Below are 276,971 nucleotides of genomic sequence, written 5' to 3'. Positions count from 1 at the left end.
ACCCATATAACCACCATCTAAATTCAACAATTAACACTTTGTTTTATCACATTATCACCCAACAATCTGTTCTATTTTTTTTTAAGATTTTAAATTGTTTTTTTAAGTTTTTATTTATTTTGAGAGAGAGTGACAGAGAGACAGAGAGACAGAGAGAGAGAGAGGATCCCAAGCAAGCCCCTAGCCAGCAGCCCAGAGCAGTGCCAGCCTGCTCAGGATTCTCTCTCCCTCTCTCTCTGCCCCTCCTGCATTTGCACGCACTCTCTCACACGCGCGCTCTCTCTCTCTCTCAAAATAAATAAACTTAAATAAATAAATGTGGAAGGAATGATAGAAACTCAGCATTTTGAAATCCCTCGTCAGATAATTGATCCAGTCAATGGTCGTCAGTGGACAAAAAGCATTAGATGAAATGCTGATCGGAAACTTTACCTGGAGGGATCAGGCTCTTGCCACGGGAACCGATCACTGATTGATCCCTGCATTGCTGAAAGCAGGACAACCTGACATCAGATGCCTCCAGAAGTCCACAGCCTCAACCTCAACTCATTTGAACCTGAATTTAAGCAGGCCTGAAGAGCTAACTTTCTTTTTCTTTTTCTAATATATTTTAAAAGTTTATTCATTTATTTTGAGAGAGAGAGAGTGAGCATGTGCGTGGGAGGAACAGACAGAGAGGGAGAGAGAGAAAATCCCAAGCAGGCTCCGTGCTGTCAGCACAGAGCCCCATGTGGGGCTCCAACTGAAATCAAGAATCAGATGCTTTAGCTGACTGAGTCACCCAGGCACTCCTCTTTTTTTTTAATGACAGCTCTTTATTTTTATTTTAATTTCACTAACTACTTAAGAGATTGAATATCTTTTATTTTTATACACAAGTCTATGTAAGAAGTTTTTCTAACTGATTCATTTTTTGTGTACATTTACATACTATTTTATATTTTGTAGTTTAATCATACGTACACACACTTTGGTCTTATATTGTTCGTGCAGTGAAACCAAAATCTTTTTAAAAAAATTTTTAATTCCAGTTTAGTTAACATATAGTGTTATGAGGAGCTAACTTTCATTTACAGCAAAGGTAAGTAATAGAAGGATGAGTTAATGTCATGGAACAACAGACAAATCCAGAGTATAGATATTCTACAGGGACAGTCGATTCTGTTTCTGCAAGGCAAAAGCATGGGGGTTGGGGGGGGGGGGGTGGAGAATGGGAGGTCCACTGCCTCAGATCAGGAATCCTAGAGACGTGTTAACCAAAAGTAAGTATGGACAGTCTGGATCCTAACTGAAATGAATCAGCTATTAAAAGACATGTTTTGGGGGGCTCCTAGCTGGCTCAGAACAGCATGTGACTCTTGCTGGTGAGTTTGAGCCCCACATTGGGTGTATAGATTACTTAATTTTTTTAAATCTTTTTTTTCTTTTTACAAAAAAATGTTTTGTTTATTTTTGAGAGAAAGAGAGCAAGCAGGGGAGGGGCAGAGAGAGAACAGAGGATCCAAAGCATGCTCTGCATCCCCCACCAATGTGGGGCTCGAACTCACAGACCACGAGATCATAACCTGAGCCAAAGTTGGACGCTCAACCCACTGAACCCAGGAGCCCCAGGTGTAGAGATTACTTAAATAAAAATAAAACTTAAAAAAAAAAAGTCTTGTTTTTGAAATAATTGGAGACCTTTGATTATGAAGGAGATAATACCAAAGAATTATTGCTAATTTTATTAATGTGGTCATGACATTGTTGCTGTGTAAGAAAATGCCTATAAATTTATTTATTACATGCTTAGTAAGGTATGTAGACATACATGACATACGTGGGATTTGCATCAAAGTACTGTGCCAAGAAGAAAAGCAGATTAGACAAATATGGCAAAATATAAATCATTGTTTAATCCAAGTGATGTTCTATGGGGACTCATTATGCCCTTCTGCTTACTTTTTAAAAATATTTCATAATAAAAACTAAAGATGTATGTATGTAAAAACAATACATATATTGTTACATGGAAATGTATGCTTAATAAAACTGGTAATATAGCAACTAGTCTTTTATGACTTTTTCATTAAAGGTTCAATCACACGAGGGGCACCTAGGGGCTCAGTTGGTTAAGCATCCAACTTTGGCTCGGGTCATGATTTCTCGGTGTGTGAGTTTAAGCCCTGTGTCCAGCTCTGTGCTGACAGCTCGGAACCTGGAGCCTGCTTCGGATTCTGTGTCTTCCTCTCTCTCTGCCCCTCCCCCGCTCACCCTCTGTCTTTCTCAAAAATAAATAAAACATTAAAGAAAATTTTTGTTAAATAAACAAGGAGTTTAGTGTGTTTTTTGTATGTTTTTTGTTTTTGGGTTTCAGCTTTTATGCAAACATTTTATTGTCATTCCCTCTACCCTGGTTTTGCTTTATAGTTTCTGATCATAATAGTAACATATGTTCGTCATAAAAAATGCAAGCACTTCAAAATTATATATGAAAAGTGAGAGTTTCCTGTAATCTTACCTCTGGAGATAATTACTATTTCAGTTAGATGCATATTCCCCTCGTGATTCTTGTTTTCCTTTTTAGAGGCTAACCGTCCAGCAAAATTCTTTATATCCAACTCTCGGAATATCTGAGCTGTCATGTGCTCAGTGTGCCTTGAGGTAAAAAGTAATACAGGACACAGTTACCTCCAATGGAGTGTGAGAGGAAGTGATGTGTGCCAGCTTCAGGACCAAAAGGGCCTGGTCCTTAACTCCTCCACGAGTCTCCTCCACACTCTTTTTCTCCTCTTCTGGGCTGGAGTAGTAATGAGGAAGACTGGAATCATCTCAGCAGGAACGAGTTATACATAGCAGAGTCTCCATTAATCTGGGTCCCTAAATAATTACTTCAAGAAGAAGCTACTTCTCTCCATCCTCCCACTGCGAACATCTTCTCTAATCTGTTGAGGGAGAGAGAAATAAGCTTCTATTTTGTTTCGGCTATTTACTTGAGGTCTAATTGTTACAGTAGTTCGTCTTATCCTAGCTAATATGCGTGCATTAGTCAGTTGTAATGTGAAGACCAAATCTCTTATTTGAGAGAGAGAGAGAGTGCAAGTGTGAGCAGGGGAGGGGGCAGAGCGGAGAGATAGAATCTTAAGCAGGCTCCATGCTCAGCACAGAGCCCCATGAGGGGCTTGATTCCACAACCCTGGGATCATGACCTGAGCCGAAATTGAGAGTTGGATGCTCAACCGACTGAGCCACCCAGGCTCCCTTCAAATCTTTTTAAAAATTATATCAAAATATACGTGCTGTAAAATATGCAATTCTAACCATTTAAAAAATTGTTTTAATGTTTATTCATTTTTGAGAGAGACAGAGCACAAGCCGGGGAGGGGCAGAGAGAGAGGGAGACACAGAATCCGAAGCAGGCTCCAGGCTCTGAGCTGTCAGCACAGAGCCCGACAGGGGGCCTGAACCCATGAACCGTGAGCTAAAGTTGGATGCCTAACCAACTGAGCCACCCCGGCGCCCCAAAACCATTTTTAACTAGGCCGTTCATTGGCATCAAGTACATTGACATTGTTGTGCAACCATCACTGAAGTCCATCTCCAAAACTTTTTTCATCTTCCCAGACTGAAACTCTGTACCTATAAAGCAACTCCCCATGGGGCGCCTGGCTGGCTCAGTCCTTAGAGCATCTGACTCTTGATCTTGGGGTCTTGAGTTCAAGACCCACATTGGACACAGAGATTACTTAAAAAGTAATCTAATTAATTAAAAAAATAAAGAACTCCTCATACCACCCTCCCTCCAGCCTCTGGCAACCACCATTCTACTTTTTTTTCCTCCTCTCTATCTTTTTTCAAGTTTATGTATTTATTTTGAGAGAGCGAGAGAGTGTGCGTGCTCATAGGAGAAAGCAGGAGCAAGGGGGGTGGGCAGAGATCAACATAGAGTGTTCTATTGGTTTCAAGTGTACAATATAATGATTAAACAATTCTATACAATGCAATACTCAGTGCTGGTCGTAAGTAGTACTATTTTTTGTTAAGGTTTAACTTTTTGGTGGGGTGAGGCTCCTGGGTGGCTCAGTCGGTTGGGCCCTTGACTTTGGCTCAGGTCATGATCTTTAGGTTTGTGGGTTCGAGCCCTGGGTGAGGTCTGTGTTGACCGTTCAGAGCCCGGAGCCTGCTTTGGATTCTGTATCTCCCTCCCTTTCTGCCCCACCTCTGGCCATGCTCTGTCTCTCTCTCTCTCTCTCTCTCTCTCTCTCTCTCTCTGAAATAAATAAACATAAAAATAATTTTTTTAAGTTTTTTTATGTTTATTTTTGAGAGAGAGACCGAGCACAAGCCAGGGAGGGGCAGAGAGAGAGGGAGACCCAGAATCCGAAACAGGCTCCAGGCTCTGAGCTGTCAGCACAGAGCCCAACATGGCGCTTGAACTCGCAGAATGGGAGCTCACAACCCGAGCTGAAGTCGGATGCTTAACTGAATGAGCTACCCAAGCACCCAAGATTTATTTTTAAGTAATCTCTATACCCATTTGGGGCTCGAACTCATAACTCTGAAATGAAGAGTTGCGTGTTCCTCTGACTGAGCCAGCCAGACACCCCTTGATGCCCAACTCTTACCTAATTTGGGAACACAGATGATCTACTGAGTCATATAACAAACCTCAGAAAGGGCAAGTGAGCACATAGCAACAGACACCAGGGGATTCAAATGCCATCAGGAGTTTCTGTCTCTCACTACTTCTTCCCAGGCCCACATCTCCCCATATTTATCTCCTACTGGAAACCTCCCTTCCCTTAGTTGTTAACAACATGGAATAATTGAATATACATGTATATTTCTTTAAAACATAATTCGGGGGCACCTGGGTAGCTCAGTTGGTTAAGCATCTGACTTTGGCTCTCACAGTTCCTAAGTTCTAGCCCAGAATCCGGCTCTCTGCTTCAGATCCTCTGTTGCCTCCTCCTTCTGCCCCTTCCCCCCATCAAAAATAAATAAACATAAAAAAAAAACAAGATAAACGGGAATTTTGTAACTTGCTTCTTAGCACTTGTGTCTTTTTTTTTTTAAAGATTTATTTATTTTTGAGAGAGAGAGAAAGAAAGAGCCCCTGATGCAGGGCTCAAACTCATGAACCTCAAGGCCATGACCTGAGTGGAGATCAAGAGTCAGATGCTTAACGGCCTGAGCCACCCAGGTGTCCCTTAACTGTGTGTTTTTAAAAAAATTTTTTTAATGTTTATTTATTTTTGAGAGAGACAGAAACAGAATGCAAGTGGGTTAGGGGCAGAGAGAGAGGGAGACACAGAATCCGGAGCAGGCCACAGGCTCTGAGCTGTTAGCACAGAGCCCAACGTGGGGCTCGAACTCACGAGCTGTGAGATCATGACCTGAGCCGAAGTCAGACGCTCAACTGATTGAGCCACCCAGGCACCCCTTAATTGTGTATTTTTAACATCTTTCCATGTCAGTCTCTCCCTCTCTCTCCCTCTCCCTCTCTCTCTCTTTCTCTATACATATATATATGTATAGGTATAGGTATAGGTATATGTATATATTTTTTAAGATTTTTTTTTTTAAAGAAATCTCAGCATGTATTTATTTATTTATTTATTTATTTTAACGTTTATTTATTTTTGGGACAGAGAGAGACATAGCATGAACGGGGGAGGGGCAGAGAGAGAGGGAGACACAGAATTGGAAGCAGGCTCCAGGCTCCGAGCCATCAGCCCAGAGCCCGACACGGGGCTCGAACTCACGAACCGTGAGATCGTGACCTGAGCCGAAGTCGGTGCTCAACCGACTGAGCCACCCAGGCGCCCCTAAGATTTTATTTTTAAGTAATCCCTACACCCAACCTAGGGCTCAAATTCACAACCCAGAGATCTCTAGAGTCACATGCTCCACTGGACTGAGCCAGCGAGGTGCCCCTATATATTTTTTTTTCTGATAGCTTTTGATATACCAATATTTAATTGAACCATCATTTCTTTTTTCATTTCTCACTGTTATAATCTGAATAGTTACAGAATATTCACTTTAATTTTTTTTAATTTATGTTTTTATTTTATTTTTGAGAGAGAGAGCGAGAGAGACAGCAGGGGAGGGGCAGAGAGAGGGGAGACACAGAATCCAAAGCAGCCTCCACGCTCTGAGCTGTCAGCACAGAGCCCGATGCGGGGCTCGAACCCGCAAACTACGAGATCATGACCTGAGCCAAAGTCAGATGCTCAACTGACTGAGCCACCCAGGCACCCCCAGAATATTTAAAAACAGCATTTTAGTGGTGCCTGGGTGGCACAGTCAGTTGAGTGTCTGACTTCGGCCCAGGTCATGATCTCTCATCTTGTGAGTTAGAGCCCCACATTGGGCTCTGCGCTGACAGGCTGGAGCCTGCTCTAGATTCTATGTCTCCCACGCTCTCTGCCCCTTCCCCGCTCAGACTCTATCTCTCTTTCTCAAAAATAAATAAACATTAAAAAAAATAAATAAGTAAATAAATAAATTAGCATTTTATGGGTGCCTGGCTGGCTGAGTTGGAAGAGCATGTGTGTTTGAGCCTCATGTTGGGTGTAGAGATTCCTTAAATGAATAAATAAAAACTTAAAAAAAAACCTTTTAAAAACTAGCATTATATATATTATATACATATAAATATACGATAGATTGATAGATAGAAATGATTTAAATTAAAAGCTCCAACACGCATTGTTTCAGGTAGATGTTACTGCTATCTATATCTTCATTCCATTTATTTAGTCATTTCAAGTAACTTCGAGTTCATCAATTTACAATGAGGTATAGAGCCCACCCAGGATGAGACAGAATGTGTCCCAAGTTAGAAGAGGACTGTATGGCTCCTCAGTGATGTCTCCCGTAACTTTTAGTCTTTTCTTTTCTTTTTTTTTTTAATTTGAGAGAGAGAGAGAGAGAGAGAGAGAGAGAGAGGGGAAGAAGGGTAGAGGGACAGAGAGAGAATCTTACTCAAGCAGGCTCCACGCTTAGCATGGAGCTTGACGAGAAGCTTGATCCCATGACTCTGGGATCATGACCTGAGTCAAAACCAAGAGGGGGCCAGTCAACCAACAGAGCCACTCAGGCTCCCCAGTGATGTCTTCCTGTAGAGCACCAGTGCTCCACTGTACAACTAAGGTTTTCTTCCCAATACTTGAATGTGACCTTCTGGATCCCCTGGCTGTTGCTGACTTTGTTGCCATTTTGTTGTCTAGGATGTTGACCCAAGCTTCTTGGCCCCTCTCCTGTAGGCCATGCATGTGAGATTCAGGATAGCTGACCAATCAGAATTCGGGATACTTGCTTAAACGAAGAACCTTCAGGGGCACCTGGGTGGCTCAATTGGTTAAGCATCCAACTTCAACTCAGGTCATGATCTCACAGTTTGTGGGTTCGAGCCCCATGTCAGGCTCCGTGCTGACAGTTCAGAGCCTAGAGCCCGCTTCAGATTCTGTGTCTCCCCCTCTCTCTGCCCCTTGCCCATGCATGGTTTGTCTCTCTCTCTCTCTCTCTCTCTCTCTCTCTCTCAAAAACAAATAAACATTAAAAAAAAAAAAAAAAAAAAAAAAAGAGGAACCTTCATTCCAGCATAAGCTGTCCTGAATCCTACTGCAGAAACTGTTTTCTTTCTGGGGATGGTGAATCCTAGATCATGGCCAACAAGCAGATGTTCTAAGTGGCTTCCTCTGAGACTTTATCCCTAAGAGGGAGCCATCTGGTCACTTGCTTTTTCTCACCTTTCTAATAGCTGCTCCATCTCCTCAAGGGCTGTTGTAAAATCATCTACTTGACTGTTACAGAAAGCCCACTCGTCTAGGAACCAGGCCCTCTCTCATTCTTTCACCTTCAACTCTATTTTTAAGGCCTGGAACTCCCCCGTCTGTTTTTTGGCTGTTTCCTTACAAAGCTTCAGCTCATCTTGCGAAGTGTCTACCAGCAACATGGAGCCCATGTGATCCCTGTGATGCCGGGGTCTCACTGCCTAAAACCGGGTTGAGGCCCTTGCCCAACTGTTGCCCTGAAACATCTCCAGTGGCTCCACTATTGGGTCAGGCCCTTCAGTTCTTTCTGAGTTTCAGTGGACTTCCAGTGCGAGTGCTTGTTGATGGCCCCTAAGAGCTGGTTTTTGTTCTTCTTTTCAATATATATTTTGTTTAACATTTTAATGTTTATTTATTTATTTTTGAGAGAGAGAGCAGGGGAGGGGCAGAGAGAGAGGGAGACAGAGGACCCGAAGTGGGTTCTGTACTGACAGCAGAGAGCCCGATGTGGGACTGGAACTCATGAACCGCGAGACCATGACCCCAGGCAAAGTTGGACGCTTAACCGACTGAGCCACCCAGGCGCTGCGAGACCTCGATCTTATCCTCTCATTCCGCTTACTCAATGGTTGGTAGCTCTTTTGGATGTTCCTTCTGACGGCGGTGTCTGCAGCTTCCACCTGAGACACAGAATCCGAAACAGGCTCCAGGCTGTGAGCTGTCAGCACAGAGCCTGACACGGGCTTGAACTCATGAACCACGAGATCATGACCTGAGCCGAAGTTGGACACTTAACCAACTGAGTCACCCAGGGGCCCCTATTGTATTTCTATATTACAGGATATGTGCGGGGCCCCTGGATGGCTCAGTTGGTTAAGCATCTGACTTCGACTCAGGTCATGATCTCTCTGTCCATGAGTTCGAGCTCCACTTTGGGCTCTGTGCTGACAGCTCAGAGCCTGGAGCCTGTTTCAGATTCTGTCTCCCTCTCTCTGTGACCCTTCCCCATTCATGCTCTGTCTCTCTCTGATTCAAAAATAAATAAACGTTAAAAAATATTAAAAAAAAAAAATAAAGGACATGTACATCTTTTTTTTTTTTTAAGATTTTCAAAAAGAATTTTTAAGTTTATTTATTTTGAGAGAGAAAGAGTGAGAGAGGAGGGGAGGGCACAAAGAGAGGGAGAGAGAGAATCCCAGGCAGGCTCCGCACTGTTGGTCCAGAGCCTCATGTGGGGCTCAAACTCAGGAACCATGAGATCATGACCTGAGCTGAAATGGAGTCGACCACTTAACTGACTGAACCACCCAGGTGCCCCGATGTGTGCATCTTTTTAAGAGGGTCATAGGATATGTTTTCTAGTTTTGTTGAGTATAACTGACATATGCTACACTACACATACTTAAAGTATACACTTCAGGGGTGACTGGCTGGTTCAGTTGGTGGAGCACGTGACTCTTGATCTTGGTGTTGTGAGTTTGAGCGCCATGCTGGGTATAGACATTACTTAAAAAATCAAATCTTTTTTTTTTTTTTTTAAACGTTTATTTATTTTTGAGACAGGAAGAGACAGAGCATGAACAGGGGAGGGTCAGAGAGAGGGAGACGCAGAATATGAAGCAGGCTCCAGGCTCTGAGCTGTCAGCACAGAGCCCGACGTGGGGCTAGAACTCACGGACCACAAGATCATGACCTGAGCCGAAGTCGGCCGCCTAACCGACTGAGCCACCCAGGCGCCCCCAAATCTTTTTTTTTTTTTAATGAAGTATACACTTTAATACATTTTGATATATATATGTACTTGTGAAACCATTCCCACAGTGAAGATAATAGAACGTATCCATGCCCCCTGCAAAGTGTTCTCATGCCCCTTTGTAACCCCTTCTCCCCACACCTCTTAACTCCCTCACCCTGTTCCTTGGCAACCACCCATCTGCTATAGATTAATTATCATTTTCAAGAATTTTATAGAAATGGGGTGCCTGGGTGGCTCAGTCAGTTAGGAGGTAGGCTCTTGATTTTGGCTCAGGTCATGTTCTCACAGTTTGTAAGATAGAGCCCCCCACCCCATGGGACTCTGCGCTGACAGAGGAGAGGCTGCTTGGGATTCTCTCTCTTCCTCTCTGCCCCCTCCCAATTGCAGTCTTTGCCTCTCTCAAAATAAATAAATAAACATTAAACAAAAGAATTTTATATAGATGTGAATGTTTTTCATTTTAATGATTATCATTAAATTATCCTCCGATATGGCTGTGTGTGTGTATACACCAAGACTGCCTATTTCTCACAACTGCATCAATCCTTTATTTCTATTTATTGATTGATTTATTTAAAATTTATTTTGAGAGAGAGAGAGAGCATGCGCACATGAGCAGGGGAGGAACTGGGGGAAAAACGGAGAGACAGAATCCCAAGCAGGCTGCCAGCACAGAGCCCGACTTGGGGCTTGAACTCACAAACCCGTGAGATCAAGACCTGAGCTGAAACCAAGAGTTGGATGCTTAACTGACTGAGCTACACCTAGGCAACCTCCATCAATCTTTTAAATTTAATTATTTAATTTATTTCCCATTCTGAGAGGAAAAAAAACCCATATTGTTTTAATTAATTAATTATTAATTAATTAATTAATATTTAGAGAGAGAGTGGAGCCCAATGCACGACTCTATCTCATAACCATAAGATCATGACCTGAGCCAAAATCAAGAGTCAGATGCTTGACCGACTAAGCCATCCAGGTGCCCCCAAAATAAATAATCATTAATTTTTTTTTTAATTTTTGAGATACAGTGGGGAGGGGCAAAGAGAGAAGGGGGCAGAGGATCCCAAGCCGGCTCTGTGCTGACACTAGGGAGCCTGATGCGGGGCTTGAACTAACAAACCGGGCGATATTATGACCTGAGCCCAAATCGGACGCTTAACAGACTGAGCCACCCAGGCGCCCCAATTTTTTAAAGTTTATTTATTTATTTTGAGAGAGAGAGCTCAAGCAGGGGAGGGGCAGAGAGAAAGAGAGAGAGAGGATCCCAAGCATGCTGTTAGCACAGAGCCCAATACCTGGCTAGAAATCACAAACCGTGAGATTATACCAGAGCTGAAATTCAGAGTCAGCAGCTGAACCAACTGAGTCACCCAGGTGCCTTTCTCCCTCCCTCCCTTCCTTCCTTCCTTCCTTCCTTCCTTCCTTCCTTCCTTCCTTCCTTCCTTTATGACAGACAGTGTGTGCGTGTGAGTGCAGGGGAGGAGCAAAGAGAGAGGGAGAGAGAGAGAATATTTTTTCTTTTTTTTTTTGCTGTCCACTGTATTTTACTTAATTTTCTTTCTTTCTTTCTTTCTTTCTTTCTTTCTTTCTTTCTTTCTTTCTTTTTAAAATTTTGTTAACATACAGTGCAGTATTGGTTTCAGGAGTAGAATTCAGTGATTCATCACTTACATACAACACCCAGTGCTCATCACAAGTGCCCTCCTTAGTACCCATTGCCCATTTAGCCCATCTTCCCCCCCACCTCCCTCTGTCAACCCAGAGTGTGTAGGAGAAACAGAATCTTAAGCAGGTTCCGAGCCCATCTTGGAGTCCCTGGGGCTTGCTCTCATGACCATGAGATTGTGACCTGAATTGAAATTGAGTCAGATGCTCCACCAATTGAGCCACCCAGATGCCTGTATGTTTCATTCATTCATTCATTCATTTTTAAACAAATGTTAATCAATTTGGAAGTCAGAACATGAAATAGGGGCTCCTGATTGACTCAGTCAGTGGAGCCTGCGAGTCTTGAACTCAGGGTTGTGAGTTTGGGCCCCTTAATGGATATAGAGATTGCTTAAAAATAAAATCTTTAAAATAGAAGTATCCTACAACCCAGCAGTTGCACTACTAGGTATTTATTCAAAGGATACAAAATGCTGACGCAAAGGGGCACACGCACCCCAATATCTATAGCAGTGCTATCAACAGTAGTCAAATTATGGAAAGAGCCCAAATGTCCATCGACAGATGAATGGATAAAGAAGACGGTGGTCTACGTATACAATGGAGTATTACTCGATGATCAAAAAGAATGAAGCCTTGCCATTTGCAACAACATGGATTGAACTAGAGGGTATTATGCTAAGCGAAACAAGTCAGTCATAGACAAATTTATGATTTCACTCACATGTGGAATTTAAGAAACACAAGAGATGAACATAGGGGAAGCGAAGGAAAAATAAGAGAAAAAACAGAGAGGGAGGCAAACTATAAGAGACTCTGAAATACAGAGAACAGACTGAGAGTTGCTGGAGGGGTGTTGGGTGAGGGGATGAGTCAATGGGTGATGGGCATTAAGGAGAGTGTTTGTTGGGATGAGCACTGGGTGTTATATGGAAGCAATGAATCACTGGGTTCTACTCCTGCAACCAATACTACACTGTATGGTAACTAACTGGAATTTAAATTAAAAAAATCAAGAAAAGAGCATATGGGACAGATATGCACTTTTGTGTTTATTGCAGCATTATTCACACTAGCCAAGATATGGAAACAAGTTAAGTGCTCATCAATAGATGAATGGATAAGGATGTGGCATAAGGAGCACCCCTCTATTTGCTAGATGGAATGATGCTGGATTTGTGAATCATTTAATAAAACTAATTAGATCTTTAAAAAAATAAAATCTTTAAATAAAATAGGAAGGTTTTCATACATGTTTGCATCTCAAGCTTTTTGTGTTTGGACTGTCCTATATTTTGTCTGTGCTGTGAAGCCCTTTTAAGTTATAAGAGCCTATGTATGGTTGTTTTTAAGTTTATTCATTTAAGTAATCTCTACCCCCAATGTTGGACTTTAACTCACAACCCTGAGATCAGGAGTCTCATGCTCTTCCAACTGAGCCATCCAGGCACCCCCTATTTGTGTTTTTCATGTAACTGTCATGCCCCCTCCCCACCCACCTACCACCTTGGGCTGATAGGATATGGCCTTCCTTGGTAACTAGATGCAAAGGTTACACCAGTACCCTGCAATGAGTAGTACTTCCTCTCTGTCAATGGGAGTAAGTCAAGATAAAATAGGGAAAAGTTTCTGGTTGCCCTTCACAAAATACCTATTGAAAAACAAAACCAAACAAGATCCTAGAGAGGTAAGAATAAGAAAATGGGTGTGATCCCTACTTTGATTTAACTCATGGGCAGGTTCCAGGTAGCTTCTGAAGCTTAAACAATTCATTCTCTTTTTTCATATCCAGCACCTAGATATGCTTATTCATGAATTAAGCAATATTTATTGATGGGGGAGGGGAATTTGGGTGTAGATGGTCAAAAGGTACAAACTTTTAGTTAGAAGATAAGTACTACTGATGTAATGTACAACCGGATGACCATAGTTAACACTGTGGTATGGTATATGGGAAAGTTGTTAAAAGAGTAGATTGTAAGAATTCTCATCACAAGGAAGAAAACTTTTTTTTTTAATCTATAGGAGATGATGGGTATTAACTAAACTTATTATGGTAATAATTTCAACATCTATGTAAGTCAAATTAAGAAAATCAATATTTATTAAGCACCATTATTCTAGGCCCTGAGGATATAAAACAGACAGAATCCCCATCTCTGTAGAATTCACCTTCTGGTTGGGGAAGACTACAAATAAAATAAGTAAAATATGAAGTATAAAATATACTATGTTAGATAGTGATTAGTGCTTTGGATAAAGACAAAGCAGAAAAGGGGGATTGGAAGGATGGGTGTATGTGGGTGTATTTTATTTTTACTGTCTTCAGTGTGTGTGTGTGTGTGTGTGTGTAATTTTTTTTTTTTTTTTTTAAGTGGGCCTCACGCCTAGTGTGGAGCCCAACACTGGGCTTGAACTCACAACCCTGAAATCAAGACCTGAGCTGACAGTTTAGCGACCAGCTTTGGCTCAGATCATGATCTCACAGTTTTGTGGGTTCCAACTGACAGTGCAGAGCCTGCTTGGGAGTCTCTTTCTCTCCCTCTCTCTGCCCTCCCTGACGCCTGCTTTCTCTCTCAAAATAAGTAAAATTAAAAAACTTAAAAAAAAAAGCTGAGATCAGGAGTTGAATGCTTAACGGACTGAGCCACCCAGGTGCCCCTGTATGTGTGTGATTTTTAAATAATTTAATTTAAATTTTTAAAGTTTATTTATTTATTTTGGGAGAGAGAGGGAGAGAGAGCGAGAGAGAGAGAGAACGAGCGCCCATGAGCAGAGGAGGGACAGAGAGGAGAGAATCTTCAGCAGGCTCCAGGCTCAGCACTACCGGGCTCCATCTCATGACTGTGAGATCATGACCTGAGCCGAAATCAACCAGGGGACGCTTAACTGACCTAGCCACCCAGGTGCCCCATGGGCAATCAGTCTCTTAATAAGGACCCTTATGAGCTTCCTGACACTGCAGGGGTTTTTGCAAAGTCGTGCGGTCACACCGCGGTTCATCCTGCTAGAAAGCACTCCTCGAACTCTGAAAGCTCGCAACACACTTACATTCCACACCTCAGCAAAGAAGGAAGGAGGCCTGGATCCTGTTGCTTCTCTGCTGGAGCAGAAGGAGGGTGTGTTATGTGTCCGACGCTGGCCAAACACCATTCCATTCACTCATTCATTCATCACCTATTTTATTATGCGCATATTCAGTGCCAAGCTGAGGTCCTCGTCCACCAGGTCATCCAGAACTCCGGTGGGCATGGTGCGCAGAGCCGAGAACTTCAGATTCTCAGGCCAGGTCTTCCCACCCTTCCCTTTGGTAGGGCTCTGAGACAAAGAGAAGCGTCCCGGCAGATCGCCGGGCTGAGGGTTCCGCCCGCAGCCCGGGGGGCTTCGGCGCGCCTGCTTCTCCACTCCCCAGCCCGAGGGGGCGCTGCAGCGCCACTAGCTCTGCCAGCCCTTGCGCCGCGCTCCGCTCGGATCTGCTCTGCGGGCGGCACCGCGGTGGTACGTTCCCTCTCACTGCCCTCCCCCTCCTCCTCTGCCCTCCCCGCCGGTGGTAGGTGCCGGAAGTGCCGCCATTTTGGGGTGTTCTGCTCTGGCGGCAGCGGCAGCGGCGGCGGGACGCGGAGGCTCCCCTGGGACTCGGCCTCAGCAGCGAGGCGGCGGCGGCGGCGGCTGCGGAGGCGCAGGCAGCAGCTGAGGCAGCGGCGGGCTCAGGTGCAGCCGCTGGTGAGTGCGGCCGCCGCGGGTTAACGGGCCGCGAGTGGGAGGGAGGGAGGGAAAAGAGGCAGGAGGGAGGCGCCGCGGGGCGGGTCCGGTCCTGGCGGCCGCGGGTCACAGGGCCCTTCGGGCGCGGCCGCTCTGGTTCCCCGCGCCTTAGGGCAGGTCGGCGATTTCTTCCCGCGTGTCGGGGTCCTCCGCTCCCCGGGTCCGGCCGCGCTTGTCCGGCGCGTGCCCCCGCGCCCAGGGAGACCCGCCCTCCTCGTGGCCTTGTCTCCTCTCCCCCGCGCCCTTTGCCTTCACCCTTCGGGCCCCGAGGGCTTCGTCCCCCGCCCAGGGATAGCTCCGTCCTCTTTTTTCCGGCCGCCGAGCCAGAGCCAGGCTGTCTGCCCGGGACACCCCTTCCCTGCTCCTGTCGCCCCACGTGTTTTTGGTGCCCACCCCTGGAGAGGGCCAGGACCCCTGCCTTTGGGGAGGCAGCCTGTTCTCCTTAAGAGCTTCGAGAGCCCCCCGTTCCCCGCCCCAGATCCGCTAGGGCCTTGGCTCGCCCTCCCCCCACATCAGGTGCTCACCCAGTCGTGGCCTAGTAGCTGGGCTGGAATCTCGCACCCGGGAGCGCGGAGAGCACATTGAAGAGCTTTTTTCCCCGGGGAGCTGGCTTTGGATTTAGAGCCGGTGGTGGTATCTTGGTCGCGATCTTCGGGGCAGGATGTTGTTTTAATTTTTAAGACTATATAGCACAGGCTCTAAGGAGCTTCTTGTTGGTTCAGGTTCATCCTTCTAGGTGAGGGGAAGGTGGTGAGATTTTGGTTGGAGCCTGTTTCAGCAAAATGGAATCTTTTTCTCTCCAGCAGAGTTTTAATGCTGTACTTTTATTACTCTCGAGTAAAAGGGCTGTGTAACAATTCTAAATAGCGGCAGTGTTTTATAATGTCTGCAGTGTAAGAGGTTACATGCTCAGCGAATCCTTTACAGGAACTTCATCTTTTAAAGGTCTTTGAGCTGTCTTTGATTCTCTGTAGATTGGAGAGACTTTAAATGCATTCTTTCACCTTTTCCACAAGTGTTGGGTCGGCTCTTTTCCTCAAGTGTGGTGTCTCTGAGAGTGCCCTGCAAGTTCAGTTTCTCCTTAACATGCTTGGTGAGGAAGAAGGAGTCTCCACTTGGAAGCACCCAGGGTTCTTTCTCCTTTAATATTAATGAGTCTCCTCGGAAAATCATGAAGTTACCATAGCATGCATAAAGTATTGCCAGAGCCCCCCACTCCCCATTGCAGTTTTTATATTGTCCTAGCTTTACTTCCAGTATGTGGTGTCTGGTCGTGAAATAGCCAAGATTGAAGCATTGCTGTTAGTAAAGCAAAGCTGGAGCTTTCAGCTGTTGCTTTAACCAGGAAGTTTGTGGTTCCCCCAGTGGCTTATTTCCTCTTCACTGTCCACCACCTGTTTCCATGAAGAATGGCTCCTGGCCCAGAGCATAGGTCTCAACTTGTCTCCAATCATTCATTCTTGTCCATGGGGTTTTCTGGTTCAAAGATGGTATCTCGACTTAAAATCTATTAGCATGTGGGGTTGTTAGAGAATAAAATGTCTTTTCCAACTCTTTGGCTTTTCAGATGAGGAGACTGAGGCCACCAAAGGTTAAGTGACTTGGCCAAAGTTACATAGTGAGTCTTCTTAAAATAGTCTGAACATAGGTTAAAAGCAACAACAACAATATCATGAGCAATAATGCACATTGCCCTTTAAGATGTGCCAGAATGGGAAGGCCCCTGAGCTGGAAGTTAAAAGGCCTGGGAAACCTTACTTTTGTTAGTTGCTAGCTTGTACAATCTTTAACAAGTCCCTTAACTGTCCTGAGCCTCAGTTTATTCTCATCTGCAAAAGGGAGAAAATCGTGTCTGTCTCCTAGGGTGCTAACTCAGCGTCAGTGCAGTAACGTGTGAAGGCGCCTGTGGTGTAAGAGACGGTGAGATTTTGAGCTAGAATGTTTATTTTTCTAAAGATTTCCACTTAATTTTTTTATTACAGAAGCTACAGATTCATTATAAAAAATACAGAAAAGCAAGAAATGAAGAAACTCACCCTTAGTCCCATCACTCAGAGGTGATTGTTAGTCCTTGGTCTTTATCTTTTTTATGTACTACAGAACTGTTTATTATTTTACCAGAATAAGTTTATCCTGCTCACAGTTTTGTGATGTGTTTTTAAGATTTAATAATATATGATAGTTACGGTTAATAAACACCTTTTAAATGGTGCTGTGAATTTAATAGCTCCAGCACATGTGAGGCCAGTGGATACCCAGCACAGGCACAGAAGAGTTGCTTTTTTAAACATATGCTGGGCTGGAAGAAGAGAAGAAAAGGAAGCGCAGAGACCTAACATCTATTGTATGGCTACTGTGTAAAATAAATAGTTTTTTGTTTTTTTTTTAAGTTTATTTATTTTGAGAGAGAGGTGTGCATGCATGAGCTGGGGAGGAGCAGAGAGAGAGAGAGAGAGAGAGAGAGAGAGAGAGAGAGAGAATCTTAAGCAGGCTCTGTGCTGTCAGTGCTGAGCCCCAACACAGGGCTCCACCTCTGTCTCACCAATCGTGAGATCATGATCTGAGCTGAAATCAAGTTGGATGTTTAACCAAACTGAGCCACCCAGGCACCCACCCCCATTTATTTTTTTTAAAGTTTATTTACTTACTTGTTTTGAGAGAGAGTGAGACAAGGGCAGAGAGAGAATCCCAAGCACGTTCCGTCAGCACTGTCAGTGCAAAGGCCTGCACGGAGCTTGAACCCACAAACCATGAGATCATGGCCTGAGCTGGAGTTGGACATTTAACTGACTGAGCTATCCAGGTGCTCCCCAATTTTTTTTTTTTTTTTAAATAAAGATTTGTTCTCTGCTGCTAAATGTCAAGGCGAATCCTGAATTCTGTCCTCCTTTGTGTGACTATCACTGCAACTTCTTTAACTTAATTTTCCTGTGAGGCTGGAGCTAATAACGAAGATGGGGGAGGTTAGAAGGTGATGGTGGCGTGTGCCTTGTAAAGGGAGAGAAGACCTGTCACTTGGAGGCCCCATTGAATGAGTTGGAGGAAGTCAGAGCGTAGTCTCCTCTCTGCTGAAGGCTCAGGGTACTTCCAACAAATTGCTGTTTTTAAACCATGGAATGATACGATTTGAGTGAGCTATTTCCTAAGCTTTTTCTTCTTTTTTTTTTCTTAATTTTTTTTTTTTTTTGAACGTTTATTCATTTTTGAGAGATAGCATGAGCGGGAAGGGTCAGAGACGGGGGGGTGGTGGGGAGACACAGAATCTGAAACAGGCTCCAGGCTCTGAGCTATCAGCACAGAGCCCGATGTGGGGCTTGAACTCACGAACTGCAAGATCATGACCTGAGCTGAAGTCGGACGCTCAACTGACTGAGCCACCCAGGCACCCCGTCAGCTTTTTCTTTTTAAACAGCTTTATTGAGATACAATTCACATACCATACAATTCAGTGGTTTCGGTCTATTACGTTATTTTTAAAAATTGTGGTAAGATAAATATAACAAAAATTTGCCATTTTAACGTATTAGCATTTTTTTAATGTTAAAAAAAAACCCCACACAAAATTTACTATTTTAACTATATTTGAATGTGTAGTTCTGTGGCATGAAGTGCATTCCCATTGATGGGAAATATATCTCCAGAACTTTTTCATCTTGGATATCTGAAACTTTATACCCATTAAAATCAACTCTTCTTTTCTTCCTCCCCTCAGCCTCTGGTAACCACCAATCTATTTTCTGCTTTTGGATACGTCATATAAGTGAAGTGTATTTTCTGCTTTTGGATACCTCATATAAGTGAAGTGACTGGCTTATTGCACTTACCATAATATCTTTAAGGTTCATCCATGTTGTAGCATGTGACAGGATTTCCTTCCTTTTAAATGCTAAGTAATACTGGGGCACCTGGCTGGCTGGCTCATTTGGTGGAACATGTGACTCTTGATCTTGGCCATGGGTTTGAGCCCCATATTGAGTATAGAGATTACTTTGAAAAAAAGGCTGCTTAATACTCTGTTTTATGTATATACCCCATTTTGTTTATTCATCTGTTGATGGACATGAGTTTCCCACCTTTTGGCCATTGTAACTAGTGTTGCTATGAACATGGGCATGCACATATCTCTTTGAGACCCTTCTTTAAATTCTTGTAATTACCAAGATAATAGCCAGAATTGGGATTGCTGGATCATATTGTGGTTCTATTTTCAATTTTTTGAGGAACTTCCATACTGTTTGCCATAGTGATTGTACTATTTTACAGTCCTACCAACAGTGCACAAGCGTTCTAGTATCTCCACATCCTTGCTAACATTTGTTGTTGTTTGTGTGTGTGTTTAAATAGTAGCCATCCTAATGGAGTGTAAGCTGATTTTTTTTTTTAAATTGAAGTGTAGTTGATGTACAATATTATTTTAGTTTCCCATGTACAATATGGTGATTGGACATTTATATACATTATTTCATTGTGGTTTTGATTTGCATTTCTCTGATTAATGATGTTAATTGAACACCTTTTCATATGCTTGTTGGCCATTTGTATATCATCTTTGCAGAAATGTCTATCCAAGTCCTTTGCTCATGTTTTAAATCAGTTAACATGATTTTTTTTTGTTGTTGAGCTGTCGTTGTTTGTATATTGTGAATATTGATCCTTTATCTGATAGATGATTTGCAAACACTTTTGCCCATGTCTTTTCACTGTTGATTTTGTCTTTTGTCTGTTTTTCGCTTTTGTTGCTTATGCTTTTGGTGTCTTATCCAAGAACACTGCCAAGTCTAATGCCATGAAGTTTTCCCCTATTTTTTCTTCTAGGAGTTTTATAGTTTTAGGTTGTTACAGTTTTAGGTTTTATTTTTTTTTTAATTTTTTTTTTTTTAATGTTTATTCATTTTTGAGAGACAGAGAGAGACAGAGCATGAGCGGGGAAGGGGCAGAGAGAGAGAGAGAGAGACGCAGAATCGGAAACAGGCTCCAGGCTCTGAGCTGTCAGCTCAGAGCCCGACGCGGGGCTCGAACTCACGAACCGTGAGATCATGACCTGAGCCGAAGTCGGGCACTCAACCGACTGAGCCACCCAGGCGCCCCTACAGTTTTAGGTTTTAGATTTAGGTCATTTTAACTTTTTTTTATGAGTACAGTTTAGTGGCATTGAGTACATTCACAATGTTACTCAGTCATCACCACTATTTCTAAAATGTTTTCTTTATCCCAAATAAAAATTCCGTAACCATTAAGCAATAATTCCCCATTCCCTTTTCCTCCTAGCCACTGGTAACCTCTAGTCTGCCTTCTGTCTCTATGAATTTGCCTATTTTAGGTACTTTGCATAACTGGAATCATAGAATATTTGCCCTTTAGTGTCTGGTTTATTTCAGTTAGCATGATATTTTCAAGGTTTATCCATGTTGCAGCATGTATCAGGTTGTCATTCTTTTTTGAGGTCAGGGATGTTTTTTCATCTTGATATTTCACCCTCTTTTGAAGCTCCATAAAGGCTATTGAATTGATTAGAATTCATGCTCTTCATGTGGGTTGCAGTCACAGGGGATGTCCACTGACAAGCACAAATTTCTTGAAAATTCAAACATATGATTGTGCATAAAAGTGCATAATGGTAACCCAAACCATAGTAAATAGCATCATTTATAATTTCTTGTCTAATTATAATTTCTGATCTTTGAATGTACACTGTTTTTGGAATATTCTGTTTTGTACAGAAAAAGTGTCACATGAAGGGAACAAGAATAAAGAATAGGCAGATTTTTGCCTTTGCTTTATAAGTATGTAGTGATTTTGTTAGAGGTGTGGATTGATCTCCAGGTATTCTGTATTGTATAGAGAAGTTTTTTTTTTTTATAAGTATGGTATTTAATGGCCTAGTTAGAAAAAATAACACTTTTGGGGAAAGAGCATTTTGAAGTTAATCATAGACTTTCTGGTTTGTTTCAGTACAAACAAAGCTATTCAGGATATTCTCATGTATGAAAGACTTTCTTTTCTCTCTTTTTTTTTTAATTAAAAACAATTTTTTAAAATTTATTTTTGAGAGTGAGGGAGAGGGAGGGACAGAGAGACGGAGACACAGAATCTGAAGCAGGCTCCAGGCTCTGAACTGTCAGCACAGAGCCCGATACGGCGCTCGAACTTAAAAACCACGAAATCATGACCTGAGCTGAAGTTGGATGGTTAACCGACTGAGCCACCAGATATCCCTAAAATAATTTAAGTTTATTTTGAAAGGAGGAGGAGGGGCAGAGGGAGAAGGAGAGAAAAAGAGAGAGGGAGAGAGAATGAATCTGAAGCATGTTTCATACTGTCAGCACAGAGTCCACCCAGCAGGGGGCTTGAACCCACAAACTGAGATCATGACCTCAGCTGAAACCAAGATTTGGATGCTCCACTGACTGAGGCATAGCCACCCAGGTGCCCCAGGCTTTCTTCTTAAGATGAACTTGTACTTCTGTCTGTCTCTCTCTCCAAAAATAAATAAACGTTAAAAAAATTTTTTAAGGGGCGCCTGGGTGGTGCAGTCGGTTAAGCGTCCGACTTCAGCCAGGTCACGATCTCGCGGTCCGTGAGTTCGAGCCCCGCGTCAGGCTCTGGGCTGATGGCTCGGAGCCTGGAGCCTGTTTCCGATTCTGTGTCTCCCTCTCTCTCTGCCCCTCCTCCGTTCATGCTCTGTCTCTCTCTGTCCCAAAAAAAAAAAAAAAAAAAAAACAACGTTGAAAAAAAAAATTAAAAAAAAAAATTTTTAAAAAAGGCGCCTGGTGGCTCAGTTGGTTAAGTGTCCGACTTTGGCTCAGGTCATGATCTCACGTTTCCTGGGTTCGAGCCCCGTGTGGGGCTCTGTGTGACAGCCCAGAGCATGGAACCTGCTTCAGATTCTGTGTCTCCCTGTCTTTCTGCCCCTTCCCCTGCTCATGCTCTTTCTCTCCAAAAATAAGTAAACATTTAAAAAAAAAAAAAAAAAAAGATGAACTTCTGCTTGCTTTTTGTGGAGGTTCGTAACTAATTTTGATCTGCTTGCCTACTTTTCTTCTCTTTGCTTTTTGGACCTAGCCTCCCACTGCATTTTTCTCCTCTCTGGTAATAACGGGGATTTAAGGGGCGCCTGGGTGGCTCAGTCGGTTAAGCGGCCAACTTCGGCTCAGGTCATGATCTCGCGGTTCGTGAGTTCGAGCCCCGCATCGGGCTCTGTGCTGACAGCTCAGAGCCTGGAGCCTGTTTCAGATTCTGTGTCTCCCTCTCTCTGACCCTCCGCCATTCATGCTCTGTCTCTCTCTGTCTCAAAAATAAATAAACGTTAAAAAAAAAAATTAAAAAAAACAAATAACGGGGATTTAATATTAGTCCTTGAAGTATGGGATGAACTGGAAGTTTTTTTCAGTAAACTGTTCTCCTAAAGAGATATTACGGTCTTTATAGTACTTAACACGTGGGACTTTAGTGTCAGGGAAGACATTCATACTTTTTCTTCAAACAACATGAAACCATTCTTTCGTTAAAACTATTTCTTGATTCTTGGTTATTTTTAGTAAAAAAAAAACTTTATATGAATGAAAGTTTAATAAATGAAGGTTTAAGTGTTTCAGAAATATGCTTTGAACCAGAAATTAAATTCAATGTAGTGTTTCTGAATGGGACTTCTAACAGCCCAAGGTTGCTTGGTGTTAATATAGTCCTGCATTTACCTGCACATTCCTTCATAGAGGTGCTATGGCATGCTGAAATGGTCAAAGAGCAAGTAAAATAGAAACAAGAAATTTGTTAAAACCTGGAGAATTACTCTTCCCATAATTGAGAGTTGATTCTTTGATTTTCTGGTTTTTAAAATGAAAACTTGTGGCTTGAAAGAATGATGTGATTTGAATCGGATTTATAAGCATAGCCTGGGAGGGATAGGTGTGGCTGCTCCAGTCAATGAGTTTAAAAATTGGTACCATAACTGTCACCTTTAACATTTCTGGTCCTGTTTTCATTTATTTATTTAAAAAAATTTTTTTAATGTTTATTTTTGAGAGAGAGACAGAGTGCAAGTGGGGCAGGGGTAGAGAGGGAGGGAGACACAGAATTCAAAGCAGGCTCCAGGCTCTGAGCTATCATCACAGAGCTCAATGTGGGGCTCAAATTCATGGACCGCCAAGATCATGACCTGAGCCGAAGTCAGACACTTGACCGACTGAACCACCCAGGTGCCCCCAAATTTATTTTTCATTAAAACATGTTTATTTTGAGAGGGAGTACATGTGTGTGCGTGGTGGGAGAGGGGCAGAGAGAGAGGGGAGAGAATCCCAAGCAGGCTCTGCACTGTCAGTGCAGAGTCTGACGTTGGGCTCTATCCCACAAACTGAGATCATGACCTCAGCCAAAATCAAGAGTCAGATGCGTAACCGACTAAGCCACCCAGTTGCCCCTGTTTTCCCGTCTTTAAAATGGAGACTGATACCACCTTGGAATGGTAATGTAAGAATTGAGGTTATTAATGCTAGGCATTGAGCAGTGCCTGGTAAAGTGTTGATAACGTTACTTCTTTTTTTCATCTGTAAAAATGGGCGTATACTTATCTTATGAGTTGGTAACCCAGTTTAGCCAAATCATCACAGTTAAAATGCCTGGCAGTGCCATACATAAACAAGCATTAAGTAAGTTCGTGTTCATTTTGTTTCTCCTTTTGCGTTTATTTGTTTCACATTTTCCTTTGTCTGTAGTGACTTAAGGGATAAGATTGTTTCCTTAAGTCCCAATTTGTGCATCTGAAATGTTTTGCTACACAGGGCATCCTTACCCATAGAACCTTTTAGCTCATTGTTCCCTGTGGAATACTTGGGTAATGTGGTTTCCTAGATTCATCTTCACTGTCTGTATTTCATATGAGAGTCTGTTGATAGGAGTCTTCTATGTTCATAGAAAACTGAAAAATACAAATGAGTTTATTACTGGATTTGTAATAGGATCACCTGGGTCTCTTTCTAATTAGGTAACTGGTTTTAGGTATGGAGGGAGAGAGAACAGGCTCTGATTCTTAGAGTTGTAATGTAGATGAAAGAGTTAATCATAATCAGGTTAGCTGTTTGCTTTGTGAACTGTGTTGTAGCAAGAATCCTTATCTGAGCTTTGTAATTTGCTAAAGACAGTTTTCTGTGAGGAGTTCTTTGTAATTGTAACTTTGTCCTTGTCATGAAATTGGCTGTTCAAATGTCCTTAAATAGAGGTTTCCTTGTAGAATTAATCAGCAGAACTGTTCTATAGTTGTTTTTTTGTTTATTTTTTTAATGTTTTTTTTTGAGAGAGAGAGAGAGAGTGCGAGCGAGGGGCAGAGAGAGAGGGAGACGAGAGTCTGAAGCAGGCTTCAGGCTCTGAGCTGTCAGCACAAAGCCTGATGCAGGGCTCAAACTCACAAATCACGAGATATGACCTGATCTGAAGTTGGATGCTTAACCCACTGAGCCACCCAGGCACCACCCCTCTATAGTTATTTTTTAATCTCTATGTTATGGAGGTAATGAGCATATCTCTGTTTATTTAAATTTCTTCGAATTCCAGAACTGTAACATTTTTCAAGAATGTTTTATATCCGTCTTAAAATTCATGTTGACTTAACATATTTTTTTCTGCTAAGGAACTCTTTAATTCTTCTAAAAATTTTATCTCATAGGCCAGAGGGATAAACATCAAAATTTAGGCATTGAGACATGGGTGTGTTTTTTTCCTTCATACTTACTGTCGTTTAAAACAAAAAATTTTAAAGTAAGATCTGTGCCTGATGTGGGGGCTTGAACTCCCAACCACAAGATCAAGAGTCACATGCTCCACCAACTGAGCCATCCAGGTGCCTGCGATTTTTTTTTTTAACGTTTATTTTATTTTTATTTTTTTTAGTTTTGAGAGACAGAATGAGCAGGGGAGGAGTAGAGAGAGAGAGAGAGAGAGAGAGAGACAGAATCTGAAGCAGGCTCCAGGGTCTGACCTGTCAGCACAGAGCCTCTTGCGGGGCTTGAACTTACAAACCGGAAGATCATGACCTGAGCCCAAGTCAGACACTTAACCGACTGAGCCACCCAAGCACCCCTGCCCCTGATTGTTTTTAAGATTTTTATACAGAGAACATGAATTTTATAAATATGAAAAGTACTTAAAATTGGACTTTTTTTTTTTCCCCTGAAGGGATGAGAAAGCCTAGTTAGGGGAGACTGTGTGAGAGTACTGTGTATTGGCATTTCAAGCATCTAAGATGTTAGAAAGCATTTTAGCTCTTAGAGCTTTGTGAAATTCTAACGTGACCCTCTATCAGCTGACCTTCTCCCCATTTCGCAGGAAGTAGACTCATTTTCAGAACCGCTTTTGGATTGTAACATTTTGATTTCTCTTTTTCTCCACTTAGAAAGTAATGGCAAGCAAGTATAAAGAAAAATGGTGAGTTCCAGTTTAGAGACTGCAGTGAGGTCTGATGGATCGATCTCACTTAATTTTAATATGCCACTTTTGGGGTATGTTCATAGGTGCAGAGTGTGGCTTTAGAAGGAACTGTTAACTAACTTTCTGACCTCCATGGACTGCCAAGTGTTTAAACAGCTATGTTCAGCTTTGACAAAATGGAGTTGAATATCACTTTTTTTCCCTATGTTGAAACTCCACTGAAACTTTATTTTCGAGTTGGGAAATGTCTTTAGTTTGGGGATTATACAAAATGCAATTTTTTGGTTTCAAAGCTGTTTAATTTTATAGTGTCATACTTTTAATTTTGGAAGGTCAGTAGTTTCCATTTACATAACCTTGCTACTCTTCAGCAAAAGAATCATTAACTTAGAAACTGTCACCACTTTCTCATTGTTCTTTTACCTTTTTTGTTTCCTGTGAGATTGAAGCAAGCTCTTGCAGAGACTGGGAATGTGATATTTTGGTGATAATGTGGGGTAACTAAGAGTCTACAATGAGTAGACCCTTTTTTAACCCAAAATTATGTGGACATCTGTTAAGTTTTTGCTGGTTTCTGTTTTGCACAGATCATTTACTGCAGGCTTTTCCCAGTTTCTTTGTGCTTGTAGCTTTTGTGTGTGGAAAACATGCCTCTTTTCTGCTCTAATTCCCTCCCCCCCCCCCCCCCCCCCCCCCCCCCCCATCACATGGCTTGGCTAATGTTTCTATCCTGCATGACTTTGTGTGATACTGCCCGGTTTACCATACTAGATTGGGTGGGATAGTACTAGTGAGAAACACCTGTGTTGTCCTTTTGGCTGCCTGCCTGATTCTGAATGCTGTTGTCTGAGCAAGAGTCTTAGGGGTCTGGGGAATGAAAGGAAGTCAGGGTGGTGGTGATGAGCAACTTGACATTGTGTAACTGACATTATCAGCTAGCTGGTTATTACCGCCTATTGAAGCAGTACTGTTTTGTGATCATATAGCCATTTTAAACCTTACAGCAGATTTTCAACAACGATGTTTCACTGGAAGCTGTTTATGTGGTAAAGGACTATTCCTTAGGTTTCTCTTTCTTAGAAGGCTAAAACGAGAGGAATGTGCATTGCATTTTTTTGTTTGTCAGCCCTTTCCTGCTCATGGTTCAATTTCTATTTGTCATTTACTACATAGCTAACCTTTCTTATGAAGCCTTTACTGTTCATCCATTCCAATACTGTATTATAGGATATAATTTAGTGTTTCATTAGACGCATTTTCTCATTTCAGCAAGATTTTAAGCTTTTTTGAGCATGGAGACTGCTTTATGGCTGAGTGTATTATATAACTTAAAAAAAAAATTTTTTTTTTTCCTTTAAGCAAGCTCTAGGCTCCAAGGTGGAGCTTAAACTCACAACCCTGAGATCAAGAGTTACATGCTGTATGGACTAAGCCAGCCAGGCGCCCCATGTATTCTATAACTTTTGAGGAGTCAGGCACACAGTCCCTATACTAATTATACTCTGTGACCTACCCCTTCTTGTAACAGCTTATTGGACCAGAGGTGGACACCTAACCCAAGCTGGGCAAATCAGTTTCTCCTAAGAATTTGAGATTGTAACTGAGATTTAAGTCTTTAGGGAACACACGTATCACCTGAATTCAGAGAACTTGAAACATATAAAATCACATTCACAGTCAAGTTTAGGCTCATGATACATCAGGAAGCTGTGAAGGCCAGTCTGTAGGGAGGGATAATTAAGTAGATTCATCCTGAAAGAAGTATAGGTGAGAAATGCATCTCTGGGGAGAGAGGCGGCCATCCACATGCAGAATAGAAACCTATGCATAAAGCTTTTCCAGGTGTGGCTCTGTTATACTTTCTGCCTTTGAGTTCTTTTAAATACTCCAGTATCCTTTCAGTTAATTCCGTTTTGTACTTAGGCTAGTTTGAAGGTTTCTCTTAATTACTGAAACCTTTGAGAAGAGTACAAGCTTTAATATTTCTTAAATATTTTTGCATTTTAGAAGTCAGGCCTAGGATCATGGCTTTTTGGAAGATTGCCCCTTTCCCCCACACAGCAGGTAGCTCCCCCTTTAGGCTCCTTTGAGGTCTTGGCTCCTCTGTAGTATAGACATTCCTCTATATTGTCACTTTTGGTGTGTAGAGAGTACTTCTCTCTGGTGCTTTGCCAAATTAAGATTGAGGTTTTGTTTTTACGTGTTTTTAATGATTATTTAGTTTATGTAACGTTTATTTGCTTAGATTATTCTTTGCAGCATATATGACTGATCATAACAAAATAATATTGTTATTTCAGATAGGAAACTTAATGGTGGGCCATGATTTTAGAAGAATTTTTTGTGAGGTGTATGGATTAAGTTCATTCTTCTTTTCTAGTTAAGTAACACATTTGTTTTAGTTCTTGATTGTTTCCTCTTGAAGGAAAGTTGATGGACTTGAGTGGAATACAATAATGTGAGTTGAATGGCAGTTGAGACTTTAAACAAAGGGTAATGGTGAGTGGCTGTGTGCCCAGTTGATGGAGTCTGTCTGGTCTGGGCTCAGTTAGTAACTTCATGAATGATCTGTAATAGGAGCATCACAGTGGTGTTTTTCTCTTTGAGAAATGTTAATGAGGGAGAGAGGGAAGCTCTGAGAAAGATAGTTTAATGCTTCCAGTTTTTTTCTTCCTGTGATCATTTGGTATTTAAGTTGAAAACCTTTTTTCTGGAAAAATGTAAAATTTCCCCGTAATAATAATGAGCAGGAATTAAAAAGAGACTAGACCCAGCTTTGAAACATGGATTTTCATACAACCAGGAGGGAATGGATTTGCAGAGTAGGAAAAACTGGAAGACGTTATTTCCTATTGGAGGCTAGCCTGATTGTTGTGAATATGTACATAACCAGTGTTGCACTTTCATGGAGTGCACATATGATATTGAGCTGAATGTTCTGCATATCGGAAGTCTTACTGTCCATAGTGCTCAGTGGTATTGGGTCCTTGCACAAAATAGAGACTTGATATTTTTAGAGTGCTGCATGTCTGGTCGAATGGCACTTAAATTTTACGTTTTGAGATCAGGGCTGAGGAATAGGAAGAAAATCTTTTAAAACTGAAATTCTGAGAATTTCTTGTTTTTTCAAATCATTGTCTTTTGAAGATAATCAGTACTCAAAGGAGTTTTATGGGAAAAAAAAATTGTAAGCAGCCTTCCATTGAACGACATTAACTTGGGGATGCCTGAGTGGCTCTGTCAGTTGGGTGTCTGACTTGATTTTGGCTCAGGTCGTGATTCCACAGTTTCTGGGATCAAGCCCTGAGTCAGGCTCTATGCTGGTGGGGCAGAGTCTGCTTGGGATTCTCTTTCCCTCCCTTTCTCTGCCCCTCCCGCATGCATGCTCTCTTGCTCTTAAAATAAATAAACTTAAAAAAGACATTAAGTTGGCTAAAATTTGTACTACAAAAGACTTTGTGTACCTCTGTGATCTTGAAACCTCATATTGTATATTGCCTGGACAAAATCAGAAGGCTCCTAGACAACCCTGATTCTGGCTCTGTTTTCTGTAGCTCCAGAGAATTAGAAAAAGAGAATCTGATACTGTTGGCAGCCTGTGCTCTCTTGCTTTTCTGGGCCAAGACATGCATTTAAAAATAAAATCAAGGAGATTGTAAACCAGTAGTAAAAACGAATAAAACACCCAGGAGTTTGCTTCCTCTCATGTCCTGTGGTCTGAGTCTTTTTTAAAGTCTTTAGGCTGGCATTAAACTCATGTGACAAAACTGTACTCTGGGCTTGTTCTTCTGTATTTCCCCTTTGAGATTTATGGGAAATAATAATGGAAAGACACCATGTTTATTATATATTTATTGTTTTTATCATGTTCTATTTCTGTTTAATAGCCTCTTGATACATTTACAAGTGCAATAATAATAAAAAAAAAAAAGCCTGCAAACTTCTTTACTGAAATCAAGTGCTATTTTTATTTATTAAAGTTCATTTGTCTGGTATAACTTTGCTCTTGCCTCAGTAAGATCCAGACAAAGACTTCACTCTGTTCCAGGAAGCGTGCAATTTAGAAAAATGTTTTCTTTTGAATTCTGGCTGTTCCAACTTCTCCTGTGAACAAACCAGATCCACAGATCAGGTTTGTAAACGACCTGTTTTCTTAAGGTATCTTCTAACAGAACAGGTCTCAGGGGAAACTGAGTGGCAACACATTTAGCTGGGAGTAGCAGCTCATCTCCCCGAACTACATCCCCTTTGTCCACACACAGCAATTTTGGAGGCAGACTTGGAATTTAAATGTACACTTCTCTGTTCTGGTCCAGTTTGACTTTATAGTCCATTTTATTTTGTGTGTCTGACACATTAAATTTTTTTTTAATGTTTATTTTATTTTTGAGAGAGAGCGAGCGTGAGCAGGGGAGGGGCAGGGAGAGATGGGGAGACAGAATCCCAAGCAGGCTCTGTACTGTTAGTGCAGAGCCTGAGGTGGGGCTCGAACTGCTGAACTGTGAGATCATGACCTTAGCTGAAACCAAGAGTGTGGTGCTTAACTGAGCCACCCAGATGCCCCTGTATTTGTTTTTATGTATAGGGGAAAGATGAAGACTAGAATATATTTCCTTCTTTTGTAAGACAGAGTCTCTGAAACAGTATCTAATATTTCTTCAGCATTGTATACTATATGGTAATATTTCTTGAAGATAGCTTGCTAAAGAAAAATGGAATCAGGCTTTCTGAATTGCCAGATCCAGAACATCAAAAAATGCTTTGACCAAAAAAGAAAAAAAAAGAAAAAAGCCCTCTGGATCCACCCCCAGGAATCCTAGTGGGTCCCCATGGTAACAGCCTCCTTGCTTACAACTTGTCACTGTGTAGCTGTCACTAGAGTTCAGAGAAAAGCCAGTATATCAAGAACTGTGTGGCATTAACTACTCCTTGATAAAATGCTGTTGCATATTTGAAACAAGCCAGAAATAGAAAGTTAAAGGTTTTACTTTCTGTGTTACATTAATTAGATGTTTTAAAAAGCTGCCTAATTATGGTAAGGTGCAGCAGTGGGAAGGTGGTGGGTGGCCGAGGCTGGCATAGGAAGAAGCCATAGGCTCAGAAGGTTAGAATCTTCAGAGATTTTTCTTCTCTAATCCTTTCATTTTGCAAATGAGAGAAGTGAAGTGCTTTACTTTGGTTCACATAGAAGCGGAAACAGGATTCCAGCCCAGGCTTTCTAATTTTTCAGCATACTGTTCTGTCTCCACTCATACCTTGCATTTACCATGCCTCTGTTTTTTATAAATGAAGTTGCAAGTTTCTGAAGTTAGGGAAGGACCTTAGAGGTTATGCGGAGAAACTTTCTACCTAGCAAAGGAGTCCCTTCTGCAGCATCTTGGGCAGGTGGCCTCTGCCTCTTCCCTCAGGTGGGGGTTATCTATCTAGTTAGCAGGAGCTCCACTGCCTGAGTTCAAAGAGATTGTGTATGTGGATTTCCCATTTTAAAGCGGTATGCTTTGTTTTTCTCCTCTAATAAAATAGCAGTTGACCATCAGACTCACATGTTTTTCATTAGCCTCTTTATCTCCATTTAAGTCATGCTTGTCAGTCATGACAAGAGAGAGAATTCTTTAAAAGAATTATGTCTTACCTAAACCCTAGAACTTTGAAAAGGTAATGCCATATTTGGAACAATCTGGTCCTTTAATGGTGGGAGGGAAAAGATGATAAATGTTATATTCAGTTTAAATACTTTATAATGTGCTTATTAATAAGATGAAATTGATTATAAGCTGGAGTATCAAAGAGGCCTCAAAGTTTTAAAAACAAAATCAAACCCACATAGGCAAGATGTTTAATATTTTTTGTGGTGCATTTATGAGTATTTTTGTATAGAGTAGGTTCATTTATGTAAAATAATAATCTGACCCAATATCGAAAGTCCACCCAGGTGCCCCTATTTAGGCAATTACTAATTATATATACCAAAAAATGACTTACTTGGTTTGTTTTTTGGATGCCCTGTTGCTTAGTATGCCAGTCATCAAATGCCTCTGTCAGAAAGCGCTTCAGCTTTTATTTTATCTTTCTTCTTTCACAATTGCTTAAAAGGTAGTAGTAGGTAAACAGTTAAGATTATTAGCTTGAGGGGTGCCTGGCTGGCTCATTTGGTAGAGCATGTGACTCTTGATCTCGGGGTCACGAGTTCAAGCACCATGTTGGGTGCAGAGCTTACTTAAAAAAAAAAAAAAAAAGAAAAAAAAAAGATTATTAGCTCTTCCTGCCCATGGGTCCTGTCCCTGTCCCCTTTTGCACATCCCTCCCAAAAAAGATTATTAGCTTGAGATTTTTTTATACCTTTTAAGAAAAGCACATATGCATATTTTCTAAGATATACAGAAATGTTTTCAGTTTTTCATAACACAGATATTTTTTCCTCGAAGAATTTACCATACCTAAAAATGGAGAATTTGGCTCCAAGATTAATTTTCCTTTTTGTCTTACCAGAAAATTAAAGTGAAAATGCTGTTGGCAGTCTTTTGCTGTCTTGACTTCAACACAGTAGAGAATGCTATAATGAAAATGTGGCTGAGTTTTTAATATTCTGGAGTTTCATGACCACCAGCACTTCTTGTTGTGCAGCCAAGGTAATTAAGGTAATCAAATATTTTAGTCATTAGCAGGTGTGGCCTGACTCTGAAAGAAATCTCTAATCCTAGTTTTATCCCCAATGCCCTTTTCCTTTTCACTGTAAAACATTTATTACTTAGTTGTTCTGGCTCTCAATTTGACCAGTGAATTTTTGTGTAAAAGTCATTGTGCAAAGTTTTTGATTAGAAAATATGCCAAATTATAGTGTAATGAAAGAAGCTGTTAGACCTCACATTGATGGGGGAAGGGAGGAGAGACAGACAGATACAGGAGTGGGGTGGAAAAAGAGAGAAATGGTGCATCCTTACATTTGGTAGACAAGGCAACTTGAGGTGTTAGGAACCTCAGTGAGGAGGGTAACTTATTTGAGGCATCGAGCTATTACGTGGTAGGACATGGTTGGACTGCCAGTCTACACTCCAGATGCTGTGCCATTTTCCTGCATTTTTCTTGCTTCTCGAGGCCTAGTCTCATGACAGTAATGAAATAACTTATTTTTGTAGCCATTCCTTTTCATGTAGTAATGTAATTTTTAATCATTGAACCAGTAATGTAAATTCAGTATCTTGTTCTAGAAGTTCTTAGCTTTGAGAGAGTTAGAAAAATAACTGCCCTGATATATTTTTTGGTGTACCTTTCCTAAACTGCTTACCGGTTTTCTGATCGAAAAGTGGGAGTAATTTTAGACTTAACAAGTGGCATGGAAATGTGGTTTTAAAGTAGCATTCATGACTTTCAAGTCATTCTCGACATCTTCAAGTCTTTCAAAACAAATGCATGGGTCATAATGAAGTTTCTGTTGGCAGATAGATGGAGGTAACCCTCACAGGTCATTTAATAGATGAGAAAACTGGATGTTACAGCTTTATTTGGTTCTAGGGAACCAAAATGAGACATGATGTGACACAAAAGATTGTCGTTTCCCCCCTACCCTCTTCTTAAAGTCTGGTCCCTCTCCCCCAGTTCCCATGCCCCACAGCCATCATTTTGGCTCTGATAATTACTTCTTAATTCTAAACAGCCATACTCCATGAGCTCCTAGAAAAGAGAGAGAAAGAAAACCCCAGTCTCTCCAGGGGACCTTTCAGTCAGTGCCACATTTACCAAGCGGTCTGTCTGGTCTGTGACCATGTCCTCTTTTGTCTGGGCCCACATGAAAGAGTGTCCCAAATGCTATCTTGATATATGTCCTCACTAGCAGTCTTGTTTTTTAAGCCTCCCTTTACAGGTTGATTCACAGTAGGGGAGAGTCATGTTCAGAAACTTTTTCTGATAGCCTGAATTTTCTTGTCTTTTATCTCTTTGCTTCTATTTATGTTCTTTGTACCTCTTCCTTGAGCTTGTGCCTTCTGCATAGTTGACTCTATTATATCATCTTTGGGGCTGCAGAATAAAAGTTGGAAGATTTTAAAGTTAAAGTTCCCAGAATAATGTTGTCGCCCACATTGCACATATGTCACATTTTGAGTTTACTAGTTAACTCTCTAAATATGTGCTTTATATACAGTATGTGCAGTGTGATCACTTAGGTTGCCATGAGAACCTAAAAATTTTAGGCTTAAATTGTTCAGTAACAAACACATACTTTTATTGTCTTAGAGGCTAGTTGTTTTTTTTTTTTGTCTGATATACTTTTTACAGTATAGGTGTATAGTATTAGGCAGTGGCCATTCTCATATATTGCCTCTTGCTTCTTTGACTATTCTTCACTTCAGTCTTCCATGTTGTAGTTTTTTCTCTCTACCTACCTCCTATTTCTTTGCTATAGGGATAGAATTAGAAGTAGGAAATTGGGGAGTGCTGGGTGGCTCAGTCGACTAAGCCTCTGTCTTTGGCTTAGGTTATGATTTCAGAGTTTGTGGGTTTGAGCCCTGCGTGGGGCTCTCTGCTGTCAGTGTGGAGCCTGCTTCTGATCCTCTGTCTCCCTTTTGCTCTCTGCCCCTCCCCTGCATGTGCTCACTTTTTCTCTGTCTCTCAAAAATAATAAACATTAAAAAAAATAAGAAGTGGGAAACTGGAAGCTTTACTTTTTTAAAAAAAGTGCACCTGGTAAGAGAGGAACTATATGGGATATCCCTAACACACCTAAAGAGTTCTGTTTTCACGTAAGCCTCCTGAGATGAGCTATAGTGCTAAAATTTGCTTGGAAACTTTTTTTTTTTTTTTTTCTTTTAAGCATTGTAATGTTAGCCTATCATCTAAAAACAATTCAGGTTCAGTTTTAATTGGAATACATTTTATCTTAGACTTTTTTTTTTAAATTTATTTATTTTGAGAGAGCATGAGCAACGGAGAGGGGTAGAGAGAGAATCTCAAGCAGACTTCGCACTGTCAGTGCAGAGCCCCGTGCAGGGCTTGAACTCAGGAACCGTGAGTCATGATCTGAGCCAAAATCAAGAGTTCGATGCTTAACTGACTGAGCCACCCAGGCACCTCTAGACCTTTTTTTTTTTTTTTTTTTTTAAGTTTATTTATTTTGAGAGAGAGCACGGGGGTCAGATGGGGAGGGCAGAGAGGGAGAGAGAATCCCAAGAAGTATCTCCCCTGTTGGTGCAGATCCCAGCATGGGTCTCAATTCCATGAACTGTGAAATCATGACCTGAGCCGAATATCAAGGGTCACTTAGCCGACTGAGCCACCCAGGCGCCCTGGAATATGTTATTTTGAGTAATTTCTTGGCCATGATAACTTGTTTATTCTTGACTGGGTTTAGTCATGAGGACTCCCTTTTTGGACCAGGAAGTACAAGAGGAGATAAAAGGATGTTAGAATGGAGAACAAACTGTATATTGTTTAGTCTTAATCTAAATCTATTTTGGATCATGGACCCCCCTTTGTAAATCTGGTAAAAGTTATGGACCTATTTTCCTATAAATAGAAATAAATAAGTATAGTTGAACAGTGTGGAGATTAGTAGAAAATCCACTTATAACTTTTGATGCCCCCCAAACTTTACTAATAGCCTACTGTTGACCAGGAAGCTTTACTGATAAAACAGTCAATACATTTTGTATGTTACATGTATCATACACTGAATTCTTAATAAACTAAAGAAAATGTTAAGAACATCATAAGGAAGAGAAAGTACATTTAAAGTACTGTACTGTATTTATCAAAAAAAGTTGCAAGTAAGTGGACCCGTGCATGGTCACACCCATGTTCAAGGGTCAGCTGTGTATGAATGCATTTTGCATATATGTGTAAAATTTACACATAATATAAGGGAGTTTATGGAATTCTGTAGGTCTGTGGACCGTAGATAGGGACTCCTGTTCTGGTCCAGTCCCATTTTTGAGGAAATGGGAAATGAGAAAGAAATGACCAGCCCAAGGCCATACTGTAGCTGTTTATAGCCATTTTGATTTTGAGGTGGTACTTTTAATCACTGCTTGGTATATATAGTTGTGGTCCTTTGAACTGTGTTCTTTATTTTTACTTAGTTGCCTTCACAAGAGGAACCTTGGTAAAGTCTGTAATAGATCATTAAAGCTGTGATCTTACCCAAAAAATAGCATATTAATCCATAACCAGTTACTCTTTGGGAAATCAAAGTTGCTATAACAAGCTGCTCAGAAAAACTAAATATATAAGCCACTATATACAATTAACAGGTTTTTAATAAAATGTTGAACATTTGCATATCTGTGTTTTGTCGGACATGAAGGTGCCTCTACTGCTGGAATCCTGTGTTTTCTTTGTCAGTATATTAGACGGTGTGGACAAGGCTCTGCCTTGCACTAGGAGATCTAGGTAGTGGGATTGAGAGATCAAGTTTGCAAGATCAAGTTTGCTGTCATTTAGCATTCTTTGCTGATCATTACTGTATTACATACAATGGGCAAAGAGAATTCAAAATTCCAAAACGTTAATTTCCTAATAAAATATATTGGAGCAAGTAATTATGGTGGATATGTTATTATGTCTTAAGAATTTGAAGAGTTTCTTTAGTTTCAAGGACAGTGTGTTGCTGGAGGGTGGGGGAAGCTACCTAGCGTATTTGTTTATTTATGCCCCATAAGCTTAGGCTAATGCGCACATACATACCAGACAATTCAGTGATGGGAAGGAACTGGTCAGGGCTCTGTTCTCTGGAATTCTCCTTCATGGTTGGATGACTGGTAGTGTTTTGTAATAAAAAATCTCAGAATGTGTCAGCACCAACATTTCTAGTCTCCACCATACTGTTTTCCTGTGGCAGGTGTTTTGTGTTTTTTCCCCCCTTTTGTTTATTTAAAAAATTTTTTTAAATGTTTATTTTTGAGGGAGAGAAAGAGACAGAGTGCAAGTGGGGGGAGGAGCAGAGAGAGAGGGAGACACAGAATCTGAAGCAGTCTCCAGGCTCTGAGCTGTCAGCAAAGAGCCTGACACGGGGCTTGAACCCACGAATCATGAGATGATGACCTGAGCTGAAGTTAGATGCTTAACTGACTGAGCCACCCAGGCACCTCTTTTTTCCCATCCTTTTAATGGTGGTGTAAAATTTCCTCAAAAGGCTAGGCAGAGATTTCTGAGATATGTTCCTGAAAGTGTGATGTGAGAGATGTTAGAGTGGATGCTGAGTTATGGTCTGAATTTATTTTTCTTTTTTTTTAGAATATATTTTCTCTGAAGTTGGCAAAAAACTATACATTTCTTTTTACTTTTTTTAAAGTTTACTTATTTTGGGAGAGAGAGAACCCACATGCGCATGTGTGCGCAGGAGAGCGGCAGAGAGGGGGAGAATCCCAAGCAAGCTCTGTGCTGTCAGCACAGAACCCAACCCAGGGCTCAATCCCACAAACCATGAGATCATGACTTGAGCTGAAATCGAGAGCTGGAGCCTTAACCAACGGAGCCAGCCAGGCGCCCCTTAACTTTATATTTTTAAATTACAGACTTAAAGAATTTCAGAAATGGAGGGACCTTAGAAATCATCTAGTTCAAATATTGTAGACTTACATTTAAAGATAATGCCCTTTGAGTGCTAGTAGGTGGGACCTGTGGGAGAAGATCTAGGTGTGTCTTCAGTCTTTCTCTTAATTTGTATAGTGTTTATAGTTGCTACTCCACAGTTTAGCACTAGTCAGATGCTATCAACCTTTATTATCTCATGTATTAATCTTACCTAAGAACTAGAGTTTAAGTATTGGAGTCGTTGATAGTACAGTTTATGTTTGTGCTGCATCCCCTGTAATACTGAATCTAGACAGTGCATGGTAAATACTTGGTTGATTGATTAGGAGTTAACGTATGGGATCATTTCAACCAGTCAACCATGCGTTTTTTATCCTGTGAGAGTTCACTCTGGCCAGAAATTGAGCTTTTCATACACTTCACATTGAATGAATCTGAATGAATTGTTCCAAGCAGAGTAATTTTTGGAATATAAAATATGGCTTCTGATTACATAAGCCAGCATCCTGGGAAATTATATTTTTAAAATCACCATCAGAATTTATTTTAACTTGTAACACCCCCTGCCCCCCAAAAAAAGGAGGGACCCCAAAACATAACCTGAGAGCTGGAATGAGATCTTGATTCTGGAAATAGCACAGGAGCAGTGAAGGTCGGGATCATTCACACAAATGGAAATAACCTTTTTTACTGTGTTAAATTCCATAATTTAAATGATAAATTAAGCCTCACAGCTACTGCTGATCTGGTAAGACTCTGACCTAGTAAAGTTTTCACACTGTCTTTTCTATTTCCCATGGCTGGGGGATTCTTGGTGTAAGTGACTGAGATTATTGGGAAGTTCCTTGACTGAAATAGAATCTCTCAAACCTTTCTTCAAGCACCAGCCTGTGTGTTTCTGGTTTTTGTCTGGAGCATGTGAACAGAATGCATGTGTGTGAGATAATTGGGTTTTCACTGATGGCCCCCTTTCAGCAACCATGTATGGGTAAAGCTGTGCAGGTCCCTGCTCCTCCCTCTCTGAGCACGGAGCAGAATCTATTCTGCTGAAGCTGCTGTTCCACTTTCAGCTTTCTATATTTGTACAGCAGCAGCAGGAGCAGCCCACTAGCTAGGCGGCGTGGCTGCCCTGTGTGCCCATATTGGCTCAGGCCTGAGCAGGGCTCGCAGTTTGTGTTCTTACGTGCGTCCGTCTGTCTGTCTGTGTACATTACTGTGGAGGACTGAGGTTTTCAAGTGAAAGAGGTGATCCGTTTGTCTTTTCTGTTTTGTCATTTATAAATGGTAGAGAATGTTTCAGAGTCTTGGGGATGGGGCAAGGAGACAAGATTTGTATTATTGAAGAAAATTTGTTTTCTGAGAGGAAGGCCAAACTGGTAAATACAGTGTCAGAAATGGTCTTTGGGTTCTTTTAGAAACTTATCTTTTTAAAGTAATAGTGTTTTTCCCCCTTTGTTTTTTTACCAGTTTCAAAGATCAGTTCTTAGAGGTGGAAATGAATTCCTTGTCTGGCATGCAAATTTCCTGATACAAAATTTGAGTAGAAAAGACTGAGGCACGACCACCTCCTTAAGAAATGATTTTGTACACATCTTTTTGAAAGAGGGTGTAGTAAGAGCTCAGTCTCTTGGCCCTTTGCTGGGAAAGGAGCTGTGGGAAATGCCCTGTTGTTTTGGGCTTTACAGCGTCCTATGCTATGTTGCACTGATTCAGAGTGCTTTGTAAAGTTTGGCTTTACAGAGGGCTTGTAATGTTTTTTGGTGTCATGTCTATTTAAGGAAGAGTAGAGGATGTGACATGTAGACAGATTTCAGGCTATTTCCAAAGAGTATTGGGTTTGTTATGCTATTTTTAAAAGATTGTTTTCTTGGTTTGTTTGAGATATTCTAATTAGGCAGAAGTGAATTCCTCACTCTTGATCAGTTTAAGTCTAAATTCAAGTTTTGTTTCTTTGTTTTACATTTTGCTTTTACTCCCTTCCCCCCTCCCCCCATGAGTCATAAGCATGCAGAGTTGGGAATAGAACTTGTCAGCTGAGTAAGGATGAGACTGTTCTCTGCATATACTTGTTACTGTGGACAGTGAAGAGAGAAAAGGACTTTAAATGCTGGAGAAACACAGTTCACTGAGGCAACTTCTTCCTGTGGCTCTGTGGTATGGTTGCAGAATATGTGTGACCATTTGCTGATGTATTCTGGCTTTGAATCACTGAGGAATCACTTCAGTGATTTGTCCATTGTTGGCTTTGGGTATATGTGTTTGTTTAGAGTTTGGGGCCTGGAGCTGTCTTTTGTGGGTCCTGCATACTTAATGAGTTTCTGAAATTCTGTTGAGTGGCTTTAAATTGGATTCACCCTCCCCTTCTTGGCAACTCTTAGTGCCCATCTCATTTTACCATCCTACTAATGTTTTCTCATTTATAGTATGAATCACTATACACCCTCTGTAGGGGCTGTCATTGGAGATTAAAATCAGTGGCAGCTCTTTGATTTTACAGCCCAACCTCAGTAAGGGACACGGGCTAGCACATCACGATTCCAGCTTTCCCTTTGTTTTTGGTATTTAAAAAAAAAAAAAAAAAAAATATATATATATATATATATATATATATATATATAATTTCCCTGATCTCATTTTATTTATTTTTTTCATTGTATGCATTTTGAAAGTTTCCACAAAATGTTTTTTGGTATGATGGGGGTAATAAATAAGTGTTTACAAATAAATAAATAAATGCTCTTAGAACAAGTGGTTCAGTATTTCCTAATGGAGGTTACACTTATACTGGATGCTCACAGGCCCAGTTGGAAGTTGAAGATCAGTCAGCCAGTCATTGCCTTCTTATCTATCCCCCCCACCCCTTTTAATAAGACCTATTTCTGTAGAATCTTAGGCACTCCCAATTTGAAGAGATAAAATCATCTTGTCAAAGAGTAAAACTTTTGGGGACTTCTCCTTTCTCACCATAGGCACCAACCCTAGTGCCTGGAATAATAATGATAGCAGACGTTTATTGAGCACTCTGTGTGTGCCAGGGATTGTTCTGAATGCTTTATGTATATAAATTCTCTAATTCTAACAAGCACCCTGTAAGATAGATACTGTTACTATAGCCATTTCCCAGGTGAGGAAACAGGTGTAAAGAAGTTAAACAATTTGTCCCAAGTTAACTGGCTAGCAAGCAGCAAAACTGGGATTAGAAAGTGGTGGGGTGACTACAGTATCTGAGTGTAGGACACGTTACAAGGTTTACAGTAAATACTTGTCTATTAATTTTGTTAACATATAGAATATTATATGGGATTATTGGATTATGAATCAGTCTAACTCAGTTTAATTTTCGAATTTCCTTATGAACATGATTATGGCTTTGATTTTGCAGCTCACTGTCAATAATTCACTTATTGATGATAAAGAGCTGTAAGGCAAATAGCAGGTTCATGGAGTATCCCCAGAATTACTAGTTTATCTCTGCTAGTGCCTGTTTACTGAAGATATCAGAAGCAGAATTAACTTTAGTTTCTTTAAGTCTTGTTCCCTGTACTAAACATCATCAGGAGATGCCTCCTCATGGTGAGGATGGGGAAGTGGGAGGTGGGGGCCTGGCAAGTTTTGCCTCATCCATTAACTGATTTGTGAGTGTAATAGGAAAATAGGGAGGTTTGTTCAAAAGGAATGATGATGTGAGAATTATTGGTAGGCTGGGTAATTTTAGTGGAAGGTAGCAAAAATGTTACTCTATCCTAGACAGTGTGATTAAATAGCACATAAATTTGATTTAGACAGGGAAATTAGGAATCAGCTGTCCTGAGATAGATGTTTTAGTCTCTCTCAAATTGATGCCAGATGTTTTCCCTTGCCATATATGCTTTCCCTTGGATGTATGCTGTTCTATGCTTTTTGTATCTTGTTCTTTTTTTGTGTGTAAGTCATGTCTTCTGAACAAGATTATAAACTCATTAAGGATAGGGATTAGGCTTTTTTTGTTACCTCTCTAGTTCTGGGTATATAGTGGATGTTTCCTACATGCATTTTTGATTGATAGAGCTCCCATTTTAAAGAGAGCTTGTTTTTGTAAACAAGTTTACAAAGTTTAATTTTATGAAAGAGTGGTGTGGTGGGTTTTTTTTGTTTGTTTAAGTAGTGATTTGAAGGAGGCGAAGGAGATCATATGAATGGGTATTTAAATGTGAGAAACACTTTAGAACACAGTTCAAGAGTGATGAAAACATGATAATTGAAGTCACTTTTTACAAAAGTGACAATATTAAGAACGTATTTAGAATTTACCCTAGGACTGTGTATTCTTTGGGATGAATCTAGCTATGCCAAACATACTCCCTGATTGGCTGAAGCAAAGGTGTAAGTTTTGTACTTTTTGGCATATAACCTATCTCAGGAAGCATCTCCGCAGAAAAGTTGTTTCTGGTTTTGTAGGATTATGATATTAAGAACAGAAAGATTGAATAAAGTTTCCTGCTATTCAACAAAACAAGATAAACTTCCTGAGACAAGACCATATGGCAGCATCCTGCTTCAGTGCCCATGTGTTTGGGGTGAGGTTGGGGCAGATGGTACAGGCAGGGTTCTTGGCTGCTTGGTCAAGGGTTTTGGAGATGGTAGAAGTTAGATGCTAGGCGCTGTTGTATGTCCTGTGTATCGGGCATGTCTGCCTAAGAAGTGGAGCGAGCTCAGTGAAATGATACTGATGTGTTGGGTAGTGTGGGGGTAAGATAAGGGGAGAGGCTGACTTTGGAATGATACCTGCAATTCGATCATAACTTCCCTCAGAGATTAGGGAGAGAGACAAGATACGGTGTGAGAAACAAGATTCCAGATCCCTGGCCTCTTCTGTTCTCTAGAGCCTTCAAGTAAGATACTGCAGGACTATAGGATTTTTCTATTTAAGCTTGAAGCTGTTTTGATTCCTTTTTGAGATACTAGGCCAAAAGCTGTATTTATAGAACTTGTTTTGACATATTATCTCACCCTGTCCCTTGCCTTCCTTACTGGAAGCCAGCTAATGTTGCACTCTGCCTGGCAGGAAAGGTTGATTGAAGAAAATGTACACATAGATATACAGCTGAGTGATTGAAAATAGCTCCAAACTTTGTAAATAGGCCAGCCATAAGATTTGCAGTCCAAGCTACATGAACATCAGTTGAGTTGCTGGGATTATTTCAGATGGTGTAATGGTAATTACTCAACTCACATGTGGTAGCTGTGCTGCTTCACCTGGACAATGGCTGTTTCCACACAAAAGTTTCAGGCAAAGCAGGAACAAATGCAAAACAAACTGCTCGTTTTGGAATAGATCATGAGTTGGGATTTTTCTTCACTTTGTCTCTCATAGTTTCAAGAGTTTTCTTAAAATTTTTTTTTCTGGGGGTGCCTGGGTGGTTAAGTGCCCAACTTTAGCTCAGGTCATGATCTCACAGTTCGTGAGTTCGAGCCCCGCATCAGGCTCTGTGCTGACAGCTCAGAGCCTGGAGCCTGCTTCAGATTTGGTGTCTCCTTATCTCTCTCTGCCCTCCACTCCACCCCCCCCCCCCAAAAAAAAACAAACGTTTAAAAAAATTAAAATTTTTTTTCTGTATAGGCGCCTGGGGGGCTCTTGTTTGAGAATCTGACTCTTGATTTCAGCTCAGGTCGAGATCTCATGGTTTGGTTCATGGGATCGAGCCCTGTGTTGGGCTCTAGGCTGACAGCACAGGGCCTGCTTAAGATTCTGTTTCCCTCTGTCTTTGCCCCTCCCGTGTGTGTGTGTGTGTGCGCGCACGCGCGTGTGTGCGCGCACGCGCATTGTGAGCACTCTCTCAATAAATAAACATTAAGAAAATTTTTCCTTTAGATAGGTAACATATCCATTTTTGAACAATTCAGCCAGTATTCACCTCTGCAGCCTTGTTAACAGTTTCTTCTTTATCCTTTCAGAGCCATGTTGTTCATATATAAACCTTGTGTAATATATTTTCTTGATGAGTTCTTAGTGTAGTATATTGGAACTGCCTTAGTTTCTTTAATAGTTGTAGTGTTCTGTCACATTGCTGTACTATAATTTATTTAAGTAGCACCCAACTGATGGGCCTGTATACTTCCAGTTTTTGGTGTTATAAACAGTATTCTCATTAATGCCCCTTTGCATACTTGGTGTACACCAGGTAAAAGTATATTTGAAGGCTATATTTCTAGAACTGGAATTGCTGGATTCAAAGGGCATATGCAGTTTTCAATATTGGGAAGATACTCTTGAGAACCTATTTTATGTTTTACAAGTGATATTATCCACTGAAGAATGTTACTGGTGGACGGAAAGATCTTAATGTTAGGGTGCCTAGGTGGCTCAGTTGGTTAAGTGTCCAGCTCTTGATTTTGGTTCAGGTCATGATCTCACAGTTTGAGTTCGAGCCTCGCGTAGGGCTTTGCGCTCACAGTGCTGAGCCTGCTTGGGATTCTCTGTTTTCCCCCTCTCTCTGCCCCATGCACACGCTGTCTTTCTCAAAAATAAATAAATAAACTTTAAAAAAGATCTTAAACTACCGCCCCAAAGAGTTACTTGAATGAACATAACGTGACCTGAAATGGAAAATTTAAGAAACCTCAAGATAAGCTTAATTATCAAACCCAGCAGCCATTATTGTTGAAGAGGCAGATTGCCCAGAGTAGGCAATTTCTACTATTTTCTAATTTCTACCAATTAGAAAAACATTTATGGTCCTGTGGCTCATTCAGTCCTCTCATAACACAACTCGAGGGGCTCCTGGGTGGCTCAGTTGGTTGGATGTCTGACTTTTGGTTTCTGCTCAGGTCATGATCTCATGGTGAGTTGGTGCAGAGCCTGCTTGTGATTCTTTTTCTCTCCCTTTCTCTGCCCCTCCCCTGCGGACGTGTGTGCGCTCTCTCTCTCAAAAATAAATAAATAAACCTTTATAAAAAAAAAAAACCCACTCAGATGGATCATGAAACCATTTAGTCATCAGAATTAGTTGCAAGTAGTTGTTATAGCTAAGGTTTAATAATCACCTCAGACAATTAAAAGAAAGTAATATTTTGAATCCCCCACCCCTCCAAAAAACACATTTTAATAACTGTCTTTATTTTACAAGTGGAGTGTTATGACTAGAAAGTACAAGCCTTACTGGCTGGTGGTGGAACGTGGGTCACTTAATCCGTTCTTTTCACTTTAGTTACCTTGTCTGAAAAATGGGAGTGAAAATGCTGAAGAATCTCCTTTGAACACCCAGAAAAATAAGTGTATAGTCATTTCCAGAAGGTTATGTATTATAGAAATGAGTCTTAAGAGACATCAAGATTATAAGGTAATTTTAAAAGTAACTCTGACAGTGTTTTAGAAAAAAATTAGTCACATTCTGCCTACATGGTACTAACATATGGTGCAGCCCTGATGAGCTGCACAAGTGGGCTGAAATCAAAATGCATTTGGAGAGAGGAGCAGTAGTGACTCACTAGATGAGACAGATTTGGCCTTATGGCAGGGCAGGGAAACTAAGGCGGAACTGGTGGTCTTAGAACATGCCAAATTTGAGCAAGTGATACATGAATATTATGGGAAAGTGGAATGACTGAACCCTTGGATTTGGATTAGCTGCTGGATTATAGCTTGGCCCCGTCTTTGTCCGTAGAGCCCCTACTTCTCCGCACAATGGGGAATTTTTGCTTCCTCTGACTTGTGTGTACATGGTTCTGTGTGTCTGAAGATAGAGGCCAGTAGGCAAATATTTAACATTGATATGCCTGGAACGTTGGGTTCAAACTAGAAAGATACATAGAAGAGTTAGCAGTTCTGCCCAAAGAAAGCTGCATGTTAGCTTGGCTACCATATGTAAATTGCTACTGCTACATCCAGCAATTTGTTGCCCAGGACTGACAGTGCTGCCAGGGAAACAGGAGGAGGAAAAGACAGAATGAGATTCCTACACCCCACTCCAGCCCCCAGTGGAGAGCTGTATGGGGAAGAGAAGGGGAATTCTTTTTTTTTTTTTTTTTTTAATTATTTTTTATTTTTTTTTTTTTAACGTTTATTATTGAGAGACAGAGAGAGATAGAGCATGAGCATGGGAGGGACAGAGAGAGGGGGAGACATGGAATCCGGAGCAGGCTCCAGGCTCCGAGCTATCAACACAGAGAAGGGGAATTCTTAATGGGAATTTGAGAATTACTTTGAGTGTGTAGGCATTTTGAGACCACGTAGAAACAGATTTTTAAAAATGTATTTTGCATTCCCTATGTGTCTCATTTGACCACCTCCAAAATGCGATGCCTTGTTTTGATATGTATATAGTCATATGGAAAGATTACTAAACAGGAGATGAGAGGGCAGATTAAGGAAAGGAAGAACAAAGAACCAGACTCACCCACCCCCAGTTAACCTTAATGTGCTACTTATTTTTTGTAGCAATTTCAGAAGATTTAATAATTATGTTGGCCTTATGAAACAGGTTTTATATTTATTGGTTGTGAAATAAAGGTAAGGATGGTATTGGCAAAAGTCCGTCTTCAGGCCAATTCTGACTCTTGATTCTTAAATATGGATTGTTCACAAGAAAATGTTTGTAATTGTTAAGTGAAAAAAGTACATTAAACAATAGTATATACAGTCTGATCTGTAATTTGACAATAATTGTATGTATTGGAGTATGTATGCATAGAAAAAACCCTGGTAGGGAATGAACCAGAATGTGGTTTTATGTAAACGTGAATAAATAGGTAAAAATTTTAATTGAGGAAATAGAAAAATGAAGGGGGAATAAATACTTAATAAACATTCTATAAAAAGGGAGGAACTGCTCACAATATTGTTTTTACCCAAATACCACAATTTAATGGGGAAAAAAGACAGTTTTCTTTTTCCTCTTCTTATTTTCTTTTTAAATGTTTATTTTTGAGAGAGAGCGAGCACATGAGGGAGGGGCAGAGAGAGAGGGAGACAGAGAATCCAAAGCAGGCTCCATGCTGTCAGCGCAGAGTCTGATGTGGGGCTTGAACTCAAGAACTGTGAGATCATGGCCTGAGCCGAAACAAAGAGTCAGATGCTTAACCGACTGAGCCACCCAGGCGCCCCAAAAAAGACAGTTTTCTTACTAAAAAGTTGAAATATTTATGTGTAGATATCTCAGTTGAAGAAAATGTTAGTGGGGAAGGGTGGCTGGGTGGCTCAGTCGTTTGAGCATCTGACTTCATTTCGGTTCAGGTCGTGATCTCAGCATCGTAAGATCAAGCCCTACGTCCATCTCACTGTCTGACCATGGATCCTGCTTGGGATTCTCACTCATTCTCTGTCTCAAGTAAATAAACTTAAAAAAAAATGTTAGTGAAAAATTTATAAATTAGAGCAGATAAACCAGGGAATTCATTTCAACAGTTGAAGGTCTGATATGTGTCATCTTTATTCCAGGTATCCTGAGGCTATAAATAGAAAAGGAAGTACTCATGACTTGTTCTCAAATTAGTAGCATTCGAAATCTGTTTCATTGGGGCACTTGGCTGGCTCAGTCGGTTGGCAGTTCGTGAGTTCAAGCCCCACGTCAGGCTTGCACTGACAGCTCAGAGCCTGGAGCCTGCTTCAGATTCTGTCTCCCCCCCTTCTGCCCCTCCCCTGCTTGCACTCTGTCTCTCTCTAAAATAAAATAACGTAAAAAAAAAAATATTTTATTAGCAAAAATTTAGAAATGAGGTTTACACATAATTTTTCTCAGGTGTATCCCACATGTGGTAGGGACTAAACTAGAATTTGGGTTACTTTGTAAAATCAGTTTGGAGAAAATAGAATTATGTTTTTATTTTACTTTTTTTTTTAATTAAATTTTTTAATGTTTATTTTTGAGAGAGAGAGAGCGCGCGCATGAGGAGTGGAGGGGCAGAGAGGGAGACACACAATCCAAAGCAGGTTCCAGGCTCTGTCTGAGCTGTTAGCACAGAGCTGGATGTGGGGCTCAAACTCACACAACAGCGAGATCATGACCTGAGCCGAAGTCGGACGCTTAACTCACTGAGCCACCCAGGGACCCCTTATTTTACTTTATTTTTAAAGATTTTATTTTTTAAGCAACCTCTGTACCCATTGTGAGCCTTGAAGTCACAACCCTATGATCAAGTCACATGACCACTGACTGAGCCAGCCAGGTGCCCCAGAATTCTGTTTTTAGATGATTTAGTGATAATCTGGATTAATCTAGTGCTGTCATATAGTTTTGCAGATCGGGAAACTGAGGACCAGAAAAAAGTGACGCATTCAGGATCACGCAGATGACATCAGATCTGGGCTTTGACAAACTTTTTTGTCACCTTGCAGCAAGGAGAGTCAGAGGGGAATATTCTAACAATCATGATCCCCTTAGACATCTGAGGAGAGCTGTGGATTTTCTCTTCAGGGAGCCTCCTGTGTCTGTTTTTATGCAGTTTAACAAAAAAATATCATAGGGTAGTGTTCATAGACCTACCTTTCCCCATAGCCCATACGTGGATTTTGAAGAGATGTGAGGGCCCCAGATTAAGCATCTTGATGAAAAAGGAAAGTTAAAAAAAAAAAATTGTTTCCATGTTGCACAATAATATTAACATACTCATCTGTACACCTGAAAACCGGTTGAGAGGGTAACTTTTATGTGTTTTTGACCACAGTTTTTTAAAGCTGGAAAAAATTGTTACTGCTAAAGAGCACATACTGGCCAGTGGAGAAGGAGATGAGATTGAGATCTGTTTATAAATTTCTCTACCAGGATCAGGAAAAAGGAATACACATAGATGATTCAGTCACTAAAGAGTCAGAAGCCCCAAACCTAAGCCTAAATCATGGAAATGGTAGCCATAGAGCAAGTGTTTACAAGGGGGAAAATGATTTTTCTAGATCCCACAGAGAAAGTGTTAAGTTTTATCCCTACTAATCTAGACAAGTCAGAACTAAGCCTGATGTAGTGCAGGGCCTGGACTGTTCAACATAGAGACGTTTATTACAATAGAAGGTGATACTCTGGGGATGAGGGGCTAGCAGGGAATTTATTGTGCGCTTCAGCGTACCTATTTAATCCACCTAACCACCTACAGGTTACATATGAGAGATACAGTTAATGGTTTCTCTGCATTCAGTCTTGGGCCACCTATTTGTTGCTGTGTGCTTTCACACATTTTATTTCATTTAACGTTAGATTCTATCTACTGTTAGTTGTGGTGTCCAGGATCCTGGATTACAGTCTGGTGGCAACTGTTCCCTGCGACAGGTTCCTAAGGCATTCAGGTAGATTGGAGTACCAGGCAAACTCTACTGGGTTCTAGCACCAGTCCCTGGTGGAGTTTTGCATCATGATGAGCTGGGCTAGCCAGGAAAGTTTCTCAGTTCATCTTTTTATCTGGTTACTTGACTTTGTAGGATACGAGGGTGAGACAGATGTGCAGTTTACCGGTGCACTAAACCCAAACTTTTTATTGAACCAGCCATATAATAGGAAAAAGAAAGAAGCAAGAGTATTGCAAAGCAGTCTAAAAGGTAACAGACATTTTTAAAAAGAGCTCAGTTTTCCTTAGTAATTCCTATGGTCTCTTTCCTCTTCAGTTAGAAATGTGTACAGTAGCTTGGTTGTATTCTGGGCATCCATTTGGTTCCTATGGGGGTATGTAGTTAAGTCCTCTTATTTTACAGGTGAGGAAGCTGACACATCAAGATGTTGATGAACTTGCCCACATCTGCTGATTAACAGCAGGAAGTTTTCACTTAATTGTATTTCTCTTGTGACAGTTGAGATTTTGGATATTTACCTACTTAGAAGATTTGCCATTAAAAAATGGTCAGACTCAACTTTATAGTCCTCCTCATTTAAGGTCTTTTCCGTGGCCTGTGTGCATGATCTTCATTGTGGACAATTTTAACTTGAGTCAGCCTTTCACCCAGGGGTCCAACTGCCTGACTTTATATTTCAACTTCTTCATTGCCTGGATTCTCGTGGTCTTGAGAGTTATTTCATTTCTTTGTGTGTCTTCTCATCTGTAAATGGAGATAGACTGGGTATGAGGATTAAATATAAAGCACCCAAAACACTGTATGGCATACAGTAAGGGCTCAAAAAAATGTTACCTGTTAAAATTATTGCTACTTTAGGGGTGCCTGGGTGGCTCAGTCAGTTAAGCATCCGACTTTGGCTCAGGTCATGATCTCATGATTCGTGACTTCGAGCTCCGCATCAGGCTCTCTACTGTCAGCGTGGAGCCTGCTTCAGAACCCGTCTCCCTCTCTCTCTCTGACCCTTCCCCTCTCACTCACTCTCTCTCTTGTAAAAATAAATAAAAACATTTAAAATTTTAAAAAAATCATTGCCAGTTTATAAAATGTCTGGACATTTCTCACTACTTCTAGGTAATGAGGTTCACAGTTACTTCTACTGCCCCCCCCCCCTCCAGTTTTTTCTTTCTTTTTTTTTTTTTTAAAGTAAGCTCTGTGCCAAGTCACGACCCTGAGATCAAGAGTTGCGTGCTCTACTGACTGAGCCAGCCAGGTGCCCCAAGGTTTGCAAATCTTAAATACTATATTTTGTCAACCCAAGGATGCACATATTTATTACCATTGATGGCATTGGAAGCTCCTTGATTTCTGGTAATCTTTTAGATTCTAAAGCTAGAAAAATCTGTTCAAAAAACTATTCATCTCAAAACTGGATAATAAAATTGGTGAATTATCTATTATATTGAATTATCCAGGCGTTTTTTCATATTTTCCAGGAGATTTGGGGTTACCGTGAGGACAGGAAAGGCAAAAGGTGGGGCCTACCTTACCCACCTCTGTCTACAACCTGAATAGCTTCACTTTTATGTTTAGGGGAGAAACACTTATGCCTTTAAAAACATTTGGGGCGCCTGGGTGGCGCAGTCGGTTAAGCGTCCGACTTCAGCCAGGTCACGATCTTGCGGTCCGTGAGTTCGAGCCCCGCGTCGGGCTCTGGGCTGATGGCTCGGAGCCTGGAGCCTATTTCCGATTCTGTGTCTCCCTCTCTCTCTGCCCCTCCCCCGTTCATGCTCTGTCTCTCTCTGTCCCAAAAATAAATAAAAAAAAAAAAAAACGTTGAGAAAAAAAAAAAAAAATTAAAAAAAAAAAAACATTTGGAAGTCTCTAATCTGAATAGTTGTTCAGTTCTTCATTAGTTCCCAGCCTTTTATGAAAAAAGTTTTCAAGGTATCAAGGGCATTTACTAACAATTGTTGAGTTGGTGAGTCATACTAATGAGGCCAAGGTCATGAGTTCAGTTCGTATGTAGGTCATTGAGCATTACTGTGCCTGCTGCCAGCCCCTGTATCTAGAGTTTGTTATTCTGTGCATACTAGTAAGAGTTGCTGATGGTGAGTGAGGCAGTGGCCATCCTTCTGGGAAGGACACTGTTTTGTCACTTACTAAACATACAGGCTCTATAGGCCAACAGAAAATTCTGAGAAAGAAAAAAAAGGGTTCATGATCTTGCCTGTCCTAAGGAAGGCATGTAGGAGATCTGAGTGCTTTTATATCAGTCCAGAGAGGTAATGGTGTTCGTTCATTCTTGGATCTTTTTATTTGCTTGCTTGCTTGCTTGTTTGTTTGTTTAATTAATCTCTACACCCAGCGTGGGGCTCAAACTCACAACCCCGAGATCAAGAGTCCCATGCTGTCCTGACTGAGCCAGCTAGGTGCCCCTGTGACTGCATCTTTTTTTTTTTTTTTTTTTTTTTTTTTTTAAATTTTTTTTTCAACGTTTATTTATTTTTGGGACAGAGAGAGACAGAGCATGAATGGGGGAGGGACAGAGAGAGAGGGAGACACAGAATCAGAAACAGGCTCCAGGCTCTGAGCCATCAGCCCAGAGCCTGACGCGGGGCTCGAACTCACGGACCGTGAGATCGTGACCTGGCTGAAGTCGGACGCTTAACCGACTGCGCCACCCAGGCGCCCCTGTGACTGCATCTTTAAAACATGGCAAGATCATATGAATTCCAAGAAATATTCCAAAACCAAATATAATTTTATCCTTCCTTGGGGAAATTGTGCGGTAGGTAGTTTGCCTTTTAGAGTTCCCTGTACCACTGACTTGCTAAGTGCAGTTTTAAAATTTCATAGGAAGTCCTGTTTTGAACATGTTAACATGTCACAAGTAGGTGAATACGGCTTGTTTTCCTCAAAGCTAGCTTGCTCTTCATCCTTCTTTCCTCTGTTGCCTTGTGCACCACCACCCACCACCCTGCCATTGGTGTTCCTTTCCCCCCTTAACTCTTTTTCACCTCTCTTTGGAACTGCCTTTATACCTCCCCTTATGGTGATTGAGAAAGGTGGAGATTATCTTAAACAGACTTCTGTGGAGCTCCAAGGAGGTACAGGACAAATGCAGTCCAGGCTTCCTCACAGAGCTTAGGCATTTTGTTTGGTTCCCCACAGAAATGAAAGATGTGAAAAACAAACCTAACGCTTTTAGGTTCCATTCAGCTTTCCTCTCTCCCCAAAGCATTTGTTTTCTGACAGACAAGGCAACAATATGTAGGAAAAGCAAAACTGGGAAGGCAAAGCTTTTAAAGAATATACCTTCTTGTGTATTAAGCTTCCCACCGTCTTTCTTCAAGTGACAAGGATCTGTGTGGAGGAAGAGAGTGCTGATCCTTTTTTGGGTGTTTGAGTTTTCCTTTAAGAAGTCTTTGATGACTTAGGAGTAGGGTGATTAATATCTACTAATGTGTTTGTTTCTTTAAATAATTTTTTTTTCTTTTTTCTTTTTTCTTTTTTCTCTTGGCTAGGCAATTAGGGTGTTCCTTAACCCTTTTAGGGCTGCTTTGTTTTCTGGGACCTAGACGTGTGTCTCTCACTCTTTTATACATTGGCCCTTCGTAATAATCTCAGGCCTCTCTTTTGCTCTCTGCTTCTGGAGATTCCCCAGCTAGGATGCAGCCTGAGTCTGGTCTAACAGCTTCACACAACAGCAGTGTTTCTCAACTGTTCGTGCACGTTTCATATGACATTTTGGGAAACGTGACTCTCTGGTCTTTTCTTTGCCCTTTACCTCTTCTAGAATAAAATGAACAAGTAGGACTTCAACCTGTTCTCTACCATCCAAGGTAGTAACTGCTATTCCAGAGCCTTCTCAAGACACACTGTCTCAGTAAGTTTGTACCTCCTAGATACTGGTCACATTGGGGTTAGAATCCCTTGTGCAGATTATTTTAGCATCTAAATCCTTAGAGTAGTCCCCACCTTAAATGATGATAATGATACAGGATTAAGTGAGGTATTGTGAATTTAGTAAATGTAAGTTCCTTTCCTCTTAATAATTTTTGATGATGTAGGCAGGTCCAAGTAAAATGCTTTTAGAAGTTTTTTTGTTAATCCGGATTTTGCCTTAAAATGATTGGAGGCATCACTACTTCATTAGCAAAATTGGAAACCAATTAGATCCATATGAAAAGTCAAATTAAGTACTTAAGCACCTATTTGGACCAGGAACCTCTTTGTCTTTAGGAAGGGTAGGTAGAGTGCAGTGTCTCATAGTTCTGGTTTTCACTGTCTTTCAGAATTCTTACTTTCCAAAGTAGACTTCATCCTTGATGACTTTTGGCAGTTCTCTGTCTTTACCCAGGGCCAGACAGAAGTATAGCCGGCAGGGGTGGACATGAAAGTTTGTAGGAATTTGGGCAGCTTTATAGAATCAATCAGCTTTACTTGCAAGATTGTTCGATAATGTTTAAAAATAAATCAAATCGGTTTTGTGGTTCGTCTGTTTGCTTTTAGCTTCAATTAACTTCCCCATCTTCTGATTTTTTTTGGTTTCAGTGGTTCACCACCGCCCTAGGGCCACTGAGATGCATTTATACAGACAGGAACTTTGTTGCCTTTGAAGAGTTTTATGCCTGGTACCTGCCTATTCAGGAAGGTTGCTTTGGGGAAATAGCGTGGTCTCTCCACATTAATAACATGACCCTTAATTGCTAAAAGAATTATATAGCCTTTAGCTCTCTCGTAGTTTCTCATCCAAAAGCAGATGCTAAAAATGAGGTTTTTTGTGACCTAAATGTACTGAAATTCAGCCTCATAAGTTCTGGTCATTGTTTTGCTATTTGTTGTGATATTTAGGGACAAACCTGTATTAAGTCTTTTAGTACTTTTACTTTCCCATCTTTTAAATTGATGGTGTTTTAAAATTAACTTTGAGATGTTAAATGCAATTAATATTTTAAGGTATTGTGTACTTTAACAATGGGAGAGGGAGAAGGAGTTGTTTTATCTTTTTTCTTTTAATTTTTAAAATTATTTTATTTTTGAGAGAGAGAGACACACAGTATGTGAGCAGGGGAAAGGCAGAGAGAGAGGGAGACACAGAATCTGAAGCAGGCTCCGAGCCGTCAGCACAGAGACTGACACGGGGCTCAAACTCGCGAATCGCGAGATCGTGACTTGAGCTGAAGTAGGATGCCCAACTGACTGAGCCACCCAGGTGCCCCCCCCCCTTTTTTCCTTTTTTTTTTTTTTTAAATCTTCAGCCATGGTGACAAAGGGGGGCATTTCTTTGGAAAGAAACTACATTTCTGGTATTATGAGAAGTGTAGGCATGGTCCACTTATTTTTCTTTCCTTGGTTTTTTAGAGTGAAGACATAGTCCAGAGAGGTGTAAAGCCACAGGTATGGGCTAACTGCTGGATGAGTGTGCTCTATGGTCATCTCTTTAACCTTCTTGCATGAGGCCTGTTGTGCAGATTTGAAAACGTTGCATTCAGAAAGGTGATGGCTTTTTTCCTATATTATGGGGTGTAATTTCCTATTCCTAGGAAGCTAGAAATATTTTCTTTCTTTCTCAACTTTCTCCTTAGCTGTTTCCCAAAGCAGGCTTATCTCCCACTTGAACTAGCTGTTGCCTAGTTGCGCGCGTGCGTGTGTGTGTGTGTGTGTGTGTGTGTGTGTGTGTGTGTGTTTGTACACACAGCAGCTACCCGGCTAACTTTCTTTCCCCATTCCAGTTCAAACTGGAAGACCCTGAGTAAACCAGAATAAGGATGAGGACAGAACTTAGTGGATTCCACACAAATACTACCCACCTGGAATCAGAATTTGTTCAACATACTGATTTTTTAATCACCACTGGAGCTGAAATAAAGTTTAAAGTTACGTAGTATATTGTTACAAACTAAGAATTACACTAAATTCCAGAACCAATTTGGGATCTGAAAATACGACCTGATTTGAAGGGTGGTCACAATTTGACAGGACAGTTTTATTAGGTCAGGGTTAGTTTCAGAAACTCCAAGGGAGGCTTTGAGTTTATACTTTTGCCAACAAAACTAAGCACAGAAGAGGATCTTTCTGCTAGTCATTATCTTTGACACTGATTGGGGGAGGAGGCAGTAGTGATTAAGGATAGAGAGAGGAAATAGTAAAGTTTTTAGATTTCAAAAGTGTTCGTTTTCCCCCCGTCAGCCTTGTCGTATCCTCTCAGTATACCATAAATGATCATTTTAATATCAAACCAATTTGCATACAACAATGACTAAACTTGGTGCTTTTTGCCTACAGTGATTATAGATTTGAAATAGAAAAAAAATGTCTTACAACATTTAAACTCCCCCATCCCGAGGTCAGAAATTTTTTCATTGTCTAGACTTTTATTGGAAACTCAGAGGTTTTGGGCTTTTGTGCAAAAAGGTGATTTTATTAAAGCACAGGGACAGGACCCATGGGCAGGAAGAGCTGCCTATCAAAAAACATTTAAAAAAAATTATACTTAACTGCCACATTTTTACAAAAAAGCTCCCACAAAGTGAGATGTCAAGTAGATGATTACATAAATTGGTCAGTATAATTAAAAAAAAATTGTTTTTTTTTTAATGTTTATCTGTTTTTGAGAGATAGAGAGCCAGAGCGAGAGCAGGGGAGGGGCAGAGAGAGAGGGAGACACAGAATCTGAAGCAGGCTCCAGGCTCTGAGCTGTCAGCACAGAGCTGGACAAGGGGCTCGAACCCATGAACTGTGAGATCATGACTTGAGCCAAAGTGAAGTCAGCCACTTAACTGACTGAGCCACCCCGGCTCCCCTTTTATGTTAATCAAAAAAAAATATTTTTAAATGTTTATTTTTGGGAGAGAGAGTGCACACAGGGGAGGGGCAGAGCAGTATATTTTTGCCTATGCAAAGTACTGGATTGGGAGCTCTGGGAGGCTCCCAATTGATCGTATTAGAAGTACTCAATTTTTGAAGTGAAATTCAAGCCCATAAAGGTTTTAAGCTAAAAATTCTAAGTGTGGTTGGTTATTTTCAAGTGGTATCAGTTGCTTACTTCTTTTCTACAACCCTTCTATCCTCTAACTACCAGAAGCTTTGGGGGGAAATATCCAGTCCACTTAACTGTCTGAGGTTATAACTTTTTCGTAGATTATTACACTTTTCTCATATACACTGATGGTGATTTTTAATGACATAGGTTCTCTTTTATAATTTGGCAGTAAGCTCTAATTTCCTCTGTGCTCATATAACCAGACTTCACATTTTTGCCCTTCAAAACACATTTAGATTATTGAGCTAGAAGTATAAAATCCCTTCACTTGTCATTGAACTCCTCCCTGGTTATGTCAGTCAAGATAGACAGCCTGACGTTCGCATGTGCCACCTGAGCCTTTTTGCTCAACTATGCTTTTCTTTGCTCTTTCACTCTTTTGACGAAACGACTGCTGTGATTTCTGGCACTTCTAGTCCAGTTTTTAAAGTGTTTATTCCACTCCAATGTTCTAAATGCAGGCTGTGCTGTTCTTTAAAGGGTTTCCCTTATCTACTGATCAGTTTTAATGATTTTGGTTCTTAATGTTATGGCAGGCTGATTGCCCCTACCCTAACATCATTGGGCTTTGAATTGTTGCCCTTAGAAAAGAAGTAGAGAATATTCAAAGCAAAGAAAACTAAGACCACAAGGGAAAGAAGAGGAAACCTTGAGTGTATAAACTCATAATGAGAGGACACACGGTAAAAAGGGACTGAGGGAAAGTTACCTCTTGTAGCAGACCATTGGTTATAACCGTTCTTCCATCTCTTTATTTCTAATGCATCCTTTGTGGGAAAAGCTTGGAATGTGTTTCTGAATCAGAAATTTAAAAACAACTTACAGGCAGTTTTCTGTGAATAACTGCTAATTCTTTTTAATTTCCCCTTAACACCTGCATTTTTGTATTTGAATAATTGTTTTTATCATCATTTAACTTTGTAATCCTTTTCTAAAATTGTGACTTATGATTAATTTCTGTGCTTTCTTTTCCCGCAAGCATGTTGAATTTTATTATACTGAGATGACTCTTGTGACCTGCCTAAAGAGAAGTGCCCTCCTTCATGTAATAATATTTCCATCTTTTAAGTTCTTAAAGAAGTCTTGCCTTATACATCATAAAATGGATTTTAAAATGTTACTCTAAACCGGTGATTTTCAAGCTTTGGCTTGACAAAAATTACTTAAGGAGGGCACATCTTTACAGTATGCTGAGCAGTGCCTGGCTGCTCAGTAAACTCTTCCACATTAAATGCTCTCTTGTTATGCATGTGATTCTGATTAAAATAGAAATTGAATTAGATAATATTTTTAGTGAATAATAAAAGCATAACAGTAACCAGTGAGATTATCTTAAAATTTGTTGATTTCCTTTTTAAAAGAATCCTTGAACTAAAAAGAACCCAATTTGGGTTGTTGACTGACCTCACAAAGTTACTTATTGGTCCTGATAGCTTTCTGTAGGAAGAAGCATGTGATCAGCTCCAGTGTGCATAGGAGAAACTAGGACAAACCTAACCAGTAACTTAACCAGTCCCAGCTAGGGTTACTGTCTCCTGCCTGTCCGGCAGTCAGCGCCTGGCAGCCCGTGTGCCATGTGCCAGTTGCAGTCTCCTCTCACTGCAGTCTGGGTTGGCTTCCTCCTTTAGCAGGATGGAAGACAGCTCCTGCCGCTCGTGTCTCTACAGGAGCCAGGGTCTCTGACAAAATACAAAAGCAGTTAGCTGCTATTCTAGTTCTAACTTTTGGATGGTTATGTTTGCATGTTCGAACAGAAGACACAGTTCCTTGGTTGGATGCAGATAGGGGTCAGGCACTGTTAGCCAGGCTAGAACATTTAGGCCCATACAGTGACATGTTGCCTTTCATTATTTTTGTTTTTAAGTAACGCTATACGTTTAGGAGTTCATTTGTTTACCTCTTTACAGGCTGAACATAACTTCCTTTTTTCAAAATTCCCTGTGTTGTGAACTGAGCTTGAGTGAAGTGAAATCTTTGAGGTAAGGCAATGCTAATGATAAAAATGGGAAAGAAGGCCTGTGCAGCTTGGGAGCCTTCAGAGACATAGTTTTAGAGTCACTGCCTAAATATTGAAATGCCACCACTTGTTGTCTGGAGGATGGGAAGCTAAATTGAGAACGGGAGCACCACATCTGCCTCGACTGCTAAGTATATCCATTTCCACTGCTCACCCATAATAGAATTTTCATGTGTGCGTTTATTAATCTTGGTTTTAACATCAGTTTAAAGGAGGACGGAGAATGAAGAGACTAAGATTACATTCCTCCATCCTTCCCTTACATTTGAGTGTTTGTTCCTGGTGGGTCCCTGTTCTTTTTCATCATCACTCTGATGGTTTTTGGTTTTTGGTTTTTGGTTTCTCTGGAAAGGTCAAACAACAGAAAAGACATGAATTCCTAGTACTCTATCAAAAGGCAGAATATTACTATCCCATTTTCATTTTTACTTTTTAAATTTTCTGGCAAAATAAGATTCAGGGTAAAGAAATTTTCCCTGTGCCACCTAATGAGGATCACTGAAGCAGGAATTTTTAAAAAGTCCTTCATTCTGATGAGGAACCATTAGGTAACCACTCTGCTCTCCGCACCATTAAGAAATCAAGGTTGGTCCAGTGCAAGTGGTAGTATGTGAACAGTTTAAGTTTTTGGTGACCAGTTCTTTAGCCAGCTTGCCTCTGGCCTGCTTCCGATGGTCTGAACCGCTACTTATGTGACTATTCTGAGGTTAGTGTGGACCCAGCACTGTGCTCATTGCTGCCTTTGGCACATGGAAAACTAAGTTTAAACCAAGGCCAACAGCCTAGTTTTCCCTTCCAAAAACATTTTCAGACCACATGAGGTGAGCTTTTTTTTCTTTCTTCCTTCCTTTCCGTTCCATTCTTTTCTTTTCTTTTTTCTTTTCTTTTCTTTTCTTTTCTTTTCTTTTCTTTTCTTTTCTTTTCTTTTTTTCTTTTTTCTTTTCTTTTTTTGCTTCAGGTAGTTTCAGGCCTTGGGGCCCCTCAAAACCTGATTTGCAGAAAGGAGTTTGAAGATGTGAAACAAGTTAGTGTTACTTCTGCTCTGTTAGCCACTGCTATCTTCATGGATCTGACACTCTATTTATCTGACAGTGCACTTAGTACTGCTTCGCCAGGGAAAATCACACAAACCCAGCCTGGCGCATCAGCACTTTCATTGTGTGCCGGGCTGAGCCTCCCTTCACATGCTCACATCCCCCTTTTAATCCAGTACTCCCTTTCCCCTCCCCAGTCCTGCCTGTTTCTGTGGCACTTATTGCTGGTTTCCCTGAGCTCCTGTTTCCACTTTGTGTTTTTTGTGGGGCCCAGGAAGCTAAAGCTGTGTGTATTTGTGGATCAGACAAGTGCAGCAAGTTAATATCATTGGCTTCTGAAGGGGAGAGTGAGGTGATGGCTGCGTTTAAGTTGGATTTCCTTCCAGAAATGATGGTGGATCATTGCTCTTTGAATTCCAGTCCTGTGTAAGTATTTTTGTTGTCTAATTTTTATCATAAGCAGAGGAACTGGGCTGTTTTCTTTGTTATTTGGTAAAACTGGTCCCTTTCCCTAAAAGAGGGAAGAAAAAAATTCGGTGAGGAAGCCAAAGTCCACAGTATTATTATTTTCTATTGTACTCTGATTCTGTCTCCTTACTACTGATTTCCTTGGGGCTGTAGCTAAGTTCTGTACAAAAGGGTACATTTGATATATGAGCAGCAACATCAACTCAAGTGTGCTGGCTCCAGTCCCTTCAAGCAAGCTGTAGTGTTTCCCCATGTGATAGATTCCAACGCATTTTTTTTTTTTTTTTAAACCTTAGCTTTACTGCTTTGTGTTGGGTATGCAATTTCAAACAATCTTTTGGGACGTTATTTATTTACATCAAATTCTTAGACTCATGTCACAGTGGAGACAGGTTACTAGAGTGTATTTAGGAATGTATGCAGAATGCTGTATTGGCATCTAAACTGTATCCCTGGGCCCTGATTTTTTCCTAGTCAAACTGAAAATGCAACACAATACATGATTTCAGGGATGTCAGATGTGTGCTCTTCCCCTCCCCTCCTCAGCAAAACTGTATCAATTTTGATTGGCAATTTGCCCAAATTTTCAACATGGGAACAAGAAATCTAATCAGTTTAAAATACTGTTCAATAAGTGACATTATCATTGTACACAGCTAAAATACTAACCTGGTCCTGAGTTGTAGCTTCAGGGAACCTGAATTCTGAACTTTGTGAAGAACACATTTCTAACTCTTGTTTTCAGTTAATTAAACTAGGTTTCAAAGTATCTTGAAACCTCAAGCGGATGAGCCTTAGGTTATTCAAAGCCAAGAATATTAAATAGTAGAATATTCCTTAGATAACAGGCAGTAGTCTAAGTCCTTCAGTATAGCCCTCCGTTGGAAATCCATCTACCTTGGGATTATCTGTAGCAGGTATGGATGATAGCAGATTTTGAACAGTTCTCTGTGGAATAGTTTGGGGGACCTCAAAGTTAGCTGGCTCACTCATTTGATATGGATGTTATGCCTTCTCTGTAGTGTCCAAAATAATGGTAATTTAGGTTTGTCTTTTTATGCAAGCTCTTTACTGCTAAAATTTTGTTATAGCTGTAGATAACAGGTGAAATCAATGCCATCATAAAGACTTAATATATATTACCAAAATACTCCCGCATACCAGATATATGTCCCTAGAACTAGGACTTTGTGGCTCAAATTATCATTCATCGTAACAGTTTCTCTCTGTTTTGCCACCGCCTTTGTTCAGTCCTTAGATACAGTATTTTTCCTCAGCCTGTTCTCTCATATTTCAAGAGGTTAAACTAATTTAGTATCCCATGAAGTCTGGATCACAGAACACTGCATGGAAGTCACCTGGAACATGAAAATGCTGATTCCTGGACCCATTCCCAGATATTCTGATGTTAGAATAAGGCCCCAGAATCTGTATTTTAGCAATGCCCCATGTGGTTTTCATGCACACTGAAGTTTGAGAGCTAATGGACTGAATACAGGTCATTCTGTCAGAGGTGATCAGGGAGCACGCGGTTGGAAGCATGTTTTCCCAAGTATGTTTGCCTTTGTTTTAGTCTTCCATCTTCTCAAAAGCTTTGGGAGGTTAATTGGGCACAGGCTGTTGCCTCTGTTTACAGATGAGAAACAGTTGAGAGGCTGTAACTGACTTGCCTGAGGACAATTGGTGTCGGCTTTGGACCTCAAATCAAGTTTAATGATAATCTTTTTATTTTTGCCCCCTAGACCAGGCTGCCTCAGGTGTCATTGAGCAGGTACCCATCGATTTCTTTCATTATTGCAAGTGTTTGGGCCCATTCTCATGGGCACCATATACCAAAACACAGATTTGGGAAGAAGAAAGTTCGTGAGAATGGTGTGTTTGCCACATTTTTGTTGGGTTCTCAGCCCTTCTTTTAATTCGTACTCTTTAGCAGGAGACTTGACATCAGTAGTTTTCTCTCTCAAGTGATTTTGCCCAGTAATGTGATCTAGCAATGTATCTATTTCAAAATTTCCTGCAAAAGAGAAGAATGGCTGGAGGAGCTGTGGAAGGGCTGGGGACCTGAACTGTAGTTCCTATTCTTACTTTTAACAGTGTCCTTGATTCTGCTGTGACTACTCTTCAGCTTCCCTGGTTTCTCTTACATTGCTTATACCCTAGGAGATGGGTAGGTTCTCTAGGAGTTGTAGCTCAGTCCCTTTTAGCTTTCCCTTGGCTTGAGGGGGTACCGATTGCTTTTCTGATTCTCACATCTCTGTATTTTTCCCCCAAATGTCCCCTGAACTTCCCCGTGCAAAAACACTTTCCCAAAATGACTGTACTAGAACCTAAGAGGGATCAGTAACTTCTTTTCCTCATCTTTTTCATTGGGTTATCTCCAATTTCTAGTGGGTTCTGCCCCCAAATTTTTCAGCATTGCCTGAGACTGGGCCCTAATCTTAGAAGCTAGTTTGTGCAAAAATCTCTTTATTTCCCCACTTTTATTTCATCCTCTGTATTGTCGGTTGTCTTTAAAAGATCAATCCGATCACTTCCTTGTTTAAAAATCTTGTAATAGCGGGGCCTGGGTGGCTCAGTTGGTTAAGCATCCGACTTCAGCTGGGGTCATGATCTCACAGTTTGTGAGTTCGGGCTCCACGTTGTGCTCCGTGCTGACAGCTCAGAGCCTGGAGCCTGCTTCAGATTCTGTGTCTCCCTCTCTCTCTGCCCCTCCCCTGCTCTCACTCTGTCTCTCTCTTTCAAAAATAAATAAACCTTAAAAAAAGAATCTTGGAATAAAGTCCAAGCCTGTTAGTATCACAAGAAAAGCCCTTCAGGGCATCTTTCCAATGTATCTGTTTATTCTCAGTGATTTTCTAATGTTTTCTCTCTTTTTTTCTAATCTTCTAAAATGTGTACTCTCCCCTAAGTTTCTCAAGTCCTTTTTTTACCTAATGTTATCTTACCTTCTCTTTTTTCTGAATTCTTACCATTTTCACATCACTCCATTCTATACAGCACTGTTTCCAGCCCCTTTGTCCATTCAGCTTAAGTCCCTGCCCTCCTCCTCCAAATACAATAAAACCATCATACCCATTTTTTTTTCCCCCACAGAACTTTTAAGCATCCATGAAAATATTTGTAGGTCCTTATAGTTGTGTTCTTCCACTTGTTTGGTGCCATCACCTTCAGGACAGGTACTGCTCAGTCCCCTTCTATAGCCCCTCGAGTGTGTAGTATCTGGCACATAGTAGGAGGTTAGGAAATACAGTTGAATGAATGATAAGCCCTGTGAGATTTGTTTGTTTTTAATAATTAAAGATAATTACTGAAATAAGGTCTCTAGGTGTTATCTCCATTTCTCAGGGAAGAAGGCTGAAAACCTTCACAAGCACCATTAGCCTGTTTAGTTGTTGAAAGGTGACTTAACCTTTATTAAGAGCTTTTTCTAATACCTAACATCCCAACTAACAGGAAGATCTCCCTTTATCCAAAAGGAAATTCCTTCCTTCCAGAATACGTACAATTTTGTCTCACTAGAGAACAGTTGGTAAGTAACTCAGGCCAGTGTTTCTGGGTCCTTTTTATTCTGATGTTCTTCTGTGCCGGTTTTCCACAGCACAGTATCTGAGCCAGAGGGACCTGGTAGGGGTGGGTGGTGGCTGAAGATTGGGAAGCAACAAATATTTATGCCTCTTGGGGATTGGTAAGTATCCAAAATTTTTCTGTTTGTATAATGAACAAATGGAGGCCAACAGGTAATGAGAAGGGTTGAGTGGAAAAAAATGAGTAATGAAAGGTTTTGGAAATTATTAATTTATTGAGGTATAGTTGACATACAGTATTATATTAGTTTCAGGTATGCAGCACAGTGATTTGACATTTGTGTACGTTGTGAAATGGTCATGACAGTAAGTCTGTTGTCACCTGCAAAGTTAATAGTTTTATTTATTATATTCCCATGCTGTACATTACATCCCCATGACTTAATTAACTGGAGATCTGTATTTATTAATCTCCTTTACTCATTTTGTTCCCACCCAAGGAATTGATTTTTGAGCAGATGTAAAGGTAGTATTTGCCAGCCTGTTTGGCTGCAAAGAACAGATACCCACTGGAGCTAGCATATGTGAAAGGGTTTTTTTGTAAGGGCACACATGGGCTGGACTGTAATGTAATTAGGAACTTTCTGGAAGACTTAGAAAATCCTTTCTTTCTGACCCAGGACACACGTTCTCTTGTCCTCGCTGCACGTGCTGCTGCTTGATTGCAGCATGGCTTTGCCTTGCCATTCTCCCTTCCATCCCGTTTTCTTGCTCCATCTCTCTTTGTCTCTCAAATTAAGATATCATTCACATACCATAAAATTTATCCTTTTAAATGCATAATTCAGTGATTTTTACTGTGTCCACAAAGTTGCACAGCTGCCTCCGCTGTCTAATTCCAGAACACTTTGATCACCCCAAGAAGAAATCTGGTACCCTTTAGCAGTCATCCTCCTGCACCCCTAGTCCCCATTCCTAGGCAACTGCTAACCTTTCTGTCTTTATAGATTGGTCTATCCTGGAAATTTCATATAAATGGAATCACACAATGTGTAGCCTTTTGTGATTGGCTTCTTTCACTTGGCATCATGTTTTCAGGCTTCATCGATGTCGATGTTGTAGCATGACCTCTCTTATCTCTTGCCACTGCCCTTTTACCTTGTCACCTTAGGCTGTCTCTGCTTGCAGCTTCCCGAATTCTGACTTCATCACTGCCTGTTTCTGTTAACCATTTCCATGTTCTGTAGAGCAGTGTTCTGTGCCGTAGAGCTTTCTGTGATGATAAAAATGTTCTCTGCCTCTCCTTATCCTATGCAGTAACCACATGTGGCCAGTGGCTATTGTCTTGCTCGGTAAAGCCAAGCCGTAAGGAGCTTGATTGGCCAGGCCTTTCTGTTTTAAGCATAGGTCTTAGATTTCTGGCTACCCGGTAGATCAGTTTGTTGGGTTAAGGTTCACCCCACTGGTATAGTTAGGTGGAGCCAGGGGATGGGGAAAAAGTGGGACAAGACATTAACTCTGCCCCCCTGAGCTGGGCCTGGGGCCAGGAAGTTTTGAGAGGGAGAGAAGAGAAAGAAGAGAGGGTTGAAGAATTCGGAACAAATGTGTGCTTTGAAAATGAAGCTCTTAGTTTTGTCTCTCCTGTTTCTCTTCCAAAATGGTTCTCTTTTTTACTTTCCTATAGCATGTTCCATCAAGAATCCAGGTAGACAAGGCAGCCTCTGGTCCTGATTTTTCACATTTTCTCATTTTTAATGATTTGCTAGTTGCTGCTAGAAGCAGAAATGTAAAAAAAGGTGGTTGGTGCCATGCCTCTCCCCTAAAACACTTGCTGCCTCCTTATCTCTCTTCTTCCTTCCTTGCTTCCCTCATTCCCTGCTTTTCCTCTCTCCCACCCTGCTCCCAGGTCAGTAATTTCACAGAGGATAAGAATTTCCATAGACTTGCTTCTTAAGAATGACAGGGATAGTATAGGTACTTCTCCAGGGGGCTGCTGAGTTCATTGGTTCTTGAGTAGGCATAATAAATATCAGTAATTCATGATCACTGACTCTGAGGAGCTCTCCATCAATGGGGAGGTAAGGCACACATTTGAGAGTGTTTTTAGTGATATGTAGAGTAAATGCCACACCTTGATGACGTGGGGTCCTTGGCATATCACACTGAGAGTCCTGTTCCCAGGTGACTTTTTTGTGCAGTGGTTACTTCTAAGGACAACATGCATGCTGGAAATATGTGAGGAAGGTTGAGGATGGAAGAACATTGTTGTTCATTTCCTCTGACACAATAAAAGTTTATAATGATGTTTCCCTTATTCACCAATATATACCACATTTCACATAGTGTCTGGCCTGTATAACTGTATAAGTGCCCAGGATTTATTAGAGGAAAGAATAAGTCAGTGCAACATTCCGGATACATGATGTCCACAGCATCTTCAACATGGCCTGGTAATTTGCTGTGCTCTAGAAGTGCTTCTCAGACTGGTGAAGAACCATGTCCTAAGCCTGTCACGACCTGACTTCTAAAATACAATAAAAACAGTCAAGTAGGAAGACAAGATAATAAGGTATAAGCTTGCATTTTGTATCTTTTAATTATTATTAGATTGAATATATATAAAGTTACCTAGCTCAGTTTCTATAAAAGTTTCTAAAGGGTGGGGCATCTGGGTGGCTCAGTGGGTTAAGTGGCCGACTCTTGACTTCAGCTCAGGTCATGATCTCACAGTCCATGAGTTCGAGCCCTGCATCGTGCTCTGCACTGACAGTGAGGGACCTGCTTGGGATTCTTTCTTTCCTCTCTGCCCCTTCCCTGCTTGCTGTCTCTCTCCAAATGGGGGTCTGGGGGAGGGAGTTTCTAAAGGGTTAAATTTGAAGATTTCCCTTGGTCCTTGGCACTTTGAATAGCACTGATCCAGAAGATTCTTCTGGCTAATGAATTGGTATATACAGAGGGAAAGGGTGGTTCATGGAGTAGGTGGATGTGAAGAAATGGAGAAGGATTTGGAGAGTAAAGAGAGAAAGGGAGGGTATTCATCTAGAATGCTGAGTCTCCACTGAACTTTTTTTTTTTTTTTTTAACGTTTATTTATTTTTGAGACAGAGACAGAGCATGAACGGGGGAGGGGCAGAGAGAGAGGGAGACACAGAATCGGAAACAGGCTCCAGGCTCTGAGCCATCAGCCCAGAGCCTGACGCGGGGCTCGAACTCACGGACCGCGAGATCGTGACCTGAGCCGAAGTCGGACGCTTAACCGACTGAGCCACCCAGGCGCCCCCTCCACTGAACTTTTAAATAAACCGTAATTCATATATGTTGATTATTGATGATTCTTTTGCACTAAACAGTGATGTAGAAAATTTAGAAATGGCACACAAATACAGAAGGAACGGACAGAGCGTTTGCTTCCAATATAATTACAAATCAATAAACCCCTGCCTCTTTTCAAAAGTAGTGTCAACATTCTTATCAAAACATATTCTGAGCACCATTTGGGGGTTCTGTGTTAACCCTTTAACCCTCCCTAGGATGGAAATACTAAAGACCAGCAACATTTTAATAAAATGATATTAAAACTGGTAATTAAACTTGTTAGAGGCAGGTTGTTGGGAGCGACAGCCATTGTTTCATTAGTCATAGAGTTTTGTTTTTTTTTTTTTAATCATAGCGTGGTTTGTTAGAACATTGGGATTACCTTCTAAAAGCGACCACGTTTCATCTGTATAAATATATATATGTTTATTTTTGAGAGAGACAGAGTGTGAGCTAGGGAGAGAGGAAGATACAGAATCTAAAGCAGGCTCCAGGCTCTAAGCTGTCGGTACAGAGCCGGACATGGGGCTCGAACCCATGAACTGCAAGATCATGACCTGAGCCAAAGTCAGACGCTTAACCGACTGAGCCCCATTATATTTTTACAACAACCTGAATTTAGTAATTCCAAACTAAAGGAAAACCAATAAAATAATGCATTTCAAAACACTTGGGGTAGATTGATCTGGTGACAAATAATCACAGGGATAACAGCTGCTCTTTGTGAGCCCTCTTTGTGCACAGTGTTCATTTTTATCAGGATTAGTTGCTTAAATTAAAGGGGGAATTGTTGAGAACAAGAAATTCCTCCCATCCCACACATCTGAGGACTTACTTTGAACCAGGTGCTATACCAGGTGTGACTGTAAGAATGAATAGCAAACAAAACAGTTTCTGCCTTCAAGGAACTCTCAGTCTAATTGGGAGAGCTAGATATAGGCAGATTATGCTAAAAGGTGGTAAATACTATAACGAAGGGGGAAATTTAGTACTGTTTGAGTCCTGACGAAACAGACTAAATTTACCTGAAAGAACATGGGGAAACCTTTCCAGACATGGTAACAAGAGTTGGTTTATATGCCATTTGCCTTACAGCTTTTGATATGTAGTACTAGATTCAGCCAAGGCAACATGTAAATAGTTCCTGTGGGTGTTCAGTTATAAGAAATGTAGGAATTAAAATACAAAGGTTAAACCACCTTCATAGATCCAGCATTCTCAAGTATCTTCAAATATTGTTCAGAAGATAGCACTGGTAGAAAAACTGTTGTTTTTCCTTTAAAGGAAACTAACGTTTTATTTAGGGTTGATATTGGGACGTGGCAAATTTGTTGTTTGTTTTTTTTTTAAACATTTATTTATTATTGAGAGACAGAGACAGAGCATGAGCAAGGGAGGGTCCAAGAGACAGGCGGACACAGAATCGGAAGCAGGCTCCAGGCTCTGAGCTGTCAGCACAGAGCCGGTCGCGGGGCTCGAACTCACAAACTGAGAGATCATGACCTGAGCTGAAGTCGGAAGCTTAACCGATAGAACCACCCAGGCGCCCCGAGGACGTGGCAAATTTGAATATGATGAAGTGATTTCTGGATTAAGCATGCACTAACAGAAAAGTTAGCCATGCTGGCTGTTTGGAACTTAAGGTGTTAATGGTTGTGATAAATGCTAAGATACAATCTTGAGCTACAGTGGTCCAGAAGGACTTTGATTCATTCTGAGTGGAAACATTTGTAGTCCAGGAATCCCTCTAGGTTCTTGGCAGTGGGAGGGTTAAAATGAAGGTATTAAAGCAGGAGTGTTACAAGTTTGATGTGCTAGGATTGTGAGAGTTTGTGGATGTTGTAATGGTTCACTTGGTAAGGGAATTAACTGGTACAGTCTTAGAGAACTAGTAGTAAGTTGGATAACTCAGAAACAAAAAACCCTAGGATGGTGTTGTCATTGTCTACATAACAATCATTTGTGAAAGTTTAAAAGGCGAAGCTTTGTTTTGGTCTTGGAGGCATGACTTAAGAGCACTGGGACGAGGACTGAGACAGCAACATTCAAAGGCTGACATCTTTCTGTTCTGTTCTTAGCTTAGGCCTTGGAAATCAAGTGCTTTGTTCTAACATCTGCTGAAAGAAGACTTGTCACCTGTCATTGTATACGTGGGGAGTCCTGCATCTTACCCACTAATCAACAGTCCATTGTGATTTTTATGCACATTTTTAAAAGTTTTGTTAACTGTGCTTCAAAACCACTAAAACTTGCTTTAGGAAGTTTGTCTCTTAGGTTCTTAAAAGAATTCTCAGGCTAGACAAGGATTGAGTGACATTTGATTACTTAGTTAAAACCCAGAATGCCCTAATCAGAATGGTGACTTCAGTTTGGGATCTAATGGAAGGCATGGCCATGGCTAAGGGGAAGACCAGAGAACTCTGGTAAATTGAATGACTGTAGTGAAAAGAAGTAGAATTCTTTCTCCCGACTTTTTTAGGAAGTAGTTGAGATCTTTAAAGAAAAGAAACATCCCCCTGGAAAGCACCATGAATGCATAATAGAAGCTATATTTTGTTTTATGCAGCTCAAAGAAAATGAACGGCACCCTGGACCACCCAGACCAACCGGATCTTGATGCTATCAAGATGTTTGTGGGCCAGGTTCCAAGAACCTGGTCTGAGAAGGACTTGAGGGAACTCTTTGAACAGTATGGTGCTGTCTATGAAATCAATGTCCTAAGGGATAGGAGCCAAAACCCTCCTCAGAGCAAAGGTAAGGGCTTTGGGTTGGTGTTTTGTTTGTTGTTGTTTATTTAATTTTATTTATTTTGAGAGAGAGAGCATGTGCAGGGGAAGGGCAGAGAGAGAGAGAATCCCAAGCAGGCTCCATGCTGTCGGTTCAGAGTCTGACACAGGGCTTGATCCCACAAACTGTGAGATCATGACCTGAGCCGAAATCAAGAGTCAGATGCTTAACTGACCGAGCCACCCAGGCACCCCAGGACTTGGGATTTTATATCTAATTTCTGTCATGTGCTTGCTGTCTCTCATTGCCGGAATGTTCCTGTGGTCACATCCAAAGGGGCTTTCCTTTTAGAATAGTTACATCTTCCAGCCCAAACGCATCTAATGGCTTAAAAATAAGTTAAGTTGATATCGTGAGGATAACTTGTAAATTGGATCATAGATGGTCCTTTGTGAGAGCTCTAAATTTAAGAGACAGACTCATGTGAGAGTCTATCTCTGTCTCACTCTCTCTCTTTTAACGTTTATTTTTGAGAGAGAGAGAGCAGGGGAGGGGCAGAGAGGGAGACAGGACCTGAAGCAGGCTTTGCATTGTCAGTGCAGAGCCCAATGTGGGGTTCGAATTCAGTGAACTGCTAGATCGTGACCTGAGCCGAAGTCAGATGCTTAGCCAACTGAGCCACCCAGGTGCCCCTCTCTTTTTTTAAATGTGAATGTCTCTTGATCTTAGGGATGCAATGGCAAAAATAAAGTTGAAGTAAACTAACTACATAAGGTTTTCTTTGGTGTTTTGGCTAGAGTAAGCAGAAAGGAAGGCACTATCTACACTGTACCTATGAATTTCTGTTAGTGTTGCAGAGTCTTCATAGGAAGGCTTAGCAACCAGGAAGGACCTGTTTTTAGGTAACCTGTTTGTTGTAGCCTACAAATGAATGGAAGAAAGACTGCGTTGCTTCCAGAAATACCTAGCAGAGTAGAAGCTTTATGGGAGCAATGGTAGAAGAGGCGCTAGCTTTGCCCTATACATGCACATACTATATTCTTTTCCAAATGACTGATGTTAGAATAATTTTCTGTGGAAGCTGTTCTACAGTGCAGATGTGAGCAAGCAGGATTGTTAGGTTTGAAGCCAGCTTAAGAGCAGAGGATCAAGAAGCAGATAAATTATTTTCTCTATGTGTATAGTTAACCAAAAATACAAAGTATTATAGTTCCTTTATATTAACGACTGGCAGTAGAACATGCAGTACTTTAAAATCTTAATTGCAGGGTGATTTTGAAAGGAATCTATATGGTATCTCATGGGACGATGAGCCCATATTTATAAGACACACCTCTCCCCTCCTATCCCTAATAAAGATACAAATCACAAAATCTACAAATCTCCTTAGTGCCATGTGCTGTTAGAATCTTAATTATATTTGATGAGGACCAAGGGTCCAAAAAAGGTATTAAGAGTTTCTTGCTCTTTAGTAATTTTATAATTTAATAAATGGTTATTATGTTTGAGGTGTATGGTAGAAATTGACTATAAGGATTGATTTATTCTGAGAAAGAATGAGTTCCTGGTAGACTACAAGCTGTGAGTGCAAGGCCCCTTTTTTATTTGTTCTGAGTGTCTTGCCCAGCACACTCCCCGGTGCTCCAAGTAGGGTACGTCGAATGGCATGGTACTGTGACCTTTACAAGGGAAGTTCTCTTTCCCAGAGAAGTTTATAGGAGCAGCTAAAGAATTTTAGTAGAACTAGAAGACTATAACAATATAGAAAATGAATAGAAAGTAGTGTAGGGTTTTTTTCTGCTTCTTTCCCTCCCCCCCCTTTCTCTCTTTGGGGGGAGGGATGCTAATTTTAATATACCCAGTCTTCTCTTTGAAGTTCCAGTATGTCTGTGGAGGAGGGAGTACTCTAGGAATTACCTGCTTTCAAAGGACTGGTTTGATTTTGTGAAATCTTGTTTATTGCAGGGTGCTGTTTTGTTACATTTTACACCCGTAAAGCTGCATTAGAGGCGCAGAATGCTCTTCACAACATGAAGGTCCTACCAGGGGTAAGAAAGCTCCTACTAGGAAGTGGAACTGTGGTGGTTTTAACACATGGAACATACTTATAGGTGTCAAGCCCACACTGAAAGCCATCTTGGGGAAAAAGTAACTGCCACAGAAATTGATGTAAAGGAGGACATAAAGGGAATATTTCAAAGAACATAGGCTGAAGGTCATGTAGTTCTCTCTTAACCAAAAGAATTTTAACCTCTTGATTCATACTCTATTTTGATACTTTGGGAAAAAATGATCTTGAGGCAGACGTGAGTATAGAGAGAACTCTTAAGGCTCTGGTTTTGGTATTTCCTTTAGAGTCCTCACTTATCTTTCTGAATGCCTTCAGTGTGTACAGTGATAGTATCTGTGTGTTTTCCTTTTTAGATGCATCATCCTATACAGATGAAACCTGCCGACAGTGAGAAGAACAATGGTAAGCAAGTGTGTAAAAGCCTTCTCCTTAGAAGGTTTCTGCCAGTTTAGTGTTCATTCTGATGGTATCTGGTTGTGTTTGCTTTAAGTAATCTTTTTATTATTATTATTATTATTATTATTATTATTATCATTATTGAAGTCTAAGTGACATAAAACATTCGTTTCAGGTGTGCAACATAATGATTCAGTATTTGTATATATTAGAAATGATCACCCATAGTAAGTCTAGTTAGTATCTGTCACCATACATAGTAACAAAAAAAGTTTTGATGTGGGAATACAAGCTGGTGCGGCTACTCTGGAAAACAGTATGGAGGTTCCTCAAAAAACTAAAACTAGAACTACCCTACGACCCAACAATTGCACCACTAGGTATTTATCCAAGGGATACAGGTATGCTGTTTCAAAGGGGCACATGCACCCCCATGTTTATAGCAGCATTATCAATAATAGTCAAAGTATGGAAAGAGCCAAATGTCCATCAATGGATGCGGTGTATATATATATGTATGTGTGTGTGTGTGTGTGTGTGTGTGTGTGTGTATATATAAATATATATATCGAGGCACCCCAGCACTTGGGATTTTGTATCTAATTTCTGTCATATGCTTGTTGTACATACATACACACACACACACACACACACACACACACACACACACACACACACAAACACATACAGTGGAGTATTCCTTGGCAATCAAAAAGAATGAAATCTTGGCCATTTGCAACTACGTGGATGGAACTGGAGGGTATTATGCTAAGTGAAATTAGAGAAAGACAAATATATGACTTCACTCATGAGGACTTTAAGAGACAAGACAGATGAACATAAGGGAAGGGAAGCAAAAATAATATAAAAACGGGGAGGGGGACAAAACATAAGAGACTCTTAAATATGGAAAACAAACAGGGTTGCTGGAAGGGTTGTGGGAGGGGGGATGGGCTAAATGGGTAAAGGGCACTAAGGAATCTACTGAAATCATTGTTGCACTATATGCTAACTAATTTGGATGTAAATTTAAAAAAAAGAAAATTAAAAGGTTTTGATGAGAATTTTTAAGGTCTGCTTTCTAAGCAGCTTTCAAATGTGCATTACATTACTATTAACTGTAGTCACCAGGCTAAATTATTTTATAATGGGAAGTTTGTACCTTTTGATCCTTTAAAAAAATTTTTCAAGTCTTGTTATTTATTTTTGAGAGAGACAGAGAAACTGAGAGGGGGAGGGTCAGAGAGAGAGAAGGAGACACAGAATCTGAAGCAGGCTCCAGGCTGCCTGCTGTCAGCACAGAGCCCAACGCTGGGCTTGAACCCATGAACCAGGAGATTGTGACCCTAGCCGAAGTTGGACACTTGACTGACTGAGCCACCCAGGTGCCCCACCTGTGGATCCTTTTTACCTTTTTTGCCCACTCCCTTACGCCCAACCTCCAACCACCAATTTGGTTTTTGTATCTATGAACTTAGGGAGTTTTTTGTTTGTTTTTAAGATTTTATGTAAGTGAGGTCATACAGTATCTTTCTCTGTTTGACTTATTTCACTTAACATAAAGTCTTCAAGGTCCATCCATGCTGCCACAAATGGCAAGATTCCATTCTTTTTTATGGCTGAATAATATCCCGGGTGTGTGTGTGTGTGTGTGTGTGTGTATCCCACATTTTCTTTATCTGTTCATCTGTTGATAGACACTTAGGTTGTTTCCATGTCTTGACTATTGTAAATAATGCTGCAGTGAACATGGGTGTGCAGCTATTTTTCTTTTTAGGCTTTATTTATTTATTTATTTATTTATTTATTTATTTAATTTTTTTTAACGTGTATTTTCAGAGCATGAGTGGGGAGGGGCAGAGAGGAGGGAGTCAGATTCTGAAGCAGGTTCCAGGCTCTGAGCTGTCAGCACAGAGCTCGACACGGGGCTTGAATTCATGAACCGCGAGATCATGACCTGAGCTGAAGTTGGACGCTTAACCAAGTCACCCAGGCGGCCCATTAGGCTTTATTTTTAAATAATCTCTACACCCATTGTAGGGCTCAAACTCACAATGCCAAGATCAAGAGTCGCATGCTCCACCGACTTAGCCAGCCAGGTGCCCGGAGTATGCAGCTTTCTGAGTTTGTGTTTTTGTTTTCTTCAGATAAATACCCAGAAGTGGAATTACTGGCTTATATGGTAGCTCTGTTTTTAAATTTTTGAGGAACCATGTTGGTTTTTACATTGGCTGCAGTCAGTTTACATTCCCACCAGCAATGCACCAAGGGCTCTCTTTTCCACATCCTCACCAACTCCTGTTATTTCTTGTCTTTTTGATTATAGCCGTTCTAACAAGTGGGAGGGGATACTTCATTGTTGCTTTGATTGGCATTTTGTTGATGATTGGTGATGTTGAGCATCTTTTCATGTACCTGATGGCCATCTGCTGCATGTCTTCTTTGGAAAAATACCTGTTCGGATCCTCTGCCCATTTTTTTAACTGGGTGCTGTGTTTTGTTGTTCCTGAGTTGTAGGTGTTATTTCTATATTGGATATTAACCCTTTATCAGATACATGATTTGCAAATATTTTTCCCATTCAGTAGGTTGCCTTTGCATTTTGTTGATGATTTTCTTTGCTCTGTAGAAGCTTTTTAGTTTGATGTAGTCCCACTTGTTTATTTCTGTTTTTGTTGCCTTTGTTTTGGCAGTCAGATCCAAAAAATCATCTTTAAGATTGGTTTTATGGAGCTTACTGCCTATGTTTTCTTCTCAGAGTTTTATGGTTTCAGGTCATACGTTTAAGTCTAATCCATTTTGAGTTAATTTTTGTGTATGGTGTAAGATTGTAGTCCAGTGCACTAAGTAATCTGTCATCTAAATTGTCTGTTTTTTTTTTTCTTTAAAATAAATATGGTAAATAAAGATGGAGAGAGTTGATACGTAAATAGTACAAGAACATTTTAGAGTAAACTGGAATGTCTTTGATGAATATAATTTCTTACGACAAGAGTGGGGGAAGGGGAGATGGACAAGTAGGAAGGAGAACTTAGTCCTCAAGAGAATAATCAGAAAAGGAAAGTGGACATTTACACTCACCAAAAGGTGTGTTCTGTTTCTCTTGTCATATCAATTAAATGTGAAAAACTTGTCCTTCTTTGGTGTAGTAGAACTGCTAGTAAGAGCAAACATCACTAAGTGCTAGGCAAGATGCTGAGTGCTTTGCATTTAATACCTACAGCTACCTTTAAGAGAAACACGGTTATCCCTATTAATCAGAAGTGACAGGCACAGAATGGTTAAGTAACTTTCACAGGCTCGTAAATTACTATATTTTATCTAAATGTTTCCAATTTTAAGGTTCAGTTGATTATGAGTTGCTAAATGATGAAAAAATGTGTATCTTAGAATCCAAGTAATATGATATAAAGGCATAGAGCCAGGATCCAAACATAGATGGTCTGACTCCAGGGTCTATGCCATACTACCTCTTGTAGTAATGATGTTCAAGCCTTTTGTGTTTTACTCTCTTAGCAGTGGAAGACAGGAAGCTGTTTATTGGTATGATTTCCAAGAAGTGCACTGAAAATGACATCCGAGTCATGTTCTCTTCATTTGGACAGATTGAAGAATGCCGGATATTACGGGGACCTGATGGCCTGAGCCGAGGTGGGTACATTTTTAGCCTTTAAAGATACTGGTCTTAAATTTAGAGTCTCTTTTAGTTAGACCAGTGGAAACCAGGGATCACTAGCTAACATGACCCTGTGATGATGGAGTGGCTGGGCTTGATATTGTAAATGTAGGTTCCGTCTACCAACTGATTCCTTTAGAATTGTCCCATCCCCCTAAGGAGTCTACATTCTGCACTTCAGTGTCATGTATTAAAATTTTCTCTTTTTGTGCTTGGACAGGTCCTTAATGGAAACACTTTCTTATCCAGAGAAACTAGAGGATTAGGATTTCTCTCCTTTATCCCTTTATCAAGCACTTTCTTTCTTGTTGTGCTTCCCTACTTTTTCACTGAAGCACTTAGTCACTGTTACAATGTATCTGTCTCCTTTACTAGATCTCTAACTCCTGAAGGCAGGAACCGTGACTATTATTGCTAGCATAGTACTTGGCACATAGCAGGTGCTCAGTAAATGTCAATCGGATATTTAATAAGCAAATGAATGAATGAAGCTATTGACACTTCTCTTACCAGGTTGTGCGTTTGTGACTTTTACAACAAGAGCCATGGCACAGACGGCTATCAAGGCAATGCACCAAGCACAGACCATGGAGGTAGGGAGCAGATGAATGAAAGGGAAAAGTTCCTTAGCCTGAGAGTGCTAGGACAGTTGGCCATTAAAGTTCTGCAGCATCTGACTGCGCTAAAGGTTAAGCAGGCTAAGCATCTTAAAGTGAAAAAAATGATTGGTTTTTAAAAAATTAACGTATTAGAAGTTGCCCTTTTAAATTTGTCTTTTTGCCATTTGTGTCTGTCAGGAAGAGAGTCGTGTGGCAGTGAATGAAATTAGAATGCATCTTGTGTGTCACTACAAAGGAGGATTTTTCCTTCGTGTAGAAGGAGGACTTTCACCCTTTGGCTTTGGTGTTTTCATAGGGCTGCTCATCTCCCATGGTGGTAAAATTTGCTGATACGCAGAAGGACAAAGAACAGAAGAGAATGGCCCAGCAGCTCCAGCAGCAGATGCAGCAAATCAGCGCAGCATCTGTGTGGGGAAACCTTGCTGGTCTAAATACTCTTGGACCCCAGTATTTAGCAGTGAGTCTCTGTGGTTTGCTTTCTGCAGACTGTGCAAGCTCCCAGCTGTTTTCTTCTTGTGCCATCCCTAGCTAATAGACACAATGGCATTTACGACTTTAACATATCAAAATTTTACGTAAAACTTTAGGCAATGCAATATTCTTTTAAGTTAAGTTATGTTAGTGTATCTCTCTGTCTCTCTCTCTGTCTCTCTCTCTGTCGTATAAACACAACTTTGGTTATAATTTGAGACTTCCATTACTATTAAAGTGAAATCCTGATTTCCTGATGCAAAGATTTAGAAATATCTCCAGTGTCCCCGTCACTTCATTTTTTTAAAAAGAAAATCCTAAGAGAATCTTAACTACCAAATATCTCCATATTTCTTTCTCCCAGATGTAGAGAACATAATTAAATGCTTATTGAGTCTTTCCTGAAGAGTATGGTAAATGTTTCTTTCCACTGACTGAGAGAGCAAGATACTGGCACAGACATCATTAAATGAGTATTACAGGTGTATATTTGAGTTCGCTACATTATAGATGGATGGCCTTTAACTCTTTCCATCTTGTTCTTGAGTTTGACTTACGTAGTCCAAAGGCTCTAATTTGGTGTTTAGATTTACTAGATCTACAAATATGTTACAGGGGATTATCACTGCTTTAAAATCTTAAAAGAATAGCAGTACGAAATACTGAAAACTATCTCATCTGTGAAGCTGTCAATGAAGGAAAATCAGTGGTGAAACCAATAGATTCGTATGGATAGTCCCAAAAATATACACATAAGAATAATTATATACTTTTACTCTACTCCTTTAAAACGTTGTCCTATACAGAAACAAAGGCAATGATTTCTGTCTCCCAGTATTGAGTTTTGGCTAATTTGCTGCCTCCTGGTCTTCATATTTCTAAAATGTTAGAAGAAATCCCAGTTTTCCAGCTAGTATTTCTCTGAAGTCAAAAAGTATAGATGGTTGGTATATCTCATCAGATTAAGTTGTTTCTTGGTGCTAGAACATTGCTTGTAAGTTCAGGAAATTCAGAGAGATTTTGTTTTAGTCTTCTGCCAAAATGATAATGCGTTTAAAATGATCTCCATTATATGCATTCGCCTTTCTTAGAGAGTTTTGGAGCTCTTTCTTAGGGTAGAGTCTCCTTTTTATTGCCATCACCACATCCAGCAGCACATGATGGTATTTGTTGAGAGCTGCAGTCTTTTTGTTTCGGTTAGACATGATCCCTGCCCTCAGAACTGTTCTCATTTAGGGAGGAAATGAAGGTGCCAAGTATAGAGTGCACAGCCCACCAGTTGGGGTTGAGCACATTGCCCAGGGTATTTAAGAAGACAAAAATGAGGACATGTGGGTATATAAATGATAGTACATTAATATTAATTATGAGGTTCTTTCTGGAATAGGTGGACTTGAACCTCTAGTCTGTTTAGACTAGAGCAGTGCTTCTTAATCTTTGTGGGGTGTGGACCCCACTGAGAAGCTGATAAAAATTGTGTGTATGTACATTTTCTCATTCTATATCTGGAGGTTTGAGAACCTAAAACCTATATGGACTAAAGGGATTCATGATGACTGAGGAACCAGATCGGGTGTTCATGGAAATGGGCAACAGGTTGAATAAAGGATTCAGAAACGAGGATGCCAGTTGTACATGAGGAAAAGTGATTGGCTTTGAATGGAGCAAAGGTTTTCAGCCGGTTTGTTAGTCAAAGGTTGCTGTTTGCAAAGATAGTAAGATCATGGAGATCCATAAGCTCATGGACAACTTCTTGTTGTATTTGTTAGGGGGCAGCAATTGAAAGAATATACGCTGAACTGATCACGATCAGTCCGTTCGTCAGTCATTTGGTCATCCGTAACAGTGAAGACCAGTTTTGTGGGGGAGGAGATAAACGGGTCTGTATGGATATATAGCATCAAAAGATTGGTCTTTTCGTGTTCCGTTGTGGCCACTAAAGAATGACTCCAAGAAATACCCTGAAATGGTTTAGATTTGATATTTAAAATAATAGTAGTGTGAAGTAGAAATTGGGTGCCTGGATGGGAACAATCTGCAAAATAAGATGTGTGCGAAGTGAACTAAGAACTCGGGAGCGAGGAACTAGACGTGGCAGTCCTCCATCTGCAGACTCTCATTGCAGTGGATTGCATAGCTGAGCTTGGTTCTCTACTCGACTTCTGTCCTCTGCTGTGCTGCGTTCTGTTGCCCAGGGACTTGAGCTTGGTCAGCACTCAGTGACTGTAAATAAATATCTTCTGGGCCAGGGCTTTAGCTGTGTCGTATTGTCCTGTGCTGTCATAAGCCTCATGTTTCTGTTGTGTTGGCTTGGGTTCTTGTCTTCAACTCTCTTCTCTCTGGGGGCCTCTGCACTCTCGCTTTGCTGTGCTGTAGAGTTATCCCAGATGCAGAACCAGCCCTCACTCTCACTCTTGTTCTGTTTTTTGGTGTAATGTCTAGCTTTATTTGCAGCTCCTTCAGCAGACTGCCTCCTCTGGGAACCTCAACACCCTGAGCAGCCTCCACCCAATGGGAGGTAAGTGTTACGCTGCTGTGGAGGAGCAGCAGCCAGCAGGCCACCAGACCCAGCTAACAACAGTCTGAGAGTTTTGCACCGTTTGTACAGAAAACAAATGTTTTCCCACTCATAACATAAACCCAACGCGAGATGCGCATCCCAGAACTCAACCACCTTGTCTCTAGAAGGTGGCTCTGTTAGTTGCTGATGCAAGATTGCTTTGGGGTTGTCTGATACTCCCACCCCTTTAAGTCTCTATTGAGGAGGAAGATGGAAAAAGAGGTGTTAGCATGTGTGGGCTATCTGAGGCCGTTCTGATAAGGAGAAGATTGCAGGAACTCTTTATTTCCACAATAACGTGACTTTTCCAGTGGATAAGAAGAAATCCGTGCAAATGACTTACCCAGAAACTGCTGAAATCTAGGCAGTTAATTTACCTCTGTGTCTTATACATGTTAACTTCTTAGGTGAATTACCTTGGGGCTCCACAGACAAAAGTAGGGCCATCAGACAAGTTAGTGGAGGTAGGGAGTGGAGCAGTCCCAGAGCCTCTGCCCCTAACCCTTCTGCAGTGGGTGAAGGCCCAGCAAGTGTATTTGAGAAAGGGGTAGTCTTAGATGAACTGCATTTTAGTGTGTGAGAAATTTTGATAGTGGTTCACTTTGTCTTAGGGACCTGGAGTTTGGTACGTTTTTCGAAAGTTGCTAAGTTTTTGGAAATCTGTGTTGTAGTTTCGTTTTTTATTCTTCCTAACTCTCCCCGCAAACCACTTCCCATCTGCTTTTCCATGGTCCAATAAATGGTTTGCAACACACTGTCGGTGCAGTTCAGATTTCTTGTTCCTTTTAACTGTTGCTTGCATTCTACTTGGAGCCCCCCCCCCCCCCGCATTGTTTTTCTCTCTCTTCTTTCTGATGAGTAATCTGCTATTAAAGTGGTGGTTTTCCCTTAGTCTTTCTCCTATTGCTGTTCTCACATGTATTCCCCTCCTGTCATTCCTCCTTTGGCCACCTGAATCCTGCTGCATTTTCTGCCTGTCCACCTCCGCTGGAAAGAGCAAATCCCCCATAAAGTGGGAGCGAGGGGCTCAGATGCAGTCCTGCTCTGTGACTTAGGTTTTGTCATTTGTTGTTCTCTTGGACACCTGGTGTGATGGTAGACCACAGACCTAACCCTCTCCTGGTTTCCTAATTGCCGGTCCCTGTTGTGAATGTTCACTTGGGGTGTCATGCTGTTGGATTAGATATCTCTTCTCTGAGGAAATGATGTCAAGTTTCTTAATGAATTGAGTGATACCTGAATCTTTTTTGGAGCATTGTAGTATTACTTGTAAGGTTTATCTAGAAGAGGTCCTTTTGGGACCAGCCTTCGCCAGTGTGTGCGGTCATTGCTGGAGTGGTTACGAGGAACCTTTATCTGCTGGCTGATCTCTTGCTTTGGATGTTGCAGGGTTAAATGCAATGCAGTTACAGAATTTGGCTGCCCTAGCTGCTGCAGCTAGTGCAGCTCAGAACACACCAAGTGGTACCAATGCTCTCACTACATCCAGCAGCCCCCTCAGCGTACTCACCAGTTCAGGTAAGCGTGTCACTGGAACCCAGTGTGCCTTGCGCAGAATCCCAAGAGAGGGGTCTGTCATTCTGGAGAGTGGTTAACATCCCTTTCCAAAGGGGTCAAGATTATGAACAGTTAATTTTCAAATGTCATCTTGTGACTTAAGAGAAATCTCACAGTTTTGAGTTTGTTGTAACTGTCATTTGACTCTGTGTCCCGCAGTGACAGTTACCAGAATCAGTAACTGAAAACCTCTTTATGAAGAGAATACTTGAGTAGTATTACTCTTGTGCTTTGGTTCCTGTTGACATGAGGAGCACGTGTCGGCTCAAGTTTAACACTTGGGTTTCTGGTCACAGGGTCCTCACCGAGCTCCAGCAGCAGCAGCTCTGTCAACCCCATCGCCTCCCTTGGAGCCCTGCAGACATTAGCTGGAGCAACGGCAGGCCTCAACGTCAGCTCTTTGGCAGGTGAGAGACAGCCCCTGGATGCCATCAGGCCATTCTTTGTTCAGGTAGCACATTTTAGGGTCCCCAGGGGAATGAACAAGGTGGCCTGGTGAAGTTAGGAATAATCATGGGATTTCAAGTCAGACCTGAGTTAAATCCCACCTCTGCTCCTTATACCCCCTTTCTAAGGTCATTTTCTCATCTGTGAAGTGGGAATAGAATACTTTGAGGGCTGTGAAGTAAATGAAAACATGGGTAAAGTGCTGAGCTCGTGGCTTAGTACAGTGTCAGGCACATAGAATTCGCTGCTATTTTGATGATAGGGTTTACCCACATCTTGTCGTAAACCACACACACTCCTTTTAGTCTCCAAATATGGGATGCTTATTTTGCCGCATTCCAGCTTTGTGAGAAAGTAGCAGAAAGCCAGAGAGAAAATGGAGCAGGTCATGTGTAAGTGTTGTCATGTCTTACACAGGTAGGAAGAATGTAATGGGGAGAGCCACACCTGCGTGTGGCATTTTTTAATGTTCCCATTGGCAGTAAGGCTGGTGAGTGTCCTGAGACCTGACCAGTCAGGGAGAAGCTGAGAGAGAGATAAAAGGGAAAACCTTGGAGTTGTGTTTGGCGTCAGTCAAGTCTTCCCAATATGTTAATCCTGCTCTTCCCCACAACCAAGGGATGGCTGCTTTAAATGGTGGCCTGGGCAGCAGCGGCCTTTCCAACGGCACCGGGAGCACCATGGAGGCCCTGACGCAGGCCTACTCGGGAATCCAGCAATATGCTGCCGCGGCACTCCCTACTCTGTACAACCAGAACCTGTTGACACAGCAGAGTATCGGTGCTGCTGGAAGCCAGAAGGAAGGTGAGTGCGGAAGGACGACAAGGGGGTCGCTCTCCCCGCAGGCGGAGCTGAAGGCAGGCCAAAGGCCAGGAGTATCGTTTAGGTGGTCAGATCAGTGCTTTTCTTTGGCAGTGTCAAGGGTAGACTGAGAAGTTCTGTAAAGTGTGCTCTGCTTTGGGACTGTTCTCTGGATGTGGCTCACATGAGAACCTGTGTTTGCCCTCCCGTAACCTGGCTGCAGGTTTTAGATGAAGAAGCATACTGACCTTACCGTATGACAGTATTTTGACAATCTGTCTTTGTTAGGAAGTCATCTTTGTGGATTATAAATTTCTCAGAGGATATCTTCTGTCAAGGTGTCCCTTTTAAGCTCTCTTACTTGGCATTTTCCTCCTTTTCTGATCTGTGCTTTTCCTAATTAACGAGGCACTGAAGGTGATGGGACAGAAAATTATGGCCCGTGGGTTGATGGATTGGGAAGTGTGTGCTGTGACATAAATGGGATTAAATTCAGGAGAGACTTTTCTAGGCAGAAAGAGGCGTGAAGGTGGTTTGTATCAATAGAAAGTCCTGCTGACACCTCTGTGCTCATACTTGACTGGATTTCTGCAGCCCAAAGCTGGCAAGGTTTAAGCACTGATGTGGGGAAAAGACACATAGCCTCTCTCGCCATGGCAGCAAGGACTCCTGGTACGGTGCATCCTCACCTGCTCTGAATCAAGATGCTTCTGTACCTAGGATATGGTAGTGGGGGAACTGGAAGAACTGTGGAGATGGACAGTATAAAGCAGGAAAAGCATGAGGTGTTCCATATGGTGCTCTGAAGACTGATGAATGGGAAAGAGGGATGGGGAGCACCAGAGGCACAGCATTTTGTGTAGAATGGTCAGAGAAGGTCTCTCACTTGCTGTTTAATCAGAGACCTGAGGAAGTAAGGAAGCTAGCAGTGCATACGTCTAGAGGAAGAAGGGTAATGCGGGCAGAGGAACACCTCTGTGTCATCAGTGCAAAGGCCCTGATGCAGTAGTGTTCTGTAATGTGTTTGGTGACAGCAGGGAGGCTGGGTGGCTGGAGAATGGCTGGACTGCAGTTATAATAAGTTGCCTTTGGTTAGAAAGTCATTGAGTGTAAATGGTTGGAAGAAGAAAGCACATTCTGGTTTTGAGCTCAGAGTTAATCATAGATACCTTTTTTCTTTTTTCTTTTTAAATGTTAATTTTTTTAAAATTATTTTTTATGTTTTTGAGAGAGAAAGAGACAGAACATGAGCAGAGGGGTGGCACAGAGAGAGAAATTAGAAATACAGAATCTGAAGCAGGCTTCAGACTCTGAGCTGTCAGCACAGAGCCCGACGCAGGCTCAAACCCACAAGCCGTGAGATCATGACCTGAGCCGAAGTTGGACACCTAAGAGGGAGAGAGAGTGTGCACACGTAGTGTGCACACGTGGGAAAAGGGCGGACAAAGAGGGGGACAGAGAATCCGAAGTGGACTCTGTGCTGACAGCTGAGAGCCTGATGCGGGGCTCCAACTCATGAACCGTGAGATCGTGACCGGAATGGAAGTCAGATGCCTAACTGACTGAGCTACCCAGGTGCTCCAATCATGGGCACTTTTTAAAATGTAATTTCTTTTTATTGAGGTATACTATACATGTGGTAAAATTCACCCTTTGGGGAGCATACAGCTCTGTGAGCTTTGATGAATGCATACAGTCATGTAACCACCTTTACAGATGGAGAATGTTTCCGTTGCTCCCCCCACCCCCGCAGTTCCCTCATGTCCCTTAGTCATTCCCGGCCCCCACCTCCTGCCTCACAACTGCCAATCTCTCTTTGCTGTCCCGATACTTTCTAGCACGGTTTGGAAACCTGTTATGTTTATAATCTCTCTCTACTACTTTTTGTGTGTTTCTGTACAAGCCTTTAGTCTCCGGTTTTATTGCACCACACGCAAGTCTGCCTAGTTTATTGTCTCAGCCCTTGCTCCTCCTACAAGGTCAAATCCTGACACCCCTTAGTGGGAAGGAGTCTGTTTCAGTGATTGCCCTTTAGTTCCTGTTTCGTATTTGGAGAATCTGTAGTTCTCCAAATGAATTTGTGTGTTGGGACACAGACTGTTTTAATGCAGGTAGAAATGAGAAGCAGTGGGGGGTAAGTTTGACACTGATACTGAAGGCCTTTTTTTTTTTTTTTTTTTTTTCCTTCTAAATGTGTATTTTTGAGAAAAAGGGAATGCGAGTAAGAGTGGGAGAGGGGCAGAGAAAAGGAGAGAGAGATTCCCAGGCAGGCTCTGTGCTGATAGCGGATCCCATGACCCTGGGATCATGACCTGAGCAAAAACCAAGAGTCGGACCCTCAGCCAACTGAGCCACCCAGGGGCCCCAACACTGATGCCTTTTCGATCACTGGGTATTTTGAAGGTCCAGAGGGAGCCAACCTGTTCATCTACCACCTGCCCCAGGAGTTTGGAGATCAGGACCTGCTGCAGATGTTTATGCCCTTTGGGAATGTCGTGTCTGCCAAGGTTTTCATAGACAAGCAGACAAACCTGAGCAAGTGTTTTGGTATGTTGGCTTCTCTTTTGGTGTCGGGAGGGTTAAGTGCCTTTACCACTGAGAACAAAAAGGGTCTGAAAGCAGGAAGAGCAGGGTTTGAATTGGGTTACCATTTAACTCAACCTTGGGCAGATCAATTTTTTTATTGCTGTTCATGGATGATGGATTTCTACCCATACTGTTGCTCCGGAAGTAAAAATAATGTATGGAAATAGTTGGTCAGAAAACTTAAAAGTGCCATGTAGAAGTCAAGTGGTACTGTCGGGAATCTAATTTGTTTCATGTGATACAATTTCCAGAATTCTTGTCCCTGCTGAGAAATTTGGGATTTGAGACTATGCTCATAAGATATCTCTTGGCTCATCATGTCCCTCACCCAGGTTTCTGCTTGGATACACAGGTTTTGTAAGTTACGACAATCCTGTTTCGGCTCAAGCTGCCATCCAGTCCATGAACGGCTTTCAGATTGGAATGAAGCGGCTTAAAGTGCAGCTCAAACGTTCGAAGAATGACAGCAAGCCCTACTGAGCGTGCTCCCCTCTGAGACTGGAGTGAGAGGGTCTTCTGGTAAGTGGGGGAGGAGCACCCTTAATGATTCGAAGCCCTAAGGCTGTGTGTTGACAGCCCTGGACCCTGATCCCTGCCACTCTCGCAGGCACAGCTTGCCCCGAAGACTCGGCTACTGCCTTCTGTGGGAGTTTCGCTTCGTACAGAGGACGAGTTTGTGCTTTGGTTTCCAGTGTTTTACTTTGGAGTTTAGGTGCCATATCCTGAGTTTTTTTCTTTATTTAAAGTTTGCTGTGTTTGTAACCAGTGTGTGTTGAGAAGGACCAACATCAAACCGCCCTGGGGGGAGGAGGGGGAATGGAGAAGCATTAAAAAAGATCAGACCTTTCCCCACACTACCCCAAGAGAGGACTGAGTGAAACCAAAAATTGACCCCAGAATCTCCCTGAGTGCGAGAGTGGGTGAAATGAGAACTGGTGCCCAAGAGCCTTGGGGGCGGGGGGCGGGGAGGGCAGAGGCGAGGCTGGCTTTGGAGGTGAGGACAGTGACCCACACCCCATGGCCCCAGGAGCCGGAGGCTGAAGTGCCTCCATAGCTATCTTCTGGGGAGTTACTGAGTTCTTGCCACCTGTTTTTCAGATTCTTGTGCAGAATTTCTGCTGCTCTTTCCCAAGAAGGGGAAGACAGTTCTGTGGAAATAAAGCATTTGTTAAATTAGCTTGACATAGGCAACATGCAGGGAGACATCACCCATTACCGGCTTTTCCAGCCACCCATTGGTGTTGGATTGGCTCCGGCTGGCTGATGGCTGTTAAGGAGAAGCAGCCAGTCAAAAAGATCGTTTTTAGTTTATTTCAACACCACATTGTTAGACCACGGCCCATTTCTAATAGGTCCCTTTAAACAAGGTCTCTAGGCAAGACACTGTCTGGTTTCCTTCCTTGTAGTTGACCACAGCAGAGTGTCACTTCCATCCCAAGCCACAGTTTTCTCATGAGGGTAGATCTAAGAAGAGCTTACAGTATCTAGCTTGAAGGGGGCACCTCTCCTGAGCAGAGTGATCAAAAGCCATTGAATTGGCGGGGAGTGGGGGAGCCTTCTTCTTGGTGTACCTGAATCAGAAGGCACCTTTAAGCCAGAGTGCTGCATTTGTCAGCGGCCAGCACTTATCCGTAAAAGGATGAGAAATCTTTGCTTGCCTCTGTGGTTGAGGGATCCCAGATGTGGTATTCCCGCCCTCCCTCCGCCGCCCCCCCCAAGACAGGCCCCTCTTCTAACCACTCCAGCCCCTTCTGCTCTTGGGGACAGAGGAGACAACAGGACGTTTACAGCCTCCATATGGATTTAGTGTTCATTTACCTCAGTATTACCATGTTCATTTTTGTCCTCATGCTTACAGTTAGCTCCCTGCTGCCTCCCACAGGCATCACTGCGGCTCTTGCCTGTGACCCACACAGCCTTTGGGCCCTTCCTCTGCTCCAAGAAATGCTGTGGGGCTGGAGAGCCAGAAAGGACGCGCTGTTGGGAATGTGCACCTGGGCAGAGGTAGCCCTGTTGGGATATGACTCTTAGCCAAGGCCAGGGACAGGGTCCCTGGGATCTTAAGCCTCACAAACATCGGTCCTGACCCCTAACAGCAGAGATGAGATTAAAGGGGTTGCCTTGGTATTAAGTCAGATGGGGACTCTCTCCCTTGTCATGCTGTCCCTTTGGGTCACAGACAGGGATTGACCGTCTTGCTGTTGTACAGATAGTTTGGTGGTGTTGGATTATCCCATTGAAGCAGGGACAGCTGTTCCCTTCTCATAGTGATAACTTGGGTCTGTTGTCCTCTAAGAAACGTGAAACATACTTCTTAAGCTGAACCACGTAAACTTGAATTCCGTGCACTGGGAGAAATGTGTCCTGTGTTTCAAGGATAAAACTGTTCCAAAGGCTTCCAGGGTCATGATGGGATTTTTTAAATAAATGCAAAAAATAAAAATAAAAAAGAAAAAAGAAAAAAAGAAAAAAATGCTAGGTTGGGGAGGCGCTGTTCTGAATCCCAACCGGCTGGAACCAAGAATGTCGTTTCTATTTTTATAGAAGTTTTATACAGCTCCGGGGTGGAGAATATTTATTACCTAAATTATATCTCTGGAAAAGGCCAGGATTTTGTAGAATCCAGAATGTGATTGTTGTACACACAGGGTGCTGTGTATGATTGAAACTACTGACTCTCTGTGGCCCGTTTGCAGCCCAGCTAATAATCTGCCAGAGGGGAAGGAGTTAATGCTGTGAATTGGCGGAGGAGAGAGCTGTGCTCCCCAGGGTGCTGCCGGTGCTGTGATAGCTGACCTTCTGTTCTGTCTTCCTCCTTGGCCATTATGGGGTTTTCCAAAGCCCAGAACTCCACTCCCTCCCTACTTTCTCTCCCATCCCCCTCCTCCCCCATCTCACAATTATTTGTCCATGGATTTGTCCTGGGCTCCGGGACCTTCTGAAATGCCTTTTTGAATAATATGAAAGGCAAAGGTGCAGTCAGCCCACCTTTGATAGCAGACCCAGAGGTTTCATACCTGCTTGTGAGTTCTCTTTTCTAAAAGGAGCATGTGCCACAGCAGGGCCCTGGGCTGCCACACGGCCAGCTGGTGAGACCAGGCACTTCTCTCTGTTCTCTTCTCTCCTGCCCAGCGAGTGAGCACAGTAGCACTGCCCTTGAGCACAGTTCTCTCCCCAGGCCAAAGATGGTTTGTGAAGAAGCTGCTCCCCTATAAGTCTCACGGTGTGGAAGGGTTCAGCTCGGAGAGTGGAGACTAGCAGTCGAGTCTTAAGCAATCCTTTTCTGTTGTGTGGGGGTTTCACTTACATAAATGTGTTTTCTGCTATAGTTTTGTTTCTTACTTGGGTTTTATCATGAAATTGATTTGCCTTGAATGCAGCCAGACACTGTCTCCTGGGTCCCACATGAGTGGCCAGGGCCTGTGTGGAAACTAAAAGCTTGGATTTCTGGAAACGAAAGGCCATCCCTGTAGAATTGAGGAGAAATCCTGGCCCTCTCCCCTAGAGAGTTCCCCCACCCCAGCCATGGTCTTCTGTTTTCTCCTGGGTTTGAGGAGTGGGGAGGCTGCACCTCTGCTCCACCAGAGAGACCTTACCTTCTTCCTGGGACGAGTTGGGGCGCCTCGGGAAATCCAAGCCTTAGGTTCCCTTCTGTCTCTGGCAGTTGGATGTTTTCTTGGTGTCCTCCATGTCCTTTTTGACTTTTCCCTTGTGTCCATTGTTAGCATGTGCAAAAGTTCCCTGTCATTACCCAGCCCCCGCCCCGCCCTCCCGCCTCCTCATTTCAGGGCTGTACACAGTGAGTGTTCCTTTTCTCTCTCTCTCTGTTTGGATGTATTGCTCTGTGTAACTCAGTGGGTCTCCCTCTTTCTGGTTTGTTTTTTTTTCTAGATTCCTGCCGTTTGTTCATCGTTGTGCCTAAAGCATGTCGATGTGGCGTCAAGTACATCGTCCAAATCCCTGTCTCTTCAGCTTCTCTGATGCTTGAACTCTCACCTTTGACCTTGTGTTGACCTTTGATGCTGACGTGTATTTTTATTATGTTTGTTTCTTTCTTTGTTATTTCTTTTTTTCTTTTCCTTTTTTTTTCTTTTGTGCTGCCAAATTGGTTTTGCTAGAACGACTGCTGAAGGGGAAATATTTAAACTTGCATTTGAATATAAAAAAATCTATTTTTCTAGAACTTCATAAGATAACCACTTGATTTTGTGATTCCAATTCTTTGTAACTGTCTTCAGAGCAGCCCTACTAGCACATACCGCGTGGTGTTTGTATTTCTGTGAACACACAGCCAGTCCGTTTCTAGGCTTTGTTTCTCTGTGTGCTTAGTTTTAAAGACAACTTTGAAGTAAACAATGAAATAAAAGATGTCACTAAAACCTTTGAGGCTCCTGAGCACATTTTGCTGATATAGTTTGTGGGGCTTGAGGAGACCGCATGTGTTCTTTTTGTTTTTCTGAGTTCTCAACTGCAGAAAACACCTGAACCCCTTTCCTTTTTGACCGCAGGCTGCAATTTGGGCCCCAGCCAGCCCTTTTTCTTTTTCTTTTGTGGTTCTTCCCTGTAGTGACCCTGCAGGGAGCCTTCAAATCCCTCTGGCCCCTTCCCCTCAGCCCCGCTGTGCCCGCCTCCATGCTTGTTCCTACAGTCTCCACAGCAAAATGTGATGCTTTGATTTTTTTTTTTGTTTTTGTATTGTTTTTGTGTTTTTTTGTTTTGAATTTTTTCCTTTCCTACTAAGATTATGCCCAGAAAAAACAAGTTTTGCATGTTTCCTGCTGTTTCTTCACACCTTCGTATATATCACCTTCACCTCTCTGTTTTCTATAGTTTGTGCAAAAACTGACCGATTTAAAAGGGTTTCAAAGAAGCTGTTTTAAATTGTTGTGGGGTTGATTATTTTTTTCAAGATTGTATTGTTTTATTTTGAAGTGGCAACTTTCTCCTCTATTGCCCTTAGAGCGTTTGCCTGTGCACTTAGACTGTCACCTCATGTGGCCTCCAGGCCTCAGCATTGGTTGGGGGGGGGGGGGGGGGGGAGGGCGGAAGCTGGCTGCTCTGCTCAGAGATGGGTGGGAAGGGGGCCTGGACAGGCACGAGGAGCAGAGATAGAACCCAGAAGGTGGCCGCGGGTGGGCAAGAGGTTCAGCGCATTAGGGGTAGTGAGTGTCCCTCAGCCCCGAAGAAGGAGGGTGCTCTTAACCACTCGGAGGAGGTCATCCATGCACTAAGCGGCAATATACCTGCCAGCGCTTTTCCTAGGTGACAAGCACAATACTACAGTCTTCACACTGTTTACAGCCCTGGGCACCAACTACCCCACACTGGCTCTTCACCACAGCTCTGCTCTTGCTTAGCTTAGTGGGGTGGGGGTGAGGGCAGGGATTTGTTGTTTTTGTTTTTGTTTTTGTTTTTGTTTTTGTTTTTGTTTTAATTGGGTGAAGAGCCAAATAGCTACTGTCCCTGGGTGCCAGGCACGCCAGTTCCTTGGTTCCCTGAGGGGAACTTGCTCTCCTCTCTTGTGGCACCATCCAGCCTCAGGGTCTTAGGGACTTGAGTAAGAATGTGAATGGCGGAGGGAGAGGCCAGAGGAGACTAGAGGTCACGGGATGGATCTGTGGAGGTAAGAGGTTGCAGAGGGAGGAGTTTGTGATAGATTCCACCCAGACCTAAGCTGCTGGCGGGTGGGAGAGCTGGGAAGTAGGATTGTCCAGGGAATGGTGAAGAGGGGTAGCCGAGGGACGGGGGGGGGGGGGGGGGGGGGGGGGGAGGGGGGTGGGGAAGGTAGAAGCACTGTTAGCGTCATCCATGCAGGGGTTGATGAAGGAAGGGGTCCTGGCAGAGTTTCTTCTGTGGGACCCGGCGGGTTGCCTAGTATTATGCTTGAGGCCACTCTTACTAGGAGGAGAGGGAGGCCAAATGGAGGCCCAGTGTATGGTAGGCTGCTTAATTTCCTGGAAGGGGTGATTGGATGGAAAGAGGCCAGGAACCCCAGCCTGAGCGAGACTGCCGTGCACCCCACAGTCTGACTGCACAGAGCCGCCTCTGTTGGCAGAAGGCGCCGAGGCTCCCCTTCCTGTGTATTCAGAATCCGTGTTTGCCAATACATTTTGCTTTCAATTCCAAGAGGAGCTCTGGGAAAACCTGTGGATAAAACCAAATGCCAAACGTTGGACGTTGTTTCCTTTTCCTTTTCTCTCTCTGATTGTTTTAATTGTTCTGTGGTGGTTTTAATGGATTTGAGACCCTGGAGCGGCAGCTGCCTTTCTGATTTCCAGCTGCTTTTTGTGAATAATTTAAAAAGAAAAAAAAAAAAAGAAACTTTACATTTTGGAGACAAACCTGTGTGAGTTTTTTATTGGTACAAACGTTGTATTTAACACTAGGGGTTTTGTACAGTTTTTTGCCTTTTCTACTAGAAAACAATGTAAAGTGATTTCACAATGTGAAGAGAAAAAAAATTGCCACTATGACCAAACGCACAGTCTGTTCTGCAGCAACAACGGGATTCAATCAACTCAAAGTCGTGATTCAGCCGTAGAAATGCTTTTCCTTTACCTTGTTTGAGCTTTCCTTTCTTTCCTGTTTTGATTTGCAAAAGAAAATGTCTTTTCTGTGTGAACTTGTGTTGTACTATGTAGAAAATTATGGATTTTACTTTAATGGTTTAAAAAAAAAAAAAAAAAGGGCAAGAAGAGCCTTTGTCGCTTTTCTGACCTGATCACAGAGTTTGTGTAGTGGATTAAAAAAGAAAAAAAAAATTGTTACAAGTTTGGAGCAAGGGAGTATGTGTTTAAAAGGAATCTCCTTCCTTTTTTTGTGTGTTTTTCCTTTTGTCCCAACGGGGAACCTAAATCTGTTTTAATTGCACAGACACACGGACAAAAAGTCATTTTGTATCTGCCAAGTGTGGTACCTTCCTTTGTTTATTTGCTATTAAACTGTTTGAGAAGAATTGACGTTGTCTTCAGAGTTATTATTGATTGTTGGGGTGGTCAGTGGGGTCCTTGGGGCTGGTGGGGATGGGGACGTTCCTGAAGAATGGGTGGGTACCCCGATAAGGTTTTGTTTTGATGTGCCTGTTTCATGGAACTGAACTCACCAAAGGCTCCTGAAAGAACATGACTTCTCCCCAGAAAACTACCTTCTCCATTATTCTGTATTCTTCCGCAACATTCCTGCTGATACAGGAGCATCTTCATGGATGTGAGGGCGATCTGGCTGCGACATCTGTCACCCCGTTGATCGCCAGGGTTGATGCGGCTGATCTGGCTGGCTAGGCGGGTGTCCCCTTCCTCCCTCACCGTTCCATGTGCGTCCCTCCCGAAGCTGCGCACTCTGTTGAAGAGGACGGCCTTCCCCGATAGAGGAGGACCGTTCTTCGGTCAAGGGTATGCGGGTAGCTGTGCTCCCCTGCTAGAGCCTCCAAACAAGCTCTCGGGAACATCTTCAAACTTTTGTGTAAATCTTCATTTTTGTGCTGCTTCCATTTCTAGTAGCGGCTGCCACGCTGCAGAATTGGCTAGACCAATGAGTGCAGATCCCCTCTCTGGGCTGTGGAGTTCCTGCGCACCAGGGAGGCAGCCAACCAGCACCGAGTCCCAGAACAGGAGACCCGTACTGTCTGGGCCTTTAATGCTCCACCACAAAGTGATTCAGCTCCTGTCCCCTTCATTCTGACCTCGGAACAAGGTCACAGAAGGGCATCTCTAGGATTCCTTGCGTTTGCTACTAATTCTAGATCACTCTCTGAGACTCTACAGCTGGGCCTCCTGAGACATCCAAGGGCTGCAGGCTCAGCATTGGACTGGGAGGCTAGAGGCCTGCAGCCAGCACAGGGGCTGTGGGTGGGCCAGGCCCCGACCTCATCAGAGTCTCTGTTTGTGAGGTGTATCTGGAGGAGCATTTCTCAGTGGGAGTTAACACTGAGTACTAGCCCATGAAATGTTTGATGAAGTAAGAGTTCGGAACGCAAATAAATTTGGGAATAGTGCTTTCTCCTCGTTTGTGTTCATTAAAAATAAGTTTAAAAGCGAAAACTTTGTATTACTCTGCCGTAATTATCCTAGCTTAACTTCATTGACTGTTTACCACAATCCAAGTGCCATGGGAAACTCTTGATACATGTTATATGTTCCAATCTTTATAACATCCCTGGGAGGGAGCTACTGTTCCCATTCTCGTTTTGTAGGTGAGTCAACTGGGGTTCAAAGACATTGGTTCGGGCCTCCTGAGTGTCTTGACTTCAGCTCAGGTCACGATCTCACAGTTTGCGAGTTCGAGCCCCACATCAGGCTCTCTGCTGTCAGTGTGGAGCCTGCGTAGGATCCTTTGTCTCCCTCTCTCTCTCTCTGCCCCTTCCCCACTTGTGTGCACATGTCTGCTCTTTCTCTCAAAAATGAACATTAAAAAAGCTTCAGTAAAAAGATACTGTGTTGTCTCCCAGAAGGTGGTGTGCACTGAGAACCAAGCCAGGTCTGCCCACCTCCCGAACCCTTTCTCTAAACCACTGCTGAGGAGAAATAACTCCAGAAGAGCAAATAAATGTGCCTTAGTTAAGCTGTGCCTTCTCCTCACACGTGCTTGCACGCTGCCCCCTAGACTCCAGTGGAGGGCACCTGGGGGGCCTACAACTCTTGTGGTTCCCTCAGGTGGTGAACTGTTGCAACCTGGCCCCCACCCACCCCCACCCTTAGAGCAGCTATCTTGGTGTAGAAGGGATTTGCTAATAACTCACTGCTCCCAGACGGATGGTCCGCACGCTTGACAAGGCACCGCTTCCTTGGAGGACTGGGGCACTTTCTGCGCCAGTCCTGCCACAACTGTTCTCTACCTAATGTTTTGTTTCGTTGTGATGAAATATACATATATAACACCAGATGTTCTTAAACCACTCATAAGTAGATAATCCAGTGGCATTCAGTACATTTACAGTCCTGTACAACCATCACCACCTGGTGTAAGTTGGATATTTTAATTCTGTTTTTAATGTACATTGTGTGTTTATTATTTTTTTTTTTTAATTTTTTTTAACGTTTATTTATTTTTGAGACAGAGCATGAACGGGGGAGGGTCAGAGAGAGGGGGACACAGAATCCGAAACAGGCTCCAGGCTCTGAGCGGTCAGCACAGAGCCCGACGCGGGGCTCGAACTCACGGACCGCAAGATCATGACCTGAGCCGAAGTCGGCCGCTTGACCGACTGAGCCACCCAGGCGCCCCTACATTATGTGTTTAAATACACATTAAACTACATAACCAGTATGCCCGTAAGGTGTCTTCTCACAGAGGGCGTTTCACACATTGGAAAATGAGGCCAAGGTAGAGAGGGGCTTCCTTTGAGGACTCCCTTCCCAACTGGTTTCCTCTGTAATGAGAGGGTGATTGAACCTGAAGTTCTCTCCCATCTAGCTCAAATTTTTCTGTCACTCAAGATCAAGGTGGCAGATCTTGTCTTTTCAAATCTTTGCCTTAGGACTCTCGTTCTCCTGAGATAGAACCTGATATAAAAATAGAACGTGAAGTACAACTTAACATCTTTCAATTTAACATTGTCCTTAGGATATTGTTTCTCTTGAAAATGTGCAAAACAGAATATGCCAAAGGTAGTTTTGTTTACCTTTTTTTTAAAATGTTTATTCCTTTTTGAAAGTGCGTGTGAGCACACATGTGAGTGGGGGAGGGGCAGAGGGAGACAAACCAGGACAGAGGATCTGAAGCCGGCTCTGTGTTGAAGGCAGAAAGCCCACTGTGGGGCTGGAACCCACTGACCTGAGCCCAGGTTGGACGCATAACAGCCACCCAGGTGCCCCTCAACGTTTTTTTAATGTTTATTTTAGAGTGAGAGTGTGAGCGGGGGAGGGGCAGAGAGAGAGGGAGACGGAGGATCCAAAGTGAGCTCTGCCCTGACAGCAGAGAGCTTGATGCGGGGCCCAAACTCACAAACGCTGAGATCACGATCTGAGCTGAAGTTGGACGCTTAACCGACTGAGCTACCCAGGTGCCCCCAAAAGTACTCTTTTTAACCTTTAAAAGAATATTCAGGCTTGAGATGCCTGGGTGGCTCAGTCAGTTAAGTGTCCAATTCTTGGTTACAGCTCAGGTCATGACGCACGGTTCATGGGATCGAACTCTGTGTTGGGCTCCACGCTGACAGTACAGAGCCTGCTTGAGATTCTCTGTCCCTCTCTCTCTGTGCCTCCACCCCCCCCCCCCGCCCCTTTCTCGATAAACTTTAAATAAATAGATAATATTGAGGCTTGTGCACCTCTGTAATCATATAGCTGTATCTTAATTAAAACTGTATTCCTTTTTAAAACCCACACGCAGACACCTTTTATTTTTTAATAGGATCCTCGGACCTAGGTGTTGCCACACTCCTGGTTCCCAGCTCCCCACAGAGGCAGCCTCTGCACCAGCTTTCTCAGCCAGCACACTGCCCTAAGGCTCCCAGGTCCTTCACCTAGTGTGCTCACCTGAGCGTCTCAGTCCCTGATGAAGAAAGGCATTAGGAAGGAAATGAGACCAGGTTTGTGACTTTACCTCTGGGAATGTCATACTAATGTCTGATGGCATTGCCCTTCCAGGAGGGATCAGAGAGGGTTTTTTCTTGCACCTTCTGCCTCTCTGAAGCATTTTCCTTCTCTCTCAGGAGTCCTTTCCAACCCCCACCATCTGGTGTTTAATTTCTTCTGCATACGTTGACTTTCTCTTCCCCGGTAAAGGCTTCAGCTCTAGGGATGGCTCTTGCTTTTTAAATCAAAGTCAGAGTCTTGGGAGGGGAAATGGAACACAGTTCAACTGAGAAGAGCCATCCTGATGCTCCTGCAGTTGAGGCTCCAGGACTTGAGCCGTGCCTGCATCCCCACCAACACCCCCTCCACCCCCAAGTCGGGGTGGGGGGGGGGGGCGGTCCCACTGACCTGAGGCCTCCTGAGGTTTTGGTATTTTTAAATAGCTTGATGGAGATAGAAATCTCATAGTCTACAATCCACCCACTTAGCGCGGACAGGTCTTTGGATTTCAGTGTTGTGCAACCATCACCACAGCCTAATTTTAGAACATGTTCATCCACCCCAAAAAGAAACCCCATACTCATTAGCAGTCACTCCCCTTCTCACCTCCTCCTTGTCCCCAGTCCCTGACAACCACTAATCTTTCTGCGCTATAGATTTGCTTATTCTAGATGTGTCCTATAAACGCAGTCATAGAATATGTGCCTTCTGTGTCTGGCTTTCGCTTGGGCTACCTCCCGAGGCCTGTTCTTTCCTCCCCCTGCTTGAAAGCAACTCAGCATTAGGAGCCACCTGCTCCTGCCACTCCTGGTCCTTCTGAGCTCTCCACACAGTCCAGCCACGTGTCTGTAGCCCCTGTCGCTTCCATCTCTCCTGGCTCCTCTGGTTACCTGCTGTACATCTGCCTCCCCCTGAATCTGGCTGTCTTCTGGGCCTGTCTACACTGTCCAGTTCGATTACTCACTAGCCACGGTAGCTGTTTAAAATAAATTTCATTCCTCACTTTCACCCTGAAGCTACATGTGACCAGTGACCCCTGCATTGGACAGTGGAGGGACCTAGAACATCTCCATCACGGCAGTTAGTTACAGTGGTCAGGACTGTTCTAGATGTTACTTTGCATTTCTTAGAGAGAGAGAGAGAATAGTGTGAGCTTGAGCCAGGAATGGGTAGGGAACGGAGGGGAGAAGAATGCCAAGCAGGCTCTGCATTATCAGCACACTGGGCTCAAACTCACCAACTGAGATTGTGACCTGAGTCGAAATCAGGAGTCAGACGCTTCACCAACTGAGCCACCCGGTGCCCCAGCATTACTTTACCTTTAAGAAGACAAAACAACTCCCAAGGTGCCTGAGTGGCTCAGTCGGTTAAGCATCCAACTTTTGCTCAGGTCGTGATCTCACAGTTAACGGGTTCGAGCCCCGCGTCAGGCTCTGCACTGACAGCTCAGAGCCTGGAACCCGCTTTGGAGTCTGTGTCTCCCTCTCTCTCTGCCCCTCCACCACGCACACACACTCTCTCTGTCTCTTTCAAAAATAAATAAACGTTAAAAAAAAATCTTAAAAAGATGACAAAATAATTCCCATTTATGGATTGTATCTGTTCTCCTCCACCCAGCACCTGGCAGCATAGGAAGGTGGAGACTGAGGCACAGAGAAGCTACAATTGTCACATAGCTCTAAGTAGGAAAGTTAGGTTTTTAACCCAGGTCAACCTGACTTCGAACTCCCTGTAGAGCATATTCCTTTGGGAGGGTCTATGGTGGACCGTTGTTTAAGTTCCACCTCAAGGGGCACCTGGATGGCTCAGTGGCTCCTTGGAGCCCCAAGGGCTAGCAGGTAAGAGGTAATGCAGGAAACATGTAATGAATAGATGAACAGATACCAAAAGGTGATAGTTGATTTTGGTCAAGAGCTTCTTGATGTGCTCCCCCTGCCCCCAATTACATTAGAGTTTGATTTCGAAATTTCCACCCACTCCAGAAGAAAGGGGATCCTTTCCTTTCATACCTTGTTTATACATCGCTCCCAGCCAGTACCTGGGTTCAACGTAGGGCCTCAGTGGCCTTGAAACAAATGACAGCCAAGTCCCTTAGAGCCATTTTACAGGGACCCTGCTAATACAACTCCCAAGACAGCCCCCAGAGGCCCTGTCCCACAAGGAAGTTGGTGCCAGCACCTGCTTGGCCCTGTGCTGCTGGAGAGCCCCCGCGGCAGTCTGGGAACTCCGAGAGAGGGGAACCTACCTGCGGTCCTCTAGCCTTGAGACTGTCCCCGACCCAGTCATCCTTGAATGTGCCCAGAGCCTGACACAATGACCTTTTCAGTTTTTTTTAATTTTTAAAAAATGTTTGTTTATTTTGGGGAGAGCATGAGCAGACGGGCAGAGAAAGGTGACAGAGGATCCAAAGCAGGCTCTGCGTTGACAGCAGTGAGCCCACTGGGGGGCTCCAACTCACAAACCGCAAGATCATGACTTGAGCCAAAGTTGGACACTCAACTGACTGAGCCACCCAGGTGCCCCCACAATGACCTTTTTAAAAAATCATTTCAGGGGCGCCTGGGTGGCTCAGTCGGTTAAATGACCGACTTCGGCTCAGGTCAAATCTCGAGGTTTGTGAGTTCGAGCCCCTCATCGGGCTCTATGCTGACAGCTCGGAGCCTGGAGCCTGCTTTGGATTCTGTGTCTCCCTCTCGCTCTGCCCCTCCTCGCCTCATGCTTTGTCTCTCGCTCTGTCTCTCGGAAATAAATGTTAAAAAATTTTTTTAAATCATTTTAGGGTTCTAGTTTTTTTTTTTTTTTTTATTAAATAGTTATATAGAAGAAGCTTTAGAGTATGGTGGGAAAAGATTTGTTCAGGAATCTCTTTTTTTTTCAACGTTTTTTTTTTTTTTTTTTTTTTTTTTTTATTTATTTTTGGGACAGAGAGAGACAGAGCATGAACGGGGGAGGGGCAGAGAGAGAGGGAGACACAGAATCGGAAACAGGCTGCAGGCTCCGAGCCATCAGCCCAGAGCCTGACGCGGGGCTCGAACTCACGGACCGCGAGATCGTGACCTGGCTGAAGTCGGACGCTTAACCGACTGCGCCACCCAGGCGCCCCTTTGTTTAAAATTTTTTTTTTTTCAACGTTTTTTTTTTTTTTTGTTTTTTTTTTTTAATTTTTGGGACAGAGAGAGACAGAGCATGAACGGGGGAGGGGCAGAGAGAGAGGGAGACACAGAATCGGAAACAGAGGAATCTCTTAATCTGGTCGGACCACTAGTCCTGGGACCTTGGGCAAGTGAGTGACTTGATTGTCTCAGCCTCACATTCCTCATGTGCCAAATGGAAGTGAAGACACCCACCCAGCAGAGCTGGGAAGATGAGAGATTGGCACAGGGCCGCCCCTGGCAAACACTTGCTCAACTTGCTAAAAACCCTAAGTATATAAAAGTTAGAAGTGAGCGTTTCCCCATCCCACAGCCCATTGATAACTGTTAAACAGATGGGGTAAGTGTGCTTCCAGAAATTTTCTCTCTATATACAAAAAATATGTACATATATAATTTTTGTTAATAAAAATGAGATCGTGTCATAATGTACAGAATGTTCTGCAGCGTGCAGTTTTTCGTTTACTATGTCACGGGCACCCTTCCATCTCAGTATGTACTCCACCATCTACAGCTTTCAGTTTTAGAGGCTACAGAGCATTTCATGGTTTCTTCACCACTTTCCTACTGGACATAGATTATTTCTAGTTTTTCCACTCTTACAAACAGTAAAAGCCAATTCCAGGAAGGTTCAGTAGGCCCGTTATAGGGGTGTTAGTTCAGTGACTCGTTTTCATAGAAACTACCAGAGAGATGATACCCCAATTTACAACCAGGAAAATGAATGTGTCGAGAGGAACAAACTGCCCAAGGATCCCACAAATCCCGGCAGAGGGGGCCTGAGACTGTCCCCTGTGGTTACATTTGTCATGCTTCTGCAGCAGGGGCCAGGCAGGCAATGCAAGTGAGTGAACAGAGGCCGACCTAACATGACAGATGACACCGGGCCTCAGTGTCAAGGCAAAAACAGTGGGAGTGAGGTGGGGGCTGTGGGTGAAGGAGACATTCCTGGTCTGCCTACCTGACTGGTTGACCTGCAGAATACCAGGACCGAGGGTGTTTGAGCTCCTGTCTCCAGGAGAAGCAGAAAATACCGAGTTTTATATAAAATCTCCGAGGTAACAAATGTAGCCAACCAACTCAGAGGTCTCCAGCCTTTGCATGCCACATTGAGACCCCTGCTTCAGCCCCAAACTTAATATTCTATTTTTTTTTAATGTTCATTTATTTTTGAGAGACAGAGACAGAGTGTGAGAGTGGGAGGGACAGAGAGAGAGAGAGGGAGACACAATCTGAAGCAGTCTCCAGGCTCTGAGCTGTCAGTACAGAGCCCGACTGGGGCTTGAACTCAAGAGCTGTGAGATCCTGACCTGAGCCGAAGTCAGAAGCTTAACTGACTGAGCCACCCAGGCACCCCTGATTCTACTTTTGATTATAATTTTTTTTTAACGTTTATTTATTTTTGAGGCAGAGAGAGACAGAGCATGAACAGGGGAGGGGCAGAGAGAGAGGGAGACACAGGATCGGAAGCAGGCTCCAGGCTCTGAGCTGTCAGCACAGAGCCCGACGTGGGGCTCGAACTCACGGACCGTGAGATCATGACCTGAGCCAAAGTCGGACGCTCAACCGACCGAGCCACCCAGGCACCCCATCTACTTTTGATTGTAAAGCAGGGGTCTAGCATGTGAGGCACGTAGCTTGTACCTGACACAGAAGGCACTTGGTAGAAGCCTCCGTGCCCCCGTGCCACACCACCCTGGGAGGTTAAGTGGCTCCGAAAGGACCATTTCAATCTGTCCTTTTGACTTCCAGGGGCCATTTGTCTGCCTTCACTGCCGTTCATTGGTGAGCAAGGCTTGACTCTTGACCCTCTCCTGAGCCGCCTTTGTATACATTTCTTCTGGCCACCCTGACCAGAGCCTCTGTTCTGTTGTGATTTCTGAAGACGGGTGTCCAATTCCCCTTTACTTTTCTCCCTCTCCCTCCTCCTTCCTGAGACAGTATCATGGTTAAGAGAGGGACTGCTGGGGGGCGCCTGGGTGGCTCAGTCGATTAAGCGTCCGACTTCAGCTCAGGTCACGATCTCGCGGTCTGTGAGTTCGAGCCCCGCGTCGGGCTGTGGGCTGATGGCTCAGAGCCTGGAGCCTGCTTTCGATTCTGTGTCTCCCTCTCTCTCTGCCCCTCCCCTGTTCATGCTCTGTCTCTCTCTGTCTCAAAAATAAATAAAACGTTAAAAAAAATATTTTTTAAAAAGAGGGACCGCTGGGGTCACACTGCTCAGATCCAGTCCCTGCTCTGTCTCTAGCCGTGTGGTCTTGGGCAGGTCAAGTTACCTCTCGGTGCCTCAGTTTCCTCATCTGTAAACTGAAGGAAATGTTTAGCTCAGGAAATTTTAGTTGTCGTTCTTCCGTTGGTCTCACTTTACCAGGGGCTGTGCAGGTGCTAAGGGTACAAAGACAAACCACAGCCTTTGCCCTAAAGGAGCATGACCTTGACATAACTGTGCAGTAGTCCGTAAAGGGCTGACTGGGGGACAGAGGGAAACTTTCTCCTGCCCAGTTTTCAAGTTCTGAGATCATGTGAGTTCCCAGGGACCCAAAAGGTACCCAGACTCCTTTGGGGCAGATGTAGGCTGCCCCTGTCCTTTCCTTCCTGCCAAAGACCAAGATGAATTCAGGTCTAGACTTTTGAGCGGGAGTGAATCTGCTAGGTCTTTCACTTTCCCTGTGGGCCCAGTTTCCTTCCCCTCTGGAGGTTAACTTTCACCAAGGACCCACCTTCCCAGATGAGAGGAAGATCCCAGCCAACACTCCTGTGCGAATGGCTCCTTGGCTGGCCACCGAAACTTCCTCTCTCCCCCTTTCCCAGGTTCCGTGGTGGGGATTCAAGAGCACTTCCCCCTGGGGAGTGCCCCTGACCTTGCCTGGCCCCATGGGTCTTTTCCCTACATCCTCTCCACCCTCTGCTGCGCTGTGACCCTGGGGCATGGACTCCTGAACTGGCTGTGAGCCCTCCTGCTCCAGATTGCCCCTCTCTGGACCCACGTGCCTCACAGTAAAGAGGAAGCCAGCTCTGCCCACACCTCGGTTTCCCCAGGATGAGGCAGGACATGGCAGATTGGCTGTGAAGCCTGCAGCGGTTGCTTTGAATTTCAAAATTAGACTTTTGTTCCTCCCCCTTTTCCCATTCATTCATTCAGCATGTTCATTGAGTGGCCATGCCTGGCCTGGCCCTGGAGATAGTCAGCGGTGGATGAGACAGAGACATGCCCACACATGTGAGTAGGGAAACAGATGTTAAGCAAATAACCTTATTGATGAATATAAAATTATAGAGGTAAGTCTTGTGTCAGAATGGAATGTGATTCTCCACAAGAGCATAATAAGCTGATTCCCCCTAACTAGAATGTAACTAGGCAGAATATTGGGGTAAGGAGGAAGAAAGGAATCAAGAGGTACAAAGGCCCTGGGGCAAACAGGTTGGCAATTCCTCAGAAGTTGAACACCACAAAAAATGAAAACATGGGAGTATGTTGGTGGCTCAGTCAGTTGAGCGTCCAACCCTTTTTTTTTTTTTTTTTATGTTTATTTATTTTTGAGAGATAGAGACAGAGAGCGAGTTGGGGAGAGGCAGAGAGAGAGGGAGACACAGAATCTGAAACAGGCTCTGAGCTGTCAGCACAGAGCCCGACATGGGGCTCAAACTCGGGAACGGTGAGACCACGACCTAGGCTGAAGTCAGACACTTCACCGACTGAGCCACCCAGGTGCCCAACTGTCTGACTTTTGATTTCAGGTCAGGTCATGGTCTCATGATTCATGAGTTCGAGCCCTGCATTGGGCTCTGTGCTGACAGTGTGGATCCTGCTTGGGATTTTTCTCTCTACTCCTCCTCCCACTTACTGTGTCTCTCAGAATAAATAAATAAAGTTTAAAAAATTTTAAATAGAAAATGAGAAGATTTGTCCATGAATGTTCATAGCATGGTTATTCTTTACAGCCCAAAAGTGCAACAACCCCCAAATATCCATCAACTAATGAATGGTTAAATAAAATGGTATGTCTATCCAATGGATACTATTCAGCTGTAAAAAGGAATAAAGTACAGTATGGATGAACCTTGAAAACATGATGCTCTGTGAAAGAAGCCAGTCACAAAAGGCGGCTTGTTTTATGATTGCATTTATATGAAATGTCCAGAATAGGCAATTCCATAGAAAGTAGATAGTGGGGGTGCCTGGGTGGCTCTGTCAGTTAAGCATCTGACTCTTGGTTTCGGCTGAGGTCATGATCTCACAGTTCATGGGTTCAAGCCCTGCATCGGGCTCTACTCTCACAGTGTGGAGCCTGCTTGGGATTCTCTCTCTCCCTCTCCCTGCCCCTCCCCTGCTTGTTCTCTCTCTCTCTCTCTCTCTCTCTCTCTCTCTCTCTCTCTCTCAAAACTAAATAGACTTTAAAAATTAAAAAATATAATTTTTTAAAAAGACAGTAGATAGTGGTTGTGGGGTGTATTAATTTGCTCGGTCTGCCATAACAAAGTACCATAGACTGAGTGGCTTAAACAGTAGGAATTTATTTTCTGAAAGTTCTAGAAGCCAGAAGTCAGAGATCAAGTGTTGAAAGGGTGGGTTCCTCCTGAGGCCTCTCTCCTTGACTTGAAGGTGGCTGTCTTTTGTCTATGTCCTCACTTGGTCTTACAGTGTGTGTCTGTGTCCTGATCTCTCTCTTATGACACTAGTCATATTAGGTTAGGGCCCTCCCTAATGACTTCATTTTACCTCTTTAAAGATGGTGTCTATGGGGCGCCTGGGTGGCTCAGTTGGTAAGCGTCTGACTTCAGCTCAGGTCATGATCTCACAGTTTGTGAGTTCGAGCCCCGCATTGAGCTCTGTACTGACAGCTCAGAGCCCGGAGCCTGCTTCAGATTCTGTGTCTCCCTCTCTCTCTGCTCCTCCCCCACTCACACTCTCTCACTCCAAACTTAATAAACATTAAAAAAAAATTGAAAAAAAAAAAAGATGGTGTCTCTAAGTGCATCCCATCTAGGGGTAAGTCTTCAACATATGGATCAGGGAGGGCACCAATTCAGCCATAATGGGGGGGGATAGAGTGACTTCTCATCAGTATGGGGCTTCTTTTTGATGTGGTAAAAATATTCTGGAAGTAATGGTGATCAATGCACAAATTTGTGAATATACTAAAAACTCTGTTCATCCTGAAAGAAGGATTTTTGCCTTGGGGCAAGAAAGAGCCTGGTGTGCAGAGAAGAACGAGAAAAATCAGGGGAGACGAGCTGGTGGGATTGGCAGGGCCCTGTCACCTAGAGTGTCTCAATACTAGGACCCCCAATATTTCAAGCGTCTGCTCTCTATTTAAGACGTTCTGCTCTCCAAATAGATCTCTATATAAGACAGCTCTACATAAGGTGCCAGGGTGGCTCTTGGTTTCAGCTTGGGTCATGATCTCAGGGTCCTCAGGTCAAGCCCTGTGTCAGGCCCCACACTGGGCACGGAGCCTGCTTGGGATTCTCTCTCTCCCTCTACTGCTTGTACTTTCTCTCTCTCTCTCTCTCTCTCTCTCTCTCTCTCTCTCTGAGAACCTACTTCTTTAAGTAAACTTATATTCAAAAATTTTTAGGGGCGCCTGGGTGGCTCAGTCAGTTAAGCGTCCAACTTCAGCTCAGGTCATGATCTCACGGTTCATGGGTTTGAGCCCCGCGTCGGGCTCTGTGCTGACAGCTCAGAGCCTGGAGCCTGTTTCGGATTCTGTGTCTCCCTCTCTCTCTGCCCCTCCCCAACTCGCGTTCTGTCTCTCAAAAATAAATTTTAAAAAATTAAGAAAGAACATTAAACTTATATTCAAAAATTTTTTAATCTAAAAAAAAAAGAAGGGCAGGTGGCTTGGGTGGCTCAGTTGGTTGAGTGTCTGACTCTTGGTTTCCTCTCAGGTCATGATCCCAGGGTTGTGGGATCGAACCCCACATCAGGCTCTGTGCTGAGCATGGAGTCTGCTTAAGATTCTCTCTCTCTCTCTCTCTCTCTCTCTCTCTCTCTCTCTCTTTCTCCCTCTGCCCCTCTCCCCCCTTGCATGCTCTCTCTCTCTCGAAATAAAAAATAAAATAAATTTTAGAAAAGATGTTGCCCTTCTCCACAGTGTCTGGCACTAAAGCACATTATTAGGAACCTTTCCAAACTGGGAAGGGGATTGGAATTGGGACACTTTTTAAATGTTCAAGGGTCAACTCCTGTCCCTGGTGGGTAGTGCGCCATGGAGCAGGTGGACACAGCTCGGGATGACCTCTTGCTTTTCTACAGCTTCTTCAACACTGAGTTCTAACAATCCACCGAGGTAGGTAACGGTACTCTTGCCCAAAGTCACACGGCCCACACAGCTAATAAATGGCAGAATCAGCCTGACTCCAGAGTCCACGCTGTTCCCCACTACCCTATGCTGCCTCCTAACAACCCTGTGAGTTAGGGTTTATTAGCCTATTATTATCCTCATCTGACACGAGGAAGCTGAGGCGCAGGGGTGAATCACAAGGCTCGGGTCATACTGCGATTAAGCACTGGGTGTTGGGGACGGTGTGGGCATGTGCGTGTGTAAGAGGCCTCGGTGCAGTGCCCGGCGAATCACAGAAACAAATCCTGGGGGACGGTGGGTCTAGGGGGAAGGTTGCGATGGGGAGGGGCAGGGCTCGGGGCTGGTCAACCGCCTCACTCATCCCTGCTTCCTCAGCCCACCTCTGGAGGCAGCTCCTTGGCCAGCCTCCGGGGAGGGCCTGTCCTGCCAGGGGAGTTGGGGCCAGTTTCAGCGGTGCCGAAGAGACACCCACGGGGCTGCCCAGGGAGCAGGGTGCCTGCATCCCTGGGCAGCCAGCTCCCAGCTTGGGGTGGGTGCAGCAGAGGCCCGCATGACATTGTGGCTGACATTCCTCAGCGGCCACGTGGCCCCAACTGGCAGGGACAGCTGCGATCAGGGGCTGCACCAGCTTTGTTCCCAGGGTGGCGCCTGCTCTCCATCCAGGCCCTGCTCGCCTCCTGCCTGGTGCTGCTTTCCTGCCCGTGGCTCCGTGGGCAGCCGGCACCGTGGTCCCCGCCATGAGTGCCTAGAAGCCCGCAGCCACCAGGATCTCTCCGTGTGCCGGGCAGGGCTCTGGAAGGATGGGGCAGGACCAGACGAAGCAGCAGATCGAGAAGGGGCTCCAGTTGTACCAGTCCAACCAGACAGAGAAGGCGCTGCACGTGTGGATGAAGGTGCTGGAGAAGAGCGCGGACCTCGTGGGGCGCTTCCGCGTGCTGGGCTGCCTGGTCACGGCGCACTCGGAGATGGGCCGCTACAAGGAGATGCTGAAGGTGGGCCTGGCTGGCTACCCCCCGCCCCGGCTCCCGACCCTCCCGCCTCCTCAGACTCCCCCGCGTCCCGTGGGCTAGCAGCACGGCCCCGTGGGGGGCTCTGAGTCCCATCTAGGGCCCTGTGGCCTTGAATTTGGGTGTCTGAAACGGAGACCGAACTTCTTAGCTTCAGAGTTCGGGGATCTCCTGGCCAGGTCTGAGAAGGCTCCAGACTTCCCTTTTGGGATTCTGAGTCAGAACCCCAGGGGACGTGGAGATCCAGGTTTGGGGCCGGGAGTGGGAGGCCCATGTAGCCTCGGGCCGAAAGGTGAAAGCTATGGATCTGAGTTTGGTTTCAGGGCTGACACTTCTCGCCTATGGCTGGGGAGCAGAGAACTCGTCTGAGGCCGGGCTGGGTCCGAGCCGGGGGCTGGGTCCTAGGCCTCGGCTGTGAGGCAGGGAGGAGGTTTGGGTCGGAGGCTCAGAGTCCAAGTGGAAGACACCTGCCCCCACCCTCCTGGCAGTTCGCTGTGGTGCAGATCGACACCGCTCGGGAGCTGGAGGATGCTGACCTCCTTCTGGAGAGCTACCTGAACCTGGCGCGCAGCAACGAGAAGCTGTGTGAGTTTCACAAGACCGTCTCCTATTGCAAGACCTGCCTTGGCCTGCCTGGCACCAGGGCAGGCGCCCAGCTCGGAGGCCAGGTCAGCCTGAGCATGGGCAATGCCTTTCTGGGCCTCAGCCTCTTCCAGAAGGCCCTGGAGAGCTTCGAGAAGGCCCTGCGCTATGCCCACAACAACGATGATGCCATGCTCGAGTGCCGTGTCTGCTGCAGCCTGGGCAGCTTCTATGCCCAGGTCAAGGTGGGCCTGGGCCCAGGGGGAGGGAGGGCGGCGGAGGGCTCCGGTCCCCTGACACCCTCGCACAAGCCCCGCTCCCCATTCAGGACCTCGCTGAGTCCTCCCATGTAGGAGAGTCTGAGAGGGATGGTAAAGACTCACCAGGAAGGGCAGAGACAGAATTCAAACCTTGGTCTGTCTGCCTTCCTGGGAAATGGGAGGCTCCTGTGTGAGGACAGGCCAGGAAGCCGCACTGCCGTGTGTTTTGCTGTGTGATCTTGGACACAGCACCTTTCCTCTCTGAACCTTGGTAGGTGCAGCTATAAAATGAGGGAGAATAGGGCCCACCCTCCAGCATGGTTGTAAGAATTCATTCATCAAATATGTATTGCCGGGCTCTGTTGGCTTGGGATGCAAGCAGGGAAAACAACAACAAAGCCTCTGGCCTTGTAAAGGTTGCATTCTAGAAAACGACAAATAAACACCATCAGTAAGTCAATCATAGAGCATGCTAGAAAGTGCTTAGGAGAGGGGCGCCTGGGTGGCTCAGTCAGTTAAGCATCTGAACCTTGATTTCGGCTCAGGTCTTATCTCTCAGTTTGTGGGCTGGAGCCCCACGTAGACTCCGTGCCGACAGTGCAGAGGCTGCTAGGGATTCTCTCTCTCTCTCTCTCAAAATGAACATGTAAACATTAAGAAGAAGAAGAAGAAGAAGAAGAAGAAGAAGAAGAAGAAGAAGAAGAAGGAGGAGGAGGAGGAGGAGGAGGGGGGGGAGGGGAGGAGGAGGGAGAGGAGGAGGAGGAGGAGGAGGAGAAGAAGAAGGGGTAGAAGAAAGTGCTCAGGAGAAAGGAAAGAAGGAAAAGGGGGTGGGAAGCGCCAAGGATGGAGTGTTGCAGCTTCAAATAGGGTGATTGGAAGGCTTCATAGAGGTGGCATCAGCCTGGTGATTGGAAGCAGACGAGAGGGTGAGCCATGCAGAAATCTGGCAAAAGCATGAAAAAGGAGACAACAGCTAAAGCAAAACCCTGCTCTGGGCAGGACAGGAAAGGGAAATAGCTGGCATGTTCCAGGGCTGATGGAGGCCAGCATGATGGCAGCAGGTGTGTGAGAAGGAGGTAGGAGGTGGTGAGGTCCAAGAGGTAAGGAGGGGGGAGGGGAGAAGGCAGATTGCGAATGAACTGATGGGGGCAGTGACCACAGGCTTCTTTCTGGTCCAGTGTTGGTTCTCCTGGGACCCCAAGGCATCCAGGCTGCTCTTGGCCCACAGGGGCGGGGGGAGGGGGGCATTGATGCCTGGCATACAGTAGATGCTTAATAAATCTGGGGGTAACTGGGTGTGTAAATGCTGATGAACTGGAGGTGGGGTGTGAGGAGATGAGAGTCAGCCAGGACAACACCGAGGATTTTGTTTGCAGCAACTAGGTGTATGAAGAATCCATTCAGGGCCACCTGGGTGGCGCAGTGGGTTAAGCATCAGACTCTTGATCTCAGATCAGGTCATGATCTTGTGGGTTAGTGGTTAGAGCCCCACATGGGGCTCTACACTGATGGCTAGGGGCCTGCTTGGGATTCTGTCTCTCCTTCTCTCTGCCCCTCCCTGGCTTATACTCACGCTCTCTCTCTCTCAAAATAAATAAACTTAAAAAAATTTTTTTGAAGAATCCATTCAGTGAGATTTGATAGGATGGGAGAGGGACGAGGTGTCTTAAAACCTTTTTTATTACAAAGAAAAGTAACCATATAGGAAAATAGAATACTATAATGAATCTGCATATACCCACTTAGATTTAACAATTATTAATATTTTGCCATAGTTGACTTACATATTTTAACTGAAGTGTTATGATATGAAATTAGAGATATCGTGGTATTTTACCCCAAAGTAGTTCAGTATGTATCCCTGAAAGAAAAAAAAAAAAAGACATTTTCTTATATAAGGACACTTTCTTACATAATCACAATTATAAATTTCTCTGCTTATGCTGAAAACACGCCTTTACCCTCAGCTTCTATAAATTGGAACACAAGTAAAAGGCACATGTGCAGCAGGAATTACGTCCCTTAAGTCTTTTCCAACAGAAAATTTCTCCCCTTTATTGTCTATGATTTAAAATGTTTTAAAAAGTTTTATTTATTTTTGAGACAGAGTGGGGAGGGAGGGGCAGAGAGAGAGAGAGAGAGAGAGAGAAGCAGGTTCCAAGCTGTCAGCACAGAGCACGATGCAGGGCACGAACCCACGATCCGGGAGATCATGACCTGAGCTGAAGTCAGATGTTTAACCGACTGAGCCACCCAGGTGCCCCTTTATAATTTTTATCGAAGAAGGCACCCATTGCCCTGTAACACGTTTCATCTCACTGTCCCATTGCTTCCGCAAGGAGTCCTTTGACTTGGTTTTTTTCTCTCCTTTGCCCCCTGGGAACTGGAACTTAATGACTTGGGAAGAGTCAGGTCACACGTTTTTGGTAAGAAGACTGTGTAAGCCCTGCTGCTCACCTCGTGTTGTATCAAATCCGATAGAGGGGGCGACAGCCTGATCCCTCTGTTTGAGGGGTCGCATTTCTCTTTTCGTGACCAGCAGGTGAGCTTGGGGTGTTGACACTGTGGCTCCCTGTGAATATTCAGTTCTGCAGTAACATTTCCCATAACGGTTTTAGCATCTAGTGATGTTTGTTGTCTGAATCACTTCTCTTATTTCAACTGTAATGAAATGGCGATTTCCAAGCTCTTACCATTCCTTCTCTAACTGCTGCCCGGATTTCTCGGGAAGGACGAACTCTCCCCCTTCGCGTGGGGCTAATTGGCTTCTCCAAAACACAGTTCCGACAGGAAAGGTGGAATAAGTACCTTCCTCTTTCCTTTCATTACCACTTTCGTAATAAGGAATTGTTGTCATAGCTGCCTTCAAGGATCAGATCACTTATTTGTTTTGCTTTCTTCTTTTGGAGTATCATTATAAAATCCTGGATTTTAAAAAATATTCGATAGTCTTCAGTTAATGTCAGTATTGTTCTTTGCAATGGTCAAATTATCTTTTTTTTTTTTTTTTTTTTTTTTTTTTTTTTTTTTTTTTTTTTTTTTGAGACAGAGAGAGACAGAGTGTGAGCAGGGGAGGAGCTGAGGGGAGGGGGACACAGAATCCGAAGCAGGCTCCAGGCTCTGAGCTGTCAGCACAGAGCCCGACGCGGGGCTCGAACTCACGGACTGTGAGATCATGACCTGAGCCGAAGTCGGACGCTTAACTGACTGAGCCACCCAGGTGCCCCTACAAGGGTCAAATTATCTTAACTTTAGTTACCAGAATTCCTTCACTATGGCTCCTGTGTCCTTTTGGCAAGACTTCATTTAAACACTGAAAGTGTTCTTGTTTTCTGGAAGAATAAGCTGTCTCAGGCTCATTTTGTATATTTGCTGCCCCAGACCTGGAATTAGCCATTTCTCTGGGCTGTTTTTAGTGGGAAATTGTATTAAAGACCAAACGTGGGTTCTCAAGGTGCTCATTGCAACTGGGTTGTCATGGCTTCTAAATCTTTTTAGTTGCCAAGACAACTGAAGTTTATGCTAATATTTGCAATTCAAATCTAATGTTTCAGGATTTTCCGTAATTTATTTTAATCTTGATTTTCTTTTCTCTTAGGCTGAAAGTGTTGACTTTTAGCAACATAATTACGTATTTTAACATACAAAATACACAAAGTACTTTCAAAAGACAATACCAATATTACTTAAAAGAAAAAGACAACTGAAAGATGTTTAAGATTTCTTTGCTGTTCGGGACGCCTGGGTGGCTCAGTCGGTTAAGCGTCCGACTTCAGTTCAGGTCATGTTCTTGCGGTCCATGAGTTTGAGCCCCGCATCGGACTCTGCTGACAGCTGGGAGCCTGAGGCCTGTTTTAGATTCTGTGTCTCCTCTCTCTCTGACCCTCCCCCGTTCATGCTCTGTCTCTCTCTGTCTCAAAAATAAATAAAAACATTAAAAGAATTAAAAAATAAATAAAAGATTCCTTTGCTATTCTTTTGTCTTTATCATATATTCTACTGTGGATGAACTGTCCAACTACATATATACCAAGGTCATCTGAAATAATTTTTTCTGTGTGGTTATGTTAATATAATACATTATAATGTAATAATATATTATAGAATTATATTTAATATTATATTGCAGTATCATTATAATAATAGTATAATTAAACATTATAATTAATTAGAATATTCGTATGATGATACGCAATTAGGGTCATTTATTTAAATTTTCTTTTTCCTTTTCTTTCTTTTTTTTTTAAGAGAGAGAATGTGAGTGAGGGAGAGGAGTAGAGGGAGAGAGAGAGGAAATCTTAAGCAGGCTCCACGTTAAGCACAGAACCCGATGTGGGGCTCAAACCCACGATCCTAGGATCATGACCTGAGTCGAAATCAGGAGTCCAACGCCCAACTGACTGAACCACCCAGTTGCCCCCTTTTATTTAGGATTTAAACAAAAATAAAAAAAATTTGAAGCTGTAAAACATTTACATGGCTTCACATTAAAAAGTATCTAACAAGGGGCACGTGGCTGGCTCAGTTGGTGGAGCATGTGACTCTTGACCTTGGGGTCCTGAGTTCCAGACCCATGTTGCATAAAGATTACTTAACTAAATAAAACTAAAAAGTATGTAACAAATTTTGTGAGGAACTGGTTTTTATTGGGGTTATCGAGAATTCTCTTTCAGTCATATTAACTGGGAGATGCTTGTTAGCTATTAAGCGAGAGATCACACAGATTTTCTATGAGAAAGGACAGAGCAATGGGGCTGTAGCTGAAGGGGGACATGAGGTCAAAAGAAGGTTGTTTGATTTTGATTTATTTTCTCTAATGAGGTAAGAAACACCAGAATGCGTTTGTACACCGATGGGCATGATCGAGTTGAAAGAGACAGGGGATTTGTTCCAGAGCTCCATGGAGGGACTGACATCTGTGGGAGCCAGGAACCCTCCTCCACGGTGGCAGGAGGGAGGCAGAGAGTGGTCGATCTCGCGGATTTGGTGGAGAAGGTGGAGAGGGGAGAGTCCTTTTTGACTTTCTTCTGTTTTCCCTGAGGACATTGGCATCGCCTCCTGATTTGGAGGTTGGAGGAGCAAGAAAGGACAAGGGAGTGATTTCTTTGCCTCAGTGGTCTGTTCTTCGGAGCAGACTGCGCTGGCAATCGGTCACTGAGCTTTCGGTGAGCACCTGCTCTGGGTACCAGGGGGCAGATGCTAGGGGTGGGGTGTCTGGTACTCTCCCTGCCACGTGTCTCTGAAGCTAAGGGGCCCCACTGGGACCCAGTGAGGAGAATGAGTACCTTCTCATTCATTCCTTCACTCAACAATAGTCATGATGTGTCTACTAAGTGCCAAGAACTGTGCTAGGCTCTTGGGATCCGTCAGCAAACCAGATGAAAGTTCACGGAGCCCACACATTTGCACCGGCTGTTCCCCCTGCCGGGATCACTCTATCCCTGGATTCTCAAAGGAATGACTGAACGCCGGTGGGGCCTGTGGGTACCCCTGATTCCTGGAGAAGCCAGACCCTGGAGCCCTTGACTTAGAGGCAGCTCCTGCCATTCGGTGTGTCCCATCTTGTCCCACCTCCTCTCTGTGTCCCCCGCAGGACTACGAGAAAGCCCTGTTCTTCCCCTGCAAGGCCGCAGAGCTCGTTAACGACTACGGCAAAGGCTGGAGCCTCAAGTACCGGGCCATGAGCCAGTACCACATGGCCGTGGCATATCGCCTGCTGGGCCACCTGGGTAGCGCCATGGAGTGTTGTGAGGTGGGGCAGGAGGGAAGGGCGGCAGGTGGAGGGTGGTGGTGTGGGCCAGGGTGTCCTCCTTCCACATCAGCCCACTGAGGGCCCCAAGATCTGCCCTTGGCCTGGCTTCTGTAAGAGCCCCTGAAGGATGCGTTTATTCCACCATCCCCAAACCTCACTCCCTTCCAGGCCCTTCCCTCTGCCCACCCCATACACACCCTCTGTGGGACACTTTAAGTAGGAAGAGAGCCAGTCTCTGGAGGTCCACTGACCTGGGTTCAAATCCTAGCATTGCCACTTGCTAGCCGGGTGGCCTTGATCAAATCACTTCTGCTCTCTAAGCCTCAGTGTCCACTCCCCTGGGTGTCGCGAGGCCTCCGCGGTTCAGCGCGTGGGGCCTCAGCACGGTGCTAGGTGTACTGGGCTCTGAGGATGTTGGCGATCCCTGGCCACCCTTGTCAGCGGGGCCCACTGAGCGATGACACCCCAGTGGTGGGCAGATGAGCAGGCCTGAGTGACCAGCCTCCCTCACAGGAGTCTATGAAGATTGCACTGCAGCATGGGGACCGGCCACTACAGGCACTCTGCCTGCTCTGCTTTGCTGACATCCACCGGAGCCGTGGGGACCTGGAGGTGAGGTCACTGGAGAGAGGAGGGAGGGGTTGTAGGCCTGGCCCAGTCCGACTCCACCCTCCACCTGGCTGTGCAGACAGCCTTCCCCAGGTACGACTCCGCCATGAGCATCATGACTGAGATTGGAAACCGCCTGGGGCAGGTGCAGGTGCTGCTGGGCGTGGCCAAATGCTGGATAGCCAGGAAGGCACTGGACAAGGTGAGGTCGATCTCCTTCCTACCGTTCCCGGCTTTCCCCACTGCCCCTATTTGGAGCCGGTGGGTCACCCAGAAATCTGTGGGGCTGGTTCTGGGCAGGACTCTTTCGGACACTTTGTCTGACGTCAGGCTCACCCGAATCCCATGAGGCGGGTACATTCCAAGTCATTTTCCCGACTCAGAGAAGGCCCATGAGGTGCCCAGACCCACAGCTAGTAAAGGGCCAGAACTGGGTTTGAATTCAGGATGCTTTAACTGCTTTCATGATTTCACGACACCCAAAGAGACAGAAATGTTCTTCCTATTCTGTATCTGAGTAAACTGAGGCAGCAGGTGACTTGCCCATAGAGCTCTGCGACTGTGCTCCAGCCTCCTTCTGCTACATGCACACACGGGGCAGCTGCCCAGCTCCCTCCCCAGGCCCACCCCTCCCTAGCCCTCCCTTTCCTGTGAGCCAGGGCCTCTGTCAGACAGCTCTGCCTGCGGCCCTGGCCCCGTGTCTTCCAGGCTCTGGATGCCATCGAGAAAGCCCAGGACCTGGCCGAGGAAGTGGGGAACAAGGTCAGACCTGATTCTGTCTTCTGGGTCTGGAGTCAAGAGCCCAAGGTGGGATCTTGGGTGTGTGGGGAGGGCTGTCCTGAGAGCCCACACATGCCCTGAGCCCTTCTGGATCTCCAGGAGTTGCCCCACCCGTTCCCAGACCCTGGCTGTTTCTCTTCCACACAGAGAGCACTTTAGAGGGCAGGGCAAGAATTCCATAGCTCAGAGGAGATCAGAAGTCCTCAGAGCTTGATGGGCATTAAAACCCCTAACAGTGGGCCCCCCACCCACTGAGAACTGGGCACGCACAGGTTCTTCTGGGTATTGATCCCAGTCATCACTATCTCCCTGCAAGGTGGGTACTGCAAGCCCCATTTTACAGCTGAGGAAAGTGAGGCTCAGAGAGGTGCTCCAGGTCCCACACTTGGGACCTGGTCAGTTGTTTTGGTTTTGTTTTTAATGTTTTCTGTATTTTGAGAGGGCACGAGCGGGGGAGGGGCAGAGAGAGAAGGGGACAGATGATCTGAAGTGGGCTCTGTGCTATCAGCACAGTGTGAAGCTTGAACTCACGAATCGTGAGATCATGACCTGAGCAGAAGTCGGACGCTCAACCGACTGAGCCCCCAGGTGCCCCGGGACCTGGTCTGTCTTAACTTCAAAGCCCATGTTCCTTCCATAGTGCATGTGGCCTCTCAAATTTAATAATTGTATCCAAACCTTTAAATGTTGAAAATAGCCTCAGTGTTTCTTCAAGTCTTCTAGAAGATGTGAAATCCTCTGGGATCCGGTGTACATCCCAACTAAAATGCCAAATATCTTTGGTTTTGGCTAGATTATACCCAGTTTTACCCACATATCTCAGGTTGGCCAGAAATGCTGATGAGGTGGTGTATATATTTAATTAACAAAAACAGGACAGCAAATCAATTATTACAGAGTCCTTGCAGCAGATTTTGTCAATAAAATGCTTCAAAAACATGGGATTCCCAGCTAGTTCTAGGGGTGAGGACCACCTACTTCATCCACCTCCTCATTCTGCATGAGGGGAAACAAAGGCCCAGGGAGGGCAAGACGTTTTTTCCTGGGCCCATCAGGAAGGCCAGAACGCAGCCAGGACCGGGCCCTGTGGGTCCTGACTGCCTGGTGGTCCCTCGGGGACAGCCTCCGGGGCTGGACAAGGAGGGAGGCTCTCCAGTAGTGACTTGGTCTTGTCCCCTACACCCACCCTCCCGTCCCTGCCGGCCCCAGCTGAGCCAACTCAAGCTGCACTGCCTGAGCGAGAGCATCTATCGCAGCAAGGGGCTGCAGAGGGAGCTGCGTGCGCACGTAGTGCGCTTCCATGAGTGCGTGGAGGAGACGGAGCTCTACTGCGGCCTGTGCGGCGAGTCCATAGGCGAGAGGAACAGCCGGCTGCAGGCCCTGCCCTGCTCCCACATCTTCCATCTCAGGTGAGGGCTCCTGGCCGGTGGGCAGGGGGCACCCAGGGTCCCTTTGGGGTACGCTAGGGCCCCAGCTGGCCTAACCACGATAGTGACACTGAACATAGTGCTCTCTGCATTCCAAGCCTGTTCTAAGTGCTTCCCCTGTTATTAACTCAGTGAATCCTCCCAGCAGCCCTTTGAGGTGGCCATTATCCTCCCCAAAGAGAATTCAGAGAGGCCTCTCAAAGGCCATGAGATTCAGACACCCAGGGCTACACAGGTACCGGCCTCCATGCCCATCTCCTGACTCCTGGCCTTCTGGAAGGCTCAGGACAGAGTGCCAGGGGCAAGCAGGATCCAGGGGGCCCTACCCTCTGCCTAGACACCTTCCCAGATCCTACAGAGGGGAGGGGAGGGGAGGAGAGAGAGCCCAGGCCCAGGACGGAAGCATGCGTTCAGTGAGTGGACAGAGCCCTTCGCGTCCCCAGGTGCCTGCAGAACAATGGGACACGCAGCTGCCCTAACTGCCGCCGCTCATCCGTGAAGCCTGGCTTTGTGTGAGTCCCACCGGCAGTCTCGGGCTTCTGCCTCACTTCCCCATGCTCCTTCTCCACCACCGTGCGGGGGTCCCCTGACTGGCCATGCCTTGGACCCTCTTTAGTCCTGGGGCAGCCGCCGGGGCCTCCTCCAACCTCGGTCAGGCCCCAGGGCCTGCCCACTGTTGCTCGTCCAGGCTCAGCTGCCCTCCCTGACTCTTTGTACTTTGCTCTTTATAGAAAAATAAACTGTTTGTACTTGACCCCAGCGATTCTGACTCTTTGTGGGTGTGCTGTGGCCAGCACAGACAGGACAGCTTCTTCTTCTCCAACTGGTCTTCTTGACTCCTGTCAGGCAACTCTGACAAGTGTGAATTTGGGGTCAGCAGCCCCTGTGCTGACACTGACTCACCGAACAACCTTGAGCAAGTCACGTAGCCTCTGTGATCGTCCACACATTTATCTAAAGTGGAGAATGATAGGGGTGCCTGGCTGGCTCAGTCGATGGAGCCAGCAACTCTTGATCTCCCGGTTGTGAGTTCAGGGCCCACATAGAGCTTACTTAACAAAATAAAGTTGAGAACGATAAGCCAATCTGTCCACGGGGCAGAGCTGTTGAGAGGATGGAAGAAATGCTGTTATTTGCAGAGGTGGCTTGCCAGCCTGAGCAAGCAGCTGCAAATGCTGTTATTTAAAGAAATTTCTGCCTTCAACTGCTTCCAAGAAAACCATTACACAGATTCTCACTGTATAGGGTTACTTGTGATGGTTTGACTTAAAATATACGCTTACATGAAGTACATTTTAGCGGTGCCCTGGGTCTCACCTCATGGTAATAAGCAGAGATCCTCCACAGCAAGGGACCCAGCTACAACAAATGGGTCTCATAAGATCCAGAGGTCTGCCCTACTCCTTGAAATGACAAGAAACGATTACAGACGTTGAGTCATAATGTTTTTAATTGTGGAGACTGTTGTCAATTGAGCTCTTTCCACGTGGGCAGTTCTGTGGCACCTGCTCAGAAAAGCAGCAGCGATTTCTCTTTAAAACTGATGAATGATTCTCTCAGGTGACCCTGGGCATGCCCTTTTTTTGGCTCGTTGCACACGGCTAGCCTATGTTGTCTATGGTTTGGGAGGCAGAGCCATCGCGCGAATCCCCTAATTCCTAGCTGCGCCAGATTCTGAGGTCAAGTCACCCCTTCGAACGTGCCCTTTCAATTACCGGCCAGATTAACACTACATTTCCCAGACACCCTGCAGGCTCCTTTCATTGCTCCCTCCCCTTCCGGTTTTATATCCAGGCCCCGCCCATTGCGCGCGCCGACCAATAGCGCACCCACCTCTCGCTCCTGGTTTAAACAGGACGAGGGCGGTAACGTTCCTGGAGCAGTAGGGGGAGTGAGGGGCGCGTCCTGCGGCCCGGGTTTTGTCTTTTGAATCGGAGTAGCAGATTCGCTCTGGCCGTGGAGGACGGAGCTAATTCGGTTAAGAGTCAGGACTTGGGGAGAGAGGCCCGCCACTAGTCAGAAGCAGGCCTTCAGAAAGAAAGTATTAATCTCTCGCCGCAGTTCCTGTCCAGTCCGATCTTCGGTCTTCTCCTTACAGAACATGAATCTGCTGCCGGAACTGGAGAGTCCAGTGACTCGGCAGGAGAAGATGGCTACCGTGTGGGATGAAGCTGAGGTGCGCGCTGGGAGGGTTGGGGCTCCCGGAGCTGGGGCCGGCGGGAAGACGCCCTTGGCGGGAGGGTAGGAAGTGGCTGGCGGAGTCAAGATCTAGCCTGGTCCTGGGGTCAGGGCCGCTTGGGATGTGGGCCAGGGTCTCGACTCCTTCATTCTGGTTTTCTGGGCTGGGAAGCTGCAGCTGTGAGTGGGCTCGGAGGACGCGGAATCCTTGCCCTGAGTTTAAAAAAAAAAAAAAAATTTTTTTTTTTTTAACAGCAAGATGGAATCGGGGAGGAGGTGCTCAAGATGTCCACAGAAGAGATTATCCAGCGCACACGGCTGCTGGACAGTGAGATCAAGGTGGGCTCACAGTCCCAGGGGCAGCGAGGCCCCCGCAGGGCAGACCCTAGAGATCCCAGCAGCTTCTTTCACTTTGTTCTCGGCCTTGCCAGGAGGACTTCGGGCCCGCGGATCAAGAAAGAAGAACTAAGCCTTAGAAGGGACTCGAAGAGGGTCAGGGTGGTGGGAGGGCAGGTCAGACAGGAGGAATCATCAGAATGCTCTTTCCAACGAGGTCTTTATTCCTCTTGAGAATCTTTCTCTTAGGAAGTCCCCAGTTTACAGATGAGGAAACAGGTTTCTGTTGTGGTGAAGTACCCAGCCCTTAATTAGCAGCAAAAGCTAAAACCTGTATTTGCTTGATTCAGGGCCCTGCTCTTTTTCCTCTGCTACAACTGCCTCAGGAAGTTTCCACACTGGCCTGTTTTGACCTCTGCTGGATGTGGACACAGTGAGGTTCACCTTTCAGAGAGCCTTAGAGCTGACTGAATGGGTGCGGGAGGTCCCCTTGGGCAGCCTGGGCTTCACCAGTTACAGGGTTCTAGGGATAAGCTGAAACACAGCTGAACATTTTGCTTCCACTTGCCCTCATCCCAGATCATGAAGAGTGAAGTATTGCGAGTGACCCACGAACTCCAGGCCATGAAGGACAAGATCAAAGAGAACAGTGAGAAAATCAAAGTGAACAAGACCCTGCCGTACCTTGTCTCCAACGTCATCGAGGTGTGTGTGTATGTGGAGGGGAAGAGAAAGGGTTAGCGGGGCTTGGAGGCAAGGCAGCCTGCGATGGTGCCGTTGGAGAAAAAGTGGGTGAAAGTTTTGAGGCCTAACTTGCATGTTAGAGCTGTACCTCGTGAGGCCCCCTCCCTAGTGTGCACTTCCGGGGCTCTACACACACACACACACACACACACACACACACACGTGTGTGTGTGTGTGTGTGTATATGATATATATATGATATATATATGATATATATAATATATGATATATATATATGATATATATATAACCTGAAAAGGCCTCAGAAGCCTCACATGTATCCTCTTTACTAGGGGGTAGAGAGCTGTGTGCAGAGAAGCAGAACCTAAACAGATCTTACCAGTCCCCTGGCTTAACAGCCACACCTTTGCTGGGCTTGCGGCTAGTCTCAGGAGTGGGGTGGATTGTCTTGGCCCCAGAAGCACTGGGCTTTGGGGAGTTCAAGGGCTGAGCAGGGCCTCTTGACCTGAGTTTTTTCCCTTCCTAGCTTCTAGATGTTGATCCCAATGACCAAGAGGAGGATGGTGCCAATATTGACCTGGATTCCCAGAGGAAGGGTAAATGTGCAGTGATCAAAACCTCTACCCGACAGGTGAGGCCAGCTCAATGCTAGGAGAACTGAGGAGGGTGAGGAGTGGATGTGGGACAGGACTAGGGAGTGTTCTTGAGGGCAGTAACAGACTGCACCTGGAATTTTTCATACAGACATACTTCCTGCCTGTGATTGGGTTGGTGGATGCTGAAAAGCTAAAGCCTGGAGACTTGGTGGTGAGTGGTGTCCCTGAGCCCAGGCAGGGCTTTTCCAGTGAGGTTTCTCCCACTGGCTAGCTGAGCCTCTGCCCCAGGCCCAGTTCAGTGTTGGCCCTAAATCTCAGCAGAACAGCCCAGAGAGTCCGAGCTTTATCTGCCTGCTCTTCGGTTCTTGTCTTTCCTAGTCCTGTTTTTTCTTTTCACTCTACAAACACCTATCACCCAGCCAGTTAGTTAGGCCTTGAGCTGGGACAAATCTGAAGACTTTGTGCTCTGTCCCTAGGGTGTGAACAAAGACTCCTATCTGATCCTGGAGACCCTGCCTACAGAGTATGACTCACGGGTGAAAGCCATGGAGGTGGATGAGAGGCCCACAGAACAATACAGTGACATTGGGGGCCTGGACAAGCAGATTCAGGAGGTGAGGGAGGCACCGGCTGCCACTAGTAGCCTCGCCAGCCTTTTGTTTTTCTGATTCATTGATCAGAGCACTTAGTGCCAGTGTGCCTCCTATCTTCCATCCTACGGTGGTAAGAGGGTGGGTGCCCTATGACAGTTTAGGAGGCTGAGGTCCAGAGAGATTAAATGACTTGTCGAGGGCCACAGGAAGGTTAGGGCCAGAGCCAGGACTGGAACTCAGGCTCCTGGTTCTTGTCCCAGTGCCTTTCTACCATATCCTGCTATTTCTGGAGCGACCATAGCCAGCCCTGGTGGGAGTGAGCATTCTGCATCTATTTTTTTAAGTTAATTTATATATATATAAAAACTTGAACTCACAAACCATGAGATCATGACCTGATCTCAAGAGTTGGCCACTGAGCTGAGCCACCCAGGCACCCTGATTCTGCATCCTTTTGATGCAGGGAAGAAGAGAGCAATGTCTCTGAATAGGAGGAGTAGGAGGGTTGCAGGTTGGGGTTGAAGTCATTAAGTGTTAGGCTCGGAGCCCTCAGGGCTTCACTCTCCTCACCCAGGACTTCTTCCTGGCAGCTGGTGGAGGCCATTGTCCTGCCAATGAACCACAAGGAGAAGTTTGAGAACTTGGGGATCCAGCCTCCAAAAGGGGTGTTGATGTATGGACCTCCAGGTACGGGGAAGACCCTGCTGGCCCGGGCCTGTGCTGCACAGACCAAGGTGAGTGCTTTGGGAGGGATGAGGAAGAAAGGGGCAGAAGCTAAAGCGTTACCAAAGGGACTCAAGAGGGACCTCTCTTGGTGCCTTTGGCCTGATATGGATCACCGTGCCGCCTCATCAGGCTACCTTCCTGAAGCTGGCTGGCCCACAGCTGGTGCAGATGTTCATTGGGGATGGTGCCAAGCTGGTCCGCGATGCCTTTGCCCTGGCTAAGGAGAAAGCTCCATCCATTATCTTCATTGATGAGCTGGATGCCATCGGCACTAAGCGGTAGGGGGATGCTGAGTGCCTCCAAGGAGATTGTTCTAAATCCTGTTTCCCCTGCTGTCCCATTCTTCCCCTGGAGCAGTGGCAGCTCTCCTCTCGTGGTTTTGCTTCCTGAATTCTCTTCTAACTGGCTTCCCTGCTGCTTTTCTCCTGACCATCTATTCTCCTCACGGCTTCCAGCATGGTCCTTTCATACCTGCTTGCTTCACTCCCATGTACCCCATCCCTCACACAAACATCCTACTTAAAATCCTCCATGGGCCCTGCATTGCTCCTTGGGATAAATGCTGGACTTAACCAGTCCCCTGTGTGGCTGTCCCTGCTCCTCTCCACCTCATCCTGGACCTGCCTCCGCCCCCACCTCTTCACAGCATCCTTCGGGTTTATAGGCCTGCTCCAGCTCTGTGCTGAGAGAGATTTTGCACTTACTGTTCCCTCTGTGGAATGTACTTTTCCCCTGGTGTGTTTTCAGCCTGAGGGATACTTCCTCAAGGATGCCTGCCTGGGTTTTCCCTTATGCTCCAAGTCTGGATCCCATATTTCTGAGCTATAAGCCCAGTTTGCAGTGGCACATTCATTCGTGGATAGCCCAGGCAGTGGCTAGTTTTGCTCACTGTTTTATTCTCAGCCTGGCTGATCCTAGGAGCCTCTCCAGTGTCTGACACCTTCCTTATACCAGTCCTGGGCTGGGGGCCCCCAGTTGAGTGAGACCTTTCTCTGTCCTGGATGGTTGGGTTAGGCTTCCAGTGGGTGGAGGAAGGGAAGGCTGTCCTCGAGTTGTGGCCTCACCAGTGTCTCGGGCCTCTTGTGTGCCCCAGCTTTGACAGTGAGAAGGCTGGAGACCGGGAGGTACAAAGGACAATGTTGGAGCTTCTGAACCAACTGGACGGGTTCCAGCCCAACACTCAAGTAAAGGTGGGTATTGTCATCATGGATGGAAGAAAACAGGGTTTAGAGGGCAGGGGACCTTCGCAGTCACATAGCTAGTGCAGCTAGAGTTAGAATTGAGATTTAACACACTTGTTGTGTGATCTGGACCCTGGGCTATCTCTCTGCCTGTCATGGCCTTGAGTGTTGTCTGTCTGTCTGGGAGCCCCATCTTCCTCAGTTCAAGTTGATGCTTCTCCTCTTGCTTAGGTAATTGCAGCCACCAACAGGGTGGACATCTTGGACCCCGCACTTCTCCGCTCAGGCCGTCTGGACCGAAAGATTGAATTCCCGATGCCCAACGAGGAGGCCCGGGCCAGAATCATGCAGATCCACTCCCGCAAGATGAACGTCAGGTGAGCAAGGGCATGAGCAAGGTGCTGAGACCTGAGGGGAACAACAGAGCGGTCTCTGTGGCCTTCGTACAGTGTGCCCAGGTCTCTACCCGCCCCTTCTCCCCTCCCTGTTCACACACAACTATTCCACGTGCTGGCTTCCATTTCTCCCCGGAAGCCTGAGATAGAATCTTGCTGGGGTCCAGGCCCTGATTCTGGGTGCTCTGCTCCTTACAGTCACCCTGCCTCCTCCTCCCCCATGATCTGAAGGTGCACAGGCTTGAGGCCCTCCCGTTTCCTTGACTCTCCTGCCCCAGCAGACGAGCACAGCTCAGAATAGCTTGAGCACAGCACAGAGTAGCTCAAGGGAATTCAGCCAGGGGCCAGATGGACTTGGATTTAGATCTGTGTGACCTCTAGTAGGTGCTATCATCTGTCTAAGCCTGAGTTTTCCTCTCTCGTACTTGGGGGTAATGGCACTGCCATTCACTTCCTGCCATTCATTTCCTGGCACCTGAGACTGAAAAATGCTGTGCTGATGCAGGGCTGATGCTACCGGAAAGAGAGGGAGATGACCATCCTTTGTCTCTACAACCTCTTGCTCCCCTGCCGCAGGCTGAATCAGTCCCTGGAATCTCAGGGACTGAGAAATCTCAGATTTCTAGAAAGCTAGACCCCCAGAAATAACCTGGTCTCTGCTTTGACCTACCCTCTTTCCTCCTGTATCTTGTACTGAGAGGAGAACAAGGCATATTGGGGAAGGGACTTGTCGACGTCACCAGGCGAGTGGGCCTTGCTGCCTGATGGGGAGTGTGGGAGGACATCTCCCACCCCTCGCCGTAAGTAACTCAGTCCTGTGGAATCTCTCCTCCACCCCCACACCCAGTCCTGACGTGAACTATGAGGAGCTGGCCCGCTGTACGGATGACTTCAATGGGGCCCAGTGCAAGGCCGTGTGTGTGGAGGCGGTGAGTGCTGGGGTGCGGGAGTGGGTTGCTTTGAGCCTTCTTGCCCCCTTCCCTGAACAGGATGGGGCGTTTGACTGGTGGAGACCGCTGCGGGGAAGAGGCTCAGAGGGCTGAGGCCTCTCAGAGCCGGGCCAGGGGTGTGGGAAGGCACCCTTAGAGCCTGTGTGTCCTGGGTGCAGGGCATGATCGCGCTGCGCAGGGGCGCCACAGAGCTCACCCATGAGGACTACATGGAGGGCATCCTGGAAGTGCAGGCCAAGAAGAAAGCCAACCTGCAGTACTACGCCTAGGGGGATGCCTGCGCACCTGCTCCCTGGTCTCACGCTCGTTACAGTTCATAATAAAGGAAGGCTTCAGGTCCCGGGCACCTGTCTGTTTTCCCTTCCCGGGCTCTGGGTGGAACGGTGGAGCGTGTGCTCGAGGCTCCTTCCCCACGTGCTGCTGCCTGGAAACCCGAGACCGCCGTGGGCCTCACACCAGTTGTGAGGCAAGGCCCTCCGGGAAGGATAGCCTCGTGCTACACCTGCTGCGTGGGGTCTTCTGGCCCCCCCACCCCCCACCGTGTCCCTCCAGATCCTGTTCCCATTCCCTGGCCCCTGTCAGCTCTAGAGGTTGGTGCCTTGCAGCTCCAGGACAAAGGTCCTGACAGAAGCCAGCCTTTCCCCTTTTACATTTTTTGCATTTTGGTGCTCTCATCCCTACTCCCAGGTAAAGCCAGGCTCTAGGTGTTTCTCCTTGAAAGTCCTCCCCTGCTTCCTGGCCCCTGAGCCTCCTGTTCCTCCACATGTTCCCATTAGCTCTTTTGGCCCATTTTTCTCTTGCTGAAAAATGAACCTTGAGCAAGAGCAGTGAGAGTCCTTCTAGGCCTAACCTCTGGTTCTGGTGTGTTCTCCCCCAGTCCTCAGTTCTGCCGTCAGCCCCACTCCCCATCAGGCCCCTGTCCTGTTTCCTTTAGGATCTCGTTGGTCCTCTCCTGTTCATTCACCTTCCAGCTCCCCCGCATCGTAGCTGGCCTGGTGTGGTTCGCTGAGGGCTTGTTCTGGGTCCCGTGCCGAGCAGGTCTTGTGCATGGTTTGATGCAGTTATCTTAGCATCCACCAATGGGATAGTCTCCTTTCATAGATGTGTTTACACACCTGGGCCAGGGTTGCTCTTAGGTGGTAGCATAGCTGGGATTGGAACCCAGGACAGCAAAGCCCTTCTTTCCGCTCTGCTCTTAGCAGTTTTGCTGGGCCCCAGAATGCCTTTCCGAATAAGAGCCCCTCGGAACTCTTGTCAGCTCTTGCCCTCTAGCAAAAGCCCCTACATGCACCTTTTCCCTGTACTCTCCCCTGGTGGGGGTTGGGGGAGGCCTACCACAGTGGGCTACTGACTGAGCTGGCCTATCTGAAGGGCTTGGCTTCCTGCTAGCTTCCTCACCCTGGCATCCCAAGGCTTCCACACTGCCTTCTAGAGTGCTGATGCTCCCGGTGGCAATCCCCTTGACTTCTGCCTCCGGCCTGAGGTGCTCCCAGTACAGCCTCTGAGAGCTTCTGGTTTCTGTCCCCTGTCCTGGATTTGGCCACTTGGCTTCTGCACTCTCTGTCCCTTCTAGCCAGTCACGGCATTCACCCTGTGGCACTGTAGTGAACCCACAGGAACCCCCTCCCACCCCACCTGCTTCTTCATCTATAAATGAGGCCCAGCTGCCTCTCTGGGCAGGCTGAGTGCAGTGATTGAATGTGCACCTGCCACCCGCAGGTAGGAGCCCCAGTGCTGCCGAGGAGAGGACGGGGGCTGGTCAAAAAGCTCTGGATTCGCTTCCAGGCCTGGGCTCCCCACACCCTGGATGTGTCACAGCCAGGTGGGGCAGCTCCCTTTTTGCTGACAGAGCTACTGGGTCAGAGCCAGGCACTCCCAGCTGAGGTTGCCACGAATTTGGGCTTCCCAGCCCCCGTACTGGACTCCACGATGGCACAGGCACCACTGCTCTCAGCCAACGGGCTACTGGAGGTTGTCCTGCTTGGTGTGGAGAGGAGAGGGGACTCCGTTTCCCCTCTTCTGCTTTCTTGGGCTAGCACTGAGGGGAAGGAACACCCCCCGGTGCCTGATGCTGTCCTTACATTCAGACATCCAGAGGAAGTGAGGATGTGTGGTTTAGAGTAAGGACCCCCTAGTTTTTCTTTTCTAATTTCATGGAAGCAAAGCTGGAGGTGACCGTGTGGATGGACCTCCCTTTAGTTAATTTGCTCAAGGAACAGGCCAGGGAAAAGCCCCTAGCTCTGTAAAACGAGGACAACCACCCTTGGGGATGACGTTGGCTACAATGGCATACTGCCAGGCTTATAGTGTCGGGATGAAAAGCTAACGAGCCAGGGATAGCATGAGAGGCTATACCCTGTTCTAAGAAGTACTGCAGAGTAATAGTTCAGAGATGAACATGAAGCAGAAGAGCTGAAGGTGGGGGGGAAGGGGATAAGATGCTGAGCTGGGACCCACACAGCCACCAACCTGGCTGGAGCAAGGGACTCCTGGGAAAGCCCTGCTTGACCATGGACTCTGGTGTGCAGAGGAGAGACAACCAGTTTGTATATAATTATTTATTTGCATCTTATCTATAGAATAAGTATTTACAGATAGAAACAGAACCACAGCAAAACTGCTGTAAAACCATTCGGACCCTCTTGACGGCTGCTTCTCAGAACATCCACGGTTGAGCAGCAGGGCTGAGCCCGGCTGTGGAGTGGGCCAGCTGAGTACCTGGGTGTCAGCCAAGAGAAATAGCTGGGGATTATGGCTTCAGCATTCTCCCAGAGCACATTCCTGAGTGCTGACAACGCGGAGCCCTCACCACCCCCAACTCCCCCTCAGCCTACGTGGGACAGGAAAAAGGGGCCTGGAGCCGGGGGGCAGCTGTGGCACCCTCTTCCTGCCCCCAGGATCTCTGCCTGGATCCTGTGCTGGCGTGAGCATCCCTGAGCTGGCCTCAGAGGCCTCTCTGGCCCAGGGCTGCTCCCTGCCCCGCAGGCTGCTGTTTGGCAGCTGGAGGTGGCAAAAGCCGCCGGCGCTGCCAGGGAGCGTTCACCGGGGGGAACGGGAGCCGGCCTAGGGCTGGCAGCCACGAGGAAAAGGTCTTGGAAAGCATCTGCCAGGCTCCATCCTGGGCTGGGTAGGGCTGTCAGTGCTGAGTGGGGTGAGGGGCGACACAAGCACCTGCCTCTCCTTTCTTTGGCCTTAGAGCTGGCAAAGGAAGGGCCGGGACAATGGACACGGCAGAGAGAAGGTGCCCCAGCCTCAGCCCCTCGGCTGCCCAGGACTTGGTGCCCGAGCAGAGGTCAGGGACCCCAAGGCCCCAGAAGGAGACAGCTTTGGGCCCCCTGAGCTCCCTAGGGAGCAGCCTCTCACTCCCCCTGCAGTCTTGTGGGGAGAGGCCTCCACCTGGGACCAGTGCTGCTCGTCCTCACTGCCCTTTGTGAGAAGTGCAGGGTGACAGGGTGGTCAGGAGAGAAGACCACGGCGTGGCTGGGGGCCGGCGCGGGCATCGGGCCCTGGGCCCAGCGCATGATCACAGTGTCGGTCTCACACATAACTGGTCACACGTGTACGTGTACACGCACGCATGCACACACACACACACACACCATCCTCTCATCTGGTCAGAGGTGTGCTCTCTCAGGCACTCGCCCTCTGCCTCACACACGGTCACAGAGTGAATCTGAGTCTCTTATTGCAGTGTGGGGGGCATCAGGGACCGTCAATCCACGAAAAGCGAGAACAGCACCATCACCACGATGCCTGTGCAGAGCAGCAGCACTTGCTGCAGGGAGCGCCTGTGGGGAGAGGGGGGCGGCTCAGGGGGGGGGGGGCCACTGGCTGACGAGGGGGCGGAGCCCAGAAGCCCTTCCCCCTCGAGCTCCCCTGAACCCTGTGAGTGGCGGTGGGGAGGGTCACTCACCACGGGTCATCTTCCTCCAAGAGGTCCGGCAGCACGTTCACCAGGGCGATATAGAGAAAGCCACCAGAGGTGAAGGGCAGGATCCAGGCCACGGTCTCCTCTGCAGTGGGAGAAGTCCCGACTGGCTAGGAGCCCAGGGGAGCCACGTGCACCGCACCCACTCCCACAGGGTAGACCGGGCAGATCCTGGCCTGCACACTGGGGCGGGGCAGCTGTGCCCTCTGGCTGGGGCCCCTCCACTGACCGCCACCTGCCACCCCCACCCACCATGCCCGTACCTACTCCCTTGGGGGACTGCGTACAGATGGCGAAGCAGGCGCCCAGCAGGCCCCCCAGTGCCGTCGAGAGCTGCAGCTTGGCTGCGCTCCATCGGTCAAAGCCGGCCCGGAGCAGGATGGCAAAGTCGCCCACCTGAGGGGAGGTCCAGATGATCACTCTGGGCCCCAGGGGTCAGGTACGGACATGCACACCGAGCCCCCTGCACCGGCCTTGCTGCTGGGCCCCCCCGCCAAGCCCACATCCCCTAGGCTGGGACCCCAGTCCCCAGGAGGCTGGAGCACAGCTGAGATGGAAGCTGCAGCCTGGTGGACTGAGAGCTCCAGGCCTCCGGAGCCCAGCCCCCAAGGCTGCTACTGCTGGGCTTCCTACCCCCACCCCCTCTCTGAAGCCCCACGTCCCCACTGCCGCCATGGAGAGCCTCTGGCACACACCTCATGGGGGATCTCGTGCAGAAGGATGGCCATGGTGGTCAGGAGCCCAATCTGCAGGGAAGGAGTCTGTGGGGTTCTGGGCCGAGGGCCAGGCACCCACTTGTCCACTCATTCTACAAATATTTACTCTGCTGAGTGCTCTGGCCGGACACCATTTGGCTACTAGAAATACAGCAGTGAATACAACACACAAGGAACCTGCCTTCACGAAGCAGGAGGCAAGGACTGAATGAACACACAAAGAACTGCATGATTACAGTGATAAGTACTGCAGGAGAAGAGATGGACTGGGTGTCATAGACACAAGTGACAGGGGCCTAATTTAGATGAGGGGTCAGCAAAGGCCTCTTTGAGGAAGTGCATTTAAGTCGAAGCCTGAAGGATAAGGAGCCAGTGTTTCAAAGAGTGGGAGGAAGAACATTCCAGGCAGACGGGGTAGTGTGAGGTGGAGGCCATGAGCGGGGAAAGAGCTCGGCCAGTTCAAGAGTAGGCGGACCACTAATGTCAGAGCTCAGAGGACAGAGTGCGGAGGTGGGTGAGAAGCATCTAGAAGCAGGCAGGGCCCAAGCCTAGCAGCCTGGCAGAGGTATGTGATCCCAAAAAGGAGTGTTTGGCTTGGGACAGAAGGCGGCCTCATGCAGGAGCCCTTGGGGCTTAGATGGGGGTGTGGATGGTGGAGGGAGTGGGAAGGACAGAAACTGGAAGCTTATTTTGGGAGGTAGAACCACCTGGTCTACATAGGCACCATCATTCCCCCCAGAAATGCCTGGGTCCCCGCTGTCGCAGCCGCCACTCACCTTCTTGCTCACAAGGAAGCTGGCAGCTACAGCCAGCCCATGAGTGAAGTTGTCTATGGTGTTGGCCAGCAGGTTGAGATAGCCACTGACCTGCATGAGGGGAGAGGAAGCCAGGCTGACCCGAGTGGGCAGGGCTCAGATGGGCCTGCCACTTGTGGGGAGGAACAGCTACAGGGAGAGGGGACCCTGAGCGGGCCACTCACTTTGATGGTCCGGACCACGGCGCTCACGCCGGGCTCTGCAGCCGGCTGGGCCAGATAGCGGCCTCCATTGAGCGCGGCAGCAGCGGCAGGGTCTTTGCTGGGGGCCTAGGGCCAGGAGAAGGAGGGAGAGGTGACATTAGATGCTCCCCCACTTGGCCAGGGTAGACGCAGGAAAGGAGCAAGAGATGGAGAAACAGAGGCAGGGAGACCCTGGCCCCTTTTGTCTAGCTAGACTTCTCTGCTGCTCAATAAGCCGCGTGTACCCAGACCCAACTGATCCTCTGCCTCCCACACGGCTGCTGCCATCAGTCTATGATAACAAGCCACAGCAGGGCCAATGTCGTCACTCCCCAGATCTTCCCAGTTGGCCCAGCCTCCCAGAGCCCCCAGGGAATGGCCAAGAGACCCACTTTTCAGGGTTCAATTCAGAACCTGGGCCTGCAGGCCCTCAACCACCACAGAATAGAGGCCAGCTTGTCCGGACCCTGGGATGTGGAGCTCACCTGGCTGGTCCCCTCCTTCTCCTTGCTGTCCAGGAACATCTTCTCCAATGCCAGAAAGGTCAGGAAGCCAGCAATGACCCACAGTCCCAGTTGCTGTTGCTGCTGCAGGCTCTGCCCCTCACCACCTGCAGGGGGCAGCACTGACAGGCCAGGCCAAGCCAGGGCCACAGAAGGGGGGCCATTTGGAATGGGATCTAGTCAGGGGCAGTGACAGGGGAAGGGGGACAGGAATGGCTGGTGGGAAAGCTGGGCCCCAGGGACTCCCACAGGGGCCAGGGGATTGGGGCCAGGACACATTCCCTGCCAGACGCCCAGAACCCCTCTCCCAGTCATTCTGGCAGAGCAGGTAGGGCCTAGGCCAACCTTAGGCATGGGCACCAGCTCCCTCTGCCCTCCTGCCCAACTGCGGCCTCACTCACCAGGGCTGGCACTGCATGTGTAGGCCCACGCCTCAGGCAGCAGGTGGAGAAACACATTGCCCAAAAGTCCCCCCAAGGCAAAGCTGAGCAGCTGTTTCAGACGTCTGGCCCCAGCTACAAAAGAGATTCGGGGCCTGGGGCTGATCTACCAGAACCGCTGGCCCGACCTCTGCCCCACCCAGCTTACTGGGCGCTATGTTTTTCCAACCAGACTGCAAGCCTCCAGAAGGCTGGACTTGGCCTCCTGCCCTTCCTGGAGCACCGACCCCACCCCCCCACCCCCACCCCCAGGCCCAGCACTGGCTGGGTGCTCAACAGGAAATACATCACGACCTGCTGGATGACTGTGGAGCACTAACTCGTGCTTCACAGTTAGGAGACTGGGCTTGGGAGTCCGAAAGGTCCCAGCTCCCCAACCCACAAGCTGGTGACCTTGGGCAGGTAACTTCTGGGATTCGTTTTCCCATCTGTAAACTGGGGATAATTATATCTGATAGGGATCTTGGGGCAATTAAATTGCAATACATATAGCAAGTGCCCTTCAAGTGGGAATTTTTCTTTTCACAGCCACGGTCACTCTTGGAAAAGTGGCAGAGATTTGGGGACTTTTGCAGACTTGCAGCATCCAGAGTTGGAAGTGCCCTAAGAAGTCTATGTCCAAACTCTTGGTTTATAGAGAAACAGGCCCAGAGGGCAGAGGCAGCTTGGTGATCGGGTGGAATCCCAGGAAAAGCTGCCGCTTCCAGGCTGTGTGACCTCAGCCTGATCAAAGGACCCCTCTGTGCCTGTGCTTCCTCATTTGTGAAATGGGGCTAATAATCCAAGTCCTCCCTATGCTGACTCACCGGGACACGGTAAGAGGGGCTGAGAGGATGCACGGGCACAGGCATGACAGCAGGGCCCCACATCGGCCCCATTCACAGCTGCGGCACCAGCCGTCAGCCTGGCACAGGGCATAGATGTGCTCATAACCATCTGCTGAATGAACAGCTCCTGAGCCTCACAAGCGGCAGAAACCCTTGGAGCAGGCATTTCAAACAGATTCCAGGAGTCTGGTCCAGACCTAGTATGTTGCACTCCTGGGTGGGGCAGCAGGCACCTAGTTTTAGCAGCTACCCATCTAGTCTCTTTAGTTTTCATCACAACATGTCATTTGTGGACAGTATATGTACCTGTCACAAAAGGGCAGCTTCTGCCCATGCCAGTGCCCTGCCTCCCAGATCCCCTCCCCAAAGGCAGGCTGGCTACCTGGGTAAGGCTGACCCAGAGGCCCTTGGTAGGAGGGTCTTTTGCACTATGAGCAGAGACTGAAGGGCAAGGCACCGCATCCCTGTAGCCGGCACAGGGCCCGTGAACACGCTGCCCTTTCCCCTGCACCAGGCAGCCTTCTAAGTGCTTTTACCAATATTAGCTCATTTCATCTTCACAGCAGTACCCATGAAGTACATACTAGGATTATGCCCATTCTTAAAAAACTATTTTTCAAGTTTATTTATTTTGAGAGAGAGACAGAATGAGCAGAGGAGGGGCAGAGACAGAAGGAGGGAGAGAATCCCAAGAAGGCTCCACACTGTCAGCACAGAGCCCGATGCAGGCTTGAACCCATGATCCATGAGATCATGACCTGAGCTGGAACCAAGAGTCGGATGCTTCACCGACTGAGCCACCCAGGTGCCCCGCATTATGCCCCTTTTTAAGGTCGGGAGCCTGAGCCTCAAGTAACTTGCCCGATGCCACCCAGTTGGAAAGTGGCAGGGCCAGGGGTTGAACCCAAGCAGCCTGGCACTCATATTTCCAACCAGTGTCTATACTGTTTCTTGGTGAACGTCTGCTGACTTTGATTCTTTCGGAACAAAGGATGAACGAAGGAAAGAGCATGGCACACCCTGGTCTCACAGGACCAAGGTGAGAAGTTACATGTGTCCCCGCCCTCCACCTGAGACACAATGAAACCTGGGACGTGAGGCCCCACTCTACCAGGGAGAGCAGCGATGTTTTCCACGCTGCTGGCTGCCCTGGGCACCAGAGGAGGGTCACCTACCTTCTGAGCGCAGCGTAGTCCCCATCTCCAGGGGAATCACGAGCAGTGGGAAGACCCCACTGAGCCCCACCATGAGTGAGCCCAGGAGGGAGCAGATCCAGGTATCCAGCCTCTCCCCACTCAGCAGGGCCCCCCAGGATTCGCTTTCTTTGTTGTCTAGGCGACAGGCGGCGGCAGGCCCCCGGCTCCTCAGGGCCTGCTGGGAACCCCCAGCCCCTCCCAGGAGCTCTAGGACAAGAGCAGTGAAGAAGAGGAGCCTCTGGCCCGCCATGCCACAGCCAGGGCAGGGACATCCAGGCATGCCACGTGCTGAAAAACACAAAGGCCTCTTACGTGAGCTGCCACCCTTGGCCGCACACCTGCTTAGCAAACGTGGCATCTTAACCCTCCTCCCTACAAGCGGCCGTGGCATCCACTCTCCTGCTTGCCTTGCCCAGGGCTTCTGATCCCAGTGATGGGTTCACAGAGTAAAGGGGCTCTACTCTTCTACACCCCACTCCCAAGGACCACACATTGTTTCCTTCTGAGCCAGCTCCAGACTGTGTGTCAGCACGTCTGCCTGGGGCTAAACTTTCCCTAATGACGGGGTGAGGCGCTGGCTGGGCTCCCTTCAGCCACCGGCAGGCCCAGCCCAGTCGGGTGTCTCTAGCTGCCAGGGGAGGCCCCGCCGCCAGGACATGCCCCAGTGAGGACGCCCCAGGGGACTGAGGCTGGCACTGTCTAGCTTGATGGGTGACACTGGGAGGCGCAGGTGGGGAAAGCGAGCAGCTGAGCTAGGGCAGAACCGTCAAGAGCTTCTCCCTAGGCAACGAGCCCACTGTCCCCAGGGCACAGAGACAGACAGGACGTAGGGCTGAAGAGAAAGATCCTTCAGTTAGGAACTGCCTCACAGCTGTGCAGAGCACACGCTTCGGAGACCTGCCCTAAACTTTGTGCTCTGCAGCTATGGCTTTTTGAGTGTAGGCAAAGTCCCTGCAGCACCTGAGCCTCAGTTTCCTCCTCTGTAGGATAACAGAACCGCCTCCCGCACAGGCTGCGAAGGCCACGAGCTTGCTGATGCAGGTGAACTGTGCCCGGCAGGGAGGGGGCAGGGAGAGCCCTCCTTATATTGCAGGAGACCTGGGGCACCGGGCAGCAGGAAGGTTCCCAGCCTCTGGATCACAGGATGTGGATGTGAGTCAACTAAGAGAGAAGTTCAATCTGGAAACTCAGGCATGAGGTTTAAATGCGGTCTGCCCTGCCTCATCTGGCCGTGACCTTGAGCTGGCGATGTCCCTGCCTCAGTTTCCTCATCCCCTGATGGCGGTGGAAGGCTGGAAAAGATGCCCGCGTCCAGGACCTCCAAAGGCCCTCACGAGAGACTGAGGAAACCCGCTGGGCTCCACGGGGTCCAAAGGCAGGACTGGGCCGGGCCGGACTTGAGGCCAAGGCAGGGCACGCAGAGGTGAGGGGACCACAGTCTGGGCAGAGGGGAAGCGGAGGACGGAGAGCCAGAGAGCAGAGGGAAAGGAGAAAGCAAGAGAAAGTCAAGAGTGAGAGAGCCAGAGACTGGGAGACGGACACGGAGGAGGAAAGCGAGGGAGCGATGGGCAGCGAGGGAGCGATGGGCAGCGACGTGCAGGGCGACAGGGGAGAAGAGAAGCCCTAGGAAGTTGAATTCCCGGGCTCTGCGCCAGAGGCCCGGGTCTGCCCGGGAGCGGCAGGGCCGGGGTCGGGGTGGGGGTGGGGGGATCGGCCGAGGCGTCCCGCCCGGGGCGCGGGCCCCGAGGGTCGGGCGGTCACTCACCGTGCGGCAGCGGCGGCGGCGGCGCTCCGGGCGGCCCCAGCCATCCAGCTGCGGCGCCGCGCCCCGCCCCGGGTCTGCCCCGCCCGGTCCGCCGCCCGGCCCCCAGCCCGGAGCCGCCCCCGGAGCGCGGCCACGTCACACGGGACCTGTCCGGAACCCGACGCGCGGCGCGCCGCAGGGTCGGGGGGAGCGGCGGTCGAGGCGCGCTTCCGCCTCGCGGCCGTGGGGGACCCGGGAGGCCCAGGCGCACTTCCGCCCGGGAGGATCGGGGGCGGAGGGGAGGGCCCGGCGGAAGTGGGAGCCCCAGGAGCGAGGCGCTCAGCCCCCGCTGGGCGGGGCGGAGAGGGCGGCCCCGCAGGGACCGCGAGCCGCTGGGTGGCTGGGCTTGCGGCTCTGGCCGCCGCTTCCTCTCTCGGGCCGCAGTGTCGCCCACGGCCGCACGAGGGCGCGCTCCGCTGCCAGCCCTCGCAGCCCGGAGCCCGGAGCCCGGCCGGGGTCGGGGTGGGTGCCTGGCTTGGGCGCTCCTGCTGTGAGTCAAACCGGCCTGGCTCCTCCATGAACAAGGGAAAGGGGAAGTGCCCGCCGCAGGGAGGGGCCTAGCCTCGGGAACCTCAGAAGAGGGAATTTTATTCTTACTCATCGAATTATTTTTATGCTTTGGTTTTTCACTGGGAACCTCAGGCCTTTGTCTCCAGGGCTTGTAACCCTTTGGGGTCCAATGCGTGGTGGCTTGACACTTGCTTGGAACCCCAAACCTGGGGTAGCTCCCTTTTGTGCTTGCCTCACCTGGAGGAAGGTAGGCCTAACCTCAGACTAGGGCAGCAAACAATAAAGAGCATTATTATATCTACAATTTACTGGACACTATTGCGTGCCATTCACTCCATCTGCATTATCTCACTGAATCCTCATTCTGCCCCACTGAGGTGGGTACTGTTAGCCCCGGGGTCACGCAGTGGCACAGATGGCAGAGCCAGGTTTCCCCCTGGGTGTCCCTGAGCCCAGAGCATGTGACAGCACCTCTCACTTCCAGGGAGGTGGGAGTCTGGCTTGGAGGTTCCACATTGCATCTTTTGCTGGGAATCAGCCAAGACTGTATAATATTCAGGATGGGGCACGTGGATACCCACTTGGGCAGAGATTGCCACAGGGTAGGGGTCTCCAAACCTCTGACCCTCATTCGTCACCCATGGTAGTTCCCTTCAACTGTCCTGTGTTGCTCTCGCCTACTGGGGGCTCCGAGGGCACATGACTCACATGCTGCACCTGATGCCTGTTGACCACACTCCAATGTGTGCCTTTCTTGGACCTCCAGCTCCTTCCAGGTGGGATCAGCTTTCCTCTGAAAGCCCCGTGTCTGTCTCACCACACCAAGCCCATAGGCAAGTTCTGAAGTGAAAGCCTTGGGTTGGTTTTTTTGCAAAGGGAGGAAGACGCCCAGGGATGCTGCTCTGGGATGTCAAAGATGCACCCGCCCCCCCATATGCAAATCACTTAATCATATGCAAAGCACTTCACAATATACAAATGATTTCACAATAAGACAGTCAAGTTAGCATTCCTGCCTCTGGGGGCTGAGGGCTGCTGGCCCCCAGCAAGAGGGTAAGGCAAGACCCAGCCAGAAACGTCACCTGGCTGCCTTCTCACTGTCCTTTCCTCTCACCTGGCCTGGAATTTCCACCATCAAACTCCCTAATGGAGTAAAGAAGCACACTGGGGGGCTCTAGAAGAGGACCATGAGCAGAGGGGACCAGGTGGAAAGACGGTGTGTGGACTGATGTGTGCTGTTAAAAGCAATGAATTAGATCTGCCAGGGGCTTCCAGGTGAGAAAAGAAAGATGCAGAAATATTTATTTAATTCGATCTTCTCTTTTAAAATAATGACAAAAGGAACCCTGTCTAAATATATGTGATTATAGGCATCAGTATATAGAAGACTATGTATAATTGTGAATAATAAAAAATATAGAAGATCAAACATTGAGTGATAACATGGATTCCATGGATGGGTGGGGAGGAAAAATATAAAAGGAAAATTTAAAAGCACGTCAGAACATGAATATGATCATTTATGCAATTATGTACAAATGTATATACATGTGTACATAAAATCTCAACTTATTTATTGATTTATTTTTTTTTTTTCAACTTTTTTTAATTTATTTTTGGGGCAGAGAGAGACAGAGCATGAACGGGGGAGGGGCAGAGAGAGAGGGAGACACAGAATTGGAAACAGGCTCCAGGCTCCGAGCCATCAGCCCAGAGCCTGACGCGGGGCTCGAACTCACGGACCGCGAGATCGTGACCTGGCTTAAGTCGGACGCTTAACCGACTGCGCCACCCAGGCGCCCCTATTTATTGATTTATTTGATGACCTCATAGCTTTATGGTTAAGACAGCCAGATTCTTGTACCAGACTTCCTGGAGCAAATTACTTGACATCCTATGCCTCAGTTTCCTCATCTGTAAAGTGGATTACTGTGTCAGATTGTAAATGAGTGAATACACACAGAGCATTTAGAACTATGCCTGGCATACGACAAATTCTCTTTAAGGCTTAGGTATTATAATTATTTGCATGTGTGGATATATGGGTATAAAGAAAATGTTATAGCAATGAACAGATAACTTAAAGACACAAGGTGGGGACCATCCTCTGTTGTCTCCTTGCTGAGCTCAGATGACGGATGAGTGTTTTCCAACACATTTATCAATCGGTTTGGAGGCCACAGCGACCTCCTGAGTCGTGGCCCTGGGCAGAAAAATTTTAGCAGGGTGGATGGGCCTAGACAGTGCTCAGATCTGTGTGGCTGGGAGGCCTCTGACTGGGGGGCTGCAGACCCGTTTTTCTGACCTCACTGGGTCTGACTTTAACACGTCGTTCCTGACTTTGGTGTCTTTAGTGGGGGCCCTTTTCAACAACAAGGTCTCAGCCCTCTATTTCCAGAAGGGAGGGCTGCCTCTGGGCCTGGGCCTGCTGACAAGGTGGGGGCTGCAAAACCATCAAGGTCTGCCATTGTCAATGTTCTGACAACCTCCCCTCCTCTGGCTGCACAGGGCTAGACACTCTAGGGTGGGGGTTGATGCACTTTTTTTTTTTTTTTTTTTTTCTTCCAGAGGCCTTCTCCTTTTCAGGGCTTTCTTTGGGTCCACAGGCTGGCAGCAACCTCTTGTAGAGAAGCTTCTGAGGCTCAGGGTGATGAGCTCCTTGCCCGTGAGTACAGCTGTGAAATGAGGCCTGTTACTCTTACAGGGGCTTCAGGCTCAGCCTCTCCCAACTGAATCTGCCCCTCAGGAACCCCTGGCCTTAACCCTCTCTCAAGTCACCCTTCCTAGAGCAGCCTCAGCCCCCTAGTGAGTTTCTGGGGTGCTTTACCCCCCAGATCCTGAGCCCTGGCCAGACGAGGCACTAGCAGCTTCATAGCACAACCCTTCCTGGGCAGCCAAGCCTCACTTCTTTCTGTCTGGTCTCTCTGCCTTTATAACCCCCTTTGTAATCGCCATCCCACCCCCTGGCAGGCCTGGCATATTTCTCCCCTTCTGTCATTTCTGTTGATTGAAATTCAGCCCTTTTACAAGCCTTCCCTGAAGCCTTCTGGATCTGTCCAGGCTGAAGGCCCTCAGTGTTGTGTGTCTTAGGGGTTTTTTTTTAGCCCTGTCCCCTGCATGCACAGGCCTTTCCCCCCATTCCATATGGGCTTCTGGAAAGAAAGACAACCTCTTGCCTATACCCTGAATAAAAGTCAGTCTAAATGGCTTTAATGTCTCCCTTTCCCCTTCAGGAGCACAAATGCAGATACTTCTGCATTATGCACAGCCATCTGGGCCTTTGCAGGCCCTCCTTTACTTAATTTATGTGTTTATTGATATATTTGCTTACTTGTCACTCCCGCCCCCGTCCCATCTCCCTGTCTCCTTCTTGGGGGAACCTGAATTTTGTGATGATCAGGTTTTCAAGATCTTTCCTTTTCAAGTTTTTTTTTTTTTTTTTAATGTTTATTTATTTATTTTGAAAGAAATTGTGCACGTGCAAGCAAGCAGGGAAGGGGCAGAGAGTAAATCCCAAGCAGGTTCCACACTCAATGCAGAGCCCCACAGAGGGCTCCATCTCAGACCATGAGCTCCTGACCTAAGCTGAAATCAAGAGGCAGATGCTTAACTGAGCCGCCCAGGTGCCTTTCTCTCTCTCTCTCTCTCTCTTTTTTTTTAAGCTTTTATTTTTAAGTAATCTCTACACCCAATGTGGAGCTCAAACTCACAACCCGAGATCACGAGTCACATGCTCCACCGACTGAGCCAGCCAGGCGGCCCTTGGCTCTTTTTAAAGCTAAGGAAAATAAAAGTTGTTCTAAAGTTTTCTTTTACTTTCTTGTAAAAGTGATTACAAGTGATTACAGTGATTCTTACAATTGTTTTCATATAGGCCCTGCATAATTATTACTAAGTTTACTTTAAGATATGTTGCATTTTTTTCAGATATTTTGAATAGGATATTTCCCATTACATTCTGAACGATTCGATGATAGCTGACAGGAAGGCAAATTATTTTTATGTATTCCTTTGATACCTGGTAAACCAACTATATATTTTTTATAGGTTCTCATAATTTCTCAGTATTACTCTTGAGTCTTTTGTCATCTCCTAATAACAAAAGTATTAGAAGGAAGGAACCAACATTGCTATTTGTAGAGATATGGTTTGCCTTGGTCTTGAACTTCACAGGAAGGGTATTTGTTTTCTGGGACTGGCTTTTGCACTCAACAGTATGGTGCTAAGATGCATTTATGCCATTATGTGAAACTGGTTCATTTGCTTGCTTAACTGCTGAACTGCCTTATCGCTGTGTGGATGTATCCACTGTAATTTATTTACCCGCTCTCCTTAGTGTTCACTTGGGTTACTCCCAGAGTTTTGCTATTAAGAACAGTGTATCTTTGAACGTTCCCGCCCAGGTCTCTTGGAGCACAAGCCAAGGTCTCTCTTGATTTGATGCCTGGGGGGTGGGGATCTGCTGCGTCTCCGCATTACAAGATAAGGCCAGATTGTCTTCTCCAGTGGTTACACAGAGTTGCTGGCTAGCGATGCACCGGAGATTGTGCGGCTCCACCTCTTCTCCAACACTGGGTGCTGTCAGGCTTAGTTTTTGCCCTTCCAGTGCTGTAAAATAGCATCCCACCGTGGTCGTCGCTGTTGTTCCTTCACTACCAATGAACTTGAGCATCTCTTAAGATGTTCACTTGAACACGTGTGCTTCCTCTTCTTTAAAATGCCTTTTCACGTCGTTTATCAATTTTTCTGCCGGATATTTTGTGTTTTTCCCCCCTATGGATTTGCAAGAGTTCTTTATGTATTCTTGATGCCTAACCTTTGCCAGTTGCACGTGGCGGGCGTCTGCTCCCGTTTGTGGCTTGCTTTTCACTTTCTCTAAGGTGTCTCCACTTCTCTCTTCCCTCCCACATCTGTGCCAGGGACGCCCATGGGCGTTGCTAGTGTGTGCGTGTGCACTTGTGCGTGTGTGTTGGGGGTGGGGGGGGGAGTGGGCTCGTGTCCCTCCGAACCCGGTGCAGACCGATCCCGCCTCTCCTCCTGCTTTCCGGCCTTTAGGGGACACCGCTCCTCTTCCCTCGCAGCCTCTCTCCCAGCTTTGCCCAGGGGACCCCCGCTCGGCCTGGCTCGGCGGGCTGGAGGCAGGAGGCGCCCCCGCCCCCCGGGGTTATTGATCACTTCCGGCGCCTCATCTGGGGGCCGGGCCCCTCTCCGCTCGGCCGGGCAGCGCCCTGCTAGCTCGGCGCTCCCTGGGGGCGGGCGCCGGGGGAGGGGCCCTCGGGCCGGCCCTCCGGAGGCGGGGCGGGGGCCCGGGCTGCGGCGGGGGCTGGGGTGGGGGGCGGAAGCTGCCCGAGCAGATAAGCGCCGAGGTCGGTCCTGCGGTGAGACAGTGCGGGACGCCGCCGCCTCCCCACTGCCTCCGCTGCGCCGTCCCCGCACCCTCTGTGCCCTACTCCCTCCAACCCTGGCTCGGCATCCTGGGCGGAGCCCCCCGGGGCCCGTGGGGGAGAGGCTCTGGCCTGCACCTTCTGTTCCCGGCCTCAGTTATCTCAGCTGGAAAACGGGGGTAGGAGGCTGCATTTACTCCGCGAGGCTGTTGGAGATGCAACAAATGCAGGCTGGTGAAAACCCTCTGCAGATCTGAGCCTTTTGTAAAGGATAGGGACCCTGATCCCTTCTCCTTGCCCCTGCTGTACCCGCCTGTCTCCCGGCTTCAATCTCGTTGCAGAGATGGGAAAGTGGGGGTCTCGCTTGCCTCAGAGCCAGGGAGCCAGAGGAGGATGGAACACTTTCCACTGTCCTCAGCGTGGGGACAGAGCTAGGTTGTGTAGAGCCTGATGCTTTTACCATTTGAGGTCCTCGTTAAGAAAAAGACTACAAAATCACAAATATAAATTTGCAGAGGCCTCTGCCAGGGCCTTGGAAGGTGCTTAAACCAGAGAGAAGCTCAAGTCTGGTTTCTCTGTTTCCTTGCCTTGCCGGGAGGGCCCCTACAGGAACTTATAACACCCCTCTGCAAGAGACAGTCAGACACCTACCTGATTGCAGGGTAGGATGGCCGCAAACAATATGGCTGGGGAACTGCCTGGAGGAGTCCCTGCTGCAGCTGGCCCCAACCCCTTGCGTGCCCAGGAAGCCATCCGCAAGCCCAACCCAAGAAGCAAGGGCAGTCAGGCATTTGGGGACTGCACCACAGCTGGGCAGGGCCATCCAGTCATGGTTCAACTCGCCACTCAGGGCCCCTGACCCTGCGGGTTGGTGGTGGCAGAGAACAGTTCCTAGGAGAAAGGAAGAGGAACCTCTCTGAGGCAGTATAAATGCATCTGACTTGTAGTTACACAGGATTGGGGTTCAAGCCCCTGCAGGGCTGTGTGATCTTAGGAAGACTCCTCCGCCTCAGATTTCTCATCTGTAAAATGGGAGTAATAGTACCGACCTGTCAGAACTGTTATGGGGCTTAAATGAGACCATGCATGAAGAGGGGCTGAGCTCTTGGCTTTTAGAAAGAAACTTCCCTTCTGTGAACTCTCCAGGCCAGGAGAGGCATTTTTCTCTCCATTTTAGGGTTAAGTCACTTAGCCAGGGGACGGTCTCTGTTGCTCTACACCAAGGTCTGGCACCAATGTCTTGGTTCTAACTAGCAGGGAACACGGCTCCCTTGAGGCTTTCTCCCTAGGGAGTTAAGTGCCACTGCTGGGTGTGAATTCCCAGGGCAGGGAGCCAAGGAGAGCCCTTGATTCAGCAGACTGCTCACCTTTCTGTTTTTATAACCTCTTTGCTCTCGTGGGCACTTGAGGCCGGAATGTGTCCAACTCTGACATCTTACAACCTGGACCAGGAGAAGCAAGAGACTGTGGTGATGGGGACAGGGCAGGGGAGCCGGGAATGGGCCAGGACCATGGGCCTGGGCAGCGGTGACACCCCAAAAGACCTGCTGCTTTGCTTCATGGTTTGCATAAGATTTCCACTGGGTTGGAGGACAGAACCAAGTTCTCACCTCAGAGCTGTTGCTTTTTGGCCAGCTGACCTTCCTCCCCGCTGAGCCTCAGTTGCCTCATATTTGAAACGGGGATAAGAATACCTGTGAGGATTCTGACCTGTTATGTATGTAAAGCGCCTAGTGAATGCCACCAGTTGTTAAAAAAAGTGGATGGGGCACCTGGGTGGCTCAGTGGGTTAAGCAACGGACTTTGGCTCCGGTCATGATCTCACAGTTCGTGAGTTCGAGGCCCGCAATGGGCTCCCCACTGGCAGTGCAGGGCCTGCTCAGGATTCTCGCGCTCGCTTCCCCTCCCCTGCTCGTACTTTCTCTTTCTCTCAAAATAAATAACTAAATTTAAAAAACAAAACACAGTTGTGGCTGTCTGAGGATGAAAGCGAGGTGTCGTGCGAGGGCAGGAGGTGTGAACAGAAATGGGGAGTCCTGTCAGAGCAGGAGTTTGGGCCTTCAAAGTCTCATCTCACAGAGGGAGCCCCTTGGGGTAGGGCTGGGAACCTCAGCTCTAACACTCTCCCAGATCAGGACAGGTCAGAGCGAGGCCAAGGGCCCTGGGGGGTGGGGGTGCAGAGAAAAGCAGGGAATAGAAGTTCTCACCCCACCTCAGGCAGGTGAAAGGGAAAGGAGGGAGGAAATAGGTGCTTCTGGGAGGAGATGACAGTGTCAGAAGCCACTGTGTGATGCAGGCCCCACGATCACCCTGTGATCTCCTTTGTCTTTCTTTGCAAATTTTCTAGGTAGGCATTTTCCAAGTGGGGAAACTGAGGGTGGGAGTTACGGTCACACCCTGCATGCTCTTGGATCTGTCTGGCTCGGCAGCCTGGACTCCCAACAGTCACTGCCAATTTCTTATCTTATCTGCCTGACGAGGTCGTGAATGATCTTAGAGGCTCAGAAGGATCCTGGACCCTGCCAGGCTCTTCTGTTAGCCTTGAGCTCCAGGCTGGTAGCTGTCCAGGAGACATCGTGAGCAGACCCAGGGGTGGGGCTGAGGAGAACTTGCTCGCAGTGAGAGAGAGACCCCTGGAGTCAGGGAGTGAGCACACTGTCTCAGGAGGGCTTCAAGTGGAGGCAGCCTGAGTCTCCACAATGCACCCCAATGGCACTGGAGGAGGGTCTGCTTGGTAGCTGGGCGCATGGCTCATAGAGGCCCCAAAACTAGCAAAATGTTTCTGAAATTCCTTATTTTATCTTAAAAATTCATACAGATTTGCATCTTCCTTTTTTAAAAATTTGTTTATTTATTTATTTTGAGAGAGAGAGAGAGCAAGCAGAAGAGGGGTGCAGAGAGGGAGAGAGAGAGAAAGAGAGAGAATCCGAAGCAGGCTCTGCACAGTCAGCCCAAAGCCCCAAGCGGGACTCAATGTCACAAACTATGAGATCAGGACCTGAGCCCAAATCAAGGGGCAGATGCTTAACTGACTTGGCCACCCAGGCGCCCCTCATTCTCCTTTTTTAATATGGGAGCTTTCCCCCTGCCTGAAAAAAATGTTTCCCCTCCCAGTATCTCTGTTGAGTGGACACTTCAGGAAGACATGATGGGGGGAGGGGACAAACAGTGGCCCCCAGGCCCCTGGGCCCCTTGGTCTGGTTTGAGAGAGTGCAGGAGTTGAGTTGAAGTCAAGGCCCTGCCTACTCTCACAACACAGGGCTCTCCCCACCTCTGTTCCCTACTCCTGCCTCTTGCCTTGGCCCTCCAGTCCCCTCTCACAGACGTTTGTCCTGCTGAGCCCGACTGTCCACCAGGAATTCCCAGAATGCCTCCCCTCCCTCCCTTCCCCTCTTTCATTTCTTCATCCTGTCCAGAGGGGCACTACCCATCTTCAGCCCTCTCTGCTGGGCAGCCTGACCATTCACTCTCCAAGCCAGCACCCCCCCCCACCCCACCCCCCCCATGGAGTTCTGAGTCCATGAGGAGGAAACTGAAGCCCCACCTAGAGGTGCCTGGATCCAGGGTGCACAGCAAGAAAGGTTGTTGGGCGCCCAGGAGATCTCTGGGCAGGTGGGGCCCCGAGGCCTGAGAGCAAGCACCAGATCTGGGTCCTGGCCAGGGAGGCAGAAGGGAGGAGGGAAGACCGTGGGGGTGCCGGGGGCTGCTGCCTGGCAGGTCCCTGTGCCCAGGGTAGGGAAGTTTCTTATTTCTCCTGCTCTGACTTCCCCCTTTGATTTATTATAGCCATGAAATGCTCTGCTCTCTTCTCTTTTCCTTGCCGTCCCCGGGGCTGGAGGAGCACAGGCCTCCCCAGGCACCGGGCCTCAGCTTTGCTGCACTCCCATCTCCTTCCAAGGGTTGAGGCCGGGTGGCCAGAAATGGGAGGTGAGTCGGGGCAGGCAGGGCGGGATGAGGGGCGCAGGTCTCCTGAGGGCTAGCCTGGGCAGGACCCCAGGGGCCAGCAAAGTCTCGGTTGGGAAGGGCCGGGGCTGGGCAGAGGGCGTGGCAGGTGTGGACTGGACAGCACATGGCTCCCTGGGGTCGTAGGGGCAGTGGGATCTAGGCCAACTGGGTCAGCGAGGCTTGGGCATCAGGCCCTGTCAGGGTCTGAGGGACAGGCACAGAGTCCTCCAGTGCCACCCACCGAGTCAGAGAAATGGCTTCCCTGTGACCCCTGACCCCATATTCTGATTTAATGATGGCCAAAGCAGGCTTAGCCTAGGCCAGTCTGGGATTAGGCTCTAGAATCCAGAGTCAGGCATGAGGCCTGAACCCTAGGGGACCCTGGGCTCCTCAAGGCCACGGCTGGACATTCACCCCGTGGCCTGGCCCAGGCAAGTGAGGGCTGGAGTCTGTCTGTCCGGTTCTTCGGCAGTCCTGGCGGCCGGAGCGTTTCTGCCCGCCACTGTGTGGTGCCTGTGGTAATGGGGCTGTTGGCGTTTTGCAATGGGCCGGGGGTGGGGAGGCTGCGCACACATGCTTCCTGTGGTGACTGGGCGCTTCCTGTTTTCTCAGGCCCGGACTTGCTACTGCCGATGTGGAAACAGGGGCAGCTGCAGCCCGGGCGGCTCTGGGCTGGGCACCCCGACCCTGCCCAGAGGGGCCTGAGTAGGCCTGCCAGGCCAGGCCCCAGACCTGGGCAGTGGATGGCCTGAGGTACCCCCACACCAGCAACCCGTCCTTCCCATACCCAACAGCCTTTGCCAAGTGTGAGGGGCCAGGTGGGGCCATCACTCAAGGCCAAGCTGGGGCCCAGGAGGTCAGAGGTCCAGGGATGGGAGCTCCAGGCCAGGAGTCAGGGCACGTAGTTTTGGTCTCAGCTCTGTTCTTTGCTCACTGAGTGCCTTTGGCCATCCCTGACCCCCTGCAGGCGTCGGCTTCCTCTTTTGTGTAGTGATTGTGGCCCCCATGATCTAAAATCTCTCGCCCATTTCTGCTCCAATTCTGACATCCCCCTTGAATTTCATATTTCAAGAGCCTCTGCTTTGGGGACAGGTAGGCACGGAGGCTGGGACCCTCAAAGCAGGGCTTGGCGTAGGCCTTGGAGAGACTAGGGGGAAGGAAAGGGCATGCCAGGCCGGGGGCCAGACTGGAACAAGGCTTGGAGGTGGGAAGGCCAGGATCAAGTCTGGGAGACGAGGTGTTGATGGGACAGAGGGTCGTAGGTGACAAGATTGATCCAGAAGGATTCGAAAGTGGGAGAAAGATTTTAGGAGCCTCTTTATTCCCGCAGACCTTAGGAAGGGGTCTGACACCTCTCCAGAAGTGGTCTTTTGGAGGGTGGGGGCAGGGCCAGTGCTTCCTGTCTAAGAAGGAGATGGGTACCCGTGTGGTGGGACATGGGAGCCTCAGGAGGGAGCCACATCTTTCCCCCTCTGTCAGGTGCCTGGAGTGCCACCATCAGCGCCAGGCCTGATGGTGGCCAGGCCAGGCCAATGCCTCAGGAGTTGGCATTGCCCTCTTCCCGAACGCATCTTGTTTTGTTTTTAAGCACTGCTATTGCAAGAATGGGAGGGGAGATGACTTTGCTTCTTGTTGACTTTGCTGACAGTGCCTGACCTCTGCAGGAAGAGTTTCCAGGAAGGCCAAGGCATGAGCCCCCTGGGAACCGACCAGTCCACTGAGTTCAGACACCCTCTTGGTCTAGGAGGTTCTGAGGTGCCCACCTCACAAGTACAAGCCCTAAATCTCAAGGCCTGTGCAACACAGACAGCACAAGCACTGGTTCCAGCCAAAGAGGCCTTGGGGATCCCAAGACCCCGAGGCCCAGACTGAGGGACCATCGGCCTGGCCTGGCCCCCACTATCCTGTCCCGGCACCAAGTGCTGAGTTGGCGGTTCAGCAGCTGCCTCTGCCCACGGAGGCCCAGTTATAAATAAGCTCAATGTGGCCAAGTCATCAAGTTCTGCCCCAGCTGCATTACCTCAGTGACCACAGGTTGGGGCTGCCCAGTGCTGGGCCCACCGAAACCTGCCCACCCAGAGAAAGGCCGGGCCAGCTTCCATGCCTCCTGGGGTCCTCAAATGCAGGCTTTGAATAGCTGCAGCCACTCAGGCCCGGGCCTCCCTGGACACGGGCCACAGAAGGGGCAGGGCCCATCCCGCCTGCACGGAGCCGGCAGCTATTTACAAACCGAAACCGGGAGAAGCGAAGTGGCTGCGGCCAAGTGGCTCCAGGCCCCCCAGCCCCCACTCCCACTCCATCCCCAGCAGCCCATCCCCCTCTCCCCATGGCTTCCTCTTTCCTTCTCCACACAGCTCCCCAGCCTCCCGCTGCCCGGCCAGCTCTGTCTGGACAACCTGCAGGCACCTCACGGTGACGCCCAACCCCACTGTCACAGGCCGACGGGTCCCTTCTCCTCTGCACCCCCCGGACCCCATCAGTCTGGACTCCTTGGAACAGCCCCTCCTACCCGGGCCTGGCCGCCCACCCTGGGCAGGCCCAAGGCACATTCCCACACTTCTCAGTTCCCCTTCGTGCTTGGAAAAGCTCCAACGCCAATGGCTGCCACCATGCTGCCCATCCCTCCTGAGGGTGGTTTCTCTGGGCGTCCTGCATCTTCACAGGAGCCAAGGAATCTGGGGTGGACGGTGGAACTTGGGGCACCTGGGGACTTTGGAGGGCATGTTTCTGGACAGGAGGACCCAGCCACTGCTCTCCTTGGGTTGGTGTGGGGGACAGGCCCTCGTGCGGTGCAGAGGGACACTGGGCCTGAGGCCGCGGCACACCCGGCTTAAGAAGTGGCAGGCTGGATGGTCTTGCAGCAGGAGACCGCTCCGAGGAGAGACAACAGGCCACATAAGTGACACTCATTACTAATAACAGACCAACTCCCTCACATTGGTGCAGAGGTTTCCAGTTGACATCAGTCAGATCTTTCCATCCCCAGAACGAGCCTATCCCATGACCACCATCATAAAGTGGAAACCGAGGCTCAGAGGGGAAACCACGTGTACGGGGCCCCATAGCTAGAGAGCGTCTGGATTGGGATTCAAGGTTTCTTAACACCCTATTCCCTCTTCTCCCTGACTGCCTTTGGTTCCATCTTGTACCCCAGTCTCCCTACTGGCAGGACCGAAGTCTCCTAGCACTGTGACAAGAGCGAAAGCAGGGCTGGTCTGATGCTTGAGAGAGAAGCAGGCTTTGGACGGCATAGTTGCCAGATGGCCACCCCTGGTCAGGTGTCAGTGCCCAGTGCCCCCGCCTCCCGCCAAGTCCCAGCTGAGCAGAAGCCCTGGCCTGAGCCCCGCTCTGCCATAGCCAGCTGGCTGGTTGAGTTTCTCCTAACCTCTCTGAGCCTCAGAGCCCCCTCCTGTGAAATTGGCATTTCACAAACACCAAACACCTACTTGGTGCCAGCTCTATGCTGGGTGCAAGCTGCCTCTGAAGCTACAGCATGACCCCTGGTTACAGTCCTGGGTAGGAGGCAGATGAGTTACAAAATTCTGGGAGCTCCCAGATGGAAACTGAGGCCTTGGGACACGGAAAGGGAGTGATGGTGCTCCCAGGGTGCGGAGGGGTATCACTTGGGATGGGCTCAAAGGACAGGAAAGAGTTCTCCAGAAAAAGCATGGGGGACAGACTCTCATGCTGAGTCACACTCCTGTGCTTTGTAGTTCCCACGGCCTGAGTGCCCTTCCTTCCTCTGGGCCTGGTGAACTCCTACCCATCCGTCAGGGCCCATGGGCACACTGGAGAATGACCAGGCCTGCCCTGGCCTGGTGGCTCCTTACCTTCTTTCTCCCACCCAGAGCCTAAGCAGAGCCTGAGGCCAGGAGTCTTTGGTCACAACACCCTCGCCGGCCCCACCCGGGCAGGCGTCTGCTCCCGGGTTCCAGCCCCCGCCGTCCCCTGCTCCGAAAAGCACCATTTCCCTTTTCTGGGTGACCACACGCCATGCACAGGGAATTTCCATCGCAGCCTGCGGAGCCTCTGATTCACTCAGGCCCCTCATGCAGTTAACTCCTTCCAGGCCCCGCGCCTTTAGCTCCGCACCCTGGGTGGTACCCCACCCCCACCCAGGGCCCCTGGGTGGCCTCAAACTGGCCTTGGGCCACAGCTCGGAAGTCGAAGTTTCTCCCTAGCCCTACGCCTCAGGATCCTCCCGTCATATGCACAGAGACCTCTTCCCAAGGACTCACGGCATACACACTGGGCAGCCTTGGGCCCAGAGCACAGGCTTTGGGGTAAAACAAGCCTGGGTCCAGTGCTGAGTCTGGCTCTTTCAGTCCTGTGACCTGGAAAAGAGTCCGCTCTGAGCCCCATTTCTCATCTGTGAAATGGAGATCATCCCTGTCCCATAGCCTCGCTGTAAGGATCCAACGTGCTGGGCCCGTGAGGACGGTTGTATAATTATTACCTTTCCTTTTTCTTTTCAAAGGGCCCCTCTCATCCAATCTCAGGGTCCCTGCTCCAGTCCTGGGCCCCTTTTCTGTCTGGCTTTCCCCTCCTGAGAGCTGACTGCTCACACAGGGAGGGTGAGAGAGAAGTGCCAGGGGGGGCAGAGGAGGGAGGGGTGCTATTGTCCTGGGGCTCTCCTCCAGCAGCTTCCTGGCTCCCCGCATTTCTCTTTTCCCAAGGAAGCTGTGAAGAGGACCTCTGCTGGGATCTTGAGCCCGCAGGGACAGGGTGAGCCTTCCTCCCTCTGGAAGAACGCCGGGTGTGCCCCCCCTCCTCCCCGCACACGAACATCATACATGATGTCTTGTGGAATTCTCACAACCTCGTGAGGTACAGCCTGTTATTGCCCCCATTTTAAAGGTGGGGACACGTAGGCCCTAAGAAGGGACTTGCCCTCAGCTACACAGCGACTAAAGGGCAGGGACAGGATTCAAATCAAGGTCTCCAGAGCCACACTCCTAAACCTTCACAGGTCCCAGTAAGCGTGTGTGGAGGCCAGTGAGGGAAACGGGCACTAAATGAACCCCTCCTGTATATTAGGTAAAGACCGACAAATTATCCTTTCAGTCCTTTGAACGATTCTGGGAGGCGAGTCTCGCTGACCCCTCTGTGGAATCGAGTTGTCTGAGCTTCCCTAAGGGGAAGGAACTTGCCCAGAGGCCACACAGCCAATCGTGGGGAAGGATCCAGGGGTACCTAGGGAGAGAAGGATGGTGGAGGGGCTGCATGGAGAAGGGGCCTACACCTGGAGGAGAAGCCATCCTATCTTCAGAGAGCAAACGGGGCTGGGGGGGGTTGCTGGGAGGTGCTGCCGTGGTGAGCAGAAGGAAGTCACTGTGGGTGGCGGTGGGTTTGAGGTGCCGGAGGCTGAGTGATGTGGCCGGGAGGTGAGCTCCCAGGCTGCAGGCCTGGTCAGCAAGAGTCAGGGGTGAGGAGGGATGGCCGAGATTTGGGCCTTAGAGGAGGTTGGGCTACTCGGTGCTTCTGGGTTGCTGGGGCTGGGGAGCTGGAGGCAGGGGTTGGTGCAGAGCAAGAGGAGAGATTCAGGGGGGCTGGGGAGAGACGGAGGTAAGGGGGGAAGGGTGTGTCTGGAGGGCAGCCTGGAGGAGGAGAGCCCACAAAAGACAGAGGCCTTAGGGTGTGGAAGGGGTGGGCCTGTGAGCAAGGCCTGGGAGATTGAGAAAGAGGTTCTGGGAATGTTGAGTAGTGTCTTCTGGTTGGAGGTGGGGGTGGGGCTGGTCCACGTGGATGGGAGAGGGTGCAAAGGCGGGCTGGACCCTGGGTGTTGGGGGCTCCAGCATAGGCGACAGAGCTGGACTGCACCCTGTGGACAAGCAAGAACCGAGGAGGATTTTTAGGCAGAGAAATATCCATGGGAGAGACTTGAGGAAGGGACAGCAGCCCCAGGACCACTGCAGTCACCTCCCACCCACTCACCAGCTGTGTGTCCTTGGGTACGCCCCCCCCCCCCCCCCCCCCTCGCCAGAGCCTCTGGCCTCATTTCCCATGCCTGCCTCATAGGATTATGTAAGGGTGGAACCAGTTAATCCCTACTCTTTCCCCTTGCCTTTGTCTTTTAAAGTTTATTATTATTTTTTTAAGTTTATTTATTTTTGAGAGGGAGAGAGCGTGCAAGCAGGGGAGGGGCAGAGAGAGGCAGACGCAGAATCTGAAACAGGCTCCAGGCTCTGAGCTGTCAGCACAGAGCTGCATGTGGGGCTCGAACTCACAAACTGCGAGATCACCACCTGAGCTGAAGTCGGACGCTTAACCGACTGAGCTACCCAGGCGTCCCTCACAAGCACTTTCTGAGCGCCTGAGAGAAGGCACCCTTCGCGGGCACCTCCTTTTCACTCAGTCACAATGAAATTTCACACAAGGTCTGCCACTAAGCCCTACCTGCCCCAGCCCCTCACACTCTCCCCTCCCGGCACACCAGCCCCCTGCTGGTCCTGGCTCATACTTTGCAGGGCTGGGGTCCCTGCCCAGAGCTCTTCTCCCAGAGGTCTGCTCAGCTCACTCCCTCACTGGCTCCCAGAGTTTGTTCAGATCTCCCCTTCTTGGTGGGCATGGCCTGCCCTGCCTTAGCCAGCTGGCCGCTCTTTTCCTATAGTGCTGTTACCTGCTAACCTGCAGTGAGATGCCCTCAAAGACGTGCTCAGCCCTGTCTTTCTTGCTCCAGAACAAACCCCACAAGGGCAGGAGTCTTTGCCTCTTTGGGTCTCCCGGCCCACAGAGGCCCTGAGTAAATATTTGTTGGAGGTTCTCAGGCCCTAAAGAGCCAGCCCAGTGCTGGGAAGCTCTGAGGGGCCCAGGCGACACAGACTGGGGCCCGAGGAGCCTCCCCCAGTGTCTCAACCATGAGAGGAAGTTGCAAGACGGCCATTTCTGTACACGGGCTCAGCTTTTTTTGGTCAACTTTCCCAGTGCTTGGTCTGAGGCCTCAGTTTTCCCCTATACTCTGTCAGTCCCCATAGAGACCAGTCGCTGGGACTGTGGGGATGGGGCGCCATTCCCTTATTTTAGAGCTCTTTTGGGATGAGGTTAAGGGATCTGCAAGTTCAAGGTCTTGTCAGCTTCGAGGACGCAGCACCCACGTTTCCTGTTGCCTGCTCACCCTGAGATTGCAATAGTCCCCAGTCTACCCCCTCAGCAGCCCAGTCCAATGAGGGCAAAGGGCCGCCTGGCCCTCCACCACCCAGGCCCGCCTGGCCTCCCTGGCACTCCACAGGGCTGCCCACGTGTCCTATGGAGTGGGTAAATAACACTGTCATATGCTGCTGGTAGGAGGGAAAGTTGTTACAACTTTCATCGAGGGCAATAGGACGTATCTCTATCTCAAAATTTAAAGTGCGGTACGACTAGGGGCACCTGGGTGGCTCAGTTGGTTAAGCGTCCAGCTGGCTCAGGTCATGATCTCACTGTTCACGGGTTCGAAACCCACATTGGACTCCGTGCTGACAGCCTGGAGCCTGTTTCCGATTCTGTGCCTCCCTCTCTCTCTGCCCCTCCCCGCCCCCCCCCCCCACTCATGTTGTCTCTGTCTCTCAAAAATAAACATTAAAAAAATTTTTTAAACGTTTATTTATTACTGAGAGACAGAGAGACACAGAGCGTGAGCAGGGAAGGGGTAGAGAGAGGGGGAGACACAGAATCGGAAGCAGGCTCCAGGCTCTGAGCTGTCAGCCCAGAACCTGACACAAGGCTCGAGCTCACAAACTGTGAGATCATGACCTGAGCCGAAGTTGGTTGCCCAACCAACTGAGCCACCCAGGTGCCCCTAAAAAAATTTGGTTTAAATGCAATACAACTAAAACTAATAAAGTACTATGCATCAATTAGGACTCGATAAAAAAAAAAAAAAACAACACATCTCCTTTGACGTCAAAAGAAGGGAGTCAAAAATTCCTGTGCACCTATGTTATAGAATCTAAAGTATCTGTTTTTTTTTTTACAGTGAGTTAGAATATGACAGATATGTCATTTTCAATATTACTTATAATTGAAGGGCTTTTAATTTCTATTTTAGATTTTCTGATACTATTTATTAGTGTCTATAAGGAGGTCACGGGGTTTTGATTCAGCTTCCATTTAGTTGTGGTGATTTTCTTTTTCTTTTTCTATTTTAAAGAGAGACAGGGAGAGAGTGCACAAGTGGGGGGAGGAGCAGAGGAGAGAGAGAGAGAGAGAGAGAGAGAGAGAGAGAGAATCTTAAGCAGGCTCCATACCCAGCATGGAGCCCGATGCAGGGCTCGATCCCTAGACCCTGGGATCATGACCTGAGCCGAAATCATGACCCGGATACTCAACAGACTGAGCCACCCCGGCGTCCCGGTTGTAGTGATTTTCTTTCTAGTACCAATCTCTTAACCATCAAGATTAACCTTGAAAAATTAAATATAGAAAAAGGAGAATTTATAGCATTTAACTTCCCTTCAAACATTTACTTCCACAGTAGTGGGCCTTTCTCCTACATTGTTTTCATTGAAGGCAGAAAGTGACGTTCTGTTATTTGTGTTGAACGGTGCTTTTTTAGAGACAAGCAAAAAGCATAAGAGCAGACATCCTGAGTCAGTGTTACCAGTCCATCCAGCCCAGGAAACGTGTAACTCAGATCTTCCCTATATTCCCTCTAGCTTCCCTAAAAAAAAAAAGACACACACTAGGATATGTGCAAACTAGAAAATTTTATAGATTGTATTATGATTTGTAACAGCAAAAGACTGGAAACAACCCAAATGTCCACATCAATGAAAGACTGTTTAAATAAGATTTTTAACCATGGAATATTATACTGCAATGAAAACAGACCAAGGCTACATGCAACCTGAAGGTAGGAAAGAGAAGCAGGACCCGAAAGAATATTTATACCATTATTCTTTTTATATGAGGTTAAAGTCTGCTAAGATAAAAGCTAAACTGCGGAGATGTTTAGGTAAATGGCAAAACTAAAAGGAAAAGTGAGGAAATAATTACTAAAAAAGTTAGAATAGTGTTATTTCTAGACACAGGGAGAGATCTGTAAGGGGACCTTTGGAGGATGCTTCTAGAGTGCTGGATAGGTTTTATTTCTTGACTTGGATGGAGGCTACATAGCATATTTTTGCTCCTTAAACTATACAGAAACGTTTTGTGTACTCTTTTATATGAATGAGATCTCTCGTGATTTAAAAATATCACAGTCCAGGGGCACCTGGTTGGCTCAGTTGGTTAAGTGTCTGGCTCTTGATTTCGGCTCAGGTCATGATCGTCGTGGTTCGTGTGTTCTAGCCCCATGTCATGTTCTGCACTGACAGTGTGGAGCCTGCTTAGGATTCTCTCTCTCCCTCTCTCTTCCCTTCCCCTGCTAGCATTCTCTCTCTCTCTTTATGTCTCAAAATAAATAAACATTAAAAAAATCACAGTCCAGGGGTGCCTGGCTGGCTCAGTTGGTAGAACGTGACTCTTGACCTCGATATCATGAGTTCAAGCCCCATGTCAGGTATAGAGCTTAATTAAAAAAAAAAAAATTAGAGTCCATTCAAACAGTGAAATACTATAGTCATTAAAAAGAATAAGACAGCTCTCTATGTCTGGGCGTGGAATGGATTTAGGGGAAAAATAGAACCAGAGGTAAGTACAATGTGTTTAGGGTGCTACCTTTTGTGTAAAGTTTTCAAAATAGTATACCTGCCTTTTTGTGTCTCCTCAGACTATCTCTAGAAAAATTCACAAGAATCAGGTAACGGGGAGGGTTGCCTCTGGAAGGAGAACTGGGCAGCTGTGTCCCTTTTTTGTGCCTTTGAGTTTTGTACCATGTGCCTATGTTACCTATTTAAAAAATAAAATAATTTTTAAAATGTGGGTTTTTTTCCTCTCATTCCTTGGAGCCTCCAAGATTTTCGGTTTCAGATCCATTCCTTACTGATGAGAATGAGAGCCACAGCCCAGGTACGATGCATCCTGTGGACCTCCAGCAAGTCGGGGACCCTCTCTGGGCCCATTGCTCCCCTGCAGGAGGAGGAGGCTGTCCCCTCTCCTCTCCCTCTCCCCTCTGCCCTCCTCTGCCACCCCCTTGCCTATTCTCTTTCTTATCTCACCTCTCTCTGCTTCCTTCTTTTACTCTTTCTCCCCTTTTTTTCCCCTCTTCCTTTTCAATCCTCCCTTTCCCCCCTCTCTGCCCTCTTGCCCCCTCTGTGCTTGGCTTCTCAGCCTTTTTCCCTTCTTCCTTCTGCTCCTTCCTTCCCCACGGGGACCCAAAAGGCCGATCTGATGCCCCAGCTCTCCACTCACACACTTGACCCTGGGCAAGTCACTGACCTCTTGGGCCTCAGTTTAACAGATCGTTGTCTTGGTTACGTCAGATCACAAGGGTGGAAGACCCAGCACAGTGCTGGGCACTCAAAAAAGTGTCCTCCCCACCCTTTTACGAGATCCTAGGTGGTTGATTATCAGACCCTTCTGGGTCCGAATTGCTTAGAATCTGGGTGCTACTATTCCGAGGGCTTTGAATAACAGCGGATCCCTGGGGGTATAACGTCTAGGGAGGAGGCCTCTGGTACATTTTGGGAGGAGGGGAAATGGGAGGAAGGGTAAAGAGGGCTTGCTGGTATTCAAATGGACACAGATATTGTGACTTACTGCACAGAGAGTGAGAGTCATTTTCCCCACTTTTAGAGATTTGGCCCCTGGATCTTTTTGGGGCTTCTGTATCCAGGCCCCTTGGGCTTGGCCAGACTTGGGATAATGGAATCTCTTTCCTCTCCTGGGGCCCCTCAAGACTCAGGCCTCAGGAACACATAGCTGACACAGCATGTTGCCTGCACCGATGGAAATGAGCAGCACACTCCCTGCTTACAAACAGCAAAGGCTCCACGTCTATCCCTGGATGCAACCCAGTCTCCTTGGCCTGACACTCAAGGCTCTTTGCTTTCTTGTCTTGTTTCTAGTCACAGGACGAAGGCTCACTGTTCCTTTGTTCTTTTCCACCTTCTTACCTTTGCCCAAGCTGGTTCCTCAGCTAGACACTCCTCTTCCCTTGCATGCTTCCCTACCTGTCGTCTAGACCAAAATAATCACTCCCCAATGCACGTAGCACCTCTCTCTTGTTCCCCCACCCCCTGAAAGAACCATACTATCTGTTTAACATGTGTGTTCTCTGTGTGTTCTCTTTGCAAGCCTGTGAACTCCTGGGGGCCCAGGACGTGCTCTCTTCATATTTGTGCCCCCTTACCAGGCCCAGCACATAGAAGGCCTTCAATAAAAAGTGATGAAATGAAAGAATTAGTAGACAAATAAACATATAAACAAACCAAACCAAGACATGACTGAATGAATGAAGAATGAACACGTCAAGCAGGACCTGGTTCTCATGAGGTAGACCCACCCCACACACATGCAGTCAGCTGGGACGTGGCCTTCTTGATGGGGAAATGGGGAGTAGGAATGGAACTCCTGTCAAGTCAGCCGCCTGTCCCCTACTCTTGGGGAGGGGCCTTGGTCATGTTCCTAGGGAGTCCTAAGGACTTGTGACCTGGACCTCTTGGAGAGTCCCAAGTACAGATGCAAAAAAAATCAGTGAAGAAGGAAGTGAAATAGATTTAACGGTGAACCTAGACCTTGTGAATCCCTGGTCTTTGCTGCCAGTGAAGAAACACTTGGGGGCTTGGGAGTCCACTGATGGGAAGAGACAGGCTAGTCTTAGTGGGAAGAGGATATAAAGCGGAGGGTAAGACTACACGTGGGAGGAAATAGAATGCTCAAGAAGTTCTTCTGCAGCGAAGTGGACTCACCAGAGGTCGATGGATCAAAAAATGTCTCTATTCATCCCTGGCTTCCAGACTAGATCAGGAGCTCTCTGAAGACAGGGATCTTGTCCAGTACTTACCTACTTTCCCATAACTCAGGATAGAGCCTGGAGCTTAGTTAATACTGGCAGGATGCATAGATGGATGGATGGGTAGATCGGTGGATGGATGGGTAGATGGGTAGATGGGTGGACGGGTGGATGCATGGACCGGTGGACGAACAGATTGAGAGCTGGATATACAGTGGATAAGCAGATGAAAATATAGGGGTGCCTAGGAGGCTTCGGTTCAGGTCATGATCTTGCGGTTTGTGAGTTTGAGCCCTGCCTCGGGCTCTGTGGTGACAGCTTGGAGCCTGGAGTCTGCTTTGGATTCTGTGTCTCCCTCTCTCTCTGTTCCCCCCCCCCCCTCAAAAATAAATGAAGATTAAAAAATTTTTTAAAGATGAAAATATAAAGTGATGGGTCAATCACAGATGGATGGGCTAGCAGATGAGCATATGGATGGCTAGATGGACAAATAGATAAACAGATGAGTGGATGGATGAATAGACTAACAAGTAAATGGAAGAATAAATGAACGGCTAGATAAACTGATAAATAAATAAACATATGGTTGGCTTGATGGGGGGATAGATGGATGGACATATAGACAAAAAAATAGAATGGTAGGAAAATGAATGATGGACAAACAAGAAAGGTTTGTAAACTGGGAAGACTAGACTGACATTCAGGCATTGGCAGGGAGTGGGGAAACTGAGAAATCTGGGCTGAGAATAGAGCCCCTAGGGATTTGGAAGAAGTGGTACTTGGGAAACTGGGAGGGGAAGGCGTAAGGACCCAGGACCATCCTCTGATGGAAGGGGAGCTGGTGTGAAGGAACTCAGAGGGAAGGGACAAATAGCACTATGCTGAGGACCTTGCCCTAGAGCCCAGCCCCAGGCTGGATAGAACATAAGTGTTGGGGACCCTGGACCCAGAAGAGCCAGGCCTGGCACTCTGCTAGATCAGAGCTCTCAGCCAGCCAGGCTGACCCCAGAAAGTGAAGGCCCCTAGTAGCCACCACCACCAGCTCTGACCCCAAGCAAGTGACTGATGGCCACATGGGGGTCTCAAGAGCACTGGGCATTTGTGGGGTTAGGGGTTAGGGGGCGTCAGCAGGGCGTGGGGGCAGCAATGGCCTCCCTGTGGTAGAGCTGGCCTTCCTCCCTCCCACTCTTTCTCCCCACCCCAGCCTCCAAGACCGCCCCTCACAGTTCCAGCTTCCTCTGGGCAGGGGGCCTGGCCCCCATAGCCTCCCAGGCCAGCCCCTGGAGCACCACCTGCCCCAGCCGGCCAGAGACTTCCTGTCGCGCAAGAGATTTATGCAAACGGGCTGGGGCGGTGATGTCACCCCAAGGGGACTATCTCCCAGTGGCAGGCCCTTCGATAAAATCAGGAACTTGCGCTGGCCCTGCAATGTCAAGGGAGGGGGCTCACCCAGGGCTCCTGTAGCTCATGGGGCAGGCCTGAGCCCTGCGCCCGCCCTGAGTTCGTCCCAGCCCCTGACGGGGCGCCCCATCCTGAGGGGCTCCGCACTGGCCCCCACCGAAGCAGGGGACCTGACCGGCTAGGAGATCGGCTGGATGTTACAGGCGTGCAAAATGGAAGGGTTTCCCCTCGTCCCCCCTGTGAGTACTGGGACTCCTCTATCTACTGGCTCGACCCTCGGCCCTCAGACGCCAGTCCGCCTGCCCTCCAACCCACCAGCCAGCTGCCCTCCCGGTTAGCTATCAGTGGGAAATTGGTGTTTCCTCCCTGGAGCTCCTAGTCTGAGATCCAGCGAGGGGGCCATTGGTTTCTTCAGAGCATGCCCTGGCGGGCTGAGGGCTGGGCTCATGGTGGGGCTGTGATCGGTGGGGCCTGAACGGTTATTTATAGACTTGGGTGCTTTAGGGGCTTGGGTGGCAGGCCGAAGCTCCTGGGCAGGGTGTCGGGGTGGGGATGGTGAGGGCAGTGGCAGAGAGGTGGCAGAGGAGGAGATGGGGAGACTGGCGTGGGGGGAAGCCAGTCCCCAGGACAGTAAAGGCTTAAAGGACAGGAGGCAACAGGCCAGATGTCTCAGTCCACGGCCCCAGGTGCTCTTGGAGACTAAGGCCGCCTTATGTCTGGGTTCCCGGTGCCCAGTCTGGAGCCTGGCACAGGGGACATGGTTGTTGACCCAAAGATCTGGGCCTTGGACCGGCTCTCCCCAGGGGCTGGGGCTGGGGCTGGGGCAGGGGCAGGGGCAGGGGGGCAGCAATGAGTAGAGCAGAGACTAGGACGGCAGTTTGCTTGGTGCCTTGGCCAGGGCGTGGGAGAGGAGGGCAGGCGCTGGAGCTGGGCCGATCCTGGGGCTCAGCGCAAGGGTGCCGGGACAGGACCTGGTCAGTGGATACCGGAGTTCCGGGCGGGGGCTGAGGCTGGGGCAGAGACTAGAGGTGAAGCAGCAGGAGTCCCAAGGGACCCCTGGAGGGGAAGGGCAGGTCCCCACCACTCCTGCTGTCTGTGACAGTTAAAGCCTCAGGCAGATGCAGACCTGGGCCCCTCAGAGAAGACCCCTCTCTCTCTCACACCCCATCCCCACTCAGCGAGGGTGGGGAGCCCTGGGAGAGACGGGAAGGGTTTGGCAGGGCCTGCCCACCTGACTCAGCTTTCCCGGCTTGGAGGCTGCTCCCTCCCCCCACCCCACCCCAGTCAGGCCTCGGGGCCCAGGGAGGCACCCCAGGCCTGACATCCTGCTGTTGGGCTGGGCTGCCTGGAAACCCAGTGCTGGGCTCCTGGCCTGACACAGACCACCCCGGCCAGCCGGCCCTGGAGCTGGGCCCGTCCCACCCTCCCCCGCCCATCACCAAGAAGGAGAGGAGGGGGCAGGCAGGGGGTGACAGAGGTGGTCCCAGGAAGAGCCAAGGCCGCCTCAAGAAAGCCACAGGCCCAGGAGCTGGACCGCAGCGTCTCTGACCCTTGACCTCTCAATCCCTGAACTCCAGACACAGCTAGGCGGGAGGCACAGCTTCTTGGTTTGCTATGCCAAACCCCTCAGAGAAGGGAGCACTCCTGGGAAGGTGGGCTCCCAAGGCAGCCCTGGCCCCCAACCCAAGCTCTGAGGGCCTGAGTAACTGTTGTGCAATCCCTGCGCGCACACTGCGGGGGTGGGGAGAGGCCTGAGGACTGTTGTAAAGACTCTGCGTGTGCGTGTCCCTGTGTTGCACCAGGATGCAGAGGAGCGAGGGCTGGAGGGGCAGGAGGGGGAGGAGGCCAGGGAGGCGTGGGGGGGAGGCCGAGGACGGATAGGGGTAGAGAGGAGGACAGCTAAGAGTGAGGTATGGTATAGGGGGAGGAGGGGGAGAGGAAAGAGTGGAGTGGAGGAGAGGGAGAGGGGGATAAGGAGGAGTGGGGAGTGGAGGGGGAGGAGGAAGAGGGGGAGGGGTAGAGAGGAGGAAAGGGAGGAGTGAGGGTAGAGGGGGAGGAGGGGGAGGAGTAGAGAGGAGGACAGGGAGGAGTGAGGGGCTAGAGTGGGAGGAAGGGGAGAGGAGGACAGGGAGGGGTGGGGGGAGCAATGAGGGGTGAGGGGAGGGAGGGGAGGGGAGGGAAGGGAATATCCCAGTGGGTGTGTCAGAAGGAGGATGGAGGAGGGAGAGGGAGAGGACCAAGGCTCTAGCTGGCCCATGGCCCCCAAGCCTGCCTGGAGAGCACTATACAATCCGTGAGTGTGAACGGCCACTGGTCATCATGAGGGTGCCTGGGCCCGGGCGTGGGCTGTGGAGACTGGCCGGAGGACAAGCATGTGTGCTATGGGGGTGGGTGTGTAAGTGGAGCGTGCGCGGCCATGACGGTGCGGGTACGAGCCTGAGTTCAAGGTGCCTGAAGGCAAGCGTGAGGATACGTGCGGTAATTCAAGTGACTGCGTGTGCCTACAGGGTGAGTGCGCAACAGTGCGTGTGAGTGTGACCACAAGTGTGTGTGAATGTGAGTGGCCTGTAGAATTAGGGCAAAGGTGAGCGTGGGTAGACTGTGGGTGTGAGTTCACACGTGGGAGTGTGCGTGTCACGGGAGCGTCTGTACATTTGGAGGTGTGGATGTGAGAGTTCCCGTGTGAGATGGGGACCTGGGGTGCAGGTGTCCGTGTGGAGTGTGGCTGTGCAGGGGAGGGGTGCGGGGAGGCCATGCTCTCCTCTCAGCCTTGGTCCTCCTTTGACCTCTGACCTTGGGGGGGTCCCTGTCAGCCCCTTTCTGCAGGAGCCGAGGGTCTTGCTCTCCTGTCCCCACTGCGGCCTCTCCCAGGTCAGGCAGAGAGAGGGCTGAAGGCCTGATGCGGTCCCTTCAGTGTGAGAGGGTGGTGTGGCCCCAACATACCGGGGGCTGCCAACCTGACTGCGGTTGTCCCGCCACCATCCGAGTCCTGACTGCCTCCTCTCTCAGCAGCCATCGGAAGACCTGGTTCCCTATGACACGGACCTGTACCAACGCCAGACGCACGAATACTACCCCTATCTCAGCAGTGATGGAGAAAGCCACAGCGGTGAGTACAGGGCCCTCCCCCGCCCCCGCGTCCCCAGCCTGGCCTGGGCACTGAGGGAGAAGGGAAGGCTTCTTTGGGATCCTGAGAATTGGATTAAACTAGCTTTCAAAGGACGTAAGCTTACTACTCTAAACCCCCACGCCCCACACCCCCAGCCTGCATTTATTGAGCATCTTTGGTGTGCCAGGGCACGAGGGTAGCTTCGCCCACGTTTATCGTCTGGTCCAGTCCTTGTGGCCTTTCACAAATGAGGAAACGGAGGCTCGGGGAGCTAAGTGACCTGTACAGGGTCACACGGCCGGTGGGTGGAACCCAGTCTGTCTGCTCCAGGTCCAGGGCTTTCTCCTCTCCCCCTCCCCCCAGGCCCCTTCATCCTCTCTGTTGTCCTCACCCCCTTGCCCCGAACTCCACGTGGGGCGGCTCTGCTCCCCGCTGTGTCCTTAACTTCCGTTGACATTCGGGGCTGGAGAATGTCTTTGTTGCGGGAGCCTGCCCTGTACATGGTAGGCTGTCTAGCAGCATCCCTGGCTTCTACCCACTAGATGCCGGAAGCACCACCAGTCGCGACAACCAAAAATGTCTCCACACGTTGCCAAATGTCCCCTGGGGGGCAGAATCATCCCTGTTTGAGAACTGCTCACTAAGGGAAAGGCTTTGAGGTCCCCCTCATTCAGCAGGGGCTGGAGCCCCAGTTTGCTGGGGTGGGAGTGACGACGGAGTGTGGGCCAAGGGTCCTTTTGTCCCAGTCTCGCTGCCCATCCCCCGGCCCAGCCTCGACTCTGGAGCAAATTCAGGGTAGACGGGGACAGGCATTAGGTGGCTGGCACCTGGACAGGGCACTGTGAGAGGCCACCCAAAGGGGATCTCGGTGTCTCCATGGGACCCCTGAGCCCAAGTGAGAAGGCCTAGTTAGCAGGTCTTCATTGGGGGATTCTCTAGGATTCTGAAACCGGGGCAGGCCAGGCACTGGGGTGTCCGCAGCCCCAGAGGGAGAGGCAGGTCGGGTGCCACAGTGGAGGAAGGTTTCACACTGCCAGGCCACACCTGGGGGCCATGTCCTGGAAGTAGGTGGTAGATATGCCTCCAGCCCTCATGGGGGAACACACAGACTTCTTTCAGAATCTCAAGGCTAGGAAGGTTGTAAAGCATCCTTTTTTTTTCATCCTTTAAAGCTCATTTATGATTCTGCAAGCAAAACGATCTCTTTGTGGAAAAGCCAGACAATTTAGAGAGAAAGTCTCCCTCACCCACCCCCTCCTCCCATCTCCCCCAGCCAGGATCAAGGGTGGGTCTCTGTGACCTAGAGACCAGCACTGGTGACCCCTGCCCCTAGCAGTTCAGGACCCGAGAAGGTCCCTCTGGCCTTGAGGACTGGCTCCCCCTGGTGGCTCCAGGCAGCAGGACGGCCAGGTCTCAGCAAACTCAGCGCGGCCTGGGACTGCTTCCAACATTAGGGACCTTTTCCCCTCTGGCCTAACCTCCAGTCAGTTTCACTGGGTTTGGGGTCATTTCCTTTGGGCCCGCTGCAGCCTCAGTGTCCCCTCTTGTAATATGAGGGTGTGTGCACGCATCTAGAAACCAGCTAGACCAGGGGCTGGGGCTGATGAAGTGAGCACTTTAGAGAAAGTGCTTGTGCTTTCCTGGCTCGGTGCCCAGGCAGGTCCCTTATATCAGGGCTGGGGCTCTAGGAATGACTCTTGATTAGATGCCCGAGCACCCTGTTTTGGTCATGCCCGATTCCTTCGGAGACTCCTCTGGAGTCCGTGGGTGTCCTGGCCCCTACTCCCCACCCTACACCCTACTCCCCCCACCCCACACACACCCCCTGCCCCATCATCGCCCATCTGGGCATCTCTGCTGATCTGTGCACCTGTTCTGTCCTTTCCTAATGAAGACCCAAGAGTAGAGACACCCCACATTCTTCACTAGTTCCTGCATGTCCTCTGGGTTTAGCCTTTTTTTTAGGTGGTTGAACTTATTAAAAAAGCACTGGGGTTGGACCTGGGTCTGATCCCGGTTCCATCACTCACCAGTGTGTGACCTTAGAGCAAGTGACTTAACCTCTGGGAGCCCCTGTTCCCTCATATATGGAAGTGAGAGCATGGAAACACTGACCCCGTAGAGGTGTAATGATTCACTGAGTTAATGCACAAAAGGTGTGAGGGGCTGAGCACAAGGCCCAGTGAGCTTTTGGGTCAGAGTATGTTAGCTTTACTCCTTCCCCCAGTTGGGGGAGAGGAAGCAGCTGGGAGAGTGGGAGACACACAGAGGGCTCTGTGACAGATCCACTGCGTCATTTTCAACTGACCTAGGTGACAACCAACCAGCCACCCACCCCTTCCACCACTCACCCCTGTGGCCACCCACTCATCCTCCCAACACTTACCATCTTTCCTCAGGCCCACTCATCCCCCATTTTTCCATCTACCAAATAGCTTCTGATTGCATGCCATGGGCCAGACACCATTCTAGCCACTGGAGTTTCTGTGATAAGCAAGCCACACAAAGCCACTGCTCTCACAGAACTTACATTCCAGTGAGGGAAAAGGCGGCAGTCAACTAAGCAGACAGGCAATAAGCAGTCTTCTAAAAAGCAAAGTAACATAAGGCAGAGTGCCTGTGTTAGGGGCTACTTTCGTTCGGGTGGTCAGGGAAGGCCTCTGAGGAGGGCAGTTGAGGTGAAATCTGAGTAAAGAGAAGGAACACGCACGCAAAGGTAGAGAGAACTGCAAATGCAATGTAGCATTGACCTTGAGAGAGGGCCTGGGTGGCCGGGGCACGCAGGGAGTAGTGGAGACCCAGGGAAGCCAGAGGGACCTGCGGAGGACAGATCACACAGTGCCTGAAGGCCATGGCAGGAGTTTGGGTGTTATCCTACAAACAATGGGAATGGGAAGCCATTGGAGGGTTTTGAGCAGGGGAATGACATGATCTGAATTGTGTGTGTGTGTGTGTGTGTGTGTGTGGTGAAAATCTAAATAAATTTTAAACCTTTAATTTTTGATTATTAAAATAATCAACAACAGCTTTATCAAGGAAAATATTTCCCTCTTCCCAACTTCCCTCCCCACTGATGGCACCTTAGTCAATCCCTGTAGACATTTTATTCCACATTTATGTTCCTGTACATCTGTCAGTGCAGACATACACATATGCACATTCTGCTCACCCCACAATGGAATCGTAGCCTCATGCTATTCTGTAAGCTGCTGCTTTTTACTAAAGCTTATCATCGGCACTTCTTCATGACATAGTGGCCCGGTGGGGATGGATGAAAGCTAGTTGTCCAGTCTTTCTATCACAGCACTAAGTAAATGTGCACACGAAGATATGAAAGAGAGACTTGGTACGTTATTCGTTTATTCACTCATAAGCATTTAATGGGTTCCTTCTATACGCTGGGTGGAGATGAGTCTGGCTTGAATTTTTCATCTTGTCCTATGAAAGATGAGACTTTGGCTCTGTAGTCATTCAGAGCATACACACACTCACCCACACTTCACACATACCCAAATGATTATACAGTAACTTTGTTCTATTTTATTGATGTAATTGATGCACAATGCTGTGCGGGCTTAAGGCGTACTGCATAATGAGCTGACGTATGTAGATATTGTGAAATATCCCTCACCTCATATAGATACAAAAAAGTTTTTCTCCTTGTAATGAGAACTTTTAGGATCTATTCTCATAGCAACTTTCAAATGCGGTAAAACCTTGGACTGCAAGTAACTTGTTCTGCCAGTGTTCCACAAAGCGAGAAAATATTTCTAATACATTTTAACTTGATATACAAGCGATGTCTTGCAATACGAGTCATACGTGATACTGAATGTCACATGATCTTGAAATTCACTTTGATATACAAGTGCTTTGGATTACAAGCATGTTTCTGGAACGAATTATGCTCGCTAACCAAGGTTTTACTGCCTACCATACAGCATTGCTAGCTGTGGTCACCATTGCGACCCAGTACTCATAACCAGAAGGTTTTTTTTTTTTTTTGTAAGTTTTATTTATTTAAGTAATCTCTACACCCAGTGTGGGAATCAAACTCAGAACCCCGAGATCAAGTATCACATGCTCTTCCAATAGAGCTAGCCAGGTGCCTCTTATACGTAGAAGTTTGTACCTTTTGACCACATTCCTCCAATTCCCATGACCCTGGCCCTGGCCCTCTAGCAACCGCAAATCTGATCTCCTTGTCTATAAGTTTGGGGTTTTGTTTTTTGGTTTAGATTCCACATATAAGTGAGATCATACAGTATTTGTCTTTCTTTGTACAGTAACTCTTGTTACATCAGTATCTGAATTTTCCAGGAGTATGGCCATGTGAAGATTACTCACAGCTGAGCCATATGGTGTTCTTTGACTACCTGTACTTGCTCATCCTTGAAAAAGAGAATGAGGGGCAGGCTAGCAAGGAGATAGTGCCCTCTTCCTGGAGCCAGGCTACTGGGATTCACACCCCATCTCCCCGTTACTATCTGGGGTGATCGTGGGCAAGACATTTCACCTCTCTAGGTCTCAACTTCTTCATAATGATACCTACTTCATAGGATTGCTGTAGGGATTGAATGAGTCACTGTACGTAAAATCCTTAGAACCGTGCCTGGCACATAGCGAGTGCTATGTAACATGGATAGGAGTTGTTATTCTTTCCTCCCCCCCCCCATATTTATTTGTTTATTTATTTATTTTGAGAGAGAAAGAGAGAGAGGCAGAGAGATAGAAGGGAGAGAATCCCAAGCAGTGTCAGCACAGAGCCCGACGCGGGGCTTGAACTCACGAAGCGTGAGATCATGACCTGAGCCGAAATCAGGAGTCAGATGCTTGACTGAGCCCTCCAGGTGCCCCAAGAGTTGTTATTCTTCTGACAACAGTCTCCTAAGAGACAGTGTGTGGGAGGTACGGTTTTGTTGTTTGCTTTTTTCTCATATCTTTATGATTAACAGGGTATAGAAATCTAGGCTGAAAATCCTGTTTCCCTTAGAATTTGAAAGCATTTCTCTATCTTCTGGTCACTAGAGTTTTTCTTTTGAAGTTGGATGCCTTTTTATGTCCTCTGTTTTGAATGTAGACTAATTTGTTTTTGTTTGTTTTTCTGCTTGTTTACTTTAGTTCTGTCTCCCTGCAAGTTTTCAGTGCCTTCTTCTCCTAACACTTACTGGTTCCACTGAATAAGCTTTTTAAAAAGTCACTCTGGCTGCTGTGGGAGAATAGATGGAGAGAAGATCACAATCAGAACAGCGAGAAAGCACTGGGAGGAGACTACTGGCATAATCTAGGCAAGAGATGGCGGTGGCTTGGCCAAAGGTAGTGGCAATAGAGAGAGAAAGAAGTGGACAGATTCAAGATAGATTTTGAAGGCACGGCTCATCAGGTTTACTATTTATTATTATTTTTAATTGTGGTAAAATATACATGATGTAAAATGGTAGTTCTATTTTTCACTTTTGAGGACCTCCATACTGTTTTCCACAGTGGCTGTACCATGCTGTATTCCCACCAACAGTGTAGAAGGGTTCCAATTTCTCCACATCCTCATCAACACTGGTTAGCTTCTGTTTCTTTGATAACAGCCATCGCAATGGATGTGATAGGATTTGCTCTTTGCAGTGGGGTTGGTGAAGGAACCAGAGTTCCAACGTATGACTCCTTCCCTCCATCTTTCCATCTTTCCATGTACTCTTCTATCCTTTCATACCACGCACCGTCCACCCATCCACCGATGTGTTCTCACACCCATCTAATCTTCCACTCGTTCAGCTTTCCGATCGTCCTTCCCTTTACCTGTCAAACCCTCCATCCATCTCTCATGGACCTATCCATCCAATAAATATATACAAAGCATCTTTTGTACACCAGGCACATTGCTAGGTGCTATGGAATCAATAAAACACAAGTCCTACCAGATTTATTATTTTAACAGGGGGAATAACGAAAACTTTAATAATTAGGATACAAAGTAGAGAGTGACAAGTATGATGAAGCCTGGAGCTCTCCACTCTCGGGGCTTCCGGTTCCCTTAATCTGAACAATGTGCGGGAAGGCTGGGCTTCAGGACCCCTTGTCCAGTGGTCTGTGATTTCCTAAGAAGGTTTTTGTTTGTTTGTTTTGTTTTATTTTGTTTTTATCAGCCCTTGTCTTAATTCCTTATCTTCCTTCTCTGTCTTGATCTTACTTCTGCTCCCCTGGGGAGAACCCTGGGCTTAAGGCTGGGATTCCTGTTCTGAGGAGATAAAGTCAACTGAATGACACTTAAGGCTTTGATTTTGAGTATGTGTGTTGTTTTGAATATGACTTTATTTTTGTCCTGGTGACATACAGGTATTAGGAGCACCAAATATACTGAGGAAGAATAGAGATGGGTGGGTAAGACTTTGGTCCCAGGTAATGAGAGGTCAAGATGAATGGGGTCACTGCTGGCAGGTTAGATGATGGATGGATGAATGAAGGGAATGATTGATGATGAATGGATAGCAACTGGTGGGTGCATGATGGATGGGTCGATGACAGACACTGATGGGTGGATGGGTGAATACGGATGAATGAATGCATGATGGATGGGTGGAAGACGGATGATGAATGATGGTGAGGGGTGGATGATGGTAGACAGGTGCATAAGAGCAGTCGATAAAGTCGGCGCCACCATCGGTCTTAATTAAAGCTTTAATTAACAGTCTTGTTCCTCAGAAGTTGTATGGTATACTGGTAGTTCAGGCCCTGGAGGCAGACACAGGTGGGTTTGATCATGACTTTACCAATGGCTGTCTGTGGACAAGGGACTTAATCTGAGTCATTGTTTCCTCGTGTGCAAAAGAAAGATCATACTATAGTGGCCACCTTGTCAGAGTTGGGGTGAGGATTCATGAGAAAATGTGGATTAAGTACTTAGCATAGTGCCCAGTCCCTAAAAATACATGCTAAAAGCTAACTCTTATGGATCATTTGATCGAATATTTATGGAGGCCTACTGTGTGCTGGGTGGCCTAATAGGCTATAAAAAGGAGGGTCCAGAACTAACTCCAGATATGCAAATGGAATTATATTCTTTTGAGGTGCAGTGTTGTGCTAAGGAGGCATGGTGCAGGATGACCCGGGGAACCCATTGAAGGGACAAATAGGGATAAAGCAATGCGTTCGTGAAGTCATCTATAAATGAGGTCCAAAGAGCCCAAGAGTGCTGACTTTCGCACTATGAAGGCTTCCTTGTATTGTGTCCCTTCAGAGGCCCCCATACTCAGAACGTTTCTGTCTACCAGACAGCGTTTATTACATAATTGCCTGAACACCCAAATCAAGGGTAAAGGCGAGGTTTCCGTTGGGCCTTTTGAAACTAATTGTAACTCAAGAGTCCCATTTGCAGCTTTCAGAGGACCCTGGGGCAGGGTTCCAGAGTGTCAGTGAGTGCAAGAACCTCCTTAGGGCCCGTTAAATTCCAGTTCCCAGCGCTTTTGATTCACTGGATCTCTAAGGAGGGGCCCAAACCCCCAGAGCGACTCTGGTGAAGGTGTACTGAGACCTCCATGGGAAATGCTGGCCTCAGGCTGGGATTCCAAGAATGAGCTCATGGGTCTCATGCGAAGCTAGAGCAGAGGTGGGGAGCAGGAGGGAAAGAGCAGTCGGGGGCCCCTCACTCCACACCTGGAAGGTTGCAGGCATGCGGGGTCCCCTGAACCCTGGAACCATAGTGGGTTTGAGGGTGGAGGTCGGTGGGCAGGATAAAGCATTGTGCCAAGATCTGGACAGTTCAGCCCAGGGTGGGGGAGGTGAAAATGGGAGGGGCCAGAGTGGGGCCGGAGGGCTGATCTATCTCTAGAGAGGAGCCTGGATTGGCTCACCAAATCCCAGAGCCCCCAAAACAGCCCATCTCTAAAGCACAGAGCCAACTGTCCTGGGCAAGGGGAGAGCTTCTGGGTCCCGTTTACTCGCTGCAAGATGAAAATACAAATTAAGTGTTGTTTTGTTTTCCCTTCAGGTTTAGATAATTTTGTGGAGGAGAGTCAGGGAGAGTTCTCAGGAGGCTAGAATTCATTCATTTATTCATTCATTCACTCATTCAGGAAATGTTCGTTGAGTGCCTGCTGTGTCCAGGCACTGGGAATAAGGCGAGGACGAAACCAGTCACTGTCCGCATGGTACAATGCTAGGGCCCAGCTCTGGCCTCTGGGAGACGGTGGCAGCCAGGCTCACCAAAACTATTTCTCTGGGCCACTGAGATGGCAGGGAACAGGAGGAAGAAGAGGAAATAAATAAATATATATGAAAGTATCTGCCACTTGCTCAAGTGCTAATCCGGGTTCTTTAGAATAACACATTAATTGTATTAGTAACAGGTAATGTTTATTGGATCTAATTTTGTGCCGGGTTCTATTCTAAGCACCTTGAAGGCGTTTGTTCATTTAACCCTCACAACAAGACTATGAGATGGGTATAATTATTAGCCCCATCTTACAGATGAGGAAACTGAGGCTTACAGAAGTGGAATGACCCCCCCAATAGCACACGACAGAAAATGGCAGAGGCAGGATTTGAGCCCAGCTCTGTCTGGCTCCCAGATCGTGTACCTTCTCTCTTCTGTGCCATGTAGCCTTGTAGAGGCAGGAGTGTGGGCTGCCTGGATTGTGGGTTCACTACCCAGTCGGGTCCCTACTTTTAGACTGGGGAATTGGAGGATCAGGGAGATAAAATAGCCTGTCTGGGGTCACGCAGGAATGCCACCACAGAGCAAGATTAGAAAGCAAGTCTTCTGATAACCATTCGAAAGCCAAAAAAACACATTATTTTTGGGACGTGTGAGTACATAAGTATGTGCTTGTATGTGAGAAAAAAAGGACGAAGATAGACACACACACACACATACACACACACACACGGGGCTGGTGGTGGTCCCCATGTAGGGCTGTGCACTTGTCCCCGAGATGCTACTCTGGCCTACCATCTCTTGTCGCTTTATCACCACATCTTCTTTTGGACCCCAGACCGTACCCAGAAACTCCACAGACATGTGGCAGGTTTTTGGTTTTTTTCCTGGAAAAGATGCCCAGAGAAACCATGTCCTAGTCCCAAGCCAGGGCTTCCGATGGCATGTGGCTGTTCCCCAAACTCAAATCCACCCCACCACAGACTCTGAAAGCACCTATGGGGGAGTTTCCAGGAGAGCCCTTAGTCCTGGTAACCTCACTGGAAGACAGACGCAGCTGTCCAAGGGCATGGCTTTGAAGGGGCAGCACCGTGGGCCTGGGCAAGTTCTGGTGTGTGAGGAATGTCAGCCTTGTGACTTTGTCATCACACCTGGGCCATGTGACAAGACCCGTGTTTGTGTGACTATGGGCTCAGGAGCTGGGAGGGAGGGAATCAGCAGCCCCTGAGGGCCTGCTCTGGGGCTGGGAGTTTTTACAAATGTGAACTCATTTGTATCCTCCCCGTCACTTTTATCCCCATTTTACAAGTGAGTCAACTGAGGCCGAAGAGGCCCATGCATGTGCCTGAGGTCACACAGAAAGCGAACGGCAGAGCCAGGACCCGTGTCCTTGTGACCGCCTGGACACAGGACAAAAGGGTTGCCGGGAATGCCGGCTTTGGCTCAGGCCTGCCATCGACGGGGCCTCTGACTGCGGGCATGTTAGGCGGCCTTGCCACACCTCAGTGTCCTCCTCTGTAAAATGGGGATGGTAAATAGCGAGGTGGGGGTGGGGGCGAATGAATGTCAACCCGGAGCCCGGCCCGGCCTGTGCTAACAGCCCCCTGTGGCCTGACGTCGCTTTTTTCTCCACTGTGGTCGCCTCTTCCCGCCCCGCGCCCTGCGCTCACGGCACGCCGCCCGGCCGTCCCTGCAGACCATTACTGGGACTTTCACCCGCACCATGTGCACAGCGAGTTCGAGAGCTTCACCGAGAACCACTTCACGGAGCTGCAGAGCGTGCAGCCCCCCCAGCTGCAGCAGCTCTATCGCCACATGGAGCTGGAGCAGATGCACGTGCTCGACACCCCCATGGCGACGGCCCACGCGGGCATCGGCCACCAGGTGCGTGCGGCCGCGGCTCCCGTGGGACCCGGCCTGTGGTGAGGCCGGCGCTTCACAGGAAGCTGACACAGGCTCTTACTCAACTCGGCTTCCTGCCCCACAGCGCCAACGGCGGCCGGAGCCCCAACGGCTGCCTCCTGACCCTCTGACTGACCTCGTGACCCCACACCCTTATCTCCTCCGGCTCCGCGATGGACAGAGCCCCGATAATTCCCACCCTCCAGTGAGCTGCCTGACCTCAACGGCCCTCCTGATCCCCACTGTGATCCCCATCCACCGGCCCCTCGTGGATCCTAGTCGCTGGAACTGACCTCCATTGGCCTCCACCGACCCCCTTTATTGACCCTCCTCAGCCCCACGGACACCCCCACCCCGATCAGTGACCTCCGTTAACCTCTACCACCCCTAGCTGACCTCTGCTGGCCCTTCTCTCACTGTTCACCCACTTATTAAATCCCGGTCGCTCCCATCCCCGACCATCCCATTGGCCCCTCTTCACTGCCACCTCTGATCCCAAGAATGCCAGGCCATATGGCACCTTTGCGCATATGAAGAAAGGGTGCCCTTTCCCCTGGCCACGAGGCCCTGAACTGGGAGCCCAGGGAGGGCCTGATTCCAGCAGCCCCTGGTCCCCCACAACCCACTCCCTGTGTGTAGTTGACCCTGCCTGACCCCTGTAACCCGACTGACCTCCAACTTCCCCAGCCTTCTCCCAAACTTTTCTGCCCCTTGCTGGCCTGCCCCCCTCTTTACTCCCACTTCTCTTGCTCAGATGGCCCCTCCTCAGCAGCTCTGAGCTTTGAACCGCCCTCACTGACCTCAACCCACTTTCCCTGCCTTTCCAGGTCTCCTACCTACCCCGGATGTGCCTCCCATACCCCTCCTTGTCCCCGGCACAGCCTAGCTCGGATGAGGAGGAGGGCGAGAGGCAGAGCCCCCCGCTGGAGGTGTCTGACGGGGAGGCTGATGGCCTGGAGCCAGGGCCCGGCCTCCTGCATGGGGAAACAGGTAGGGCGGCCCCGCCGTCCGGCCCAGCCCTGACCCTGGCCGTAGATGTGCCCCATGCACCCCAGCCAAGGGCACAGCAGTCACACCACAGAGCTGAGTGCGGTGTCCGTATCTGTGAGCGTGTCAACGTTTGCTAAAGTGCGCACTGCATCTGAGACCATCTGTACCTCTCCGTGTGTCGATGAGAGTGCATCTCTGTGACCGAGTCCGGGAGGGTGTATGTGTGTCTGAACCTCTCCGGGCTGCGTGTGAACGGGTGTGAGCGGGTGTGAGTGCCAGGCGTGGGGTGAGGGAGCCCACTCCTCGGTAGACCACCCCCCACCACCAGTCCCTCCCCAGTGACCAGCCACCCCCAGGGGGACCCACATCAGGGGGAGGTGAGGGCGGGTGCCCGTGTTAGGGCACTGACCACCTCCCGCCCACAGGCAGCAAAAAGAAGATCCGCCTGTACCAGTTCCTGCTCGACCTGCTCCGCAGCGGGGACATGAAGGACAGCATCTGGTGGGTGGACAAGGACAAGGGCACCTTCCAGTTCTCGTCCAAGCACAAGGAGGCGCTGGCACACCGCTGGGGCATCCAGAAGGGAAACCGCAAGAAAATGACCTACCAGAAGATGGCCCGCGCCCTGCGCAACTATGGCAAGACGGGTGAGGTCAAGAAGGTCAAGAAAAAGCTCACCTACCAGTTCAGCGGGGAGGTGCTGGGCCGCGGGAGCCTGGCCGAGCGGCGCCACCCGCCCCACTGAGCCCAGGCCCACAGAACCCTCTGGGCCCGCCAGGCCTCCCCGCTGGCCATAGCATTAACCCCTCGCCCGGCCCGGACACAGGGAGGCAAGCTCCCAGGGGCCAGGGGCAGGACTGTGGCGGGCCGGGCCTTGACTCACCCGTCCACTCCCTCCTCCAAGCCCGCTACCCACGGCCTCTCCTCACCTCCCACCAGGACTCCAGCCCCAGCTCCAGGGGGCCACCCGGGCGTCTGACCGCAGCCAAGGGTCAGCCTTGCTTAGTACAACCTGGGGTGCTTCCTTGGGAGTTCAAAGTCATCAGATTTGTATAAATTGAACCCTCCTTCTTAAGCGTTCCTCCCTTCCCACACCTCTCCCTCGTTAGCTTCCTCAAGGAACAGTTATTAAAGTTATTCTCAGTGAGTCCTCTCGTAGCACAGAGTCTCCTTTATGATTTTTTGGTGCATCTTGTCTGGGCGACCCTGTCTGATCTCTCTTTTTCTCATACGTCCTTTGGGCATTTACTGCCAGTGCTGGGTAGGGACATCAGGACAAATGACACACAGCGCCTGGCAAGGGGTCAGGGCTGGTGAAACGACAGGTCCTTGGTTGTTATCAGGGGAATAAATCATTAAAAAGTCCTCCGCACCTGATGAGTGGCTTTTTTAAAAATTTTTTGTTTAATGTTTTTATTTATTTTTGAGACAGAGAGAGACAGAGCATGAGCAGCGCAGGGGCAGAGATAGAGGGAGACACAGAATCCGAAGCAGGCTCCAGGCTCTGAGCTGTCGGGACAGATCCCGACGTGGGGCTCGAACTCACAAACTGTGAGATCATGACATGAGCCGAAGTTGGACGCTTAACCGACGGAGCCACCCAGGCGCCCCGATAAGTGGGCTTTTAAAAATGCCCCAGTGAGGCCGAAACTCTTCAGGTTATGGTCCCAATGGGGACGATTAGTGATAATGGCTGCCACACTGGATTTTCTGGCCACTTATTACATGTCAACCTTGACAAGCAGAGTCGGATATCATCCCATTTTATAGATTGGGAAACTGAGTCTTGGAGAGGTCAAATGATTTGTTCAAGGTCACACAGCTAGGAGAGGGGTGGGCCAGATCCCACTGCACGTGGGTGCTAGGTCAGCGTGGAGCAGAAAGGCTCAACGTGTCTGGAATGGGGTGCCGTGGAGCACGGCCAGGAGCAGGAATTAAGCCCCAAGGCGTCCTCACAGCATCCATGCTGGCCGGACCCTAGTGCATAGCTGCTGTCTTGTGCTCTCTGGCTTCTAGTCCACAACAAGGGAGAAACAGAAAAAGATGAGCCTAGAAGCGTCTTGTTTGCAACCACAGCAAGATGGGGGGAGCAGACCACCTGGGACTGAGTAAACGGCCCAAAGCAGCCAGCAGGCCGCAGAGAACCCGGACTCCGGGGCCATTAGCATCGGCGCAAACACCCCCAAACACATCCTTGCCCCGAGAGCGAAACTGTGACCTCCCTTCTCAGGGTTCCAAGCCCCAAGAGAGGGTCAATGGTGTTCCATCCTCTTTAAGAAGGCCAAGGGGAATGCAATATGGTTTAAAAGTAGTTAGAAAGCACTCCACAGAGGCAGAAAAGAATGGATTCCGTGTCTACAGGAATGGTAAGTTTGGACCACGTGGCAATGCTTGTGTACGAATTCCTCCCATGAGGGTCAGAAGGGACAAATGGCCTTTCCTGATATTGGACCTTGCTTGGAGAAAGTCACGTGTAATTTGCTTCTTTCTGTGTAGCAACCGATACCCCTGAGGTGACGGGGTGGGGGGTGGGTGGGTAGGAAGGGGGGGCAGTCACAGACGGCCAAAGTTCATAGAGGAACAGTGGGGGTGGGGATGGGAATTCAGAATATTCTGGCAGTATTTTCCGTGTGAATCCTTGTGACTTTGGCAAGAGCCATCTCTGCTTCTGGCTTCCGCTTTGAGGTTTACCCCAATACCCTTACCTGCAGACCCCGCCCAGCCCTTCCCCTTAGGTGGCACCAGCCCCCAGTACTGCTCTCTCCCCACATGGCCCTGGACTAAGCCCACCCAGGACTCTGCAGCACGAGGCCAGCCCAGAGCCCTGTGCGCCGCAGTAGGAGAGATATTTTCATTCAGCACTTTCTGTGTGCCTGGCCCTGCTCTCGCCTTTCCATTTATAAACCCACTTAGTTCATGGAACAGTCCTACACAGTGGATGCTGCTTTCATTACCCCACTTTATAGATGAGGGAACTAAGGCACTGAGGTTAAGGAAAGGGCAGTGCCTGGTCTCAGGGCAGCCCGGCCCCAGGATCTGGATCTGTGCCAATTCACCATACAATCTCCCTGTCAGATGAACATATAGATAGGGCTTGGGGTGCCCCTGAGGCTTACCAAGGGTTAGAGGGGCAGAAGCCATCATATTGGACCCAAGGGGGAAGGGACAGGAGATAGCCGGGAACAGTGTGGCCCTGCCATCGCCCTGGAGAGCCTTGCTCTCTGGAATTTGTCTATATTTAGCAGGTGGTTGGGCAAGAGGCAGATAAGAAATCCTGGGGAGGGGGAGGGCCCCTTATATAGTGTGGGGGGACGGGTCCTGCTCAGATCCTCCTTGGGTGGCCTGTGACTGCTCAGATCCTGGTGTGATCTCTCTCAAGATGCCTGAGCCGGGGAAGAAGCCAGGTAGCCGCAGGTCTAGGGTTGGGGCTGGGTGGGGGGCCAGGAGGGCTGGGGAATCTACAATTGGGGGGTTCCTGAGTGAGTTCCTGAGTTCCTGAGTTCCTGAGAGTGGGGGCTGTCTTCTGGGTCTTTTTCTGATTCTTGGTTTCTCCTTCCCATCCTTCTGATGAGAGTGAGGGTGAACCAGGGCCAGGGGGTACAGAGTGGGCCATCACTCCAGTCTCAGGACAGAAGAGGATCCCTTCCCTATCCCCATCCCATCTCCTTCTGCGGCAAGATTAGGCCTGGGCTCGCCTTTTGGGAAAAGGCTGTCACAGGTAGGGGCCCAAGTTGAGTCTAGACTTGAGCCAGTCTCGCTGAATGCTCTTGGGCAAGCCCTTGCCCTCTCTGGGTCTCAGTTTCCCTATCTGTATAAGGAGGAGTTGAGATGGCTCTCTCCAGTTGTGATAGTCCCCGCTTTAGGAGCCTGCATTCCTTTGGCCCTCACACCTGGCGTGAAAATGCCAGTTCTTCTGTTCTGCGAGAGAATGGTCGAGAAGCCCTGATCCTGGGCCAAGGGCAGAGAAAGTCACAGGCCAGGGACTTGGTCTTGGCTTGTGCCCTTACCAAGGTCATTCAGGGCAGGGACCCAGCCCCCCAGCCCCCGGCGCCTCCCAGTCCAGCTTTATCTCAGTTGCTGATTCTCAGCCTGAGGCCCTTGGAGAACAAATTTAGCCACAATTCAAGTGGACAGAGTACCTGCCCCTTGCCAAGGGCCCCAGATGGTGGGGGAGAGAGGGAGTTGGGCTTCCCCAGGAAGGAAGGGTCAGGTATCCAAGGACATACCTAACAAAATTCTTGTGTGGAGGTTAGGACCACGGCCCTGGCTCTTCTGCCTACTGGCTGTGTGATGTTGGATAAGTCACTTGAACTCTCTGAGCCTCAGTGTCCGCATGTGAGAAATGGGCATAATAATTGCATCGGTCTCATAGAGCCACTGAAGCATTACATGAGGTGATGCATTAAAGTGCTTTAGGAAGAAGGGATGCAGGGATGGGGTGCCTGGGCCAGCCAGTGACTCCTGCAGCCTCCATTGGCCTATCTCAGTCTCAGCCTTCAGCAAGAAGCCAAGGTCAGTGGAGGTGGCAGCCAGCAGCCCTGCTGTGTTCGAGGCCGAGACAGAGCGGTCAGGAGTAAAGGTGCGCTGGCAGCGGGGGGGCAGTGACATCAGCGCCAGTGACAAGTATGGCCTAGCAGCCGAGGGCACGAGGCACACTCTGACAGTGCGGGACGTGGGCCCCGCCGACCAGGGACCCTACGCAGTCATCGCTGGCTCCTCCAAGGTCAAGTTTGACCTCAAGGTCATAGAAGCAGGTAAGACCCTGGTCCGCCTTCCCTAGGTTTGAGCTTCTGGGGCAGCCTGGCCATCTCTCCCTCACCCAGGGTATAGGAGGAGCCTTCCCACTTTCTTGCCTTTGCTTTGGCTGAGCCGTCTGCCAGGAATTCCCTTCCTCCCTTTTCTGCAGCAAGACCTCACTGAGTGTCCCCATGTGTCTCCCTGGCCTGTTCCAGTCATTGTGGAAGTAGGGAAAGTTCTGAGATGGATAAGGCACCACGCAGCCCTCCCTCCCGACGCCTTCTCACAGATGGGGACTCGGTGGGCTGCGTGCGCTGGCAGGGAAGCCCCTGGTTGCTGCGGGTGTGGAGGGAGCCCCTGGGGAAAGGAGGGGAGGATGGAGCCCACAGCCGCCCGGGCTGACCCACCAGGGCGTGGGCGTGCAGTCTGCGAGGGTGAGGAGGCCAGATGCACACGCTGCAGTATGTGACCAGCCTGCAAAGACTGAGGGGGACCAGGGGCAAGAGGAGGGCTCTCTGCTTAGAAGCTGCTCCACGACCCCCCACCCTTTCCCTTCCAGAGAAGGCAGAGCCTGTGCCGGGCCCTGCTCCTGCCCCTACTGAGGCTCCTGGAGGCTCCGGAGAAGCACTGGCCTCGACCACTGAGGAGGGAGGAGGCTCCCCAAGTCCCAAAAGTGAGCCGGTGCAGGGAGGGCGGTGCAGGGACGGTGAAGGCCGGTGGATGGGGTGTCCCAAGGCAGGTCACAAAGGCCTCTGCTCACAGGGTCAAGCTCAGCAGCCCCCGATGGCTCTGGTGCCTCTGATGACCCCATCGGCCTCTTTGTGACGCGGCCACAGGATGGCGAGGTGACCGCAGGTGAGTGTGGGCTGTCGCACCCCGGGGTGGGGTGGGGCAGGGCACAGCAGGGCACCCGCCCAGGCCCAGCCTGTTGCCCTTTCCCTGCAGGTGGCAGCATCACCTTCTCAGCCCGCGTGGCAGGCGCCAGCCTCCTGAAACCGCCCATAGTCAAGTGGTTCAAGGGCAAGTGGGTGGACCTGAGCAGCAAGGTGGGCCAACACCTGCAGCTGCACAACAGTTACGACCGGACCAGCAAGGTGGGGCCTGTGGGCACGGCACGGTTCAGGGGCCCCCTGGAAAGAGGGCATGGGAGCCCCTGGGAGGCACCGGGGGCACAGGGGAGCCTGAGGGTCACCCTGAGACTGAAGGCACACAGGAGGTGCAAAAACGAGACCTAGGGAAGTTGGGAAGCAGGTTGGATAGCCAGGGGCACCCGGGGAAAATGGGGAGGCCCAGGAGACCTGTGGGACATGCCGGGCTTGGAGGGCGTGACAGTCTTAAGGGGGCATAATAAAACTTGTGGGGGCAGGGGGCCCAGGAAGGCTGAGGGACCTCATGAAGCATGGGGGAAGGTGGCATCAGCCAGCGAAGATGTGAACCCTCTGGATGGATGAGGATTGGAGCTCAAGGGGCCCTTCATTATACAAAGAAACCGAAGCTTGAGAGGTTGTTGCTGCTGGTCTGATGTCACTCAGAGCCAGGCCTAGAACCTGTGCTTTGATTCCCAGCTTCCGCTCCTCCCACTCTTCCACAGTCTTGGCCCAGGCAAAGGCTCCTCTGGCAGGGCAGGGCCAACGCGTTCAGTTGTGTGGGTTGTGCACTGCACAAAAGTGCCTTGTCTTAAGTGAAGGTCATTTGCCTCGTAGCCATCACAGATTTATATTTTATTACCACCTTGTGCCAGCAGATGGCAGTCATGTGTCTTGACAAGGGGCTCTTTTTCCTATTTACACAAAACCCTCACCCACAGGTTAACTAAACCCTGAGGGGTGAAAATGTTGGTGGCCATTAGCCACTCCCAGTCTCCTTTAGGAGTGAAGGGCCTTGTCTTCCGGTCCCTGGTCTCCCCTGATACCTTCCTTCTACAGGTCTACCTGTTTGAGCTGCACATCACAGATGCCCAGACTACTTTTGCAGGTGGCTACCGCTGTGAGGTGTCCACCAAGGACAAATTTGACAGCTGCAACTTCAGTCTCACTGTCCATGGTGAGGGGAGCCCTGGCGTCCTGGGCTCAGGTCCCCATGGGTCTCATCCCCCACGTCTGCCTCCATTTCCCAACACTAAGGAGGATGCCTAGTCCCAACCGGACAACCGCTGCCCACATGCCCAGTGCTGCTCATGCAGGGGCACGAGAGAAACCCATGGAGGTTCCCAGGGTTGGGGTGGGGTCTGACAGCCAAGTCCAGATCTCACCTGGATGGTGAGATGGTCCAGGCTCCTGGCACAGGTGAACAGGTGAAGGGTGAGCTGGGAGCTGAGTGGGAGATCAGCCACTGCTAAGGGGCTGGGGACCATCAACTACCCAAACTCCCTGGTACCTCTGTTCTGGAAAGGCTCAGAATGTGGGGTCCTGGGGCAGATGCCCGCTCTCAAGGGTCATGGATGGGCAGGTCTGTAATACTCGGAGACTCCGGGGTGAGCGAGGCTTCTGGGGTGTACCTCGCCCCAGGCTTCTGAAGCCTCTTCCCTGTCTCCTCTCCCTCTCTGAACACAGAGGCCGTTGGCCCTGGAGATCTGGACCTCCGATCAGCTTTTCGCCGCACGTGAGTGGTCATCTCTTCTCAGGGACGGCAGGGAGGCCAGTGCTGGGATCTGAAGCCCCTCGGGGTCAGGGCTGGGAATGATGTTGGGGGGGGCTGTGGGGGGACAGAGCTGAAGTTGATAGTGATGGGGGACAGCAAGCTCCCCCGGGCAGCTGAAGGAACTGGTTCTAACCCCACAGGAGCCTGGCTGGAAGTGGTCGGCGGATCAGGTACCCCTCTCCCAGCCCATGCTTGTCAGACTTCGGGGGTCTGAGATGGAGCCCCCCATCCAGACAGTGTCCCTTCCTCTCCCAGTAGCTCTCCCCACCCCCACCTCCCCAAGCCTCTTCCAGTTGGGGAGGTCCTTACTGGGGTCCCTCTCCGTAGTGACAGCCACGAGGACGCTGGAACTCTGGATTTCAGCTCGCTGCTGAAGAAGAGGTGAGCCCCTGGGTAGCAGCTCCTGGGCAGATGGTGAGGCCCCATTTCAAATCCCAGCAATGCGGTTTTTCCGGCTGTGTGGCCCTGAGCTGGTTACTGTACCTCTCTAAACCAATTTCCCTGTGTGTCAAGTGGGATAATCCTAGGGGTGCCTGGGTGGCTCAGTCAGTAAAGTGGCGACTTTGGCTCAGGTCACGATCTCACTGTTTGTGGGTTCGAGCCCTGCATCAGGCTCTGTGCTGATGGCTCAGATCCTGGAGCCTACTTCGGATTCTGTGTCTCCTCTCTCTGTCTCTCTTCCCCTTGTGCTCTGTCTCACTCTGTATCTCAAAAATAAATAAGCATTAAAAAAAATTTGGATAATCCTGGTGTTGGGAAGAGTCAGAGGGCTCTGCAGACATGATATCTTGTGAACTAAGATCCTCCCAGGGTCCCCCACGACCCCTGACGCTTGAGTCCATGAGAGCTTGCCTCAGTAGGCTCTGGGGACTCACAAGAAGCTGGGAGGGGGCGCCAAGCTGCAGGGATTTCTCTCCCAGCCCCTCCAGCTGACTCTGTGTCCTCTCCTTCTCTCTCCTGGACCCTGCGTTGTGGCTGATGCTGCCGTGGCCTAGAGAGTAAGCATCGGGGGCCGGTGTTTGGGGGCAACAGGGTGTTGGTGGGACTCTGTACCCTGGTGACAGACAGGGCTGGGAATCAGACAGACCTGAGTGTGGATCCCCACTGCCTGGGGCGTCTCTGAGTTTTGGTTCTCCAGATACTCACCTGCCAGAGCTCAGGAGGAACAAAAAAGGCCCTGTGTGGGGAAGGCCCTGCTGTGTAAATGGAGGGACATGGGCATGGGGAGAAGGGAGGGGTGAAGTCCCATGGGCTGTGGCCCCGGGGCCTTTGTGGGCAGGTGGCCCATGCCTCTAATGGTCCACTGCCTTTTTGTCCTGCCCGGAGCAGCAGTTTCCGGAACCTAAGGTGAGTGCCTGATGAAGCCTGCGCCCCCGTCACCCCCAGTTCCACCAGGACTCCCCCATACTGAACTCGAGGTCCAAAGCCAGCCCAAGTGGCACCACCAGAGGGGTCCTGGGCCCCAGGAAGCCCTACCCCAGGGGAGGGCGGGGGGCAACAGTCCTGCCCGCCCCCCCCCCACCCCCAGCCAGAAGGGATTCCCTTGAGGCTTCTCTGCTGGACGCAGGGACCCGAGGCTGGAGGCGCCAGCCGAGGAGGACGTGTGGGAGATCCTGCGGCAGGCATCCCCCTCCGAATATGAGCGCATCGCCTTCCAGCATGGCATCACCGACCTGCGCGGCATGCTCAAGAGGCTCAAGGGCATGAAGCGAGACGAGAAGAAGAGCACAGGTTAGCCCTCTGCTGCCATGCAAGAGGAGAGGGCACACGCACACACTCACATGCGTGCACACACACACACACACGAAAAGGTAAGAGTCAGCTTAGACCAGAGACACCACAAGAAGAGGACAGAGCACAGCTGGGCCCTCCTCACTGAGTAGAAGCCTGGGGTGTGCTGTAAAGCAGAGTCAAGAAGGAGAGAAGGTCCCTTTGGCTGCTGTCTCCCTCTCCGGCCAAGCTTCTGTCTCTCTAGGAGCCGCTAACCCTGTCCCTGAGCTGAGCAGGTGGAGGGGACCCCAAGGAAGGCAGAAGGACAAAGAGAGAGGAGACAGACACGTAGAACAGACAGAGATAATAAAGAGACAGGCACAGTGGAGATAGAGAAAATGGGGGACACAGGCAGAGTGTGGTGGGAGGACTCGGCCCAGCGGCACGGCCACCAGCCACGGTGATGCGTGTGAGCCTTCTGGGGCAGCAGGGGCGGCAGGGCAGTGGGGGTGCTGACGGACGTGCTCAGCCTTTCAGAAGAAGCTGGAGCCCGCCTACCAGGTGAGCAAGGGCCACAAGATCCGGCTGACCGTGGAGCTGGCCGACCCCGACGCCGAGGTCAAGTGGCTGAAGAATGGACAGGAGATCCAGATGAGCGGCAGGTGCGGTGGGGCTGGGGGTGGGGGGGCAGGTGCAGCCCAGGGAGCAGTGGGGGCAGGGAGGCTCCCAGCCTGCTCTCCGTGCCTCTCACGGCCGGCCGCTGCCGTGTTCTCTGTCTCTGTGTGGCTTCTGCCCTGCGTGTCTCTCCCCATTTTCCTCTCCCTGGGTCTAATTGCCCATCTTTCTGTTTCTGCCTGTCTCTGTTCCTCGCCCTTTTGCTCCGGGTCTCGCTTCCTCCCTCCTGGATGCTCCCGTGGCCCCTTCTGCTCCACAGCAAGTAAGGCCCAGCTCCGGGAAGGAAGGCTCGGGGTGGGGGCACCGTCCGACGGGAGGAGGGGGTTGGACCGGGCACCTGGGACACATGAGGTGAGTGACGGCTGTCCATCCATGCCCCGCCCCCGGCCCCCGGCGCAGGTACATCTTCGAGTCCGTGGGTGCCAAGCGCACGCTGACCATCAGCCAGTGCTCGCTGGCCGATGACGCGGCCTACCAGTGCGTGGTGGGCGGGGAGAAGTGCAGCACCGAGCTGTTCGTCAAAGGTGGGCCTGGACCGGGGCCCCTGGGAGGCTGGGACCCTGCGGGGAGGGTGCACAGGGCTCGGCCATCTACGTTCTCCTTGCTCGCCAGAGCCCCCCGTGCTGATCACTCGGCCCCTGGAAGACCAGCTGGTGATGGTGGGGCAGCGGGTGGAGTTCGAGTGCGAAGTGTCTGAGGAGGGGGCCCAGGTCAAGTGGTGAGTGCCAGAGGCACGGGGGCGTGGGCAGGGCTGGGGGGCCTGCGGGCATCCCCAAAGGAGGCCTCGGGCACTTACTGCCCGCCCCCCGGCCAGGCTGAAGGATGGGGTGGAGCTGACCAGGGAGGAGACCTTCAAATACCGGTTCAAGAAGGACGGGCAGAGACACCACCTCATCATCAACGAGGCGACGCTGGAGGACGCGGGGCACTACGCGCTGCGCACCAGCGGGGGCCAGGCGCTGGCCGAACTCATCGTTCAGGGTGAGGCCCCGGGGGGTGGGGTGGGGGGTAGCACAGGAGGCTTCAAGGCCCTGGGCGCCCTCGGCCCCAGCACCACCCCCGGCCGTGTTTGGGAATCAGGCAAACCCAGGATGGAGGCCTGTGTGACCTTGGGCAGGTCACTCTGGCACACCGAGCCTCGCCATTCTCATCTGTAAAATGGGGGTGCCGAGGTGGCCACCTCAGAGAGTACTGGGAGGGCCAGATGGGCCTGGTTAGTGTCGCCCCGCACCACACACACACTTGAGCTTCCTCGTGCACACCGTCCCATCATCGCAGGCACACATGAATCACACTCACGCGTGCACACGCGGGTTTTCACATGCCTATGTGATCTCCACACAGATTCACGCCCACACCCACACACACCCTCCCCGGCTCACTGGCTCTGCCCTGTCCTCCGCCCCCCAGAGAAAAAGCTGGAGGTGTACCAGAGCATCGCAGACCTGACCGTGGGTGCAAAGGACCAGGCGGTGTTCAAGTGTGAAGTGTCCGATGAGAACGTGCGGGGCGTGTGGCTGAAGAACGGGAAGGAGCTGGTGCCCGACAGCCGCGTAAAGGTGTCCCACATTGGGCGGTGAGTGTGCAGAGCTGGGCCCCAATGCAAACGGGGGCAGGCAGATGGGGAGAGCAGAGACTGAGACAGAGAGAGAGAGACAGAGGGAGAAACAGACAGACACTAGAGACACATAGGGAGACAGGGAAAAACAGGGAGAGACAGAGAAAGAGAGAGATAGAGACAGTGAGACAGAGAGGGACAGGAAGAGACACGCGAATAGACACAGGACACAGACTGAGATAGAGAGACAGAGAGAGAGGGAGAGACAGGAGCATACAGAAGAGAATCCTGCAGAGGCAGAGGACAGAAAGAGAGAAGTAGGGAGAGAGACAGACAGGCTGGGAGTTCCCCCGGCCCCCTCCCCGCAGGTCATGGCCAGGGCAGGGCAGCAGGCAGCCAGGCCAGCTCTGGCCAAGGGCCCTCACTCTCTCCCACTCTCTTACTCATGCCTCGAGCATCTGCACCGGCCCGTGCTGGGTCCAAGGTCACAGAGATTAGTGACAGCAGCCCCCGATCAGTCTCTAAAGGCCCAGCCAAGGGGCACTTGTACATTGCCTACCTCTGAAAACACGCGAGGGAGCTAGAAAGCCAAAAATAGAGAAAGAGAGCATTTAAAATACCAGCACCCCACTGAGCTAAGGCGGGGCAGGGGCCCTCTGGAGCCCTGACTACCACGAGACTGGGGTGTGTGGTCCAGTGGGCTCCCCTGAGCCACTACATCCCTGCAGAGTCCACAAACTGACCATTGACGACGTCACGCCTGCCGACGAGGCGGACTACAGCTTTGTGCCTGAGGGCTTCGCCTGCAACCTGTCAGCGAAGCTCCATTTCATGGGTGAGCGGGCGCCTGGGCCAGGTGGGGGCCCCGTCGCCGGGCTCTGCCTGTGCCCAGCCCCGTGCCGCACAATCTCCCTTCTCTTGCAGAGGTCAAGATTGACTTCGTGCCCAGGCAAGGTGAGTCGCGGGACCTCCTCCCCATGCCCACTCCACCCATGTCCCTCTCCACTCACAGAGGGAAGAGCAAGGAAGCTGGAGTGGGGACCCCAAGACCCAAGCCCCAGCTCTGTCAGTCAGAACCATGGGCCAATTATAATCTCTATGCACTCAGTTTCCTATTCTCTGAAGTGGGAATCCTGACGTGCCTCCTCCACGGGGTGTAGGAAAGATGAGACGAGAAGATGTGAGATTTCATTATTAATTTTCTGCTTTTAGAAGTACCCCTCCTTCTTTTATTTTTATTTATTTATTTATTTATTTATTTATTTATTTATTTATTTATTTTTTTAATGTTTATTTATTTTTGAGACAGAGAGAGACAGAGCATGAATGGGGGAGGGGCAGAGAGAGAGACACACACACACAGAATCGGAAGCAGGCTCCAGGCTCTGAGCCATCAGCCCAGAGCCTGATGCGGGGCTTGAACTCACGAACCGTGAGATCGTGACCTGAGCTGAAGTCGGATGCTCAACCGACTGAGCCACCCAGGCGCCCCACCCCTCCTTCTTTTAGATTAAACATCAAGCATCTATCCTAACTTCAGGAGGGTAGTCCGGGCTGAAGCATGCTCTAGGTCAGGGCTTTCCAAACTAAGTTCATTCATTGAATAGGGATACTCCATTTAAAAAGGGTTCCATGCTCTTGCACTGTTGGTGGGAATGCAAATTGGTGCAGCCGCTCTGGAAAGCAGTGTGGAGGTTCCTCAGAAAATTAAAAATAGACCTACCCTATGACCCAGCAGTAGCACTGCTAGGAATTTACCCAAGGGATACAGGAGTACTGATGCGTAGGGGCACTTGTACCCCAATGTTTATAGCAGCACTCTCAACAATAGCCAAATTATGGAAAGAGCCTAAATGTCCATCAACTGATGAATGGATAAAGAAATTGTGGTTTATATACACAATGGAATACTACGTGGCAATGAGAAAGAATGAAATATGGCCTTTTGTAGCAACGTGGATGGAACTGGAGAGTGTGATGCTAAGTGAAATAAGCCATACAGAGAAAGACAGATACCATATGGTTTCAGTCTTATGTGGATCCTGAGAAACTTAACAGAAACCCATGGGGGAGGGGAAGGAAAAAAAAAAAAAGAGGTTAGAGTGGGAGAGAGCCAAAGCATAGGAGACTGTTAAAAACTGAGAACAAACTGTGGGTTGATGGGGGGGTGGGAGGGAGGGGAGGGTGGGTGATGGGTATTGAGGAGGGCACCTTTTGGGATGAGCACTGGGTGTTGTATGGAAACCAATTTGACAATAAATTTCATATATTGAAAAAAAAAAACCACACTATTTCCAGCAAAAAATAAAAAAAAAATAAAAAGGGTTCCATGGTTGGAGGGGCACCTGGGTGGCTCAGTCGGTTAAGCGTCCGACTTCAGCTCAGGTCATGATCTTGCGGTTTGTGAGTTCAAGCCCCGCGTCAGGTCCGTGCTGACAGCTCAGAGCCTGGGCCTGCTTTGGATTCTGTCTCCCACTTTCTCTGTTCCTTCCCTGCTTGCACACGTGCGCGCTCTCTCTCTCTCAAAAAAAAAATAAATAAATAAAATAAAATAAAATAAATAAATAAATAAAATAAGCATTAAAAAAAGGTATATGTAAGTGATGAGCCACGGGATTCTACTCCTGAAGCCAAGGCCACACTGTATGTTAACTAACCTGAGAATTTAGGGGGAAACAAAAAGGGTTCCATGGTGAAGTCAGTTTGAGAATCACTGAACACTCGGGCCACCTCCTGCTGACTCAGAAGCATCTCAAAGGCTCTGGAAAATCCTGTGGTGAAGAAATGTGCTTAACTCTGTTTCATCCAGGGCCTCCTCATCGATTTGGCCGTGGAAACTTCTTTTTCTTTTTTCTGGCAAGACACTGGTGTTCCTCCTAAACGCAGTCTGAGAAATGCTACAGTAGGCGACCCGGTGTTACAAACTTCCCTGGAACTTCCAGGGGGGATGGAAAGGTCCTAGATCTTGACCTGGTGGTGGTTGCACAGGTGTATACAATTGTGACACCTCAGCGAGCCGTATGCTCAAATCTTGGCATCTTCTTGAATGGAAATTATATGTCAGTCGAATTGATTAAAAAACAACCACCAGGGGCATGGACTCCTTCCAGTTTCCGCCTCTTTCATGACGCTAGGGCCCCTGCCCCTTTTTCTGACCTATGCCATCTCCCCCCCCAGAACCTCCCAAGATCCACCTGGACTGTCCGGGCCGCAAGCCGGATACCATTGTGGTTGTGGCTGGGAACAAGCTACGCCTGGATGTCCCTATCTCTGGGGACCCCGCTCCCACTGTGATTTGGCAGAAGACCCTCACACAGGTACTGTGGATCCCTCCTCCACTTCCCCATCTGTAAAATGGGTGCGTGGGACCAACGGGTGTTGGCATCGGCTCCCCATCCCACAAGTGCACACCCTACAACTGGCTACCCGCTGGGAGTGCAGAGGCTCAGCTGGCTGGGAGGCGGGCAAGGTGGGCAGCAGAATGTGGGTGGGCAAAGGGGGGCCAGAGGGGCCGCTGGGCAGGGATGATACCCTCCAGGCTGAGTCAGCCCCTCTTCCCCCTGCTTCCCTCCTGCTCTGTTCCCAGAAGAACAAGGTCCCAGCAGGGCCATCCCTGGATGCCCCAGGGGAGGATGCAGGTGACAGTGACGAGTGGGTGTTTGACAAGAAGGTGAGTGAGGCTGATGGTGGGATCCAGCTCGTTTGCCTCCCGTGATTTTCTGCCTACACGGTTTCCACCCTTTGGTGAGGTCTCCGTGAAGCCACCATGTCTGGCCAGCTGTGTTCCTGCCCCAGGGATGGTCTACGTGGGATCCTCATGCCTCGGTCAGGCACAAGTTCCCTGAACATTGCTGGGAAGCCCTCATGACCGGGCTGTTCCCAAAGCTCCCGTCTCCCGGGGCCGACCTTGACTTTGTACTTCTTCCCGACTGGAGAGGGGGTTTCCCTGGCACTTTTCTGTCAGAGCAGCTGCCTGGGCACCACTCGGGTCAGCTCTTCCTCCTCCAGGCACAGTTGACCCCTCCACCCACCTGAGGTCTTTCGGGATCCTCAGCTCTGTAAGGTCATGTGATTTCCATTTGGCAGATGAGAAAACTGAGGCACAGAGAAAATCGGTGATTGCCTAAAGCTCCGTGATAAAGCCAGACCTAGAGCCCAAGCCCCTGGCCCCAGTGCTTTGCCCACGGCGAGCGCTAAACAAAGCTGTCTGGACTCGGTGCTCACAAGAGTGCAGTTTCCGCTCAAGCTACATCTGCTCCCGGGACCCCGTGCGGAGTTCTGTTCCTATCTCTGGCCATTGCACGGGCTGTCAAAGCCTGTGGTTCTGACTTGGCCCTTCTCCCCCACTTCCCCTCCCCCCCCAACCCAGCTGCTGTGTGACACCGAGGGCCGGGTGCGGGTGGAGACCACCAAGGACCGCAGCATCTTCACTGTCGAGGGGGCAGAGAAGGAAGACGAGGGTGTCTACGTTGTCACGGTGAAGAACCCCGTGGGCGAGGACCAGGTCAACCTCACAGTCAAGGTCATCGGTGAGGCTGGCTGGCCTGGGGCCACCAGGGAGGCCCATCCATTTACTTGCTTAGCCACGTGACAAACATCACGGGCATGCTCTCAGCTCCATGGAGAGGATTGGGATGAGGACATGGGGTGAATGTGGGCAGTGGGGAGCCATGAAAAGCATTGGTCACAGGCTGGTGACACGATCAGAACTGCATTCTGGAAGCATCTGTGGGGTGGTGGGGGCAGGCAGCCTGGGCCCTGGGCCCTGGGCGGGGCTGATGTGGGTCCATCCCTCCAGATGTGCCAGATCCTCCCGCGGCCCCCAAGATCAGCAATGTGGGTGAGGACTCCTGCACCGTTCAGTGGGAGCCGCCTGCCTACGACGGGGGGCAGCCAGTCCTGGGTGAGTGCAGGGCACGGGGATAGAGCTCAGGGCCGGGGTTGTGGGGCAGGCTAGGCCCCAGACCAGAGCTCCCGTCTCCCCTTCATCAGGCTACATCCTGGAGCGCAAGAAGAAGAAGAGCTTCCGGTGGATGAGGCTGAACTTTGACCTGCTGCAGGAGCTGAGCCACGAGGCACGGCGCATGATTGAGGGCGTGGTGTATGAGATGCGAGTCTACGCGGTCAATGCCATCGGCATGTCCAGGCCCAGCCCTGCCTCCCAGCCCTTCATGCCTATTGGTGAGCCTGCCTGGCCTGGCACTGCCCCACGCCCTCCCTGGTCAGAAGCAGCTGCTCTGTGGGCGGCCACCGCACTAGGCATTTACATCCGGGTCCCTTTTAAAAGGCTCCCTCGGGGATAATCCTTTTCATTTCACAGAGGAAGGAAGTGAGGCTCTGAGAAGTTAGAAGACTTGCTCAAGGTCACCTAGCTGGTAGGGGTGGAGCTGAGCCTCTCACCACTCTGTTGGTGCCTCTCAGGCCTCACTCTCCACATCTGTAAAATGGGGATAATGACAGTATCTACTTCATGGAACTGAGGTTAGGGTGAAATGAGATAACACAGGCAGAACATCTGGCATACAGCAGGTGCTCAATAAATGTTAACTGTCCCCTCTTCCCCACTCCCTTCAAGCAGGGTTTGTCATTTATGGGATAGGGTGAGGGCACTGGGCGCCTTGGGGTCTAAGAGGCGTGGGTCTGTCTCCACCACCCCCAGGAGGGCCATCTGGGGTCACTGCCCTGAAGTTGCCATTTCCTCATCTGAGTCATGGGGGTCGAGAGGGTGGAAGGGATGCTGACAGGTGTGTCAGGCTCTCAAGGACAGCTGTCCCTACCAGGATGTGGGAGCGGGGGTGGGGGGGTGGCTGTCTGTGGCATGGGCAGAAGCCACCCCCTGCCCAAGGACCCAGCACGGCTTGGGGAGATGGAGGCAAGGGGTGGGGGTGGGGGGGACTGTGGGGAGAAGGGTCCAGGCCTCTCTCTTTAGAGACTGGCTTCCAGTCAGTCAACTATTAGCTGTTAGTCAACTCGCCCGATCATACAGTGCCAGGAAATCTCGTTTCCAGCTAGTTTTTCTTTAACTTACATTTATAGCATTTCCTGTGTTGTCTGACAGAAGGGGCTCCTTCTAAGCATGTTTGTGCTCTTTTGGGTATCTATTCCTATTTAGCGCTCTATTTTTTTTTTTTTTTTTTTTTTTTTTGAGAAGGAGAGAAGAGGCAGGGAAAGAGAATCGTAAGCAGGCTCCATGCCCGGCGTGGGGCCTGAAGTGGGGCTCAGTCTCACGTGAGACCATGACCTGAGCGGAAATGAAGTCTACCGCCTAACGACTGAGCCACCCAGGCGGCCCTAGGCTCTCTTTTGTAATTGCTGTGTTTGTTTGTAAGCCTATCTAGAGACAGGTCTTTTAGTGGGAGCTGAAATAATTCTGACAGCCCTCGAATAAGCCAGACTAAGGGCAAGTGTCCCTGCGTGACCGGTGGCCCGTTGAGGGTCTGGGTCAGAGCCCTTCCCTTTCCCCCAGTGGTGTAGGCTCACTCAGACCCCTCTCTGACTCCGCCTCTGCCTAGGCCCCCCCAGTGAGCCCACCCACCTGGCCGTGGAGGATGTCTCAGACACCACCGTCTCCCTCAAGTGGCGGCCCCCGGAGCGGGTGGGAGCCGGAGGCTTGGATGGCTACAGCGTGGAGTATTGCCGGGAGGGCTGTGAGTGCCCCTGCCCAGCCCCGGGCCCTCACCCAGCACCCTCCTCTGAATTGCCCCCCTCGGACCGGCACCTGTCACCCTGTTCGACCCCTCTTTACGGCAGAAGCCCCAGACAGCCACCGGAGGGCGGGCAGTGGGGTGGGCCCTTGATGTTGATGCTGCCCACGGGCTTCCCCGGCCAGGCTCGGAGTGGGTAGCTGCCCTGGAGGGGCTGACAGAACACACCTCGTTGCTGGTGAAGGACCTGCCCACGGGGGCCCGGCTCCTCTTCCGTGTGCGGGCGCACAATATGGCGGGGCCCGGGGCCCCCATCGCCACCAAGGAGCCCGTGACGGTGCAGGAGATACTGCGTGAGTGGCCCTTGCGCAGTCACAGGACAGACCTGCCGCTGACATCCTGGCCGTTGGGGTCGGTGGAAGTGGGGACATCCCGGGAGACCCTACTGGAGAGAGGGACAGGAGAGTCTGAGCCTTTATTCACGCCCCAGGCCCAGGGAAAACATTCGGAGAGGGTTCCCTGGGCTTTTTTGCATCAACCCCTAGTTCTGGGACAGGGAAAATGTAGGCCTTTGAGCTTTGTTCTCTGAGCCTCTCAGTTCAACAGGTAGGTATTGTCCTCGTGTTCATAATTTAGCGTCATTGGGCCATCTGGGATCCACTCCCCATTCCTCTATTCCCAGCAAAGGATCAATCATGTAAAGATTGGTTCTCAAAGCGGAAAGAGGCAGCAGACTGGGGCAGAAACAGCCTGCAGGACAGGGATAGAGTCCAAAAGTCTACATTTGCATCCTGGCCTGTGACTTCCTAACTGCGTGACCTCGAACAAGTTGCTCACCCTCTCTGATCCCTCTCTCTTACAGCGGTGTGGTGAGGTGGAGATAGAAGCAGGGGTTCCGTAGACCATCTGGGGCTGGGATAGGGGGAGCTGAGGGCGGGGCATTTTCCTCAGCCATAGCCTTCTGGGCCCTGCCTCGGGAGGGGAGGAGCTGTAGCGCTCCCCAGGGCTGAGCCCTCCCTTGCTGAGCTGCCCACTTGGCACCCGCAGAGCGGCCACGGCTCCAGGTGCCCCGGCACCTGCGCCAGACCATCCAGAGGAAGGTCGGGGAGCCCGTGAACCTCCTCATTCCTTTCCAGGTAGGGCTGGTCCCCCTCTCTGTGCCCTGGTGTGTCATCCTTGCCTAGCGGGTAGAGGAGTTTCAGGGGCTGACCAGACCCTGAGATGCCACCCAGTCGTGCCAGGCTTGGGGGTGAGCTGTCCCTCCCTGCAGGGCAAGCCCCGGCCTCAGGTGACCTGGACCAAAGAGGGGCAGCCACTGGCAGGCGAGGAGGTGAGCATCCGCAACAGCCCCACGGACACCATCCTGTTCATCCGGGCTGCTCGCCGCACCCACTCTGGCACCTACGAGGTGATGCTGCGGATCGAGAACATGGAGGACAAGGCCACGCTGGTCCTGCGGGTCGTTGGTGCGTGGCACTGGGGCCCCCTCTCTGAGATGCCCAGAGACCCTGCAGAAGGTGGCAGGCCAGGTCCAGGCTGGCGGGGGTGAGGGGGCCTCCCAGGGCCCTCTGTTTGTACTCTAGCAGTCTCAGGAGGTCTGTTCCAGCTGGTCTCTCTCCTGCAGACAAGCCAAGCCCTCCCCAGGATATTCGGGTCACTGAGGCATGGGGTTTCAATGTGGTTCTGGAGTGGAAGCCACCCCAAGATGATGGTAACACAGAGATCTTGGGTTACACAGTACAGAAAGCTGACAAGAAGACCATGGTGAGCCTGGGTTCTGGGCCCCCCATATGTACCCTCCCCAGGGCCAGGCACACCCGGGCCCCAGCTTTCTCCCCTGACCTTAGAATGGGTCTGCTTTTCATCCTTCCTCTCTGATCTGGTTCCCTCCACAGTTGGGGTACAGACACCAGGGGTACCCAAAAGAGGCCCCTGGCAGGGAGTAGGGCCTGACCCCCAGAGACCCTCCCTTTCCTCCACACCCCCAGGAGTGGTTCACTGTCTTGGAACATTACCGTCGCACTCACTGTGTCGTCTCGGAGCTCATCGTTGGCAACGGCTACTACTTCCGGGTCTTCAGCCATAACGCGGTGGGGCCCAGTGACAACGCGGCCACCACCAAGGAGCCTGTCTTTATCCCCAGACCAGGTGCTGTACCTTTACTCCCACCCCCAGGAGGAGCTGGGGCAGGGAGGCGGTAGGAGCAGGGAGGGGGCCTAGCGTGGTGTGGCACTCTTGGTGCAAAGTCTTATCACCCACAGGCATCACATATGAGCCACCCAACTACAAGGCCCTGGACTTCTCCGAGGCCCCGAGCTTCACTCGCCCTCTGGTGAACCGCTCAGTCATTGCTGGCTACAATGCTACCCTCTGCTGTGCTGTCCGGGGTAGCCCCAAGGTAGACAGTTTGGGATCCTGATCCAGGCAGACTCAGGAGGCAGGGTTTGGAGGCTCCAACCTCCATCGGTCCTCTCCCCAGCCTTTCCCTGCTTTCTACTGCCCAGGGGCGCAGGGCCGGGCTCCTCTCCCTGAGCAGGGCCTCGGCACTCTCCATTGGCTCCCTGTTCATTCCCTGCTTAGGCATAGTTTGGATTCCAGCGGGAGCCCCTAGAATACAAACAGGTTCCTGCCAGGTCTCCTGTCAACCTGAGATGGTCTCCCTCCCTCCCATTACCTGATTTATAGCCCAAGGTTTCCTGGTTCAAGAATGGCCTGGACCTGGGAGAAGATGCCCGCTTCCGCATGTTCAGCAAGCAGGGAGTGTTGACCTTGGAGATCAGAAAGACCTGCCCCTTTGATGGGGGCGTCTATGTCTGTAGGGCCACCAACTTACAAGGCGAGGCACAGTGTGAGTGCCGCCTAGAAGTACGAGGTGAGGAGCCCATAGGGCCAGGGCCCAGGGTGGTGGAGGCAGGGAACCAGCTGGGACTGTGCTGGCCTGGGCCATGCGGTGGCTCTGAGAGCAATGACCCTGTCTTGTCCAACACGTGTACTGGTTTCTGGGCTTTGCTCTCAGAGCTGAGAAACACACATGTGACGTGGCCTCCTCCTCCCCTACAGTGCCTCAGTGATCCGGCTGGCTCCCGGAGAGGGCCAGGTATGTACTCCAAGTCACCCCGACACCACCACCCAGGTCAGAGGCTGAGCCCTGGCCCTTGGTTCAGGGGCAGCCATCAGGAAGTGGGGGCGCAGGTGCCTCCATGCAAGATTTCGGTGCAGCTCATTCACAAGGGAACCTGTGTTACAGGTGCCACAGGATGCCAGCCCATGTACTGGGAGCCTGGAAGGAAGCCGGACAAGCCGCCTTCTGCTGCTGGATATGTGTGTGCAAGTGTGTATCTTAGGGTTGGGCTAGTGGAAGCATCAGTAGGGCAGTGCAATTAAGGTGAGCGGGCCTGGGGGGCTCGGCGCACGGACTGAACTGAGCTCCCACTGGAAGCTCTCAGGTCTTTGGGACAAATGGGTGGTAGGCTCAGCAAATGGTGGTTGGGGACAGGCCTTTCTGGCCTGCCATGTCTTCTCAATGTATAAGGGCAATAAAAGATCAGTGCTGTCACAGGGAACTGACTCTTCTTGTCCAACGCATTTTTCACAAAAAGCACAGGGAAATATACTTGACCTTCAGAGCAAAATCCCAGGTATTCTGTCTCATGAATGAGTTGAATGAAGCTGAGAGTGGAATCCTACATTCATAAAACACTAGAAGAAACCTCAGCCTTCCCCCACTTGTGTATGTCCTTCTGATGAGGAAACTGAGGCGCTGTGATGGAAGGAAACCCGGGGCTCTCCCGCCTGGTCCCCTGTGCTCTGTACTGCCTTTGTCCTGGGGACCTGTGGTTGCAGCAGCCTGGATGTGGGGCAGTGCTGAACTTCCATGTGGTTCTGTGCCCATAGGGTCTGGGAAGGAGCCGCGCCAGGCTGCTTCGGGGTCCCAGTATGCAACAAGTCCACGGCCCTTCCACATCTGCTTCCCAGTGGGAGAGGGTGGTCCTGTCCGGTGCAAGATATTGGGAACCAGGGGCCTCCTCTGCTCTTCCTTTCCCCGTAGGGAGCCTAAATCCAATTATCAGTCTACTTTTGGGAGGAAGAAGCCAGCCAGCCGGTCTCAGAGTGCCCTGATAGTGTGGACGGTCTTTCTTGTCCAGGTAGCACCAGAGGATTTTCCATGGCATAGAAAAAAAAATTCCAGGAAGCCTGGTCCTAGGGTTGCTTCTCTTAAGAGTCCCACCCAACCTAAGGCACTCCTGGCCAAGAGCCCTGAGCCCGGGCTCCAGGCTCTGTGAGACGCCCTGGCCAAGTCATGCCACCTCTCTGGACCGCACCTGTGAGGGGCAAGGGGGGCCCTGGTTTTTTCCTTCACTGCTAAATGAATCTCTCTGCTCAAATGTCTAAGCCCAGTTTGGCTGCTTCCTCCAGTGGCCAGTCCTTAGCAGGGCAGCCCTTGGGGGGCTGGGCGGGGGGCATAGGGCAGGAAGCCCCTCCCATAGCCTCTTCCTGGAAGCGGGGTGGGAGGCTGGGGCTTCAGCATGCCAGGACTCCAATGCGCACGATCTCATCTCCCTCCTTCTAGGCCTGAGATGCCTCTGTAGAGTCCAGGGAAAGCCTTCCTCAGGCCTGGGCGGAGAGGAGGCGTCATTAAATACAAGGCGGTCAGGAGCCCGAGGAGAGTTAAGGACATTTATTTCACATTCACACATCTGTACATTTTTTATAAATAATGTAGAGCTGAAATATGTACAATCACCTCTTGCCCACTCCCAGGCCATCCCTCCCTTCCAGCACCCAGCTGCCTGCAGACACGGACGTGTACACTGAGCTCACCTCTCCCCTACCTGGTTCCCGGGCATGGTAGCCAGTGGTCTCTGGGACTCTCCCAGCCCAACCACTCTGATCTCTCATGCCGAGGCAAAGCAGACCTTAGGGAAATTGCTGCTCAGCGAGAAGGAGCCCCTCGGTGCGGCTCCACCGCAGTGGGAAGCCGTGGCAGGCGGCAGCTACGGGCTTGGGAAACGCGTAAGGAAGGAGGGAGGCTGCCACTGACTCTGCTGCCCCGTGACTCTCCCGGCCTTTCCCTGCCCACCCCTTCTCTGGAGGACAGGTCTCAAGCTCCCCTCACTCTGCACCGAGTGGGCCTTCGCCCAGGACCCAGTCACGCCGGATCAGAGGAGACGGACAGCCAGAGTCCTGCACTGGAGGGTCATAACACCAAGGACGAGGAACCACGACACAAATGTCTCAGGGACACGCAAGGTTGGGCTCGTACTGTACTCAGAGTTCTTACAAGCCATCGGCCCAAAAGACAGACAGACATCGCTCTTGAGCCCTGAGGGGACAGGAGGCTGGTCTCCTGGGAGTGGAGAGGGAGCAGGGGGAGGAAACCGGCTGAGTCCTGTGACAGACACTAAGACACGCTGAAACACACAACTCTGGACCGACTAAGCCACGGCTAGGGGCTCGCAGAGGACACGCGCGCGCGGCACGGTGCGCTTGCGGACGGCAGACGCAAGCACATCCCCCGGGCTGGGGGGCTCTCGACCCCTCCCATCAGCTCGAGACGGGCCGGGGTGGGGTCCTGAGATCTTCCTCACTGCTACGGACTGCGGCCACATACGAGAAGAGACACAACACAGAGTAGCAGATCTCATGGGCCTAGAGGGAAGAGAAAACCAGACGGATCAAGTTCCTGAGATTCCGGCATCACCACGCGTGGAGGTCTGCCAAGCAGGAAACTCTGCCCTCACACGGGGCTCGGGGCTCACAGCTGGCCGGCGGGAGAGGGGATCTGCGCGCGTGTCTCTCTCTCCCAGGGCCGAAGACTGGTTTCGGCTTCAGCTGGACCTGTGGCATCTCGACCAAACTCAGCTCTCAAACCATTCCTAGTGCCCCGTACCCCATGCTCTCAGAGGGCCCACCCACTCCTGTCTGAAGGTCCCCAGGGAGCCCTGCGCACACTGGCCTGCCGGGGTTGGGCGGCACACTCACCATCGGTGTCTTGTACTTGTGGCTCACCACTTCTTTAATTTCAGGAACTAAAACCGGACGGGCAAGAGACAAAACAGAAAGTTCAAAACTAAGAGCGGTAGTGCCAGGCTCTCCCAGGCGGCAGCGCCCGGCACCAGGGTCCCCTTCCCCACCGTGGCATGTCCCAGCGGCTGTGGCGGCTCAGGCCATGCCAGCTTCTGTCCAGCTGCTGCTGGATGAGAGGCCGCTGCCCCAGACTCCTCAGCCAGACCTCTGAGGCCTGCTGTGGCTCCCTGTGCCATGGCTGTGACTCTACCCACTTCCTGGAGAGCCTCAGCAGGGGAGCGGGCTGGCCTCTCACCAGCCTGTTCACTGCCACTGTCCAGGGCCCTGCGGAGCTGCGGTGGGGCGTTCCCACGTTTTGGCTGAGAGTTGTCTCTAGCCTGTGCCTCTCGCCGTGCTGAGATGGCCGAGAACTCATCCCTGTGACCAGCCCGAGACTGTTCATGTTAAGCATGGTTCCCTGCACTCCCAGCCTCTACACAGAGGGTCCTTAGGCTGGATGAAGAAGCGGCATGATACTCAACCCACCAGACCTGCAAGTTTCCTTCCCTGAGTGGCAGGAGAGGCCCAGGCCTGCCTGTGTGAGGGAGAGCGTCAGAGGGCTCTGGAGCAGACACACCGAGCGGAAGACAGGCGAGTACAGCACCCGGGGAGGGAGGTGACAGGGAGCATCAGGCAAAATACACACATGTTCACAGCCCAGAATGCAAGACTAAGAGTCACCCCTGCCCCAGCCATGCAGGGGTTCTGCTTGGCCAGAGGAAGGAGTAAGGCCCCCCCCCCCCCGGGGCACAGCCATCCTGATGGCCCCTGGAGAGGGGAGCAGGGGGGCATGGCATCACCCTGGGGGCCAGAAAAGGTAGCAGGAGAGTTGGCCACACCTTCTTCCGACCCTGGGAGGTAGAACTCAGGGGGACCCAGGGTTAACCAGGGAATAAACTCATCATAGGTAGAGCAAGAAGCCCAGGTCCTTCTTCTGAGTTGAAAGATTCCCCCAAATATCTCTCTGGCAGAAGAGAGGAGGGAGCACACAGGGGAGAAAACTCAGAACGAGTGAGCCAGCACGCGGGTGGGGGGAGGCTGAGAGGAAGAGGGTGGGGAGAAAAGGGATGAGACAACTGGCAATGGGAGCGGCTGGTCTGGTTGAAGGGAGCCCATCCCACCCACGGCAGGGCCCAGGCAGGGGCCTGGGGGGAGGCAGCACGAGCCGAGGTCACTTTACCTGCTGGAGAACGAAGGTTTTCATAGCAGCGATGGGGGGCACAAAAGAATGAAGCACAAACACAGCAGGAACTCAAAGCCCCAGGGTGAGAACCCACTACACCACTTCTCAGCGCCTGGCTGCAGGGAGGCTGGCTCCCAGCCTCCAGCTACAACTGCCCTGCCTGCCTCTGAGGCCCACGAGGCTCCCTGCCCTCCAGAGTGAGTCTGCCGGTACCACCATGCGCCCTCCTCCAGCGCAGAGGCTCAGGGGACACCAGAGCGGCACCAGGTGGCTACACGGAGCACTGGGCTGTCAGGAGAATCGCAGCAGGCGACATGAACACAGTAGAGCTTGGAAACTGCCCGTCTGCTCTGCCCCAGAACTTTCTGATCACCAGCTGGCCAAGCAAGGGAAGGTGGCACCAGCTCGCTGAGCCTTTGTAGGGGCATCTCTGAACTCTAACCCTGTCTAAGGCCACTTGCTCTTCCGGGACCCACTCCCTAGCAGCTCTGGTCTCTCTTTTCTTTCTTCCTCCTTCCCTTTGCTCATCTCGGGTTCCCTTTTCTTCCCTATCGCTCCTAATCCTCCTGACCTCTCTGCAGAGGTGGTTCTTCTCTCTGCCTCTAGTCCCTCCTCTGGAGCTCCGAGGTTTGAGTTACTGCCATGTGAGTCCAGACCTAAGAGCAAAATAGTGTAATTACCAAATTCCTCCAGGACAAAGACGCCTCGAACTGTATTGCACTTTTTAATGTGATTCAGCTCTATGAAAACCTGCAAGAGAGGGAGGGAGGGCGGGGTAAGGCCCAAAGGCTCTCCCCCTGCCCCACAAAGCCCACTCTCCCAGCTCTAGCCCCACCCACACACGGAAGACCTAGTTCCCAAAGGGAGGACCAAAGAATCCACACACACACAACTCAAAAGCGCTAAGAAGCGAAGACAGCAGAAAGGGCATGTACCTTCCGCTCCTGGCCGGAGGAGAAAGCATGGGAGAAAAATGAAGGCGTTAGTTTTAACGGTCAAACCCAACCCGAAGGCCCCTCTGCTGTCCTGGGCTGCCCGCCCATACCCTCTGCCCAGGGCAGCGCTTGGAGGACACGGTGCCCCAGGGGTCTCCCCGCTCAGCCCATCAGCTCTCTACCCTTCCATGCATCCTCCTCCGGCGCAGAGGGCTGGCACGGGCGCAAAGCTCCCCTCAGATTGTCCTTGGGGTGGGAGGTGTTGGTATCTTCCTTGAAACAAAATCCAGGCTCTCCCCAGAAGTACACGGTGATATAGTAACAGCTACCTCTTAGGAGCAGCTACTAGGAGTTCCACAAATACTATTTGTTATCCTTACACCTATGTGGCCCAGCATGCAGTAGTGCCCTCGTTTTCGAGCTGAGGGCAGAGGATCAGAAAGTTTATCTGCCCGTGAGTACTGAAGCTGGGCTCTGAATCCAAGCACATCCTGACTCCAAAGGCCCACTTGTTACCCCACTCTGTCGGACTCTCCCAGAGGGTCCAATGCTTCAACTCCGAAGGACTGTTAGGTGGTGGAAGACGGACCCCAGGGCCATTATCTCGTTATCAGTCAGGGTCTGACTCCCCCTATAGGCAGGATCTCTCTTCTAGGGCGAAGCCTTAAACTACAGACCAGCTCGTGCATGCGGTGCTAATGGTTAGACATTAGGTTGGTCCAGAGGGGCTCTGCTGACGCTGGTACCCAGAAGAGGGCATCTGGCTGTTGTTTAACAAGATCTCTTCTTCAGAAGGTAAGGCATCGGGGGAAGCCTCTAAATGCAGTCAGAAGCCCGCTTCCCCAAGAAGTGCTGGCACCTTCATGTTCCAGAAAAGTACTTCAGTGAACCTCTCTTTGGGCTGGCCCTAAGGTCTCAAGTATACTATTCAATACATTAATGTTACTGATAGTAAATATACTGCTGACAGTACACTGCCTGAGCAGCTGTTTCCCATCACACCAAAGCTGCCCGGTTAGATTCCTAAAAGAAGGAGAACTAAAATGGCAGTGGAGGAAGAAAGCCACAGAGTCCAGATGTTCACCTCCCCTGAGTATCTGCTGCCTGGCCAGGGGCTGTGGTGCTTCACACATTCGGACCTGGCTCAGAACCTCAAGGAGAGGAACCAGTACGTCAGGGAAGGGGTGGGGAAGGCACTTGTGTGAAGAGGCAGAACTGGGAACGGACCTGGGATGATGCGCTGGCCTCAGAAAGGAATTAGCTTAAGGAATGTCCACTGAGAGAAAAAGTATCACTGCGTTAAAAGACCAAGAGAAAAAAAAAGTCAGCTCCTACAGTGAATCACAATGAGAGAAAGATGTATTCTGATGTGCTCCCCAGTCAAGGAAAGGGAGCGGGGCCTGCGGAGCAGGGGGCAGAGTGGGGACACTCAGAGGCACGAAAAGAATAGGAAGAAGAATCAGCAGGAGAAATCGGCAAATAAACACACATCCTCCAGATAGGACAGACACAAGCTACTCACACACACACACACACACACACACACACACACACGCTTCACGCACACCAGCAACACGCGAGGAGATCAGCTGGTCTAGACTCTCAAAAGCAAAACCACCAAGCAAAAGCACACCCTGGGAATAAGGGAAGGCAGACACTGCGAAGAAGGGCCAAGTGAGACGCTCCCACTCACACTGTGCTGAGTCTAATGGACGGAGGCAGCCTAGCCACCAAGGCTCCCCCTCTTTCCCAGCCCCCCACACGGGCTCCCCCCTGCACCTTCAAGGTGGTCACCAACGTCACTGTGCCCTCACTCTGATTTCTCTCTCTGGTCCAGCTGCTCCAATCCTCCCACTGGCCCCAAAGGCCCTCAGGCTCACTGGGAAAGCCCTGGGACCCGGACACTGAGCCTCACAGCAGATGGAAAAACAGGGCTAGGAAGCCTGTGCTGCCACTGGCACCTACCTGGTTGTGCATGAACTTGAGGTTGATCCCTTCTAGGGTGACCTGCAGCAGGCCACCCTCACCCGTCTTCATGTCCTGCACGGGGAACTCGCCACCTAGTTCAGGGCCTGCGGTGGGGGAGGAGGTTATCAGCTGACTGGGGAGATGGGGAGCCCCACGCCTGACTTCCTTGTCAGGCCTCGGACACGCAGGAGCATGGGTAAAGATAAACGGGAGGCACTTGCTCGGGGAATCATTCTCTTCTCACCGGGTTTGATGCTTTGCTGTCGGGCAGCAGCTCGCTCCATGCTATCCTTCACACAGTAGTACAGCTCCCGACACTGCAGCACACGGGGGAGAGAGCTGTCCTGTCGTCCGAGCCTTCCGGAGTCCCCCTGCTCTGCTCTCTAACAGCTGCCAAGGGCCTGGGCCGATGCCAGGGCGCCAGAGACAGCTTCATGTGTCCCACACGACAGCCAGAGGCAAGAGTGGGGCTCTGACACGGATTGTGGAATTTTAACTTCCCTGAAAGAAACTCCAATCTCCACCCTCAGTGCCCACCCCCAGCTCAAACAGAGCTCACGGGTACCTTCTTAGTATAGAATTTGTTGAGCTGAGTCTCAGAGCCATTTCTACGCCACAAGCACAACACCTTGGTCTTGGGACAGTAGGTCATGTTGATGAGCTTCTCGTACCACCAGCGCTCATACACCGTCCCGATGTTACTACGCAACACCACACAGTCATCACACACCTGCAGGAGTGCACAGAGCGGGGTCAGTGGCACTTGTCTCTTAAAGTCTCCTTCAGCCCAGGCCACGCTACAGGGAAAGGGTGGGACGGCTGGTCCCGGGAGCATCCCCACGGTCAGGTTTTCTGCCTTCTGTTCACAGTCTTCCTTTGGTGGAGGCACAAACACTGAACTGCTGGGCGTACTGTCCACTAGAAGGTTTACTGGAAGAAAAGGAATCACTGGCAGGAGCCTGTGAGCAAGGAGGGAGGCTCAACCAGAGTTTCAATTTTCACTTCAACCAGTGTCTGTTACCTCTTAGATGTTCTAGGCTTAAGAGGGTATCTCATGCCGCCATGTTCCAACCCTAGGAATCATCTCTGTTGACGAGTGCAAAGGCAGAGGATTATGGCAGACTTAACCAAGGAGAAAAAAATGGAACCAATGATTTTCTAATACTGCCTTGATCCTAGTTCTGCATAAATCTTTTATCTTAATTAATTAATTAATTTATTTATTTATTGATGTTTACTTATTTTTGAGAGAGAGACAGAGACAGAACACAAATGGGGGAGGGCCAGAGAGAGAGGGCGACACAGAATCTGAAGCAGGCTCCAGGCTGTCAGCACAGAGCCTGACATGGCGTTCGAACCCACAAACTGTGAGATTATGATCTGAGCCAAAGTCAGACACTTAACCGACTGAGCCACCCAGGCACCCCTCTGCATAAATCTTTTAAGTAATTAACCATATAAGTGACACGTGGGCAATGCTTACTGCAAAAAATATTATACAATTCAGGAAGATATAAATGAAAGTGAATGTGAAGTCCTCCTTCACATTCTTTTCTTGTTCAACATTCTCCAAGATCTGACTGCATTAGGTTTCTGGCTGTCCCATTACTTAGCTGTGTCACCTTGAACAAGTTAGCCTGCATCTACATTTCTACGTTTCCTCATGTGAAGATTAAATAAGTTAACGTGCACAGACTTTTTAGAACAAAGCCAGGCACACAGGAAGTACTCTAGAGTTAGATGCTGTAACGATAATAATAATTACAATATAGAAAATGTAGCAATGATTATTATGACCCCATCAACGGTTCTCAAGTCTTTCTCCACACGAGACCATCTTCCTGAGTTCCTGAATCCCTCTCTTCTGGATGGCTCGAGGCAGCACCTCAATCTCATCATGTCCAAATCTGAAGTCCACATCTCTTCCTGGGTAGATCCTCCTTCTGCGTCCCCTAGTTGAGTAAATGGTGTCACCATTCACCCAGCTGCCCAAGCCAGACATGAAGGAGTGATGCAAGACTCCTTTTGCCTCTCACTACATCACTGAGTCCTATCCATTCTGAGTCACCCTGGAACTCTCCCCCTCCCCCGCTTCAGCCATTCATTCCTACTTCTTCTAAGTCTAAACTCAAAGGTCACTTCTAAGGGGTCACCCATGACTCCTAGACCCTCTGCTATGTTTTCCCAGACTGCCTACTCCCCTGAGCATCTTCTTTCATAACGCTCATCATACTTTATGACACTGTTTCATTAGCTGACTTCCCTGATGGCTTGTCAACCCTGGAAGGGCAAGAGGAACGATGTCTCCCTTATTCACTGCTGTAACCCCATACCCAGAGTACCTGGCATATAGTATGTGTTCCATAAACATTAAGTGAACAAAAAAGGAATACACAGGACTACCAGGTTTAACCTACTATGTTAAGAGTTACTGAGGCTCTAAAAGCCTTATGAAGAAAAAGATGACAGGGGCACCTGGGTGGCTCAGTCAGTTGAGTGTCCAACTCTTGATTTCGGCTCAGATCATGATCTCATAGTTCATGAGTTCAAGTCCTGCAACAGTCTCTGCTGATAGCATGGAGCCTGCTTGGGATTCTCTCTCCCCACCTCTATCTCTGCCTCTCCCCCGCATGCTCTTTCTCTTTCTCTGTCTCAAAATAAACTTAAAAAAAAAAATATTTAAAAAAGAAAAAAAGAAAAAGGTCATAAAATAGTTGAGTTAGAAATTAAAAATTTGAGTTCTGGTCCCAGTCTGACTCCAGGTGAAAAATGAAGACAATTACCCTGACTTCCCATAATCCTTTAAGAACACAATGTCAAGGAGACGGGCAGGACAGGTATTTATAAGAACATAGGATTTCTAGGCTTGAAAGATGATGATAATAAAGTATCATACTTGCCTATGCTGCTGGTGGAGGTGTAAACTGGTATAGTGTTTGGAATGGCAATTTGGCAGAATCTATAAAAATTTTATTTATTAAAAAATTTGTTTTTAATGATTATTTATTTTTGAGAGAAAGAGAGACAGAGACACAGAGTGCGAGTGGGGGAGGGGCAGAGAGAGAGGGAGACACAGAATCCAAAATAGGCTCCAGGTTCTGAGCTGTCAGCACAGAGACTGACACGGGGCTTGAACTCACAAACCATGAGATCATGACCTGAGCCAAAGTTGGACACTTAACCGACTGAGCCAGCCAGGCGCCCCTATAAAAAATTTAAATGTATATAAGCTTGATCCAGAAATTTTCACACTAAGAATCTAGTCTGTAGAAATTCTCATGTGAGTGTGCAAAGACATACAGTCAAGCATATTCAATGAAGCATTATTTTTTTTTTAAGTGGGAATTGAGTAACTCATGGTATACATCCATATAACGCTTGATAATTAAACATCCATTAAAAAAATGGAGACAAGGGCATATGGCCAGCTCAGTCAGTGAAGCATATAACTCTTAATCTCAGGGTTGTGAGTTCGAGCCCCACATTGGGTATAAAGCTTACTTAATGAAAAGAAAAGAAAAGAAAAGAAAAGAAAAGAAAAGAAAAGAAAAGAAAAAAGAGAAGAGGAGAGAAGAGGGAAGGGGAGGGGAGGGAAAGGGAGGGGAGAGGAGGGAAGGAAAAAGAAAAAAAGAAAAAAGAGGGGCCCTTGGGTGGCTCAGTCAGTTAAGCATCCAACTCTTGATTTTGACCCAGGTCCTGATCTTATGGTTTGTGGGTTCAAGCCCCACATCAGACTGCACGTGCTGTCAGCTTGGAGTCTGCTTGGGATTCTCTCTCTCTCTCTCTCTCTCTGCTCCTTCCCCGCTTGTATGTGCATGCTCTTTCTCAAATAAACTTAAAAAAAAAGAGAGAGAAGAAAAAAGAAAAAAAAGGAAAAACAGATAGATCTATATAATATGTAGACATGGAAAGATGTCAGTCATAAATTAAGTGAAAAAAATCAAATTATGTAACAATATATGTAGTTTGATACCACTTTTGTAAACACTAAACCAAATTACATATAAGTAAATTGTATTTATAGAAATATGCATTTTTAAAAATCATCCCAAACTCTTTTACAGTGGTTACTTCTGAGACCTAGTACTGAAGGAAGTGAAGGGAAACTTTCACTTTTTATTTACTTCTACATGGTTTGAAACTTTCACAACATATACTGTTCTACTTCTGTAATTAAAAAAAAAAAAGGGTAATAGGATTTTTTAAGTCTTTGCAAATTGCTCTCCAAGTGATCATGCGGCCAGCAGGCTGTGCAGAGATGAGAAAGGCTAAATTAGTAAGCTAACCGTAGTGGGTGACAGAGTGAGTGAGGTACAGTCTTATTTGACACTTTAAAGGAGAGGGATCTGGGAGGTGACAGATCCATTCCATACTCCAGGGACTTTGTACGAGGCTCCCCTGTATGGTGGGGAGTGTTAGTCCTATATTTCAAGGGATCTTCTCTATTTATTTTTTCAAAGGAAGAGGGAAGGGCAGGAATCACCTGCTACCTGCATGTGGTACAGACGTCCTAAGTTAGCCCTCAACTCGAGCAGACACCTAGCCAAATTCTAAAGTTTCACGGTGGCATGACAATGACTCCCTTCTCAGCTACACCAACGCGAATGTTCCTGCTTCAGGGCAGAACTCCTGCCTCATGTCTGATAAACTATTTGCTCCAAAAGCTGTGGATGTGAAAACCCAACTCAACTAAACCAAAAGGAAGAAATACTTGTAAAAATTAGTTGATTTCACTACTTTATATGGGAGTTGTACTTGGTCCCTACGATTATGTAGAAGAGATTCATTTTAAAATTAAAAATACAGAAATAAAGGTAACATAGGCAACTGCCTTTACAATCCTGGAGTAAGGAAGGTTTTTCTTTTTTCTTTCTTTCTTAATGTTTATTTTTCAGAGAGCGCAAGCAGGGGAGGGGCGGAGAGAGAGGGGGACACAGGATCTGAAACAGGTTCTGAGCCATCAGCACAGAGCCCGATGCGGGGCTCGAACTCACAAACCGTGAGATCATGACCTCAGCTGAAGTCCAATGTTTGACCGACTGAGCCACCCAGGTGTCCCTAGGAAGGTTTTTCTACCTCTGACTCAAAATCCAGAAACTATTAAAAATCAATAGTAAACTTAAAAATTACAGTTGATTAATTCAACCACATAAAACTAAAAAAATTCTGCATGGCAAAAAAAACAACATAAGCAAACTCAGAAGACTCATGAGGAACTTCACAGTGGATGGAGCAGGCTGCCCACATCTAAATCCACTAATCACCAGGAGGGAGATGACCATATGGCACAATAGGCAATATACAGCACCACCTACGAAGTATTCTTGCCAAAATACTGAATCTGAAACTCATCAAACCTCAAGATTGAACTACTGGTTTATAAAAAATACAAGTGGTGGAAAAACACGTTGACACCAAAGAGATGCAGTCAGATGCAATCAGCAAAAAAATCTAGAATGTGAGAATGTGAGATACTCCATATGGCACATTGCTTCAACAAAATAAATGGCAAAGTGGGAAGGGAACTATTATATGTTAGGAGATACTTCAGAGTCAGATCAACCAAGATCATTAATGCATTTTTTCCTTTGGTTCAGTGATGCCACTCTGAGAGTTCTTGGATAACTTGCACATGTGTGAAAGGAAGAAGGCATGGCATCACGCAGAGTAGCACCATTAGCAATAGTACAAACGTGGAAGAAAAGCAAGGGCACATATATATTGACTGCTTAAATCAACTATGGTACAGTCACATCATGGAATACTACGCAGCTGTAAAAAGAATGAGAACCAGAGGGAATAGAGTCAATAACATTGTAATAACGTTACAATAATGGTGACAGATGGTGACTGCACTCATCATGGTGAGCCACGCATGATGTACAGAACTGTCGAGTCACTGTGCTGTATGCCTGAAACTAATATAACCTTGTATGTCAAATCTTCTTCAACTAAAAGAAAAAACCCATGAGAACCCTCTGTTTGTACCGACAGAGAGATCTTCAGGATATGTTCAATGAGAAAAGCAAGGTACAGATCAGTGGATATGATGCACTACCTTTCTGTAAGAAAGAAGAAAGATCAGAACTGATGCGCACATCCTATTGTGTGTGTGTGAAGTACCCCTGGAAGAAACAAAAGAAACCAATACAAGTGGTTACCTATAGGAGGGAGGGGCCAAGTGGATGGGAAATTGAGACGGAGGGCTAAGAAAGAGAACAAGGCTTCCCCATGCCTACCATTTTAGTTGTCTTGACTTAGGAACAATGTGACTACATCATCTATTCAATATATATTTAAAAGAAATGATGGGGAATCATATATTATATCATTTGCATAAGAGCCTGACTATTAAATGGATAAATGGGTCACGAAGATGAGTAAGTGGGAGAAATATTCTGGTATCAGTTCTAGAAGTTCCTTGTGACTCCTAAATGTTCCTTTGAGACATCTGAACTAGCATGAACTAGCATTTACCTCCATGAAGAAGATATCTCCATTTGTGTCTGTCCCCGCATGTACCACAAATGTCTGCTTCTTCATGTGTCGGCTGCCACTGGACCGGATACAGAGGTCACGTCCATTCTGAGAAAAGAGAGATCTGTTAGACACATCCATATGTCTCTCTCACAGAACAATCTGGGCCGAGAATTCCGCCCCCACTCCACCCTCCCCCTCCGCCCCTCCCACCCCTCCCACCCCAGCTTCAGCAATTAAATTCCTATCAGCTTACTTAGCACAGTGCCATCTGCTGGCTATAGGCCACTAGGGACATGTTCTCAAACTTTTTGGTCTTGGGACTCCTATACCTCTTAAAAATTGACAATCCCCAAGAGCTTAGGTTTATGTGAGTTAAATTTGTAGATATTTACCATACTAGAAATTAAAACTGAAAATATTATTAATTCATTTTAAAGTAGTTGATCATTCATTAATAACACATCCATTACATGGTAATATAAATAACTTTTTAAAATAACAACCATATGCCCGCCCCCCATCCAAAAATGAGAAGACTGGCACTGTTTTACATTTTTGCACATCTCTTTAATGTTTGGTTTTAAAAAATGGCTGGATTCTCATATCTGCTTTTTCATTCAATCCATTGTGACACATTGCTTTGGTTGAAGTATATAAAGAAAATCTGGTCTCGCAAATATGTATTTGGAAAAGGGAGGAGTATTTTAAGAGAGAGACAGCGAGAGCACAAGTGGAGGAGAGGGGCAGAGGGAGAGAGAATCTTAGGCTCTATGCGGAGCGTGGAGCCCAACATGGGGCTTGATCCCACAACCCCGGGATCACAAAGTCAACTGATAAATGGATAAAGAAGATGTGGTATATATACAGTGGAATATTATTTGGTGATGAAAAAGAATGACATCTTGCCATTTGCAATAATGTGGCTGGAACTGGAGGGTATTATGCTAAGCAAAATAAGTCAGTTAGAGAATGACAGATACCATGTGATTTCACTCATATGTGGAATTTGAGAAACTCAACAGATGAACATAGGGAAAGGGAAGGAAAAACGAAATAAAAACAGGGAGGGATGTAAACCATAAGAGACTCTTAAATACAGAGAACAAACTGAGGCTTGCTTGAAGGGCGTGAGGGTGGGTAAATGGGTGACGGGCATTAAAGAAGGCACTTTTCAGGATGAGCACTGGGTGTCATATGTAAGAGATGAATCACTGGGTTCTACTCCTGAAGCCAAGACTACACTGTATATTAACTAGCTTGAAAATAAATTAATAAAAAAAGAAAAAAAGAGTTGGATGCTCAACCAACTGAGCCACCCAGGCGCCCCTGAACATTTTCTACTTTGTTATATTAAATCCATTTGTCTGCCTTACATTTTGAGTGTATCTTTACTCATACTTGAAGTTGTAACACAGATTCCACACAGTGGTCTTTTGGAAAATACTGGTTTAAGTTATGCAGCTCTTCCAAATATTGACACATTTCATTACAGAATATAAAAAAGATCACGTTCATTAATATCAATCCCATTGCGGCATCTGGATGGCTCAGTTGTTTGAGCGTCCAACCCTTGATCTTGGCTTAAGATTCTCTCTCCCTTCTGCCCCTCTTCCCCTCTTGCAATCTCTCTCTAAAAAAAAAAAAAATTGGGGGCGTCTGGGTAGCTCAGTTGGTTAAGTTTCCGACTTTGGCTCAAGTCATGATCTCGTGGTTCAAGGGTTTAAGCCCCACATCAGGCTCTGTGCTGACAGCTCAGAGCTTGGAGCTTGCTTCAGATTCTGTGTCTCCCTCTTTCTCTGCCCCTCCCCTGCTCATGTGCTCTCTCTTTCTCTCTCTCTCAAAAATAAATACATATTAAAAAAAAAAGAGTGTTTAAAAAAATTTTATTTAAAAAAATGTCAATCTCATTAGAAAAGTCTTTAAATATCAGGAAAACTCAAGCCTAAAAGCCTGCCAAATAAATACCCAACTCTGAATAACCAGTTAGTCATTCTTTCAAGTAAAAATGATGTCCCATGACCAAAGTTGACAGTTCACCTTGCAACTCAAACTGTCACAAATTGCTTTTCCTTGAAACAATCATCGTTTTGGTTTGCAACACAAACACTTTCTCTATATTTCTCATTTTGTCACATAAAATATTCAAAAGGTGTATAATCAATGATCAGATTTAATAAAATTAATGAATTTTAACTCTTTCATCAAGAACACTCTTAAGTGAAACTATTATTCATTTTTCTTTCTTTTTTTAAACTGAGAGGGCCCTCCGTGGCTACCATCACACTGCCTCACGGTGTGAAGGTATCCAGGAGTTGTAACTATCACTGCTTTTGTACCATCAGTACAAATGTCAACCTGGTAAAAAAGGCAAAGAACATTTTAGTATTATTATGAAAGTAGTTTTTCAGCTTGTGGATCCTCAGGACTCCACAGACCACATGTTGAAATGGCTGCACTAGGATGGTTTTAGGACAGAGAATCCTATCACAGATGAACAGAAAGACTAAAGCCTCATCTAGACTCAAAACCCTATTTTCAAAACTCTGTTTTCTGAAAATATACAAGCCAAGAAATGACCTATAGGGAAGCCCGTGCACTCGGCGACAAGGCCCAAGCCTGGGAGGCGACAAGTGCAGTGGGAAGGGAGCCTAGGGAACAGCCTGGCTATGCTTACCAGGTTAGCCAGCTGATCAAGCACTTCATTGATTTGCTGGCTGTACACAAGCCCAATATGCGACTTTCCCATCAGGCGCCTCACCTTCTTCCGGATGTCATTCTTATTTACCTAGAAAGTCAAAACAGGATCTTAACGAGGGATCTGCTCTTGCAAATGAGGTAGAGGGAACATACAAGAAAGTTTCCGACCATTTGAGACAATTCAGAGTCCACATCACTGAACAGGAGAGAAAATATTCAACTGTCTATTCTGCCAACAGGCTGGGAAGGAAAACCTTGGTTCTGTGTCTAGATGACTTCTGCAGAAAAGTAGCTTTTAGAGCAGGTCTGGTTCAAGTGGACAGGCGTTCAAGAAGACACCTCCTCCCTATCCCCAACCAATACATAATGTTCACCCCTAAAGGGGCCCTAAAACCCCCTGGGGCTCCTCAGAGTATAGTTCAGAAATGATGCCTTAGAGTAGTGACATTCTGGCTTGGTTGTAGCAGAGACACCTTCCCAGGGTTCGGGATCATCACTCTTTCTCAAGCAGAGTTAACTGGTACCCCTGGAGTTCAATAGAATGGAGTGAACTTACAGCAGAAAATGAAACAAACTAAGTCAGTCTATAGGGTGTTCTCGTTCTCTGCATCTGATCAACCCATCCCTTCATCTTCAGGAGGGGAGAACAGGAGGAAGAGAAACCCAGGGGCTCACTCTCAAAACAACTCTCTTCTACCCACCAACCCCAAACTCATGTTTCCCTTTCAAAACAAGACCCCTCTATTTGGTAACATTCTTCTTCCACAGGTATAACAACTAAGTACAACCAAGTCAAACTAGAACATACCATTAATTTTTTAATGAGTAGCTCTTTTTACATCTATGGAAAATTCTATATGATAAAGGGCTAGTGCTAAAAAATGAATTCTGACTATCCTTTCTAAGGTTTTAGAAACTAATACTTAAAATTTTTTTTTAATTCATTGTATTCTGTGGGGCGCTCTACTGGGATCCTAGAACTACTAGCAAAGGAAGCCCATTTAAATTTCTAAATAAATAAATGGTATAGAATCACCAATCATCTTTACCACATTCCTTAGCACAATAGCCTGGCAGCTTCAGACAAATGGATCATGTGTGAGCTAGATCTCAAACACTCAATCAGGAAGAGCTCTAGTAAGATGCTCAGAGAACTTCCCAAATGTCCCAGAACTTAGGTCATAGGAAAAAGCCTTCCCCTTCTAACATCAGCAGTAGCTGGACACAAGCTAATCGACATTACCTTCATCAGCAGCATGTAGGAGATGAGGTTGTGCAAAAGTGTGGCCAGCAAACGATCTTCATCATCCTCCAGACGCTTCCGGTCATGTTCTCCCAGGGACAGGTACCTAAGCAGGAGACAGGGACAAGTCAGCCCTCAGATGGGAGACCACAGAACTCGGAAAAAGCTGAATTTGCATTTCCCAAGCATTTGCTAAGTCTCATACCTGTCGATCATTTCCTGGGGACCCTGATCCATACCCATTCCTTCTCTCTCCAACATCACAGCATCTAAGAATGCATCTTCCCAGAACTGCATTTGGTCCCACAAAGTAGAACGCTCTTTGCCTGTGTAGAATAGAATTTTTCTAGAGGCTTATTTAACATATAAAGAATATAGCTGCCAAACCAAAATGAAGAGTAAACTCCAGATAGAAGGGACAAATTCTAGGACAAAGGAAACATGAGCCTCTCCACCCCAGAACTAACATCCTGCCACCAGCCCCAGCTCCTCCAAGTGAGGCCCAGCCCCTCCCGAAGAGGAAGGATGCACACAGCACACAAAGAAAGGTGGTTACTTATAGAAAAGGTCTCCATAGCCGCATCCTCTAACTGGTCCCACATCGATCCTTTGTCCCTTCCTGCCAATTTGTGAGCGGGAAGGACCATGGTAGCAAGAAAGGAAAGACAGACAGACAGAAAGACAGAGGCTGTTGATTAATACCAAAATCCAGTCTCTTATAGTGCTCACCTACTGCTATTTGCAGACCTGGTAAGTCACCTGCTTCAGATATAAAAACGCCCTCTAACATCAGCACTGAGATCGGCTTAAAGCTAAGCAGCTAGTTCTTTGGTGCTACCCTCTTCCCCAGCTGAGTCCAGCTTTCTTCCAGGGCAAGAGGCCTCCCCAGTCTGTTTCTCACCTAAGAGTCCCTCGTAGAGATAGACTCGCTGGCTTACATCTTCAGAAGAGCGAACTGGGCTGCCCACCAGCTTCTCCTTTACACTTGGCTTCAAGCTGTGGGCTTTCCCCTACAAAGAAGAGGTACCAGTCAGCTGCCTGAGGTACCGATGGATAGGGTTTGCCACCAGCTCACTAAGAGGCTCACACACCTGTTATCTTCCATTAGCAACATATACTCTAGGAGTCCTGCTTTTGCTACTCTGCTTGCCCCAAGGATTTGACCAGAAGTCAGTCTGATAATGCTGCTGTTACTGCCTCTTAAAACATGCAATCACATTTTCATTTTGCTTATCTTTACCCTTTAGTCTCTATAAAAGACCATTTACTCTAAAAAAAAAAAAAAAAAGCAAATTCTCTGTAGCAGCATGATGCAGTAGAAAGAACACTGGTTTTGAAGTCGGACTGACCAAGGTTCAGATCGCTGTCTCTCACTAGCTGTGTCACCTTAAGCATAAAACTTAGCTTCTCTGAGTCTCATTTTCCTCACCTATAAAAGGAAGGTATGTATCATCTACCTCACAGGACTATTACAGGAATTAAATTAGAAAAAATATATGAAGCACTTAATCAGGCCTGGCACATGGTGTTGATAAATGTTAATTTTCTCTTTCCTACTGTCTCTTAGAAATATCTGCCCCTTAGAAATATCACTAACTTTATGTGCCACTTCCACAATAGTCGGCTTTCTAATCATTCAAAAAAGATTTTTAACTGGGTCAGAGGCAGGTTTCATGCCCATTTCACAACTCCTGCAACAGCATAAGCAGAGAAGCAACCAATCAAAGATTATTAGGCAATACCTAATTAGTGTGTCTAAATGCCAGTCTCCAGATTCATAGCCCAATTCTTTGTTCAATGGACCATACTGACTTAATCCAATTTATTTCTTACTGTTTAGCCTTTTTTTGAGCCAAGAAATTTAATTGCTCTCAGCAACTCAGCTGTACAAAAACAGCCCTTGCCCACCAGCACAGAACAAGTAAGAATTTGTCCCAGGAAGGTGCCAGGAAAGGCAGCACACAGCTGAAAGGCTTTTTGCAAGACTGCTATCCCATATTATCTATCTTAACTTCCAGAATGGAGACACACGGGAAGGATTTAAAATACTCTCATTAAAATGGTCTATTTAGACTCAAGGAAAGTTAAGGTCCATTAACTTGAATGGCTCTGCTGACTTTCCATCCCATTTGCCACCTTCACTCAGGGATGTCACCTGCTCTATCAGAAACACACACAACAGAAAGCCCTGAGGGTGGGAATGATCACCAGTGTTAAATATTTGATTGCATTTAAATTCCATCTTCCATGCTCCCCACAAAGATAAGGACCTATAAGCTCCTGTAGAGACTATCCATTCTCGACTCTAATAAAGTGACAAGCGTATCAGAGTGCTTAGTGCTGTTTAAAGAGGCACGTATACACCAAAAAGTAGGGTGTCTAAAGGCAAGAACTAAACAGAATTAATTTAATTCCAACTGATTGCTGGCTTTTTATATGATGTAGGGCAAGTTCTTTTTCCCTAAGGCTTTGTTCCCATCAGAAGAGATTAGTCACAGAAACAGTGAATTGCAAACTTGTTTGAGAGTGAGAATCATGCCTTATCTCTCTTTCTTTAGTACAGAATATAGCACTTAGTAGATCACTTAATAGATACTTATTAATGAATGAAAACATCAAATAACTGTTAAAAATATACTAAAATAGGGGCGACAGGGTGGCTCAGTTGGTTAGTGTCGGATTCTTGGTTTCGGCGCAGGTCGTGATTTCACGGTTCATGAGTTCAAGCCCCGCACTGGGCTCTGTGTTGACAGTGAAGAGCCTGCTTGGGATTCTGTCTCCCTCTCTGCCCCTCCCCTGCTCGTGTGCACATTCTCTTTCTCTCTCTCAAAAATAAATAAACATTAAAAAAAAAAAAAACATACTAAAATAAAATAAAAATGAAATAAAATGCTATTTTAAAGCGCTGTATAAATAGAGCAGTGACCAGCATAAAACCAAACTATTCCATAGCAACAGGCTGACTGGTACACACTATAACTGCCCTGACATTGCCACAAAGTACCCATCACCTTGTCTATTGTAAATGTGGGGATTACTGCTACTTAGGATTTGAGGCCCTTATCTGAGTGGGAGGGGAGCCCAACTCCTCAGTGATTCTTGAGAGGATCCTAAAAGCCCCAGATCATGGAGTCAAATAATTCTGAAAAAAGATTTGAGAAACATTTTCTTTGAAGCCAGATATATCAGGATTATTCATTCCTGACTGATTCCTGATATTCTCCTTTCCTTCTAACTGCCCCCTAACTTTTCATTCTTTTCTAATCCACTGCCCTCCCGTGAAAGAGCTGATCTCCTTTTGTTAGTAAACAAAACTCACAAAGATGGTGCTGGTAGCGGAGTTGGTCTCAATTTCACTATCAGACAAAGTGCCCCGAGAGCTGGCCAAGTGCGCGCTGCCCTCACCACCTGCTCCATCACCTGCGTTGCTGCTCAGGTCACTGTCTGCTCCAAGGGTCTCTCCAGAACTATTACTCACCTGGAAAGGAAAAAGGGGTAGTAAGGGATATTCCCCAGGGAAAGGTTCCCAGAAATGCCCAGCTGTTAGAGCTCTCCACTGCCATAGAGAAAGCACTGAACTTCAAAGGTGGGTCAGATAGCCTCTGGAAGTACCTTCTTTACAGGATGAGGTGCCCTGGGTGCAATCTCAGGGTCTGATCCCATGCATACAAACCTAGGACAGGTGAACATCTCCACCATGAGAACCAAGCTGACATGAGACTAAGAGCCTCCATGGGAGAAAGCAGCCCCCTTTTCCAGAGGGAAGCTCACACCCCACCCACCAAGATGCCAGTGTGGTGTTCCCCTACCACGGTGCTAACTTCAGAGTCCTGACTTGAGCTTCGGATCATAACAGCTGGACTCACACCAATGACAGAGTCTGGATCAGTCCTCTGAAACGACACGGGGACTCAGACACATTAGAAGGGGTGTCCCATATACTCCTGGTTTCTCTAAGAAATACTGTATCTTCTTCCTTCTCCCCATCCCCAGCCTACTATTACCATCCCTAAACAGGACATGAGAAATTTATTTTTTTCCTGAATATAAAATATACATAATAGAAAATAATAAAAACTATGTAATAAAAAATAGTAAACACTAAAGAAATACATACTCACTATAGAAAATACAAGAAAGAATAGGTAAACAAAAGCCATAAACCTACCACTGATATTAATCACTGTTAAGGTTTCAGTACATTTCCTTTTAGTCTTTTCTACATACATTTTAAAAATAAAATGGGAATCATACTACATGTAGCTGTGTAAAGCATTTTCCCATGTCACTACATTTTTAAAAACAGTCTTCAATGATGTTAATATCATAGTACATGATGTATTATACTTATTTCATCAGTCCACTATCACTGGGCAAGCATGTTGCTTTGAGGTTGTCTTTTTTTTTTTTTTTTTTAACTTAAAGAAGTATTCTGAGAGAGCAAATTTAATTCTCGCAATTCTTAACAAGGTCGTCACAAACCTGGGAACCAGATGTCAGGCTCACACCACTGTCCGCGCTGATCTGGGACTTTTTCTCTTCTGTCTCACCAAGGTCAAAGACGGGTTTGATTACTTCAGGCCCTGGGTAGGGGAAGACCTCTGTCACCCAGTGCACACACACAAGGGGCAGGCTGGTGAAGGGAAAGGGACAGCAGCACAGCCTGGTCCCAGACCTGTTCAGCGTGTCCCAGTCACCTTTCCAGGGACTGCCCCCACCTCGGGCCCCATTGGAAGAAGTCCCCAGATGCCTTAAGAACCAAGTAGGACAAATTAAACCTGGTCTCAAGGGGTTCTGCAGCCATCTTCACAACCTGAGAAAATTCTGAGCAAATCATTCTAAAACAGAAAGCTCCACAAACAAATGTCTAAACCACATTCCACTACACTCAGAGTCAGAGCTTCACTGGTGTGTACAACCGGTTATGGGTCCCCAGGTCACTCGGTGCTTCCCCAGCAAATGTATCTAAAAGGGGCTAGAAAAGGATAGGCCCAATGCGATACAGAAACACCAGCTGTTTCTGTGGACACAGCCTACCCCAACCCTACTTCTACATTTGAGATAAAAAAAACAAACACACTGTCATTTTTCCCCACCCACCCACAGTAGTATGGCAGAAGGACAGAATGACAGAAAGCAAGAAAGCGTGCCTAGGCAAGCCACCAGAGAGAGCTGGGAAGCTACAGACTCAACACGGAGGGACAGCAACCATCTCTGCCAACTGTGCCCACAGGCCTTCTAATGGGTGAGGGAGATCTCAGCCAATGAGGGGCACTGAAATAGGCGACCATTCTCCCCACCAACTCTGAAGCAATAGAGAACCAAGGTCTAAGGGACTTTACTCGATAGACGCCCTGATTACAGCCTGATTGCTAGGAGGAGCGGGGAAAGAAGCAGCCTACAAGTCACGTACCTGTGAATCACATACCACCTACCTGCTTTCATTCCAAATACCCCCCAAGAGCAAATTTGGGGTGGGGCTGACAAAGAGAGCCTGCCCCAACTGGGCCTGGGGAGTTGGCAGGTATGGGAGATTTGGGAACAGGAAGGGGCATTTGTTCCTTACTCTGTTTTTCCAAAGCTTTTTGCTTTTTCACTTCCTGGTGCTTGTTCCACAATTCTACCCCAGATGCAATGTAAGCAGGAGAGAAAGACAGACAGAGTCAGAGGCTGGTCAGACAGACAGAATGGAAACCCACCCAACCCAAGCTGATTCAGTCTCAGGCACAGGATTACATATTAAGAGATAAAAAGAGATCTTCATTTTGGGAGGTTAAAAAATCAAGAGATCTAATGCCTTTCCCCCACTCATGAACTAAAGACTCTAAATTCCTAACCCAAACCTTAACGTGGTAGTAAAAACCTTGCAGAACGTGAGAGATGGAACTGCCTTGGACCAAGCTCTTTCCTTTTGGCCTGAGAAAACTGATCCTAACGAGGCCGGAGCACTTGCTCCAGATCATGTAACTTAGGATCACCTGGGACCATGCTTTCTCTGCCAAATGAGCTGGGAAACAATTTTTAAAGATTCTAGACAGATGATCACCGCAAGCAGCCAAAGGGGTTCAGAAGTGTGAGCACAAACCTGGCTGATTCACACGACTGGATAGAGGCCACTCATGCAGGTGGTTAGCATCCTTCCTCGTTGCTACCAAAAAATCCAATTCACCCTCAGTATTAGCATCTGCCCTGCCAAGTGACCCGTTCTCAGCTAGTCATCTGGAAAAATGCTTTCAGTAAAGGTGACAGAGAACACTAAATGGTCAAGAATAGGGATCTTCATTAGGGTAAAGAAGAGACAATACTGATCACAGCATTCTTTTCCTGGAAGAACTTGAGTGCCTACTTAGTCCAATCTCTTCATTTCCCAGATGAGGAGACAGAGACCCTGAAAAGAGGAAGTGCTTTGCCCAAAGTTTCATTCCTAGCTGGGGGGCAGATACAGGACTAAAACTCCGGACCTCCAGACTTGCAGGCTGGTGCTTTTCCTAGAGCATCGCATCATGTGGGAGAAAGACTGGGTTGGCTGCCTCTAGGACACTATTCTGCTGGCTAGAGAAGTGCAGTTCCCCAACAAAGGAAACTGGTTCCTCCTCCCCACTTTTGGGAGCATAAGACAACTGCTAATGGTGTGGCAAAGAAGCATCAGCTAGAAGCAAACTGCCCAGGGAGACAGAACCAGAAAAAGAAAGACACAGCCTAGATGGCTCTAGGTCAAGTGAGTCAAATGGAGGTGACACCCAGAGAGCTCACTAAGGCATTGCCTCAGTGGGAACAGAGAGACACCGAACGTAAACAAGCTCTTGGTCGAGTCCAGTGAGAAAAGGTTTGAAGAAAAGCCGATTCAGAAATCTATACCTTGAGGTCCAGCGCCCAGGGAAATGGGGTTGTTGGACACACCCCAGGAAAGCAAATTTGAGGGTAGTGTAATGGTTGGATGGGAGAAAACTGGCCAGACAATTATAATTTTATAGGCCAAAGACGCATCTATAAACTTTCTTATAGCTTCCTGGACCTCACATCTGAAGAAATCCAGATGTAAATAAAAAGTGGGACAAGGAATATAGCTCAGACTCCCTGCACTAAGCCTCACTGGCCCCTCGAAGCAAAACTTCCATTCTTCCTCTAAGATGTAGATGTGGGTGCCTGTAAAGGAAGCATAAGCGATAAAGAAGTACAAAGAAATTCCATTAGAAATGGATGCAGATCTATCTCCCTCTCTAGAAAGCAAAGCATGGGGAAAAGAAAGGCAGGATTCTGAATGAATTGAAAGGAGGGAGAGGTATTTTAGAAGCCCGAACCCTCCACCACACCAAACACGGTGATACATACCAATAGACGCTACAAAATTCTCTTCCTTTAAACTTCTGGTGTCTAGCTCTTTAGGACCCTTTCCTGCAGCACTTGGTGCCCGAGGTCCTAGCTGGGGAACTCTCAGCTGTGCCATAGCCTTTGGGTCCCCCCGCCCAGCCAGGCCAGGATCCTTGCCAACTGGTGTATTTACGCTCTCTGTTGGACTTCTCTTCCGCTTGTCTGGTTCTAGGAAAAGAGGGAATACAGGAAGAGGTCAAGAGAGACAATGAGTGGGAATCAAGCTGTGGGAACAAGGTGGGAGAAGCAAGGAGGATGCAGAATGGAAAAAGTGCAAGGAAAGAAAAACAGACATCTTATTTTTCATGACAGAAAAACACCCGGTACGTATAAACACGCATTAAAAAAGGAAACCCCGAAGCCTGAGGGGAAACAGCCTGGCACCGGGAAACCTGTGAAGGAACAAGCCTTCTTTGGAGATGAGTGGAAGAGTTGTGGACAGCGCCCGCCCAGCTGGTGCGATCCCTACCTTTACTGTAGTAGTGGGTCTGGGCAATCTCCAGAAGCCCAAAGGTGCTGGCCATGCCTCCCAGGCCCGCGTGGGCATAGGACTGCTCCAGGCTGAGCACCGTGCACTTGAGCAGGTCTAGCATCCCCTTGTACACCTTTCGACTGACCTCCTGCAACAATAACCCAGGGGCTGGAGTGGGCAAAATTGCCTTCGGGGTCCAGGTCCCTCCGGCAGTTGATTCCAGCTCCTCACCCCAGACACTGACCACATCAGGGATGACGTCTTGCCGGGCGTCGTCCTCCGACTGCACTGTGCGGTTCAGCTTGCTCAGGACAAAGACGCGCAGCTGCTCACTCTCCAGCAGCCGGCGCACCTTTTTCATGTTGAGCCAGCCAACGCCCTGGCCGTCCAGCACACTGTGCACCACCTCCTTCAGGAACTGCTGGTTCTCACTACGGGGTCCACACACAGCTTCTGTGGTCATCGGCTTCTTTGCAGAGCACCCCGCCTCTTTCACCAGACTAGATGTTTGCCTCCAGGGGCAAAACGCAAAGCCAAGTCTCCAGGGGTGCAAGTCCCCTGCACCCCCCACCGCTCCGGATCGCCTGGTGTGCCCACATACCCACCACTGCTGTTTCATTCTTCTCACCAGGGTGAGCTACTACTGTTGCATGGGAAGTCAGAATGCGCAGGGCTCCCGAGAATTGATTTCATCCACCCAACTGACAGGTTCTCTCCCACTCCTGAGCCTCCCTACAGTGTGGTACAGGAATCGCTACCTCTATCAGAGATCTTTTGTAATAGCTCAGCCATGGATTACCTAGAATTGCTGGATCGACCCTGAGGTGATGGAGGCTCTCTTTTCACTGTTGGGCTGTGTTTAATAACAGATGACTTCTGGTCCACTAAGGCCCTCCTGTTTCCTATAGCCAGGAAGGTAGGAATGAGAGACATCACTACTGTAGTCCAGCAGCCTTGTCAGCACAGCCCTGGGAAGCCACGTTCCACACCCGTTCCCCAGAAGGGCCGGGTGAGGGTGACCCCAGGGCATCACACATAGGTAGAAACCAGCCATGGCAATGTGGAGGAAGTGGGGATGGAGACTCAGGCCACTCCACATGCACCAGCAGCATGCCCCACGGGCAAGCACGGGCGTCACGGGGGACAGGGCAAGGCAGGTCACCCATGTGGTACCGCTTGCTCCATGAGGAGGATGGCCCTCAGGCAGGCACAGAAGATGCTAGGAAAAAAAGATCATGCACAGCTCACGGGCAAGACCCACCTTCACCACTCCCGGGGCCGGCTTCAGTAACAATCTCCATTAGAGTATTTAGCCCAAATACTGGGACACAAAATACACAATTAGTAGGTGCACCATGATACCACAACCCCTATATCCCTCGATGGAGCTGTAAGTCAGATAGTCTGAGGATTCTCCCAAAGCTTAGTGCACATAACCTTAGTTCTCAGGCACCTCAGAGCTGGAAGCCAAGAGATCAGGAATCAACCAAGGCTCTAGGAAAGACCATTCTTAAGACTATGGCCTCTCAGAGCCAGGGGCAGGGTACATGACACAAGGGACCTTCGGGTACTAAACAGGCACATGCATGAAAGAAGGACCGCTGGTTTTCATGAAACATCTAGCACAGGGTCCACAGGGCTTGCTGGTATGCAGAGAGAGGAGACCCATCTTGCAGATGCTGTCATGGGACGTGGGGTTGGGGTGTGAGGATGGGAGGTGGATGGGAGTGGGAAGTGCACAAATGAAGCATCAGCATGCAATGAAAGCGCTTCAATTGCTCCCCTCCCCAACTGTATCAAATGAAAGCTGGTGACGCTAACACTTTTCTACCCCTAACCTACAGAGTCAGGTGCAGATTGACGCCACAGTGCTAGTTAATCCCCTACGCCACTAGCTATTCTGTCCCTCTGCCCATCTATCCTATGTTCCCAGCCCCACCAAAGAACACTCCTTAGATTCCTGGGATTTTTAATCACTGGGAAGAGAAGTCAGGTGAAAAATATAGGGAGCTGCTTCTCACTATGCTTTCTAGTGTAATTAAATAGTTCAGCACAGTATCTAGAGAAAACAAACAAAAGTCAGAGTAAATGCAGAAGAGCTCTTCAAACTCTCAGCGATCACAAATGAAAATCAAATAAGGTCTTAAATGCCCGGAGAAGCCAACTGATACTACCTGGCCCACCCACAGGCCCTACGTTGACAGGAAGCCAAAGAGGCTTCCTGACGCTGTAACACTGCCAGGCTTTCTATGAGCATCCCTCAGTGGGCCAGCTAATCGGGATGAAGCTTGTCCTACATTCATGCAGCAGGAACCTGGCAGATCACTGGCAGCAGCTGACGATCCCTGTGTTAATTATGTACACCTGACAAAGCTCCCCCTAAGAAGCAGCGGTGATCTCAGTTGCTGTTATCCTAAATGATACGACAGGGCCGTCTCTTCAGCTACAAAGACACTTTCCATCTGAAAACGAGTAGAGCCCATAATGTGCAATGAAAGCCATGAGAAGCGGTATGAGGGGCAACAGCCAGATCAAATGATTCATCATACGCAGGGCTCCTGACAAGCACCCATAGGCCTGAAATATCTTCTGGAGAATCCTGGTATGGCAGAAGGAGGGCTGTAGTTACCTTTCAGACTGGGGAAGGGTGTGGTCTTCTCTCGGGCACCTTTGGTGGGCAGCGTGAGGTTTGAAAGGCTGAAGCTTGTACTGTGGTTCCGATATAGGCTGCCTATCAAGGGGAGGGTGTGAGAGCGAGGAGTTAGGAGCATAAGTGTATCATCATCTCCATCTTCCTCCCTTTCAAACATAATCCCAGTACCTCTGATCTACCTTAGAGAGGACCAAGTCTAATTCAGGGCAAACATGGGGGCCACTGTCAGGATAGCTCAAAACCCAGTAAGAACTTTCTCTGACTACCTCCCATGGGGACGGACAAGTGTCCCATCAACTGCTAACTCAGCATGAAAGCCAGACAGTTAATACACTTTTGGTCAAAAGTTGGTGCTGTCCCTGTCTGGCTTCTGAGAAAAACTCACAATCATAATTATACCCAATGTTGGCTTTCTCTGGCCCCTGGGCTGTCCTCAACCTTTAACTGATACCACCCCTCATTTCTGGAAATATTCTCTAGGCACAAAAGTCACCTCATATAGATTTCAAAGCATGTTCATGAAAAAGTCCTTCACCAGGCAAAAAAGGTATTAGATATGTACCCAAATCAAATATGACCAGAATATTTCCACAAGATATATGTACAAGTGTATGATTTTTAATATAATGACTATCTTTCAGTTGACCAGCTGTCTTACCCGAAACAGACTGAAATCTCTGGGTATAAAGATAGTGACTACTCTGTCTCTGTCCTTTATTGACTTCCCTTGGAAATACCTTATTCACTATCACCGCAACAACCTGAACTGGGGCTTGATAATGCCAACCCAGTTCTACCTCTGAAGTTCTAAGCAGCATCCACCATAGTCAGGCCCCACTGCACAGAAAACGGGACAGAGGCATGAGAGCAGAAGGCACTTACTGGCAAAAGACATGATGCCCCCGAAGCCCTCGGTGCTGTTGTTGGAGACGGTGGAGGTGGGAGAGCTCGCTCGAGAGTCTGATTCTGCGTCTGAGTCGCTTGCCAGTTTCAAGCTGTTGGGCCGCAGCAGCTTTTGAGCCCTTGAATGCACAGTGGCACCTATGAGCCCCAGGCAGGGGTACCTACTCTTGGAAGTGTGGGCCCTATGCTACACTGTAGTCACTGCTCCCTTACCACAATTTCTATATGCCTAAATCAAGGCACCACCATGGGATGGCGGGTCACAAGAACATTCAGACTTCTCTTTCTGATTAACCCTCACCCGGGGTCCTCTGTGGTGAGGTCCTTCAGTCACCCACCTAGAAGGAATCCCCAGGCTCTCACCGATTGCCATTGACATGTTGGCTGAATCGGGGAGTGTAACTTTCCCCCTGCTCATCATCATCTTCCTCAGGGGGAAAGCCATATTGGGGCTCGAAGTATGGATTGTCATAGGTTCGCCGGCGCACTGACCCCTCTCCAATTTCTGTCTGACGCCTGTCCGCGGTCGATTTGCCAATGCTGGGAGGCGTGGTAGGGAGGGGCTTGGAAACGCCTACTGCTGCCTTATCATCGTCCACCTCCGTTGAGTCAGCAGGTTCCTAAAGGCCATATTAAATAAAAACTGGTCACCTGGTGCCCAGTGATACCTACCTACCTCAGTTTGGCAAGGCCAAGCCAGGTCTATTAGATTCCCATCTCCTATCCTAAGGGAATGTGTGAGAAAAGATCTCTATGACACTCCTGCTCTCTGTCCCCACAAACCATGCAAAGGGGACCTTAGCTAAGCCCTGAACAAAGCCCGACGAGTTCCTTCTGGAGTCAAAACTACGTCTCTTAGGCTCTAAGCTATGGGATGTATAGAGAGGAAGACAGGAAGACTATGAAGAGGCAAATTAACAGCTTCAGCCTCGCCTTCCTAATGGAGGTATGACCCACATAAGTAACAGTTCTCACTTATCCGCCCTTCCAAGTCCTCACGTACAGAATTAGCTCCATGGACGACGGTGCTGGGGCTACTGCTGGCGGTGGTGCTGGAGCTGGAGCGCAGCGGGGGGTTTTCCTGAGGGTTCTCACTGTCTGGGCCAGGTTCCTCTGATTCCTTCTGGTTCTGCAGCTCAGCAATCTCCACCTCACTGGCATCCCCCAGGGCTGCATGCGTCAATGGATCCACATCTGCCAAAACCCAAGGTGGCAGGTACAGACCACACCATCCCAGAGCCTCCAACCCCTCCCAGAGCTGGCCCATCTCCTCAAGTACACTTACTAGGGGTATCACCATTGATGTCACATTTCATCATTTCACTGACAAAGTCACCAAGGGAGGAGTAAGAAGAGCTTGAGTCATCATAATCCATGCTATCACTGCCACTGCAGAGTGAAGAGCACAAAAATAAAAATAAAAATAAAACAGAATGAAGGGACAGGAAAAGTACCAGCAACCAGCATTAGGAAAAATAAAAAGGGGAGCATTCTCACACACACACACACACACACACACACACACACACACACACTGGACTGTTATTCAGCCATAAAAAAGAATGAAATCTTGCCATTTGCAACAACATGGATGGAGCTAGAGTGTATTTTGCTAAGCAAAGTCAGAGAAAGACAAATACCATATGATTTCACTTATATGTGGAATTTAAGAAACAAAGTAATCGAACAAAAGAAAAAAGAGAGAGACAAACCAAGAAAGAGACTCTTAACAATATAGAGCACATTTGGCTACTGGAGGGGAGGTGGATGGGGGGACGAATGAAATAAGTGATGGGATTAAAGACTACACTTATCATGATGAGCACTGGCTAATGTGAGAATTGCTAGATCACCGTATTGTACACCTGAAACTAACATAACACTGTATGCTAACTATATTGGAATTAAAATTAAAAACTTAAAAAAAAAAAAGAGGAAAACTCTTAAGGTCAGGGAACAAGATAAAATAAAGAAGCTAACACAAAACAATCAACCAAAATATCATCAAGGCTTCAAACACTAATGTTTAAGTCCTATGAGGTTCTGCCATAGTGCTCAATAAGGACTAGCGAGAGCCTCTCGGCCTTAAAAAGCGGTTTTGCTGCTGCTCACCTGTCATCAGTAGGGTCCGAGTCAGAGTCACGCTCTGGTGGCACACTCAGTGCCTCTGCCAGCTGGGAATTGCTATCATAGACTCGATAATGGATAGGCTGCAGCTGATGAGCATACCACTTTGGCTTGTCACCAATCAGGGCTGGATCAAACATATCTACCCACAGAGAAAAAAAGAATAGAGTTAGCAACAAGGAGGAAAAAAACCAAGCAAAACATAGAAGAAAGGTAGGGAAACGTCTAAAGCAAAATAGGAATGGAAGGGGCAGATCAAAGATGAGAAAAGGGAAAAGCAAAGGGAAGAGCCATCAGGAGGACAAAGAGGCAGGGGCAGGTGGACTCACTGTTGTGAATTCGCTGGAAGGCATAGTTGGTGGGGTTAAGGACCCATTCGCCAAAGTACTCCACAGCCTGAGTCCTGGCCAGCTTCTCAGCAAAAGGAGTCTGTCGGGGACGTGAGGCTAGAAAGGAGCCAGCTTGAAAAGCTACCACAGGCCGAGGGAAGAGGCGCAGGGTACGCGTGTGCATCTGAAAACCCTGCAGCACGTTGGGGGAGTTGAAGAAGCGGACCATGGCCACTCTGGGGAAGAAGGGGATGGTGAGATAATTCAAGTCCCACACCCTGCGCTAGAAGGATTCCTATGATCCAAGGTGTCAGACCACCTCCCCAAGTCATCATTTCACAGGCTTCCAACATCAAAGGGGAAGGGATCTTAAAGAATCATCAATTTCTTTCTTCACTCAAGACCTAAAACGCCTGAGAGTACGATGAATTAATTCTTCTTTGCTTTTACTAAGGTGACAAATATACCTAATGAGAGAGCAGAACCCAATCTAAGCACCTGTGATGATCTAGTCGACTTGGTCGTACCTGGTTGCGACATCCACAGAATCTACATCATTGCCATAAATGAGTGGGTTGAATTCAGTGGAAGGTGTGGACTGCAAGTCGTTAGAGGGCCTTCCCAAGAGAAGGGGGATCTCTTGGCCTTCATGGAATTTCTCCAGATTGAGGATGGGCTGGGTGTTGAGACTCATGCTGGCAAGGGCCTGTGGAACAACAAGAAATCCCCTATAGAAGGCAGATTCCTGGGCAGCTGGCCAATCTCATCTCCTAGGAAAGAGCCTTAATCTTTGAAATCAGAATCCAAATACCGTACTTTAACCTTTAGAAGATGATCTGAGTTATGTAGCCTTGCAGTTTAAGCCAGGTTGGTTCAAGGCAACCTGATCAAATCTGAAGTCCAGGGCAATAATTTTCAAATTTATTTTAGCCATGAAATGTTCTTTTTCAACAACATGTTGAAATCTGTATGAAAATATAAACAACTGAGACACGTAAAAGTAAAGCTTCTCTGAAGGACATAAGGAACCCAGAACCTCACGTGCTCAGTGTTACCAGCCTAAATCAGCCCCTATGAGGCTCCATGGGGCAGTTTGAAAACCACTGGTCTAGACCAGCAGGGCTTCCTTAAATATTCATGAGCATTGGAGTCATCGGGAATGTTGTTAAAAATGCAGATTTTTCTGGTTCAATATATCTGGGGTGATTCTGCACTTTTAACAACCGCAGGCAAAAGTAACACTGCTGGTCCATGGACCACACTTCAAGTAGCAGGGGGGAAGGACACAGGATTAAGGAGCCCAAGGATCTTAACTCCTACCAACATTTAAAGTACCATTCTATATATCAACCTCTCCATCTCATTAGTCATACTAAAGTAACCATCAAGAATGAAAACACTGCAAAGGAAGACAGAGAACTTTCTCAACTTGCAATCCTCACAGACTCTGCAGTAACAAGACACCATATTACATCAGCAAGGATGATGAGAGGGATGCTACAAAATGACCTATTTACACCAAGCAGAGGTACTGCTTAGCAACTAAGACAACACAGAGATTCCTGAAGACCCTGAAGATGACAACAAGGATTCCTAAAAATAAATACGGAGCTATCTACTGGTGGTTCTACATAACACATACAACAGGGCAAAGGGATTCCTAAAAATAAATACGGAGCTATCTACTGGTGGTCCTACATAACACATACAACAGGGCAAAGGGATGGGGCCTTGTCATATTTTACCTTCAGGTACTGTGTTCAGCATGCAGGAGAGGAAGAAAAGCAATGAAAAAATGTATTTAGGAGATTATTCAAAGAGAGGAATTTTTGAAGAAAGCATTCTTCAGGGACCTAGAGGTCAATTCAGGAGGAAAATATAAAAGGAGCCAGACTATCCAAACAACTAGTTCTTTCCTTACAGGACTGAGAGAACACTCTAAGCCACAAAGAATGGTACACGTGACAAGAAACAGAAAATGAAGGTTGTTTTTTTTTATATATATATAGTATTCTAAGTATTAGAGGGTGGGAGGCATACAATGAATTAGAAGATATCTAATAGCCTTTTTGAGAGTCATCCTGCCACCCAGAAATGTGATACACCTCTTCTTAAGCCCACCCGAGGCTAAGAAAACCTATTCCACCTGAGGTCCGAAGGGAAACGGGCTCTCACAACAGCTACAGCCTCTGCAGCCACCCTGGAGTAGCTACCGCTCCTTCTCCTCTTCATTCTTCACTCACCTGCTTCAGATGCTTTTTCAGCTCCAGTGATTCTGGTTCTGGCAGGATTGGTAGCACTTCTGCATTGGTGGGGGCAATCACCTACACCAGAAAAAAGACAAAAGGCACGACCTTAGAATTAATCGCTCAGGAGTTACTCTTACGTAAGGGTAAGTGGAAGTTGTATACACAGTATTTTCACATATATGTGAACATGTATATTATGCATACAAATATATTACATATACACGTGTATTAGGGGCACACATATACATGGCTGTGATATATATACACACCTGAAAAGAAATATACCTCAATGTTACGGGAAACTACGTCCAGACAATAGGACTATGGTTTTTCTTTTTTTTTTTTCAAAGTTTATTTTGAGAGAGCGAGTGTGCACGTGTGGGAGGGGAAGAGTCAGAGAGAGAGAGTGGGGAGGGGGAGGGGGGAGGGAGAGAGAGAGAGAGAGAGAGAGAGAGAGAGAGAATATTACAAGCAGACTCCACAATGTTAGCATGAAGCCCAAAGCAGGACTCAAACCCATGAACCGTGAGATCATCACCTGAGCCAAAATCAAGAGTTGGACCCTTACCCGACAGCCACTCAGATGCCCCTGGTTTTTATTTATTTCTTTACACTTATTTGTATTTTCTAAACTTTTACTATAAACAGATATAAGGGCTTCCTGCTGAAATTTGAGTATATTCACACCACAGAATATTACTGTACATTTTAAGCCTGAAAGGCACTGTCTTACTAGAAACCATACCCAGGAAAACCATGAGATGACTTACACCATAGGCAGTGGTCCCACAACCACAACTGCCTACTGCTTCTAGATGCAGGGGAGCACTTCATTCTGGCAAAACTAAATCTTGTACTCTGGGTCTTAACCAAGGGCCTATTAGCCAATAAAGTAAAAGCTAAGCATTAAAAAAAAATGGTATCAATGAGTCACACAAGAAAAATCACCCACCAACTGAGGACCTTCTTGGGAATAACCTAGAAAAACAGAACACAATCCTATTCTGGACTCTATAATATCTCAGCCAAGAACCTCACCCTGTTGCTGTCCAGATCCACCAGCCATACATCATCAGGCATTTTGAAGTCCAGTTTGTAGAGGAAGAAGCTGGCAGGGACCCCAATGATGTACGGAGTTGGAGCCAACAGTAGCTGTAGAAAAAAAATAAGAGGGTAAGAAACAAAAACTAAACATATTTCGATCACTTATCACATGAGGATTTTTCTTGATGAGGAAATGCAGGTCCATAATCTCTTTTCCAAAACTCTTGAGGCTAGGTGTGTTTTAGTATTCATAATTTTTCAGATTTTAGAAAGGCGACAGTGTATATTCTGTATATTATGTAACACCTACAGGAGCATGGCCAGTAACCTATAATGATTAACATTTACTTTGATAAATAAAAACCACAAATAACACAAGTTTTGCCATCAAATCAGTTCAAAGTTAGGTCATGTTTTGCAGACAAAGAAGTTAGAGTAAAGGATTGAAGACCAGTACTGATTTACAACTTCTTGGCATCGGGCGTTCTCCCTCAGAGCTGGCCAGAGTTGGAAGACAGAGGTGACAAAGCCAGAAAACACCTGAAACTCACCTGTTCTGCCGATGCCATGCAGGTGGGCAACAGTGGGATTACAGGAAACATATACTCCAATGGGTAGATCATCGCCACAAACGCCATCACAGACATGGAAAGGGCATTGTAGTCTCGGGACTGTAGCACCACCTGCCACAAGCCATACCATAAGGATCATTCAACTGCCTAAATAAGGTTTATGGGGAAAGTTTCCAATGCTACAATTTAATTTCCATTTCACCATGTGTAGGGCTCCATGAGCATGGCTTCCACAATTATCCCTGCCTCATGCCTTACTTTTCTGGCTCTTGTTCGCCCAGTGCCAGGACCACTCATTAGACTAGAACTACTGATACTTCCAGAGAATTAGTTCAGTCTAGCTAAGGATAATTCACCTGAGTGGCAAACCCTCTGAACACATCCCACTTAATTCAACCCACATCTACTGAGTACTGCCATATACCTGGCACCATGTTACCTCCTAGAGACAAAAAGATGAAAAAGATGTAGTCCCTGTCCTTAAAGATCTAAAAAGCTGGCTCTCTCACCTTGTGCTCTAACAGGATGCAGGTTAGCACCTGAAGACAGGCATCCACACCCAGAAGTTCCAAGGGAAGGTGCAGTGGGAAATCCACTAGGGTGAATCGAGAAGGGTCTGGAAGAGCAAAGGTCAGAGCTTGTTGGAGCTCCTGGGGTAGGACTTCAATGTCTACTCGCTTCTGCCCAGAAACAGGCACTGGGGAGCGCAGCAATCGATAGATCCAGGCCTCAATCTCTCGAAGGTCATGCAGAAGGGCACTTGACTTCTCCTCCACTAGCAATGATCCAGTAAAGATGCGCCACATAGTGTCCCTGAGGAATAGACAGCAGGAAACAGATGCGTAAGCACCAGGAGCTGATACCCCAAAGCAACCCAATGCAACCATAGAGAGTAAAATGCTGACAACTGGAAAAGCCCACCCTTTGGGCTCAGCTAGGACCAGAGAGAATATACAAGGGTGAAACAAGTATAAAAATGTATACACAGCAGGACTTACTGTCCTGCCTGCCATGAAATGTTGAACTCCAAACATTATTATGGCAGGAAGTTTAACTCTGCAGCTGTCTTTCGCTTAGAAAGGGCTAACACAAAAATGCTTAAATAGGTATGAAAGACCTCAGGCTTTTTTTTTTTTTTTAAACAAAAGTTTATTCTTAAATATACAACAGGATATAAGACAACACTTCATTCTAGCTATCTGAAGGACCTCAGGCTTTAGAGGCAATTTCCTGCCCCTCACACACCAATTATACCTCATCTCTAACTGCTTCCCTCTCTTCTGACCATCAGTGGCAAAGTGTACCTTTGTATGCCTCGAGGGATGCCTAGTTTCTTGCCCAGCAGCCGCTCACTGCAGCAGTCCACCAGACGTTTGAGGGTGTACAGACATTCTCGGAAGGTGGAGAAGAAAGGGTAGTGGCTGAGCACACACAAGGATGTCAGAGTACTGTTGCGGGAACGGCTTCCTGCCTTGGCCCGGGGTTTGCCCCGAGGAGACTGATTCACCTCAGGGGCAGAGTCAGCATTGGGAGGCTGCAGGGACAAGCCACTCTCCGAGCTCTCAGTACCAACTTCTTCTGAGGCACAAGTGGCACGGGGTCCTTCCTTCCCGCGGGACCCTCCCCCACCTTCCCCCTTCTCCTTAGGCATTCGCTTCTGGAAGGAGCGGTAGAAGTTAACACAGATGCCGTAACGCGTGACTCCAGTGTCCTTGTCAGTGAGGGTGAAGACGAAAGAAGTGTCATCCCGCAGGCTCATGCGTCGCTGCCTCACACTCAGACAGCCCTCTGGTTGGCAGAAAAACACAACGTCTGGGGGCAGGGGAAACTCAGCGTGGTCCTCCAGCGGGTATCGCCGTAGCAATTCGGGAGTCTGGGCCACACTATCACTGCTCGGGTGCCTGAAGAATATAAAGACAAATTCAGCAGCCTGGAGGGATAGGATGTTGTTTCAAATTTTAACCACAGTCCAGAAATAAAGCTCAAAATGCTATTTTGGATAAAGTAACCTAACTGCACGACCTCGGAAAACTTGGGTGCTGCTTGCCACATTTAGCTGGGGGGCTAAATGAGGTCTGCACTGTCATGAAGATACCCATCCTGAAATGCAAGGAAAATCGCAGCAATAGAATTATCACTAATACATTAAGATGATTAGCACTTTTAAAAGGTGTATTAGCTAATGAATTACCAAAAGAGCATATGTAGGTTGAGAAAGAGCACAGGGTACTTTTTTTTTTTTTTTTTTTTTTACAAAATAAGGAAACTGAAGTATACAGGGTATATTTGCCCAAGAACACAAAGATGCTAGATAAGACCAATTCTGTTCTGTCTCTGTTCCTTTGGGCCAATGCTCTCAATCCACCTGACTGCTATTTTCACTAATGGCATCAATGTTCCTATGAGGGTAAAATAATAGAGAAAGAATGAGATATCCAAAACAATGTGGGCATGGGGAAAGGGAATAATTACAGATGTTGTGGTTATCCCAAAAGACAAGACAAAAACCAGTCTCTTCTTGGTTACCTGGCCCCTACGATCACTAGATAGTCAAGTAACCGAGGACAGAACTTCTTCTTTTGCACCATGATTCCAATTCATCAGTTCATCTCAGAGAAACTTCAAGGCACCGCACAAGGAGTCAATGTTCCCAGGAGGATTTCTGATATTATCTGAAAACTCAAGTCCAATAGGAAAAAAAGTACTGATAAGATCCACTGCTGGGTGTAAGGGACTCATCTCTCTCAGCTTCATTCCAGCCAGGGTCATAGGTCAGAAGACCTTCCATTTCAGTAGTAAAGATGGGGAAACATGACACTTTTCCTAGCCTAGAGCTTGGTCTAAGCTTTTGAACTCACAGGGCCAAATGTCAAGAAGTAGGAGAGGGATGCCTGGGTGGCTCGGTCAGTTAAGCGTCCAACTCTGGATTTCTGCTTAGGTCATGTGGAGCCTGCTTGGAATTGTCTCTCTCTCTCTCTCTCTCTCTCTCTCTCTCTCCCCATCTCTCTCTCCCCCTCTCTCTCTCTGCCCCTCCCCTGCTCATGCTTACACGCACGTGCGCTCTCTTTCAAAATAAATAAATTTTTAAAAAGTAGGATAAATAATGGCTCACTTCCCCATCCCCACAAACCAGCCCATTTCCAGCCTCACTCCTGGTGCTCTGTTTCTGAAAAATAGAGCCCATTAGTCTAAACGGGACTGTCATTATGATAATAAAAACTAAGTCACTTCTAGGATAGCTCCAGGCTGAATCAGTATCAAACCAGACTCTAATCAGTACTAATCTATACTCCTAGCTCTATATGAAAACCTAATTATTTCCTGAACCAACATGCTGCATTCAGCTTCATGGGAAACTACCATATAAATTGTACACTTAATGCACTGAGACAACAACAACAGTGGGCTACTGTACCCTGTGCAATCTCACATGAGGAATATCCATGCTCCAACTGCTCCATCTAAACCATGTTTCTTCCCTCTTCAAGCAAGAAAGGGGCTCACTGGCTATCGCTACTAGCTCTGCCCTTGGTGCTGAATCATAGTCTTTTTTTTTTTTTTTTTTTTTTTTTTTTTTTCCTCTACTCTAGTCCCAAGATTGGAATCAGTGATACAAAACACACAGATGAGACTTTGTCCTTCTATCTCTAATAGAAATTAAGAAATAGATGCAGAAATAATAGGATTTCTGCAAGGACAGGAAGAGGTGCTCAGTAATTTCTAAACCACAGAGCAAAAGTTAGGAAAAGCTTACGTGGTCTTAATTATAATCTATATCCTGTTGGGTGTCCATACACTTCCCTAAATAAAATGGTTCACTCCACTACAAGCTACCCTCGGTGCATACAGAAATGTACCTCTGTGCTCCACACATGGCCACACTAGGACCTTCTTTACTGTACACACAGACATTCCCATTACACTACACACACACCACTCTCTTCTCTGCTGCTGTGTGCACTTCCATACATAGACATGCACACTCCCTGTATGCTTAAGATTCTATTTGATTTAGATAATGAGAAGCTCTATCTTTTTTCTTCCCTACTTAATAATAAATTGACCGCTCTGCAATACCTCTCAAATCCTCAAAATTCTGCTCCCTCCCTTCTGTTGCTCCCAATAGAGGACCTGCAGGTAATAGGATTCGGGTTTGTCTCCATGGCGACTCTGGCTCCCAGAACTATTTATAGCATAGCCACAGCCCCTCCCCTGCTTGGTGACCGCACAGTGCTAGCAGCTGCTACTCCAGAGTCAGCCAGGGCCCATAACAATTCATTCTCTTTGAACCTAGAGACACTTCTTCCACTGACAGCACCCGCTAATTATTAGGTTATCTTCTTCCCTACCTATCTTTAGTTTGCACTTTGTCCTACTTCTGGATTTTGAGAGATTTCTTCTTTCTACACAACCAAAACCAAGTTTCTAAAACATGCCATATGCTCACTTCTAGGTATCACTAACACCCAAAAATCCTTTGGTTCTCTCCAGTGCCATGGAGTCATGAGCAAACCGCAGTAGGTGGGGCACTACTATAAAGTTGATTTCAACTCCTCCCAAGCAGAGTAAGAAGGGAAGGGAAATAGAGAAATGAAAAGGGGCATAGGTAAAAGCATAATTTGTTCTATAAGTATGTGCAAAATACTTAGGATGAGAGCCAATGTATCTCAAAACAGAATTTACAGAGCCAGAGCTCAAGGCTAAGCCTTGAAATCTATTTTACACTGAAAATCAAGAGCCCTTTCCTGCCAAAATCTCAAATATCACACCTGAAGTATCTTCTACTGACATATTAGGGCATCAGGCCTCTAGCCTTGATGAGATCCCAGCCCTCCCACTTGAGAAGCATGTGATAAAACTCAAATCATTATCATGCTCTACAACGTTCATGTCCCTCCAGAGCCACGAGGACCCCAAGATCTTGTGACTATTCTAGTACTAGTGATAGGATAGATGCTTAGCCACACTTCATGTCTCATCAATAGCCACTACCTCCCGTTATTCAGATTGCAGGGATAACCAAGGCTTTTCTCTCCATTCTCCCTCCTCTCCGTAAAGCCTCTAACATCACCTATAACTCACATCCTGTCTTCATACCAACCCAGGCTCAGACTCTGCCTCTTGCTTCAACCATGTTTACTAAGGGGGAGTCCCTGGTTTCCAGCTCCTATATTCCAAAGGCATCAAGCCCTAAACGCATACCTATCTGCTGAAGTCCTCTATCACCATCCACTCCAGATGCAGATTTGGAATCCACAGATCTTTACGTTCTCTATGTCTTTTCAGCCTACAAATGGTAACGTTAACCAACCCTTTGGATTCGTCCCTCGTTTGGGGCAGAATGTCATAGTAAAACCACAGGAACCGGAGAGCGATATGACATCTTTGCTGACGTGAGCACAACAGGAGGCTCTCTCCCCTCCTACCCAGGCAGTGACCTTGCAAGCGCATCAGCACAGACCGGTCAGCGTGGGGGAGAACGAGAGCAATAAGGCAGGCAATAGGCAGGGTTTGGGGGGGGGGGGGGGGAGGCCGGGCAGGAAGAGGAATTTAGAGATGCACGAGGATAGGAAGGGAAGCAGTTGCGGCAAAGATTAAATGGTGTCTCGACCCTCCAACAAGCAGTTTTGAAACACTTCCTCCCCCACCCCACCCCCCATTTTTTTTCCCCAAAGAACCAAACATGGTCTCCAAATCGTGATCAAATGTAAGATGCACACACACATACACACGCGCGCACGCGCCAGGTGCTTATCCCGGCTCGGCCCCCGGGCTGGACAGCTCTGCCCGCCCCCTCACCTGCTGGACAGTTCTCACCCGCCCCCTCACCTGCTGGACAGTTCTCACCCGCCCCTGCCCGGCCGGCAGGAATCGAACCCAGCCGCCGCGAGTGGCGCTGGGTCTGGCAGCCCGCACCCGGTCCGCGGCCCCGAGCGCTCTCACTCCTAGCCCCGCCCCCTTCCCTACGGACTCCCCTTCCTCTCCAGACCCCACGCCCCCCACCTCCACACACACGCCTCTTAGGGCCTCCTCAGAGGCCGCTTCCCCCAGAACCCGTTTCCTGTCAGAGCCCGTTCACCCCCGCGAGGAGTTCCTTCCCAAATATCCTTCCAGGGCCCCCGAGTGGCCCGGACCTTCCTACCTCCCGAGCCTGGGGGAACCGGCCAGGCCCAGTCAGACCGTCCCTGGCAGCTGAGCGTCGGTCGCTTGCCGGCGCCGCTTCCAGCGCGCGCCAGTTCCGTGTCTGCCCGGGGGGAGGGGGGGGGCGCGTACCACTCCGAGCCCGAGAGGGAGGGAGACGTTGAGGGGGTCGGGGGCTGTACCATGCACCACTGGGGGGGACAGAGCTGCACCAAGCCGAGCGCTGAAGGGTGGAGCCAACCTCGGGAGAAAGGCGGCTACGCACACACCTATCCGAGTGGGAGTGGGAAGGCGATGGGGAGCGCTGGGCCAGCCCAGCGCCAAGCGTGCCATGGGGAGGACTCAAAGGAATACCTTTTGTTCAGGTTGCACAACGAGATTTTAATTTGACAAGGTAATAGCGTCCATTTCGACGAAATGTAGATTAACCTGGGAGCGACTTCTCAAGATGAAACTGCTCTTGAGACTTTCTGAGCGTCCCCCACACCTCACGCTTCCTCCCCCTGCAAGCGGCTTGGAAGTGCCCAGCAGCCGGGGCTGCAAAGCCGCTGCCCTGGAGGTGGAGCCTACCAACTCAGGGACGGCGGGGGGGACCGAGGCCGGAAGGCGCGGCCCGCTGTCTCACCTACAAGGGAGCGCGCAGAGCGAAGGGGACGTGAACGGTGCCGCGGTGTCCGGTGGGAAATGGAGTCCAGCCCTTCCCACAAGACAAACCTGCAGCAGGGCAGCCTACACCCTGCTGTCAGGGCACTTTTCTTCCTGTCCCACAAGGCCTGAGGCCCTAGAGGATGGGCTGTTGTACCCTCTTTTTTAGGTGCCAACGGAACACTCGAGGCATTATGAGCGCGCCCACGAAGACAGGTGCATGACTGGGGTGTTAGTTCTGAAACTTCAACCTCCTACCCCGCCCCCCCCCCCCCCCCACCTTAGAAAGACAACACAATCCCACCTGGGTCACTAAAAGGGAAGGGGGCATCTAAGTCTCAGCATTTCATTTATCCTCATGGGGTTGGTAGTCCCCTCTCACTGCCCAGGCTGTCACTTGTGACTTGTCTCTGTTATGCATCTGGAGGCGGATCCTAAAGGAGGGTTTCCTCCTCTATGGTGGCCGTGCCCCCACCCCCAATCCAGAGATTTTTTTTTTTCTCTCGTTCTATCTTCTTTTTGGTCTTTCTGTACAGACAGCGCCAGACCTATCAGTGAGGCAGCCCCCAGGCATTTATGGCCAAGCCGCAGTGACAGTGGAGAATTTCTCTTGGGGCCCTGTGGGGAAAACAGGAAGTGGTGGAGGCAGGAGGGGCAGGGCCCTGGAGAACCTTGTGCAAAGTGGCCCCCAGGTTCATCCATTTGGTTGGGTCAGTACGATCTTCAAATGGAGCACACTTCTAGCAGGACCCTCACTGCCCAGCAGCCACAAAACTCCCAACCCTTTGACTCTCCTTTAATGCCACACGAGGATCTCCTTTGCCCAGCTCCCAGGAATGTTTGCCCTTCTCAGACAGCTCCACCTGTAGGAGGCAGCCAGGCGCCTCAGCCATCCAGCCCAGAAAACAGAAGATATGGGGGAAGAACAGTCATTCGTGCACATCCCAGATCTCAGAGAGCAGCGGGGGAAGCTTTTTGTCCTGCAGGCGCAGTGCAAACACTTGCTCTGAATGAACACTGCTCAGGGTCCGGAGGCTCACCAATTTCATTAGCATCCTTGGGAACATCAGTCGGTCCTAGGGGAAGAGAGGGACAAATACAGGTTCTGTCTCTCCCCAGGGAAGGGGCAAGGGTAGGGGAGTTGTGAGAGAGGTACCAAATTGTCTGTGCAAGATGTAGTCAGGGAAGGAGTCTTGAAGGGAAAACAGGTGTGTCAGGGGATAAGCCTGTGGGGAGGAGGAAAAAGGGCACCATCGGGAGACTCACATGGGGGTGGTGGATGGAGACGTAGGCATGCAGAGCCTCCACGTATGTGTGTTGTAGCCTCTCTACCTGGAGCTGGTCCTGCACGTTGGGCCGGTCTACAGGTCACCAAGAGAGTCGGGGAGCAAGTCTGGCCACGGTCTTAGTTCCATATCCCAAATCACAACCCCCAAAATAGGGACATGCCACACCCAACATCTCCCAAAGTAGCACGACATGGGCTTCCACCCCCATAATTCCTGCCCCATGGGGCCTGCAGCCCCCTCTTGGCGCAAGTCTCTTGCTCCCTTTCCCTCCTGCCCCTCCTCACACCTGCAGAGAAGATGCTGATGGCGATTAGCAAAGCAAACTCGGCATCATTGAGCTGCAGCTCATTCATGGCTCTGGAGAACTCGAAGATGGGGTTGATGAATTCCACCTGTAGCCCTGGGGAGGAAGAAGGGAGGCGGGGGCATGCAGCACGAGCCGTGGGAGCTTCCTTCTCTCCTCCAACTCCTCAACTTAGGGGAACTACTGGGAATGCACGAAGAAGTCTCCAGGGCTCTGCTGTGTAATGTTAGGCAAGTTTCTTAACTTCTCTAAGCCTCATCTGTGATATGGGAAGCTCATCTGAACTTGTAAGACTGTTGAGACGGCTAAATGATAAAGCATGCAAAGCACACAGTGCTGTGCCTGGCACATAGGAGGTGCTGAATTGAATGACAAGGATAAATTCTTCTATTATTGGCATTTAAAAAAAAATGTTTATTTATTTTTGAAAGACAGAACGTGAGCAGGGAAAGGGCAGAGAGAGAGGGAGACACAGAATCCAAAGCAGGCTCCAGGCTCCTAGCTGTCAGCACAGAGCCCAACTCAGGGCTTGAACCCACAAAGTGCAAGATCATGAACTGAGCCGAAGTTGGACACTTAACCGATTAAGCCACCCAGATGCCCCTATTATTGGCATTCTGGAGGACCCCACATTACTAGAAATAGAGGCAACTCTTATTTTTGTTTACAAAGAAAACTTTTTCACTGGCAATAGGCCTTACTTGTTTGAATACCAGAGATAACATGTTTCACATCCCAGCAAGAACACAGCAATAAGGTTGAGGGTATGGACTATGACAACAGACTGCCTGGGTTGGAGTCCTGGCTCTACCATTTATTGGGTTGTGTGACCTTGGGTAAGTTATTTAAGTTCTCTGGGCCTTGATTTTTCCATCTGCAGAATGGAGATAGTAATAGTACTCATCTCATGATGGATCCTTATTATAACGTGGCACATACTATATAAGTGCTTGTTAAATAAGTAATAGATTAAAAAAACAGAGCCAGATTTCTTGCTGAGGAGAGTGAAGTTCAACAAACCATGACCTAAAGTCGTGACATCTAAAGAACACTTCTCCCATCACACAGTCTCCCCCACTCCACCCTATCCCCTAAGCTCTCTCAGATTTCTTTTAGCAACCATCTGCTAACTTTTCCATTCAAGGCTTCTTGGTTAGTCACTTCCTGTACTTTCACCCTGATGTTTATCAAGTGTGTGCTAAGACATTTAATGGACAAGCCCCATTTTATAAAGCCTTTCTTGTTGAGGTGTTGAGCCTCCAATTGTGCTGAACAGCCCCTTTGTACAGAGAGGAGGCGGAGGTTCTGGAGATGGTCTGTGCACCCTTGCAGGGTCTGCTCATGTTATCAGGCCACATCATTAGTGGCTGCAGCATATAGTAGTGGGTGTAGAGAGGGATGAAGACCTGACAAAAGAGGGCCCCTGCTCCTCCTTCCCAAGATCTCGCTGACAAAAAGAAATGAAAGGCAAATGTGATGGCATCACAACCGCTTATATAAATGAATCTATAAATAGGTGCAGATTCAGATGGCACAAGCCCGCGAGTGCTGCAGGAACACCCGGACATGAGAATGGCGAAGGGTTCAGAAAGGAGGAGGTTAGGAAGGAGGAGGAGGCCACGCTTGGGAACGACCTGGATGATAAGCATTTAGGGAAAAAGGCAGAGAAAAGGAGCAGGGCTGGGTTTTTAAAGCTGGAAAAAAGTCCTCAAGTTGCCCCCATTAGGCGCCTATACACTCCAGCAGCACACAGGGCACTAGAGAAGCCAGGAGATGTGACAGATGTGCCATGCTCTATAGTTAAGGGAGGCCTTCCTAGAAAGCTCAGAGTGGCCTGTATTGGACAAGAGGCATATGAGCTGGTCTGAGTCACCAGAAACCAGACAATGAGCTCTGTCCTGGAAAGCAGGACCTACCAAACCCCAAGAATGGAGTCATAGCATTGGCCCTATTTTACAGACCCACTCACTCAGGTGTTAAACTACTCGGTCTCCCGTTGAGCCGAAGTTCCAGTCCCTCCAAAACACCCTCAGCCGTCCATTCTTGCCCACCCCCACTCCCATGACACAAACATTACCAGCAACTGAATATGAGGAAGCCAACACTGCTTAGCCTACAAGTAAGGATCAAAGAGCAGCGCTGTGAACGAATTCTTGGAGAAAACATTCCAGGTGTAATGCAGCACGGGGAAGGGAGTGTTCACTCTTAACCTAAAATGGCCCTGAAGTTGCCACGTTTCAGCTTCTGTTCCACAACTCATCAAAAAAAGCATTTGAAAGATAGGGTGAAGTCAGTCCACACGTTCCTTAAAGGGCACCACTGAGTTCCTTAAAAGACTCGGTGCAAAATCTTTTCTTTAGGCAAAACATCATCCAGAAGCACAATATTACACAGAGTTTCTTGTTTGGCTCAAGGAAGAAGGACATTCCTCTGCCTCTCTGACCTTCCTCCAGGGTGACAATTCCCCAGAACCCCACCTCAGATTCCTTAGAACACTGTTTGAGAACCACTGGCCAAATGCAACAGAGGACAGGGGTCTATTTGGAGCAGCTGAGAGAGGCCGATCACCATTCCAACTTTCTATCTTGGGAAAACAAGAGAAGCCTTCCCTGAACAGCCACCCAAAGCCTGGGCCTGTGTCTCTGTAGTCACTATGAGCCTAACGACCAAAAGTGTCTCTCCATCCACCCCAATCTTTTCTTGATCTCAGTTCTCACCTGCCTTGGCAAAGTCTTCCCGGTTGTAACTGAAGTCCTTGAGGAAGGTGATACTCTCACTCCCAGGGTTGTACCTCCGAGACGTCTCCAGGAGCATCACCTGCACACAACAGCAGACCTCAAACAGGGACTCTGCAGGCTGGTCTCGGCATGAGGCACTTTCAACTCCCCATGCGGCTGTCGTGAAGCCCCTGCCAGAGACAATCCCGCCCCGGTCCTCCCGTCATCCCTCAGCCTTGCCAGCCACCTCAATCGCAGAGGTCTTCAGTAGGGCGATCTGGTCCTCCCGGCTGAGCTGCAGGAAGCCAGGCAGCTGTTTGGCGAAATCAACGATCTCCTGCACAGAGACGATGGCCAGCTCCGTGAAGTGGGCAAAGCGCTGCTGACGGGCCTCCCGGCTCTGGGGATCTGGTGCCATGGGCCAAGGCTATCCAGAAGGGCAAGGACGGAAGACACAAACTATACTGAGTCGGATATCAAGAAGCCAACCATGCCCTGGGCACAGCCACCTGTCCCCAGCTCCCTCAGTTACCGTGACTCGGAGCCGGTCGGAAAAAGAGCGTCTGTTACACTGTTGCTGGGCAGCCACCAGTTTCTCAATCATGCCCCGCTGTTCTGGGCTGAGCTGGGGCAGGACTTGGGGAGGTGAGGACACCCTTGGGGGCATGGATGTGGCCTGAGCCTGTTCTTCCTCTTGCCGCTTCAGTTTCTTTAGGCGGATCTGCTCTTCGGACAAGACACCTAAGGACGGGGCCGGACGTGAGGAGGGAGGAAAAGGGGGAGACAGGAAGCAAGGATGGGGCACAGGGGTAGTTTGAGGCTCCAGAAAAGCAGAGAGCATTGAGTAAACGTAAGGAAGAGATTTTAATCTATACGTAGGGACCATGTAGGAAGGCCCTGTAGGCTCAGCTGCCTGTCTACCCTCACACCCTGGCACCCCTTTCCCAGAAGCCTCCTCCCCCACTCCTGCCCCCAGACACTCACACTCTTCCCGCATGCCAGCCTGGCGGCATTTTCGAAGGCGACACTCCTGGCACTTGCGACGCATGTAGGTGTCCATGGGGCAGTGGCCCCCACTGTGGCAGACATAGCGCGCTCCTTTGATGACGCTGCGGCGGAAGAATCCCTTGCAGCCCTCACAGCTCAGCACGTTGTAGTGGAAGCCAGAGGCCTTGTCCCCACACACACTGCACAGCTCATTCCCCAGCATTTTGGGGGCTGGCCCCTTTTTCCGTTTTTGCGGACGGAGCTCTGGGTACAGGGAAGAGCCTTAGTGTTCTTCTCCAAGAAAAAAGCTTGGTGCCCAGTTGGCCACTGCCCTGAGCACTCAGTGACCTTCATTCCCTTCCTAGTCGGTTATGAGAAAGTAGCTCTCATATACCAAGTGCTATTATGTCCTAGGTATTGTCTGAGCCTTTATATGCATTGATCCATCCTTACAACAGCCATAACAGATAGATACTATTATTAAACTGGTAAGAACAGATGTTACACTTGCTCTTAGCCAAAAGGCCAAGAAGCGATAATACCATTATTACTTCCATTTTACAAATAAGGAAACCGAGACTCGGACAGGCCTAAGGTAGAGACAAAATTCACACTTAGATCACTCAAGTCTAGTTGAATCCAAAGCCTTTGGACTTAACCATGATCTTATGAGGTAAACAGCCCTAAGGTACCTCTCCCAGATCCAGGGAGCCCCTGCCTCCTCCAAATCCAACAGCTCCTCACCTGTAGACTCTGGAGGGGTATCCATCCCAGGGAGCAGGACTATGGGCTCTGCTGCCTCCAGCCCTGCCCCCAGGGAGTCCCCAGCCGACTGGGGCGTGCTGGCTTCCTCCCTGAGGACGCAGTTGCTGACTCCCAGCGCCTGGCCACTTGCATCTTGTGCATCTGGCTCCCACAGCTCCACTGCAGAGTCTAGCCCCAAAAGAGAGGCACAAGGGGGGGTCTCTCAGGTCCCTCCCATCCACTTCCTCTGTGTCCTTCTGGGAAACCGCAAACTTGTTTCTACCCCTAGAGGGCAGCAAAATGTTGGCTCAGGCTTCAGGCCCCTGGGGTTCATGTGGGCTCTAGGGCTAGTCACTTACAGTCCCCTGTACCTCGATACCTTAAATGAGGATGTTAACCTCTGTCCCCTTGAGGGGCTGATGTGTATCAATTTCAGAGATCAGACAGAACTCTTCAAAGCCAGTGCTGCTAAGCCCTGGACACGCCAGCTGTCCCCAGCAGCAAGCCCAGATTGGGAGGGAACAGCACCAGAACCAGTGTAGATAGAGGTAGTCTGGGCAGAAGGAGGCAAGCGATACCAAGAACGACTCTAGACTGCTCTCTGGGGTATGGCAGAAGGCAAGTAACGAAGGAGGCTGATTCCTGAGGGAGGAGAAGGGCTGAGATGTGGGCTCAGGGGAGAGGGCTGGGATGAAGAAGCTTACCAGGAGAAGCATCAGGCACAGGGGCCTCCAGCCACAAGGACATCTCTTCCTGGAGCCCTGGACATTACCAAGGGACTCTCCTGCAGGAATGATCCATGTTACAGTCTTCAGAACCGGGCTCCTTTCTGGCCTCAGCAACTTTCTCCTCCTGATCTTATCAGTACTGATATATCCGCTAACGTTCACTTGCTGTATACGTACATATCAGCCTGTTCTAAGGCTTTATATGCCTTTCTCTCAATATTCCTATGGATGTCGTTACTATTCTTTCTTTTTTAAGTTTATTTATTTATTTTGAGAGAGAGAGAGAGACAAACAGACAGCACAAGCGGGTGAGGGGCAGAGAGAAGGAGAAACAGTATCCCAAGCAGGCTTCGCGTCATCAGCACAGAGCTCCTTGAGAGGCTTGAACTCACGAACCGTGAGATCATGACCTGAGCCGAAATCAAGAGTAGGACGTTTAACCGACTGAGCCACCCAGGCACCCCAATATCATGACTATTCTTAAGCTCATTTTACAGATCAGGAAACTGAGGTTCAAAGAGATTAAGTAAATTGCCTATGGCTACACAGTTAGGCAATGGTAGAGCCAAGATTCCAATTCTGGTCTGACTCCAAAGTCTTAGCTGTTGACCACCATGCCACCTCTTCTCCCCAAGGACCCCTCCAGGCCATCACAGAGTGTTTGGGCACATCTGCCCAGCTTCTGCCAGAGCCCCTTCCTCTTACTCCAAAGTAAGGACAGCACTGGGAACAAAGTTGGCCAGGACCAGCTCACTCACTGCTCACTCACACAGTAAAACTCACTGCTTTTTAGACACCCTCACTACTGTCACTTTCCAGGGTCCCGGCACAAACCTCCTGCCTGTGGGAGTCACTCCAGTTCACAGCCAGGACCCCCCTCCCCCAGAACCCTTCAGAAGTTATTCTGGGACCTAAATAGAATCCTGGTGCTGCCTGGGCTGCCATCACCATTATCATCCTTCAGTTCTCCCCAGAGACCACTTTCTAAGATCTACAGGGTAACCTCCCTCCCACCCCAGACTCACACACAGAGCCCCAGGCTAGTGCTGAGGAACAGACCCACCGAATCCCCAGGCCACCGGACTTCCAGGCTGGGACAGTCTCTGGAGCCCCCTTGCTGGGAGAGGAGGATGGTGCAATCCCCTGTCCAGAGGCCTCGCTGGCTGGCAGAGGAGCCGGAGCTGAGCAAGTGAAGGACCGGAGCCCCAGAAAAGTAATGTGGGGAGAGGCTGAGGGGAGGGACTGGTGAGGGGTCGGGCCACTTCTCCTTCCTGCTAGGCAGACTGGAGACGACTGACCAGAACCCTGGCCGCCGTCCCCCACGCCCACGGAGCAGCTTCCCTACCATGCTGACTCCTCCCCAGCCCGCCGCCCCTCAGCCCAGCCTCACCCCTGCTTCCCTTCCCCCAACCATGACAGTCGCATTTCCCTGTAGACCAGCCCAGTTCCACGTCTCTCCCCTTCCTCTCCTCACCCCGGTGCCTCTTAGCTGCTCTTACAGAAAGACGGCCTCCCAGGCACCCCTATCCCAATCCCGGCAGCCTCCAGAGTCAGTGTTCCCTCCCCTCCATAGACACCTCGTAGAGCAAAGGTCCCTGCACTGCCCGGAATTGCAACACCGAGCCCCAGCCTGCTTTCCCAGCCTCCCTCCTCCTCTCCTGCCTCTGGGAAAAGGCCAAAAAGCTCTCCCCACAAGCCCCGGGCCTCAGCCAAGCTGGTATCACTCCAGAGGTGGAAAGGCAGGTGCTTTTCCTTCCAGGGAGGCTTTCTGAACGTGGGTGCCCTGCAGGGGGCCACCGAAATGTGAAGAGGCCAGGAGAGAGAGGAGGAGCAATGGCAGGCCTGGCAAGGAGGTAGGGGTGGAGATGGCAGGTGACTCAGGCGCCAGCCCAGGATGGACCTGGGAAGATACACAGGTTCTCGTATCTGGGAACCGTTCCATCTGAAGTGATGGTAGGTTCTAACCAGGATGTACTGAGACTATAGCTGTAGTTGTCCTGCCCTGTTGCCTGGAAAATGAGATACACCCCTGAAGGTAGATACCATGTTTAATTGATTTTATCTCCCCTGTGGCCCATGGAACAGGGCCTAGCATAGAGTCGGCAACAGAGGAGGTACTATGTTCCTGTTTCTTAAATAAGAGAAATAATATGATCCTCTTCTGTACTTGTTAACTCTTGTCAATTTCATCTCAACGTGTTGTTTGGCACCTGAGCTCTGGGCTCAGGTTTTGGGTTCAAATCTGGCTTTGCCTCTGCCTCTTATTAGCTGTCTGATTGCGATTAAATAAGTTACATAATGTTTCTGAACCAATTTCCCTACCTTTAAAATAGGGATGATAATAATAATGGTTTTAGCTACATAAGGTTGTCATGAGACATAAACAACGTATCACAGCACAATGTGTGGCACATAGTAAGTGTTCAAGAAATGGTAGCAGCGATCATTAACTTCCAATCCTTTCATCTATAGGTCTTCCCATCACCTGGAATCTCACACTGTTAACCTTCCAGTGCTTGTTTCACTATATCTTTTGGGCCTTAGAGCAACCTCAAGAGGGAGGGAGGGAGGGAGGGAGGGAGGGTAAATAACAGGAGCACCATTTTACAGAGAACATTCAGAAGAACTAGCCTCAGAACACTGAGCTCATGGGAGAGCCTTTTCCAAGACCACACACAGTTAGTGGCCAAGCTGGGATCAGAATCCAGATGTCCTCACTCCAGTGAGCACTCCTGTGCTCTTTCTCTTGAATTGGAGTCCAGGATGCTCCTGTCTGGTTCTCTCTCAGGTCAGCTGGACCAGTGAAGCACTAAGATGGATGGAAGAAGCTGGGGCTGGTGGGTTGCTGTGGGAGAGACAGAGAGCCCCGGCGATGCTTCAGTCCAGATGTGGGAGGCTGAGGTTACTGCTGGTTGTTCACCCCCTGCCCCACTCCCAGTTTCCTGCTCACAGGCTCTTCCTGTTTTGCTGTGAACTCCAGTTCCCACGGGCCCCACATTAAAGGATAGAAGGACAGAGGGCCAGGGCAGGCAGCCAGGGGGATGGAAACAGATGAACAGGACACCAGGGAAGAGAGGAACGGGGACAGAGCGGGCAGAGGGCGTGGCAGAACAGGATGGGAGAAGGCCGGAGAAAGCAGAAACAGAAAGAGAGCTTGGTGAAAGATGGGAGGAAGCACAGGGTGGGGTGGGGGGAACAGGCGGGGGTTGGAGAGCAGAGGCTTGAGAAGACAGCAGGCTGGGTGGTGTTGCAAAATCTGCCCCCGTATTCACTTTCACATTTCAGAAAAGCCCCTCTGACACCCCCCATCTCAAAGTTCTGCCTCCAGCTTTAGCTCTTGTTCCCTCTTATCACAAGGTCATCCCTTCACGAGGCCACCACCCTTGTCCGAACATCTCTGAGTCATGAGCACAAGGCTCTCCATTCCTCTTGCATGTCTTCCTTTCCAGATTTTCACAAGGCCCCAGCTGTCCTGGAAAAGCAGACACCAGGGACTCCAACCCCTGGGAAACTGGAACCATTCTGTCTCAGCACCCACATCATCCACCCAGTGCCCTCCTCCACCTTTCCCCACCCCCAGAAGCTTCAGCGTAGAAGGACAGTCAGAGATGTCACTGAAACACCTGGATACAAGGAACTTGGGATGTAACATTGATCTGGGGCTTGATGACCTACCTTCTGGGAGGTGGGAAAGGCCTCCCTCATCTACTCCTGATCCTCAGCTCCCTCTCCTGACACCCCCATCTCTCTGCAGTCCAGGACCTGAGACCACACACAAGCCCCATCTGGAGCCCTCTTGACCCAGGCTAGTGCCAGCTGCTGAACAAGCAGATCAGGGCACCATCTCCTCCAAGTCAGGGAGTCTGCTCCTTTATCTCAAGTAGAAGGAAGCATTACCAGTGCTTTACTGCCAGAGCTACCCCTTCAGGTTACAGGGCTTCAGGAGCCTCCCCCCTGTGAAGAAAGAAAGGGAGAGGAAAATGGGAAAACGAAAACCTGTTGGCACCATCGCCAGAGTTTCTGCAGTCCCACCACTGGGACATCTCCCCCAAACCAGAGCAAATAGTCAGGTGATCAGCAGCTGGGGTTACATGTCTCACTTTACCAGACCCACCCCCACAGTAGAGTCCCACTAGTCCACAGGTATTAGGTGCAAAGCCTCCCAGTGTTGTTTCTTTCCCAGTCTCCTATGTTTCTTTGGCTCCTAGAGGATCCTAGAACCTTTGGGGATCTTCCAGGTCACATTTGTGACCCTAGAACCTCCAGAGGATTTTTCCTTGCAGCAATGGGAAACTTGAAGCAAAAACAGAGGAGCATTCCCCAGTCTACAGTCATATGTACTATTTGATAATTCCCTTGAAAGTACTCAAATTCCCATGAAGCAGGCCACAAGGTACAGTTTGGAGAGACAGACTAAGGAAACAGAGTCTTGCTCTCTCCTTCACCATTCTGCAGAGTGTGGGGGGTCATCTTGCAGGGCACTCAAACAACTTCTGCCCAACCTCCCAATCACAAGATAGAGAAGAACCCAGGAATTTCTGCTTCTCAGGCTTATGAGTTCAGAGATAATACAGAAGGCAGAAAGGAGAAAAGTAACATTTACTACTATGTGTTTACTATTTATCTTTACATGTATTATTTTATTTAGCAACATATATAACCCTAAGAGATAGTTACTAGCAAGTGGGTAAATATCAAATTTGAATACAGGCTTAGCTGACTCAGAATCAAACAAAGAAACACCTCACTCCATTACACAAAACCACCTCTCCAGATCAATAAAATGATTAACTCACCTGGATTTAGGTTTACTTCTGACAACACAGTGGAACAGTGGTTTCCAAACCTGGTCTCATTTTCATGGATTCTGATTTATTTGATCAGAGATAGGCCCGTGTATCCACCTATCTATAAATCTATCTACACACCTCATTTTTTGCATCTGTATTTAGGAACAAAGGCATGGAGACTACAGAATCATCTGGTAGAAAATATGCAGGAGCTAGGGGTCAAGAAACCAGGGCTCACAGGGTGCCTGGGTGGCTCAATCGGTTAAGCGTCTCTGATTTCGGCTCAGGTCATGATCTTGCAGTTTGGGAGTTCAAGCTCTGCATCGGGCTCTGGGCTGATGGTGCAGAAATTCTGCACCCTGCCTGAAATTCTCTTCCTCTCTCTCCTTCTGCCCCACTTAGGCTCTCACTCTCTCTCAAAACAAAAAAAATAAATAAATAAAAACAAAAAAACAGAAAACAAAACAAGGCTCAGCTCTTGCTTCTACCATGTACTTGTGCTATAATCTTCACCCTTCCTGGATTTGTTTTTTACTACAGAAATGGAAATAATATCTGCTCCATCAATCCCTCCTACATAGGATACTTGCAGGCACAAAGGATACAGGCATACTTGAGCAAGTGGGAAGAAAGGCAAAAAGGCCTTGGGTACAAGGCAAGGCTATGTCCTTGCAAGAGTAAGGGGCATTTAGCCATGCCCCATTCAACCCAACCAATGTGAGAAAGTTTCATTAGAAATCTCTTTATTGAAGGCATTTGGGGGCCACCAAATATGGCTTAGCAATGCAGTTTGAGTAGCCTGTGAGAAATAGCCCATTATAAAGACTATCTGGGAATCAGAAAACTTGAGTTTTAATCCCTTCTCCTAAACTCTGTGACCTTGGACAAATCACTTCCTCTCTGTTTTCTTCTCCTTTTTTTTTTTTTTAAGAACTTTTTTAATGTTTATTTATTTTTGAGAGAGAGAGAGAGACAGAGTGTGAGTGGGAGAGGGGCAGAGGGAGGGGGAGACAAAGAATCCAAAGCAGGTTCCTAGTTGTCAGCACAGACCCCGATGCAGGGCTTGAACCCATGAACCGGGAGATCATGACCTGAGCTGAAGTCAGACGCTTAACTGACTGAGCCACCCAGTTGCCCCTGTTTTCTTATCCTTCTAAAGTAAGGGGACTAGGTTGGATCAGGGATTCAGAGATGCTGAATCAAGAAAACTATTGATGGTCTTCATGAACCTCTTAAGATTATATACAAAATTCCATTTGTGTGTGTGGACATTTTTTCTGGAAAACAGGGCACTAAATTTTCATCTGATTCGTAAAGGTGCTTATGACTAAATAAGTAGGTTAAAAACCATTTGACTACCCATCTTTCAGCTCTCAATTTCTATTCACTCCTCCATAACAATTTTGAAAGGTATATTAAAAATAACTGGATCTGGAGTCATAGGGTAAAATGATCCTGCTTTCTCCCATAGTTTTTTTTAACGTTTATTTATTTATGAAAGACAGAGAGAGAAAGAGTAGGGGAGGGGCAAGAGAGAAAGAGAGGCACAGAATCTGAAGCAGGCTCCAGGCTCAAATCCATAAACTGTGAGATCATGACCTGAGCCGAAGTTGGACGTTTAACCCACTGAGCCACGCAGGCACTCTTAAGTTTTGTTTTGTTTTAATGTTTCTTTACTTTTGAGAGAGGGAGAAAGCCTGTGAGCAGGGGAAGGACAGAGAGAGAGGAAGGCAGAGAATCCCAAGCAGGCTCTGCACTGTCAGCACAGAGCCAGACATGGGGCTCAAGCTCACCAAGCATGACATCACAGCCTGAGTGGAAATCAGAGTGAGACCCTTAACCAACTGAGCCGCCCAGGCACCCTATTCTCCCATACAGTTGTGATCAGGTTTTATTTCTCCAACCATTTGAGGTGATTTGCTTCCAGTGGGCAGACCTGAATCAAAGCATCCCAAGGACCTGTGATCCTGGAGTCATTCCAAGCTCAGTCACAAAGCACTAAGGCCAAATTGGCTGCACCTGGATCCCAATGGCCAATGCCAAGAGGGTCTCCGATTCTGTGGAAACTACACCTACTCCACTTTATGATACACTCCTTCCCCTTATCCTTATGTATCTCCCCATTGGTCTGAAATTCCTCGCCTGTGGACTCGCTGCTTTGATTCTGCAAAGTCTGAACACACTGTCCAACATTCCTTTCGGAGGAGGCATGACATCTTAGAAGACCTCTAAAATTCGGAAGTGGACGGGTGGGAGCGCAGGGAAAGGACTGGAAGGGAAAGTGAGAGGTCTTTTGGAGCTTTGCTCAAAGGCAGGAGCAAGTAGGCTACACTGGGACCAACCTCAAGGACACAGAGAGTCCAAAGAACTGTTGACACTCTGTGCCCTGCACCAAACAGGGCCTCTCCCGGGAACAGGGCCAAGGCTCAAATTCCACCAGAAGGCAGGGGCGTGGAGAAGGGCGCCCTACACTTCCCAGCTCTCGCCCCAATTCTGCAGCGGCTGTGGCTCTGAGCTCAGGACCGGCGGCACCCCGGCCCGAGGGGGCGCTCGCTCTCCCATACACTGGCACACAGTAGGCGCCACCTTGTTACAGGGTCTCCGTGGCAGAGGCCAACCCGAGCTCAGGACTCTCTTTACCAAGACGAGATCTTCAGCTCCTTCTGCCACGCGAGGTCGCGCTACATTCCCACGCTCCTCCGCCGCGGCCGCATCGCATTCCCTCCCAGATTCCTCCTTCTCCCACCATCTCTGCCCCTCCTTTACCAAGATGGCGGCGAAGGCACTTCCGGCGTGTGTCCTTACGGGTGCGTCCGGGTGGCTGCTGTAGGTGCCACGCAGCGGGTTCCAGCCGATTTGCTGCATAGTCTACAGCGGTGATGGCGGGCAGGCCGTTTGCATGGAGCGGGGCAGCTCTTCTCCAGCTCCTTCTTGGCGTGAACCTGATAGTGATGCCACCCACCCAGGCCCGGAGTCTGCGCTTCGTCACCTTGGTAATGAGAGACGGGGTGGCCAAAGGGCTTGCCAGAGCTGGAAGGGCACGGCCGGTTGTTCGAGGGAGGGGCGGGGCTTGTGCTGGGGTCGGGATCTGGAGGAGCGGGAGCCGGTTTAGGACGAGACGACTGGCCTGGAGGGTCGGGGGCCCAGTTCGGAATTGATGTGGAGCCCGAGTTATTTTCGGGGACAGGCAGGGTGTAATTAATTACATATCAGGGCATAGGTCGGTGAGTCTGTCTTGGGACAGGGATGTTGTAGAACGGTAAAGGGACTCACCCTTAAGCCTTTGGTGATTTTTCCCCCCATCCCTTCCCCCATCCCCGGCATTGCTTTCATTTCTCCTTTCCTTTCCCATCTGTATCTTTGGCTTCTCTTATGGTCTCCAGTGGCGTTGGTTGGCCAAATTAGAATCTCTGGAACCTGTTCAAAGTTACTGACTTCTGAGTTGGGGTCTTTTGCAGGGGGTAGAGTTAAGGCTTCCTAGAAGGAGTAAGGCATCTCTCCCCAACAAGGGGCAGAGATGGGCTCTTTGTCCCTGTCGAGGAACTCTCTGACCTGTAGGCAAACCATTTTCTTTCCTCAGCTGTACCGACATGGAGACCGTTCGCCAGTGAAGACATATCCCAAGGATCCCTATCAGGAAGAGGAGTGGCCCCAGGGGTTTGGTCAGCTAACTAAGGTGGGTCAGAAGCCAGCCTCCATTCAGGGCGTGCTGTAGAATGAGTGACCTCGAGAGCAGGCTACAGAACTTGGGGCTCCACCAAACTCTCATTTGCCATGTGGGTGCTGACTTTGACCTTAAACTTACTTTCCTCTGTGTCCAGGACAGATGCCATATACAGTCAGCCACTTAGTAAATGACTTCTGTGATCAGATTAACCCACTCCTACTGCCAGACAGGGTAAATTTGGAAAGCAATAGTGCCTAAGCCCTGTGGGCTTGCAAGCTGTCCCTTCCCTCTTAACTCTTGAGTTTGCCCACAGGAGGGGATGCTACAGCATTGGGAGCTGGGCCAGGCTCTGCGGCAACGCTACCATGGCTTTCTCAACACCTCTTACCACCGGCAAGAGGTAAGGCTGGGAGCTCCAAGAGGCAAGGGGAGTGGAATCTACTATCCTCACCCCCTGCCCTCGGGAAGCCTGGGGCACTCTGGCCTCCTGCCATGAGTTTTTGGTAACAACTACAGGACACGACATCCAAGAGCTGTGTAGAACAGAGTCCTAGAGGCCGAGTTGCCCCTCCTTGACTTGGAAGGGGCAAAACTGATCAAGCATCCAATCTCAGACTTTAGGGCCTGGCAAAGTCTTTTCTGATTCTGTGGAATAGCATAGACTTTCCATCCAAAACACTTACTGAGTACCTACTAAAGGCAAAGTGCTGTGCCAGCACTGTGCATGTAATGGTGCACCACACAGATATGATCTCTGTTTTCATGGAGCTTAGAATGAAGTGGGGGTGACAGACGATAAACCACACAGGGCCAAGACGTAAAGGTAGGAGGGAACACATGTAGAGAAGGCATGTCAGGAAAGATTGGCAAGCGTTCCTGATTCTTGAAGCCCTCTTCCTAGAGCCCGGGGATGGCGATGAATGTTCCTCTGGTTACCATTATCAACCACAGGCTGTGGGGTCCTCAATGTTATTGTTCCCTTGAGGGCCAGCTCTGTCCTGGTCTTGCCCCTCCCCACTGCTTCCTCCTCCCTTTGCACAAGCAATTAACTGTTCTCTATTTCCTCTCCCTGATCTCTAAGCTACTTTATTAAGGGGTATATGTATGTGGTAGGAGACAGTTTCTGCCTTCAAGAACTCTAGATAGGGAGATAGGCATTGTTATACAAGCAGACAGATAGACAGACCTGACAGCCTCACTGACTGACAGCCTTATACTTTGGACTGGGAAGGCATTTGAACTAGAGCCATTACAACAGGAGTTCTTCACAGAGTGGTGACAGCTAGCCACTACCTGAGCATTTGGCCCTTTGCTGGGAAGAGGGACAAGGAAGGTCAGAGATGGGGAGCAGGGGCCACCATCTGCTGGGTAACCATCAAGAACAGGTTCAGGTTCTCCCCCTGAGGCCCCAATGAGGGGCCAAAGCTGCCCCACCCCACCCCCACAGGTAAGACTTGTGTTGTTGTCTCTGCAGGTTTATGTGCGAAGCACAGACTTTGACCGTACGCTCATGAGTGCTGAGGCCAACCTGGCCGGACTCTTCCCTCCCAACGGGATACAGCGCTTCAACCCAAATATCTCTTGGCAACCTATCCCCGTTCACACTGTGCCCATCACTGAGGATAGGGTAAGACTGGCCAGCGCTTCCCTGGAGGCGGTGAGAGGGACAACTCTGGCCATGGGCCGGCTGATCCCTGACTCCTTCTCAGCCTGTTTTCCCCACTTTGTTCTGCAGCTGCTGAAGTTCCCGTTGGGCCCGTGTCCCCGTTACGAGCAGTTACAGAACGAGACCCGACAGACGCCAGAGTATCAGAATGAGATCATTCAGAATGCAGTGAGTGGGGCTGAGGTGGAGGTCATCACGCTGTCCTTTCCCCAGGGCAGGACTCATCCCCTGATCCTTTTTTCATAGCAATTTCTGGATATGGTGGCCAACGAGACAGGCCTTACAGACCTGACGCTGGAGACCGTCTGGAATGTCTATGACACACTCTTCTGCGAGGTGAGCCCACTTAGGGTCCCAGTGTGACCTTTCTTCTCTCACACCTCGGCAGGCCCAGGTGACCAGGACAAGTGGGACAGCAGGCCTGGATACCATTCCCACTGGGGAGGTCCAGGCAAGCCGCTTCTTGCGAAACAAGGGAACTTTCCTCAAGGGTGAAAAAGAACCTCAGAGTGGGAAATGGTTTATTATCTGTCAGCAGTTCTTGCCCCTCTCCACCCAGAACTCTCGTGCTATCCGAGATTCTGCTGAGTCACGCTTTTCGTGCCTGAGCTTCCTTTCCTGTGTCCTGTCCACCATGTCTCCTGGTTCCAGTCCCTCAGCCTCACCTCTCCTCTCCTCTCCCTCCCTCACACACACACAGGCACCTTCCCGCTGGGGAAGAGAGCTGTCCCCGGAGAGGCTCTGGCCTAGGCCTGGGGAGCTAACCTGCCTGCTGCGATACACAGCAAACACACGGGCTGGTCCTGCCGCCCTGGGCCTCTCCCCAGACCATGCAGCATCTGAGCCGGCTAAAGGACTTCAGCTTCCGCTTCCTCTTCGGGATCTACGAGCAGGCAGAGAAGGCCCGGCTTCAGGGGGGTGAGTGACCAGAGCAGCATGTCACTTCCCTCCTCAGGACCCTACAGCATTAACAACCTGCTCTGGAAGGCTGCTCACACGCTTCCCTCTCCCCCCATAGTCTTCTCTGCCCATTCAGAACCAGACCTCCCATTAGTCACCGAAGCCTTCCCCCGCCCTCCAAATGCTTATAGCTCTTCTGTCACCATATGATCGACCACAGTCAAGTTTGCGTGCTTCTTTCCTGCCATTCATCTTCTTAAGTCACTCGTGTCAGGAGACCCTCTGTCCCCTTAAATGAATACCTCCCTCCAGAAACCCACCAGGGAACGCTTTGCAAGAAGGCTGAGAATAATACACATGTGCCAGTTTCCTGGTCTGAGCACCCAAGGGAGGGCCAGCTGTCAAACCTTCCTGACATCTCTGTAGTTTTCAGAGCCTGCATGTGGCAGAGCTCCTGTATTTGCCACCATCTTATGGGTTTTGAAGCAGTCTTAAGTTTATATCTGTTCCAAACTGGAGTAATTCTTCAGACATGGGCAGGACCTCGTAGCTCACTTATAAAGGGGCAGATCTCTATATCTGTTGAAATGTACATATCTTGTTTTATCTTGCTTCTCTCTGTAAGTTTCAAAGTTCTTAGAGAACAGGGGTGCTGAAGAGTTTCCTGCATGGTTCCCATGCACCTAAAAGTTCCCTGTGCAGGTGATCAGACCCAGGACCAGCAGAGGGTGAAGGGGCTCAGATAGGTCTGATCAAAAGACAGGGGTAGCTGGAGCCACTGACACCAGGATCTCTTCTTCCTTAGGAGTCCTGTTGGCTCAGATACGGAAGAACCTGACCCTCATGGCAGCCTCTTCCCAACTCCCTAAGCTGCTGGTTTACTCTGCGGTAAGCTCCCATACTCCCCAGCATGCGAATGTCAGCCAGAGAGCTGGTTGTCTCCTCTGTTCAGTGCCTGGGGCGGGAGGGGGGCGGGGGTTAGGTGAGGAGGGCTGACAGGGAGCTCCTCTCTGTTACAGCACGACACCACCCTGGTGGCTCTGCAAATGGCACTGGATGTCTACAATGGGGAACAAGCCCCCTACGCCTCCTGCCACATATTTGAACTGTACCAGGAAGATAATGGGTGAGTGGACAGTCTGCCCTCCGGAGGGGCAATTGTGTGGAGGCTGTGGGCAGCCCAAGCACCCAGTTATAGGCCCGCTGAGCAGCTTCCATCGCCTCTCCTGTCAACCCTCAGGAATTTCTCAGTGGAGATGTACTTTCGGAATGAGAGTAACAAGGCTCCCTGGCCGCTGATCCTGCCTGGCTGCCCTCACCGCTGCCCCCTGCAGGACTTCCTTCACCTCACAGAGCCCGTCGTGCCCAAGGATTGGCAGCAAGAATGCCAGCTGGCAAGCGGGCCTGCAGACACGGGTGAGTGGCTGCCTGCCTCCACTAGTAATGTCCCAAAATAACCTTCGTTTCCTGCCCACCGGTCTCCCGAGAGCTGCTGCCCTTCTAGCCATCTCACTGCATTTCCCTAGACCACCCTGACACCATTGCTCACCTTCTCTCCATTCCTCACTCTCAGGCGATGCCCTCACTTCTCAGATCACTGAGAAAATAACGGTAGCCAGGAGAGCCTGGGCTCATCCTGCAACCAGCAGATCTTCCAGCTTACTTGCTGCTGTAAGCTGCTACCTGAGGCCAATCTCTGCACTTGTGCTCCGGGTCCATCTCTTCTCACCTCCACAGAGACTTCTGGAGCCTTAGTGTTTTCTCTCTACTGGGTCAGTCCCTCCTTGAGAGCCTTACAAAGACCTCTCAGGGCACCATCTTCCTCCAGCCACCACTGTTTCTCTGTTCCCTATGAAAGTGGAATCCTTCCTGGTTTGCTTTTTCAGTGCCTGTTCTGTCAGACTCCTGATAGAGAGGCTTGTGTCACCTTCCACACCAGTGAAGCCACTTTTGTAAAGGACCAATTACCTCCTCTTACCAAAGCCAGTGACCAATTCTTAGCTTCTCTCATCTCTCTGGGGCATGACGTAATCGGTCAGTCCTTCCTTAGACACTTTCTTGGCTTCTCTGCTTTTTCTTCTGACTTACAGGTAGCTTCCTTACTGGCTTTTTCTCCTGACTAAACAGCGGATGGCCCAGGGCTCACCCTGGCCCTTCCCCATGTGTGCACACTCCCAAAACAATCCCATCCAACCTCATGGCTTTACATACCACCTCCATGCAGAGTTCCATCCTTTTATGACTCAGATTCATGACCTTTTCTCTGAGCTACCGACTCACATATCTGACTGCTGATTGGAGGTCTCTCCATGGAGGTCAGCTAGAACATCTCAAAGCTGCTGTGTCTGAAACCAGACACTCTTGCCCCTAAATCCACTCTTCCTCCAGTCTTGCCCATCTTAGCAAATGCCACATTAGTCACCTAGTTGTGGAGCGTAACCCTAAGAGTCATCTTGAATACCCTCTTTCTCACACCCCACATCCAGTCCACTAGCAGATCCCATCGGCTCAACCTTTAAAATACATCCTCTTGCCTCCCTGGTCTGATCTGCGCTCATCTCTTGCCTACACTACTGAAAAGTTTCCCACTGTTCTTTCTGATTCTCTTCTTGTACCTACCAGTCTCACAGTACCACAGAGTTAATTTTTTTTTTTTTTTTTGATGTTTCATGTATTTATTTCAAGAGAGAGAGAGAGAGAGCAGGGGAGGAGCAGAGAGAGAGAGAATCCCAAGCAGGCTCCTTGCCGTCAGTGCAGAGCCTGACTCGGGGCTCAATCCCACTCACCGTGAGATCACGATATGAGCCAAAACCAGGAGTCAGACTCTTAACAGACTGAGCCACCAAGGCATCCCGAGTTAATTTTTTTAAAACATAAGTCAGTTGACATCACTACCCTTCTCAGAATCTTCCGGTGGCTTCCTATGACATTTGGAACAAAATCCAAGTTCTTTCTCATGGCCTTCCAGGCCCTTCTTGGTCTGATCCTCAGGGCTGATCTCCTACTTGCCCCTCACTCTGCTATAGTGATATTGGCTTTCTAGCTGATCCTAGAATTTGCCAAACTTATTTCCCCATCAGGGCCTTTTGTATTTGCTTCTTGTCGACTCATCCCCTCTGCCCCTGCCCCCAGACCCTCTTCTCTCATATCTGAGCATCTCAGGGACTCCAGGTCTCTGGTCAGATTGTCATTTCCTCAGTGATCCGTTCCCTGACTGACCTACCTTTCCATCCTTTTCCCCTTAGTTTGGTTTGTCTTTCTTTCTACCATTTGTCACTGACCTAGATATATCCCCGTTGTAAGAAGAGCACGTGGTATACGGTAGACAATCAAATATTTGTTGGAGGAACACTGACGTGACCTTTCTGTCCCCCTCCCCAACCTGTGCTCAGAGGTGATCGTGGCCTTGGCTGTATGCGGCTCCATCCTCTTCCTTCTCATAGTGCTGCTCCTCACTGTCCTCTTCCGGATGCAGGCCCAGCCTCCGGGCTACCGCCATGTCGCAGACGGGGAGGATCATGCCTGACAACCACTCAGCCCCCTTCCCTCTGCCTCCTAGGGGAGGTGGGCTGGGCCCTTGCTCCTGACTATTGCTGCTCCCCAGCCCATGGACAGGAGACCCTGGGTTGGCCTCCCTCTGATTATCCTAACCTAGATGAACAAGTGGGGCTCGGCTTGGCCCATGGCACCTGTCGCTCAGCATTCATGTGCCTCCTCTTTACCAAGTACTATGTTGGACTTTGGCTTTCTCCGAACAAGACTTGCCTCCGCCATGCTTCCGAAGGACTAGAAGTGTAGACAAGTATCCAAGTTTCACTCAGGACCTGGGATTGAAAAACTGAAGGAGTTGGTGCTTGATCGCCTTGCCCCCGCCAATCAAGCCTTGCTCTCTCTTCCAGCTTGGAGTCTTTGGCAAATGGTTCAGGGGACACAGTCTTGCCTCTCAGTGCTTATTTTAGTGGGAAAAACTGCACAACATTGGGCGTACAACCATTGGCCACTAAGGAGCTGGATCACCCAAAGGCCAGCCAGCCAAGTTTTCCTTTGTCCCCCTGAAGCCACCATTAGAGTCAGACATAATGCTTCAGGCACCTTTGTCACCCTGCAGCTGGAGCAGGTCAGAAGGGTGTTTGTACTGGGGGGGGGGGGGGGGGGGGGGGAGTGAGTTGTACAGTTGTGACACTACTATCCCAGTCGGATAGGCTGGGGTCTCTAGGGACCAGAGTTAAATGTAGGTTGTAAGCTGGACAGCTTGTGGCTGTGGCCCAGAATAGGGCTAAGGCAGCGTCCAGAGAATGAAAGTTTTAGACTCAGTGCTGTTTCTGTGCCTTTTCTTCATTTTGGGGGGCCCAAGGAGCCCTTTGACCAGGTCAGTGCTGTAAAATCCACTCAGAAGCTCAGTTGGGTATGGTTTTATTGGCCATATCAATAGTGAGCACAAACTGAAAACCACTACCTGATCACTCTGCCACTGCACGTCAAAGAAAAGTACCTTGGCCCCAGGCTAGATAATAGCAAGGACCCTTGGGGCACCTGGGGCACCAACTCTGGAGAAGTTTCTGGATCTAAGTCCAGAGCAGTAACATGCCAGTGTCCCAGTCCCACAGTGTCCCATGCCACAGTGTCCCTGCTCCGACCCTAAGACTTGGATACCTTTGGCCCTTTAACACATAGCCGCCTCTTCTCACAGGATTTGTTCTCAGGTGGCTCCAAGCCCTTGCTTGGCCCACACCGTCATTAATGTGTCTCATTTCCGCATCCCAGCTTCCTGGCTCCAAATGAGAATGTGATAACCTAGGAGGAGTGAGACCAGTCTGACTTGCACCTTCCATTATCAGTCTCTGAGAACTTGGGGTTGGCCCAGGGAACCTAGGACTTGGTAAGGAAATACCAGGAAATTGGGACAGCAGCCAGGCATTGCCATGACCAGGACAAAGCAAGAGGCATGGAGGGCCCAGGCCAAAGAGTCCACGGTCTCCTGGTAGTCTTCTTTACTGACTCCTTCCCTGGGGTGACTGGTAGGGCTAAGCTGAGGAGAGCCTGCACTCAACCTTGGGGAGTAGGATAGGGCTTGGCCAGTCTGAGATACAACCTACTTCACTCACCCATCACAGAGGCCAGCGTGTCCCCCATGGGATTGAACTCATTGAGCTGCAGAGACAAGGGCATAAGCATGAGGAGAGGTTGAGGTACTGGGAGAAGGGCACATGAGGATAAATTTCTGGTCGTTTTTGGTCAATAAAGTAGGTTGAATCCCTGCTTCCTCCCATCATTATTTGAGGGCCCAAACCTCACCGAAATGATACCAGAAGATTCTGGGTCATAGAGCTGATACATCATCTTCCCTGAGCTTCCATCAAACACATCAATGGTCCTTAATTCATGGGGGGTACAACTTTTGAAATTAGGATCTGGGTATCGGCCCACGACAATGAGGTTGTACCGAGGATGCCAGGTTGCCTAGGAGACGAAGAGTTGTCATGAGAGTAAATGCAGAGCACTATCAAGAGGGACATCAAAAGTACCTTTTGTCACTAGCAGTTGTTAGTACAGTTGCCAGCAATTTAATAATGGAGATCAGACCCACATGAAACTATTGTATGTGCGTCTACCATCCCAAATTTTTAATCCCAAATTGGCCTCTCTGGACCTTGGGACACCTTCAGGCCTTCTTTCTCTTTTGCACTTCCTGAGATCATACCAACTGAACAATGTTGTAACATCAGCTTTACCCAGACATTAACCAAAGAGGTAAGCCTACAACAAAGCAAAAAGTCTCTGGTAACCAAAAACCAAATAGGATGGAAGTTCTGAAGTAATCCCTCCATCAATGTGAACGATAAAGAGTTGAGCAGGAGATGGCTCGTGGCCAAGAAAGGGAAAGAAACCTATGTTCCCCAGATTACCCCACTCAAAACAAATCTGGCAGTTAGCTGGAATGACAGGTGGGGTTTTCCTAAGAAATCTCAAGGGAGTTTTGAAGGCGGAAAGACATGGTTAGCGGGAAGGACGAGGTGGTACATGCCACGGCTTGGACATCAGTCACAAGCCCACCTGGGAAGCTAGAAATTGGCCTGGCTGGTTACAAAGTGGGAGATGACACATGGATCATTGGGAACCAGCCAGTGATGAATGCTTGTTCTTAAGAGCTTGGGTTGGATTTGAGGTACGTGGGAGCCTCCCTAATACTAAATCATCACTGTTTATGTAGTACTTACCAGGCACTGGGCATGTGCTTTAGGTATACTGATTCTTCCAACAACCCTATCGGTCAGATACTATTATTCCCTTTTTAGAGATGAGGAAACCAAGATCCAAAATTCAAGCACTTGCCCAAGGATTCTAACCGGAGGTTGTCAGCCTGCCTGAGGCTGGTGCCCCCACCACTATGCTGTCTTGATGAAAGAAGTAGAGACATGAAACCTGGAGGTCTGAAGAAAGGCTGTGGTTCTATAAAAGAACACAAAGCAGGAGAGCAGAGCAATGGGCAGAGCTGAGGCTGCCTGGGGGCATGGGCAGGAAGGAATCAGAAGACTTCAAGACCGTAAAAACCTTGGGGGCTGAGACTGGAGAAGTCATTAGCAAGGCTGAGGTCAGCAGGCACTGAAGTTTGAGGGCAGAACAGCAGGGAGATAGGCTGGGCTGAAAAAAAAACAAAAACAGGAAAAGAGCTTACAGGAGACAGAACCCAGCAAAGTGGGATTGTAGAAGGGGGACAGAAGGGACAAAGAGAGAGCCAGGGGAAAAGAGACTGCTTTGTGGGTGCAAGATGAGATCTGGGATTAGGGATTCCAGATCTGGCCTTTCTCTACCTTGGGCAGACCCCGTCTATCCCCATGTCATAGCTCCCTGTCTTCATCACTTACCTTGATGGGCGTCAGGTGCTGGAAGTGGCGGTGAGGGTGTGGGATCAGGCTCGGGGGGCAGTCCCACTGGGAGGCCGAGTAAACCCGGAGCTCACTCTTCTGGTCAGTGGTCAGGAGCTGGGCTCCGTCAGGACTGAAACAAGCTGGCGAGTGAAAAGCCCCAGAACTGAAGGAACCACAGGCCCTTGTCCTGGCTGGTACAGGCCTTCTGCAGGGGCGCCCTCTTTCCCACTCCTCTCTAGACCCCGGGTGGAAGGGAGGAGGTGAATCTGGACTGTGAACAAAAACATTCTAGAAACTTAGCAGCTGTTGGGGACCACTAGTTTCAGAAAGTTTCCAAGATACCAACTTGGTTGATGCTATCAGGGTAAAGGGTTTGGCCTAGCAGCTTCTAAATGTTGAGGGGAGACCCCAGAAACGGTTGGATAGGCACCGTGTGCAGGAAGGATGAGGTCTGATATATCACACCTGCGTTGACAGGATGGCTATGCAGCAGCGAGTGGAGGCAGCTGGATTTCCCTTTAACCTGGCGCAGGTCCCAGATTTTCACTGTTTGGTCCACAGAGGCTGTGGCCAGGAGCCAATCACAGCATGGGTTCAGGGCCACATGGGTCACTTTCTTTTTGTGCATTCTCAGATTCCAAAGCTGCAGAGAAGGGCTTGGTTCAGGTGGGGTGCAGGGAGGCTGGGGGTAAGGGAAAGAAAGGGAAGACCAGGGCTCCAGAGAACGCACCTCCCTGCCGTCCATGTTCAGCAGGATCACATGTCCCACATTGTCGCCTGTGACCACCATTCGGCTTCTGGCAGACACATCCAGGCTGCAAAACCAGATGCTGGGGGGAGAGACTGTGCTATAAGATTCTTGGGGACAAAGGCAAGAGCCATTAACTGTTCCAGCTCTAACGTCTAACGGATAGATGTCCAATCAGTATTTGTTGAATAAGTGAATAATTGTCTCACCACGGACTCCCAGTGAGGAACACTCTTACTTGTCTACCTTCCAGAGAGAGGGCACGAGGGTGATGAGGCTCAGAAATTTGTCCAGTTACTGCCGGGGCCAGGATCCTCAGCTGGTAGGAGTCCTTAAGAAGCTGTCCCTTAGAGCCATTAGGCAAGTCCCCAGGCCAGCCTGCCCCCTATAGCCCTGGGTTTTGAGGAAGACATGTTTATTGGTGTCTCTCTTCACTCTCTACCCTCTGGGCCAAAGGAGATGACAAATCAAAAAGGGACTGCCCAGCTCCGGTTGTCAGAGCTGGCGAGAAAAGAACTTCTGCCCTCTTCTGAGCATTTAGGGGAAAAAGCACAATTTTAGGAGCTCTGTCTTGCTCTTTTGCTTCTCGGACTACTTGAGGACAAAGGGTTGGGATTGCTTCAGGGATCCTAATGCCCAGCCAGGAGATCTCAGATTCCTATTTTTCCTCTCAAACACTCAAATCCTTGCTACGGTGTCTTTTGTATCCCCTACAAATATCTTTCGGAGGGAGGGTTTCTTGTGGAAGAATAACATGGAGCTGAGTCTATCCCATCACTTGCCCTGATTGCTTGGTATTTCTTACCTCTGTGGGGCAGCCCAGGATAATGTCCAGTGCTAGTTAGAGCCTCCACAGCCTTGATTCCTTAGAGAACAGTTAGAGTCGTGTCTCTGGCTAGAAATCAAACTGACGCGTCTTTTGTAATTTCTCCAGCCACTTGCCCTTGGGGAGTCCAAAGTGCTTTATGGGCACAATTCTATCCCTTTAAGCTTCTATCAAAGAAGTGGTTGGGTCATTACAACTCAGGGATGTAGAGAATGAAATCTCAAATTCTTAGTTCCTGCTCCAACCTTTAAAAGTGGCTTTCTAGGCCAATGCCATGTTAACTAGTGAGAATCAAGGTCTAGTCTAATATATGAATGCCTTACAGAAGAGCTGAAGCCCTTCCCTCTCTGAGAAGAGCTGAGGTTCTAGAATACCTCACCGAAGCAGTAACCCACCTGGAACAGAGAAAGGCAGCTACAGGAAGTCTCAGAAAGAGAGGGAAGGGTGGAAAGGGGCTGCCACCTTGCTGGTCTTTCCCGTGCCAGGTTTGGGTAATACAAACGAGATCCAGAGGCTCTCATCAGAACTACACCGAGAGCCTAGAGGCCCTTTCCCTCCTAGTGAAGCCACTCACTTGCAGGTGTCTGAGCTGGTAAACACTCGGAGCGTGTTGCCTTTAAAGTCTTGCAGCCTAGTTGTTCCCTCCATTGAGGAGGTGAAAAACTGGTTGGTATCAAGAGGGTTAAACTTCAGCCCAGTGACGCTCCCTCCAGCTCCAATCTAACATAAGGAAGAGAAAAACCAGTGAGTGAAGATGGCCCAGGAGAAGGATGAGGCCTGGGTGCACGGAGTCTGCCGACCAGACAGCCGGGCAGGCAGCACGTGCGGCCAGGCCGGCCGAGAGGCCTGGACGCAGGCATGCGCTCCATGGGACTCTTCATTACTTAAGGTTTTAGTTTTAATTGAATTAAAAAAAAAAAATTAACATACGGTACATTTGGTTGTTTTTACCACACACTTCTATGGATGTGAAAACACAAGAGTATAGATTTGAATAACCACCACCCAAATCAGGATGCAGAACAGTTCCATCCCCTCAAAAAAGCCCCCTGTGCTCTCCCCTCGTGGTCACACCCCTTCTCCTCCTGTCACCCCTCGGCCACTGTGGATCTGTTCTCTATCACTGTGCTATGGTTTTGCCTTTAATAGATTGTCGTATAAATGAATCATACAGTATTCATCTCACTCAGCATAATGCCCCTGAGATGCACCCAAGTTACTATGTATACCCAGAGCTCATTCCATTTTATTGCCAAGCATTCCATTATGTGGATGTACCATGGTTTGTTTATTGCCCGGTGCTCTTTAGAGGAGCTTCAGCTCGGAACAGTGCCTGGATTAGGTGGGCAAGAGTCAGATCTGAACTCCTTCCTATTTTTTCCAGATATTCCAGACAATGATGATGAAAATAATCATAACATCAAAAAACATAACCTTATTAAGTGCTTCTTATGTATCAGGCACAGTTTTAAGAACTTTACACCCTCAAGAGCCCCTTCTCTACTTCTTAAGCTGCCGCTATCCCAGCCTCACAGACCCGTACAAGGCCTCTTACACAACATCCACTTGGCTCACTCAGCATGCTAACTGGCACGTCCTATCTCCTCTATAAAGGTGACGATGGTCCGCCAAACACTTACTGCTGTGATAATCTTCTGCTTCCAACAGTTGAGTCCTGTGCTCACTAAGGCTTCACCGTGTTTGCTTTTTTTTTTTTAATATTTATTTATTTTGAGAGAGAGAGCGAGCATGCATGCAGGGGAGGGACAGAGAGGGAGGAAGAAAGAGAATCCCAAGCAGGCTCCGCGCTCTCTGTCAGTGCAGAGCCCGAAGCGGGGCTCGATCTCTCAAGCCGTGAGATCATGACCTGAGCCGAAATCAAGAGTCAGATGCTCAACCGACTGAGCCACCCAGGCACCTCCAAAATAAATGTCTTTAAAGAAAAGTTTCTGAAGTCAATGGAGAGCTATCAAGGCATCAAGGACTTGAAGACCAACATCCCAGAGAAAGAAGCAGAAAGATGGACCTGACGTTTGGATGCTGCTTTACCCCTTGAGGTCTATGCAGATTAGAAGGCTGTGGCTTTGAAGCAGAGAAACCAAACTGCAGACAAGCTGATATGAAAGTGGTAGGTGGCTTCAAGGCTGAGAAGCTGGGCTGCGGTTTTGCCAGTCTCACACGGCAAGAGAGGCAGAACTGGAGCTCAGACTTGCCAAGAAGGAGAGGTCTTAGAAAAAAACCCCAGCTTTTAGTTAAGATCCTAGACACTCTCGAAATAAGAGCAAACTAAAAATAGCCTGACCTTCACAAAACCTGAAGTCCAGATTCAAATAATTTTAAACTCATTGGATTAAGATGATCTGATGGAGAAAAAAAAATTGTCTCTAGAGGAAAACATCACCACCCCAAACTCAAAATTATCTCTACAAGTTTTCATATGCAATATCTGGCATTACATCTAAAATCATCCGGCATATCAGAAGATAAGGCCAAATAAACAAAAACGAAGAGGAAAAAACATTTGAAAGATACAGGAGATACAGATATTGGAGCTGTTATATATAGGCTTTAAAATAATTGTGATTAGGCACCTGGCTGGCTCAGTCGGTGGAACATCTGACTCCTGATCTTGGGGTCATGAGTTCAAACCTGATGCTGGGCATGGACCCTACTTAAATACATACATACATACCTACACACACAAAATAATTGTGATTAAAATACATTTTTAAAAATAGACCTAATTTTAAAATGGACAAAGGATTTGAACAGACATTTTCCCAAAGACATGCAAATGGCCAGGAGCACATGAAAAGATGCTCAACATCATTAGACATCATGAGATACTATTTCACACCCTCTGGGATGGCTATAATAAAAAAGATAGACAATTAGAGATGTCTGGGTGAGTCAGTTGGTTAAGCATCTGACTCTTGATTTCAGCTCAGGTCATGATTCAGTTTGTGAGATCAAGCTCCACATCAGGCTCTGCACTAATAATGCAAAGCCTGCTTGGGATTCTCTCTCCCCCTCTCTCTCTGCCCCTCATGCTCTCTCTCAAAATAAATAAACATTAAAAAAAAAGATAGACAATTACAGGTGGTGAAAAGACAACCCATAAAATGGGAGAAAATATTCGCATACTGTATCTGATAAGAAGTTAATATCAAAAAATATAAGGAACTCTATAGCAAAAAACAAAACTCTCCCCCAAATAACCTCGTTAAACAATGGGCAAGGGACCTAAATAGACATTTCTCCAAAGAAGACATACAAATGGCCAACAGGTATGTGCAAAGGTGCTCAACATCACTAATCCTGACATCAGGGAAATGCAAATCAAAACTACAATGAGCTATATCACCTTAAACTTGCTAGAATAGCTATTATCAGGGGTGCCTGGGTGGCTCAGTTGGTTAAGCACTGACTTCGGCTCAGGTCATGATCTCATGGTTTGTGATTTCGAGCCCTGCTTTGGGCTCTGTGCTGACAGCTCAGAGCCTGGAGCCTGCTTCAGATTCTGTGTCTCCCTCTCTCTCTGCCCCTCCCCAACTCACTCTCTCTCTTTCAAAAATAAATAAATAAACACGAAAATAAGAAAAAAAAAGAATGCTATTATCGAAACAACAGAAGATAACAGGTACCAGCAAAGGGGTAGAGAACAAGGTACTCTTGTACACTGTTGATGGGAATGTAAGTTGGTAGAGGCAATGCAGAAAACAGCATGGGGGTTCCTCAGAAAATTTAGAAATACCATGTGATCCAGTAATCCCACTTCTGGGTATATATCCAAAGGAAATGAAATAAGCTTCTCAAAGTGTTATCGTCCCTCCTGTGTTCACTGCAGCATTATTCACAGTAGCCAAGATAGGAAAACAACCTCAGTGTCTGTAGACAGATGAAGAGATACAGAAAATGTTGTATGTATATAAATGGAATATTATTGAGCCTTTAAAAAGAAGGAAATCCTGCCATTTGTGACAACCAGGATGAACCAGGAGGATGCTATGCTAAGTGAAATAAGTCAGACACAGAAAGACAAATACTGCATGATCTTACTTATATGTGGACCCTAAAGAGATGGAACTCATAAAAGCTGAGTAGAATGGTGGTTGCCTAGGGGCTTGGGGCTGGAGGAGATGTTGATCCAAGGTACAAAGTGTCAATTATGCAGGATGAGTAAGTTCTGGAGTTCTAACGGACAGCACGGTGACTACAGTTATTAACAGTATGTTATATGTTTGAAATTTACTAAGAGAGTTGATCTTAAATGTTCTCAGCTCGTTGCACGCACACAAGGCAATATGTGAGGTGATGAATTAGCTTGACCATGGTAATCATTTGCAAGTACATATATGTTAAAACTTCACACTGTACACCTTAAATATGTACAATTTTTATTCGTCAATTATACCTCAATAAAGCTGGGAAAAAACCCACAAATGTTGTTAAGGATGTGGAGAAGTTGAAGCCCTCCTACGCTGCTGGTGGGAATGTGAAATGGAGAAGTCGCTCTGGAAAACTGTTTGGCAGTTCCTCAAAAACTTAAACATAAAGTTACTGTGTGTCCCATCAATGTACACTCTTGGGCATATAGGCATATACCCAAGAGAAATGAATAAGTATGTTCACGTGAAAACTTGAACACAAATATTCACAGAAGCGTTATCCATAATAAAAGAAGGCTAAAAATCAATGATTCAAACATCCATCTCAAGAAGGTATGAAAGTAACAGGAAAATAAAGCAGGAGATTGAATAGAAATGAATAAAACAGAAAACAAATATACTGTGGGAAAATTCACAAACAAAATTGGTTCAACGAAAATACTACTAAAATTGATAAATCCCTGGTGAGACTGACCAGACAGAAGTCACAAATAACCAATGTAATAGATCAAAAAAGGGACATCAGTAGAAATCTTAGACATTTTAAACAATAATAAGAGGATATAATAAACAATCTTATGCCAATAAATTCGAAAACTTAGATGAAATGGGGAAATCCCTAGAATTTGCTAAACTGACGGAAAATGAAAGAGAAAATCAGAATAGTCTAATTAAAGGCATTGTATTCACAACTAAAAATGTTCTTGCAAAGTAAATTCCAGATCCTGGTAGCTTCACTGTTGAATACACTAAACATTTAAGGAAGAAATAATATCAGTCTTTTGTTGTTGTTGTTTTCCAACCATCTCAAACTCTTCGAAAAGTTGCAAGACTAGCACAAAGAACTGCTTTTATGGAAGCATTTGATAATAAATTACCAGCTTGATGTCCAATCACCCTCAAATACTCTACTGTGTATTTCCTAGGCAGAACATTCTCCTATGTAACCACAATAAGACCATCAAAACTTAGGGGTGTCTAAAGCAGTTCTAACTCATAGAAACAGAAAGCATTAATTGTGGTCGCCAAGGGCTGAGGGAAGGGGAAAATGAGGAACTTATCCGATGGGTATACAGTTTCAGTTTTACACAATGAAAAAGTTCTAGAGTTCTGTTATATAATAATGTGACTATAGTTAACACTACTGTACACTTAAAAATGTTTCGGTGATTGGGGTGTCTGGGTGGCTGAGCTGGTTAAGTGTCCCACTCTTGATTTTGACTCAGGTCATGATCTCACAGTTCATGAGTTTGGGACTGGTGTCAGGCTCTGAGCTGACAGCATGGAGCCTGCTTGGGATTCTCTTGCTCCTTCTCTCTCTGCCCCTCCCTCACTCATGCGCACACACACACACACACACACACACACTTTTTGTCTCTCAAAAAATAAATAAACTTAGAAAAATGTATGTATATAGGGGCACCTGGGTGGCTCAGTCAGTTAAGCGTCTGGCTCTTGACTTCAGCTCAGGTCATGATTTCATGGTTTGTGGATTCAAGCCCCACGTCGGGCTCCACACTGATCGTGCAGAGCCTGCTTGGGATTCTGTTTTCCTCTCTTTCTGCCCCTCCCCCGCTCATACAGTCTCTCTCTCTCTCTCTCTCTCTCTCTCTCTCAAAATAAAAAAACTTAAAACAAATATATATATATATATTTTTTTTAAATGTTCAGTGATAAATGTTATGTGCTTTTATCATGATTTTTAAGAAGCAGTATTACTTGCTGGAGATGATAAAATTGGAAAGGTTTTAAGAAATGAGAAAAAAAGAAAATTTAAGTGAAAAATTGGAATATAATTAATAAACCAAAACAAACACACAAAATCAATTGGTGTAGCTTATCACATTAGGAGAATAAAGGGGAAAAATCATATGCTGATCTCAAGAGATACAAAAAAGTATTTGATGAAATACAATTTCATTCACAAGAGCTTCTGGCAAACCAGAAATAAAAGGGGAATTTACATAATCTGATAAGGGATATTAAAAAACAGACAATTTTAAAACACAAACAAGCTCCCATGTATATACCCAAAAGAAGTAAAAACAGGTATTCAAACAAAAACTTGTACATGTATATTCACAGCAGTTGCATTCATAATAGCAAAAGGTGGAAACAACCCAAACGTCCATCAACAGATGACTGGATAAATGAAATGTGGCAAATCCGTATGATGGACCATTATTCAGCTATAAAAAAGTAATGAAGTACTGATCCATGCTACAACATAGATGAACCTTGAAAACATTATGCTAAATGAAAGAAGCCAGACCCAAAAGGAAAAATATTGCATGATTCCATTTATATGAAGTACCCGAATAGTCAAATTTTTAAATATTTTTTTAATGTTTATTTATCTTTGAGAGACAGAGATAGTGAGGGGGGAGGGGCAGAGAGAGAGAAGGAGACACAGAATCAGAAACAGGCTCCAGGCTCTGAGCTGTCAGCACAGAGCCTGACGTGGGGCTTGAACTCACGGACCACAAGATCATGACCTGAGCCGAAGTTGGACGCTCAACCGACTGAGCCACCCAGGCGCCGCAAATACTCAAATTTTTAGAGACAGAAGGCAGATTAGTGCATATAGGGGAGGGTAATAAAGAGTCTTTGTTTAATGGTACAGAGTTTTATTGTGGGAAGATGTACAAGTTCCAAAGATGGTTGTGGTGATAGTTGCACAACAATGTGAAAGTACTTAATGCCACTTAATTGTACACTTAAAATGGTTAAAATGGGGAGACGCCTGGCTGGCTCAGTCAGTTAAGCATCCGACTCTTGGTTTCAGCTCGAGTCATGATCTTGCAGTTCGTGGGTTTGAGCCCCACATCAGGCTCTGCACTGACTGTGCAGAACCTGCTTAGGATTCTCTCTCTGTCTCTCTCTCTCTGCCCCTCCCACATCTCTCTCTCTCTCTCTCTCTGAAAACAAATTAACTTTAAATTTTTTTAAAAAATGAAATAAACTTTTAAAAACTGGTTAATTTTATGTTATGTGTATTTTACAATAGAAAGTAGAAGAAATCATGCTCAATGATAAAATATAAAAGCCTTCTATGATCAAGAATAAGACAAGCATGTCTGCTAGAGTCAATATTCAGCAATGTACTAGAATAAGACAATGGAACAAGGTGAAAAAGAAGTATAAGAATAGTAAAGAAAGAAACCCAACTCTTGTGATTTGTAGGTGACAAGACTGTGTAGGACAAAAATGTTAAATCCTCAGATAAACTATTAAAATTAATGGGAATTTCTGTTCCCAACCATGATGGAGTGTCAGAAAACAGGTATATCTTCCTGTCTTAAACAACTAAGAAAATGGACAAGAAAAGTGAAATAGGTTCTCAGAGATTAGACAGCAGGCAGCACAAGACAGGAGGCAAGCAAGAGATAGTCCTACAACTGTCCCAGGTTAGCACTTGGAGAAAGTATCCAGGCAGCAAGACCGAGAGGGAGGACACACACAGCCTAGCAGTCTCACTGAGTTGAGAAGACAGAATTTTAGGAAAGCCAACATAGCAAGAATTTGTGGGCAAAATTCTGGGGAGGAGACACACAGAGGGAACATTCTGGAGATTTTCACAAGGATCCCCTCAAGTCTTTTGGGTAAGTATTAATGTGTAAATGGGTATGAGGAAACTACCCAAGGCTGGGAGGGGAGTGGGGAGAAGCACCATGGATAAATAGGGGAGAATCCTCAGAATAGTCTGTATTCTCACCATCCAGAATGAAAAGACTTAATATACAGAACATTGAGTCTTCAGAAGAGTATTGCCTCAGGATGAGGCCAACTTATACCTAGACTATAGGCTTCCTTAAACCCATGCTGACTGGGGTAGATTAAATAATGGTCCCCAAGATGTCCATGCCCTAATCCATAGACTCCATGAATAATACTCTAGATGACAAAAGGGATTGTGCATATGTGGTTAAGTTAAGGATATTGAGATGGGGAGATTATTTTGGATTGTCTGGGTGGGACTGATATAATCGAAATCAAATGGTCTTTATAAGAGCAACACAGGGGGAGTCAGTCAGAAAAGAAAGCAATGTGATCACAGAAGCAGAAATTGCAGTGATGCACTTTTAAGATGGAAGAAACCACAGCTCAGGAGTTCAGATGGCCACAAGAAGCTGAAAAAAGCAAGGAAACAAATTCTCCCCTCAGAAACTTGAGAAAGAACCAGCCTTGCCAACATGTTGACATTTGTTCAGAAAAATCATTTCAGATTTCTGACCTCCAGAACTGTAAGAGAATAAAATTGTTTTGTTGTAAGATACCAAGACTGTGATAATCTGTTATAGAATCAAGAGGAAACTAATATAGTAACTATATTAACAAAGCTTAAAAGCAAGCCTTGAAGGTATCAAACTGGTTATAAGTACCTGTGTCCCAGAACAAAGCCCAACAATATTTAAAAGAATACAACAAAATCCAACATCCAGCAATGTAAAATTCACAATGTCTGGCATCCAATGAGAAATTACCAGGCATGCAAAGAAGCAGGAAAATAGAACTTATAACCAGAAGAAAGCTCAGTGAATACAAACACCCTTACAAGTGACACAGATGATAGAATTAAGCAAAAACATTGAAACAAGTGAAACATTGAAACAATATAAACATATTCTATATGGTCAAGAAAAGTAGAAGAAGTAATGAACATGAAAAAAGAAATGGAAGATATTTTAAAAGGCCTAAATTAAGCTTCTAGAGATGATATACAGTATCTGAAAAGAAAAATACATTGGATGGGATTAATAGCAGATTAGATGTAGACGATCAATGAAGTTGAGACATGCGGTAGAAGCTATGCAAAATAAAATGAGGGGAGGGGATTAAAAAATAAAGTGTTAATCAATGACCTGCAGGACAATACCTAGTAGCCTAACATGTATGTAATTGGAGTCCCAGAGGCAGAAAAAAAAAAAAAAAAGAGGGGAGAAACTATTTGAAGAAATGATGACCTAAAATTTTCCAAATTTGATGACAAACCCATAGATCCAAGAAGTTCAGTGAACCCCAAACAGGAGAAACATATAGAAAAACACACCAAACAAATCACAATCATTTTTATTTTTATTTAAAAAAATTTTTTTTCAATGTTCATTTATTTTTGAGAAAGAGAGAGACAGAGTGTGAGTGGGGGAGGGGCAGAGACAGAGGGAGACACAGAATCAGTAGCAGGCTCCAAGTTCTGAGCTGTCATCACAGAGCCCAACATGGGGCTTGAACTCACGAACTGTGAGATCATGACCTAAGCCAAAGTTGGACGCTTAAGCAACTGAGCCACCAGGCACCCCTATTTTTATTTTTAATGTTCATTTATTTATTTTGAGAAAGAGAGAGAGTGTGCATGTGAACAGGGAAGGGGCAGAGAGAGAGAATCCTAAGCAGGCTCCCCGCTCAGCACAGAGCTCGACAGAGGGCTGGATCTCACCAACCAACAACCGTAAGATCATGACCTGAGCTAACATCAAGACTCGGGTGCTTAACCACCTGAGCCATCTAGGCACCCTCACAATTATTTTTTTTTAAATAAGTCTCTCTGCTCCTTCCCTGCTTGCACGCGCTCTCTCTCTCTCTCAAAATAGTAAGTATACTTATTTACTTGGGTAAGATACAGAATCTGAAGCAGGCTCCAGACTCTGAACTGTCAGCACAGAGCTGCACATGGGGCTCAAACTCAAAAAGTGTGAGATCGTGACCTGAGCAGAAGTCGGACACTTAACCAACTGAGCCACCCAGGCGCCCCAAAGATCATTTTATAATAAGAGTAAAACTAAGTTATCTTCATTTTGAAAATGTAATGTGTTTCCTTGCCAAGGGCCTGAAGATGTAAAGGTCAGAGCCAAGGTCAGAGGACAAAAGAAGTGACAAAATGAGGCACTGCTTCTCCTCCAGTCACTGGTGCCAAATCAACTTTCTGTCAGTATCTGGGAGTAAAGACAGGCAGTTCTCCAGACCACCATACCCTTCTTCTGTTCCAATCTAGCGTCTTGCTAATCCAAAATTCAAATGTCCAGGCCAATCTCCACCATGGTGTGAGGAAACATCACTTAAATGCACATTATAATAAAGGGTGATGTAAACCAAAAGCAGTCTCAGCCTGGCACAAGTTCAAAGCAGATGTCATTCTCCTTTTGGTCAGGTGGCTCTTCCCTGAGGACACCCTTAGGTACTTCTTAAATTTCTCTATTCCCATGTCCTAGATTCCCAGGGGAAAAAACCCAAACAAAACAAATCTCTTCCTGCCTGAGTTCTGGGCTTTGACTTCAATTTAAAACTGCCCCTTCTGGTGGTCACCTGTCTCACCAGCTGGGCAGGAAGCCAAACTCTGGGCACAGCATTTCTCTGGCTGCCTTTCTTCTGGCTTCAAGCATCTGTTTTCTTGAACATCCATCTCATCCCAAGGCTGTCTAACCCGGCCTTTTCTGATGGGCTGCTCTGGAGCCTCCACTTAAGAAAACTCATCCTGGGTTCACCACTGGCCTTGTCTGTCTCTTCTATTCCACTTCTGGGTATATGCCCAAAAGAACTGAAAGCAGGGACCTGAAGAGAGATTTGTACACCCATGTCCATAGCAGCATTATTCACAACAGCCAAAAGGTAGAAGCAACCCAAGTGTCCATCAACTGATCAATGGATAAGCAAAATGTGGTATATACATGAAGTGGAATATTACTCAGCCTTAAAAAGGAAATTCTGACACCTGCTACAACATGGATGAGCCCAGAGGACATTATGTGAAGTGAGATAAGCCAACAGATAAATATTGTATAGTTCCACTTATATGAGATACTCGTGAGAGTGTCAAAATCATAAAGACAGAAAGTAGAATGTTGGTGGCCAAGGACAGGAAGAGGGAAGAATGGGGAGTTAGTGTTAGTGGGTACAGAATTTCACTTTTGCAAACACTTTTGCAGTTTTACCTTCTGGAGACTGGCTACACAAGAATTCCAATATACTTAACACCACTGGACTATACACTTAAAAATGGTCAAAGACGGTACGTTTTGTTTTGTGTATTTCATCACAATTTTTAAAAATCAGAACATTTCATGTAAAAAAAAAATATCAAGGGGCGCCTGGGTGGCGCAGTCGGTTAAGCGTCCGACTTCAACCAGGTCACGATCTCGCGGTCCGTGAGTTCGAGCCCCGCGTCAGGCTCTGGGCTGATGGCTCGGAGCCTGGAGCCTGTTTCCGATTCTGTGTCTCCCTCTCTCTCTGCCCCTCCCCCGTTCATGCTCTGTCTCTCTCTGTCCCAAAAATAAATAAAAAACGTTGAAAAAAAAATTAAAAAAAAAAAAATATCAAGATTTCAGGGTTCATTTGAAAAAATCAAACCTGATACCACGAGACCTAGATTCTTGCCTGTCAACCATCTCCTGTTTACCACTGATCCCATCATCTATCACTCTTCTTTCTCTTTGGCTTCTTAAGGCCTGTGAGTCTGTGGCTGCTGCTCTAAGCCCAGAGTGTCACTTTTTACAGTAGAGTCCTCCATTTGTCAACCCCATCTGGGCAAACGAAAGGTTTTCTCTTTTCAAAAATGAACTATCTGGACCTCATCAAAATAAAAAGCTTCTGCACAGTGAAGGAAACAATCGGCAAAACTAAAAGGCAACTGATGGAATAGAAGAAGATATTTGCAAATGACATATCAGATAAGAGGTTAGTATCCAAAATCCATGAAGAACTTACCAAATTCAACACCCAAAAAACAAATAATCCCAAATAATGAAGAAATGGGCAAAAGACACAAACAGACACTTCTCCAAAGACATCCAGATGGCTAACAGACACATGAAAAGACGCTCAACGTCACTTATCATCAGAGAAATACAAATCAAAACCACAGTGACATACCACCTCACACCAGTCAGAGTGGCTAAAATTAAGACCTCAGGCAACAACAGATGTTGGCGAGGATGCGGAGAAAGAGGATCTCTTTTGCACTGCTGGTGGGAATGCAAACTGGTGCAGCCACTCTGGAAAACAGTATGGAGGTTCCCCAAAAGATTAAAAATAGAACTACTCTATGATCCAACAATTACACTATTAGGTATTTATCCAAGGGATATAGGTTGCTGTTTCGAAGGGGCACATGCACCCCAATGTTTACAGCAGTGCTATCGACAATAGCTGAAGTATGGAAAGAGCCCAAATGTCCAACAACAGATGAATGGATAAAGAAGATGTGGGGTGTGTGTATACACACACACACACACACACACACACACACACAATGGAGTATTATTACACAGCAATCAAAAAGAATGAAATCCTGCCATTTGCAACTACATGAATGGAACTAGAGGGTATTCTGCCGAGCGAAATTAGTCAGGGAAAGACAAATATCATATGACTTCACTCATATGAGGAATTTAAGATACAAGACAAATGAACATAAGGGAAGGGAAGGAAAAATAATATAAAAAAGGGAGGGGGACAAAACATAAGAGACTCTTAAATACAGAGAACAAACCGAGGGTTGCTGGAGGGTTGTGGGTGGGGGGATGGGCTAAATGGGTAAGGGGCACTAAGGAAGACACTTGTTGGGATGAGCACTGTGTGTTATGTGTAGGGGATGAATCACTGGAATCTACTCCTGAAATCATTGTTGCACTACATGCTAACTAACTTGGATGTAAATTAAAAATAAATAAATGAATAAATAAATAATTATAAAAATAAATAAATAAACTGGCAATATTAGAGCTGAAAAAATAAATAAATAAAAATAAAGGTCTTCTTTTTGGTAGAGGGGCCAACACCTTCACCCCTCAGCAATTGATGATAAACACTAACACGATTAAGGCCATCCCTAGAAAGCGCTATGCCAAACTTTGCCCCGAACACACTCTGCTTGTCCTTTTTCTCTCCATTTACCTAAATATTATTCCTCCTCACTCCCCACTCATCCATGAGCCTTCTCTCTTGACTCTAATTCACAAGGGGTTCTTCCTTCTCTCACATTCTGTAGCATTTAGCATCTATATTGCAAGTTATCTTGTATGTATATATCCCATCTACCCAGTTATACTTCAAGGCCCTCACTCATTCAACAAATATAATAAAGCAGCTACTACTCTAGGCCAAACATTGTTCGAGGCACTGGGGATATGGCAGTAAACCAGAAAGACAAGGTCCGTCTTATCGTGGAGCTTACTTTCCAAAGACATTTGTATGGGCAAAGACACTCAAATAAGTGAAACATTTCAGATATTGATAAACATTGTCGGTGGGGGAAATGAAGCAGGGTAATGAACCAGAGTGAATGAGTCAAGTAGAGACTACTTTAGACAGAGTGGTCAGCGAAAGCTGTTTGAAGAAATACACCAAGTCAAGACCTGAATGGTCATGGCTGAAGGGAGGCAGCCATGAGGAAACCAAGACAAAGAGCACTCCAGTCAAAGAGAAAAGCAAGAGCAATGACGCAGTTTTAGGAATAGAAATAGCTTGTGTGGCTAAAGCATAGGAAGTGAGGAAAGACAGCAGAAGATGAGGGCAAGAGAAAAGAAGGGGCTCGGATTCTGTTCTATGTGATAACTTACAACAGGGTGACCAACATTTTATACCTTCTAATATTTTAAGGGCTGGCACTCAATGAAGATTTGAGTATCATCACCATTTCCTTGTTTGAAAATACCTAGTTACTTTGATCCCAGTCATCTCCTTGTTACTGGATAATTCTCCATCCCTTCAACAAACACTTCTTCAGCACTATTGTCTGGCACAGGGAACTGCTCACCCCTTTAATGAAGGTGGGTTTGTCCTTTATGCCAAAGTTCCAGAGCATGATATCTCCCCCTTTGGAACCCACAGCCAGGGTGCTGGGGTGAGTTGGGTGCCATGCCAAGGATGTGGCCCTCCTGTCAAAAGGGGCAGCCTTTTGGAATATCCGGTAAGAAGCCAGAGAATGCACAAAGGACTGCTGGAGACCCTGACACAGAGAAAAAAGAATTAAGTTGAGTTAAAATCCAAGTCCTGGGTAAACTGTCAATCTCTGCCTCCTCCATAGATGAGCCCTAGAGCCAAGTCCTCCCCTCCCCCCCCCCCAAAGGAAAGTGAACTGCCTGGCTCTGTGTGTGAAAATATTTGCAATGTGCATGAACTAATCTTGGAAAGCAAGGGGGCAGAGTGCATTCCAGATGGGACCTTTACAGCATAAGACTTTTCTACTTGGCTGAATGCCCAGTAGGTCAGTCACCAAGGTAGAGGTGATCTGACCACTCTGACAACCCGCTGAACCAACCGAGCATCTAATTTTAGAACATCCCAATAGTAAAAAGGTACGAGGGAAACTCGAGCACTTCAGCCAGGAAATGCCTCACCTGCTGTAGTGATGGCCAGGCAGCTTTGCCCAGCTTATGGTGGTGAAGGGCCCTGACGATGCTGGTGTATGATGGCGGGACCTGAAGGCTAGCCAACCCCGCCCAAAGGCAGCCTGAGTCAAATCTTCTGCTAGAACCTGCCAAGCAGAACAGACACATATTTTCCTCTCTGCTCTCACGCACGGAAGGGTTTCCTGCTGAAATCTCAGAAAGAAAGCTTTGTTGTTCCATTCTACATAGCCAATCTCTCTCATTACCTCTTAAGGCCTTTCCATGGTCTGCTCAGTCTCAGCCAGCACAAAATATAGTGAGTAGGGATTCAGCCCCTTGCCCCAAACACTCCCCCAGTAGTAATTCTGAAGTGAAGCTAAATATGAAATAATATGAAAACAAACCCTCGCAGGGTTTCTGAGAACGGAACCAAAGAAACACCCAAGAATAAAGTATACACAGAACTCTTCCCAGTAGGTTGGAAAACTCATGGTAGGGTTGGGTGACAATTTAAAAATCACATATCATGTAAAATAAAAAGATTTTAGGGTAGCATGGTAGAAGTGACTGGGAAAAGAAGTATCTTTAAATCCTATATTAAAATAATGTAGAGGTGACCAGTTGTTCGCCCCAAGTCCAATCTGTTCTTTGGGAAACCAGCAGGATCCAGAGGGTCTGGCCTGGCTACTTTTGGATAGATAGATCCACTTAGAATAGGAATAAAGATGTACTTGAGGATCTGGTTTCTATGAATCCAGCCTCTTGACAACCGATTAATTCCTTTTTCTTAGGGACAAAAAACACTTCATCAACAACACCCTGCTCCAGTGTTTTGTGCCCCCCCCCCCCAATCCTTATAGCCCCAGGTTCAAGCCCCAATAAACCTCAGAGAATGAGTTTTCTAAGGAAGGAAATTGAAGATTCTCACAGCGGAAACCAAGGACACACAGCTAGCAACCATGACTACCGAAATTCACCACACGCACCACCAGGCAAGGTAGGATTATTTTAAGCAGTCCTCAGTGTGTAAAAATCCTGGTACACAGGAATTTGAAAAGTCCGTTGTGTCTTATGTAATGGAGCTCATCTGCCTCTTCCCATCACCTGAGAGGGGTTAAGCCCAAGCTCTGTGGTGTCAAAGGACCTGCGGAAAAATGCACAGCCCAAGGCATCCTTAAAACTTGGGATAGCCTCAGGAAACCAACAGCACCCACCCCCCACTCCAGCCTCCTGCGTGAGAACCCCCAAAGGCGGAATTATTAAAGCAGCAGGCGCAGGCAGTACCGGGGCCCTTCACACAGAGCTTCTTGGCCTCGGGCTCCAGCTCCCGGGGGCTTCTGCTCCTCCTGCTCTTGGGGCGCACAACCACCTCGGGGGTCTTCTGGGTTTCTGGGCGTTTCCTGGGAGCCATCGCGTCCTCCGTGCGAAAGGGTACTGTGCCCTATGCCGAGATCAAGGAGGGAAGATTGAGAAGCCTCTGGGGAGAAACTAGGCGGGGACCAGGGAACTAAGCCAACTTCCCGCCAAACAGCCTCACCGCGTTCAATCTGGCTTCCTGCTCCGGCCCGCCCCCTCTCAGAGAGGCACGCGAGGGGAGGGGCTCATGGGCTCCCTAGAGAAAGACCCAACGCCTGGCCTCTAAATTGGGCGCGTTGGTGCCCATCAGCTGATCTGCCAGAAATAAAGATGGCCGCCATGGCTAGAGCAGCCAACTTGAAGCCTCTTCAGACACCGCGTTGCCAGGCCTCAGCCAGTCCACAGGAGACCAGGTGCCAATCAAGGCTTCGGCTCCGCCTTCCCTGCCTTTTAATTGGTGATCACGCCCTTTCGGGCTTTAGGATTGGCTGGTCCTGGACATAGGCGGCTTTGTAGAAAGCTCGCCACCGCCCTGTGGTGGAAGTCGAGCTCTTCCCGCCCGCCTGCTTTGCCATAGGTGTCCGCGCTTCTGTTTCCTCACCTCCCCCGAATGTCAGCTTTTCTGTGCAGAGTGGTTGAAACTTGCAGCTTTCAACTAAATTTTCCCTAAACCTGCTGAGTGTCCGCCTAGGGAGTAAGGGATGGGCTGGAGGGCGTGTAGGCTAATCAGGCTTAGAGGTCTTGTGCCCTGACTTAAGCCAAAGTCCTGGGCATTGGCCCTCGTGGGTGACCCTCCGCACGGCCCCAGAGGAGACAGTTCACATGCATCCTACTTCCTGCGACGATGAGCCAGGCAGGAGCTTCTGTTAGTGGGGGACTGCTGGGCTTTTCATGCTATCCGCCAGGCTCTTTGGAAGGGTGAGAAGAGACAACAATGCATTAACGGCAGATCCTCTACTAAAGGTCAGTTAGGGACAGAAGACATTTCCAAAAGTAACACTTGGGAAGAAATGAATGCTCCAAAAGAAAAATTCGAACATGGTTTCTTAATGGAAAGATGGGAAGATAAAAGGTCAGAGTGTTAAAAAGGGGAAAGGCAAGCTGGTGGCTTTTCCATTGCTGGCTTGTGGCTGTGTTTTCAGAGCTGTGTCACAGTCGCCCCCTTTATTCACACCAGCCATTAGTTTCACCTCAGCAGGGTGCTCAGGTCTAAGGGGATAGTGAAATGTAGGAAATGACCCTGCCCCTATAAAGATTTGCAACCTACTGAGCAGAGAAGAAAAATACACGTGAAACAAGTCAAACCATTCCAGAGTGAAGGCAGTTGAATACTAAATTGTGGCATGCCAACCAAGACTTTTAGATGCATTCAGAAAAGATAATCCAATGGAGAAAGAAGTATTTAGGAAAGCTTCACAGGGAAGATGGAATTTTGTGGAGTTCAATTTGAATTTAAATAGGGTTTGGCTGGAGGAGGGAGGAGAGCATCTGAGGCAGGGGGTCAGCTTGGTAAAAGGAATGGGCATGAGGTTTGAGAAAGAGAGCTGGCCTGGTATCAGTTAGACCTTGATGTTCTGTCGAAATAAACAATTGCACAAAACACCAGATAAGTCCACTCTGTGACCATGATAGATCAAGGCTAAAACATGACCACACATGTCTGACCACAGGAAAAAGTAAGAACATTGGCCAAACCACAAAAATAACCAAACATCTCCCTATTAGTTCGGCTAATATGAAAGCAGCTTCTTGGCCAATCACAGCTTTAGCTTTCCTTCATTCCTTCCACCTTGCAGATAAGATTTATTGATACTCAGTCACAGAATTACCCTCATCTCCTTTAATCCAGAGCAGAGCCCCACTCCCCTGAACCTTATCCAAATCATCCAACACAAACCAAATCCTGTAAGTCCTTCCTAATACCTTCTTACAGCAATGTTTCACCATATGCATTCTCTGTTGCAATGAGCAATAAACCACAAGTTCACCTACAGGGATGTTCTTTTGTTTTGTTTTAAGTATTTTTAAGTAGACTTCACTCCCAGTACAGGGCCCAATGTGGGACTTGAACTCACGACCCTGAGATTAAGACCTGAGCAGAAGTCAAGAGTCAGGTGCTTAACTGAATGAGTCACCCAGGTATCCCAACAGGGGTGTTCTTGATGGTGTTTGGATTGGAGGCATTGACATTTACAAGTACGGCAGGAGGCAGCTTGAAGAGGAGAAAGTTGGTCATACTGAGGATCTGTTCAAAGAGAGACCAGATGGAGGGGGAAGTCGAATGGCAGGCAGAATTCAAATTTCATTCGTTCTACTGACATTTATCAAAGGTTCTGTTCCTGGCACTATTCCAGTGAAAGAGAATGCTGAAATAAAAAGTGCTCTTTGCCCCCACGGAGTGTGCTTTTTGTTTTTATTATTTTTTTAATGTTTATTTTTGAGAGAGAGAGAGAGAGAAAGACCAAGTGAGAGCAGGGGAGGGGCAGAGAGAGAGGGAGACACAGAATTTGAAGCAGGCTCCA

The 276,971-nt window shown here is 47.9% G+C and overlaps 10 protein-coding genes and 1 pseudogene across 70 annotated transcripts; 6 read left to right on the top strand and 5 right to left on the bottom strand.

Moving 5' to 3' along the window:
• The first annotated feature begins 14,772 nt into the window (after positions 1-14,772).
• CELF1 (CUGBP Elav-like family member 1) lies at positions 14,773-88,461 on the top strand. Of its 27 annotated transcripts, none has more exons than XM_042906796.1 (17): positions 16,935-17,009; positions 31,861-32,009; positions 53,498-53,533; positions 57,086-57,157; positions 58,504-58,655; positions 68,103-68,290; positions 70,229-70,311; positions 70,688-70,736; positions 74,250-74,381; positions 74,920-74,999; positions 75,322-75,483; positions 77,940-78,015; positions 79,447-79,575; positions 79,911-80,021; positions 80,680-80,865; positions 83,266-83,409; positions 83,801-88,461. In XM_042906796.1, exons 5-17 carry the CDS (start codon positions 58,585-58,587, stop codon positions 83,926-83,928), a joined length of 1,539 nt encoding a protein of 512 aa, XP_042762730.1. In that variant the 5' UTR covers positions 16,935-17,009; positions 31,861-32,009; positions 53,498-53,533; positions 57,086-57,157; positions 58,504-58,584; the 3' UTR covers positions 83,929-88,461. The 27 variants fall into 27 exon arrangements, with proteins under 27 accessions (XP_042762728.1, XP_042762718.1, XP_042762741.1 ...); XM_042906798.1 differs by having other exon boundaries at positions 74,247-74,381; positions 77,952-78,015; XM_042906791.1 differs by having other exon boundaries at positions 74,247-74,381.
• A 5,342-nt stretch (positions 88,462-93,803) lies between these two features.
• Positions 93,804-114,526, top strand: RAPSN (receptor associated protein of the synapse). The gene is made up of 9 exons (XM_042905336.1): positions 93,804-93,976; positions 104,205-104,408; positions 104,912-105,250; positions 110,859-111,017; positions 111,531-111,629; positions 111,706-111,828; positions 112,335-112,388; positions 113,616-113,815; positions 114,277-114,526. The coding sequence occupies exons 2-9, from the start codon at positions 104,217-104,219 to the stop codon at positions 114,347-114,349; spliced, it is 1,239 nt and encodes a 412-aa protein (XP_042761270.1). The 5' UTR covers positions 93,804-93,976; positions 104,205-104,216; the 3' UTR covers positions 114,350-114,526.
• A 1,151-nt stretch (positions 114,527-115,677) lies between these two features.
• PSMC3 (proteasome 26S subunit, ATPase 3) lies at positions 115,678-121,837 on the top strand. The gene is made up of 12 exons (XM_042906497.1): positions 115,678-116,009; positions 116,267-116,350; positions 116,927-117,052; positions 117,579-117,683; positions 117,797-117,859; positions 118,125-118,262; positions 118,832-118,975; positions 119,097-119,245; positions 120,061-120,157; positions 120,380-120,525; positions 121,391-121,472; positions 121,652-121,837. Exons 1-12 carry the CDS (start codon positions 115,935-115,937, stop codon positions 121,760-121,762), a joined length of 1,320 nt encoding a protein of 439 aa, XP_042762431.1. The 5' UTR covers positions 115,678-115,934; the 3' UTR covers positions 121,763-121,837.
• A 3,324-nt stretch (positions 121,838-125,161) lies between these two features.
• On the bottom strand, positions 125,162-139,525 carry SLC39A13 (solute carrier family 39 member 13). 7 transcript variants are annotated; one of them, XM_042904131.1, is made up of 10 exons: positions 138,450-139,522; positions 130,080-130,388; positions 128,039-128,152; positions 127,620-127,759; positions 127,117-127,221; positions 126,914-127,003; positions 126,117-126,167; positions 125,689-125,817; positions 125,407-125,506; positions 125,162-125,281 (listed from the first exon to the last, which is right to left on the bottom strand). In XM_042904131.1, the coding sequence occupies exons 1-9, from the start codon at positions 138,619-138,621 to the stop codon at positions 125,444-125,446; spliced, it is 1,173 nt and encodes a 390-aa protein (XP_042760065.1). In that variant the 5' UTR covers positions 138,622-139,522; the 3' UTR covers positions 125,162-125,281; positions 125,407-125,443. The 7 variants fall into 7 exon arrangements, with proteins under 7 accessions (XP_042760065.1, XP_042760067.1, XP_042760062.1 ...); XM_042904133.1 differs by having other exon boundaries at positions 127,620-127,744; positions 138,450-139,520; XM_042904128.1 differs by having other exon boundaries at positions 125,685-125,817; positions 138,450-139,516.
• A 15,391-nt stretch (positions 139,526-154,916) lies between these two features.
• Positions 154,917-170,261, top strand: SPI1 (Spi-1 proto-oncogene). 4 transcript variants are annotated; one of them, XM_042904142.1, is made up of 6 exons: positions 154,917-155,195; positions 157,966-158,065; positions 167,908-168,095; positions 168,199-168,318; positions 168,941-169,103; positions 169,529-170,261. In XM_042904142.1, exons 1-6 carry the CDS (start codon positions 155,151-155,153, stop codon positions 169,846-169,848), a joined length of 936 nt encoding a protein of 311 aa, XP_042760076.1. In that variant the 5' UTR covers positions 154,917-155,150; the 3' UTR covers positions 169,849-170,261. The 4 variants fall into 4 exon arrangements, with proteins under 4 accessions (XP_042760076.1, XP_042760077.1, XP_042760078.1 ...); XM_042904143.1 differs by having other exon boundaries at positions 154,919-155,195; positions 157,969-158,065; XM_042904144.1 differs by lacking the exon at positions 168,199-168,318 and having other exon boundaries at positions 154,922-155,195.
• Positions 170,262-171,642: 1,381 nt separating this feature from the next.
• Positions 171,643-190,627, top strand: MYBPC3 (myosin binding protein C3). The gene is made up of 35 exons (XM_042904117.1): positions 171,643-172,507; positions 173,591-173,857; positions 174,400-174,513; positions 174,603-174,695; positions 174,786-174,934; positions 175,766-175,883; positions 176,393-176,441; positions 176,621-176,650; positions 176,808-176,861; positions 177,476-177,478; positions 177,810-177,827; positions 178,048-178,211; positions 178,720-178,852; positions 179,125-179,127; positions 179,265-179,389; positions 179,478-179,583; positions 179,680-179,846; positions 180,276-180,441; positions 181,152-181,258; positions 181,348-181,377; positions 183,601-183,740; positions 184,010-184,093; positions 184,793-184,952; positions 185,222-185,326; positions 185,416-185,604; positions 186,936-187,070; positions 187,253-187,420; positions 188,115-188,203; positions 188,338-188,533; positions 188,692-188,831; positions 189,056-189,215; positions 189,329-189,465; positions 189,753-189,939; positions 190,128-190,164; positions 190,315-190,627. Exons 1-34 carry the CDS (start codon positions 172,483-172,485, stop codon positions 190,136-190,138), a joined length of 3,822 nt encoding a protein of 1,273 aa, XP_042760051.1. The 5' UTR covers positions 171,643-172,482; the 3' UTR covers positions 190,139-190,164; positions 190,315-190,627.
• Positions 190,628-191,730: 1,103 nt separating this feature from the next.
• Positions 191,731-232,407, bottom strand: MADD (MAP kinase activating death domain). 16 transcript variants are annotated; one of them, XM_042904116.1, is made up of 34 exons: positions 231,502-231,755; positions 227,886-228,031; positions 226,664-227,260; positions 225,869-226,172; positions 225,339-225,470; positions 224,782-224,895; positions 223,738-223,818; positions 222,022-222,200; positions 221,495-221,730; positions 221,151-221,307; positions 220,324-220,427; positions 220,042-220,232; positions 219,402-219,658; positions 219,018-219,157; positions 218,112-218,213; positions 216,282-216,384; positions 215,727-215,913; positions 215,480-215,630; positions 214,972-215,178; positions 212,122-212,222; positions 211,449-211,532; positions 210,959-211,117; positions 208,541-208,649; positions 208,196-208,258; positions 207,845-207,965; positions 207,640-207,745; positions 206,374-206,484; positions 203,697-203,804; positions 197,785-197,949; positions 197,464-197,536; positions 197,217-197,323; positions 194,997-195,066; positions 193,050-193,096; positions 191,731-192,716 (listed from the first exon to the last, which is right to left on the bottom strand). In XM_042904116.1, exons 2-34 carry the CDS (start codon positions 227,945-227,947, stop codon positions 192,612-192,614), a joined length of 4,833 nt encoding a protein of 1,610 aa, XP_042760050.1. In that variant the 5' UTR covers positions 227,948-228,031; positions 231,502-231,755; the 3' UTR covers positions 191,731-192,611. The 16 variants fall into 16 exon arrangements, 15 of the variants coding, with proteins under 15 accessions (XP_042760050.1, XP_042760037.1, XP_042760039.1 ...); XM_042904103.1 differs by lacking the exon at positions 208,196-208,258 and adding an exon at positions 230,562-230,646 and having other exon boundaries at positions 231,502-231,754; XM_042904105.1 differs by lacking the exons at positions 208,196-208,258; positions 231,502-231,755 and adding an exon at positions 231,855-232,407.
• A 4-nt stretch (positions 232,408-232,411) lies between these two features.
• On the bottom strand, positions 232,412-246,552 carry NR1H3 (nuclear receptor subfamily 1 group H member 3). Of its 8 annotated transcripts, none has more exons than XM_042904122.1 (11): positions 246,471-246,552; positions 241,546-241,759; positions 238,891-238,970; positions 238,187-238,375; positions 237,440-237,706; positions 236,988-237,196; positions 236,703-236,882; positions 236,456-236,555; positions 233,721-233,834; positions 233,412-233,506; positions 232,412-233,221 (listed from the first exon to the last, which is right to left on the bottom strand). In XM_042904122.1, exons 3-11 carry the CDS (start codon positions 238,931-238,933, stop codon positions 233,075-233,077), a joined length of 1,344 nt encoding a protein of 447 aa, XP_042760056.1. In that variant the 5' UTR covers positions 238,934-238,970; positions 241,546-241,759; positions 246,471-246,552; the 3' UTR covers positions 232,412-233,074. The 8 variants fall into 8 exon arrangements, with proteins under 8 accessions (XP_042760056.1, XP_042760057.1, XP_042760055.1 ...); XM_042904123.1 differs by lacking the exon at positions 246,471-246,552 and adding an exon at positions 246,345-246,446; XM_042904121.1 differs by lacking the exon at positions 246,471-246,552 and adding an exon at positions 242,590-242,868.
• LOC122201572 lies at positions 237,855-237,979 on the bottom strand (annotated as a pseudogene).
• On the top strand, positions 246,486-254,089 carry ACP2 (acid phosphatase 2, lysosomal). 3 transcript variants are annotated; one of them, XM_042904139.1, is made up of 11 exons: positions 246,486-246,697; positions 247,285-247,380; positions 247,685-247,771; positions 248,846-248,998; positions 249,107-249,205; positions 249,284-249,373; positions 249,823-249,955; positions 250,743-250,825; positions 250,957-251,063; positions 251,178-251,353; positions 253,330-254,089. In XM_042904139.1, exons 1-11 carry the CDS (start codon positions 246,584-246,586, stop codon positions 253,461-253,463), a joined length of 1,272 nt encoding a protein of 423 aa, XP_042760073.1. In that variant the 5' UTR covers positions 246,486-246,583; the 3' UTR covers positions 253,464-254,089. The 3 variants fall into 3 exon arrangements, with proteins under 3 accessions (XP_042760073.1, XP_042760075.1, XP_042760074.1); XM_042904141.1 differs by lacking the exon at positions 246,486-246,697 and adding an exon at positions 246,776-246,924; XM_042904140.1 differs by lacking the exon at positions 246,486-246,697 and adding an exon at positions 246,776-246,928.
• A 245-nt stretch (positions 254,090-254,334) lies between these two features.
• Positions 254,335-274,882, bottom strand: DDB2 (damage specific DNA binding protein 2). 2 transcript variants are annotated; one of them, XM_042904118.1, is made up of 12 exons: positions 274,631-274,882; positions 274,378-274,534; positions 273,103-273,239; positions 272,520-272,711; positions 258,955-259,100; positions 257,537-257,636; positions 257,272-257,449; positions 256,804-256,946; positions 256,490-256,579; positions 255,233-255,397; positions 255,043-255,088; positions 254,335-254,731 (listed from the first exon to the last, which is right to left on the bottom strand). In XM_042904118.1, exons 2-12 carry the CDS (start codon positions 274,502-274,504, stop codon positions 254,685-254,687), a joined length of 1,371 nt encoding a protein of 456 aa, XP_042760052.1. In that variant the 5' UTR covers positions 274,505-274,534; positions 274,631-274,882; the 3' UTR covers positions 254,335-254,684. The 2 variants fall into 2 exon arrangements, with proteins under 2 accessions (XP_042760052.1, XP_042760053.1); XM_042904119.1 differs by lacking the exon at positions 256,490-256,579 and having other exon boundaries at positions 274,631-274,881.
• Positions 274,883-276,971: the final 2,089 nt, after the last annotated feature.

This window comes from Panthera leo, chromosome D1, assembly GCF_018350215.1.
Source record: "Panthera leo isolate Ple1 chromosome D1, P.leo_Ple1_pat1.1, whole genome shotgun sequence".
NCBI classification, from domain to species: domain Eukaryota; kingdom Metazoa; phylum Chordata; class Mammalia; order Carnivora; family Felidae; genus Panthera; species Panthera leo.
Note: the sequence above shows the minus strand (reverse complement) of the source record. Positions and strands in the feature narration are given on the sequence as shown.

Excerpts from the sequence above, each read along its gene's own strand:
- NR1H3 (XM_042904122.1), bottom strand. The coding sequence starts at position 238,933 with ATGTCCTTGTGGCTGGAGGCCCCTGTGCCTGATGCTTCTCCTG. Across the intron at positions 237,707-238,186 it reads TACCCCTCCAGAGTCTACAG|AGCTCCGTCCGCAAAAACGG; the intron begins GTGAGGAGCTGT and ends CCCTGTACCCAG. Across the intron at positions 236,556-236,702 it reads TGAAGACCTCTGCGATTGAG|GTGATGCTCCTGGAGACGTC; the intron begins GTGGCTGGCAAG and ends TGTTGTGTGCAG.
- SPI1 (XM_042904142.1), top strand. The coding sequence starts at position 155,151 with ATGTTACAGGCGTGCAAAATGGAAGGGTTTCCCCTCGTCCCCCCT. Across the intron at positions 158,066-167,907 it reads TGATGGAGAAAGCCACAGCG|ACCATTACTGGGACTTTCAC; the intron begins GTGAGTACAGGG and ends CCGTCCCTGCAG. Across the intron at positions 168,096-168,198 it reads ACGCGGGCATCGGCCACCAG|CGCCAACGGCGGCCGGAGCC; the intron begins GTGCGTGCGGCC and ends CCTGCCCCACAG.
- MYBPC3 (XM_042904117.1), top strand. The coding sequence starts at position 172,483 with ATGCCTGAGCCGGGGAAGAAGCCAG. Across the intron at positions 180,442-181,151 it reads AAGGTGTCCCACATTGGGCG|AGTCCACAAACTGACCATTG; the intron begins GTGAGTGTGCAG and ends ACATCCCTGCAG. Across the intron at positions 189,216-189,328 it reads TGTCTTTATCCCCAGACCAG|GCATCACATATGAGCCACCC; the intron begins GTGCTGTACCTT and ends TATCACCCACAG.
- SLC39A13 (XM_042904128.1), bottom strand. The coding sequence starts at position 138,621 with ATGGCCCTGCCCAGCTGTGGTGCAGTCCCCAAATGCCTGACTGCCCTT. Across the intron at positions 130,389-138,449 it reads CCATCCTACCCTGCAATCAG|CACGTGGCATGCCTGGATGT; the intron begins GTAGGTGTCTGA and ends TGTGTTTTTCAG. Across the intron at positions 127,004-127,116 it reads CCGTGGTCCGGACCATCAAA|GTCAGTGGCTATCTCAACCT; the intron begins GTGAGTGGCCCG and ends CCCCTCATGCAG.
- MADD (XM_042904116.1), bottom strand. The coding sequence starts at position 227,947 with ATGGTGCAAAAGAAGAAGTTCTGTCCTCGGTTACTTGACTATCTAGTG. Across the intron at positions 215,179-215,479 it reads GACCCACTACTACAGTAAAG|AACCAGACAAGCGGAAGAGA; the intron begins GTAGGGATCGCA and ends CTCTTTTCCTAG. Across the intron at positions 192,717-193,049 it reads ACAAGTACAAGACACCGATG|GCCCATGAGATCTGCTACTC; the intron begins GTGAGTGTGCCG and ends TCTTCCCTCTAG.
- PSMC3 (XM_042906497.1), top strand. The coding sequence starts at position 115,935 with ATGAATCTGCTGCCGGAACTGGAGAGTCCAGTGACTCGGCAGGAGAAG. Across the intron at positions 117,860-118,124 it reads TAAAGCCTGGAGACTTGGTG|GGTGTGAACAAAGACTCCTA; the intron begins GTGAGTGGTGTC and ends CTCTGTCCCTAG. Across the intron at positions 120,158-120,379 it reads AGCCCAACACTCAAGTAAAG|GTAATTGCAGCCACCAACAG; the intron begins GTGGGTATTGTC and ends CCTCTTGCTTAG.
- ACP2 (XM_042904139.1), top strand. The coding sequence starts at position 246,584 with ATGGCGGGCAGGCCGTTTGCATGGAGCGGGGCAGCTCTTCTCCAGCTC. Across the intron at positions 246,698-247,284 it reads GTCTGCGCTTCGTCACCTTG|CTGTACCGACATGGAGACCG; the intron begins GTAATGAGAGAC and ends TTCTTTCCTCAG. Across the intron at positions 250,826-250,956 it reads AGCTGCTGGTTTACTCTGCG|CACGACACCACCCTGGTGGC; the intron begins GTAAGCTCCCAT and ends TCTCTGTTACAG.
- RAPSN (XM_042905336.1), top strand. The coding sequence starts at position 104,217 with ATGGGGCAGGACCAGACGAAGCAGCAGATCGAGAAGGGGCTCCAGTTG. Across the intron at positions 105,251-110,858 it reads GCTTCTATGCCCAGGTCAAG|GACTACGAGAAAGCCCTGTT; the intron begins GTGGGCCTGGGC and ends TGTCCCCCGCAG. Across the intron at positions 113,816-114,276 it reads TCCCACATCTTCCATCTCAG|GTGCCTGCAGAACAATGGGA; the intron begins GTGAGGGCTCCT and ends TCGCGTCCCCAG.
- CELF1 (XM_042906784.1), top strand. The coding sequence starts at position 53,565 with ATGGTCATCTCTTTAACCTTCTTGCATGAGGCCTGTTGTGCAGATTTG. Across the intron at positions 78,016-79,446 it reads CAGCCTCCACCCAATGGGAG|GGTTAAATGCAATGCAGTTA; the intron begins GTAAGTGTTACG and ends TGGATGTTGCAG. Across the intron at positions 83,410-83,800 it reads AAACCTGAGCAAGTGTTTTG|GTTTTGTAAGTTACGACAAT; the intron begins GTATGTTGGCTT and ends TTGGATACACAG.
- DDB2 (XM_042904118.1), bottom strand. The coding sequence starts at position 274,504 with ATGGCTCCCAGGAAACGCCCAGAAACCCAGAAGACCCCCGAGGTGGTT. Across the intron at positions 257,637-258,954 it reads ACCAGCTCAGACACCTGCAA|CATCTGGTTTTGCAGCCTGG; the intron begins GTGAGTGGCTTC and ends CTCTCCCCCCAG. Across the intron at positions 256,580-256,803 it reads AGCACCTGACGCCCATCAAG|CCCAGCCTATCTCCCTGCTG; the intron begins GTAAGTGATGAA and ends TTTTTTTTTCAG.